Here is a 249,284-nt window from a genome sequence, read left to right as displayed (position 1 = left end):
TTTTTTGCATACCAACTTTGAAAGCAGCTTGAGCAAGACTAAAAAGAAGAACAAAGTCTTGATTGTTGAAAGCTGGCTCCCAGAAAATACCAGCAAAACAAGCTGTATAGAAGACAAAGATTGAATTTATTGTACACCACGGTAAGGAGAGGCCTGCCGTGGCAGAGTCTTGTAGCATCTTGGACTGGGGAGGACAAAGTGGGGGATATTTACAAGGTTTGGGAATCTGGTTTGAGACAAGTCTTTCAATGAGATGGTGCTTGTTTAATTTTGGCTAGGGATCATACTAGTTTCAGAGTGGTGGATAAAAGGCAAGTCTTCTAAAGAGTCTTGGAGTGGGGCACCTGGGTGGCTCAGTCAGTTAAGCGACCTACTCTTGATTTTGGCTCAGGTCAATATCTCACAGTTTGTGAAGTCCAGCCCTTCATCAAGCCCCCCACGTTGGGCTCCAAGCTGACAGTGCAGAGCCTGCTTGGGATTCTCTCTCTCCCTCTCTGTCTGCCCCTCCTTTTCTCTCTCTGTCTCTCTCAAATAATAAATACACTTAAAAAAAAAAAAGAGTCTTGGAGAGTTAATAGACTTTTCAATGCTATTGAAAAGCTTAAGGGTTTTACATTCAGTTCAGTAAGGTTTTGGGAAAAGTTCTTAAAAAGCACAATAAAGTTATTTGTAACTAGTATCTTTCTATGAGATATATTTTTGGAATAGTTATGTTGATAAAGACAGTGAAATGGTGAAGTCCCATTAATATAAACAGTAACCTGTATGGGTGTGAATGGTTTCCAGGGTCTCAATATTTTGCCGATGTTGTTTTCAAACCTATCTGCCTCTAAGAAAATTATCAATCTCTCTTTTAAGAGCGATTCCCATTGGGAAATTAAGAGTGAATGATAAATCAGTGCCCCTCCTTGTTGGGATGAGCTCTGGGTGTTGTATGAACCATGGGAATCCACTCCCCAAACCAAGGTAATACTGTACACTGCATGTTAGCCAATTTGCCAATAAATTATATTAAAAAATAATCATAAAAAATAAAAAAGTCCAGACTTTAAAAAATAACTAGCTAAATAAATAAACAAATAAATAAATCAGTGCCCTTTGAAGTGTATTCTGAAAACCAGTACTAATCCACAAACTGCTATTGAGTCCCAATGACATAAATACAGAAATTGAAAGCGTTTAGACATTTTTATAGAATTTTAGCAATGCAATTTTATATCAGTTTAATATAATAATAAAAACTGGAAGCTTGTATTTGAACTACCTTTTCATTGTACTTTTCTGGTATTTCTTTTTTATTGCATTTGCCAAACAAACTGGTCTAGGGTGGATTGGTCCTTCACCACAGATCCTTTGGAAAGCACTGTTCTAAATGCTCCATTTTTAGAGTTCATATGCTCTCTTTTAATATTTTGCCTCTGTGGTCCTTATGGATATGAATTGATCTAGTTTTCGCTCGGAAGATTAAATGAGTTAATGCACGGAAAAGCATCGCACCCAAGGTCTGGCACTGAAGTAGACTGAATTTAAATCCTGCTTAATCAAGGACACGCATCTCATGCTGTTCTTTGATAGGACACATAGAAGAACCTGTACCAGCTCCCTCCGAAGCAAATCGGTATCTATAATCATGGCCCCACTGAGGAGCTGCCCCTCTCATGCTTCGTCACTGGTCTCATCTTACCCGAGGGTTGATGATAAGGACAGCTCATAAATGAAATGTGTGTTGCTGTGAGACTCTGCTGATTCTCTAGGTCAGTCTCTCCTTGAAATCTGGACCTAGACATACTGCCCTAGGAGAGAACAGACCCGTATTCCCGCCCTGGCTCAGTAGCTGGGTGACCCTGGACCAATTGCCACCCTTTCTGTCCTTCCATTTCCAGCGTCAGGAAAGTGAAGGCAGTACCTACTAAAGCTGAACATCCCACATACCTGATGATGATCAGCAATTCTAATCTATTCTATATTCTATATTCTAATTCTAATCTAGATTATACCCAAGAGGAATGAGTACATTTGTGCACTCTGGTACATCTTCTAGAAAGTTCATGGAAGTACCTTCAAATGCCCATTAAGAGTTGAATCCGTAACTGAATTGTGAGAGTCACACAGTGGAATATTACACAACAAGGAGAATGAACAATTTACAAGGAGCAACAGAAATGTAGCTCACAATATTGAGGGGAAAAAATTAGACGCAAGTAGAGAATATACTCTCCCAGTCTATTCATAGAAAGTTCAAAAATAGGCAAAACTAATCTCTGATGTTAGAAGTCAGGATAATGATGAGCCTTGAGAGGGGTTGTGACTAGAACCGGGCAGGGTGGGTGGGAAAGCGTGACGGAGGCTACTGGACTGGTAATGTTCTTTTTCATGATCTGGGTACTGGTTACGTGAGTGTGCTCACTTTGAAAACTCATGGTGTATACACTTAATAATTTCAACAATTTTCTGTATGTATATGGTACTTCAACATAAAATGAAGCCATAGGACTGCATCCCCTTTAGGGTCCTTTTTATCTCCATGGTCTCCTTCTCCAATTCCCTGGGTAACCCACATCGCTCACAAATCCATAGGACTCAAACTAGGTCACTTCTGTCTCCAGACCTTTCCTTAGGAGATCATTTTTGTAGCTAAGCATGTTCTACCCTCAGCCCCCCAGGATTGTTCTTGTCCTGGCCCTTACATCTTCCCTCAGCAATTCCAACAGGCAGGGCCTTGTAATTTACAAGGCAGGAGCAGGTAGTGGGGAAGGCTTGGGGTTCCGATCGCCATTCCGCAGGCAAGTATCCGTGCCATCTTGTGCAAGTGATTTAACTTCTCTGTGTCTCAGGTTTATTATCTCATTGTAAATTCATAAATGGTATCATTATCTCTATTTTACAGGTGAATAACTTGAAACTCGGAGAGTTTAAATAACTTCCTTCAGATCATATAGCCAATAACTGAGAGACAGATACCATAACCCTTAGAATCTGTTCTCCCAAATATCTACACACAATTTTCAGCTAAAATATGTTCCCTCAGAATAAAGATTGTATATTTAGCTAGGTGCATTCACATGACTCAACTTTACCCAATGGGATGTAACCAAACATGTTGTGTAACACCTTCCAGGAATCCTCCTAACAAAGAGATGGGACAAGAGTATTCAGTTTCTCATTATCCTCAGACTACATAACAGGCCACGCCTCCTGCTGAGAACAACTGGAAAAGTTAAACAAAGGTGTAAAATAAATCTTGAGAGTGTCGGAAAGCTAACAAAACTCACAGGGCCACAATCTCAGAAAAAAAGGAACCCCAAGAGGTGAGCCCATCACTTGGGACTGCTTTCCCCCAGGGCACCTGCCAATTTCAGAAGAAGCAGCTGAGAAGCTAGGAGGTTGAACAGGGCAGGTACCAAACCTCACGAGGATAAGCAGACAGATGTTCAGGGGCCCCCAAGCCAGGGACCCCCAGGAACCTCCCCATCCCACCTTGCTAAAAGACTGCCTTCTAGTAAACAAAGAGAAAACAAAGACATTTTTACTAAAAAGCACAACTGGGAAAAATGGTTAACAGCAGATCTAAACAGAACTAACGTGCATGACAGAAAGACAATTATTCTAGTTGGAAACTTGGTGACACAGGGAGGCAGAAAGAACAAATAAAAGGGTAAACACATGGGTAAATTCAAAAGGATATTAACTAAATAAAATAACAATCATGTTGTCTTATAGGGTTTAAGAATATAGAAATCAAATTAAAATACACAAAAGCCAAAGGATTTCAATTGGGTAGTGAGTAAATGGAGTTATTGTTCTAAGGTCCAGGCACCCTCTGGGAAGAAGTAAAGGTAACCATTTACATTGGACTTTGATAAATCAAGGAATCATGTTGTAGCCTCTAGGGTAACCATTAAAGAATAGTAAAACAGTAACTATAACTAGTAAGATAATGGAGAGAAAATTGCAGTTTGTGTGTGCCATTCAGAAAGATCTCATAAATTGTGTTTATAATTTATACGTCATATTTAAGCAACTTGTCTTTTTTTTTTTTTTTTTTTTGAGAGAGAGAGAGAGAGAGAGAGAGTGAGCAGGGGAGGGACAGAGACAGGGAGACACAGAATCCAAAGCAGGCTCCAGGCTCTGAGCTGTCAGCACAGAGCCCTACACAGGGTTCAAACCCACAAACCGTGAGATCATGACCTGAGCTGAAGTCGGATGCTCAACTGACTGAGCCACCCAGGCACCCCAAAGCAACTTGTCTTTCGCATTCTGTTTTCTTTTTATTTTGTTGTGTTACTTTTTTTGTTGTATAGGTTAAAAGCCCAGGACGTAGGGGAAAACCAAGCGTCTCAAATTAAGGTAAAAGTCAAACTGGAGGAAGTTTTCACTGGGGAAACTTTTACATTTCCCAAATGTGAATACCATCTGTTATGGGTTGAACAGTGTCCCCTAAATATATATTGAAATCCTATCCCCAGAACCTCAAAATGTGACCTTACTTGGCAATAGAGTCATTGCAGATGGACTTAGTTACGTTAAAATAGGATGTCAGGCAAATTGGACTAGGATAGGCTCCCAATCGAGTAAAACCAGTGTCCTTAAAAGAGGAAGGTTTGAGCACCGACGTGCACAGAGGAAAGATGGCTTGAAGACACACAGGAGAGGGACAGCCACTGGAATTATGCTGCCGTAAGCCACGGGGTGCTTGGGGAGGCTTAGGAGGAAGCATTGCAGGGGCACGCCTTCATTTGGGACTTGTACTCCCCACAACTGTTGAGAGAACACATTTCTGTTGTTTTCAGCCATCCAGCTCCTGGTCCGTTGTGGATGGCCTACAAAATTAATATACCATCCGAGGGACAAAATGGGAGGCCCCTGCAGATCATGAAGAGGGTTCTACAAAGGGTCTGGATCTTAATCAATCATCAGAGGTTGTTTGACCACATCAAAGCATTGTGGGCTGGGTGGGGCGAGGGTGGGGGTTGCTCTGGGTAAAGAGAAGCCAGCCAGAGCTTCCTGGGGACTTCTTTGATCACTGAAAGCAAAGTGTGCTCTTGGGATGAAAAGAATGTGTGAGATAAAATGGCTCTGGAGTGGGACTGTTAAGTGAGACCTCTTAAGTGAGAGTCCCTCTTGGGAACCCTCGGGTATTAGCAGTGGCCTTTGAAGGCCAGGCTGCCGCGAGCAAGCGAGTCCTTCAAGAGTCCTGCCTGCCTGGAGTAAGGCAGCAGATGATAGGGTGGGGGTGGGGCATGAGGAAAAGCTGGAAGACCTCAGCCTTGGTTTGCGACGAGGGGGACTGAGGGTGGGGTGTTGTCGAGGATCACACAGGACGATGCCGTTCAGATGGCCTCTGACCCAGCCGTGGTGGAATGTGTCCCAAGATCTTTGAGGCGGGCAGCCCGCTTACCTACCCTTTAAGAGTCTAATAACGAACTGTAGACATTTAAGGGGGATCCCTCGCCTCAGCATGACAGCTCAGTGCCAACTACATGTACAGAGGGAACTCTGAAATTCGTGGCTCTTATCTGAGTGGTCTAACAAAGGAACGGAGAACACTCCAGAAGAAGAAGAGCAGGGGCAAAGCTTTTAAGGATAGCGAGAAGCAGTCATCAGACACTTCAGACCCAGTCAGGCAAGAATACCTGGCATCCCAGTGATTCTATTTGTGTAATAGAATCTGTGCCTGTGTCACAGGCCACGATATTACTCCCATGGTCTCCCCTACCCTTTCCCAGGCCAGTGTCATTGGAGGAGCAAGGTCTTCTTTGTCACGGTTATAATCCACCTGCCTCCCACACCTGCCTCCTGATTCTGTGGCCTGGAGGAACGAGAGTCTGCACGTCCATCTTTACTAGGGAAGCTATTAAGGCTACTTACATGTTAATGTTTCCTTTTAGGGAGGAAGGTAAGCAATATTACATCTAACCATGAGCTGGAACCCAGTCACCATGGCCAGATGGTGTCTTCAGGGCGTACTTTGAGAACCTTGGCCAAATTCGTCAGCAGAGGCCAGCTCAGAGACAGAGAGTCCCAAAAGGGAGGTGGCAATGCTCTGAGAAGTGCCGTCCCTGGCCTGGTCCAGAGCTTCTATCTCCTCTCCTGGGAACTGCCCATTCTTACCTGTTCTGCTGAGATTTGAGGTATCATTTTCTGTTTCTGCTGTTGGGATTAGAACGGTTCAAGATTCACCATGGCCATTCCAATTACAAAGTCATAGTCTGGCCATTCCCGTTTTAAAATTGGTACCTAGGGAGAGCAGACTGACTCTTGCAAGGAACCTGGGAGGGAGGAAGGGAGGAAGGAAAGGAGGGTCAGCTCCATTTCACAGATGAAGACACCGAGGCACAATCAAATTGTCCAGTGAGCAGTGGTGGAACTAGAAATTGGGCCCTGAATTAGTGACTTTGAACTCAGATTACCGTGTTTAGAATGATCATACTTGTTGGGGTTTTTCCTGAGCTATTGATCTGTTTTCAAATCCCACACTTACGGTGTTGAGGCTGCTACACACAAACACACAGGCATTTCCCCCACACTCTTTTGTTTTTGGTGGCTTTTTTTTTTTTTTTGGCATACCCTGTTTTGTTCCAAGTTGATATTTAAGTTCCAGTTAGTTAACATATATGGCAACATTGGTTTCAGGTGTAGAATTTAGTGGCTCATCACATATGCAACACCCAATGCTCATGACAAGTGCCCTCCTTAATTAATACCCATCAACTATTTAGCCCATCCCTCACCCACCTCCCTCCATCACCCCTCAGTTTGTTCTCTATCACTAAGGGTCTCTTATGGTTTGCTTCCCTCTCTCTCTCTTTTTTCCCCCTTCTCCTATGTTCATCTGTTTTGTTTCTCAAATTCCACAGAGAAGCGAATTCATATGCTATTTGTCTTTCTCTGACTTATTTCACTTAGCATAATATATACTCTAGCTCCATTCACATTGTTGCAAATGGGAAGATTTCATAGTTTTTGATGGCTGAGTAATATTTCATGGTATGTATGTATATAACATCTTTATCCATTCATCAGTTGATGGACGTTTAGGCTCTTTCCATAATTTGGCTACTGTTGATAGCGCTGCTATAAACATTGGGGTGCATGTACCCCTTTGAGTCAGCATTTTTGTATCCTTTGGATAAGTACCTAGTAGTGCAACTGCTGGGTCACAGGGTAGTTCTATTTGTAACTTTTTGAGAAACCTCCATACCGTTTTCCAGAGCAGCTACACCAGTTTGCATTCCCACCAACAGTGCAAGAGGGTTCCCGTTTCTCCACATCCTCCCAGTCTCCTGATTTGTTCATTTTGGCCACTCCGCCTGGCGTGAGGTGGTATCTCAGTGTGGTTCTGGTTTGCGTTTCCTTGATGATAAGTGACGTTCAGCATCTTTTCATGTGTCTATTAGCCCTCTGGATGTCTTCTTTGGAAAAATGTCTATTTGTGTCTTCTGGTCATTTTTTTTTTTTTACTGGATTAGTTGTCAGGTGTTGAGTTTGAGAAGTTCTTTACAGATTTTGGATATTAACCCTTTAGCGAACGTATCATTTGCAAATATCTTCTCCCATTCCACATGACGCCTTTTAGTTTTGTTGATTGTTTCTTTTGCTGTGTAGCAGTTGTTTTGTTTTGTTTTAATCTCAATGAGGTCTCAATAGTTCATTCTTGCTTTTGTTGCCCTTTCCTCCAGAGATGTGTCTAGTGAGAAGTTGCTGTGGCCAAGGTCAAAGAGATTGCTGCCGGTATTTGCCTCTAGGATTTTGATGGCTTCCTGTCTCACATTTAGATCTTTTAAATGTATAAATGTATTTTTGTGTGTGGTGTAAGAAAGTGATCTAGTTTCATTCTTCTGCATGTTGCTGTCCAGTGTTCCCAGCACTATCTGTTGAAGAGACTGTCTTTTTTCCATTGGATATTCTTTCCTGCTTTGTCGAAGATTATTTGGCCATACATTTGTGGGTCCATTTCTGGGTTCTCTATTCTGTTCCATTGATCTATGTGTCTGTTTTTGTGCCAGTACCATACCGTCTTGATGACCACAGGTTTGTTATACCTTGAAGTCCAGAATTGTGATGCCTCCAGCTTTGCTTTGCTTTTTCAAGATTGCTTTGGCTATTTGGGGCTTTTGCGGTTCCCTAACACTTTTAGAATTGTTCTAGCTCTGTGAAAAACTGCTGGTAGTATTTTGATAGGGATTGCACTGAATGTGTACATTGCTTTGGGTAGTATAGACATTTAACAATATTTGCTCTTCTAATCCATGAGCACGAAATGTTTTTGCATTTGTGTGTGTGTGTGTCTTCTTCAATTTCTTTCCTAAGTGTTCTATAGTTTTCAAAGTACAGATATTTTACCTCTTTGGTTAGTTTTATTCCTGGGTATCTTATGGTTTTTGGTGCAATTGTAAATGGGATCGATTCCTCAATTTCTCTTCCTGCTGCTTCATTATTGGTACATAGACATGAGACAGATTTTTCTGTACATTGATTTTGTACCCTGAAACTTTTCTCAATTCATGTATCAGTCCTCGTAATTTTCTGGTGGAGTCTTTTTGGGTTTTCTACATAGAGTATCATGCCATCTGCAAACAGCGAAAGTTTGACCTCTTTCCTGCTGATTTGGATGCTTTTGTTTCTCTTTATTTGATCACTGAAGCTAGGACTTCCACTGCTAGGTGAAATAACAATGGTGAAAGTGGACATCCTTGTCTTACTCTGATCATAGAGGAAAAGCTCTCAGTTTTTCCCCATTAAGGATGATATTGGCTGTGGGTTTTTCATAGATGGCCTTTATGATGTTGAGGTATGCTCCATCTATCCTCTCTTGAGGGTTTTTATTAAGAATGGATGCTGTATTTTGTCAATTGCTTTTTCTGCATCTATCAAGAGGATCATATGGTTCTTATCCTGTCTTCTATTAATGTGGTGTATCACATTGATTTGTGAATATCGAACCCCTCAAGCCCAAGAGTAAATCTCACTTGATGGCGGTGAATAATTCTAATGTACTATTGGATTCAATTTGCTAGTATCTTGTTGAGGATTTTTGCATCCATGTTCACCAGGGATATTGGACTGTAATTCTCCTTTTCAGTGGAGTCTTTTTCTGGTTTTGGAATCAAGGTAATATTGGCCTTGTAGAACAAGTTTGGAAACTTTCCTTCCATTTCTATTTTTTGGAATAGTTTGGGAAGAATGGGTATCAACTCTTCTTTAAATGTCTGGTAGAATTCCCCTGGGAAGCCGTGTGGCCCTGGACTTTTCTTTGCTGGGAGATTTTTGATTACTGATTCAATTTCTTTGCTGGTTATGGGCCTGTTCAAATTTTCTATTTCTTGAGGCCCCTGGGTGGTTCAGTTAAGCGTCTGACTTCGGCTTAGGTCATGATCTCACAGTTCCTGAGCTTGAGCTCTATGTCAGGCTGTCTCCTATCAGCACAGAGCCTGCTTTGGATCCTCTGCCCCCCTCTGACTCTGCCCATCCCCCACTTGCACTCTTTTTCTGTCTCTCTCAAAATAAATAAACTTAAAAATCCCTGCGTTAAAAAATTTTTTTTTTCTATTTCTTCCTGTTTCAGTTTTGGTAGTTGTACGTTTCTAGGAATGCATCCATTTCCTCCAGATTGCCCAGTTTCTTGGCATATAATTTTTCATAATATTCTAATTGTACTTCTGCGGTATTGGTTGTGATCTCTCCTCCTACATGTGTGATTCTATTTATTTGGGTCCTTTCTCTTTCCTTTTTGATAAGTCTGGCTAGGGGGTTATCAATTCTGTTCATTCTTTCAGAGAACCAGCTTCTGGTTTCATTGATCTGTCCTACTGTTTTATTTCCTTCTATGTCATTTATTCCTGGTCTCATCTTTATTACTTCCCTTCTTCTGGCTCCAGACTTTGCCGTTCCTTTTCTATCTCTTTTAGGTAGAAAGTGAGGCTGTGTATTTGAGACTTTTCTTGCTCCCCACCGCCTCTGCATGGTCTCTCCAAGGGTCTGCAAAAACCAGCTTACTCCCAGTTGGTCTCCAAGACACTCCCTCCATGCACGCCTTCTCCCATCCCTCCACCCCTGTGCTCTTGCTTCCCTACCCTTGGGAGCTGAGATTTGATTAGGTAGTGCCATGCTTCTCAATTTGGGGCACAAAAGTGCCCTGCAGGTCCATGGCAGTGTGTCCCAGGTACTTGACCTCCCAGTGTAAACAAGATGCATCTTCCTAGAGTGTCATGTTTACTCAAAGATTTTTGTGAGGGGTGGTGGAGGTTAGATAACCATTCTAGATCATTGTTTTCATGTTAGAGTATATATAGATGCAGTACAGAAGGAAACACAAGGCACTTTAAAGGGACAGCTTTGGCTTCCGTTCCCTTATTTCCCCTGATCAGGGCAGGGCAGTGAGGTGCTGGGGGACTATGGCAATGGGAACTGATTTAGGAAAGCAAGGGAAGGAACAGGTAAACAGAAGACACAGGTCTGGGTGGGGACACAGGGTAAGGCTGTATAGCCTGGCGGTCGAGGGCCCAGGTTCCGGAGGCTGACATCTGGATCTAGCCCCAGTTCCACTACTTTGTACCTGGAATAGCAGGTAAGCTGAGCCTCTGTGTCTCAGTCTTATCTTAAAAATGGGGTATAAGGATTTTGCTTTCAAGATCAAATGAAACAATACATTTATAGAGCTTATTACGGCACCCGGCAGGTGACACGAGCTGAATTCACAGTATCCAGTACCCTGATCAGAGTCGGAGGGGCTCCTCAGGGGATCCCTGACAACATTGGTTGTGCTTGTCGTTTTTGCAGAAACAAGCTGCGAGAGGGAGTGAGTGTGAAACTACCACACATGCCCCAAAGGCTGAGTGATGGTGAGTTGCAGCTAATAGGCCAGCTAATGGCTGAGAGTCCGTGACTCTGAGAGCCAGAGGAGGGCAGATGAGCCCCAGCATGGGCACAAAGAAAACTTGCAAAGTGCCATCAAAAGTGGCTGGCCTTCCTTGGGGCTTTCCCTGCTGCCACAATGTTAGCGCTTGCAAAACAGGGGCTCTTACCTGCAGTTATGTTTACTTTTTGTTGATTTTAGATGGGAACAAATGGATCGTTGCAAATATTCCAACAGCAGACAAAAGCTTTCAAACAAAGGGGGAACTCCGTGTGAAATGCTGGGGACTGACCACTTGGTTAACCTGATGTGGCAATTCTGAGGCATTATGCTCTCACCTATCAGGAACGCTTGCATGCACTGGGATTAAGAACAGAAACAAACAAGCCCGGTCCTCAAAGTGTGCATTGACGAAAGAGGCCAGTTCAGGGCAGATGGGAGCATTTCTGCAGAGGAACTGAAATATAAAACCAGGCCATGCCAGGTAAGAAGGTGAGAGGAATGAGGAGGTAAACCACGACTGGCTCCACCTTTCTGCCTCCCCATCCCTGAGGGTAACTTTCTTTGTTGAAAGAATACACCCTAGGCAAAACTTCTTCACTCCTCTTCCCAATCAAGTCCAATGTGCTAGTCAGATAAGTCCTTCCAGGTGCCCCGGTGGGAATAAAGCATCCAACTGTTAATTCACAGACTCCCACACGAAATCAAAGCTTTCACTGGAAAGGAAGAAATGAAATGGACACTGCCCTTGGAGGTGCCAGACCAAGCCCACATGAAAATGTTTTGATTCCTTCAACAGGAAACCATTTATTTTTGGTTCATTTCAGTATTTATAGCAGTGCCCATGTAACGCATTTCAGCCCACATGAATAGTTCCCAATTGTCAGAGCAAATTAATCTTTTACAAGCTACTCAGCAGTGAGGTTAGAAGATAAACAGTAGGCGAAACAGTACACGCTTCCCTGTACGTGAACCTTCCTATTACAATAAATTACATTTGAGCTCACCACATCCAATGACTGCGACTCTCTCTGTTCGTGTGGCAGTCCCGGCTGCCCCCTGCCACCTCTGCCCTGCTGAGGTAGTTCTCTGATCAGCCACCTGGCTGGGACATGCTGCCATTTTCAGTTTGGAAGGAAAAGCCTGTAAGTCTGCTTCCTGGGAAGACAGACACTGCTGAATTGCCATTTGCCTCCAGAATGCAGAAAACATCAATTTCATTGCAGCTCATCAGAGTTGGAAACACCTGCCACTTCCTTTCTCAGTCGCAATTAACATGCTGCATCTCAGCATTGATTGAGTCCAAGCAGCCTCACACTGCCAAAGTCAAGGTCTAAATGAAACAGTACAACCTGATAGTATTTTTCACAGTTTTAGAAACGAACTTATTTTCATTGCCAAAGAAGCACTACAAGAGTTGGGGATAAATGTCTTTAGACTTGAGATAAACGTGAGTAGAATAGACTGATGCTTATAATGAAAAATAGTTCTTTACCTTTGTATTTATTTGCGAGTGGTACTTGTTTATTTTTGCAGTTATTTGGGGGCAGAGTGGAGGACTGATATTCTCCCCTAATGGAAGCTGCACAACCCCACAGGCATTCAGAGAATGTTTGTTACACAAATAGATCAACAAATGAATGCTTTGCGAGAGCAAGCTTCAGACATGTCCTCTTGATTCAACTTATGTAAAATCCTAAACTAGCAACTAACATGAGCCCTTTAGTTTAACTTAGAAGCTGTGTGAGACTGGCTATAAAATACGACCCGGAGCTGGGGCTTTATGTCTCGTTCAGAGTCCTAACTTGTCCAGCTTTGATCACAAGTATACTTTTATGGGACAGAAGAAGCTGTTTTTGCCATAATCCTACCCGTACTGCATAAAGAAACTGTCTTTCAAATGTACAATAAATTACACTTTGACGGTCTTAGAACATTCTTTATTGTGAATAGGAATGGAATTGTTCAAAATAATTCAACAGCTACAATATTTGTGTCATTTTGGAAATGTCCATGGAAATGGTTTTACGTGCTGGTAAAAAGTCGGCGTAAGTAAAAGGCTCTTAGGTATGAGTGTGTGTTTCAACCTGGCCACATAAGACTCAGCCTTCAACTCCAGAACATGGTCTTTGAAAGAGAAAATGAACAAATTGCCTTTCTCGTCTATTAACAGAAAGAAGGTGTTTCTTGGCCCCCTCAGGAGGATCTTTCTTTTAGATGAAAATAGAACAAATCAAAAATAAGTGGCAATAAATTCTTTTGTATCAAAACAATCCAGACACCACACAGGTAAGCATCACGTTAAACATGTGCAAGTCGCAAGCAGCATGCTTTCATAGAGCTGACAGAAAACACTGGGTTTGAACACTTCTAAATATTCTAGAATAAAAACAGAAGTTCTAGATCTTTTTCTTTAAATGAATTAAAATTCCTGAGTATCCAGAGTCTTATTTTAAATGCCTGAAGGCCGAAAATATTATTTTAACTATCCCCATAAATCTTTAATACTATACAACTAGCTCACTGCCCCAAACATCTGGGTTACTTGTATGTTAAATAGCTTATATACCGATACCCCCTAGTGCCAATAGATCTTCTCCAAGTTATAATACAGGAAAATCAGAATTGTGAGGAAACCGTATTAGCAATTTCCACCAAATATATAAATAAATAAGAAGAGGTAAATAGCCATAAATGGCATAGTTTTGACAGCTAGATAGATGCCTGCACATATTCCCCAACAGAATTCAGGCACTAGAAGATTTGACTCTTTTTTTAAAAAGGGGAAAGGAAGAAGAAGGAAGGACAAAAGAATTACAACCTTCGGAATTTGGTCTGCCATGGAAAGGTTGCATTTTAATACCGCCCAAAACATTGGCGCACTTGAGAAATCCAGTTACATTTCTGATTTCTGGCTTATCAGCTGGCCAGACTGGTGCACATAGACAGCACCTCACACAGCAGTGGTTCATGGTCAACATGAACTGAGGAGAGTTAGGTCTCAAGAGCCAACTGTTGCAAAGCACCTTTTGTTCAATGACACATTTACACACTTGCAGAAATGAGAGAGGCCAAACCTATAACAAAGAGTTCCTCAGTCTGTCTCTTGTCAGCAACAGGCTGACTCTTCAAAGAATCCCATTGACTGTAAACAATCAAATACTTTATGACAACAGATCACTATTTAAAATCTTTTCTTTGGTTCCCATATGAACCATCAAAACGACCCAGGAATCTCCTGTCAGTGCACAAATTCCATCTCCTGGCTTTCTTTTCACATTGAAAATGTCACTTAAAAAAAAAAAAATCCATGACCCAGTTTGGGATTTGATCACTGCCTTTGGTAAATGGGGTCGCTGCACTCAGCTCTAGGGTGAAGTCAGAAGTGGTTTTGTCCTTGTCCTGTGGAGTTCCCAGGGAGTCCCTGGAGAGAGCGCTGGAGACACTTCTCTTTGGACCTGAGAAGGCTGTCACCGGGAAGCCTTCTTCGCCTTGGATCACGAGTGTGTGTGTTTTCAGTGCCATTACCAACGGTTATAAAAATGCACTGGAAAATGATTCATTTTCGAGAAACACTTTTCACTGTGTTCCGGGGCCAGTAAGGAGAGGACTCTGAGAACAAAAGCTTTTCTAAGCCTGCAGTATTTGGTGAACACTGATAGTCTTGCCAGTATGAAGTTAAAGTTTGATTTCCTTCTCTTTTTTTTAAAATGAAATTAAGGCTCAAATGTTGTATTAAACTCTCATTTCTTATGTATATTATATTAAGGCTTATAAATACAACTGGTAAATTAAATTCACCCTGGATTGAATTAACACCTGCTATATGAGTTATTTGCTTTATGTAATCAGTAATCTCAAGGTTTCTCCTCTTTCTCTGGAAACACAATTTTTAAATATTAACCTAATCTTTAAACTGTGGCTGCTTCTTTCTGACATTTGGAAACCGGTCATCCATGCAAAAAAAAAAAAAAGGGCAAATATGGATATATTAATGAAAAGGCAGCTTTGTAAAAATCTTAAGATGTGTAACTCAATGAATTGGGGAGATAAATGATAAAAACAGCAGGAAAGTCGATCCCTGTGTCACTTTCCAGGGAAAACAATGCTGGTCATCTGCCAAGGTCACTTCCAATGTGAGACGTGCCAAAGTGACTGCCAATTCCCTAACCATCTTTGTCTATTCGTCATTATAATCTCTGGAAGGGTCTTGGGCAGCTGTACTCCATATGGGAGAATTTTAAGAAGAAATTGCAATAGGGCGTCACTTAAGTTCCACGTATGGCAAATCCTGCCAAAGGAACCGTGAGTGAGTGAGGTGTGCCCGGCCTGATCCTCAGCCAGCATCCAGGGCCAGCGCCTTGGGCTGCTCACGTCCTACTCAGCTGACAGCCCCTGGAGAATATGAAGCTTTCAAAGTGCTGGTCTTCAGCCTTTTCTTTTATGCGCTGTTCCTCTAAGGAGTCCACGAGTCTGTCCCTTTGTTCAATTACTTGCATCATCTCGCTGAGTATTTCTTGCTCCTCGTTCAGATCGCTCTCATCTTTCTGGCTCTCTAAAAAACAAAAAAACGGCAAGCATTGGGCCTCAGGTAACATTCAGGCCGAGGGAGAGATCTTGGCACGGGCATTCTTGATTGTTTCGGACTTGTTCTGTCTTCTAATTTCCATGGAGAAAACAAGGAAATGAATTTAACACCAGGGAACTCTCTCGCAGCCACAGATTAGCAAGGAGGGTGCTTTGTGCTGCAGTCAGCTCAGTTTTCATCTTGAGAGTATATACAAAGCAAACAGGGGGAAATCCCTTTGTAAGGAAAAGAATATCAGCCAGGCCCCACAGAGTTCTCCAGCCTCCCCTCCCCTGCAAGAAAAAAAAGAAACCAACGGAACAACAAGAAGGCTGTTTTCCCTAAACATGTCTGAACTACAACAAAGGAATCTATGAGAAAAGTTTCTAAACAAACCATCTGCATCAGGGGCTAGGACTTCAAAGTTGACGATCCTTTTTTTCTTTTCTTTTTTCTTTCTTTTTTTTTTTTTTTTTTTTTTTTTTTTTTGGAGTTAATGACAAATTGCAGCCCTTTGAGGAGAGACCAGGCAGAAGCAAAATAAGGCTCTGGTTGGCCAATGGGATGGTGTCTCCAGACTGTGAACATGTTTTCTCTTTTGTCTTAAGAGTACAAGAACTTCTTCCTAATTGGCCTGACACATCCCATTGCCCCGGGGGACATAAGATTGCTCCAAAAGGAAGGGAAGGGATAAGAAACAGGTAGCAATGATTTTCTGACAATCAAAACAGATTTTAAGGCAGATTTAAGTCTTGTCAACCAGATTGTTGCCTTGGGAGATGACTTTATAAATACCTGAGCCCGTTCCCTTTAACATGCCAGGGACTAGGTGGTGAGCCTGATCCTGAAGCAAAGAAGGGCCACTGTTTCTCACATGAGTCTTAGTTCAGAGGATGGGGTCAGGAAGAAGGCATATATGACAAAAGGGAAATAGAGAAACACCATTCCCTCGGTACTTCGTGTTTTATGGGCAAGAGACGATTAGAAGCAGAGGGTTAGCTCTAGCCTCTCTGTTCTGGGCCAGGAAACGTCATACCATTTGATGGGAACACCGGGGGCTCAAGGATTCTTACCCAGCCCCTTGTTTGGAATTCTGGGAAGAAGCCAGCTGGAAGGGTGCCTGCTGCATAAACATAGGGCAGTATGTGGTGGTTGGGCAGAGAAGGGTCTGAGTGTGGCTCCCCGGATCCCAATCTGCTGTGTGTGGCAGCCGTGGGGCTTAAGAGTGCCCACCAGCCCTAGAGCTACCAAAGGTAGCTGGCCAGTGAGCCTCCCAGAGGGCTCCCCCGCGATGAGGAGTGACGTGGTCCCACGGTGGAGACTGTCTGGACAAGCTGAATGGAGGATGTGCTGAGGTGAGCCTGAGTAAGCCAGGGACTGCCACCAGGCTCCAGGCATGCTGAGGAGTGGCCAGGCTATGGATGATGCCAGCCATACACCTCAGCTTGCAAATGCCAGCAGAGAGAGTGGCAGCCGGATGATGGGACACAGCTGGGTGGGGACTCAGTGAATCAGAGCAACCAACCCAGATACCTACTGCTGCGAAGTCACAAAACCTGCCTCTCCCTACTACCCGTCCTTAGGGAGGAAAGCAGAAGGAAAAGCTGGCCATCTCCAAGGCTGAACATTTTCATCCCAAAGAGACTAAGCATTGCTACAGGGATTGTTAAACTTATTGCATCAGACCGAGTCTACTAGAGAGGGATAAATAAAGTTCTTTTTTCTTTTTTTTTTCCTCTCTTGCTAACTAGTGGGCTAGAGCTTTTATGGAAGATTGGCTAAGGGGAATGAAGAAATGTATGATCCTCACTCCTTAGTAAAAGTTAAAAAAAAAAAAGGTTCAAAGATGGCTAATGGGGACTGTTGGTGGTTTTTATTTTACCATCCAGAAACAGAGCAAACTGAAATTTTTATTTGATGTATAAATCAGATATTATGCTCTATGGTTTTTTTCTTTTTAATTAATTTATTTTTTAATGAACTTATTATAATCCAGGTTAGTGTAGTATTGGTTTCAGAAGTAGAATGTAGTGATTCGTCACTTACATATAATACCCAGTGCTCATCCCAACAGGTGCCCTCCTTAATGCCCATCACCCATTTAGCCCATCCCCCTGACCTCCCCTCCAGCAACTCTCAGTTTGTTCTCTGCATTTAAGAGTCTCTTATGGTTTTTATCTGTTTTTATCTTATTTTGCCTTCCCTTCCCCTATGTTCATCTGTTGTGTTTCTTAAATTCCACATATTAGTGAAATCATATGATTTCTGTCTTTCTCTGACTGACCTATTTTGCTTAGCATAAATAATACACTCCAGTTCCATCTACGTTGTTGGGCTAGATGGGTGATGGGCATTAAGGAGGGCACTTGCTGGGATGAGCACTGGGTATTATATGTAAGTGACGAATCACTACATTCTACTCCTGAACTATTTTTACACTATATGTTAACTAACTTGGATTTAAATAAAATTAAAAAAAAAAAAAAACCCTGCTATACTTAGTACTTCTTGCTCCCCAGTCCCTGGTCCTGAGCGGTTTTCCTCCTGTGCAAACCTGATGCCGCACTCTCTCAACCCCTCTCTCTTTCTTTCCCTTTGTCTCTCCATGGAAAGGGTTCCCTCTCTTCTGTGGCACTGCTGTTTCTCTCTCCCCAAGTTCATGTCCATGCACCTTGTACCTGGCACGCTGTCTCCCTCCAATCATGGAGATCCTTCTGACACTCCATAGATCAATTTCCTGGTTGTTCCAAATCAGCTGACCTCAACATAGCTGTGTTTGAGGGAGGAAGAAAACCCAGAGTACCCTGACTGCTCACCCATCTTACTCCTACTCCTTCTATGATCTGTTAATCTGGGTATAGTCCAGTGTCGTTGCTCCTTATTTGATAATCAACACAGAAAAATAAAACATTCCTCCCGTAATGTTGGCTTGTCATCAACGGACTCATGCGAGCCCTCTGACAAATAAAAATGACGTATAACACTTTTATCTGTTCTATACAGTGCAGCCCTATAAAGATTTTGCTAGAAATAGAATTTTTTGTTGCTATAAAGAAAGTCCACAAATCATTACTATGTGGGAAGGAATAGGAGACCCTCTTTGGTAGTCTGTGCCTGAATCTTAGTCCTCTCGCTACTTACCTTGAACATACTTTTTAAGTTCCGAGACTCAGTTTTCTAAACTGTAAAATGGAGATAACATGCCTAAGTAAAAAACAATCAAAGGTGACGTCTAATATTTGTCAGGTGCTTGCCCTATACCAGGCAACCCCATAGGTAAGTATGTTTGGTCCATGAGGTGTAAAGAAATTGTTGAACTTGTCCTTTTAGACCTAGGCCTAAGTGTAGGAAAGCCATGCGTGTATCTGGTCCCATGAACACACAGCCACAAAACGGTGTCTTACTGGGCTGCAACCAATGAATGCATAAATCAGTAGAGCATGTGAATTGAATTTATGTCAGCTTTCCCTCCTTTGTGGTGGAAATTATTTTCTCATTTGTGTTGACCTGGTCCGGCCTGTGCTGGGAAGGGTGTTTCCTGTGCCATCTATGGTGCCTGGCAGAACTAGGCCCGCCTTCCTTGGTGTTCCCAAAGCATCTGTGTCCTGGCCTTCATCTCATTGTACTACAAACACCAGTTTGCATGTTGGCCTCCCCGGTGAGACCACGAGGCAGGGGTGCTCTTCTCCTACTGCCAGGGCCCCCCTAGACTCTCAGCAAATACTCCTTAACTGAATAAATGGGAAAGCGAATGAATGATTTTGCTCTGTTAGCTCATGGGATGGAGTAAACTGCTGCCCTCATAGCCCAGGTGAACAAAGCCAGAAGCAACTTGCTGGGCAGGTGGTGAGTTTGCACCTGTCCAGCCTCCCGTTCTGCCTCCAGGCTGCTTGCACAAGACAGGAAGAGCGTCCCACTCTGGGATTTGCAGGGTGCTCTGTGCAAGTGCCTCTCGGGGGAAAAATGTCTTTAACAAGGGGCCCCAAACACGTCATCGTACTCACCCTCCTTGAGCATTTTTTCTCTTAATGTCTGTTCCAGTCTGCTTTGATGATCTTCCAGTTCTAATTCTTGGGCCCTGGAGATGAGAAAATGTTCAGACCTTGTAAAAACTGACGATCTGCCTAGAAATAGAAGCTCACTGACTACAGCTACTGCCTTCTTTTTTTTTTCTCATTAAAACTGAGGTCTTGGAATATCTCTAAACGGAAAGTTCTGCTACTGCTGGGGTCGCTGAAGGAGCCCAGAAGGACTGTTAGGATATGCCAAACTGGAAAGACCATGGAGCAGCTGAAGGTTGTGATGGGATCTCAGTGGGTGTTTGGAAGGCCACTCAGGCCGCCCTTTGGGGATGCATCATCAAGAAACGACTAGTATAATCCAGGAGAGAAGCAATGACAATCTGAAAATCTTTTCTCTTTTAGGGGCAAAGGGACTTCAAGTATCACCTCTAACAACTCCCAAATCCCTGATTGTGATAAAGAGCAAAACAAGGAAGAGGAGGCAGGAGAGAGCCATTGTGTCCATGTGGAGGCAATAAAATTCAGACGCTGTCCATCTGGTTGTAGGAGATGTGGAAAGAGGGATCAGGGACGCTTGGGGTCTCTGTGTTTCCACCAATAGGAGCAGCAAAGTCAAGAAGAGAAGGTAGTTCTTGGTAAAGGTCAGTTTGGAACTTCTCAACCCTTCAACGCCTGGGGCTATTCCATGTGTATCCCTCGTGTGTGCAAGGCGCCCACATGCCAGGCCATGTGTAATGTGGAGGTTCCCCAGAGCTTTGGGAACCCAACTCTGGAGTTCTCAGGAGAATGAGGACCACAAACAGAGGTCACAGGGATCAGAGGGGGTGGGTGAAGTCATGTGATCCCTCAGAGGAAGACTACAGAGAAAGAAGAATTTGAAGACAACGAGGTTGGAAATGCCCACATTTGGAAGTCAAACAAAACAGATATCACCAGGGAGGAAGCAATCAAAACTTTGAGAAGCAATTAAAACAAGAAATTCAGCATCACAGAAACCAGGAGGAGAAAGTTTTGAGAGAGAAGAGAAAGGTCGAGGGGATTCATTGCTACAGGGACATTGAAGAGGGTGAGGGCTGAGAATAGGTCCCTGGGTTTGACATCATGGGGCCTTCACTTGCACCCTACCCACGGCGTGCATGGGTATCTGCTACACTTTGCTATGCCCTGTCGTTGCTGCCCTTATTTTTACTACTACTTGGGTCAAGGTCCCTGCCATGTTCAATATTCTGCCTTTTGTTATTGACCCTGAACTTCTCTTGGCCCGCTCTGATAGCCAATGGAAATGTACCACTCAAGACTTCCTTTAAGAGAGAACTTTCTGGGCAGAGTGCAGCAAGCTGACTGCTGAGGCAGAATCCACTCAGTGTCATGTTGTGGCCACACTGTCCCCAGGCAGCTCCCAGCCAATGTCAGAGCACAACGGTAGTACTGGAGTTGGACTCCTCTGATGGCATCTCTGCTCTGGTTCTCCCTCTGGCCTGGCTAAGATGTTCTCAGGGCTACAGGGCCATCTCAGGCTCCTCTGTTCAATTCCCTTTCCTCCCCTTCTCCTTTCACAGGTATCAGGACCAAAGAGGGTCTGTAGACTTGCCTCTTACTCCCCCTCCTATTTCCCTTTATCCCAGTACATTTCTTGGACTTCCAATCTTGTCTTGGTATCTGCTTTCCCAAAGCACACAAGTCGGTTATCCAAGATGGTTCTCTCTGTTCAACCAGGTCTTTTCTCTAAACTAAAACCTATCCTTTAACAACTTAAACCATTCCTGCTTTTGTCTAGCTCACCTGCCTGAGCTTCCCTCTGGCCTCTTTTGGAGCCGAAGGTTCCCCCTGGCAGCAGACTAACTAGGGAAGCTGGTCACTAAGCAGTAACAGCAGCAGTCATTGACTTTCAGACTCTCACAGGTAGAGCCCATGCACCGAATGCTCCTTCTACAAACTTCCATGGAGCTTTTGCCATGTTTTCTTATTGCTAGCGTGCTATGTGTTAGCATGTCTTTCTCCCCTAAAATCATGAGATTCTTGAAAATAGGCACTGTGGCGTCACTCATTTTTATTTCCATACTACCCAGCAGTTCCTGGCACACAGAATGTGTTGGATACATTTTTGTTGAATGAACTTTGTACTTCAGATCTGGTCTACAGGCAGACGGTATGGTTGGGGAAAAAAGGCTTTGCAGTCAGGTGGGCATGGATAAATGTTGCTCTGAGTCTCAGCATGTGTATCAACTTAAAAAATAGTGACAGAAAAAATAGTTACTAAGGAGGATGCTTTCTTCCCGGACTTTCCTTCCATGTCCCTGAAGCTCAATGAGTAGAACTCTTAGTCTCCTTCCCCAGTCTCCACTCCTACTCACTCTCAACCTGGGAGAGGTAAATCTGGAAAGAGACTAGGTGAACTTAGCTCACACCCTTTTTCTCCTGGGACTAGCCTGCCTACAGCAGACCTGTGTTCTTGATTACTCTGAGCCTTGCCATAGGTCTATGGCAAGATTTCTCAATCTTGATGCTATGGGCATTTTACTTCAATAGTTGGTGGGGGGAGACAGGGCATCCTATGCATTGTGGGATGTTAAGTACCACTCTTGGCCTCTACTCACTAGACACAGGTAGCACCTCCTAGGTATGACAACCAAAAATGCTTCCAGACATTGTTGAATATCCTCCGGTGGGGGGGGGGGGGTGCAAAATTGCCCTCAGTTGAGATACATTGGTCTAAGGTAAAAGTCTTGCCCCCAAGAAGCAAGTGGGTCCATTACTTTCTGTAACTACATAGATGAGTATGTCTAATTCTGGGGTCTGGTTAGTGCAGTGGGTTGAATGGTTACCCCCAAAAGATATGTCCACATGCTGAGTGACCTTCAACTCTTTCAGAGTACGATGACATCCACCTCTACTTTCTGGTTCTCCCACCAGGCTGCTCTCTTATTCAGAGAGGACAGCCAGAGAGGTCTCAGTCCTTGTATGTTAAAGCCACAAGGAAGTGGCCAGGCAGATCTCCCCAGCCTCTTCCCAGACATAAGCTTCCCTATTGCAGGTGTGTGACTGCAGGTGGCCCCCCCTCCCCCACTGGTCTCAGGGACAAGGATGGATTGAAAATACCTTATCCAAATGCCCTCTAGCTCCAGACCCATCACTTGAGGTCTGTTTTAGCCATAGGACTCCACAGAGGGAACAGACAACTGAAGATTCTCTGCACTAATGCCAGCATGATATGCAAGGCGCCAAATATCAATTTCCCTCAATCACAATTCTGTATGCACAAGGAGAAAAATTCCTGGGACTTCAACCCGGGAGGGTGAGCCACCCCACTCCCACCCCCTTTGCTTTTAGGACTCGCTGTTATCTGTGTTGCCTTACTTACATGATCAGTAGCTCCGACTCATATCGCATTAATTTATTCTTCTCCAGAACCAGCTTAAACCATTCCTGCAAAAGCTGTGCTTCATCTTGTGTGCCTGAATCTGCTTAAGAAATCAGTGGCAAATGGGTTAGATTGGCATTTTTCTCCCCATGATCAACCTGCTTAGGAGCTACTTTGGTGGGCCATGTTTGTAGCAGAAAAAGTCTCAACAGGCGGCAGCCCCCCTGATGGCCTGTTGATGCCTCAGGTTGCAGGTGTGAAAAATAAAACCCACCTGTGCATGCTCTGGGGGCCGTCCTCCTGGACATTTAGGGCATGAATACTTCAGCTCCAAGGTTCATATAATCTCGATAATGTCCTGCCATAAATGAAACTTCTCCTGTCTACTGGTAAAACTTCTGTATGTTTTAACAAAAATTGTTTTAATATTTATTTCTTTTTGAGCAGGGGAGGGGCAAAGAGAGAGAGGACCCAGAATCTGAAGCAGGCCCCAGGCTCTGAGCTGTCAGCACAGGGCCTGACGCAGGGCTCAAACTCATAGACTGCAAGATCATGACCTGAGCTGAAGTTGGACGCTTAACTGACTAAGCCACCCAGGTGCCCCAAACTTCTGTATGTTGATGCATCAAAATCTCCACGAAAGAAAACCCTAGTAGCTCTGCTGGTTACTATCTCCTCCTCCTTCTCTTTCCCCAAATCCAATGATTACTGGGTGCTCAGGTGAGGTGTGGCTCCCTTCATGGGGCAGAGAAGCTCACACCACATTTAATTATAGAGGAGTGGTGACTGGCATCTTAATTTTTTACACAAAGAAAAGCCAAATGATGGGGAAAAAAGTTACTAGTTTTGAGTCTCACTGGGAAAGTTCTATTCATATCTTCTTATAACTTAGGTTATGACCTTTATTTTATTTTTTTTTAATGTCGATTTTAGAGAGAGAGGGAGAGAGAGGGAGGGAGGGAGAGAGAATGAGTAGGGGAGGAGCAGAGAGGAAGGAGAAACAGAATCTGAAGCAGGATCCAGGCTCTGAGCTGTCAGCACAGAGCCTGATGTGGGGCTCGAACCCACAAACCGTGAGATCATGACCTGAGCCAAAGTCGGTCGCTTAACCAGGCGCCCCTAGATTATGACCTTTATTAAACATAAGAATAACCATGAGAAAAACTGATGCTGCTTTTGGATGCACAATGTTAGATGCCAAATGTTTACATAATAAAATGTTAAAAATCTAAGCATATTTGAGAAGCAGTAACATGGAGATGGCTTTTTAGTATTTCACCCTGAAATGAGAACACAGGCTGTATTGTGGCTCATGGCCATTCTAGAAGGATTTATACTGGAGTATCCCATAAGCAGAGGGGAAAATAGTGCAGACAAAACATACGTGTGACTTTGAGCCTTTGCTTCTTAATTGGTTAAAATGAACAATAAGATACACAAGGAGGGGCACCTGGGTGGCTCAATCGGTTCAGCATCCAACTTTGGCTCAAGTCATGATCTCCCGATTTGTGGGCTTGAGCCCTGTGTCAGGCTCTGTGCTGACTGCTCAGAGCCTGGAGCCTGCTTCGGATTCTGTGTCTCTCTCTCTCTCTGCCCCTCTTCCACTGTCTCTCTCTCTCTCTCTCCCTCTCTCTCTCAAGAATAAACATTTAAAAAAATATTTTAAAAAGACACACAAATAATAGAGTAGTGAGAAGCTACTATTTATTATGCCATATTATGACTGGTGATTACATGCCAGTCAGTGGGCTCTGTGCATTATATGGGACATCTCATTTATTTTTGTATTTTTTTAATGTTTTTTAATTTATTTTTGAGACAGAGACAGAAAGGAAGCAGAGGAGGGGCAGAGAGAGAGAGAGAGAGAGAGAGAGAGAGAGGAGACATAGAATCCAAAGCAGGCTCCAGGCTCTGAGCTGTCAACATGGCGCCCAACGTGGGGTTCAAACCCACAAACCACGAGATCACGACCTGAGCTGAAGCCAGGTACCCAACTGACTGAGCCACCCAGGAACCTCAATATATGGGACATCTCATTTAAACCTCATATGAAACTCACCAGTAGATTCTTTTATAATCACCACTTGATAGCTGGAGAAAACAGAGGTCTAAAAGCTCAATTTTCCCAAGCTCACAGTTATTAAGTGGCAGAACCAGGGCTTGAACCCTAGTGAGCTTTATCCTGAGCTTTTCACTTTTTTGTATCACTCCCCACTCCCCCTCACTCCTTCCCTCCTTCTCATAGGCTTGTAGGGCAAGTAACACACCTGACACGTTGCCCTGCTCGTAACAAGTCATTCATAAAAATGAGTTCCCTTTCCTCCCTGTCTTCTTAACCACCTTTTTGTTGATATGGACATTTGGGTCCGGAGAGATTCATGTGTAATGCACCAAATTATACAATTTAGGGGAAATTGGTACCACAAGGCAGATCTGGACTTCTGAAGAATGCATCCATTTGTCCCTTCATGCATAAATTCATTCGCTCATCCAATAACACCTACTTATTGAATAGGTATTGGGTACCGCTTTGGGTAATGGGGATACAGTGACAGATAATGCTACATGTGATGAGAAATTTGGAGATAGTAAAGCATAAGGCCTGCCATCTCTCTTTATTATTTTTTCTAGAGAATCTTCTGGAGCAGATGGATTTAAAGAGCTAGAATAAAATAGAACATTAGAAAACTCTTAACCACAACTAAGCAGCATAAAAGCACTCTGGGAATATAGAGAGGGGAGGGTTTTCCCGGTCAGGATGTGAGGTTGGCTTTCCAAGAAGTGTGGTGCTTGAACCGGGGTGTTGAAGAATGGATAACACTTGGAGAGGAACTAATGAGGATGGGAGAGGACATTTCCAAGAAGATGCAATGTCAGCAAAGACAAGGGGATGGAACAGAAAGTGGTAGAGACAGAGATCAGGCAGGACTAAGGGGGCATGGCAGGGCAGAGGGCGAGGTCTGGGAGTGTATGAGCATCTCATCCTAGAGGTCCCTGAACGTCATGCTGAGACTCTTGTACTTTATGCTGTAGAACACAAAAGGACACTAAAGGTGGTTGAGTAGCATGATCTAAGTGAAGTTTTAATCAGGAAGGATTAAAAGAGGGGTGGGGAGAGAAATAGCCAAATGTTATTCTTCCTTAGGTGTCTTGGATGACAGGCAACTGGGAACTTGCAGTTCAGTGGGGAACACCAACGCCGCACAGCCAAATAGAAGATAATGTGCCCCTTGCTATGGCCACACAGACAGAATGAAAGAATAAGGTATATAGACCAGAGATCATCTATAGCATAAAAGTTACTTTACACTTGGGATCAAACTTCCACTCTTGCACCTCCTACCATGTGGGCTAAGAACACATACTGTAGCCTCCCTGAGCCTCAGTCTCCTCATCTGTTATGAAGATACAGTGGGATTGACTGTGTACACAAAGACCTTAACCCAGCCCTGGCACGCAGTTTAAGCTCAATAAGTGGTAATGGTCATTATTCAAATCATATGACATAAGCGATGAAAGAACCTTCATGGGTAATCTGTTCCGGGGATTCCCTCTACCTCCTTCCCTCTCCAGCCTCTGTGATAACTCTCCATGTGATGGTGGAAATCCCTGCGGGGCTCTGTACTCCAAGTATAGAAAACTTCTTTCCATTGGCCTTTGATGGGCTGGCCGCCAGCTGCCAAGTCCAGTTTTGCCTCCATGGGAAAACAGAGAACACTTAACACTCAGAAGGCATTCAGAGTGCTCTTTTGTCAGAGTCAACACCCCTAGGTCATTTGTCATTGTGTCACAAGAAGGCTGCCCACCTCCACTTGCCCTCTGGTGTTCCAGGATGCAACCTGAAGACAGTCCAGAATCAAACAAAATACCAACAGTTCAGAGGGGAGAGATCTTCTTGCACCTTTGTCTGAGCCCTGAGGGTTGCTGAGGTCTTTGGGCAGCTGTGTCTTCACCGGGCTCTTCCTACCTTGCAAACGAGCGTGGCCTTTCCACACGAGTGCTGGTGAAGTCTGACGACTTCATGCTCCGTTTGTGCAACTCAGCTTTTCCTTAACCTAATGCAAGACTGTATATGTATCTTGTTAACTATCATCTTGTTTATTTTGTTCCATCATGGGGAAATCTTTCGAATATTTCCTCCAGCTGACACAGTTCTAGCTTTGGGGTTTCTGCAGTATTGATAAATGGGCATCCTGGACCTTTATGCGATATTGAAAACCAAAATGTCAGATGGGACTGGACCAAGAACAGAGCCATCTGGCCCATCATTAGGGACCCTGCTCAGGCTTTGGGTGAGGCTGTTCTACAGACTCTAAATGCGCTCTATCACCCAGCACACATTTCTATATTTTGTCCATGAGGCTGTTACAGGAAGCCTCGGTAAAATAATTTCCTGAAATCAAGCTTCACAACGTCTGCCGTGTCCACTGGCACTACAAACCTCACAGCTCCACCCAGAAAAGGAAATGACATTTGTTGTTCACAGCTTCTCAGTAAACACCAGTGGCTTCTCCTAATCGCTAAGTTTCTTTCTAAATATTCACAGTTTCTTTAATAATCCTTCCTAGAATCTTGACAAGGATCAGAATTCCTCTTTCTTTCCTATGTGAAGTGAAACACAGAAAATAGACTGGCCTTTAGTCTTTGGTTCTGGAATTCGCCATGAGTTTTCAAAGACCGAGGTTATATCTCGCCATGTTGAAATAACTGGTTAATTTGGTTCATTCAACAAATTCTGGTTGAGGAACGTCACACCCAACAAGACTAGTATACGTGCCATCGGTCTCCATGAAAGAAACCTAAATTCATTGCTCTCTCATTTTTCTCACCTAGATTTCTCTTTCAGATTCAACTCCCTCTTCTAGATGTGTTTAACATTTCTAGATGGAGGACTATTTTCCTTGATAAAGAAAACATAAATGCTGAGAGTTGGAAAAGAGTTGTCTTTTTTCATCCTGTAACATTACACCATCTGCCTGGGTCTCTCCTTTCCTTGTTCTCGATCCAAAAGAAACAGCTTTAAAGGCACTATTTTGCTGTCTTTAGAGTATTCTTTTTTTTTTTTTCAGAGTGAGCCTCTTTGCTGCATGATACCCACTTTAATCCTACATTACATGCCCCCTTTTTAATCTCTCTTATGTGTCCTTCTAAAATGTGGTCCATGAGAGAGTAACCTGTGCAGCCACACTGACTTCTATTGGCACAACACTCAATAAACATGAGTTGAATGGAATCATTCCATTCAGTTTCCTTTCTTTCAGTGGAATAATTTACAACAATTTTTTTTTAGAATCTGCCTTTCCTCAAGAGTCAAAATCACTTTGGGGGATCTTTGAACATACCATAATTGACCCATTTTCCTGTTGATTGCTGTCTAAGTCCCTCTCCATGTTTTGCTCTGGAATACACACTGACGAATAAAATTCCTTAGTATGGTATGCCAATGGTCAGTTTCACAGAAAACAGAAAGCCAAAGCATTTTCCAAAGAGCTATGACTGTTTACACTCCCACTAACATTGAATAAAAAGTACCCCTTGTTTCTTAACCTTGCCACATACTTAGTATTATCAAGTTTTATAAATTTTGGTAATTTAATAGTTTGAAAGAGTTTCTCATTGTATTTGCATTTTCCTGATTACTAATGAGCATGATATGTTTTTATTATTTGCCTATTTTTATAAAGGCAAACATTTGCTCGCCTATTTCTTATTGATTTTTAAGGGTTCTTCACATATTCTGGAATACTGATTCTTTTTTGATTATATTTGTTGCAAATGTATTTTCTGAATTAGTGGCTTATCTTTTCCCTTATAGTGTCTACAGACTACCAGCTTGAGGTCAAAAAGATTCTTCTTAACTTTTCAAGTTTCATTTTTCATATTAAAATCTTTCGGGGCACCTGGGTGGCTCAGTCGGCTCAGGTCACTATCTCACAGTTTGTGGGTTCGAGCCCTGTGTCAGGCTCTGTGCTGACAGCTCAGAGCCTGGAGCCTGCTTCAGATTCTGTGTCTCCCTCTCTCTCTGCCCCTCCCCCACTTGCGCGCGCGCGCGCTCTCTCTCTCTCTCTCTCAAATAAACATTAAAAATTTAACTAAAATTAATTTTAAAAACTTTAATCTTTATGAAATTGGTTTGTTTGGATGATGTAAGGCTCAATTTAATTTTTTTCCTCTGTTGAAAATCACTTGTCTGAGAATCACTTATTTCCTATATATCTGCATGCTACTGTAGGCTTAAATCAGGTTTTTGTATATGTGAAATTATGTTTGAGTCTCTTGGTGGTTTTCAGTGAAGGATTAAAATTGGCTTCATAAAGGTTGTATACATTTTTTGTTTGATTTACTCCTAGGTGCCATATGTTTTTATGCTAATGTAAGGGCATCTTTTTTCTTTCATTTTTTAATTGCTTTATGCTGAGATCTAGGAATGCAATTGCTTTTTCTATTTTAAGCTTATACCCAATCACTGTCATATAGGCTCTTCTTATTTTTAATAATTTATTTGTGCAATTTGGGGTGCTTTTCACATGGATGATTCTATCATCAAGAAACAACACAAATTTGTTTCTTCCTTTCCAAACCTTATGCCATTTTTTCCTTGTCTTACTGCACTGGCTAGGGTTCCCTGTACAATGTTGAATAGAAGAGGTAATGGCAGGCCTTCTTCTGTTATTTCTGATTTTTAAAGAAATGCTATTAATATTTTACCATCCAACAGTGGTATTTGCTGCAGCATCTTGGAAGACGTTCTTCAAACTAAGAACATTCTATCCTGTTCTAATCCTTTTTTGTTGAAAGTTTTTGTCCCGAGTGTTGAATTTTGTCAAATGATATTTTCTTCTTATACTGAAAAGACCATATGGTTTCCCTCTTTCATTTCTTTTTTTTTTTTTTTTTTAATTTTTTTTTTCAACGTTTATTTATTTTTGGGACAGAGAGAGACAGAGCATGAATGGGGGAGGGGCAGAGAGAGAGGGAGACACAGAACCGGAAACAGGCTCCAGGCTCTGAGCCATCAGCCCAGAGCCTGACGCGGGGCTCGAACTCACGGACCGCGAGATCGTGACCTGGCTGAAGTCGGACGCTTAACCGACTGCGCCACCCAGGCGCCCCCCCTCTTTCATTTCTTAATGTGGTGATTGTTAAATCACCCTTAGATTGCCAAATTTTAAAATTAATTGCATTGCATTAAATATTCATTATATTCTTTTATTTTGAGGGGAATCTGCTATATCTGTGGTTCTGTTTGCCCTTCTCATTCCTAATTTATTTATTTCTATCTTCTGTTTTATTTTATGTTTTCAAGAGCAAGCAAGTGGAGGGAGGGGCAGAGGGAGAGGGAGAAGCCCAAGCAGGCTCTGTGTTGTCAGCACGGAGCCCAGTGTGGGGCTTGATGTCACCACCCTGGGATCATGACCTGAGCTGAAATCAAGAGTTGGATGCTCAACGGACTGAGCCTGCCAGGCACCCCTATTTTAATTTTAAAAATCAATTTAATATCATTGCTTCTAGTTTTTCATTAGTCTTTTCAAAGAACCAACATTTGGCTTGCTTGATCCTCTCCATGTTGTTATGACTCTCTATTTCATTTACTTCTGCTTATTATCTTCTTTATTAGGCTTCCTTTTCTTTTTTTAAATTAAGTTGGACACTTAACTCATTAATTTTCAGCCTTTCTTCTTTTCTAAAAGGAGTATTTAGGGCACTACCTCTCAACACCACTTTCACTGCACCTCTGAATTTTGATCTACTGGTTTTCCTTTTCATATTTAGTACATTTTAAATTTCCACGTATTTTCAGAAGTGTCCATTTGATTTTTTTCTTTGATCCATGAGAAATTTATCTTTTACCTTCCTAGATGCATGGTTTAAAAAAAAATATTTGTTGGCTATTGACTTATAAATTAAGTACATTGTACTTTAGAATGTGGTCTGTATAGGGGCATCTGGGTGGCTTAGTTGGTTGGGAGTTTGACTTCAGCTCAGGTCATGATCTTGGGGTTCATGAGTTAGAGCCCTGCGTCGGGCTCTGTACTGACAGCTCAGAGCCTGAAGCCTGCCTGGGATTCTGTGTCTCCTTTCCATTTATCTCTTCCCCACTTGCAATCTCTCTCTCAAAAATAAACATTAAAAAAATTTTTTTTAAAGAAAGAGGTCTGTATAATTTAGGTTCTCTGAGATTTATCAACTAATAGAGTTAATTTTTATAAATCACATGTGAGCTTGAGAAGAATATACTATTCTCTAATATGGAGGTACAGGGTTTTACAAATGTCTTTTAAATTAAGGTTATTAGTTACATTGTTCACATTTGTACTAATATTTTGTCTGCTTGACAATCATTAAAAGATACACTAAAATCTCCTGCCACGGTAGCAGAAATTACTCCCTGTAGTTTATAATTTTTTGTTTTATACATTTTGAGCCTGCTAGAGTCAACACATACACATTTAAAGCTGTGACATCTTCTTAGTAAGTTGATCATTTAAAAATTATGCTGCAACCCTGTTTATTCCTAATCATCACTGTGGTATTAAAGGCTATTGTATCTGCTTTTAATATAATTACCTCCAGTTTTTTTCTCATTTCTTAAGTATTTTTTTATGGAGGATTTTAAACACAATGCATTGCCTCCAGCTTCATTTAATTAGCATATATTTTGCCATCCTTTTACTTTAAAACTTTTTGTGTATTAATGTTTTATGCAGATTTGCTAAACAGCATGTCACTGTCTTGTTCATTAACTTTCATGATGATTACTGACATATTTGACTTGTGTCTACGTCTTACTTTGTGCTTTTTATCTTTTTAGAATACTCTTTTATTTTTATTTAGAATTGAGTTGGGATTTTTGTTTGGCTGATTATTATTTATTATAAATAATATTAATATACATATATATAATTATACTATATGTAATTAATATAAATAATATTAATATTATTTATTATTATTATTAATATTATTAATATTAATATTAATATTATTTGTTTCCTCCACAGATTTGGATGTTATACATTTTACTTCTATTGTTTTGGGTGACTACATTTAAAACATAAATAGGTGTTTTTAATACCTTAACAGCCTAAACTTAATATCTTAGCCTTCTTTTAAACAACATAAGGGCCCTGGAACTCTTGACTTCCAATCATTCAACTCCAAACTTAACCTCTATTTTAGTCCAGTGCTTCAGTTCTATGTTTTAAAAATCCATATGGGGGTGCCTGCGTGGCTCAGTCGGTTACGCATCCCACTCAGCTTCCACTCAGGTCATGATCTTGCGGTTCGTGAATTCGAGCCTTTGCTTCAGGCTCCATGCTGACAATACAGGGCCTGCTTGGGATTCTCTCTATTTGTCTCTCTTTCCCTCCCCTACTTGTGCTCTCTCTCTCAAAATAAATAAACTTTAAAAATAAATACATGAAAATAAAAATCCATATTATTTTATATTGACAATGATTTACTTGCATGTTTATTATTTTTTTATTCACCATTTCTTCTTTCATATTATAGATTGTCCTTCTGTGTATCTTTTTCCCCCCTATAGGAATTTGTTTATACATAGTTAACTCTATTCGAGAAAAAATTAATACGTCTTTATTGTGCACTTATTCTTGAAATACCTTTTTTTCTCTGTACAATATTCTAGCTTGAGAGTTATTTTTTTCAGCTGTTTGATACTATTACTTCCCTGTTTTGTAACATCCATTACTGCTTTTGAGAACAGGGCTGTTAGTAAAAATTTTGTTCCCTTTTAAGGTGACTTATCTTTACTCTTTGTCCACTTTAAGATCATCTCTGTCCTCAATGTTCTACATTTTCACTCATTGTGCGAAGTAAGGGTGGGCATATTTCAAATTTATCCTGATTTCTGTATCCTGGAATCTCTGTAGGTTCACGTCTTTCACACATTTGGGAAAAAAGAAAGCTAACACTTATAAACCACTCGTTGGGCCCCAGACCCTTTCTAAATGCTTTGCTATCATGTCTCATCCATTACCTCTCCAAATGATACACAACTTCAATTTTCTCTGTTCTCTCCTTCCAGGACTCCAATTGAACGTATACCAGATCTTCTCATTTTATTTTCTATGGCTACAAACTATGCCTTTATATTTTCCATCTCTTTCTCTCTCTGTGCTGCATTCTGGTTCATTTCCTCAGATATATTGTCCAATTCACTAATTCTCTCTACTGCTGTGTCCAAACTGCTATTTAGTACATTCATCGAGTTTTTAATTTCAATGAATGCATTTTTCATTTCCAGGCTCTTCATTTCATTATTTAAAAAAAAAAGCCTAGCCATTTTCCCCTCAACTTTTTATTTGACAAAAATTAAACCTAAAGGATTAAGCATTATATTTAGTTGTTATGTTCCTTTAGTCTCCTTTTATCTAGAACAGTTCCTAGATTCCACCCCTCCCCTTTTTCATGGCATTGACATTTGCCAGTTATTTTGCAGATTGTCTCTTACTCTGCAATTGTCGGATTTTATTCTTATTATTAAATTCAGGTTGAGCATTTCTGCTGCATAAGTGATGATGCGTCTTTCTCGGTACATCACAGCGGGAAGCTTATGATGTTAAGTTTGACTGCGCTTACGGTTGGTCAAGCTGAAGGTGGTGTTGTCTGTTCACTTTGGTAGTGTTTTTTGTTTTTGCTTGCTCATTTTTATGTGTAATCTATTTTTGTAAATGTTTGACATATAGACATAGTATATTCTGTATATAATAATTAATGTAGTGGAAGTTCTTGGCCATTGAAACTTGTTTTTGCCATTCTTAGTGGCTTACTTCCTTGTGTTTGGGACGATTACTTATTATTATCATTTAATGATTTGTTGAACTTAATTTGTCTGAAGCCTGAGAGCATAAACTGAAGCATGGTTTCTTTCACAGAGCATCTATCCTTGTTTTCCAGGGAGTTAAAAGAACTGGCACAATGCAGGATACTTTGAGGTTAGCTTCCCTACTTTTCTTTAGTCCCAAGGCTTAGCCATTAAAACCACTGATATTTATCCTGAAGGCAACCCTGGATTTCTTTTTGATGCTTCCTCCCTTCCTGGCACATGGAAGTTTCAGCATACTTTTCTTCTTCTCATCCTTGTCCTTCTTGGCCCGGAGAGGTTTACCTCACTTACTTGAGAGAGCCTGGCAATGTTTTTGAAAGTATACTTGTTGTAGTGAACGGGCTTTTGTAGTATCTAGTCCACAGTTCTGCTGCTCCGTGCTTCTTGGGAACTGCATTCTGCATCTGGCCGAGTCGGCCATTTGGTAATCTAGTTTCAAATGTTTTTCCAGGTAAAATCATTATGACCGTGATGTTTTTTAAATCTGAGGGTTGCAAAATTAACTTTATGGGTCAGAATAAGCATTAAAAGTAAGATAGAATGGAAAGTACTAGTCTTTTATATATAGCACAATTCAGTATTATTTCCTGATGAATTTTTCAGTTATATATTTACATGTACCAATTTGTGATATAAAATGCATTTCTTGCTGCTCTCATGGTAATTTTTGTGTGTAAGGCAATGCTCTAGGGCACATAACTCTGAGACCTCCATGCCCCTGGAATCCATGCAGTGGACCCAAGGCTTCTTCAGGAAGAGAATCTCAGTCTCACCCTCAGTGGGCCCATCTTTGTTGTAAGGCCACTCACTTTCTACAGAGTGGCCACGGAGGCCAGAAGCAGAGATGAACACCATAATAAGCGGATGATTTTTATTTGCTGAGTAAGGCAATATGCAGTCGACCCCGAGCATCCCGGCATGTCTTTGCTGGGAGTGCCATACTACAAGGCCTAACCATCCTCCAGCCCTGAGACATTCCTGGAACCAGCCAAGTAGGCGATTCTGAGAAGTAGGTCAGGATACCACAGCATGACTGCTACACAACTTCTTGCTTCCAGGGAAAGGGGCTGGCGTGCTCAGTGCTTTCTGTAAAGGCTGCCAGGTACCTTCCCCTGAGCTCCTGAGTCGTGGCACAGTCCACTGGGTACACAGCTACCATCTAGGCCTAGCAGGTCCCTCTGTGACACTTGGGTCCGGGGCAACTTGTACCATGCTGCCTTCCTGCCATTTGCTGGGCTGTGAGCAAAACACTCCCGTGCTCTGATGGACTGGATTTCACTGTTCACTTGCGGCACATAGACTTGTGGCAAACCCATCCAAATTCCTTGCTTGCTTAGCCGTCGGCTTTGGACTCTTGTTAACTCTTGGCCATTTTCTATGAATGGCATCGGGCTTCAAACTCACAAGTGTCTGATTCCAGTGTCTGTGTTCTTTTAAGGACACCTCATTGTTATATTTTCAAGGAAAGTATTATTCCTTCTGTTCCTCAGCAGCAGCCAAGATAAAAACCACAGAGTGCAAGCCAAACTACTTCCCTCTTCCTGGCTAGGTTTTCATTGCAATTTCTCTTGTCATAACATGTGCTCCTGCTGCCACCTACTGGCAGCCTCACACATCCGGCTATTTCTTTGTAAACTCCATCTTTGTGAAGGGAAGCCATAAAAAAAAAAAAAAAAAAAAAAAAAAAAAAAAAAAAAAAGCAAGAAGCTCCATGAAGACAACCAGCTGGTAAACCTTCCCCAAAAGTTGGTAACACTGTGAGGGCAAAGTTAATTCCCATATACCTCCCCTAGGGACAAATCTTTTCTCCCTCCAAGCTGCTCTCAAGTTTTCATCAGATTTCACCTGCCTCCAGGCGTTGAAAGAAAGCACAGATTCTGTTATCCACACCATCTAAATCTGAATGGTGGTCTCCTGCATAATTGGGAAACTCCATAGCCTTAGCACTTAACATGGACCACCTCAATGATAACAAATCAGTAGGTAATGGTGCCTTGACCAAGAAGAATCTAAGGGGCTGGCAATGCTTGGCTTGTTTTCCTCATAGGGGTGGAGCCCAGGGCAATCAGGCCCCTGCATATCCTGGTCCTTTACTCTGGGCACCTAGGACCACCAGAGGAATCCATGCCTCAAGGACATCCATCCATAACACTTCTCCCCACCTCCCAACACACACCCTACAGGACATCATGACTTGTCATCTAGGGTGGATTGTTGGATTTTCGTTTTTCTTTGTTTCCCCTTCCTTGAAAACAAAATGGGGAACAGCCCTTCCCGCGGGTGGGGGAGCTTATTTCTGACTGTTGGGAAGAAAGAAAGAAGGAATTGTTGTCACGACAATTAGGAGCTCATCAAAGCTTCATTTTGCTCATCAGCCATCATTGCCCTCCGTCCTGCACCCCCGCATGTTCCTCTAATTCAATGCCCGCCTAATGAATAACTCCTAGGAACAAAAGAGCCTTTCAGGCTGGCGCACGTAATTATTAGAGGAGCCTTGCATTACTGTCACAGACTACTCATGTTTTCAGGCCTGTCTCTAAATTTGGTTATTCACAACCTTCATAGCTCAATATTATTGCCTAACTGTGATCATTTTCTAATTATCCTAATAATACCTATTAAATAATTCCCATTAAATCACTTGAACCAGAGCAGCACAGGCCAGCTCAAATACAACTTAACCTAATAAGCATTGGTCATTCATTAAGCACCAGGGCAATCTCTTAAAGGGGCTGAATAGAATATTAAACTGCAAAGGAATATTATTACTGCACAAATGTTATTACAAGTTAGAGTGTATTAATTTTGATGCCTGGTTTGCACATCTTCCATGCGGTTTCCTTCGGGGCCACTCTCCTCGACTTAACTCTTCCAGCCTCCAGCCCTGTGCTGATCTGTATCTGTCACCCACACAAGGACAATCAAGGGGGAAAAGGCCCATAAACTGAACAGGGGAATTCAATTACTAAGGATGTAAAGGGAATGAAGGGAATCTATCTTCTGGCTGGGCTGACACACCTTTGAAAACACCACAAGTTGACTTTCTTCAGCTGATAGTTCAAAATAGCCTCTCTTCAAGCTTGAGGGAGAGGGAGATTTTCAGAAACCATGAAAATTTGGTTTCTAGAATTTAAATCTCAAGCAGTAAAGATGAGTCAATTCTTTTTTGTTGTTGTTTTAATTAAAAATTTTTTTTTAATGTTTATTCATTTTTCAGAGACAGAGAGAGACAGAGTGTGAGTGGGGGAAGGGCAGAGACAGAGGGAGACACAGAATCTGAAGCAGGCTCCAGGCTCTGAGCTATCAGCACAGAGCTTGACGTGGGGCTTGAACTCACAGACCACCGTGAGATTATGACCTGAGCTGAAGTCGGATGCTTAACCAGATTGAGCCACTCAGGTGACCCGAGTGAGTCAATTCTTTAACAGTGTATGTGTGTATATGGATACTTAAGAATACTTTGTAAAAATGACATCGGGTCGCATCCCTTGAATGCCTGCAGTGTGGTAGAAACTCTCAGAGGCAATTTGCCCACCAATGCCCTGAATGACCTGGGAATGTGAGGATTATTAGCTCCATTTTTGGCATAAGGAGTCTGCAGCATGAAAGGTTAAGTGATTCTCCCAAGGCCACACAGCATAAATGCAACAGAGCAGAATTTGAACACGGGCTTTTTGATGCCTATAATTCTCTTTTCCCCACCATGCCACCCTGCCTCCCTAGCAAACTGAAACATGCTCTAGCTTTCTTGGTTTATCCTTTTCATTTCTAAGGCTCTTGCTGAAATCTGTGGATTCCCAAAGAGCGGCGCAGAGCCTTCTTGACGGGGAATGTGGCGGTATGTCAAACAAGGGCAATTCATTTTACTCCAAGTCCCCAAAACAGCCGTAGAGACAGGCAGTGCCTCTCACTGCAAGCAAGAAACAGTTATTATTTGTGTCATGAAGTCTATTCCTGATGGGTGGATGTGTGCATTGCAAGGAAGTGAACAGTGTGTTTTAGAAAGAAAAGGAACAAATACTTACTGATCATCTGTCCTGTGCTAGGATTTCCTCAAAAACTGTTTTAGGCCATCCTGGCCACAAATCCAAGAAACAGGTCTGATGATCACTCCCACTTCGTAAACCGGGCTCAGAGGGATAAAGTCAGACTCCAGCGTTTCCCTGTGACTCAGAAACAAGCTAACTGCGCACGCAAGTGCTAACGCTTGCACTGCAGGGACCCTCACTTGGCTGAGCCCTTGCAAAGCTGTGGGAGCAGCCCTCATAATTTTGCCTGCGTGACTGTGCACAAAACTTCAGGCCTCACAAAATCTGTGTCTGCCCCTGCTGATATCATCGCTCTCAAACAGCTGAAATTTTAAGAGAACTGAAAGCCTAAACTTCCGCCATGTTGTTTAACAAGTAAGATGTTGTTTACACGACTGCACGCAGAGATATGTTTTCAGTGTCTGGCTATACCCGAAATGCAGAAGGCTAAAGACATCATACCCCCAAACAAAGGAGACGATATCACCCCCCACCCACTAACTCTAAGGGCCTCTCCAATTCACTAGCTGAAAACTGGTGCTGGGGTGGCTTCCAAAAAATGTAGGGGTCTTTAAGTCATCCCTCACCTTGGACTCCTTCGCTGTCTCCTTATTCATTGAGGCACTTCACGTCTCCTGGAGCAATGTCCCTCTTCTAGAACAATCTCCTCACCTCACTGGTTAACTCTTATTCCTCCTCTGGGTCTCATCGTAATGGAATGCCCCTTCCAGGTGATTAGCCTGAATGCCCTTCTCCCCAAGATCAGTTAGGAAGCCTGTGATCGTGTCCCCATGCCCCCCTCCCCGAACACTTGTTCCTATCACAGGACTTGTCCTCCTGTATTGCTGTTTATTTATTTACATGTCTGCATCCTTCAGTGGACCATGAACTTCTCAAAGGCAGAAACTGTGCTATACTCATCGTTATAGACCCACTGTCTTCATGTCTCCCCCAGGGTAGGTCTTCACCAGATGAATTCTGTTTGAATCTAAGGGTCTGAAGCTATTGGTGGGAGAGTTGCCATTTCTTATACCAGGCAACATGTTAGTTTATCATCTTCATATATATAATTTTTTAAACTTTTTTTTTTGAGAGAGAGAGAGAGAGAGAAAATGCAAGCAGGGGATGGACAGAGAGAGAAGGGGGAGAGAGAGAATCCCAAGCAGGCTCTGTACTGTCAGCCTGGAGCCTGATGTGGGGCTCGATCTCACAAACCGTGAGATCATGACCTGAACCGAAATTAAAGTACAACGCTTAACTGACTGAGCCACCCAGGTGCCCCTCTTCACATGTATTTTTTTGTATATAATTTCTTCTTTAATCCTTATATCAGTTCTAAAGGAAACCACAAATATCCCTATTCTAGAGGAGAAAACGAAAGTTCATAAAAGTTTAGAACGTGACCAGCCCAAGGTACACAGCTAGAAAAGGGAGGGATGAGGACTTTGAGTCCAAGCCCGGGCTTTGAATCGCTCCCCACTTTGCTTGAACACCCAAATAGCTCTCATGACTATCTCAGAATAGTTTCTCATAAGCCCCGGGTTGCAAAGAACATTCACACTTGCATAAGGGAGCCCGGACGGGCCAGAAACCCAGGGACAAGGCCCATGGGCTGACCAGTGCCCTAGGAATTTCAAATCCGACCATGAGTTTGTTTTTGGAAGTGTGGAGCAGCTGTGACCTCAGCGCCGCCTGCCCACATTAACAGTGCCGTTAACAGCGACGAGGTCTCAGTGTTTGGCCGGCTCGGTTAGACCGGCACCATTCTCGGCCCAGGCCCGCCTCTCGGATCTGCGGGGCCACCTACCTGCTTCCCCCCTCAGGGCCTTCTCCAGCCTCACGCCTTGGATCTCAGAAGCCCTCTGCCGCTCCTCCACCTCCTCCAGCTGCCTCTGGATGGCCTGCAATGTCAGGATTGCACGTCACATGGGGACTCTTGAGGTGCAGCGTCGCATGAGGGGGCTGACTCTACCGCTTAGTTTTCAAGCAGAAGAGGCCCTATCCCTTGCAATGTCCCTCCTTGGGTAATGACCTCTGAATTCCCAAATCGCTAGATCTTGATGTTTCCCTCGTTTAGAGTGAACACATAAAGCAAGGAGGCCGGACGTAAGCTCAATCTGCCCCCGAGTAGACATTAGAACAGTCCTCTTCAGGCCAACCACACAGATGTGCTCTCAGGCAGAGGATGCTGGGGTAGGTGGGCGGTTCTCACGCATCCCAGACTCTCCGAGCCTTGAACTCTGACTACAGTGGTGGCATACACAGAGCGGCAGCTACTACTCAGAGTAGGACGAGGCTCTGGGAGCAAATGGAGCGCACGGCCGCTTTCCATGTTCTCAAGAACCAGCAGAAACCTCCCAAGAAGCCTGTCTGGAGCAGGAGACGCCGAGCTCGGTTTGTCCAACTCCTGTCCTCGGCTATCGATTGTGCTCCTTCCTTCACCGCACCGCAGGGCTGACACCCGGGGGCCTCTTACCGTGGGAGCGTATGGAGGCTGTTACTAGCAGCTGATTAAGACAAGACCCAAGATGTTTATCCCACTAGGGCACAACCTCACATCCTCCCTAGTTAATGTCTGGAGTCACGGCTGGGTTTGCTTTTACCCGTTTATTTTCCCCACCAGCTATTTCTCTCCTGTCTGTATTAGGAAGGAAAATCAAGGGACAGCCTCTGCCCATATACATTCCCCCCCCCCCCCATCAATTGTCTCTGCTTTCCAGCAGCATGCTGCCGAGACGGCACAGCCCTCGGCAGAACTGACTTCGCACCTGGCAGAACAGGTAAATGAAAGGAACTGGCAGCTGTCTGGGCGGGCAGAAGGTGTGTGTCCCTCTTCCTCCACCCCACTGCAGCTCTGTCTCACCCCCACTCCTCCTGAGCTCCACATTTTCTCAGTCTCCCCTGCATTCAGACTACAATCGCTGAAGGGCCTCCGAGCCTGTGAAGAGGTGTGAGCAGGGGTCAGGCCTGAGTATCCACCTGGTTCCTCTTGCCGGGGACTAAGAGTGTTTAAGTCCCGGGGTGTAACCTAAAATCTAAAATAGACGGGAACTCTCTGTAATACTCCTGTGGTTTTCTGCCCTCTGCCGCTCTTTTAAAGACAATTATATTTTTATAAATCCGTCTCTCAATGGCGTGGCGTAGAATCGCTAATGGAAGGGAAGCATTTCAATGACTTTATGACTGACTCTAGTGCATTTCTGGCTTTGTGGTTGTTACAGTCTGAATTGTGTCCTCCCACATTCATGTCCTGAAGCCCTAACCCCAATGTGACTGTGTTCCTTTAAAGAAGGAATTAAGGTTAAATGAGATCATAAGACCCCTAATGCCGTTGGCACTGGTGACCTTCTGCGAACAGGCAGTGACACCAGAGACATCTCCCTCTCTGCCTGGGCACAGAAGGAAGGCAGCTGTCTCCGGGCCAGGAAGAGAGGCTACGATAAAACAAAACAAAACAAAACAAACAAACAAACAAAAAACCAATCCTGAAGGCCCACCATCTTGGGCTTCTGGCCTTCAGAACTGGGAGTAATAAATTTCTGTTTTTAGGCCACGTATTTTGTGTGATGTTATGGCCGCCTGAACGGACTACAGCAGCGGTTGTTGTTTGGAAACCAAGGGTGACGATCTTGGAGACTAACAAGGGCTGCTGTGAGCGCTAGCAGATGGGGACTCCAGAGGCGTCATGGTTCTTATCACCACCTACCGTCTGGAGGGAGACCACAAGGAGGGGGTTGCTGGGTCGGCCAATCCATATCATGGAGACTTACCTTGTTTTCACAAGGGAAAGTTACAATGTTTCAAGGAAACCTGTTTCAGAAGTTGGGCGTGGACAGAGACTTTGTAGGGACTTTCCCTGTCCGCTAGGTGACAGGAGTAGCTCCCTTGTCAGTCACTCTGAAGGGTGAAGGAACGTGACTTCCTTCCTCGACAGAACTATATGGCCAGAGGGAATAACTGCAGAAAGGAATATAAGGGTACACTGCATGAATACGAGTGGTCATTCTAAGTCCTTCTGTCCTAAAACCCCACTGTTCTTCAAGGCTAAGTCTGGGGTCCTCAGGGAGATGGAGAATGCTTGACTTCCTGCTTCCTTTGGCTGTCTGTGACAGAAGTGGGCAGACCAATTTGGGCAGGAATGTTTAGAACTAACAATCAAATGAGGAAATCTATATTGGAATGTTGGATGCTCATGTTTTTGACGAACCTTGGAGTAAAGACAGCTCCTAATAGTGGTCAGGTCAGCCGGGACACAGTCAGGAAGTCAGGGGAAGGTTGTATCCTCCCAGGGGACAAAACTAAGTCCCTGCAATGTGGTAGTCAGGGCTTGGGATGGTTCCCAAGGCCATGGGTCGCCTGTCATTCCAGGCTCACTTTGCAGGACACATGTTTGCAGATAGAAAGGCAGCTGGGAGGGGCCAGCTCAACTCCTGGGCTCTCCAGGCCTCAGAGTCCAGCAAAGCATTGAGTTAGGATTTTTAGAATGGCCACAAATCTGGTCACTCAGAGAAGAGAGACTGACCTTTTCCCCAGCCCATCTCCCCCAATACAATGCAGACTCCCAAAGGGCTTCCCAATCCAATTACCTGGTCCCAGTCCCCAGGATCACTCACTCATGTTAAGTTTGTATTCTGACCTGAGCTTTATGAAGTCTTTTCAATTCTTCTTGCTTAACCATTTGTTTTATTGCGTTCTCCAGCTTCCTTCTTCTAAGTGTCTCCCTCTCCTGAAAAAACAAAATAGAGAAGAAAAAATATATTCAAGAAAAATGGGATTGAAATTTTCAAAATAATGACACAGGCTTCTACTTTTTCCAACAGAACCCCTGCTTAGCTTCTAGACCAACGATGTTCTGATAGAATTTCCAGCAATCATGGACTATCTATGTCTGTGCTGTCTAAAATATGGAAGCCACTAGCCACATGTGGCTATTGGATATCTGAAATGAGGCTAGCATGAATAAGAAGCTGAATTTTAAATTTCACTTCATTTTAATAATTTTAAAATTATTAAAGGCTAGGAGGTGCCAGATTGGGAAACTGGTGTGTGTGTGTGTGTGTGTGTGTGTGTGTGTGTGTGTGTTGGAGGGGGTGTATATGTGCATATGTAGGCGGGAGTGGCTTTATAGAGAATTCACTTGGCTCCCTTGAGGAAAAGAATAACAGAAAAATTATACTCTATACAGGTGCTACCACAGGCCCAAGAAGGATGAGCCTGAGAGGGAAACACACACACACACACACACACACCATGAAAAGCATTTAATAATTTTAAACAGTCCTTAGGTTGGGTCTACCTTGCCCAAGTGAGCCTGGGAATAGAGGAAGGTATCTAAATAATCCAAATGCGAGTGTTTCTTGGATTGAGGCAGGCAGAAGATCGCTTCCCTTCCCACTTCACTTTGCTTGTGCAAATATGTCATTAACATCACTGGGTTTTGTGTGTGCCTAGGCTTGTAAAATCAAGAGCACTCAAAATCCATGTACGGAAAATAGATGTCTGGATTTTGATGGTGTCACTCTTAGGTTTTAAACACCAGCGGAAGGAGAAGTAATGGTGTGGCCAGCTCCACATACTGGAAAGCAGAGGAGACACTTTCGGCTGGGAAACAGCAGAATGCTGGCTGAGCGCTGGGCCCAGGCACCCTACAAAGCTGGCATCAAATCCCAGCTGAGCTGTGTAAGTTTCAGCATGGCACACAACTTTCTGAACTTCAGTGCCCTCTTCAGAGCGAAGGAAATGATTTAGTGCCCACCTGGTGGGGACGTTATAAGGATTAATGGAGGGAGGTGCCTGGCTGGCTCAGTCAGTTGAGTATCTGACTCTTGACTTCGGTTCAGGTCATGATCTCACAGTTCATGGGCTCGAGCCCTGTGTTAGGCTCTGTGATGATGGAATGGAGCCTGCTCTCTCCCTCTCTCTCTCTCTGCCCCTCCCCGACTCACGCCCTCTTCAAAAATAAACGAACAAACAAAAAAGAATTAATTGAGATAATGTCTTTAAAAAGATATGGGATAAGTACTCAGTAAATACCATGATTTTTATTTTGTTTTATTTTATTTTATTAATTTATTTTATATGTAATCTATTGTCAAATTGGTTTCCATACAACACCCAGTGCTCATCCCAACCATGATTTTTATTATTCAGTGGCATGGCTATTAGATTATCATCTTATAAATTGGCATGATTATAATTTACTAAAATCAATGCATTTTTCATACATGTGTGCCTGTATATATAACACACACATATATATGTATATGGATATACATACATATCCTATACACACAAAGTAAATGTTTAAACTGGACTAGTTTCACTATGAGTTCGTCTTCTCTGAGCATACTCATCTACTTTCTACATATTAGGATAAAGGTTAGAGCATGCTAACAATTTCTTTTTAATGCTGGCAGAAACAAATATGGAATTAAAAATTTATTACAGCTATCCTGGTGCCTGGGCATTCAGGTTGAACTGAATGTTTGCCCCTGAAAGGGATTAAATCCACAAGGGAAGAATAGACCTAACAGGCCCCAGAAACTGCCAGAGGAATCCAGTTCCATGACAGAGGTCAGGGATTATGCCTAAAAAGCGTGTGTGCTTCCAGGGCCACGTGGATCCTGGTTATTCAGTCACCCATTCTATGGACATGGAACATCACACTCCTCAGGACAGCCAGCTTTGAGGCTTCAGAGTGTCTACAGATCATCAGTGAAAACATCTATGATGAAATTTCCTTTTTCTAGAATTCTCCTTAGGATCTAGAATCCTTTTCTAGAATCTCCTTAGGATCTTCCTCTTCATCCTTGGAAGGAAATTTTAGCTCTCAGAACTCAAACTTATTCCATATCAGATCATCTCTATTTCTACGAGATAGCTTCCAGATTTACTGTCCATCAGTCTGAACAGAGGGTCTGGGCCACTGGGATGGGGGAACCTCACCATTAAGCAGCCAGGACCTTTCTGGAAAGGGTAGGGTGGAGGGGCAAGGTAGAGATCACTGGTAGGTGTTATCCAGAGATTATCTAACTCGACCTATACAAAGACTCACAAGTATCTCTGGAGCTTCCATTATATTAATTTACATAATCCCAGCACGTCCTAAGTGCTATGTGGCAGGTATTATACTAATTACTTCACGTATCTCTTATTCCTCAAATTATACTTACATTATGGATAAGGCAATCAAATCTTGGAGTTAAGTAACTTGCCCAAGATGGCACAATTAGTAATTGGTAGAGCCAGGAGTTAAGCCCAGGGAGCCTGAATCCAATATCCACATTTTCATCTGGTCTATACTGCTTTTCCTGTGCCCAATAATGTGCAGGGACATCGAAGACCCCTGCCTTAGAGAAATGTCAAAGCTCCCCCCCCCTAAATTAAAATCATTTAATTTCAGGGTGGGGGGGGATGCCTTGACAGCTTCTTAACCCTTTCCAAGCAGCGGAGCCAAACCCTTACTGCTTTATCAAGAGTTAGCAAAACAGAACCTGGAGAAGGAAAGAAAGCCATTACCGTCTTTTATTAAAACATGTTGACATAGAAAAGAAGGATGATTTATTAACAAATGCTCATATAGCCATCTGATGTGCCAGGCACAGTCCTTATATCCTCAATAGTGGCAATGACAGCACAGAGAGAAAAGGAAAAAGAAGCTTGGGGCAGGGTGCTTGGGTGACTCAGTCGGTTGAGTGTCTGACTCTTGATTTCAGCTCAGGTCATGGTCTTGCGGGTTTGTGGGATCGAGCCCCGCATTGGGCTCTGTGCTGACGGTGTGGGGTCTGGTTGGGATTCTCTCTCTCGCTCCCCCTCTGCTCCTCCCCTGTTCTCTCTCTCAAAATAAATAAACTTTAAAAATATTTTCTAAAAAGGCGAGGAAGGAAAAGACAGAGGACAGAGAAAGGGAGAGGTCTGGCAGGACCAAGGACCGGCTGCCTGCCCCACTCTCCCAGGTCCAGGCATGGGTCTGGGAGGACAGGGGGAGGGGAGGGCCGAAGGAAAGAGAAGGGGTGGAGTGTGCACATCCCGTGTCCAGTTTCCTGTGCAAAGTTTCACTTGAGCTGACGCGGGCTCCGTGCCAAGTGGCCAGGGACACACCTGTGTGGGAGAGAAGAGATAAAGAAACCAGAGCGGAGGGGGAAACCCTTGTTCCTTCAGAGTGAGCCCTTGGGAAGTAGTAAAGAACCTTTTGGCCGCCTTCCCTCCCTGTAAGAGTGGTCAGAAGCCAGGTGAAGCAGGCAAGCTTTTCCACAGTGTAGGCTTAAGTGCTGACAGGCTCTGTTCTGGGCCAGCAGGAGGACAAGGAGCTACTTGCAAGGCTTGCCCGGGATCTCATGGTCTTCCTATTCGATGTGTTTGGACCATTCCATTCTTCTGTTCTCCGTGAGTGCTGGAATGGCTGTTAGAACGGCTGATGAATGTCTGTATTCACTTGAATACAGACTTAACTCAGGGCCACTTAAAGGGATGAGACAGGGACAGTAAAGAAACTGCAGGAATCAACATAACACCAAATTCATTTGTGTTGAGTACTGAACTAATCAGAGATGCCCTGAGTTAGAAAGGAGAAAGCCCTACATAGTCTCTCTCCTTTGCATTCCCTCCCCCACTCCCTCTCACCTCCTTCCCCTCTGTCTCTCCCTCTCTTCCCCTCACCCCACTCATGCCCTGTCCTGGCTCCCCTCCTGACTTGCTCTAAGCTGGGCCATGGAGGGGCTGGAACCCCTGAGTGACTTCAGATGATGCCAAAGCTCCTAATGCCAGATATGGAAAAGTTGAGTCTAAGTAAATAAATGTGGTTCTCTCCCTTTCTCCTCAGATCCCCACTGCTCCAAAAAATAAACACTGTTAGTACAGTGAACTGCTTCTCTGTTCTCCTGGAAAGCATCTTAGGTCCAACCATTCATGCGTCAGCCCCAGGGAGAAGGCGCCAGCCCCAGTGGATAAAGCAAAGAACAGTGAGATTTGGTCGTGGGATGTGTCTTCACGTATGTGACATACAGACACATTTAAGGACCTATAGCCATGCTTGTACTTCTAAATCTATGAGTATGGGAATTGTTTAAAGTGTTTCCCAGATATCTGTTCATTAAGCAAAGAGAAGGACGGCCATGTCCCCAGCCGGCACGCAGCTAGCCCCTTCCACAGCAGGGACCCTTGGAGATCCATGTCTACATGCAACTGCATGGTCCATTTCATATTTCTGATTAGAATCAACATAACATTTTCCATGCAATCTGCCTCTAGTGCTTCTTAAATGAAGCTGTGTTTCCCCCAGGGAAATATGCATCTGCTTGTTGTAATTTTTTCGATGGTTTGCTTGTTGGACCACATATTAAACCCACTTTAAGAGCTGCAGTCACCAAATGATTTTAAGTAAATATGTCTGTTTTTTTTTTTCTGCCAGCTGGAGTCTCTAAGAAAGGCAAGCTCCTAAAAGTTAAAATTAAAAAAAGAAAAGATAATTCTTGGAGTGTTCCAGGTAAAAAGCGGTTGCTGTCAGATGCAAGGAAACGCGATCCTCTAACGAAACCACTGCAGCTGGAGACCACATTGGGTCTGGAATCGAGATGGTGAGTGGCCCCCATAAGCCAAAGGCCCTTCTTAGTTTGCCAAGTTTTGTTACCTTTGACTGCAGCGAAGGCTGGGGATGAAACTCTTCGTCTCCAGAGGAGGAGCCAGTGGAAGAGGTAGAAGAGGCGGCCCCTGTCACCTGCACTCGGATAGGGGTGTGTTTGGGACCTGAAATGGGAACAGAAGAACTCACTGAACTCTCAGCTTCTTTGCTGCTTCCCAACCCAAAGCTGCTTCTCCCTCCTCCCTTCTTCCCCTCACCCCCTTCCTCCCTGCCCTTCCCTCACTGCACCTGCCGTGAGCAGGAGGAGGCAGTACCTAAGGGCAACTGGAAATTTGGCCCTCCACGTTAATTACATTTCTGGGTCCCTGCCAAGAGCTTTGCAGCTCTCTCATATTAAAAAAAAAAAAAAAGGTATTATGCAGAAATCAATTAATTCCTTAAACACCATTTATATGGTGTGTTGCTTAGAATGCATTCAGAGATGAAATCTATTATTAAAATCCTTGTCTGAAGTTAGCTGAGTTACCTAAATGCTCGTGTAAGGTTCGTTCTGCAGAGTAATTGAATGCAAAAAAGTCGGAGCCAGCTCTTAAACAAATCGCCCTTCTGTGGCTCACAGCATCTGGCACCCATTTTTACTACATGACATCTGCTCAGTGTAAAAGAGCTGGCGTCAGAATGTCTGGTCATAGAAAAAAAAATCCCAAATGTAATCAGAAGCAAAAGGACTCTAAGCCTAAGGTTTTATCACATAGTCTCATGCAACATAAATATTTCATTAATTATGGCTAAACAAATGCCACTTTTATTTTCCCAACTTGCAGATATTATCACATCATCGAAGTGATGATTCAAATGCCAGGAAAGGCACTGTAAGATAGGGAGGGCGCAACAATGCAGGGCCCACGGGAGAGCTGAAGGCGAGGAGATATGCGAATCTCTGAACAAGAGGTGGATGGTGAGAGGCGGCAAAGGGCCCCGTGTTCACTAATCTCTTTGTGATCTGGCTGGGGACCGTATGTGGTGAAGTCTTCCAGGTGCCACAGGAGGCTTTTATTCTTCTCAGCGAGAACATCTGCCCTTGCACATCCTGATGCAGAGTTGATAGTAATGTCTGTCTGCATGCACCCACTCTGGACACTGACTCTCAGAACCAGCGAGGACTCCGTGCTGGGAAATGTAGGAATCTTTACTCTGCCGTGGCAGCTTCTATCTGAATAGAAGTATGTGTTGGGTGGGGAGGGGGAAGGAGAAGCAATTCCATGTGACTAGCATTCTCTCCAACCTGTCCTTTCCTCCCCATAATTTTCAACTATTTACCCCAGTGGAAGAGGCCACATTTAAAAAAAACAAAAAACAAACAAACAAACAAACAAAAAAACAAGGGTAATTTTAACCACCAGGAGCACATTTACATATGCTGTTATTCAAAGCAAAATAATGCAAGCCATCTATACAACAGCACAGACTCTCTGGGGAAGGAGTTCACTGTTTTCCATTTCAGTTTGCCAGATGCGAGAGCTCAGGTAAAGAGAGCTTCAGAGGACGTCATAGTAATGGAAGGAGGCACCCTTAGTGGTGAGCTCAGATTGTCCTCCAGTTCCAGCCACTCAATTACCACTGAGTAAAGTAGTCACGGGGTATTCACTTCTGAGTGTGGGAGCCTGAGGACCTAACTTCACCTCCCTGAGCTTCTGGAACTCACAACTTCTAACCTGCAGCACTGTAGTGGATGAGTAAAGGTAATCAATGAAAAGAGCCTGACCCAGTGCCTGGTTCACTAGCGGTGCCTAAATAAATCTTGTCGTCATCGTCAGCAATGGCAGCAACTCTGCCTCATCATGATCGTCGATCCAAATCAACAATACTGCAATATTAACAAAACTGCCTGATTAGCCTTCATTTTATAGAACTATTGTAGCCTAAAGTAGAAACTTTCAAAACTAAATGTTATAGGGCCATTGGATTTTCTTTTGAAATTGAGAGGAAAATATTTCTCAATGTAACGCATTTCTTAAACTTCTGGCAAATGTTATGTAAAGTTCTATGGTCACCTCTGCTACCTCCAAACTTTGCACAACCCTCCACACAGGGCTAGGTTCCTCCTTGGGTGCCGTCAGAGACCTCTGGACATATGCCTATCAAAGCATTCATCATCCTGTACTACAAATGCCTGTCTGCTTCACTGACTCCACTTGGCTGAGCTCCCAAAGCCAGGAACTGGGACTCAATCCTCTGGACGACTCTATTCCTACCATAGGATCTGGGTCATAATAGGTGCCCAATATATGTTTATTACGTGAGGAGGAGTAAGCCACATGTTATCCATGACATGTCCAACTCAATAGCTGAGCTTGACAAAACCAATAAACATGGTACTATGCAGGAACAGCGCTAAGCTACACTGCTGGAAATACCAAGACTAAAGACATGGGCTCCTTCCTCTCCAGGGATTTACATACTCATAATGACTGTCAAGAATGTGGGTCTCTCTCTCTCTCTCTCTCTCTCTCTCTCTCAAAATAAACATTTAAAAAAAAGTTATATAGTTGCCTCTAAATCTCTTCCCCTTTCCCCACTTCTACCACAAAACCATTGACTCCAGGAGTTAACTTTTCCAGGGCAAAGTTAACAAAACCTGGCAGCATTGCTCACTCTATAATGGAGGGGCTGATTCTGGGACTGATCTCCAACTGCAAAGCACTGAAAGTCGGGTCAAGATATATGAAGCAGCTATTTCCAGACATTGGACAACAGACAGCGCAGGACTGTGATAAAGGTAAGAACAGAAGCAAATGAAGCCGTACAATCACAGTACCTCCCTGCCTAGAGGCACTTTCCAGACCACAGTGCAGGTAGGAAGAGCCTAAACAGCGCATAGCAGGTTCACTGAGTTGAAAAGACAGAGACCAGAGTTTGAGTGAGTCGAGGCAGCTGGAATGTGTGGGGGAGACAACCGTAGAGAGCTATGCAGAAAAGGCACTTCAGGAACAAGCACAGAAGTCTCCTTGAGTCTATTGCTTAATAATAAACTTTAGATCCATAGAGAGAAACTGCATGAGTCTGGGCCAATAACTGCTGGGAATTATAGGCTAAATAATCTCTAAAGCTTTTTACAGGATTGGGAAATACTCAAGTTCCACCCAGCAAGGGTAGAAAAAACTTTAGTGGCATTAGAGTAGAGGCCACAGAAGAGTCATACTTTAGTAACAGGGATAAATTAGCCCTAGAGTAAAGGTTATTATAAACTCACCCAAACAAGCTTACAAAAAACAACCTTGAAAGAAACAACTTGATCTTCAAGTTACACTACCGCCTACCAAATATTTTTACTGCCTATTTAACATTCTTTAAGTGAAGAAACAAAGTCTAGACACTCTACAATGTAATAGTCACAATATCTAGCAGCCAGGAAGTATATGTACAAGAGCAGAACAATAAGCTGATCATCAAGAGAAAAATCAGTTAACAAAAGCAGACTCAGAAATAAATGGAATTAGCAGACAAGGATTTAAAAACAGCTATTATAAATGCGCTCAAGAATTTAAAAAGACAGCATGAGTAGAACGAGGAAGTAAAAAATATAGAAAAATGAACCAAATGGAACCTACAACGATGAAAAATACAGGGGCGCCCGGCTGGCTCAGTTGGTTAAGTGTCTGACCTTGGCTGAGGTCACGATCTCATGGTTTGTGAGTTTGAGCCCCACATTGGGCTCTCTGCTGTCAGCACAGAGCCTGGTTCAGATCCTCTGTCCCCCCTCTTTCTGCCCCTCCCCCACTTGTGTTCTCTCTCAAAATAAATAAACTGTTTTTAAAAAGATGAAAAATATAAAATCTAAAATGAAACTTTCACTGGATTAGCTTAATAGTAGGTTAAATATTGCAGAGGAAAATGGTGAAATTAAATTACAGCAGTAGAAACCATCCAAAATGAAACACAGAGAAAAAAACAGACTGAAAAACTGAACCTCAGTGATCTGTGAGATAATATTAAGGGGTCTAAAATACATATGGATGGAGTGCCAGAAGGAGATAGCAGGAGATAGAAATGGAAAAAGTCATTGATGTAATATTGTTGAAAACCACACAAATTTAATGCAAGTTGTAAATCCACAGTTCCAAGAAGCTCAATAAACCATAAGCAAGGTCAACATAAAGAAAATCATAGCAAGGCTCATGCTAATAAAATTGCTGAAAACCAGAGATACAGATAAAATCTTAAAAGCAGACAAAGAAAACTGATATATTACCCACAGAGAAACTAAGTTAAGAATGTCCATGGGCATCTCATTGGAATCTAAATAGACTAAGAGACAATGAAAGATCATTAAAATGTTGAAAGAAAAGTCTGTCAATTTGTAATTTTATATCCAGTGAAATGATCCATTCAAAATGAAGAAAAAAATAAAGGCTTTTTTTTCCAGAAAAAGAAAAGCTAGGATAATTTGTTGTTAGAAGATATACAATTAAAAAATGTTAAAAGAAATTCTGTAGCAGAAGGAATATAGCACATGGAATGAAGACCCATGAATGGCTTAGAATGGCTCTATGAAGAGCCATTTCTGGATGGTAAATTTAATTTCTTTAAAAGATAATTGGCTATTTAATATAGGATAGTGTGAGCTAAGAAGAAATACATAATTTGGTCTCTGTCCCCCATTCCCACCCATATCTGGTCTTTGACTCCAGTTCCTGACACAGAGATCCCGAAACTGTTGTCATTCCTGAGTAGTTTCTAAGTCCCTTGAAACTTCTGGTGATAGGAGCACCTTTTGTTCCAATGAGGTGACTCTTGGTGAGCTTCTGGAGGATGGCTGGTCATTAGAGAGACCAAGCTGTGACCAGAGCTTGGAACTTACAGTTCTACCCCTGATCCTCCAGAGACAGGGAAGGGACTGGAAAATAAATTAATAATCAATCATGCCTATGTGAAAAAGCCTCCATAAAAATCTCTAAAGTACAGGATCCAGGGGCTCCTGGGTTGGTGAACATAGAAAGTATCAACAAATTTCAAAGGACTAAGGTCATCAAAGTATGTCTTCTGACATAGTGAGATTAAGCTAAAAATCAATAATATAAAATATAACTATAAAATCTCAACATGATTAGAACTTTTCTGAGAACCTCCAGACCAAAGAAGAAATAAACATAAATTTAAGCTGATGGGATAAGAATATGGCATAACAACATAAACTAGGATGTAGCTAAAGTAGTGATTTGAGGGAAATTTAGAGCTTTAAATGCACACACTGTGCAAAAGAAAAGTTGAGAGTTAATGCCCTATGATCTATTTCAAGAAGTTAGAAAAAGAACCACTGACTGAACCTAAAGAAACTAAAAGGAAGAAAATAATCAAGATAAGAATAGACTACGAGAGACAATAAAAATAAAGCAGAAATAAAATAGAAAATTAATGAAGCAAAAATTTGGTTGTTTTAAAAGACATAACATTGATGATTTCTAAGAAGAATGATTAACAAAAAAGAGACAGAAAACACAAATAGCCAATATTGAGGATGAAAAGCCCTACAGAGTATTCAAGGAAGCTATTATACAAATGATCTTATGACAATAAGTTTGAAAATTTAGATAAAATGGAAAAATCATTGAAAAACATGACTTACCCAGCAATAGCACTGCTAGGAATTTACCCAAGGGATACAGGAGTGCTGATGCATAGGGGCACTTGTACCCCAATGTTTATAGCAGCACTCTCAACAATAGCCAAATGATGGAAAGAGCCTAAATGTCCATCAACTGATGAATGGATAAAGAAATTGTGGTTTATATACACAATGGAGTACTACATGGCAATGAGAAAGAATGAAATATGGCCCTTTGTAGCAATGTGGATGGAACTGGAGAGTGTGATGCCAAGTGAAATAAGCCATACACAGAAAGACAGATACCATATGTTTTCACTCTTATGTGGATCCTGAGAAACTTAACAGAAACCCATGGGGAAGAGGAAGGAAAAAAAAAAAAAGAGGTTAGAGTGGGAGAGAGCAAAAGCATAAGAGACTCTTAAAAACTGAGAACAAACTGAGGGTTGATGGGGGGGTGGAAGGGAGGGGAGGTGGGTGATGGGTATTGAGGAGGGCACCTTTTGGGATGAGCACTGGGTGTTGTATGGAAACCAATTTGACAATAAATTTCATATATTGAAAAAAAATAAATAAATAAAAATTAAAATTAAAAAAAAGAAAAACATGACTTACCAGAACTGACATAAGAAGAAATAGAAAATCTGAATACTTACATATCTATTAAAGAAACTAACTCCACAGTTAAAAACCACCCTACAGAGAAAGTGCTAGGCTAGATGACTTCATTTGTGCTCAAATATTTAAAGAGAAAATAACACCAGTGTTGAAAAAAAAATACAAACCCTCTTCCAGAGAACAGAAAAAGATGGAACACTTCCCAACTTGTGTTACAAGGCTAGGATAAAATCCAAAACCTGACAAGGATATTGCAAGAAAGGGAAACTTCAGACCAATAACTCTCATGAGCATGGCTGCAAAACTACTAAAAATAGTTAGCAAATCCAATACAGTGATACATAAAAATACACAATACATTATGACCAAGTTGAGTTTACTCCAAGAACACAATAATGGTGTGACATTTTCAAATCTCTATAACAAAGTCAATCAATGGGACACCTGGGTGGTTTAGTCAGTTAAGTGTTTGACTTTTGATTTTGGTTCAGGTCATGATCTCACAGGTTCATGAGATTTAGCACTGAGCCAGGCTCTGTGCTGACAGTGCAGAACCTTCTTGGGATTCTCTCTCTCTCTCCATGCCCCCCCCCCTCAAAATAAAGAAACATTAAAAAAAATCAGTCAATGTAATTCAGCACATTATTCATTAAAGTAAAAAAAAAATTATCTCCATAGATGTAAAAAAGCATTTGATTACACTTATCCATTATTCATGATAAAAAGTCATAGTAAGCTAAGGAAAGATGGAATTTTCTTTAATATAAAGTACCTGCCTTAAAAATCTACAGCAAACAATATATTCAGCAGTGAAATATAATCCTTCCATTATGGGGGGGTGGGGAGAGACAATGATGTACATTCTTAACAATTGCATAGGCAGTCCCAGGCAGAAAAACAAGGCAAGAAATTTAAATAAAAGGTATAAAAACTGGAAAGGAAGATGTCAAACTGTATTTATAGACAACATGATTATCTATATAGAAAATCCCATTAAAAAGCTCCTCGAATAATAAGTGAGTTGAGCAAGGACAATATAAAAAGTCCATTGTGTTTCTATATATCAACAATGACCAACAGAAAATAAAAATTAAGAAAGCCATTCCATTTATAATAGCAACAACAAAAAAATGAAACACTGAAGGGACACATTCAATAAAAAAATATGCAGAACTACACACTGCACACTAATAGCCTTTTCTAGGAGAAATTAAGGAAAACCTAGATAAACTGAGAGAGATCTCATTGTCACAGACAGAAACTCAGTTGTCAATTCTTCCCAAACTGATTTATAAATGAAAAACAATATCAATCCAAATTCTAACGGGCTTATTTGGTAGAAACTGACAAGCTCATTCTAAAGTTTATATGGAAACACAAAAGACCTAGAGGGGCCAAAATAATAGTTAAGAACAAAACTGCAGGACTCCCACTACCTGTTTTCAGGTGAAGCCACAGTTACCAAGAGCACATGTTAGTAGTGTAAGGCTAAACATGTAGATCAACGGACAGATTAAAGAGGACAGAGTGATACCTACACATATATAGTCAACAGATTATCTGTAGAGGTGCCAGAATAACTCGATGAGGGAAAGAATAGTCTTTTTAACAAGGGGTGCTGACAATTGGATATCTACAGGCCAAAAAACTTGACTTCAATTCACTATAAAAAATCAATTAGAATTGGATTGTAGATCCAAGCCTGAAAGCTAAAAACTGTAAAGCATCTGGGAGAAAACCCAGGAGAAATTCTCAGTGACTTTAGGTGTAGCAGAGATTTCTTAAATATTACTCAAATTATAAAAGAATTAATAAAGGTGACTTCATCAAACTAAAAACTTCCATCCTTTGGAAGATGCTGTGATGATACTAAAAAGATAATCCATCAACTAGGAGAAAATATTTGCAAACACATATCTGATGAAGGACTTATATCCAGAATTTTAGGAACTCTGGCTAAATAGAGGACTATTGTATATTCTTAGATCAGAAGACTCAATATTCTTAAGTTACCAAATGTCTGTAAATTAATCGATTAAAGACTGTATCATTTATAACTGCACCAAAAAATCGAATACTAGGGAATATATCTAATGAAAATTGTGCGAGATCTCTACAATCACAAAACACGGGAAGAAATCGAAGAACACCTCAGGGATATGTCATGTCCGTGGCTTTGAAGACTCAACATGCAAAGATGTTAATTGTCTCCAAATTGATCTATAGATTCAATGGGATCCCAATCGAATGTTCAGAAAATATTTTTGTGGAAAATGATTGATTGATTCAGTAAGTCACATGGAAATACAAAACGCCAAGAATAGCCAAGACAGTCTTGAAGAAGAACAAAGTGGAGGGTCTATTCCAGGCTATGAAGACTTATTATAAAACCACTTCCTGACTGAGGTGCAAGGACAAATCAACCAGTGGAACAGGATAGAAGGCCCAAAACAGACCTGCCTAATTTATGACAGAAGTCACAGCAATGAAATGGAGGAGAAGGATGGCCTTTTAAAATAAACGCTGCTGAATCAAGAAAAACAAGAAGAAAAAAAAAACAACCAACAAACCTTCACTCTACCTCACAGAATACACAAATATCTATCCTGCTTTGGTACTAGACTAAATTGCAAAAGGTAGAAGAATAAAACTTTCATAACTGTTGTCCAAAAGAAATATATGAGCCGTACACGTAGCTTAAAATTTTCCATTAGCCACATTAAAAAATGTGAAAAGAAACAGATGCAATTAGTCTTAATCATGTATTTTATGTAGCCCCAAATGTCAAAAATATTATCATTTCAACATGTGGTCAATATAGAAATTACTGAGATATTTTACATTATTGCATTCATACTAAGTCTTCAGAATCTGGCACATGTTTTATACTTACAGAACATTCCTGGCTAGGGGTGCCTGTGTGGCTCAGTCGGTTAAGGGCCCGACTTTGGCTCAGGTCATGATCTCATGGTTCGTGGGTTCAAGCCCCACATTGGGCTCTGTGCTGACAGCTCAGAGCCTGGAGCCTGCTTTAGATTCTCTGTCTCCCTCTCTCTCAAAAATAAATAAACATTAAAAAAAATTTTCTGTAAAAAAAGAACTTTCCTGTTTAGGTGATAAAATTTTAATGGTTAAAGTAAAATGTAATTCAAAAAGCAAAACGTTGTGTTTACTAGAAGAATATTTTGCATTGCTTCAGTTTTTAAATTTAAATTTATTAACATGAAATAAAATAAAAAATGCAGTCCTCACTCATAATAACCATATCTGAAGTGTGCAGTAGTGGCTGCCATATTGGACGGCACACTTCTAGAAAGTAAAATAGAACATCTTTATGACTTCAGAATAGGGAAAGATTTCATCAACAGGATGCAGAAACCAACAACAATAAAGGAAACTATTGATAAATTTGGCTTCATTAGAATAAATACTTCTGTTTATTAATACATATCTTTAAGAGTGAAAAAGTGAGGGGTGCCTGAGCGGCTCAGTCGGTTGAGCGTCCGATTTCGGCTCAGGTCATGATCTCACGGTCCGTGAGTTCGAGCCCCGCGTCCGGCTCTGTGCTGACAGCTCAGAGCCTGGAGCCTGTTTCAGATTCTGTGTCTCCCTCTCTCTCTCTGACCCTCCCCCGTTTTTTTTTTTTTTAAGAGTGAAAAAGTGAGCCTAAGAGGGAGAGAAGATACTCATAACACATGTATCTGACAGGGGACCTGTATCCAGAATCTACACAGATTACAACTTAATAAGGAAAGGACCATCTATGCAAGACATCTGGGCAAAAAGGTCTGAATAGAGATTTCATACAAGAGAATATCTGAATAAGGGATGCCTGGGTGGCTCAGTTGGTTAAGCACCTGACTCTTGATTTCTGCTCAGGTCATGATCCCACAGTTTGTGGGATCGAGCCCCATGTTGGGTTCAGCACGGAGCCTGCCTGGGATTCTCTCTCTCCCTCTCTCTTTGCTCCTCCCCTGCTCATGTGCTCTTTCTTGCTCTCTCTCAAAATAAATAAACGAACTTTAAAAAAGAGAGAGAGAAAATGTCAAAAGTAGTGCAACATCATTATCAGGTAAACGCAAATTAAAACAATGAGATACCTTTCATAAACATGGTGAGAGCAAAACATAAAACAAAACTGAGACTGTCAAGTGTTGGCAAGGATGTAGGTCAGGGATAACTCTCATTTCCTACTGCAATGTATAAACACTCGTACAACCACTTTGGAAAACTGTCTGACGGTATCTTCTAATGCAAACCACGTACATGCCTACCCTACCACGCATCAAATCCACTCCCAGGCGTTCCCTGATAAAGCTTCTCTCTTTGAACAAACTCTGGGCAAGCTTCTTCTTGGCTAGGCCTCAACTTTTTATAGTCTATAAAAACTATAGACTCTCACCATAAATTATTTAGCCCACCCACTTCTTCCTCTGCGAAAAGACTTGAACACTAACAGTTTCTAACAACTCAAGGTCACATCCCTAAGATAACCCTAGCCCTCCTTAAAGTACCTACCTGAGAAAACTCAAGGCTGACTGACAAAGCAATTTAGTGTTTGTTCTAGTCAGCACCTGCTGATAGGGCTCTGACTGCCCTTTCTTGCAGTCCTTGGTCCCCTTGAGATGTATATGAATCTCCTACCACTCAAGAATGTCTTTCTCAAGAACCTGAAAGCCAGGCCTTTGAAAGGTAATCATCAGGAAGGATAGGACCTCTGTCTCCCAGTCTCTACGGGAAGATAGAATCCTAACTTCAATAATTGCCAGCTAACACACACAACTAGCCTATTCAGCATTTATGCCGACCAAACCTTTATAATTCTTCACTTCCTTGACTCTACTGAGCCTTTGCTCAGCCCCTCCCTATTCCCTCAATCACCCTGTAGAACACCCAGCCACCTCTGTAAAGTTCAAAGGTGAGTTCACTTCATGTTGGACTCTCTCTTCTGCTGCAATAGTGTATTATCAGTTAAAATCTGTCCTTAACACCTTTCATGGCATCTGGCTTTGTTTATCTTTGACAATAGCCAACACAAGTGATAGGTGTAAGAATGCTCAAAGCAGCATTATTCACAATAAAAGCAACTGAGAACACCTAAATGCCCAGCTTCAGAATGCACGATCGTGGCATATTCACACAAGGGAATAAAAGGTAACAATGTAAAGAATGAACCACTGCTGCCTACAACAATATTGAACCCTGCCCACATCCCCTCCCGCCCCGCCCCCGCCAATAATGTTTAACGGAAGAAGCCAGGCACAATACATACTTGTATTTTCTGTTGTTGTGGAAGCAATGAACTCAGATTCGGCACCTATGATGATACCATTTATTATGTCACAGTCGTATAGGTCAAAAGTGGAGGCAGGCACGGCTCAACTGGATGCTCTTGTTGGGTGTCTCACAAAGTCGCGATTGATGTGTCTGCCATGCTGGGGTCTCATCTGCAGCTCAGAGTTCTCTCCCAGCTCATTCAGGTTGTTGGCAGCAACCAGTTCCTGGTGGTCATAGGAGATGGGGCCCGTTTTCTCGCTGGCTGTCTGCTGGAGGCCCATCTTCACTCTCAGAGACCCGCTGTCCGTAGGGCCTCCCATAGTATGACAGTTGACTTTTTCCAGGCCAGCAGGATCCTATCTTTCTCACCCAGTGAGTTTCAGGAAGGGCCCCCTCCTTATTAAGGGCTCCTCCAATTAGGTTAGGGCTACCCAGGATAATCTCCCTTTTGATTAACCCAAAGTCAATTGGTTTAGAACTTAATTACATTCACAAACTCTGGTAACCTAATCACAGGAGTGAGATCCATCATGTTCACGTTCCCACCATACTCAGGAAGATGAGATCTGCAGGGCAGAAAGCATGGGCCCTCTGAGAATCCTGCCTACCACAATACTGAATGATTCAACGTTTATAAAGTCAAAAAACTGCAGAAGCAATCCGAGATGATGGAAGTCAGATGGTAAGCACTTTTGTTGGGTGTCACATGTATGTGGGAAGAAGCATGACTGAGGCTTCTGAGTGCTGGTGATTTTCTAGATCTTAATCTCAGGCGTATTTAAGCAAATGTGCACTTTGCAAAAATTCATTAGTTGTGTACTTTAATGTGTATATTTTATCCTACAATAAAGATTTAATGCAAAAAGAAAAAGGAGGTTCTCGGGGTGCTTTAATTATATATGAGAATGATACCTCGCATTCAAAATTGTTTGTATAAAATCGGCACCGGGAAGTGCTTGAAATCAGTTTATGCCTCTAAGTAATTCAAGGACCCTGAGAAGTTTATGTATACTATCAATGAACCCAGAAAGTTTTGTGGAAAAGAGAAAAATTAAATTTCAGCCGATTTATTCAAGTGATTGTAAGTTTGAGGTATGTCCATTTGAATACGTTTTGAAAGTTTCTCATTTTCAGTAATGATATGGTTCTTTTTCTCCATTGCATGGGAGCGTACCCACAGGTTAACTGTGGAGAGAGCAATGTCAGTGTGTATGTGTGTGATTGGTGGGCTGGACAGGGAAATGAAAGGAATAATAAATTCCTTTATTAAGAAATAAATAAATTCAAAAAGTAGTAAAAGGAAACTAATCTGAGCCTAATCTCATAGGGTAGGGAAAATCTTTGCATTCTTAGGATATTGACCTGAGAGCACCTGAGAGAAAGACAAACTCTCCCATGAGATGGGCCCAGGCACTATTTCTAAGGCTGGTCAGCCTTAACCTAATTCCATTCTCTACCTTCTCATTCTGTTCCAAGCCAAGGAAGCCATACCATTTCTCAGTGAATGTAAATGAAAGAGCTCTCCGTGATAAATAAATCAGGAAAACACACTGGCCCCCACTTATTGTAATCAGCATATACAAAAGTCATCTAAATGTGAAATAAATGAAGTAAAGACCAATCTTCTGAATGAATTTAATGCAAAAATCTTAAATAAAATACTAACAAACAGAACAGTTATATTAAAATAATAAGATGTCATGACCAAGTGGTATTCATTTTAGCAATATAAGGATGGTTCAATATCAGTGAATCTATTACATAATTCATAGTATTAATCAAACTATGGAGAAAATAAAATCATACCATTATCTTGAAGGGTGCCGAGCATCATTTGATAAAATTCAACAACCATGCACGATTTAAGATACTTTCAGTAAAGTAGGGTTAGATGGCAATTTCCTTGAAGTGTTTAAATATATCCCAGTCAACCCAGAAGCAAGCATCATGCTTAGATGGGAAAACATTCTCCTTAATGAGGTGCATTCTCATTAAGGTTAGGAATGTCATAAGGAAACCATTATCACCACTTTTAGTTAATACTATTCTGGAGATTCTAGAAACCAAAGAAACTAAGGAAACAAAATAAATTAGAGGTATATGTCTTGTAAACAAGAGGTAAAATTATCATTATTTACAGATGTTGGGATTGCATATTCAGGGAGGACCCAGGAGAAGCCACTGGAAAGCTTTCACAAGCAAGTAGAAGGCAGCACAATGGATGGGCAAAAAGTATTTATAAGGAAGTCAATACATTTCAGATATACAAACAATAGTAGAAAGATATATCAAAAGATCTTATTTACACTAGCAATAATAAAAACGAATACATTATAATAAACTTAATAAATATGCAAGACCTGTATGATGTAAGGTTTAAAATATTCTGGGGGCGGTGTCATAAAACAGAGAGCAAATGGAAAGGCAATTTATATCATAAGGTTGTGAATTCTTGCCAACTTAGTTTGTAAACTTAATGCCATGAAAATACTCATAGGATCTTTTTTTGTACATAAACAAGCTGAGGCTAAGTTCAGATAGAATATCAAACAAGGAAGAAGAGCCAGGAAATTTTGAAAGAGAGGATCAATCATGGAATACTGTTCCTATCTGACAGTACATACATAAATTTAAAAGGGTATAAATATATAAAGCAAAATAATTAAAACAGTGTGGTACTGACACATAGGGAAATCCATCCAAGTACAGGAATTTGATACATGACAAATACATCATTTCACATAAGAGAAAAGATGGATTAGTCACTAAATTATTTTAGAATAAACAGGGAGACAGCTTAAGACAAAACAAAACCAAAACAGGGCTGGATCCATACCTCACATTTTATATTAGGATTTTTTCTTGATATAAATATTTAAATGTAAAAAATTAAAAACAAACAAGAAAACCTAAAAGATACTGTAAGAAAATTCTTTTCTAAAACTTGGAAGAAGTGCTTTCTGAACTATTATATAAAGGCTAGGAGCCATAAAATGAAAAACTGCTTATAACAACGATATAAAAATAAAACTTTTATGTGACAAAATCCACCATAAACAAACAAGAGGCTGGAAAAAAAATATTTGTAATTCCTGTCACAACAAAAGGGCTAAATTTCCCTTTTAATAGAGTCCCTTCACATCATTAAGAAAAATACCAACAGTACAACAGAAAACTGGATAGAAGAGATAATAGGTCATAGAAAAGGAAATACAAATGACTTTTTAAATTGAAAAGGTACTCAGTCACCTATCACATTGGTAAAGATTAAAAAAAAATTGGATAGCCCATTGGTTAGTGCAAGTGTCGAAACACCACGTTCATATTTTGCTGAACCGGCACCATTTTGATGGCGGATTTGGCAATCTCGATTAAAATCCCTGATTCACATATCCGTCGTTCCAGTACTCCACATATACTCCACAGTACTCTACTACTCCACATATGCCAAATGGCCTAAGTTCTCAGTTAATTACAACAGCACTGTTTGCAGTAGCAAAAGATCTGTAATTGACTTTCCATCCTGGGGGCCTGGCTACCTAAATCCACATCTACACCTGTGCAGAGATCCTGTGCAGCCATAAAACAAAGGAGAAAGGTCTTTATGTGCCCACATGCAATGATCTCTAAAATAAAATTAAAAGCATAACACAAAGTGTGTACGATACACTAGCATACTACCTTAATGTAAAAAAAGAAACAAATATTGTCATTTATAAAATTACTCTTATATGCATGAATTCTGTCTGCAAGAATGCCTAAGAGGTTGATGATAACATCTGTCATCAAGGATAGGACCTGGATGGCTCAGGGACAGGGAAGGGAGATAGGACTATTTATTTTGTGCATTGTATACCCTTTTATTTTAAACTACATGAATGTACTATCTATCAAAAAGTGCACAACACATTAAAGTTTACGATGTGATGTAAAGGGTGTAATTAAACTCCAGCCTGTTTGTGCCTATCCTGAGCTTGGCTGAAAATAAAGTCTCTTGTTAATCTGTACAGCTTTCTGATTAAGGCACCAAAGAAGGAAATTAATTTTTTGCTTGAAAACTAAAGTTCCAAAATAAAAGTTAAAAAAAGAAAAAAGTTAAAAATAAATAAATAAAAACAAAGTTGCTCAAGAATAGGGACAGGAGAATCACAGTTTATTTAAAGCCATCAACCAAATATCAACAATTAAAAAAAAAAAATCATGTGTTTAAACTGTCTCTAAAGATACATACCAAAACTTTGGCAAGGAGGAGGGGGACAGAGAATATATGTTACTTTCTAGAAAATATATTTTCACATTGTCGGATTCTTCCAATTTATTAATTCAATCATTTAAAAATTATAATCAGATTTAAATATAAAAAGCCTAGGTTTCCATTGTTAACCACATATATAACTGTTTTTAAATAGTAATAAAAAAACCTAAGATTAAAAGAGGCACCATTTTTTGACTAGTAAAACAGCAATATTTTTAAAATATGAGACTCAATACAGATGACGGTATGGCGGAAAAGGTACTTCATACATTAGTGGTGGAATATAAACTGTTACCTTTCTCTCGGTTTAATTGAAACTGACAACATGCAGTTGTAAGAAATAACACAGAGAGGCCCCATGCATCTTTTATCCATACCATTAAGAAACAATGTTAGTGTAAGTTAAGAAAAAAAAATTTGCATCTTTAATCCAGTAATCTCATTTCTTGGAACCTATCCTAAAAAAATAATTCGAAGGAAAGAAAAACCTATATGCATAAAAAATGTTCGTTCAATACCACATATATAAAATATAAATATATTCATAGGCATAATTTAAACAATAAACAGTTTGGGGACACCTATAGGGCTCAGTTGGTTAAGGGTCTGACTTCGGCTCAGGTCACGATCGCATGGTTCCTGAGTTTGAGCCCCGCGTCGGGCTCTGTGCTGACAGCTCAGAGCCCGGAACCTGCTTCAGATTCTGTGTTTCCCTCTCTCTGCCCTTCCCCTGCTCACACTCTGTCTCTCCCTCCCTCTCAAAAATAAATAAACATCTAAAAATTGAAAAAATTTAAAAAATAGTTTTATTATTTTCTAGATAAAAATAATTTATTTAATGAAGTAACATATCCACTAATGTTAATAACATTCTACTGCCATTAAATCGCATTTATGTAGACTATGTGTGACTGTCATAATAGTTATGCTATATTGTTGATTAAAAAAATACAATTTGGGGGCACCTGGGTGGCACCTGGGCATCTGACTCTTGATTTAGGCTCGGGTCATGATCTCACAGTTCATGGGATTGGGCCCCGCATTGGGCTGTGCTGAGCATGGAGCCTGTTTACGATTCTCTCCCTCTGCCCCTCTCCCCTGCTCATGCGTACATTCTCTCTCTCTCTCTCTCAAAATGAATAAATAAACTTAAAAAAAAAAGAAAAATACAATTTTGGGGGTCAAACTTAGTAAAAGTTGCCATACATGGATAATGAGTGAGAAAATGGCGAGATTATGGTCGATTCTTTGTCTCTTTCAAAACTTTCTGTAATGTAATTTCAAATTCAATTTTTTCCCCCAATTTTTCACGTTTTTCAAATTCAAATTTTCCTACTTTTGTCAGAATTTAATTTGGGAAGCAAAAGAAAGGGAAAGATGCCCGTTGTTAGTCCAGTAAGAATGGTTAACTGCCCAGCACGAACTGCAGACTTTTGTTAGGAAAGAGCCACTTACTTGCATCTTTGTCTGGAGAAGGATGGACCCTCTGCTCCAGGCAGGTGCTAGTGAAAGGCTGTGCCAGCTTCTCCAGGGGCTGGGCACTGTCCACGGGCTCCCCTTTGCCCCTGCGGATGCTAAACAGGTCCTGGAGGTCCTTTCTTTGTTTGGATTCTTGGAAGAAACTCTCAAAAGATTTGTCTTTGAGTCTGAGTGAGGAGAAGAGTGAGATCTTCCTCTTTGGAACCCTGGAAGCATCTGGGAAGGTCTCCTGCAAACTCACTTTCTCAAGGAGTGTGGGGACATCTTCCATCTTGTGGCAGGATGGGGACACTAATGCAGGAAACACCTTGGATGGCCGGTTGGGCAAACTGTGGGTACGGAGGGCAGGGTCAGGAAGGCGAGGGTGCGGAGGCTGGGCAGCCCTGGCGGGTGGGGAGCCCCAGGAGAAGAAGGCTGAGGTCCTGCGTGCCATGTCTCTCCCTGGGGACTGCTGGCTGTAGTCTTTACCGGAGCTGGTTTTTCGAAGGCTGAACGAGCGAGTGCAGGAGTGTGGCTGGGTGGGGGGCAAGGGCTTTGATTCTGGCTTGGTGGAGTTGGGGAGGAGGGGCTCCAGGGACCTTCGGATGGCATTTGCTATGAGCCGAAGTGGGGACTTGGGTGGAGGGACGCTTGGCTCCCCTGGAGCCCGTTCAGCTGGGGTCCCCGTCTTCTCCTGAGCCTTTCCCTGGGCTGGTGGGGTCTCTCGCGCTGTCCAGGGGAGCAGCAAGGGGCTGACTGGTTTCAGCACATGGCCTCGTCGACCACTGTCAGCACTTTTCTGGGCAGGTTGTGCCCCAGCTTCCAGGCTCACACTCTCAGGGAGGGAGTCATTCCAGTCCAGCAGCTTTGTCTTCTGCTCTGGGGTGAGGACTAACTTCTTCAAGCCCAGCCTCTTCCCCTCTGTCAGCTGTGACCCACCCTCCTCTCTCCTTCCGGATTCTGTTTTCCTTTCTCCTGGGTCCTCTCCAGCCCCGGGGGATAGCTCTTGGTCTGGCAAGCACCTGTCCTTCCCTCCAGCGGGGTGTGGGCCTCCGTGGATGCTTCTGGCATCCCCAAGAAGGGACTCTGTTTCCTGACACCCATCAGAAGCCGTCTCTGCAGGGCTGGGTGTCTGGGGCCTCACCATGCAGTACTCCGCCCGCTCCAGCACTTGGTCATGAGGCAGATACAGGTGCATGTCCTTGGGTGCTGCCTGGGCTCTGGCGCGCCTCAGAAAGATTGGAGTAGAAGGGCTGAAGTGACCTCTTGAGACCTGCGAGGGCGGGTTGTAATCTATCACCTAGAGGAGATGGGCAAAATCAATGGGTATTTAGGGATTCCCAGCATTTATTTATATGGGGAGGCATTTCTCAGCCCATGTTCCCCTCCCTGCCTCGCTTCAGATCTCCAAACCCCAAAGTAAAAAAGAATTCTGTCTAGGATGATTTCAAAGGGCCACTCTTCATTCTAAGTGGCTGCCTTGGGACCTGCTGGGATCTGCCCAGAGCCCTGTATCAGCAGTGATCAAAGGCTTTGCTGGGTGCTGGATTAGGTGGGCCGGAAGCCAGAATGGAAGGTGACTGCACTGACCAGCTCCTGGGCCAGCCAGGCAGCCAGGTAGAGCTGGCCTGGTCTCTATGTGTGGCCAGACCAGATGCCCCAAGGTGAACTTAGCCACGGTTCCTACTAAGGGAACATTCCACCCGTAGATAGGTGTGTTCCTCCAACAACCGAGAGGCCAAGGCTTCTTCCTTGGAGACTATTAAGCGAAGGAGAGACAGTTACCCTTCTGGGCTGGAGCTGTGGTGGCAGAAAGATGGCCGTTGGGACTTTCCACTGACCCTTCTAGAACTGACTCATGCCTTGCACCACTGAGAAAGTAGCCATTTGTAGCGAGCAGGGACTTGGCCCCTTGGCAAAGGAAGAACACAGGGACATTCTAGAAGTGGCTGTGCCCTGCTAAAAGCTCTGGTGCTTAAGGGCAGGTCATGGGACAGGGGCTTGACAAGAGCACGTACCTTGATTTGTCTTGTGCACTCTACTTCCCAGAGCCCAGACTAGGGTCTGGCAGGTAACAGAGGCTTGATAAACTCATACTGAAGGATACAGTTCAAACTTGAGTATCTCAGTGATGTCCTTTTCTGTTCAAGAGGGATGGACCTCCAAGAGGCTCAGCTGCTGTCAAAGGCAGCCTCAGTTCTGTGTCTGCCATCCGTCAGCTGTGAGCTCCTCAACGTTCTCTGCCAGGCCCTCAAGGGCAGAGCAGATGTCCTAGCATCTCTGCATGCCACAGTCCTGCCCAGAGTCCATGCCCCACAGAGTCTGCTGAGTGAGTGGCTGTGCCCTGGGGCTGGCTGAGAAGGAGCAGGATGGATGAGCTTTCATGAAGGGCACAAGTGAAAAAGGCCTGGGTGGGCATTTCTTGGCCCTGGCTTTGCACTTGGGGGACCTCAGACTGCTCAGAATCCAGAGTTAAGGGCGGGGGTAGGAGGGGCACAGGCAGCTCACCTTCCTAACACCGGGGCAGGGCCCCAAGGGGCATTTACCTGAGGTGGGGAGAAGCCATCCAGGACATTCCCTGGGACACCGCCTGAAGACAAAGATGGAGGAGAAGATGAAGGAGAAAACAATGAGGAAGAAGAAAGAGGGGCAGCTTCCTCTGAAGGTGACATGGTTCTTCTGTTGTTCACTGGTGTCGAACCTGCCAAGGAAAGAACATACTCTCCATTACAGAGCTGTTTTTTACGTTATTTTATCATGAAAAGGTGGAGGTTTGAAGAGAAGCTCCAACTCGATAAACACAGCCAGAGGGTGGAAGGTGCTGGAGACTGATTCCGAGACTCCAGTGCCCAGAGTTTGACCTTGGAGGAATGGGTGCAGGAATGACAGCCTGTGGGGGAGAGGAGGTCCTAGGACGAAAAGTCTAAGAACCATTGCACTTCTCACTCCCATGAGAACGTTCCTGAGATATCTCCAGGGCGTTTCTTGGAAATGGACGGCTACCTCTGAAGTTTCCCCCAAAGCCATTGTGGTTGGCATCTGGACTGCGTTAACTCACTTGGCCAATAAACCATCTGAGGCCTCTTCCCACAAGATGCCTGGCCATTAGCTGTGGGCACAGACAGGGTAGATGGTCACTGCTAATGAATCAGGCTCTTCCTTCTCACACGGGCACCAAGGGGCTCTCAGGATGGTTACCTTGAGATTTTGAGAGAACACTAGGGAGGGAGGTTATAATGAGTATCAAATCATTTGAAGCATATGGAGTGGGGTTCATGCCAAGTTCCTGTTGGTCAGGGAACAAACGAGATGCAGTGTATGTGCTCAGACCAACATGAGAAAGGAGTGTGGCCAGGACCCTGGGGATCAATGAGTCAATGAGTCTGGTAACGGCAGAATTGTGACAGTCGTAGCCTATAAGATCCATCTCTCCCTCTCCCGAGTGCACACACGTGTGTACGTGTGCACAAATATGCCCTCTGGTAACCTTAAATCTAAAATCTCGAGGGCTTTGCTTCCACATGGGACCATTCCAATAATATGTCCTGAGAGGGATTCAGAAAATGCCATGCTCCTTTTCACATTTGTCCACTCTGTGTCTGACCCTTCAGCCCAGCCAGCTCTCCTGTGAACCCTTCCAGCACATAGAGTCTATCCCCCAGAGACCTCCCAGGACCAACGTCTCTCAGCCACTCCTGTCAGATTCCCTGCTTCTGGCTGCTCAGCTGACCCCTTCCTATTTCCCTCCGAGGTGTCCAGCCTTCAGATGTTAGCTCACTTCCTAACTCAATACAACCCCCTGGCCTCAGTTTCCCCATAGCATTGGGTGAGACACTCCTGCTGTGGAGCCCACACAGGCCAGGCCAGGCCAAACCCAAGCCCCACCCCCAGAAGAGTTCTTTCCAGACTCATCCGCATGGGGGAACCACACGGGGCGGGGGGTGGGGGGTTCTTCAGGATTCTGTCCTGCTTTCCTTGTACACAAATGTGTGTCAGAGTGCGTATCCCAGTCCTGGGCTCTGACACGACAGTCACTACACACACAAGTTCAGCAGGCTTCCAAAGCGAAGCCCTCCAGAATGCTTCTGAGGGAGAGGAGAACTCAGGGGAACAGATCCGAGGGCGGCAGGAAGGAGCTGCTGGGAGAAGGCCCCGGGCTGCCAGGAGCCGATGCGGGGGAGGCGGCTGGCCAGCTTGTCACCCAAACCCTCAGCCCCCGTTGCGGCCCACAATGAGATGTTTCGAGCCTAAAAAGGCAAACGCTGTGAGTCAGTTGTTGCCTTGCTTCCTGTCCTCGGCTTGCCAAATTCCTGCCAAATTCCTTCTCCTCCTCTCCCTTGCCCCCTCATTCTCTTCCCTCAGCTACCTCCCAAATCAAACTCCTGAGCTTGTCTCAAAGTCCCCTCAGCTCAACAGACTGACTCTTTGTTCCCCTGAGGAGCTCTCTGGAACCTTCTGACACAGTGCCAGGGACACCTAGGGAACCAAACTTGACAGGAAAGCCTTGGGGTTCGCAAGGTCGTGACCCGGAGGCTGCTCCCTCTCTCCTTTCTTTAACCCCTGCCCCCACCCCTGCCAGTGAGGCCTCTTGGCACTCATGTTCCTCACGCACCCACTTCAGGACAACTTGGGCAGGGCTTGAAGGGATGCCTGCCTGTGAAGCTGCCACCTGGGAGGGGAAGACCAGAGGTAAGCTGAGAGGTGACAGGAAATCTCACCTGCCTGAGGTGGCTGAGGTTTTGGGGTTCCCTCAGAGGATGGCAAAGGGGGAGCCTGGAAGCCCGCCTCCTTCACACCCACACCAGCTGCCTGACACTGAGCAAGTTACTTAGACTCTCACTTTCCTCACATGAAAGACGGGAAGTCTAGCGTTGCTTCATGGGGAGGCTGAGGGGATAAAATGGGGTAAAAAGTGGTGCCCGGTGTAGGATGCCAAGTAAATGCTGCACACGAGCTAAATATTAACTCTAATCCTTCTCTTCTGCCCACGTACATGAGTTGTGCCCAATAAAGACACTGCTGAACTGCTGACCTGTTCCAGAGGGGGCTATGGACCCCAACTATGGCCAAGAGTTCTCTAACTTGTAAGCCCAGGGATTCCTAACTCACCACCTCAGATCCTTCTCTGCGGGTTCTTTCTTGTTTTCCTTGAAGGCTTGGCATGGTCCAGCCAGGCTGCTGTGCCCTCTGCCAGGGCCTCAGTCCTGGGTGCTGCTGGCCCTTCTGGTCCCATCATGCAAAGGGGTTGATAAGCAGATCAGGGCCCAGATTACAGCCCCTCAAGCCTCCTCTGGCTCAGCTGTCTCTTCGCTGGGCCCTCCGGCGGTGACCTTTCCCTTCGATTCTAGAGGCCATTCTGGTGACTATGGTCAGCTGGGGGAGGGTGACAGCTCCCTCTGTCCTCCCACCTGGGGCTGGGGCCAGAACCAGCCTTGACAGGGCAGTGAGTGGACCGAGGAGATGGTGCCCCAGGTTCTGCTCACTACTACAGGACCAGTGTTGCCCACTGGGGTTTCCTCTTGGGCAAAATGAAGAGGACGAAAAAGATGGCCGTGAGGATTTTTACAAAGACTGGGATTCCAGGGTGCAGCTTCCCAGAATTTGGTGTTTAGGCAATGCTCAAATCTCCTGAGGTCTCAGAGCGCCCTCTAGGGGCAGGAGGCTTGTTCCTTGGTTCATATGTTTGTTCACTCATTTTCTCTTTCATTCAGCAAGCTAGATAGAACTGAATGCCTCCTCTAGGCCAGGCCCACAGATACGATCCCAACTCAAGGCCCGCCCTCAGAGGCCCGAGAACTAACACCTAGGAAAACTAAAGACACATTGAGATTGTCAGGTCCATCCCAGAAACCATGCTTCTGGTTAGCAGTCCTCTCTCTCCCACGCCTTCTCCAGCACCCTCTAACCTGCTGGGGAAGGGGCCCCCAGACTCGCTGCTCACAGCCCAGACCGAGAACTTCTTAAAAGCAGGGCAGAGCCCCTTGTGCTCGGGGCACTCCTTAAAGTCAGCTGGAAGCACTGGATGGCACCTACCCAAATGGACCCACCGGTGGAAGCAGAATTCTTGTGATTTGGGGAGGGGCTAGGAGGCTGAGGAAATGAAGTGACCCAGGCCTTCAGTAAACATTCCCTATTCTCGTGGTCCTCACTGCCTGGGACTGCAAGATGATTCAAGAGCCATTTCAGGGTGCCCCCAGGTGAAATGGCCTGCAGGTGTGCAGCTGTGGTCCAGCTCCAGAGGCACCCATTATCCCAGCCTGACCCAAGGAAGGGGGGGGGGGGCTCGAGTCTGAGGGCTGCTGGGAGAATGACTCATGGGCCAGGAGTCAGGACTGACTCACAAGGAAGGAGCCAACTAACTAGTGCTCTGTTCCAACTTCAACAATGGTTCTTTTTAGAAACCCCTGTCTAACCCAAGGCTTTCCTGGGTCTACCTCTTCCAGAGCAAGGCCCAGGAGGGAGTGTGGGAGCAGGGGGAGGCCAAAGGTGGACTTGGAAATGGACTGAGAGTCCCTGTCCCTCTCTCAGGACCGGGGAGGGAATGCATGCCTGCTCCTTAAGGGCTGCAGAGCAGCACAGAGAGTGTGGCCAGCCCCAGGATGCTGTGCAACCGTGCGTGTGGTTAGTGCGCCCCCTAGTGGGAGTCTAATGCATCCGCGGCAGCCCTTGGCCCTCACCCAGCGTTCTCTGGGACCCTGGGGTCAAAGCGTGCTCAGATGAAGCAGCAGGTGTGTGTGCCTGGGTGGGTGGGTATGCGAGTGGGTGTGGGTGTGGCTTCCTTCACTGCTTTGCCCATGACTGCATGAGATCATTCGGCTGATGCCCCCAGTCGAACTCCAGTGCCTGGAATGAAAACACGTAGAGGCTCTGGGCCTCAGTTTCCCCACCTGTGTTTCAAAAATCTTGGAGCCAGTGGTTGCTAAGACCCCTTCCAGGTGCAACCGTAGAGCTGTAAGGCTCCATGATTCCAGACTGAGGAGCTGAAGAGGCAGGGAAGGTCCCAAATCCTTGGAAAATGCTTCCCCGAGTCAGCAGTGGAAACAAAGCCAAACTACTATTTCTTTCCTTGCTGCTCGCATCCAGGAGCCCAGGTCAGAGAGGACACGCATGGAATGAGAACAGCTGCCCCTGAGAATGAACCAGAGGACACTGCCCCTGTCCCTCCCCACCCACTCCCAGAGAGCTCATGACTCACTGGACTGGAATTTTCTTCTGCAGCTCTGGTATTTGTTGGGAGTTACAGACTGGAAGCTATTGGCCCGGAGCAGAGCTGTGGTGGAAAAAAGAAAGGGGCAGGGGAGATGGGAAGGGAGGGAGAGTCTGTTAAACTTGCAGAATAACCACAGGGTTTTTCTCTTGTGGCACATTTTGTAGACCAATAATTATAACCTACCTTTCTCAGACCACATCTCCCTGTCCCTACGACGCACACCTCCAGCTTTTCCTTCAGTCATTCATCGAATATGTATTGAGACCCTGCTATGCGACAGGTACTGCCATCATTCAGAAAATGCCTCAGATTATGAGCCATCATTCTAAGTCACCCATAATTAACATACGTGTGTACCTGTTTGTGTGCACACATGCATGCCCGTGTACATACATGCATGTGTGCACACGCTTGCTTGTTAACAGAGCAGTTCTTCAAAGCTGGAGTCTCACATCAATGTCCCATTTATGTAGTAGAGAAACCGGAGTTGTGCTCATTGAAGCCTGCCTGGAAGCTGCGGAGTGTTCTACCTCCTCTCCCCCTTCCCTTCCAGAGCCTTCCAGACCCTTTGGGAACCAGGATTCTGTGGACTGTGTACTCAAGACCCTCCACCCAGCTGGGTCTTGAGAATTAGCTGAGCAATACGAACATCCCAAGACATCCCATGGTCTTGGCCATTTAGGGTGTGAGAAATGCAGATGTACCCCCTTCCTACACTGGGCCCTCAGATTTGGCCTCAGGCTCCGGGTCCCTGTGGTGGGACCTTCATACTGGAGATGTAGAATGGGGTGCCACACGTACACCCGAATGCACACCCTGGTGGGACTGGGTGGCACGGAAGGAAAGGACGCTCCGAGAGTGATGTACGTGTGGGAGAATGGCGTAGGGAAGGTTTGGAGCCAACGCCCAGCTCTCTGTCTCCCTCCGCCCTGCCCCCATCTTGGGAGGAAGGCCTAAGTCCCACGTCCTGCCAGGGCTCAGAGCTGGGCGTCAGTGCTCGTCAGCCGGGCTGCGAGGTGCAGGCGGCAGCCACTTCTGGGGCTTCTTTTCCTGGGGACGAGATCCTCCAGCTCCTTAGACCCCTGGCTCCCCTCCTTCCCTGACTCCACCTGGAGACAATTTGAGCCCGTTCTCTCCGGTGGCTTCCCTGTCCCACAGGCCTGCTGTCATATCAAGCCCTGCCGTGTGGACAGGTGCAGCGTGCGGCCTCCGCATCTCACATCCTACGGATCTGGCCCGCTCCTCCCGCAGGCGCAGGTCGGGGTTGGCCAGGCCGGACAGTGCATGTCAGGGGCGAGCAGGACTCCAGGGATTCAGATTCCAGGGCTCCAGGGCAGCCGCGTCCCGCTGACCTGCGCTGTCCTTTCAATCACCGAGTGGCGAAATTTCTCAAGAAACGCAGAAGACTGCTTAAAGCTCTTGTTGCTTCTCTTCGGCTTTTCTCTTTGTGGAATGAAACTTACTAGAAGTAACTACAATTCACAAGCGATTTTTCCACCCCTGGTGTTTACAGGACATGCGTGCACACACTCCCAAAGGGTTTGGGAGGCTCTGGGAGGGAAGGGGGAGAAGAGGTAGAACTTTCTGCAGCTTCCAGGCTTCGGTGAGAGCAGCTCTGGTTTCTCTACCACATGCACACCTATTTTGCCACAGCAGGAACAGCAGGGCGGGTGGCAACGATTTGATCCAGTCGTTTTGAGCAGCACAAAGCAAGCCTGGTTCCCTTCTTTTCAGCTTATATTTTATTTTTTATTATTTTTTTAATGTTTTATTTTATTTTTGAGAGGGAGGGAGGGAGAGAGAGAGGCAGAGAGAGGGGGAGATAGCGAAGCAGGCTCTTCGCTGATAGCAGAGGCTGATTCGGGGCTCGAACTCACAAACATTGAGATCATGACCAGAGGCAGAGTCAGACGCTTAACCGACTGAGCCACCCAGGCGCCCCCAGTTTATATTTTATTTATATTTATTTTAAGAGAGCACTTTTGGAGATCTTAGTGCCTGAGTTGCTACAAAAGGAATAAAGGTAAGTATTTTGTCATATGGTGTAAATGATATCATTTTATTGTTACAAACGAGCAGTATCTTCCATAGGTCACTGGGCCATCCTGTCGTCAAGTTATTGTCAGAAAAAAATGGATAAATACCAACTTTTCTAAGCCAGAATAATTTGGGGCAGTCTGCCGCCCCCCCCCCCCCGCCCCAGTTCCAATTAGCTCATGCCCAAAACCTAATACACTTGATTGATTCATTTAATTGTCTAGGTGTGCATTTTACAACACACTTATGCAGACAGGCTCTCTCGAGCTGCTCCTCTGTGATTCCCCAACGTGTAGGTCGTGGCCCTCCTGCATGGAAGCAGCTGGGGCACTTACACAAAATGCAGACACTTGGCTCTCCTCCACTGAATCTGAATCTCTTGATTCACTGAGATCCACTGAATCTGAATCTCTTGAAGGTGGTGACCTAGGTATCTGCCTTTCAAACAAGATTTTTAAGAACCATTGAACTAGGTGTCTTAGGGGAGCATTACTGCACATTTTCCACTGAACCTCGATAACACAGGGCTTAAATTTTTTTTAATGTTTTATTATTTATTTTTGAGAGAGAGAGGCAGAGCATGAACAGGGAGGGGCAGACACACACACACACACACACACACACACACACACAGAATCTGAAGCAGGCTTCAGGCTCTGAGCTATCAGCACAGAGCCCAACGCGGCGCTCGAACTCACGAACCGCAACATCATGACCTGAGCTGAAGTCAGATGCTTAACCGACTGAGCCACCCAGGCTTAAATTCTATATCAGGCCATCATCTTGGTCAGGCTCTATGCTGAAGAACTTTGAAGATACAATAGGTTCCTTGATGAGCCAAGGTAGTCCCAGAAGTCTTTCTCTAAATCGTGGTAAAATATGTGTAACATAAAGTTACCACTTTAACCATTTTAAAGTCTACAGCTCAGGGGCCTTAGGGACATTCACAGTGTGTAACCATCATCACCATCCATTTCCAGAACTTTTTCTACATCCCAAACTGACACTCATTAAGCTGTCACTCCCCACACTCCTATCCACCCCACCCCCTTCAGTCATCACCATTCTGCTTTCTCTCTCTATGAATCTGGCTATTCTAGGGACCTTGTAGAAGTGGAATCATACAATGTTTGTCCTTTTGAGTCTGGCTGAGGTTCATCCATGTGGCAGCGTGTCAGAATTTCATTCCTTTTTAACACTGAAAAACATTCCATTATATGAATATCGCACACTTTGTTTATTCACCTGTTGTTGAATTTGGGGGCATTTCCCCCTTTGGCAATTGTAAATAACGCCGGATGGGCATAGGTGTGCAAACCAGGAGTCTTCTCAAAGCAGTATCTCGGCTTTGTTTGGCATTCCCTCAGCTCAGCTCTGAGCCATTTATCCAAGGGAACATTGTGATTCATGAAGCTCCATTAACATGCACAACATAACAACCCTACATTATCTCGCAAAATAACAGACTCACCATAACTAGCAACACAAAACACCACACTTCGATGGTACCAGAGATCTTAACCTTACAATGTGGTCTGCCTAGCAACGATCAAAAACATGATGCATGGAGGCGAAATCAATAAAAGATTGCCTGGACGTCATGCCGTCTATCCACTTCTCTGTCTACTCTGTATTTCATTCTGGAATCAAACTAGACAGTCAGGAACAAAATGCGTTGGCCACACTGCCTTGTTGACTTGATGCAGCCCTGTCCCCTTGGAAGAAGTGTTCCTGCTGAGCCATGTTTTGTCACCATGCCCTCACCTATCAGTCAGGCTGTTGCAGGAGACAGCCTCGCTCAAGACAGGGACTCCTGAATCCCTCGATGCCATCTGTTTAACATGAGCTGGGGGCGCCTGGGTGGCGCAGTCGGTTAAGCGTCCGACTTCAGCCAGGTCACGATCTCGCGGTCTGTGGGTTTGAGCCCCGCGTCGGGCTCTGGGGTGACGGCTCAGAGCCTGGAGCCTGTTTCCGATTCTGTGTCTCCCTCTCTCTCTGCCCCTCCCCCGTTCATGCTCTGTCTCTCTCTGTCCCAAAAATAAATAAACGTTGAAAAAAAAAAATAACATGAGCTGGACAATTTCTACAGAGTGAAGCACTAGGAAAAGTGGTACCAGATCTGAAACGTGCTACAAGCCAATACATTGTTTTGAATTATGAATATTATTATGAATAATAATTGTGTTTCCTTTCAAACTCTGGCTGCCAGAAAACTCAGAATCAAATTCATGATCCCACTAGAGCAACCGTTTAGGACTACAGCCTGCCTCGCTGGAGTCTCTAACTCCTAAACTGGTTTTGTTAACCTTGACCTTGGGGATTTATCTTTTATAGAGAGTGACATGTAATTTTGTATTATGTCTTTTTTATAACTTGCCTAAAATCCCCTGGCAACTGAGGAGAGAGGAGAAAATGGAGGGAGGGGATGAAAGGCAGGCAGGCTTCATGTCTATAAAGGAGGAGGCCCAGGGAAGCCCAGGGAGAGGAGACAGAGGCCACACATAACCAGACAGAGGCAGTCTGCACTCAGCTGGGCACAGCACAGCTAGCACTCTGTCCCCTGCATATGCTTAGCCTTTTGGATGGCACCACAGTGGTTTTTAACAAATATGTCCTGATGACAATTTGTCTTATTTTATTTAAAAAAAAATTTTAAGTTTTTTTTAAATGTTTATTTGGGGGGGGGGGGAGAGAGAGAGACCAAGCATAAGTGGGGGAGGGGCAGAGAGAGAGAAGGAGACACAGAATCTGAAGCAGGCTCCAGGTTCTGAGCTGTCAGCCCAGAGTCGGATGCAGGGCTTGAACTCACAAACTGCGAGATCACGACCTGAGCTGAAGTTGGACACTTAACCCACTGAGCCACCCAGGCGCCCCAATGTGCCCTTTTTTAAAAAGGCTCACAGGGGAGGGTAAATTCAGAACTTCCAGGAGGCCAGCCGCCGCTCGGGTTTTCCTGTGAAACCAAGCCTTGGGAGATTGTTTCTCGGTTCAGGCGGAAGTTCTGCTTTCGGCCACCAGAGGGGTGTGCAGGACAAGCTGAGTACCCGCTCCCCCAGGGCAGTGAAGCTGTTGGTGCCTCAGGTGGGAAGTTTCTGTGAACCTGCTTCTTCCCAGCCCCGAGGTCACAAGTTACTGTTGACTGAATCAAAACATTCAATTCAAGGCCACCTTTATTAACACAAGCTGGGCTGCTAAAGGCAATGACTTTTTAGGGTGCGGAGGGCCACACCGATTACCAGCCGTGAGACCTAGGGAAAACACAGTGTGTTTGCTTACAGGTAAAATGGTGGGCTTACCGACCCCAGCGGGGTCGTCCTGAGGATGCCATGGGGCCATGTTTGGGAAAACTAAACAGGTACTTAGTGAGAGTGTATTTATTCCTGCACAGGTCAAGTTTTAGTGCATGCCACGTGTCCCAAGTACGGCTGATGGCCCTGTGCTGTCCCCAGGGGACCCCAGGGAAGCTGTGCCACCCAGATGGCTGTGGTCCATGCACTGAGCCACATCTTTCTCTAGTGGGGCTATGGAATGCCCTAAAGAGATATCAAAGAGGAGACTGCTCCAGGCGAGAGGGTACCGGGGCCCCCCTTATCTCTGCCAGCCCGGGACACACCGCAGCCAGTCAGGCCCCTCTGCCATACACCCCACTTGAGATTCCAAAGCTTCTTATGGAGCAAGAGGCTGGGCCTGGGTCCAGTCCCCTCACCCCCACATATACCCTGGCCTCACTGCCTCTGAGCCTGAGGGCTGGGCCTACTGGCCCCTCATTCTCCGTGAGGAAACAGTGGCCGGAGGGGTCTCCACTCCCTCCCTGTGCCCCAGGATCAAGCAAGTCTGGCTCCCACCCAGGCGGGCTGTCTGCTCACCTTGCACAGCTTGGGGCTCCTCAGGGCAGTGTGGAGAGACTTCTCTGGTCGGGGCCTCCCTCAGGGAGCTGTGCCTGGTGAGGGGCTGCGGTAGGGGTGGGGGCTCTGGCCGCCGGGGCCTTTCCTCACGGGGCTCTGCACTGGAGGCCTCACTGCCACTGCAGTCTGGCTCTGCCTCAGAGCTGGAGGAACAAGGGGACACAGACACAGTGGGTAAGCGGAGGGCCTAATAGTTCACCCCCCAGGCCCAAAGCGTGTCCTGCCCATCAGTGCAGCCAACAGACCACGGGGCTCTGGGGGAAGACAGTGGTGTAGTTACCTCAGGCATGGTTATCGCCCCCCCTCCCACCTTCATATGAAGTCCTAACCCCTCATGCCTCAGAATGTGACTGCATGTAGATATAGGGTCTATAAAGAGGCAATTGAGTTCAAATGAGGTCATTAGGGTGGACCCTCATCCACTATGACTGATGTCCTTCAAGAAGAGATTTGGACACAGACAGGCATAGATGGGAAACACCATGTGCACATGAAGCCAGCCGTCCTCAAACTGAGGAGAGGGCCCTGGAACAGACCATTCCCCCTCACGGCTCTCGGAAGGAACCAACAAGCCTGCCAACGCGTTGATCTTGGACCTCCGGCGTCCAGAACTACGAGAGAGTACATCTCTGTTGTTTAAGCCGCCCTGGCTGTGGTACTTTCTGGGGCCCTAGCCAACAAATATAAGCACGGACCCAAGCAGGACGAAGCCCAGCAAATATATGCCGATGTGCTTGCACGAAGGTGGGTCTTTCTACATTCAGGATCCTTGAGCAGGATTCCTTGGCTCTCCGGGGTAAGATGAGCTTATCATTTAGGACCTGGGCCTAAACCTTCAGGCATTTCAATGCTGCTTGTGTCCTGTGGGAATTGATGGGGGAAAGAGAGGACTAGTGGGTTGGAGGGAGAGTATTTTTCTGGGTCTTGAATGACTGGCAGGAATTCAAGAGGCAGAAAAGTAGAAGCAGTGTATCCTTAGGCAGCAGGGATAGCAAAAACACAGTCCTTCCCCCCCACCCCTGCCCCCTCCCGGGGCTTGGGGGAGGCGCAAACCTGTAGGGCTGTGAATTTAATGACCACTTGTATTTATTCTCTATGTATATAAGTCCAGCCTGTGTGTCCATTGGGGCACTGCTCCTTCTCCATCTGTGTACCCTGGTGGACTCTCCATCCATCCTGGTGCCCAAGCATGCTGGTCGTGGCAGCTCAGTGGTCTTCACTGATTAGTCCCAGAGGTGCAATGCAAAGTGAACTATACCCATTGGAGGTCTACCTTGAGATCTTGGTACATGGGCATGGACTGATGGATGTGGGCTGAGGCCCTCAGCAGCTGAGAGTTCCACATGTGGATACAGCCTCTCTGGGGAATGGTTGTAAATCTGCTGTAAGAGGGGCAGCAGTGGAGAGTGGTTGTTTGAGTTTCTGGTTCCAACCTTGCCTGGAGAGAGAACTACCTTTGGACTTCCCAGTTAAAGGAACCGAAGTATTTGCTTTGTTAATTAGGCTGGGTTGAGTTGGGTTTCTGCCTCTTACGATGGACATGGTCCAGTCTAATTGAGGCCCAGAAGGCTGTGAGAACTGGGGCAGGACCTTCCTTCTCACCTCAGTGATCACCAAGGGCACTCCAAGGCAGTGGCTCTCATGCAGACATGTGTCACAATCACCTGTGGGTCTTATTAAAATGTATCTTCCTAGGCCCCCTTTCAAGAGTCAGAAGACACCAGACCTCATGAATAGTTATCTACACTGCAGTATCCATTTTCTCTCCTCACATCCCTCCCACATCTACTCCAATCAGGTTTCTGATCCTCTTGTTGGAAAATCCAGAGGTCAATTCTCCATTCTCATCCGAAACAGTGAGCCACCCCCTCCTTCTCGAAACTTCTTTCTCCTCTCAGCTTCCACAACGCAGCCTCTGTTAGTTTCTCTCCTTCCTGTGGGTTTTGCCAGCTCTTTCTCTGCTTGCCCAGTGATTGTTCAAATGTCCTGGGGCTCTCCTCCAGGCTCAGCTCTTCTTTATCTGTGAGAAGATATTCTTACTCCACAGGTAACTCATCGGCATCCTTGGTTTCATAGGCTCCATATGCCACTGGCCCCGAAATCATGGTCTTCAGCCCTGCCTCCTTGACATCTGCATGAAGACTTCTGATAGACATCTCAACACCCCACCCCCCCACTCCCCAACCAGGTCCAAAACAGAACTCTTTTCTCCACAAACCTCATCTTCCCTGATATCTTCTCCTCCTCAAGGCTACTCTAGAAACAATGGCACCTTTCATCCAGTCCCTCAGATCAAAGTCTGGGAGCCACCCTTCAACTCTCTCTTACCTTCACATTCAGTCCATCAGCATATCTTCTCCTCTGCTCCTGACTGTGGTCCAAGTTTCTCATCTCTTACTGGAGCCACAGGCTCCCACCTGGCCTCCCTACATTCTGCTCCTACCTATCTCTGCTCCATGCATTTTCCATACCAAGGCCTGCTGGTCTTTGGATATTGGAAATAAGATGTCTCTTTCTGACTTAAGAGTTACCTAATGGCTTTCAATTAGACCTAGAATAAAATTTGAACTCCGTGCCCTGTCTTACTAAACCTTACTCCTGCCTTACTTTCGGGTATCGTACTCTCCTTCCCCTCATTGTATGCCAGCCACATCAGAAGACACTGGGCCACACTCACCCAGAGGCCTATGTACTAGCGTCCCACTGCTTGGATGCCACTTCTCTCAATCTTCACATGGTGGTCCCTTCTTGTCAACAATTCTCAGCTTGAATGTCACCTCCTCATGGAGGCTGTGGTAGATTGTTGGCAAAAAACAGTTGCAATCATCCCCCTCCTGGATCCACACCTTTTTTCAATGGACCTTTGTAGCTCCTCCCATAATGGTGGAGCCAATTTCCCTACCCCTTGAATCCTGGCTGGCCTTGTGAATTGCTGTGGCCATTCTAATGTGATAGGGGTAGCCAAGACCTCAAGAGACTTTGCACATTCTGCTTTCTCATGGGACAATGTGAATAAGCTTGGTCTGCCTGTTGGAGGAGGAAAGACCCATGGCCAACAGCCCCCTGGAACCCCAGCTGACAGTTAGCCATGCTCCAGAAGCAAGTGGGACCCTGCTGGCCCAAATTCACAAGGGAGCTCAATGAGACCAGAAGAACTGCAGGGCTGAGCCTGCTAGCCCACAAAATCCTAAGTGTAATAAACAGTGGTTGTTTGACGCCCCAACCTTTGGAGTGTTTCGTTACTCAGCATGATTGTGAGAATAGATAACTGATAGAAGAGACCTTTTCTGGCCACCTATTCTAAAGTAGCTGACAAGTCACTTTCTATCATACACTCGTATTTTATCCTTCTAGCAGGAACATATGAGATATTTTTCCTGTTAACTATTTGCTTGTTTGCTGGCTGTCTACCCAATTTGAAAGAAAGCCCTGTGAGAGCAAGGCCTTTGTCTTATGTTGGTGACTGCTATGCCCTCAGAGTCTAGAACATAATGAACAATCAGTACATATTGCTGGTTGACCTCCTGAATGAATTCAGCATCCCGGGGAGGCCTGGAGTCTGCACTCCTAACGACCACTCTGCGTGGTTCTGGTATTGGTGGGAAGGATGGCATTCTGAGAAATACGCCTCTAGGGCAGCAGAGATTCACTTCTCATGCCTCTTCCAGTCCCCAGCCTAGCCTCCCCATCACCATGCATTGCCATCTTACATTTTACTGTGACAGTGACACCCACTCGGCACCCCGTGATGCAGCCATCATGACAATTGCCTTTTGGAGAGAAGACAGTGGGGCCAGAGCCTGTCCCTTCTCTGAGAAAATAGCAACTGCTAACACTTAACAGTGTTTATGATGTGCCAGGCATTGTTCCATACACTTTCCATATATTAATTGTTAGATTCTTACAACTGTCCATGAGACAGGTGTTATAATTGTCCCCATTTTAGGGATGAGTACACAGAGGTATAGAAAGGCCACACTGCCAGTGAATGGAGAGAAGGCCAGCCTCTAAATGCTGTCCTCCTTGTCCAGTCCCTCTTCCATCCCCAGCCTGCAGTAGCCTGAGCATACCTGCTGTCATCACTGTTGACCAGCACACACACAGCCATCATGTCTTGTCCAACTACGTCCTCCCCAGGGCTGATCCTCACTGAGGTCCACTCAGAAGGCAGGAGAGAGATGGCTCCACCTTCCACATCACTGGGCTCTGGCTCCAGAACACTCTTGGGCTTCTTGGGGGAGGTTGGCTCATCTGCTGGGAGGAGAAGAGGGTCTAGAGAGATGGCGTGAATAAACAGGACCTGCAGGGTACCTGCTCCCCCGTCCAGAAGCTTGGGAACCCTGCTGGGGGCAGGGGGTAGGCAGGGCAGCAGGACTTACGTCTACTTGGACACTCCAAGACTGACCTTCTTGTCCTCTGTACCATCGTGGGATTCCCACCACTTAGCCCAGCAGGTGCCCCGGCATTTAGAGCACACCTTTGTGTATAGGGCATGAATGCACATATCTATCTCGCTTAATCCCACAGGAGGGTCCTGAAATGTTTGAAGGGCCCACCTCAGGCCCACCAGCTTCTGGACTGCTATTGTCAAAATCACAGTGTCCAACATGCTGCTGATCCCAGTGGCAACTTCTTAATTCTTGTCTTGACATATCAGCAGCATTTGACGCAGCAAATCATTCCCTCCTTCTAGAAGCAGCTCTCCTCTCAGCTTTCAGGATAGCACAGCCTCGTTCCCTTCCCCTCACTGGCTGTCTCCTTCTCTCCTTGTTTCTGTGCTGGTTCCACCTTTTCCCCCTGACCTGGGGGATACTGGAAGGCTCCAGGGCTGTTTTTGAATCTCTTCTTTTACCTACACTCATGCCAGTGATAATCTCATCTGGTCTCCTGGGTTCAAATAACCCCAGATAACAATGACTCATACCTCCATTTATATTTCCAGCCTAGTCATTTCCCCTGAATCTAGACTTATATATCCCACTGCTTACTTGGCACCTCCACGTGGATGTCTAGCAGACACATCAAGCACATGTCCAAGTGGAGCTCTTCATCCCCACTGCTCCCCAGTCCTGCTTTCCCCCACAGCCCTCCCCATCTCGGTAGATGGCAACCTTGGCCTTCCAGCTGCTCAAGTCAAATGTTTTCGTGGCATCCTTGACATCTCTTGTTCTTTCATTCTTCACTCAAGCTATCAGTGAATCCGGTTGGCTCTACCTTCAAAATATGTCAGGAATCCAGTCATCCATCACCACCTCCTCTGCTACCACCCTGGCCCTAGCCACCATTATCTCTTGCCTGGATTATAGAAACAGCCTCTGCAGGTCTCCCCACTTTCTCTCTCACCATGCACCCCCTTCAGTTTTCTTAAAACAGCCACCCAACTCACTGTTAAATATAAGATCATGCTCCCCTGTTCAATACCCTCCAGTGGACCCTGTGACCTCACCTCCCACTACTGCCCCACTGTCTCTGCTCTGACCATGTCCCCCCATCTTGGCCCCTTGCACTGATCTTGCCTCTTCCCAGGAGATGCTGTCCCTGGACAGCTTCCTGCAAGGCTCGCTCACTCACTGCTTCAAGTCTTTGGTCAGATGGCACCTTCTCCATGAGGCCTACCCTGTCATCCTATTTTGACTGCAAACATGCCCTGAGCGTTCTCCATTCCTCTTTATTTTTATTCATAACACGTCTCACCTTCTAATGATCTCTACAACTTTCTCACTCATTTTGCTTTATTATCTCTCTCTCATGACTAGAATATAGGCAGTGATCTTTGTCTGTTTGGTTTCTTGCTAGAATTGTAGCTGGTAAGGAGTAGATGCTCGATGAATACCTGTTGAATGATCAGTGAACCAATGACCAAAACAGGCAGCCTGAGGCCCAGCTCCATCTTGGCCATGAACTAGCTGGGCAACCCCTTCTCTGGTCTCAGTGGGGCAGATGTGCTTTCTCCTTTCTAAGGCCGACACCGCACTTGCACTTGGCTTCCTCCCCGCCCACCCCCTCCAGCGGTCATTACCTTCTCTTCCCTGTGTCCCAGACTTCTGTCTCGATTCGACCTTTTCCATCAGTATTTGCATGTGCTGGAGCCTCTCCCATTTTAAGAAAACTATTTTTAACCCAATTCCCATGCCCGCCCCCCCTTGCCAACTCTTCTTCCTCTTCTCCCTTTCCAGCCAATATTGGGAGAATTGGCTACACTCGCTTCTCCACTTGTTCACCTACTATCACCCAGCTTCTCAATCCCTGTAATCCTGCCCATGCCTCTGCCACTTCCCAAACTGCTTCAAAGTCCCCCCATGCCCTCCTTAGTGTTAAGTCCAATTCACAAGGCTTTGGGATCCTCCTGCAGCCGCTGCCGCCCTCACCCCTCTCTGCTCTGGGGACACGTTCTCTCACTGCCTCCCTGGCTGCATCCAACCCCTAAGTGCTAGGTTCTTCATGCCTCCACCTGGGAGAGGTTAGCTACTCCATAACTGTGTTTACCATCTGTGAAGATAACTCAACACATTTTTTATTTTTATGTTTTGAAATATTATATAGGCCAATCAAAAACACGTGTGCAGGCAGATGCGGTCAGTGGGTTGTCAGTTGGCCACTCCTTACATATGGACACGCTTGCCTGTGCACACACATGGGCACACCTCTGCACAGGTGTGGCAGTGGATGGGAGGCACGGGGGAGTAGGGGTGAAATTGGATGCTTGGCTGTATCATAGTAGCAGCAGTAATAATAGAGGCAGCTTACTTTTACTGAGCACTTTTATGGAGAACTATTTAAGTGTTTAACATGTATCAAGTCTATTAAACTTCACAGAGCCCTCTAAGACAAGTATTATTATCCCCATTTTGCTGCTGAAAAAAAAAGCAGGTGCACAGAGAGGTTAAGACACCGGCACATGGTCATGTATTTCATCAGAGGACAGGGACTAGTCTGCATGGCTGTGAGCAGAACAGAACCATGGACGCCAATGTGCGTGACCTTTATTCTGGGAGTTTGGGCTGGAGTATGTTCCCAGTTTTTTTTCCCCTTCCCCACAACAGAGCCATGCTTTGTCCTGTGATTTTGCGGCCCTTCCTACTAGGGCAGGTAGGTGTGCTTCCCTGCCCAACTGACATGAGGCTTGGCTGGGACACTTGCTTTGGCCAGTGCAAATGAGCAGATGTGACGTGAGCAGTGGCTTCAAATGGCCTTGCTGTTTGGCTAGCCCACTCACATTCTTGCTAGTTTGCCATGAGAAGAGTTTGTCCCAGATGGCCGCTGCCCCTTCGGCTTAGGTCCCTGGCTGTGGGCACATAGAACGAGTCTGGAGCCTGGCCCGACCAATCCCATGGGAGCTCAGGCCACCCTTAAACCTGCAGCCTGAAGCAGAGCCACTCAGCCAACCCACAGACCTGTGAGCAGGAAAAATAGATGCTACAAGCCCTTGGGATTTGGAAGTCTTGTTACGCAGAATTACCGTAGCAGAGACCTGACTGTCTACCTGGTTTCTACCTGAGTATAGGTGCGTGTGCCAGAGCCAGAACCACAAATATTGTGGTTGACTATACATAGTCAACAGGTGCTACTTGGCCACCTCTGATCCAGACCTGTGCTCGGGGTTTGGAAACCAATCAGCCATGCTCTCTCTGCCTTCAAGGTTCTTTTCCTGTCCCACAGGGGAGATAAGGCATATTCATACATAGTTGCATTACCAGGTAGACGGTCTGAGAGCAAGGCGGGACGAGGTGGAAGGGGAGGGAGATCGGACTTCCATACAATAAACACTGGGTTTAAGGCACCATTTTGCTGGGTTAAGGACAAGTCGGTTCTGATCAGAGAAGAGAGAGGTGGTGCTCCATGGGATGGACGTCTGTGAACAAAAGCAATGTGGGAAAGCATTGCTACTTGCGTGGGAACAGAAAATCACTCTGGCGGGAGGGCAGGAGAGTATATAAAAGAAGCCAGTGGGAATGACTGCATGGACACTGAACCAGAAAGGGCCCTGAATGGCAAAGTGAAGAGTAGATTTCACTCCAAGAGCAACCATTGAAGGTATCACCAGACTGGCCTCAGAGAAAGATCGCTCTAATTACTGAGTGGAAGGTGGACTGGAGGACCCAACAGGAGGGGAGAGGGAGACTAGGAAAGGGGCTATGATAACCTGGGGGAGAACGAAAGGCTGAGCATGCGCAGCCAGAAAAGAGGGGAGTGAGGTTGCTGAGAGCAGCCTGGGGGGATCAGGTAGCTGCAGGCAGTGGAGGCAAGCTGTGCCAGGCTGTGGTAACATCACCTGGGGGACCAGCCCAGACCTACAAGGAACGCTCCGGGGGTCTGCTTTTCTCCTTCCTCCTTCTAGAGAGTTTTGGCCTGGCCAGCAGGGCTGAGGGGTGGAACGGAGTAAGGCCTTAGGCTAGCTCCCTGAGCTTCTAGAGGGCTGGGGACATGGCTGACTGATGAGCCCTCAGGACAGCAGGGCTAGCATCTTTCACCACAGAGTCCAGATAACAGTGGAGGGGCTGGGAGCACTGGGAGGTGAGGATTTTGAAAAAAGGAAGCTGGAGATTCCTCTGATTACCACCTTATCCAGGTAAAAAGCCCCAAAGGTGGACATACTCTTCCCCTCCTTCTGCCCTCCAAGGCCTGGGCCAAAGGCTCCAGCTGGGTCTCTGGGGTTCAGTGCTATGCCCAGGAGGAGACTGCTTCACTCAAGCTTCTACTTCTAGACCCCTCTCTCATTCCCTGACAACACCCATCTGCATGCACATACCAGTAGTCCTAGCTCGAGCCACCCTGGTACCAGCAATGGAAGTCATCAGCAATGGAAGGCAACAACGAAAGTAACACCAACTTATATTGAGTGCCATTATCAACATCCATCATCTCTAACATCCTGACGACTTGCAAGGATGGTGCTGTCACCTTCACTGCATGAGTGCAAGAATGTGGCACCCAGAAAAGAACTCAGCCAGGGCCCCCCAGTGAGTCAGCTGGATCAGTCGCCACGGGGACATGCAACGGCTGTGTCAGTGGCCAGCCCCAGGTGAGGGTCCAGCTGTGCCCACCTGCTGCCTCCCCCAGGCCTGTCTGCAACTTGTCGTACGTTTTGCCTGAAGTTATGTATTTCCATAGGAGAATCCAGGACTCCAGTGGGGCTGGGGGCTGCCAAGGAAGGAGGTGCACAGGGTGGGGGGTGAGAATGATCCAGCAGCTCCCAGAGCAACTGCGCCTGGCCTCTTGGAGGAAAGCAGCTCTGCTCAGAGCCGAGCATTTCAGTCTCCTCCCAGCGCTCCAGCCAGACACCTGCTGCCTGATGATAGAGGACACTCCAGCAGCGGAGCCAAGCTGTGTCTGTCCTCACACACCACCCCCAGCAGCCAAGTCCCAAGGCCTTTATCTGGCCAGACCCCAGCTACAGTGTCAGGGTGAGGACCCTTGGTTCTGCTGCTGAAATTGTTCCTGTTTTCTCCCCAAGACTGGAGACCCTTCCACGCTCCCCCAGAACCCAGGGAGACAGCAAAGCAACATGTTCTCCTGTGTATTGTTATTAAGTCCATTTTACAGATTAGGAAACTGAGGCTCACAGGCGTTATCTTCTTTGTCCAAAGTCACACAGCTCCTAACTGCCAGAGCTACTTCTGGCTCGGGGCTTGGCAAGACTCCCTCTGCTGTCTTGTGCACTGTCCTCTCTGAAGAACCAAGTTTAAAAAGAGCAACGAAACTAAGTTTATCAGGATCCAGTCAGAAAAATAGAACTCAAGCCAGAAAGTTCAACAGAGGAAAGTTACTACAGGATACTAATGACGATGGTGTCGGATGAGCCGGAAAGCCAAGTGCAGATCGGGAGACAACCCAGAGACAAGCAATAGCAGGAAGCCACCTGCTGACGGGGCGGTGGGAGGAGACGGTGAGTCCAAAGGCCAGGGCTGCCAGGCAGGAGTAAGTACCACGGGGAAGACACAGTCACTGCCCGGGATGCAGAGAATTGGAGAAATACCCTGGCCTCTCCCTTCATCCCGCCCTCCACCTTCCCACTAGTGCACCCAATGGCCAGGCCTAACAGGAAGCCAGTTGCCAGGGAGCCTGGGAAATGTAGTTTGCAGGGATTACACCTGTTCACTACAGAGCAGAGCAGGGGAAGGGCAGGGAGGATGTCTCAGAGCAAACAGGCAGATGTCCAGGACACTAAGCATAGAGCGGTCTCCCCACCATCTCGTAAGGTGGACAGCGACGACTGAGGGGATACTGACAAGCCCCCAGCAGGATTGGGGAGGGGCTTGGGAAGGGGCTTGTGTCAGCCTTTCCCTTCACTCACTGCCAGGGGATGGCACAGTTGTCTATGCCAGTACCAGGGTCCCTCACAGTGCATGTACCCTTAAAGGATAAAGGCACAGGTGCCTAAAGACGGTACAGCTGCCATCCAGGCTTCTGAGAGTGACACCTCAGGGTAGACTCCCAGGAATGCCAGTTCCCAAGGGTCTTCAGGGAATGGCAAAACTGATGGTGAGCCCTGGGCCTCGGGCGTGGCTGTCCCACCCTCCCGTACTCTGGCCAGGCATCCCCAGGCCAAGTGTCTAAGCCTGTTTGTGCGCAGACGTGTGTACTCACAGGCCCACGCTCTGCTGCCCTCAACCAGGGTGGGGAGCACTACTCAAAGGGCCCCGCCTGGCCTTGGGAGCAGCCTCTGTGCAGAGACCAGCCCGAGTAAACTAAAAGCCAGCTAGGGGGAGGGCTCAGGACTCCCCAGCTGTGGGTTCCATCCTCACGGCTCAGCAGAGCCGACCTGCTCCTGCGGTGGGGCCCTCTTGCCTGCACACGAGGTCAGACATCAGGGGAGTACCGCCTACGGACAGACCCGGAACCTGGTGTGAGCAGCGGGGTCTTCTCCATCAGGACCAGGAGGGGAGGGGGCCTGTGGTAACTTCCCAGCAGATCAGCGGGCCCCCACACAGCCAGCTTTTTCTCCTTTTCTTTTGCTAATAGCAGCAGATTTAGGGCCTTAGTCCTCAGACCTCCATTCTCTTCTTCCTCCTCCTCACGCCACGATGGGTGCCGTGTCAGGCCAGCTCTGTGCCTCCAACTTTGGGCACAGCCAGTACCCTATATGCAAGTTTCTCTGAATGACGTTGGGGGTGGAGAACTCTAAGTTTCTGGGTAGGAACCCTAACAGCAACCCAGGGAAGCAGGAAGGGAAACAGCCTTGGGGCCCACAGGCCTTCTGTCCCGCACACGCCCCATGCCGGGTGGCAGGCCATCCCGGTGCGCCACAGCTCACCTCAGGGCAGATGGGAATGGCAGGCATGGCTGCCAGGCCCGGATGAAGTCCTCACAGCCCCAGGGACGTGCCAGGCCTGGCTGGGCCTCATGCGGGTGGGAATGGCAAGAGAGAACTGATCTTCTAGCACTGCTAGGTCCCCCAAGTTTGAGAAGTTGGCTTCTTTGTCTGGGTGAGGTGTGTGTGAGGGGGGGCTACCCCTCTTCCTAGGTCCCCCTGCTGCCTGCCCTCTTGTGGTCTCAATGAGAGACACTTGCAGGATGACTCGACTCAGGAGGTCAAAGGCACGTTGAGCAAACCACATGCCAGGCGCGGGGGCCGAGCCTTCCCCACCCCACCTCTTGTCTCAGACCTGCCACCTGGATTCCTGTATCAGAATGCCAGGAGAGGGAGACAATGTGTGTGGCTCCGTGGCCTGGGCCTTGACACCCAAGGGGATCTCGCTGGAGCCGCTTTCTGCTGCCAAACTCACACTGGCTCCCACCGGTCACCCAGTTCTGCGAGAGATGCTGTATGAAGATCACCCCCAACCCCCCGCCGAAAGGCAAGAATGCAAGTCGAACCTCCCCTCTCCCAATCAAAGGGCTCTGTGGACACAGCAGGACACACAATGTCACATGTCATTCTGAGCCATGAATCGATGCCAGCAAGACCTTCTCAAGCCCAAGACAGCAGCAGACTCTGCGGTCTGAGGTCCAGACCAGAAGGTAGGGCTTTTATCTGTTCTGCAAAAACTTATCAAGGGTCCAGTATGCGTCAAGCACTGTTCTACCAGTGGGAATTATAGGAGTATCCGAAAGAGACAGAGATCTCTGCCCTCCAGGAGCTTATGTTCTGGCAAGGAAGGATATATAAGCAATAACCATAATCAGTAAGTGAATTACATGATATGGTCATGGGTGATCATTTCTATGAACACCTGACTAGTAAGTGGGGTAGGGGGGGATCAGGACAGCTGGGGGTATGGATTGCAGTATTAACGAGAGACCTCCCTGGGAGGGAGACAAGGGAACAAAGAGCTAAATGAAGGGTGGGGTCAGCTGTACAGATACTAAAGAAGGGTGTTCTGGGCAGAGGGAACAGCCAGTGCAAATGCTCTAAGACAGAACGTGCCTGGTGTTCAAGGAGGCCAGTGTGGCTGGGACACAGTATACGAGAGAGAGCAGGAGGAGAGTAGGTCAGAAAACAAGGGCCAGACCATCCAGAGCCACCTGAGTCCATTACATGTACTGGTTTTTGTTCTGAGTGAGCTGGGAAGCTGCTGGAAAGTTCTGAGCAGAGGACAGATCTAAGCTCTGGAAGGATTACTCTAGGATTGTGTTGAAAATAGGTTGAGCAGAACCCAGGAGGCCGTGTTGGAGGCCACTGCAGTAACTCCAGAAGAGAGAACAGTGGCTGAGGCTGGGGAGGTAGCATGGGGATGTCGACAAGGGGACAGATTCTGGCTGGATGTGAGGCCAAGTGAAAGAGCCATCAAGAATGATTCCAAGCCTTTGAGCTAAGCAAGGGGAAAGATGGAATTGCTGTGCCCAGAGACTGAAGGCCAAGGGTAAAGTCTGTTCAGGGGAAGATTATGAGTGGGAGGTGGATATTTAGGTTGGAGACTCTTGGTAGAATCTAAGTAGAGATGTCAAGTAGGCAGCCAGAGCCAGGCTAGAGCCCAGCTCCCTTTTTGCGGAGACTCAGGAATTCACTAAGCCAAACCACAGTCTTGCTGGCAGGTGGCAGGGGAAAGAAGGGGGCTCCAGAGCAGAGGCTGGGTTGTCTGAAGGGAGGTGACCAGTTGCCTTCAAGAAGGCTGGGAGATCAGAACACTGGAGAAAAATAGAGGGTGCTGCCCAGTGTGAATGGAGACCTCTGTTTAATCTCCAACCTAAAGATGCCCCGTCCGGCACACTCTGAGCTCCAGCTGATACAGAATGCTCAAGAAAGTCTCCCTCGGGCCTTCCCTGCTGCACAAAATCAGGAAGGTGCTTATCTAGAGCTCAGCCAGAGAGTTCTTGCTGCCCTGAGAGCCCTGTTGGGCATGTTCACCGATTCTACCGCCACAAAACCCTAAGCCAGGGGCATCAGTTCACAGGAGGGGCTTGCCCGATACCACTAGTCCATATAAAGCGCTGGAGTCAAGGCTGGGTCTTTGGCCAGCTCCAGGACCTCCCCAAGGGCCAAGGCTCCCCTGAGAGCAGCATCTAATTCCTGGCCGGGGCCTGGTGACTCTCTGTTCCTTCACAGTTGAAGATGTTGCTCTAGCTCACCTGCCTAGCATCAGAGAGCTCCTTTAATGTCAAGGTTACCTTCAAGGTGGCCACAAGGAGGTGAAGAGCTAATGAGGGACTGCCCATGAGCTGCTTGGCCCCAAGCCCAGGAGGGAGGAAACGCGCAATCAATAACAGCTGGCCCTGGAGCAGTAAAAGCAGCAGTCACTTCTTTTACTTATTTAAGGGATTAAAGAAAAAGCTGTAAAAGTGAATGAGTTCACAGAAATAAAGGAGAACAGCCCACCCACTCTGCCTGACCCATTTGCTCTACTTAATATTCAGGTTACGGGGAGATTGGTTTCTTTGGCTGGATCATTTCTTTAGGATAAATTCCCTGGGGTAGGATTACTGCGCCAAAAGGTCAGAGTTCTTTTATGGATCTTAATAATTGTTGCCATATTGCTTTCTAGAAAAGATGGTCTTCGTTTACTTTTTACCCAAGACTATTTTTTTTGCTTACAATCTACACCACTTTCTTCTTTAGTAATTCAGTGGGAACGAGATAATTTACATTCCTTTGAATGTAATTTTTATAAATGCTTGCTCTTTCTTTTTTAGCATTTACCTTTTAAGTTTCCTGGAGTGAGAATTGTCTATTCATGGACTTTGCACATTTATCATTGGTCTTTTATCAACAAATATTAACTGATCACCTACACTGTGCAAGGTACTTGGAAACACCTCCTTTGCATCAACTTTTTAAATGCCACAGCAATGAACTCCTTCATTATACACCTAATTCACATTTTCCCTCAGTCTGAATGCCTATTGAATATTTCCATTTTTACTGTTAAGTTTTTAAAATGTTTACGGTCAAATTTGTGTCGTGTTTCTCAAGGTTCTAAAGCTTAGAAAGTCACCATTAAAAAATTAAAAAGAAAAAAACCAAACTAAAATTTAAGGGGTACCTGGGTGGCTCAGTCAGTTGGGTGTCTGACTTTGGCTCAGGTCATGATCTCACAGGGTTGAGTTCGAGCCCCATGTCAGGCTCTGTGCTGACAGCTCAGAGCCTGGAGCCTGCTTCGGGTTCTGTGTCTCCCTCTCTCTGTTCCTCCCCCGCTCACAATCTGTCTCTCTCTCTCTCTCTCTCTCTCATAAATAAATATTAAAAATTAAAAAAAAAACAAAACAAGGCTTAGAAAGTTATCACTCCATGATCTAATCAATTCTTGATTCTAACATTTAATTCTATTATTTTACCTTTTTAAAATTTTAAGTCTTTAATCCAGTGTTTCTGAATTAAGAATATTCTACCCGACATGTATGTAGAATGTATCATGCAAAACAAAAAACCTATCCCAGACAAACAAAAACTCATTTCAAATAGGTATGGGAAAGCCCACTTCAACAAAGTTAATTAAGCTTCTTTACTGAAGGACTCCTCAGACACTTTACTATGTTAGTAAGTCTCATGGATCTCCAAGGTTTGGGAGGACCAGCATGACTGCTATAAACCATTTCTCAAACTGTGTGACTATGGAGCTCCTGATTCACAAAGCCCCCCTCGGAACTAGTGTTCCCTTGACACACTCTGGAAAATGTTGCTTTAACCCCACTTTAAATTAAAAAAAAAAAAAAAAAAGTCGAAACTGTAAAGTTCCATGAGAATGAGGACTTTTGTCTACCTCACCCCTTGTGATATTTCCAGCACACCGTAGATACTCAGTAAATGTTAGTTAAGTAAACAAGTGAGTGTATGTACAAATAAAACAAATCAAATCTAGTGCACGAGACCGAGATACATATAATCCACGATACAGGGAGGGGCAGGGACTTTGTGTGGCTCACTGTCGCCTCCCTAGGACCTAGAATATGTCTAGGGTATGATGCGCGTTCAACAAATACTTGAATGGATGAAGACATAAAGGAATGAGTCACTTGCCCACCCTAGCTCCTGACCTGAGTCCCTGACACCCTTTCTTCCATGGAAGAGAAAGAATATCTCACCTGGGTAAGAGTACATGACCCTGGGCAGCTCAGAAGGCAGTTCCGGGAGCCAGCAGCTGAGCTCAGAGGCCCAGAGACCCCAGAAATGCCCCTTCGGCGGAGGCTCATACCAGCGTCAGAAGCCCAGCTACATCCAGCCTTGTGACGGCTGGCATCCCAACCTCAGGAGGTTGAGGACCAGACTTCCCTGGCGTGGTCCAGACTAGCCAAGTGAGACTCTGAATCCTTCCCGTACGGGGAGGCCAGCCTGGAATTGGGTCAGAGCCTGCCACGGGTTCTGTCCTCGGAATGGATCTGCAGGCAGAGCTTTGCAGCCTAAGACACTGAGGGACCTGAGCCTCTGGGGACAGGGGAGGTCTCTTGGGATCACAAAATGGCTCTCCATCTGGATAAGCATACTTGCCATGTTCGCTGCTGTTCTGAAACCAGTGTCTGCTCCTTCCTCCTTACCTCTCACCTCTCACTCAGCTGGGCCAGCATAAGACTTGCAAGAGTGACCTTTGTCACATAGGAGCCTCACTTAGAGAAAGTTTCCTAAGGAAAGCTCTCCTACTGGTCCATGGTTTGGATGGGGGGACAGGGGCGCGAAGAGCTGTTAAGACAGTCTGTTTCCAACCGCTGACGTGACACCGACCTTCACCCAGCTGTGCCCAGCATCTGCACAGAAAAGTACCATGAGCTTTCAAGAAAGAGACCCCAAAGCCTGGCCCAGGAGCATTGGTGACATTTTCCAAATATTACCCCTGGGTAATATTTCCTTTGAGAGTGCCCAGCGCAGCCCCAGAGAGTCCCGTGTCACCACAGATGCAGGTCCCGCCAGCGGTTTAGGGAAGACGGATCCCCCTAAACCAGCCCCGTGTTTGAGGTTGGAGCAGTTTCCACGGCAAAGAAGAGAGGAAACAATGAGCTTTATAAAGAACCATATTTATTTTTCATTTACAGCATCAAATACCATAAATAAAGCTAAACAATGTTTGCCGTGTGCAAAATACAGGGTTCCGTGTGGCACTGTAAATGACTACCAAAGGTCACAAACATGCGCTGCGATGAGATGGGGGGGTGGGGGTGGGGGCGGGGGTGGCTAGCTAAAGAGAAGGCCGAGAGGGAAGAAGGGCCCCCTCTGGTTGACATTTTATAAAGGGAGGGAGACTCTGCAAGAGAAGACAAGACAAGAGCAATGACTTCGTACTGGCTGGATTCTGCACCGATGCGGTGAGCAGCGCAGCATGCGGGGCTGTGCAGACAGGCCGAGAGGTCAGCGTGGCTCGGGGCCGCATGCAGGACAGACACCACCTGCAGCCTGAGCCCCTGAGGCCTGGCCCACAACAGCTCCACCGTACTTGGCACGGTGTTTCTCTATAAAAGCACTTCGAATGTCCTGCTGCTGCAGGCAATGAGGCGGCAGGGGTGGGGGAGGGGTGGGAAATGTGTTTTGAGCAGAGCCCCGGGGGCGTGGACATGGGCTGCTTCAGGCTTGGGCTGAACGGAGTCATTTCTCAAAGCCACCCCTGGCCTGTGACAATGATTGCTCTAAGTGAAGCTTCTGCATCATCTGGGGCTTTCTGAGCCAAGGACAATAAGAGGAGCCACAGCAAAGCCCTTATGTCTGAAGCAAAGTCCCAGGCTGCAGCAGGGAAGGGATTTGCTAGGAAAATTGTGATTGTGTGTTCGAAACACAGAGCATGGGTCAGGCTTGTGATGAAGCCTGGGAGCGTTTTTTTTTTTCTCTCCTTCTTTTTCTTTTTCTTTTTTTTTTTTTTTTTTACATCCTTCCAGAAAGGGTCACCCATGGTTTTGATCAATAATCTTTATACTAGAATCAATTTAGGACACTTGTACGCATGTACTTTTTCAGAGGCTGCTAGATAAAAGAGTTCTTTTCAAAGGTGAAGAGCCCTCTCTGCTGTGTGGTGTCACAGTTGGGGTCACTGTCCCAGGGAGGTAAGTGGCTTCGCAATGGGAAAGGCACGCATGCAGGCCGTACAGGGAGCCGGAGGGAGGCGGGGTATGTCCCAGGTGTAGACCGGGCAGCCGGCTCAGAGGTGAAAAGAATGAAGAATGGCTTCCGAGCGGAGCACCACCCCACGCTGTTAACCCACCATGCCATGGAAGGAGTCCATTAGTATGCGAGACGTTCACAGCACAACCAGTAAGTACCACGGCGGGGAGGACGGGGCGCGGAAAGCGGGTTAGGCATTAGTACCACTCTCTGAAAATCGGCAAGAAAACCAGTCACCTCAGAGCAGAAGTGTGTCAGCCAAGAAGTGGGTGTAGCACTGGAAGGCTGAAACGAACTGATGGCCACAGTGTAAGGTTGGAAAGAGAGAGACAGAAAGGAGAATTTAGTCTGGGGGACAAAGGAAAAAGGCTGATAACACGAAAGGCACAGGAATTGAAGATGAGGCAACCATTAATAAAAGGGGGACGTCCCCGAACAAATCGTTGCTTGCTTTGGTCAGGTGAACCTTTCTGGTAGTGACCGCCTCTTTCTCTGCAAGAGAGGATCCGTGCCCCTCTGCTCTCCACTCAGGGCTACGCGCATCCTCAGGAACCCCCTCCCCCCCCATATCTCTTGGCCCCAATTTTACCCCAGTGTCTCATACTCATTCTCGAATATGCTGGGGAGGCCAAGAGGCATGTGCCTCCTGGGATCCACCATGGGTCTCGGTGCTGCCCACCAGGAAGGTTCAAAGCCTCAGAACGTACAGACATCTCAGGTTTCTGACAGGCACACCCTGTATCACCAGAGTAATTCAAACCAGTCTCTTCACGGCCGTAAAGGACACTCTGAGAGATGCTCACTCGGGCTTCGTGGAGCATTCCACAAAGCGTCTCGGCCCACCCTGAGCCGAAGACAATAGCAATGACACGGCTGCGCATGTGTTCACATCACGACCTCAAGAATCTCCTTTCGGAATCAAACAAAGAATGAAGGAAAAGTTCCTCCCACCACGCGGAATAGTAAAACCCCAGCAAAAATTTGGAAAAACACAACACGAGTCATCAGACTGAGAACAGTTCCAACAAGGACAGATGTGCCAGTGCCTGTGGACTTGGTCACAGCCGTGCCCCTGTGTTATCCAAGAACTTCAGGGAAGTGTTTGTAGAAATGCCTCTCCCCTTCCTCCTGCTGTATAGAAACCTATCATCGCAAAGCACTCACGAGCCCTGGCTCCTAACCCACGACAGGTTCCGTCCTTACTTCATCAAGAGGAGACCTCTAGTATAACAAGGCACAGAGCCAGCTCCGGCCTGGCAAATGTACACATCCTGAGCACGCTGGTGGGCCTCTCCCAGCAGCCTCTCCATTGTTCCACTAGACCCAGCAGTGGTCATGTCCAGGCAGAGTGGGGGGGGGGGGGGAGCAGAGGCCTCCTCTGGAAGCCCAGAGTGAAGACCACAGGTAGGCCCCATGCCTGTGTTTGCCCTTAATAGGGCATATTTCCTTTGTATCAGTCAACAAACAGCTTCCACCCCCAGCCTCCCTTGCTAGTCAAGACACAGGAGGTCAGACACATTCCTTTGCTAGGACAGTGTGGAAACAAATGGTTTCGGGCTGTTTTGACCAAATATGCACGGCAGCCGAGCGGCTAAGCAGCCGGGATGTCTGTAAGTAGTGCTCATGGGGCAGATCTCGCGTCCCAGAAATAATACCCTGAGGTGCTAACAAATGCCCTCAGTCCCAAAGGACGTGATAGGAGAGGGCAGATTCCTTCCTCAGCCTGACCGTTATAGACCCTGAGTGGCCTTGGCTCAGTCTGCAGCCTGGGCTGAGGACCTGATAGGGAGTCCCAGGGGTCATGACCCCAGGCATCAATGCCACCAACTGACATAGCTCCTCTTCGACATTGCATCAGCTTGATGGAGCTCTGCATGGTCAGGGGCCAAGGGGCTTCCCGCACAGTGCTCGTTAGTGGGAAGGGATGATGGAGGTTTGTCGCAATCTGCTTGAAACCCCATGGCTCTAAGGCATTTGGCTGTGATTTGGTAGGAGGGGAAAAACCCTTCAGCTCCTATCGTACATCAAAATAAGGCAGCAAAAACACTTTCCGTCCCTCCGGGAGGACAGATAACAGCCAACGACACACTGCCACGTGCTTTTGCAGGCCGTAGGCTCAATTCCACTCTGATCTACTCCTTGCTTCTAAACTGATCATGCTTTCGTGTTGCAAAACACTGTCCCCTGTTGACAAGTGGCATTAGGGGACGTACATCTAAAAGCACTGGTCAGGAGGCAGCATACTCACTTCTGCTTCTATAAAAGCCCAAATCGTTAATGTTGCAGGCAGTGACTACGGCAGCTGACTGCAAGGTAGAAAGGGTTTGTAATATCAGTTAAAAACTTCAAACCGTGTTTAGAAAAATTGACACTCATAGCAAAAAAAAAAAGCTTTCTCTTGGCTTATTAAAAGTTAAAAATTGAAATGTAAACCTAGAAATGTGGCTCGCTTTGGTATAAAAGGAGGACAAAGCTATAAAAAACATCCTTCATGTCGTGCTGGCCCCAGCACCAGGAGCAGATGCTCGCCCTGACAAAGTCAGGTGCAGGTGGCCAGCGGGAAACTCTTTGGCTTTGAGCGAACTGGTTATTAAAGAATGCTAGGCTTCCTGGCCAGGGCCTTGCTAACTGCAAACACACTGCCGTCTAAGGTGGAAATGTTAGGGCACTTCGGGGGTGGCTGGCATTTCAGTGGAGCTTGACCGGGAAGCATCTGAGCACCCAGTTGCGGATGGTCTCGAGGGACTCCTCAGACTCCCGGTACATGGAAGCCAGGACCTCGGAGAACACCCAGAGGAGCGGGAGCCCGACGCTCAGGAGCTCGTAAGTGTAGCAGTAGTTGTAAGCATTGTCCCTGAAATGAAGGCCGGCTGCACGCAGGAGTCCCCGAATCCAGTTAAGCAGGCTCTGGGGAATGTGAAGCAGGCCCCATGGCAGCCTGAGAGGCCAGCTTAGCGCCTTCCTAAAGAAGGAATTGGTGATACCTGGAGGGCTGCCTTCAGGCGTGCCAATGGCGGCGGCCGCGCAAGAACTTTCCACAGGAGTGTCCCGCCGGGGGGCCTCTTGCTCTCTCCACGTTCCCTCCTCCTGAGAGGGAGCAAAGGGAGGGCATTTAGACCATGATTCTCACCGAGGACCCCTCCCATGAAGCAGACGAAGAGAGCCAACACAAACTGACGATGGCAGACCCTGCGTTTTGCAACCAGCCCCCTCTCCCCCGCCAATAACCTCAGCCCCCAGGCATGGCTGAAGGGCGGCTAAATATGGGCATCACTTTCTTGGGGCCGAGGTGACCAAGGGGTTCACAAGTCCTTCAAAACACACATGTTCTTTACTTTTTAAAAAAGTTTATTTATTTGAGAGAGAGCGAGGGAGCGAGCAGGGGAGGGGCAGAAAGAGAGGGAGAGAGAGAATCCCAAGCAGGCTCTGCACTGTCAGCGCAGACCCCGACTTGGGGCTTGATCTCACGAACCATGAAATCATGACCTGACCTGAGCTGAAATCAAGAGTCAGTCGCTTAACTGACTGAGCCACCTGGGTGCCTTAAAACACACGTGTCCTTTGAAAAAAAAACCAAAAAACAACTGTTGGGCGCCTGGGTGGCTCCAGTCAGTTAAGCGTCCGACGTCAGCTCAGGTCATGATTTCACAGTTCGTGAGTTCAAGTCCCGCATCGGGCTCCGTGCTGACAGCTCGGAGCCTGGAGCCTGCTTTGGATTCTGTGTCTGCCTCTCTCTCTGTCCCTCTCCACTCGTACTCTGTCTCTCTCTCAAAAATAAACATTAAAAAAAAAAACAATGTACACATGTCCTTTGACTCAGAAATCCTATTTGTCATGATCTATTCTAAGTAAATAATTTGAAATAGGGACAAAGACATGCATACAAAGATGCCTGTTGTAAAAATAATTATAAGGTAAAAATATAACACAGGATAAACCTCATTAAATAAATTATCAACCATCTTTCACAGGCATCCAGAATGAGGTTTCAGAAGAATTTTTAATGTTTGGGGAATAGCTCTTGATATACTGCGAATATATAAAAAGAAGGATATAAAAGCGTAGTGGTACGATTCCAGCTAGGTTAAAATACATTCACAGAGGGAAAAGTCTGGAAGGAAATGTCACAAAATGTTAGTTATGGGTTTCTCAGGACAGGGTGGTGATGAATGATTTAATTTTCCTTGTCTGCATATGTTCATTTATTTCCCCATTTTCTACAGTACTTGTGTAATCAGAACAGGGCTGTAAGTTGTGGGTCCTTGCTGGAGGTGGGTGGCCAATCAGGCGGTAGAGAAGGTATTTGCTAAGAGCTGCCAAAGGGGGCGCTATCACAAACTGTCTAAATATGTAGCAGGCTGTCACTTCGTGGACATCCGAGAGCCTGGGGGGAAAACTTAGGGAAAGGTAGTCTCCACAGAAGACATCCCTGCATAGAACACTCTGAGGTACCGAGGGACCCAGGCCAGGGGTGGGGGGAGGGGGACCCTGTAGTCTTCACATGGCTGGGTATATAGTCTCAGCCCAGTACCTGGGAAGGCTCTTCCAAGCTCCTCGGGAGAAGCTGGCACCGCCGCTCACCTGGGAGCTGGCCTCTAGAATGGGGTAAGCCCAGAGGCCTGCTGAACAGGCTAAGGAAGAGGGACCCTCCACACTGCACAGCACAGACTCTCGTGTTTACCTGTGGGTCTCAGTTCCTCCAAAGCCAGAAACGTTGGCCTAAGTTGGAAGAACCCTCGCAAATGAGCTCCTGTCCAGGGGCCTGCCCTGTTTCACCAGCGCTTTCAAGACAAAACATACCTCTCTTTGTTGCTTCAACTCTGCCCGTCTCTTCCTCTGCTGACTGTTGGCTTTACAGTGAATGAAATGAGACTTGCAGAAAAACTTGCCTGTAAAAGAAACACACACAGGCACACACAGGTTTTCTCCTGTAAATGAGAGCTGCAGCAGACACAAGCCAAGGTCAGAAAATACCAATAATGGGAGCAAGCCTAGGAGACCTTAAACTTGGGAAGCAGTTTCTATCACTTGTCTTAAAGCAGCAGCACTGAGATGAGAACCCTTTGCTGCCTCAGAGGCAGGCTGTAGCAAGGTGGGGGGAGGGGTGCAGGGATGCTGGGGACGGGGCTGAAACCCTCAGACACTCCCCAAACCAAACTGAGGCCAAGTCCCTTCCCAAGGCTGGTTGCAAGACTGCAAAACGGACAGCTCTGAGTATCAGTACTGTTTCCAGTTCCTGGTCCTTCCTGGGGCCCCCTGGGAGTGGGAAAGGCTTGGAGCAGATGGCAGCAGTGATGGGGAGGAAAAGACCCAGGTGAGACACACACTGGGTCCCTGGCCACAGCCCAGGACCATTGGGCACTTGCCAGAAAAGCCTGCTTCGTTCACCATTCATTACAAGAGTAATAATAGGGACAGTTAATGATGGTAACAACAAGGAAAACTTCCCCAGGACTCACAATATACCAGACACTATTCTGAATGCTTCCCATGAATGAACTCATGTGAACCACCTTGCAACAAACTTTTGACCTAAGAACTATTATTACCCTCATTTTACAGATGAAGTGACTGAGGGACCCAGAGGTAACCAGATTCCTAAATCCAGGGTTATACGGCTAGTAAATGGTACATTCTGGCAGGCCGCTTCTCAGAGGGGAGGTTGCTATTATGATTACTTCCATAATACACACTTTATAAATCACAGCATTGATATGCCATCATTTGTTGGACCCTTGCCACAAGCCAGGTGCAGTGCCGAGCACGTGACTAGGTTTCCAGGTTTGATTCCCCAACCACACGGGGTGGGGGGTGGGGATGGAAGGTGGTGAGACTCGCTGAGAACACATATGTAAAGCACTCGGCACCCAGCAGGTGCCGCATGGTGCAGGACGGCTCCCGGGTGTCCCCAGGCCGCCCACAGGGGACCTGTCTCTCTAGCAGGATCCCCCGGCTCTCTGACCAGCTCTCCTGAGGACGCCGCATTCCTTGGCAAGTGTTGGGCGTCCCGGAGCCTCCAGAGGACAGAAGCCCAGGCCGCAGAGCAGTGCCGTCCCGGGCCCCCGGGGGTTACCTTCGTCGCTGTCGAAGGCGTAGGCGGCCAGGCGCAAGGTGGAGGCACAGACACTGCAGCGGAAACACTCGCGGTGGAAGAAGTGGCCCTCTGCGCTCAGCCTCTCCATCACATACACGCGCTTCTTACAGAAGTGGCAGGTGTCGCTGCCGCCCAGGTTCAGGGGAAACACCTTCCGCATAGACTCCTAGGAGCACAGGGCAGCGGGAGAGAAGCACTGTGCGTTAGGACGGACACCGTGTCTTGCAATGTGAGGCTGACGCTCTTGGAAATGCCGACCTCAATCGCGGGGACCTCGCGGGCTCCCGTCTGCTGCTCATGTCTCTGCAGCAAAGGGTGAGGTGGGGGAGGAAATGCTCCCAACATAGACCCCAATCCTCCAGGGACTGCGGTCCATTTTGCTCCCATGCTGGCCAGCCGGCAGCAAGGGAGGCCCGGGAGGGTCTCTTCCCAAGGCCGGCTGCTCTGGTTTGGGGGCAGGAGCGGGCAGCCCTCACAAACATTCCTGCCAGGCGATACGGTCTCCAGGAATCTGTCCTGGGGGTTAAGGGCTGCCCGGGTCTAGAGAGAGGTCCCTGAAAGAATGTTTTCTACATTTGTCCTCCTGCAGTGACTCAGGTCAGGTGAGGAAAGCCTGTGGCATCAGAACTGTTCCAGAGAACTGCAGGGAAGGGAGAGGCTGTGTTCTCTAGCCCCCAGACTGCCAGTCAAATCCCTAAATGCAAGGGGGCAGGAGGAGGAGGAGGGCCAGGCAGCGGTGCACCTGGGGGGTTCTGGATTCCAGGGGGGATGCGCTCAAAGGAAACCAGAACTGTACGGTCCGATGGCTGCCATTGGCAGCAGGCAGCCTTGTTTGGAGAAGGGAGAATTCGAAGGGAGGAGGGTTTCTCCATTACTGGATTCTCAGTCCAGTGCAAAAGGGCTACTCGGACTGGATGCCCAACACTGATGGTAAAGGGTGCCTGGCTACACGGCTGGCCTGCCCGGCCTTTTCACAGAGCTCTCCGGAGCCCTGGACAGCAGGAGAGAGACCCTGCCTTGTGAAATGACCCCTTGGGGAGCCGGGTGAGGTTCGTCTGTCAGAAAATGCAGCCCCCTCAAACCCCGGCTCTGGTCCAGCCCCTTCTCAGGCCTCCCGTCCACGAAAAGAGGGCCTTGGGTGGGCCAGGCCATCCTCTCTGGGAGGTCAGAGCTGGTGTCTGCGGGTGAAGGCTGAGGGGTGCGCATCCTTACCAGGTCTGGAGAGGTGGCCTGGGTCTTAGGTCTGTGATCATTCATGTACAGATTGATCAGGACTTCAGCCGCGGCCCCTATTCCGCTGGACACTTTCCCTACCGTCAGCTACCCAAGAGCAGAGGCAGAGGAGACAGAGACAAAGGTAGAGGCCAGTTAGCACCGAGCAGGAAAGCACGAACAGGCTGGATGTGGGAGAGGGCTCCACACCCACATGCAAATAGCACCCAACATCCCGGGAGAGGCAAAACCAGCCTGGAGCGGGCAGCGGGCACTCTGGAGGTGGAGAGAAGCACAGAAATGGAACCCCGTGGCCCGGGTGAGCCAGGTGACCTGGAAAACTACCACCACGGGGAGGTGCAAGGCCTCCAGGATTCATTAAGTTCCTTGGTTCACAGATGGGGTAAATGAATCCCGGAGACAGGGAGGGATCTATCCGAGGCCACGGAGCACATACAAGCAAGATTCGGAATACTTCCCAGGTCTTCTGACTGCCAGCCCGGTGCCCTCACGCACTAAGGAACCACGACCTCATGGACAGACAGCTGGAAGGCAGCCGCCCTTCCCCAGAGACCGCCCCTCTTTGGAGGGCTGTGAGCTGCTGCTTCATGAGCAGTGGGCTTTCCCTGCCCCAGACCACACTGGGGGGGAAGGGTTAAGTCCCCAACTCCACCATGAACCAGTTCTGAGACTGAGCACAAAACTCTCAACTTCTGAGCTCAGTTTCTTTTGTTCAGTAAAACGGGGAAAATCGTGTCTGTCTCATGGATGTGGGGTAAGAACTGAGGGAGAGAATGTATATCCAAGCGCCTGGTGCTTTGAGGGCGGAGCCAGGATGAGCTAGATGAGCTAGACTCCTCCCTCCCTGCTTCCTGAGTTCAGCAGGTCCCAGCCTGCCTTGCAGCCTCCATACCCCTAGCGAGCAAGGGTGGTGTCTGACCTGAGTCGCCCTGGGCCTACAGAGCGGTGACTGAAACAGGAGTGAGGAGGCAACAAGAGTGTACTCGACTGTGGGCTCCAGATGGCGGTGCCCAGAGGCCCCAGGCTGGTATTGGCAAGATAGCTCCATGTGGGCCCTGGGCATCACGGCCTGGTCTCGGGTACCTGTGCTTTGGAAGGCATGATGGCCATGCCCACCTGTCTGGGTCCCCATCAATGTGCCTTGGAGCTGGGGCAGCTGCTGGAGCCCAAGCAGATAGGGCATAATCACACAGACACCCTCCGGTAAATCCCAACCTGCTCCCCCTTTCCCACCAGCTACGAACGGCCACCCTGGGAACACTGTAGTCTCCTCTTCAGAGAGGCACACACCACAGTAAGGGATTCTGGAAACACTGTTTCGCATCCCAGGATTCCAGAAGGAAGCAGGCTCCAGACCCTCTGCGGCCTCTGTATCCAGCTTCTGGGAGTGGCACAGGCAGACGGCCGTTGCAACAACGAGCAACTGTGATGTGTGAGGTTGAAGGAATGCCCTCAATCTAAACCCAGGACTGCTCCTGGGAGGCCACATCTAATCTGCTACAAGAGGCTCGGATATAAGGCAGGAAGTTCCGGGAACGGCAAAGCCAATGGGCAAATGGCAGCAATTCTTCACCTCCTGATAGCAGGGCCCATACTCAGAGCCTTGGCCAACTCATGGGATTCCTGCAAGAGCACAGCCACTATACGAGGAAGAAGAGGGAAGGATGCCAAGCAGGTGGGGGAGAGTGAGGCTCTCTCCCCGAGGCTCCTGCTCCCTTTCTCATCAAGGAAGCCCTAACACTGACAGCCGCTCTGGAACAGTTGCGCCGACCACGTGTGGGTCTTGGGGTTGTAGAGAATACGGCCGTGGGCCTGTGAGGTAGGGTGTCTGACCTCACGCCTCAGACAGACGGGGCCCCTCCAGGCTTTACAAAGCCTGCTCCTTCCCAGTAGCAGCAGCTGCCAGGCCACTTACCCCATACCCATTTTACCCTCCAAGCTGGCCCAGCCTGGGAGAGGTTAGGATTCTGCTTCCAGGCACACTTTCTGCCATTTGCAGGATTTTGCCAATGCCAAGGAACTTGGCTCCAGTTTCCGAGAAGGGTTCAGGTGCGCAGGCGCAGGACAACAAGCCTTTGTTCGTCTGTTGTTGCACCCCCCACCGGGAACCCCCAACACGGGTCCCTCAGACAAAGGCTGTAGAATACCAACTACTTCTTGGGGTTATATCAAGACAAAGAGGGGAGGGAAGACAGCGGAGGTGAGATTTACCCGCCTGCCCACACTGCCCTTGTGGGGCTGCCTCCAATGGCCCAGCGTGTGAACTGGCTCTGAGGCACTCTCCCAGAAAGACTCCACGGCGATGCCATGATACCCACGCGCAATTATTGCCTCCCTGAGTTAGCAGAGACTGAGACTGTACTTTCCGAGGCTTTAAATACAAGCCCCTAATGGGACCTTATTAACCACTTAGCTAATAGGCACTTTGTACTGCTGAGCTTTTGTGCAATCCTGACTTAAGGAGCAATTACAGAAGCCTGCCGAGGGCTGTAAGGTTGCTGGTGGGTGTCGCCAAACACATCTGTGTCGTCATGGGCCTGCGTGGTTCTTCTACCAGGATAGGGCACCATCCAGGGTCACCTGGCCAGGTAATCCAGGATAAAGACAAAACTGGTCTTTCAGTATGGGCCATAAAGGCTCCTTTCTCCCAGTTGCAATCACAGACCCCACCCCATTTCAGAGGCTTTGCCAAGAATAAGGAAAGCACCCTTAAGAAAGCGGCATTGGGTCTGCATGTGCTCCTCCCAACCTGATAGAAACCATCCCAGGGTCACCACTGGCCAATACCAAGAAGTGGACTGGACTTTCTGGAGAGGTCACAAGGAGACTAGGAGATGGGGAACTAATCTCAAGAGGTGAGGGGGGGGCCCAGAAGCCTACCCTCAATGACCAGTGTGGAGGCAAACATTGCCTTGGGGATTATGGGTTCTCTTCTCTATGTTTCTTGTTAACAGGATACCTCATTGGCTCTAGGAGATTGAGGACATGACCAGACAGACATGTGCTAGCTCACTGCTCCTCAAACAATCAGTGGTAAATGACCAGGTTTTACTTTAAAAAAAAAAAAATCTCTAATCTATTGTGACCTGGTATTTCTGGACACAACACAAGGGAATTGCTAGAGATATGATTGTGCACTTGGTTGTATGGCAATGCCACACTGCTCTACAGGTGTCTAATGCTCACTTTCACTTGCCGTGCTCACTGGGCCCCAGACCAGTGCCTGCCCAGGGACCACACTTGGAGTAGCACTGCCCCAGCCAACCAAGGAATTACTAGGCTCTTGGGATGCTGAGAAATAGAGAGATCAATTTGTAGAGAAACTTCCAGAAAACTCATCCTGGTATTGACCTCAGAGCGAGATCCAGGGGTTCTCAACAAGGAGATTCACCCACTGAAAGACCTCCGGAGGACTAGTCATGAAGACGGCTGACAACTCAGGAGAGTTTGGCCAAATAAAAAGATTTAGCCAAAAATGATCCCATCCCAGTCACTAGTTTTTAAAGAACTGGTCATTTCGGAGGGCTGTGGGGCTGCTTTTGCAAACCTTTATGTATCTTTCAATATTCTTGTAATTTTGAAGAATCGGAGTATTTCTTACTACCCTCTTTCCTCTGTTGAATTCTAATTATTTTTTGGTTAATTGACTAGAACAAGCTGGAATGGCTGGACACTTCCAGCAGGCCAACATCTCATATTCCATTAGAATAATCTCACATACACCATTTCCCTTCTGTGAGCCTCAGCTGCCCCATCTATAAAATGGAGAGACCACCTCCATCCTTGTAGGACTGCAAAAAATGGTCCCCATAGAACCTGGGCCACACCTCACATGGCACTGGGCTCCCAAGAAGCACTTGGCAGATAGTTCAAAGCACTGCCGTTGGGGTGGCTTTTCACTTCCATGTTCTGGAACTTCTTCTCTCCTTTCTTAGATAGCCTTCACTCTGAAAATCTCTAGGTTGCTTGGGTTCCCTCCTCTGTATGAGTAAGACCAATACAGCCCAGCCAGGGTGAGTGCACTGGCTTCTCTTCGATGAGTCAAACATGGTGACAGGACTGTTGTCACCAGCACCAATCCCAGAGGCTGCAGCAGATGGCTGCCCCCCAACCCCCAAAGGAGGCAACCCTGGCAGCCTGAGCTCAGAACAGGACAAGCCTTCTCACCCTGCTCTCTACTCCCTTCTGGTTTGCACTCGCTAATGTCATCACTGTGTTTTACTCATGTCTACACTCCGGGCACAGGGCATGAGCTCTGAAGGAAGGAGGAAACAGGTTCCTGTGCCCATCTGTGGCCAAACAATGCTAACGTCCCCCTCTGCCCCCCCCACCACCTCGGGCCTGGAACTCAGCCAAGAATACCAGGTGTCTGGGCTAGGCTTCTCCACAGAGCTGGGACCCCATGACCACCTGGCCTGCTGTGAACATCATGAGGCCCACACGGCTCAGGCATGGTGAGGAGGTGTTTCCAGGGCCTCCAAGCTGAGGGCTCACTGAAAGAGGAAGTTATGACAGGCAGGGCCAGAGAAGGTCTCCTGGGCATATTTGGGCTGACACTCCTCTCTGAGGAGTCCCTGCGTGAGGAACGTCATAGGACAGGCGGTGGGCCTGCATGCCCAGGGATACGCTCAGGGCATGGGGGAGAGAGGGCAAGGATCGAAACCACCTTGTTTTGAGGAGGTCCAGAAATTACACCCTCGGAGTTGAGACTCAGGCAGGCCTTTGTGACTGTGACCTCCCAGTGGGCACCCACATCTGCACCTGTGTCCACTGGTGCCAGGCACCGTGCTGTGCCCATCCGTGTGCAATTCTCACGGCCTTGCGAGGTGGGTCTCATAATCCCCCTTCGCAGATGGGAGAGCTGAGATTCAGGGAGGCTCTAACTCACCTGAGGCCGCACTGTTCTTAAGTGGCTGGGATGGAAATGGAAATCTGAAGGTGACTTCTTTGCCTTTAGAAAGAGAGGAATCAACATGCATTTCAGGTAAATGAGCTTTCTTCCGGAATTCTCCTCCACTGGGGAAAGAGTATGTTTACTGGATCCTTCAGGCATGTTACACTGGTCAGTTTATGGCATTATTCCTGTCACCCTCAGGGCTAGCTGTCGTCACCTCCATTCTATAGGTTGGGAAACTGAGGCGCTGAGAGGCCCACCAACTCATCCAAGGTCACACAGTGAGTATGAACCCAAGTGCGACCCTAAGCTCATATTCTTCTCCCTGCAGTGCCCTGCCTCCCTGAGACACACCAGCACTCTGCTAACTAAAATTCCCCATGTTGGGATACACATAGTACACTTCCAAAGGCACTCTTATCCCAGGAAAAAAGAGAAAGACAATGAGGTTGAGGGAGGCCTTGAGATCTAGGCTTGTCTCAAATGAAACAAAGACATAGCAACCAGCCAAGACTCACCTAGCTTTGCTCCAATGTACAAATCTCTGCAGCAAACCCTGCAAATCGAGTTTTGGAACAAATAGCCCCATGTAGAGAAAGCTCCTTTTGTGATGTGCATTGCTCTTCTGACCCAGGAAGACTGACCCACAGTCCCCTCTTGCCCCGCTGCACAAACACTCAGCCGCCATCTTGTTCTCACAAGAGCTCACCAGCCTTGGCAAAGGACTGGCAGTCATGCCCCCCTGCTTGAAAAGAGAGGTTAACTAATGGTTGATTGGGGGCCAGTACCACCACAGGAGGGCCGGTCTGATGGGATGGATGAGTCGAATGGTGCTGGGAACATACGAGTGGACATGATCCCTAGTCCAGTCCTTGGAAGACAAGACTCTGGTAAGGATCTAGATCCTAAATGAGAGGACCTAAGGAAGCCATGTGACACCATTCAGGCCAAACTCCCAGTGGCATCACTGAATCTTAGAGCAAAATATCCACCTGAGAAGGCAGGCAAGTAGAATCTGAAGGCAGAGCCCTGGCCACATCACTTGGGACTGGTGATCCAAGTTTGTATCCCTGTGAGGAACACGTGGTCCTCGTACGAGTTTGGCTAGGTCTGCTCCCAGGTGGAGGTGGCTATCCCTGGATCCTCAGAATTGGAGTGTAGGGCTCTAGGGCAGGAATAGAGACACGGTGCTGCCTGAAGTTTGCCAGGGACCAAACATCAGTCTCTAAGTGCATTTTCCTTCCTCTGGCTTCCCTGAATGGAGGCCAGCTTGCGGCTCTGGGCAGTGAGAACAGCCCATAATCTGCTGGAAAGAAGCACTGAGGCCTCAGGCTCTCTCCAGGGGAGAGGCTCCCGGAGCTCCTTCAGACTGAATGAAGTGGTTTGTCACCAGGCTGCCACTTACTTTAAGGGGCAGCCAACCCTCTCTTCAGAGGAGGCCATCACCCTGCCAGATTCTGTACATGCACAAAGTCCAGTGTTGAATCAGTGGTAGGGTGGGGCTCAGGAGAGGGAGGGATATTGGTGGTGTGTGGGGGCGGGGAGTGCAGGGCCACTGGCCGTATCCTCTCCAAGAATGCTTGAAACTTGGAATTTACCACTCATTCCTAACTGCCTACAAGGGCTTCACAGTGAAATCTGAAGGGTATTGTGAATGTTGAGTCCAAATTTGGTCCTTTGTACAAATGGAGAAACCAAGGCACAAAGAAGGTGAGTGGCTTGCCCAATGTCCCAGGGTGGCCCTTTCTAAGAGCTCTCCACTCACTGCCAGCCACCCTATGACAGGCACATCAGCCTGTAATTAATAAGCTCAATTATACTACTGCCTGATGGTCAAGGCTGGCTAGAGAAATGGAATAAGAATAAGAAATAGGGGTGACTCTTCTACCACAACCTGGTAGAAACAAGGAACAGAGCTGTAGGGGGAGCAGAGGGCCTGAGATTGGCCATCCCAAAGCCCACTCTACTTGCAGTTCTCCATGCTCCATGTTGAGCTCTATGCGGTCACAGCCTCCGGGCTGGTGCCTCTGACAAGGACTCCATTCACACTGGGCTGGGGTCAGGAGGGCTGGGTACCAGTCGCCTCTCTGCACCTTTGTTTTCCTATCTGTGGCTCTACTCTCGCTCAGTTCTCTTTCCCAGGAAGAGCCCTCCTACCACTCCATTTTAAATTCCTACCCAACCCCAGCCTACCAGGTCCCTGCTACCTGCTATAATTTTTCCATAGGATGTACTGTCTTGTCTTCTGATGTACTGCACAGTTTATTCACATATTATCATTGACCATTTATTTCCACCTACAAGGATATAAGCCTCACCGGGGAAGGAATGTAACTCCATTGATACCTATCCCAAGAGCCTGAAGTGCCTAACACTGAGCTGTCTGTTGTTTAATAGATGTTTGTTGAATGGCTGAATGTTCACTAACTGCCTTGCTTCATGGGTGACATTGGTTTAAAGCTCCTTGAAGAGCCCAATGGAGAAGCAGCCGAGGGCTCCAGTGGAGCATGATGAAGATGTGACGGGGAACGTGCCTATTGACGTTGACAGACGTGACAGAAGTGCCTCTGTCAGACCTTGGTGGCCTCGCCAGCACTTAGAGATCAAACACCTACTAGAAATCAAGTCAGGGAACTTGGGAAGGGTGGTAGCTTTTCTTGTCCCAGCTCTGCCCTCAGGCCAGGCCACCATGAGCATGAAAGAAAAGCAGAGACAAGAAGGGATCTTGACCAGGGGTAACTGAAGAGGGGCTGAGCAGGAGAGAAGCACGGTGTGGGCCTGGCTGCCCAGCCAGGAGCACCAGCCACTGCCTGCTTGTGCCCAGGCAACCTCACCCCTTCTCGTCCTGTCATGGCTGCCACAGCAGCAAGTACCGTCCCCACCAGGGAAGGCTCCTCTCCCGAGCTGGGCAAAATGGCTGCTCCGCAGCCTTGGTGATGGTGATGACAAAACTGCCAGTCTCCACCCAGAGAGCTCACTATCACATGAGCCAGGAACCACTCTCTTGTTGATGAGAAAATACGGAAGCCCAGATAGGTCAGGAGACTTAAGGTCAAACAGCCGACCAATGGCTGACCTGGAGCAAGACGCTAGGCGTCTTGGCTATGGCTATCTTCCGTGGAGCTGGAGGTGTTTGTGTTTCTCCATGTCACCTCTTGCTGCCCTTCCAGGGGGTCATTCACACCCACGACTGGGACTGTGGAGGAGTGGGGGGCTGATAATATTCCTTGCTCCTTTCTTAGTGACGTTCCCTGTACTCTTCTCCCCACAGCAGTGGGAAGTCACTGGGGGTGGGACTCCCAACTACAAACCAAGAGACAGCTCCTCTTGTACACTCAGGTAACATCAGGTGTTTGAGCTTTAGCCTAAAGCATGGGAGCAAAAGAGCAGTAACTGTGATGGGGGACATTCAGCCTTGCACGCCCAGACGAGTCTGGGGAGCTAGATGGACCAGATGTGTTCAGAGGAGCACAGTTTGCAAGGAAGGGACCAAGCCTCCTTCATGAGCAATAGCTAGACAAAGTGGGCTTCACATCCATTTTCAGGCTCATCTACTCTAGGGGCCAAGGTTCCCAGAGACCAGCCCTCTCCCACCCCCACCTGGCAGTGTTCTCAGCATACTCAGTGACAGGAGGACAAGAGGGAAGCCAGAAATTCCTCCACAACCACAATCTAAAAATTGTTCACGGGCGCATTTCATTATCTACCTAAAGTTCGCTCCCTACCCCCGCTCCAAGCCGACCTCTGCACTGCTACCTGAGTCAGCCTTCTAGAACACAGAGCAGTGGCTTCTGTGGCTATGAGAGGACGGAATGAAACCCCTTAATACCAAGAGTAGACTGACTCTCACCCTCATCCTCCACACTCCCATAAATACTTTTATTCCCAAAGCAAGTTACACCAGAATTCTCTTTCCATTCACGCAAGCCCTGCCTGCCTTCCTCTGCACATGCTAGACCTTTCTGAAATGCCCTTCCCTTTCTGTGTAACCTTCGACACTTGTTTCCCATATTGCCTACTCTGTGAATCCTTTCCAGACTTCTCCCCCTCCCTGGGTTCCTATAAACTTGCCCTTTCTGTGCCTCGGAATTAATGGATAGTGTTGACAAGTAGTAGGTTCGCCATGTGAAGCTGCCATTTTGCTAGGTCAAAAACAACCAAATACTGGCCATCTCCTATGTAAAATGTTACTCATTTCTATGCTGCTGTGCTGTTCATCATCAAAACTGGAGTAAAAGGACCGTGCCGCCCTCCCCCTGTTTCGGCATCCGGCACACGGTGGCATATGGTGGGTGCCAAGATGCACAGCACTGTTCGGCCAGTTTTTGTGTGCTGCCTGTTCTGCTTTGGGGCTTGCTTCAACACAAAAACAAATGAATCTGGGACTGCTGTAAAGCATCTTACAAATCCTCATCGCCTCCAAAGCAAGCTCCTGGCATTTGTCTGCACAGGGTGGGCAGAGGAGAAGATCTCAGAACATGCAGAGGGTGGGGGAAGCTAATGGTACGGGACGACTACCTTTCTGGCAGGAGAAACAGAGTCAACAGTCGATGGAGAAGAAGTAGCAGCAGGATCAGGAGATGGAAGGCAGGAGGGAGAAGCTGGAGTGTGCTCGGGAGACAGATCTTTAGAAAGTAGTTTATTCTGCACAGAACAGAAACAGAGGAAGCTGTGATTATCCCTGGGGCGTGCACCGTGATGCTCGCCTCCACAGTGAAGCCCCATGCCTACGCACTCAAGGATGGGAAAAGAAATCCAGGCCTGGGTCTCAGGACAAAAAAGAAGCCTCGGTCTTTGGAGCCCAGCAGGACCGCCTGGCTCCCGGGTACACGGCATTCTGCTACAACTATTCCGGCTCCTTCATCACATCAAAAGAGCTGCAGCTGCTCCATCCTAGTCCTGCGTCCATCTGCCGCAGATACCAGCGCTAACACCTGACGCTCTCACTCTGGAGTTTGGGGTCACGTAGCAGCTGCAAACTTAGGAAAGGAGAACCCTGGGCTACTGTGGAGGATGGCCCCTGGGCCCCAGAAGTGAACTAGATGCAAAGCATCCCTCCGCTGTCAGTGACTCTGCCAAGAAGCAGAGGACACAGGTCTGGAGGAGATGGAGCGAAAGCAGCAGAGGGGTTATGTCCTAGGAACCAGGCTGCCTGCGAGCGGGGGGCGGGGCGCCTTTCGCACACATCCACTGTGGGGACCTCACTATCAGCTCTTCCCGCTCCTCGCCAGCCCTCGCTCTTCTCTTTAGTGAGTTTCGAAAGGAGTACCTGGCCTGCAAGGGGGCTGCGCTTCCCATTCTCAGGCAAAGCCATTCTTCTTGGCTGATGCCGCCTTTTGGGAAAGCAGAGCACAGGTTACAGCCTGTGCTTGGCCCCATCACTCAGGATCTCCCCGGTCGGGGCCACGGGGAGATTCCCCCATCATGCCTCCCAACATCATGAGCAACTTGTCCTTCACGGTCAAGTCACTGTGATGTGATTCCTGACAGTCCAGCTCTCCTTCTCTGTGTTGACTCTCAGGACGCTCAGAGCCTACTCGGACCCCTCTAGGATCTAAAAGCATTCGGTTCTGCTTCCTTTGACCTGAGCCCACTTTACTACCTCGCTTTTCCCTTTGTCATGATTTATCTACATATTTTTGCATCTTCTCATGTGGGTCTTTTTTAGACGCCGGTCCAAGTTCTTGCAAAGTCAATAGCTCCTCATGCTGTGGAAGGAGGAGGGGGAGGGTCTGAAGCTGCACAGACAGAGTCGTGGTCACTTTGCTGGATGTCCAACATGTGGTCACTTTGCTAGATGCCCAACATGTGGATCCCTGGGCGGGGGAGGGGGCTCTGAAAGCCCCTTGTTTACCTGTGGGAAATCCCCATGTCCAAACATGGAGGCGAGGTGAGCTGCCTTCTCCTTAATGTTCTTTTTGTGAAATTCCCTGTTGGCCAAGTTCTGAGCCCTCTTCTGCAGGCCAGGTGAGAAAGAGGAAAGAAAAAGAGACAGTGACAGAGACCATGAGGGTCAGGAGAGAGGTTGGGGGTTTGGGGGGAAGGGGCAGGCTTGTCTCGGCGGGACGGAGGGGACAGGGAGTGAAGAGGAAGAGGAGGAACCCACTGTGGGCAGAGGGAGGAGGGGAGGGAAGGAAGGCACCCCCAAACACAGGCAGAGGAGGGGCACGGAGCAAGGCTTTCACCTGGAGAATCCTGTCCTCCACTTGCTGCAGCCGCCGCAGCACCCCGGAAAGGGCCAGCGCTCCCTGGCAGGCAGGGGGCAGAGCAGGAGAGCTTCCTGGCCCACCCAGCTGCAGGTCAGACTTGGCTCTGGCTCTCCAGGGTCTGCTCGGGCACTCGCAATCAGCAGACACTTGCTTTAGCTCTCGGAGCACGTGCCCCGTCACAACCACCGAGGGGAACTGGGAGAGAAGGAAAATCAAGCTTCCTTCCCGACTGTGGCCCATTCACACCCAACCCACCATAAGCCATCCCCAAGCTGACCAGGGGCAGAGGGCACGGCAGGTGCTGCTGTCAGTCAGATTCCCCGCTAACCCGGGGTCCCGACTCTCCACCGTCGACATCCTCAGTAACGATACACAGTCTCCGGCCTCCCCCCAAACTCACTGGATCAAGACCTGTATGAGGCTGGTCTCAGTCCCAGCTGCACCCTGAGGTCACCTCGGGCACTTAGAAAAAGTAACCCAAGTTTGGCCCCACCCCCCAGGGGTCTGGTTTAATTGGTCTGGGGTGGGTTCCAGATATTTCTGAAAAACTCTCTAGGGGCGCCTGGGTGGCTCAGTCGGTTGAGCGTCCAACTTCGGCTCAGGTCATGATCTCACGGTCCTTAAGTTCGAGCCCCGCGTCGGGCTCTGTGCTGACAGCTCGGAGCCTGGAGCCTGCTTCGGATTCTGTGTCTCCCTCTCTGTCTGATCCTCCCCTGCTCGCTCTCTCTCAAAAATTGGTAAACACTAAATTACGAAAAAGAAAGCTCTCTAGGTGATTGTGACGCTCACAGACAGAAAGCCGCTGGAATACACCCACACGGGCCTCGCTCGGCCTCCACCACCTGGAGCGACACAAAACTCCTGGTGCTGACGAGCCGCTTCTGAGTACTGTGGTCACAACAGTGTTTCTGTTCCAATTCCAAACCCAGAGATGCTAGCTGGAAAAAGCCTCAGCCCGCGGCTGCCAGTTGCCTCCCCGGCCCTGGCTGGTCCTGGTCTGCTCGGGCACCGGGAGAGGCCTTCGCCACATCCCAGCCTCACCCCTCCAATGGTGTGCAGCCAACCGGTCACCTGAGCTCAGCCCAACACCACTGCCGCTTATCCATCCGTTTCGAAATCTGCCTATTCAAGTGGTCTGCAAATAAAGCTACGTATCCCGGAGCTTCGCACAAAATCCCCCACGCGGTACAGCCGGTTCTCGCCCGAGCAGATGCAGCATCGAGGGCGTAGTCGTTGGGCAGATGTTACTCCTGACTGGCAGGTATTTCCAGATGCTGCATGCCTGGTTAGTCTTACCTATAAGGGCGGTCACCCCAAGTTGTGTCTGCCTTCCCAGAGATTCTACAGTCAGCCCTACATGGGCTGCACAGCCAGCCACTGACCCCGCCCCTCGGGGTGAAAGTCCCCTCTGACTTCAGCACGACAGCGTCCACTGGAAGGAGCCCTACCTGCCTTTTCAGAGGAGGTGATGGGCCGGGTGTGGACTCCTCCGGCCGGGGGCAGCGAGAGTTAACAGGTGGGTCAGAGGAAGAGCGCAGGACAGGCTTACCTATCCCTGAGATGCGGCATTCCTGGGAGGAGGAAGGGAAGTCCAAAAAAGCAGCCACGGGAAACATGAAGGAAAAGGTGAGTCAGACTGAGAACTTGGAGGGAGGAGAAGAGAGGTGGGCAGAGACAGCACCCCTGCAAGCTGGGCCTTACTGGGAAACCTGAACTCTGGCTCTCTGTCCATGCGAACAACAAGTCCTGGAGTCCCCTTCTCTTGGACAACGTGTAAATCCCAGGGAGGCCTTGCTCTTGGCTTAGACCCGGGGCACTGGGCCTGTGCCGCCAGGCCATGCCAAGCCAGGGTGGCCAGCCCTCGAGTCCTCCTGGAACTGGCAAAGCTCCCGGAACACTAGATGCTACATTCCTTCTGATGGAAGAGAACCCTCAATGACACTTGGGGACTTCTAGGGGCAAAGCCTCCAGAAGGGGCAATTGAGAGAAAAAAAAAAATTCAGAGAATTGTACGTCTCGGGAAAACGGCCCCCTTATAGCAACAAAACTTGGCTCCCTCCCTGGGGAAGGTCGGTTTGTCCCGGAGGGGGCGTGGTCCACCATCAAGGCCAGACAGACATTTATGATTGCCTGTAAACCCAATCAACCAGGTGTTTTCTAAAAGAGAACCAACCCCCTCATCCCAAGCTCTTGTAATTTGACGGCTGCATCCCAAAGGAGTTCAGGGGAGCAAAATGAACCTCATGAAGCTCAGACCCTAGAGTCAGAGTCTGGAGAGCAGTCAGCGCAGTGTGCAGCCTGGCCCACGGCATTCTGCCTCTTTCAGCCTCACAGCCACCCCTGCTCAGACACAATGGCCCTGCTAGCCTGACCTCAGTGAACACGGGAGAGGGGATGCCAGAGAACCCTTGGGGAGGGCTGGTCCCCCGGAGCTTAGACCCGTGACTCAGTTTCCCCTGGTTTGCACATGTCTTCTCACTCTGGCCTTAGGCTCCTCTGCAGCCGGCATCTCAAAGATGGCTGCAGACCAAGTCATGGTTACAAGGTGGAACCAAATTCTGGATTTCTCCTCCAGTGCAGAAGAGGCATCAGCAAACTATGGGCCCCAGGCCAAATCTGGCCTGCCGCCCGCTTTTGTAAATTCAGGTTTGTTTGCACACAGCCACGCACATTTGTTTAGGTATTGCCCCTGGCTGCTGTCATGCTACAAGGACAGAAATGAACCGTTGTGAGAGAGATAGCATGGTTCCCGAAGCCTAAAATATTTGCTAGAGCCTAAACTTGCTATCTGGTTCTTCTTGGAAAAGTGTGCCGACTTCTGATCTAGAAGGAGCGCCAGTCTCACCCGAGCCAGGCCTGGCTGGCCTACCTGAAAATCCACCACTAGCCTCAACTGGCTTCTGCTTCTGGTTTCTGCTGGCTTCTCAGCAGGTTCTGGTCACCAGGAAGGCAGGTCCAGCGAGCATCTGACAGGACTCACCTGCTTCACGAGCGAGGGGTTCCGAGAGTTCTCCTCAAACTTGGCCAGCAGCTGACTTGCCATGGACTTGACTTTGTTCTGATTTCCACCTTCTTTATTGCTGCCGCACTCTTGACTGGAGCGCAGGCTCCGGCTGGAAAAGGCTGAAGGCTGCAAAGGCCAAATTGAGTACATTGGTTGTTGGATCCTGGCACCCAGATATCAGGAAGGGGCCTGGGGACTCAAGACGGGGGACTAGTTTCCTGAAGAAGGACACCATGGTCCGAGGAAGTGAAGCAGAAGCAGGAGGTGATGCCCATTGAGACAATGCTCATATCTTCCCAAAGGACAGGCACACCCACCTGGGAGCCAGACAGGGTTTGAAAATGGACTCACTTCCTAGCCCCGTGACCTTGGCAATTTACTTAACTTCTCTGAAGTGTCCTCATCTGTAAAATGGGAGCATAACCCACTTCCTCTGGTTGTTGGAAAACTCCAATACAATAAGGAAGTGACAAGCAGAACAGTTTTCCAAATACACCATGTGGCATCAGAGGTGAAGGGTCGGGGGAGTGGGGGTGAGGAAGCAAGAGGCAGTATCAGTCAGGCAAGGCACGGGCCTTGGGCTTCTTTCTCCTCTCTCCTCTGCACCCCAATCCCAACTTCAACCAGCCCTTCTCTGTTGTTGCTATCTTTAAAAAAACACCTTTTAATCTGGAAGTCATTTTATTTTTTTAAGTTTATTTACTTATTTTGAGAGAGAGAGCAGGGGAGTGGTGGAGAGGAGAAAGAAAATCCCACGCAGGCTCTGCACTGACCTCACGGAACCCAATGCGGGCCTCGATCCCATGAATGCTGAGATCATGGCCTGAGAGCCGAAACCAAGGGTCAGACACATAACTGACTGAGCCACCTAGGCACCCCTAGAATAATTTTAGATTTACAGAAAAGCTACAAAGATAGCACAGGTAGTTCCTATATACCCTCACCCAGATGCTTCTAATGTTAGCATCTGGAATAAGGCATACTACCAATCCCAAAACTTAGAAATTAACCTGGCACAATTCTATTAGGTAAGCTAGAGACTTGATTCAGACTACTCTAGTTTGCCACCAATGTCCGTGAGGTTCTAGGGTACCAGTCAAGGTCCCACATGGCATGTGGTTTATCACGTCTCCTCAATCACCCTCATCTGTAAGAGTTTCTCCATCTTTCTTTGTCTTTCATGACCTTGACAGTCTTGAAGGAGACCGATCAGCTATTTTGTACAGGGTACCCCAAGCTGGGTTGGTCTGCATGTCTCCTCATGATCAGAGTAAGGTCGTGGGTTTTGGAGAAGATGCCACAAAGTTCAGAAGTGTCCTTCTTGCTTTATATCAGGGTAGGTGCTATCAGTGTGACCATTACTTGGTTATGCTGTTTTATCAAAAGGTATTCCATGTAAGACTTCTTCGGCTCATCCGCTAAACACTAGAACCTGGAAAATAACTGGTGTTCATGGAAAGTCCTGTCTCCTTACCACAAGATCTGCTCCCATAGGCCTCAGAAGTAAATACCATCATATCTGGTGGGCAGTCTGCTTTCCCAAGGGGGCAATGAACCTCCTTCAAAGGAACAGATGTTCTCAAGATGACTAAGAAATGTTCATTTAGCAGAAAGTCATGGGAAGAAGCAAGCTAAGGTCTAATGATTTTTTTTTCTTCTGAAGAGTCCCTAAGAGCCCCAGGGGAAACCTTGTATGCATATAGCCACTCTGAAGTGTTAGACAAACACAGAGTCACTCCGACTTCAAAGTACGGAATGTAACTGTGCATATCAATACAGGCTTGAGAAGAAGAGGGTAGGTTTACTGGAGTGGTCACTGTTTGCACAAAGTCAAAGTGGGCCAAGACACTGGGTCACAGACTGGCGCTTCTCAGAGGTTAATGCGCATAGGAATCACCGGCGGCGGCTCTCTTTCAGATGCAGATTCAGATTCGGGGGCGTCTGGGGGAAGGGACACTGAATTCCTAACCAGCTGCTAGGTGATCCTGCTGCTGTTGGCTCCTGGCCTACATTTTGAGCAGCGAGTATTTGGAAAGAATTATTCCTTAGTTAAATCTGACTTTAGCAAAATGGCTGGCTCCGATCACAGTCCAGCAACATCTCAGATGGGGCAGGAGTAACCAGATTTCTTCCCACACTCTGACTCCTGTGTTGCCATCGACAGAAAGAGCACAAACACTCCCTCAAATGAGCCGCGGATGAAAGGCAGGAGCAGACCTCCACGTGAGACACGCATCCCAGGCAAGCCTCTAGGGAGGAGGGAGGGGCAGATCACAGGCACTGTAAGTGAGAGTCAACACCCCATACTGGGGAAAGTGGGAGGTCTCTCCTACCCTGTCCCTCAGCCTCTGCTTCCTCTGCTCAACCACCTCCCTATTCACTGGCTTCTTGCGCACACAGGAGCCAAGAGACAGAGAAACAAACTCTCTTGAAGGGATCAAAGAAGTTCTAGAAACGGTTTGGAAAAGGGTGATGTGAACTCTTTGGATAAAATGTATTTGTACACATTTTAAGACATGAGCTGAACTCCAGGCTTCCTTGAACTGAGCTCATCTTTGCCCCTTCCAGAAAATGCAATGAACAATAGGCAATTCCCCCAACCCCCCAGGTTGGGCCTTGTAGCTCTATTTGTTATAAAGGTCACTGTGTTGAGAACCAGTGTCTGGATCCCGGTCGAGGCTTCCACATGAAGCAAGTCACAGACATGAACGACAGTGTCCTAAAAATATACAGCAATAATGCACCTTCATCCACATAAGGTAAAGTCTTTTCTAAGTCCTGTAACTCAGGTATAAATGTATTATACAAACTGTCCCGCATGCCTTTGGGGCTTAATTATGACATCCGCCGGTAGGCTAGCTAAAGCCGGCATCCTACAGTTCACTGACAACATCTATGCTTGTTTTTGTGGGGTTAGGACAGCTTTTTCAGATGGTATGAGTACCTCCGGTCTCTTTAAAGAGCCTCCTGGGGAAGCAGGAACGGATACTCTCTTTTTGGCCAGATCGATTTTTCAGCAGGAGGCAGACTGGTGCTTGGTTTGGACAAAGTAGCTTGTAATTTTCCACTTTGACCAGAAGGTGGCACTTGTGGGCCCTGGGACATCTGCCTTAAGGACTAGAAATGCGTAAAACAAAAGGTAGAAACAATGACTGGGAGACAAGAGGGGCTGCTGGTGCCCTGTTCCTACTTGCTGTTAATAGCGATGATATATTGATTAACACAGGTGCCAGATATCATGCTCGGCATATTATATACACCCTCTTACTTAATCTTTAAAAATCCTGCAAATTTCCATACATTTCAAATCTATTGCCTGCATTTCACAGACGTGAACCACAGCCGGAGAGGCTCTGTTTCTCCAGGTTACACACCTCGTAAGTAGTGGAGGGAGGACCAGAACCCGATGGTTTTTCCATCAAGCCAAGCTTAGAACCAAGTGGTTCACGAGAGAGGAAAGAAGGAAGGGCCAGCGCTGTGGCCACTGGCCATCAGGCAACCAGCCTTTGCTTAAACTGACACACGAACCTCATCCAGGTTGTTGAAGCCTCTCCGCCTCCGTTTGTTCATGTCACTCTCTTCAGTTTGGACGTCCACCTGCAGCGGCCAAGAAAGCATGGTGAGTTCAGGGCCATCGAAGTCTGCACTGTTCCACTAACAGCCCCAACGCCACGGAGCTGGCCCTGAGCTGTTGCCCGCGAACAGTCGCCAGCCCAGGAGACAAACAGACATAAATTACCCTGCACTGTAACACACACTATCACAGAGTTCCCTTCAGACACACAGGAGGGAGCCTTCCTGAACCTAGAGGGGGCTCTGTCGGCAGGGGTGGGAATCACATGGCAAAAGATCATTCTGAAACCTCCCAAAGCACAAAGAATCTCTGTTCTGGAGGCAAGGCGGGGACTGTCTCTGTTGTCAGAGTGACCCTGGGCTCAGAGCAGTCCCCAGCCAGGTCTGCTAATGCCCGTCCACATGTTCCAACATGGAGACCACCTCCCACAAGCAGTGGTACTGCCCACCTCACAGGTGGGGATTCCCAGGGCTCCGATCAGCCATCCAGGGATTTGATGGCAAATTAATCCACCGTTCAGTCGCCATTGCAAATACCAATAAATGGTATTCTATCAACTTCAAAATAGCATCAGGTATGGTCTGAAAACTGTGGTGACCATACAGCCCTATTTGCCCAGGACAGTTTCGATGTATCGTTTTCCCCAGCCGAATTATGCAGTGTTCCCTTTCCCTCTCAAAAGTACCCTGGTTAGACAGTAAATCACATGGCTGCCCTACCAATAAGCCCTGACAGCCTCCTTTCTGCTGCCTGAACCTGAACATTTAAATCTGGGAACCCCCCTCTATACACGCCCATTGCAGTAACCCTGCAAGGGCCACCAAAGGCCACACTCACGGTCAGCCTCCTGACCTCGAGGGAATGGGCGGGACTGCACCGATGGAGCTGAGTCTGGGGGTTGGGCTGGATTGGGTGCCTTCACTGCACCCTGCCAGCTAAGTCTATCCTGACCCTGGGGTTACACCGCTCTCCCTCCCCATGCCCAGCATGTTAGCCATAAGCATCTTTGCAGCAGACGTCCTTGCTTCAAGCACTTTTGCCACGAGCATTTTTACCATGCAACTAATTGGATATAAAGCAATGTTGCTGTAACAGATTTACAAAAATAACCGGGGGACAGTTTGGTTTCACCAACTGATTGACAGCTTGGTTTCATTTATCCATGGGCACAGTGCTCCCATTTTCACATTCTACAAATCTTAGCCCTGGCAATGGTCTCTGCAGTCGTGCAGAGTTTTGAACCCACATTTCCCACAGAGCTTTGGGATGTCTATCAATGGACGTGTGACAATATGCCAAGAGTAAATAGCAGGGTGCTTGCAAAGCAACATAAAGCGAGTAGGTTTCCTAGGATTTGGAAATGGATACCTCTCTCACTAAAGGAAGAACGTTTAGCGAAAAAAGAAAACATGCCATGTCCAACAAGGAGACCAATCAGTAAGCAAAAAATATGTAACAGGATGAACCAAAGACTGAAGACCAGTGTTTAAGTCCAGTCCACAAAATGAAACCAGTTATTTGCACAAGGTCGCGATGAATCTACGCCATGCTAGCTACATACTCTGAACGTATCCAAACGTTTTGTATTTCACAATAAAGGCTTTTGAATTTGGTTGTTTTTCATGTTTCATTATGTCCTTTTCAATGAATGCCCATCTTTTATTTTTTGTGCTTTTCTCTTTTAGAGTAAAATTGCCTCTTGACGCTTATGGTGAGACTGCCCGGAATCCTGCCATCAGTCTCTAGCTGGGGCCTTCTCCAAATGGCCGGGCCCCCGAGGGCCATGGATGTTCCCTTCCCTGGGAAGCCTCCACCCTCAGACAGGCTTTCAATAGCATGCCAGCTGAAATCCCAGGCTTTCTTCCACTTGGGATGCAGTGGGAGGGCTGCTGGCCACTCTCTCCCTCAAACCCAGGAGTACAGCCCCTTCACCCCATGCTTGTGCTGCACCAGGAACTCCTGGACCCCCCAGTACACACACTGCTGTGTACCCACTTGCTCCCAGCAGAAGCACCTGCTTCCCCTGCTTTTATACTCCTGTCTCCTCTGTTCCCTTTCCACATTCACCAGCACCTTTAATATTTTGAAAGATAAGATCAACCACTGTTTAGTCATTGATATTTGTTCAGAAATCTGACGCTTCCCTTGTTCAGACAGTACAAAAGAGCAGATCTGAGGGCCCTGCCTTCCCTTCAACATTTCCTTCAGCTTTTAATAAATCATTATTCTGTGAATGGAAATGATTTCAACCCAAACGCTTGGGCAAACACCAAGAGAAACAGATGACCTTATTCGCAACAATGTTGGGTCTTAGAGGCGCAGGCTGTCTGGGCCCCCGGCTCTAGTGCCTATGAATGGTTTGCTGGGGGAGACCAGAGTGCAAGAAAGTACAGGATGTCCTATCCAACAAGAACTCTCCATGCATAATCTCAGGGTTTTCTGTTGCGTTTTTTTGTTTTGTTTTGTTTTGTGTTGCTTCCACCTTAAATAAAGACTTGGCTTTTCTCTCAAAGAGCAACACATCTTACTCTCGTTTGACAGCTTAGGGCTTGACTGTTCCAACATCAGAGCCTGTAGAGATCCAAACCCAGTATGTTAGCCACAGGCTCACAAAAAGCACTTCTAGGACGGAATGTGCCCAGTAGCACCACCTAAGACGACCGCAAATCCTTTGGGGGAAATAAAGGAAGTGGATGGGGTAACCTCCACTCCTCTGATTCAGCCTGAGCTATGGGACAATAACATTCGGTCTATATGGAAAGGTTACCTACATACATACCCGAACGGTCTCTACTCTTACTTATGAATTGATCTTGGAAGCACTGATTCTCAACTAAAGAGCTAGGTTAAGACAGAAAGGCAGAAAAAAACTCAAACTTAGGGATTTACCTAAATTTTTCTTATCTCTTTATCTCTATCTGGAAGCCAATGTTGCATTACTACCCCATCTCCTTGGACTCTATTTTGCTCTACGAAGAATGCAGTACAAGAAGGGAAAAAAAGTATTTATTGTGCCCAGTGAGAGACAGCGTGAGAATACACGAATAGTTCACTTTCTTTTGCTTTTTTTTGCCTTTCCCCCAAGAACACATTTCTTTTTAAAAAAATTTTTTTAACGTTTATTTATTTTTGGGACAGAGAGAGACAGAGCATGAACGGGGGAGGGGCAGAGAGAGAGGGAGACACAGAATCGGAAGCAGGCTCCAGGCTCTGAGCCATCAGCCCAGAGCCTGACGCGGGGCTCGAACTCACGGACCGCGAGATCGTGACCTGAGCTGAAGTCGGACGCCTAACCGACTGAGCCACCCAGGCGCCCCAAGAACACATTTCTTATGATGATTTCCTAAAGATTTGAAAAAGTCCATATACTACGGGGCATTTAAAATAATTGGTGTCTCCATTTAAACAAATAATCAGACATATACCTGCTAAACTGATTATTTGATCAGTGCAAGATAATCATGTTCCCATAAAGCCCAACTTCACGTGATGTTAGTTCAAAGGAAACCGCCTTTATATTTAGCTAGCTAGTGTAGGCTGACCCTGGAGAGATTTAGATCTGGGGCACAAGAAGAGAGACTAGCCATTGCAGGCAATGCCCGGATGTGTAGAGGCAGCCATGATATTTAGAAAGATGGCCAGTGACACTGGCAAGGGAGCTCTTCTCTTCTTCAGTAACAGTCATGACTTACTTCCCAGCTGTGTGACCTTAGGAAAATCACCTAACATCTCTGACATCAGCTTCTTCATCTCTTATTTCCTCACCTAGATGTACTATCTAGCTTATAAATTGTTGTAAGGATTAATGAAGTCACGTACACACAGCACTTATCAGGTTGGCTATGGAAGTGTGGCACACTGTTAATTAGGATCGTGCTAGTTAAGAGACTTAGAAAATCTGAATTCTAGTTCTGACCTTGACTTTCACCACCACTATGGGACATCGCAGTTTAATCCCCCCACATGCAAGACTGTCCTTCTCTAAAGCTGGGAGGAGAAGACATGCCCCACCTTCCTCAAAAGGTAACACAGGGAGCAAACGAGATACGCATGAAACTGCTTCATACACTGTAAGGTGCGGCATCGATCACAGCTGCGATGCAGAACCAAGCGTTCAGCCCAACTAGTTTGCCTCATCTCAGAAAACAGGCGCCTCCGTTTACTCACAACTCCTCAGGGACAGGAGCTACCATTTGTGGAGCCCTTCTCACACAGCAGGCAGAGTGGAGGCTCGCACCTGCACTGGTTCGTACTGTCTTTGCACTGGAGCAGTGCCGTGTTGAGGTTGGTGCCATCATTTTGCAGACAAGCAAAGGGAGGTTCAAACGTGTGCCAAATCCCCAGCAGGCCTAAATATGGTTTTGTCTGCCTGGCTTCAAACGTATTCCCATTCTGTAGGTTAGCTCAGAATCCCCGGCTGTGTTGCACAGAGAACAGGAGAGAGATCAGCCTTCAAACCGCAGGTGCCACAGCGGCAGCTCGAAGGCCTGGTGCTTGCTCGGCCGGGCAGCATCTGCACCCGGTGCTCTCGACCCTCCCCAGCTTTCTTCACATCTCTGAATTGAGAAGTACTAGAAAGCTGGTGGGGAGCCCTGGCTGCTGGGTGGAGGTTCTGTGAGAGCAGCTGGGGAAGGGGAGAGGAATTCAGACGGTGCCCCTGGAAGGTCAGCATCCTTGGGCAGCCTCCTTGCCTGTCTTGTTCTCTGCTCTACCCTCAGCGCCGACAGGAGAACGCCACATAATATAGATGCTCAGTAAATATGGATGGAAGAAAGACTTCCTTACCTAATGCCCCTGGCTCTTTGGAAAGTGTTTGTGTGGGAGGAGTGAGGAGAGGAGAGCTGGGCGGGCACCCTCACTGCTGAGACCAGACACCCACGCGAGCCATGCTCTGTGAACTCCACTCTCCCGGGATCAGTGCTGATGGAGACACCCGCCGCCTGGGTCACAGTCAGCCAGCTGAGCAGGATGAATACCCTGGGGCTGCCAACGTGGCTCCTGGGATGGGCTTGTCATGAATAAGGGACACGTCTGTGTTGTGTTGTCCTCCAAGAAGTGGGCTCAGAATAGGGAAAGAAAGATCAGGTGCCCCGAGTGTGTTGTAACATACTATATGCAGTGACTGGAGTGGCCATAAATGCAGGCATTACCCACAAGCAGTAGGTCTAGGAGCACATACCCAGGAGGACAGGGACCACGTATGTGTGTTCAGACGTCACTTGTGGTGCATAGTGACAGGAGCTCTGGAGTCCCCGGGAATTTTCCTATGCCACAGGACCAGAGGCAGATCTTCAGAAGCAGACTGAGAGCTTTTAAAGAGGAAAATATAATCCCCAAGCTCTTCTTCTTTCCCCAGGCATGGCCATTCAGTCTCCGGAGGTGATCGGTCAACCTCAGTCATTTACCACTCACCAGAGGGACGATCCTCCTGGCGGACTGAGGGGAAAGTTACATTCTCTAAAAGCAAACAAGGTCCTTGGAGGTGAAAAGTCTTTTATTTTGCCTGGAGTTGATCAGCTTGGTTGGGATTTGGATGCTATCAGGGTTAGGGATGAGACAATAATTTAACGCCAGCAGTGAAAACCAGGAGAGAGGGAGAGAAATTTTTAAGACTGGCTCCACAGAGAAAACCGGACCCTCTCCAGGTTAAGATGCTGCATCGTGAACAAATATGGGCTCCTCGATCCCCATATCAAGATGCTCCTCTGGGAAGTTAGTGAGGGCATTGGCAGGGCCAGGGAGGGATGGGGAAAGGGGGTGAGGATGAATACAGATGCCCCTATGTGTACAGATCCTGGCTGTGTGCTGTGGCGTAGTCATGCGGGCAAGGTCTAGCCTACACGGCTGGTCCATAGGGGCACCTGAGCTGGGGCGCTGAGGACTGTGTATCTAACTGCACCGACACCATCTGGGTGTGACCATGGTGGAGCCTCTGGGTGTGTGCCGTTTTCAGAGTCTCCTGTGCAGACGTCCTCCGTGACCATCCTGTGGGAAGCTGGAGCGTACAGAGTACCCTGCTTGTGGGAAATGCCAAGGCCAAAGAGGATTGCAGGTAGGTTCCCCAAACCAAATAGTGTGCGGGTACAAGAAGACACATGGTCAGATGGGGAGGGGGTACCTTGTGTGTGGTCTGATCACTGCACTGGCACGGAGTGGTGGACCGTCTCTTAGTCAGTGATGACTAAGGCAGAATGTGATCCAGGGGCCTAACTCACCAGCCCACCCAGAGGAAGCATTCGATCTGAGGTACAAGAGGACAGATAATGCCCATGCCAAGCACTTACTTCAATGACCTACTCTTTCTACCTGTCCAAACAGCGTGGCAAATCCTAGACATAAATGGGGCAGGGGGAGGGACCGGACCCCTCGCAGGATGGGCAGTCCATTTAGCACACTTTGGGGTGACTGGACATGGTTCAAACTTAGCCGGGGCGGGGCCAGGCAGAGCCCACCTACTCCCCCTGCATTTTCTAGCAAAGCCAGCGAGAAGTAGGGTGAGGACCTAGCAGCCCTTGGAGGGCCTGGCTGGCCTTGCTGACAATTCCTACCACGTGACCCAGAGCTGGCCAGGCTGGTTCAATTCTGTCACTCTGTAAACAGAGGCGGGGTGAGTGATAGGTGTAAACACTCCTTTCCAGTTCCCCCTGCTGTTCCCAGTTGTGGGCTGAGTGGTGGGAGAAAGCTGGTGAATGGATAAAGGGGTTAAATATTTGCCTCTGTTTCCAGAAAGGCTGCATTGGCTTGCTTGGAATGGGGAAGCCCAAAGTGGGGATCCTTGGAGGAAAGCTAGCTGGGCTGGGGTGAAATAAGCCTATGACTGGGCTCCAGAAGGTGGCTTGAACTCAGTGGGACGTGCGGTAGGCCACGGTGCCTTCGCACAGAGCCTGTGCATGGGCGAGGCGTGGCCCCTTAGCTGTGATGTGCCGACCCACACACCTTCCTGCTCCAGCCCTCGCCTTGCTGGCCCGTTCTGTCCCGTAGACAGGGTGTGGCAGAACATTACGTGCCCACTCCTGGAGTTAGCTCAAAGGCTACGACGTTGCTGGGAGCCTAGACCTCAGTGGAAAAACTGACCACTGCTCACACAACTGAGGGAAAGAAAGGAGGCTACGTGGCCCCAGCCCCACCCTGGGTGGAGGGCTGGCAGGACTGGGCACGACTGACCACGAGTAGGAGACTGTCGGCAACCTACAGAGACTCAGACACACGCAAAGGCCCACAGCACTCTCGGCTGTGCCGCCGCTCTGTGGAGGGAGGTGAGCTTTGTGTGAGTACTTGCCACCTGATATCTCTGGGCCTCTAATTTTTTTGATCTGTAAAATAAGCACGTTGAGCAAGATAACTTGTATCCTGTCTAGCATGGTGATGCCATCATTCAAATAAAATGACAATTTCTCATTAGGCTCCTAATTCCCAAACGGTGTACCAGGGCAGCCCGTGACCCCATAGTATACTTGTAGAGGAGTCATAGGATACTTTAAATTTTCTAGGGAAACACGGTGAGGTCTGTTGTACACCTGGCAAAATACCCCTACCAAGTTACTTGGACGTATACCTACTTAGCAAACAGAACTTATAGGGGTTTCTTTTGAGCCAGGGGCACTGTGATAAAAATTACTGAGGGACCGATGGTGCTGTAAGTCAGGAAAGTTTGGGAAGCTCTTTAGGCTCTGAGCTCCTCAAAGGCATACCTTCTTCACCTCTGTATACTTGCTACTTGTCAAAAAGAATTCAGCCCTAACGTTGGCCAACAGTAGGGCACAATAAACATTTGCGGAAGGGAGGGAGGGAGGGAGGGAGGAAAGAAGGAAGTGAAATTAACCGAACAGACTGTGTCAGTGTAGTATTCCCACACACCTCTGCCACTAACAGCCATTGTGATCCTGATCTAAACTGTTTCACAAGGGAGAAATCGTCTCCTCCCTCCCCCCTTAGCAGCCAGGGCTAATCTGATTTACTTTATTATTTTTTTTCAAATTTTTATTTACATTCTAGTTAGTTAACATATAGCATAATATTGATTTACTTTAAAAAAATGTTCCAGCCACGTGAACTCTCAGCTCTCTGCCACACCCTTCCTAGAACCACTTTCAGGTCACTGAAGCCAGCTACACGGTGCCGGGGCGACTTCCAAAAGTGGTCAGTCACTAAACTGAGCTTTGCTAGTGTCTTCTGTGAGCACCTTATCTGTGTAATTCATCAGCATTAACAGACGGAGAGCAGGACATTGCCCTCCCCCTTGCCCCATCCATGAGCAAAGAGACACTAAACAGAAGCAGGTCGACACTTACTCGCGGGGTCCTCTTCCTCGGAAACGTGAGGTTGAGATAGTTGTGAGAAATGAAGGATTTGGCCAAGCTGAGGTCAGCATTTTCTCCATAGTTTTTGCCCCAAGAATCTATTCATAAATAAAAATATGATGGAGGTTAGACCCCGCCACCGCGACTCCAGGACTCAGGGCGGTGGGAGAGGGGGTCATTGCTACAAGGTCCCTCCAAATAACTCCCTTACCCACAATGAAAGATACAAGTGAGCTGGGTAGGGGCTGTGTAGCTCCATCCGTGACCTCCCAGCCACAGGGGCAGACCTTCAACCTTTCGTGGCACCTGCCACACACACCCACTTACACACACAGGTCTGGGTGGGTTGGGTCCGCTCCCATTTGGCCTCAAAGTGAGAGGAAAGGCAGGGGCCAGCCCCAGAACAGATGACACCAGAGAGCAGAGCAGCCAGACATGGGCATGGGGCAGAGATGGCCCAAGGGTGCAGCAAAGTCACGCCCCAAAGCAGGGCCTTACCCACAGGCCTCAGCGGGGTGCCCCGGAAGAGCTCGTAGAACTTGGAGAGGTACATGACCATGCTGAGCTTGTCGGGCTCCTGGGCTGATGCCATCTCCTTGCCTGTGGTCACCGGGGGGATACCAAACTCACGCTCAGCCACGTCAAATGCCAGCTGGTTGTTCTCCACGGCATCGTCTTCATTCAGAGAGTCAAAGTTGCTGGAGAATCAAAACAAACTGAAGTTCAAGGACAGGAGACATGGGTGTGAACAATGGGCTGAACAAACTTACCCACAAGGAGCATTATGAGTGACACTCTGCTGGGTCTCAGGGGCAGGGGTGTGGGGAGGGAGGTGTGGCCCCAGCCCCTGCCCTCATCATCCCCTTCCTGCTGCCTTCACCAGCACCACCACCTACCCCCCACCCCCCCTCACACACACACCCACTGCTTCTCCAGGGAAGCTCCTTCTCACTCAGGGTGGGACCAAATCGGATTTAGGCATTGCTGCCTGGGCTGGAACAATGGGAAGATAATTTACACCTGTTTGCTACTTTATTTTTAAGTAGTTCCTTTATCTTCTTGTGCTTTTAATTCTAAAAGTAATATGAATGTCTCATAAGAAAAAGAATCAAGGTGTATACAACATATAAAGTGACAAGTGAGCGTCCCATCCCCTTTTTGAGGCAACCTCACTTCCTAAAGGTATTGACTGCTAACCCTTTGGTGGGTTTCCTTTCCTCCTTTTGGATGAATGTACTCGTGGGCCTGCAGTTACTCTGCAGTTGATTTGAATCCAACATCAATAGATTATTGGGCCTTCAACATCACAGTGTGTCCAGCGTTCCTAATGATGCTGCCATTATTGCCAATAGGTGGACGAAGACACAAACTCAGAGAAGGCAAGTGACCTGCCTAGTGCCACACAGCTGATTGGTCTACATCTCAGTTCGAATTCTTTCGGCTGTAAAACTCAAACTGGTTCCCAGAATGAGGTCTTGCCCGGAATTCTTCTCTTGTGGGTAGAGTGCCCAGGGGCAGAGGCTCCATTTCCCCAGTGACAGAGGGGACGTGGGGACAAGAACGCCCAAGGGCAGAGGCTCGATTTCCCCAGTGACAGAGAGGACATGCGGGGACAGGCACACGCATGCGGCCTGAGCTGCTCTTCCTCATCACAGATTAGGAACTCAGGTCACGCAAGCTGCTTACAGAGTAATCAGTGCGAATGGAAAAGAACTTAAGAAAACCTCCAATAGAAGATACGTTTCAAGCCAAGATTCTGCATCTCGCAGAACAGCTCTCATCCCCCTTGTCCCCGGGTCCCCTTGGGCCATGAAGGGCTTGGCAGGTTCATCCGGAGCCCCCGACTCACATCAGCTCAGGCCGGAAGCGGTGGATGATGGCACACAGGGCCAGGCCGCTGCGCCAGGATGTGGTCAGGTCGGTGACATTGACGTGCTGGTAGCCCTCGGTTTGCTGCTGACACCAGGTTAAGAGCTTGCTGGGCCGGATGTCGGACTCTGCAACCAGGGGAGACACACAGTGGTGACAGGCTCTGGGGAAGTCTCAGCAGCCTCCCTGGGGACCAGTAAGAACAGCACCAAGGCAAAGGCCAAGGGCATGGGTGCAGCCCCAAGGCACCCTGTCAACAGCGTGGTGGGAAGGAGGGCAGGATACTGGGACAGGACACATGTTCTCCGGCAGCAGAATCGCTGAGACCCCCTGTGGCCAGGCGCCAGTCAGAGGCTACATACGAACACAGCGGGGAGCACTGTGTGGACCCTGCCAACATCTCATCTGGTGGGGCAGGCAGACATGGCAGCAGGTGACGATGACACCGTGCTGTGATGGCAGAGATGTGGGTACAGGGGGCACACGAGCAGGTCTGCTCCTCGTCTGCCAGGGCAGCGGAACTCGCCAAAGCGAGAGTCATGGAGCAGGTGTACCTGCTGCTTGAGGAGTGTCTAGGGATTCATCAGACAAAAGAAGGCATTCTGGGAAGACAGAAGAGGGCTGTGCCATGGCAAGAATCTAGAAAGGCTGGCCAGGCTACGTGCAACAGCTTGTTACAGGGGTGGCAGCAGTGGGGCGTGGGGCATGAAGGGAAGGAGGGGTGGCCAGTAAGGCTGTGTGCGCCCAGAGATTGGGAGGATGCGGGGTCCAGGCAGGCAACAGAAGCCAGAGAGCTCTTTCAGCAGGACGGGGACCTGAGCGAGTCCAATCGATCATGTAACTATCCCTTCCCTCCACCAGGAAAAGAGGGTAGCATGTGGAGCTTGTTATCTAGCTGGGAAGACAAGATCCCCACACTAGACACAACAGTGAAAGAAAAGCAAGGCCCCAATAAAGTAGTTCCCCAGTTCACTTTCATGTCCTAAGTTCTTCATGCATATTAATTCCTCTCCAACCCATCTACAGTTGGCGTTGTTGCTGTCCTGGTTTTAGAGAAGAGGACGCTGCAAGACAGAGGAGAAGTCCCTGGCCAAGGTCACACAGCTCATAGCAGAATAGCCTACTGGACTGCAGGGTCTGTGCCCCCATGGTCACTCCACCCCCACGCCAGCAGCCTGGCCGAGGACCCGGGTCGGCTGCTTACCCCTCCTGGAGAGGCCCACGGATCTCCTCACTGAGCCCAGCCTCTCGAGAGGCCACTGGTCCAGCTCCTTAGTGATGTATAAATGCTTCACCTGCAAGCAAGCACTTTGGTTAGTGCTGACTTTAAAGAGACCACATAGCTGCCCACCAGTATTTCCCCCAAAGCCAGTCTCAGGGTTGACCCAGCCTCTACCCAGTGTCCACCATCTATCTTTTCCTCTCTCCCTGGAGGCCATGGCCTTCAGCAAGAGAACCGGGGAACCTGAGACACAGAGCAACGGGTCCCACCCAGTGGTCCACCCAAATGTGGGGGGACTCAGGTGTGAGAAAATGTAATTGGCTAACTTTAAGAACATCACACCGTTCTTCGTACCATTGCCTGAAGAAGTTGGCAGTTGTGTGTTTCTGAGTCAACGGGAGCAAAAGGGACTGTTGGACTGCGAACTGAAAGGACTTGATGGCTGGCTGAGGAGACTATTTGAGGGAGGCATGCTCAGCCACGCATATGTGCGGTGACAATAAACACGTAAGCATATGTGCAGATGTGGACACCACACATGTTCTAGTTCTTTCTGTGGGCTAGACACACGCTGACTCTAGTTTTCTCCTGCAGCTCTCCTGGAGACAGGAAGTGGTCCCACACCCAAGCCAAGAGGCATTGGTGGCCTCAGTCCCAGGGATGTGGCAAAGTTTCTTGTTTTTTTTCTTTTTCTTTTTAAATTAATTAATGTATTTATTTTTAAATTTATATCCAAGTTAGTTAGCATACAGTGTCACAACGATCTCAGGAGTAGATTCCAGTGATTCATCTGGAATGTGGCAAGGTTTTACATGACCCCTACCCACTGCTCAGTGACGGGTGGTCCCCATAGGGCCCAGGGAAGGACTTACCTGATGGGGCCTGACACAGTTAGAGTTGAGATTTGGGTACCGTGTCCCTGGGTCCAACGTGTACTGCTCAAAGTTCTTGTTGATGTTCTCTGGGGTAGTCTGAGGTAACAGCCGATAGAGACTTTCTCTAGGATGAGGCAAAGCCCAGGGGTCAGGGGTTGCTAGGGCAGCCTCAGGCCCTTGTCTGCACACCACCCCCCCCCCCCCACCGCCTTTGCTCTGCTCTTAAAGGCTCCTTGGATATGTCTGTATACTCCTCCCCTCAAAGCCTGGCCCTCATGGTTCCTCATGGATCCACAAAGTGGGGGAGATTCGAAGGGCTGGAGAGAAGGTGGGAGGGGGTCCACAGGCAGTGACGCTGGCCTTCTTCCCCCAAGAAGAGGGCAGGGACACACAGCTGGCAGCAGAGGGACCTGTGGTTTTGCTATAACCACCACTCAGCCAAGCTGCGTCCTATGGCCTGCCCCCCATGACCACTGGCCTCCACACCCAAGACCAGCAGAGGCCTGTCCCATTCACCAGCCCTGATTTCCCCCGGTCCACCAGCTGTTACAGCCACGTGGCCAGCAGCAGGAGTCTGGGCGGAAGCCCCAGAGGATCTTAGCAGCAGAAGAGGCCTGGGAGGTCAGAAATCCAGCCCCCATGGGAGGACACTCAGCGCTGCAGTGAAGGCTTCCCCCTAAACCTCTTCTGGCTCTGCAGTGACCGGGCAGTGCTGGGAACCCCAACTTCAGGGCCGCTCCAGGTCAAGATTTCCCTGTTGCATTCAGGTCGTAAGGTCCTGGCCCCAAGAAAGAAGTCACTGAAGGGGGCAGAGCATGACAGAGAAAGTTTTCCTGGGGATGCTGATGATCAAATCAGGGCCCGTGTGGGAAGGCAAATGAAAGATTCATCCCAGGTTCATCCGGGAGTCGCCTAAAGGCCAGCCTTGCTCTCTTTCCTGTCTGATTTTGGAACCAGCCCTGCCCCCAGCTGGAAACCCTGCCGCTGATACTCACCTTTCGGCCAGCAGCTCCAGGGGAGGGGTGCCCTGGTCCCAGCTTTTCACCATCCATGCCGTGTCAAAGGCTGCCAGGAAGCCTCGGGCACAGCCTGTGCCCATGGGCCAAAACGGCTGGAGAAGAAAGTGTGGAACATTCCCGTTAATTCTAAAGGCCCCCGCTTTGCCTTCCCATTCTATCCAGCACTTGGGGCTTGCCAGGCCCTTGCGAGGCACTGGAGGGGGTGAGGGGTGACAGGACAGACCCTAGGATTCACCGCAAACACAATTAGCTATAGCACAAAGTCCTGTGTAAAGGGTGCTGTATCACAGGAACAGCAAAACTGCTTTGGGGCTTACAAAAGACACAGGCAAATCCCCACCCTGGGGAAGGCGATGGAAATCAGGGAATACTTCGCCAAAGAGTTGCATTTGTGAGGATTTTAAAGAATGGGTAGGATTCTCATCTTGACCCGTTCAGGAATAGCATGGGCAAAGGCATGGTGGCTGGAAAATGACGGTGCCCGGTAGAGGAGCAGAGGAGGGTAGCAAGAGAGAATGCTGAGAAGGGAGACGGGGCGGAGGGGGCAGGTCACAGCCCACACACCACGGGGAGCAAGGGCTGGTTCACCAAATGAAATTCTTTTTTTTTTTTTAATTTTTTAAACATTTTTAAGAGAGAGAGAGAAACAGGGTGCAAGTGGGGGAAGGACAGAGAGAGAGGGAGACACAGAATCCAAAGCAGGCTCCAGGCTCTGAGCTGTCAGCACAGAGCCTAACGCTGGGCTCGAACCCATGAACCCTAAGATCATGACCTGAGCCGAGGTCGGACACTTAACTGACTGAGCCACCCAGGCGCCCCTGACCGAAGTAAGTTCTCACTGAACTGCCCCATGGGCACCCAAAGCATAGTCTGGAATTTGACTCTTACTTGGAATAAACACACATTTTTTTTTTTTTTTTTGGTTAGTGCTGACTTTAAAGATAAAAATGTAATCCTTCTGAAAACATTCTATCTAAGGATCCTTGCATTTGCTGATTCTCTGGGAAGCACTTTGAGCAGGGAGGCCATGGACGGAAACTGGACTTGGGGCCCCATATGCCTTCTTGTACCCTCTACGATCTCCATGTTGCAAGGCTCCAGAGAGAGCTCCCCACTCGAGGAAGAAGTTATGGTCCAGCTGAGGGCGTGCATGTTCTCAGGAGGCCAGCCTGTAAAGTTCAGAGCGGGGCTGACCGATTTTGTACTTTGACAAAGAGGTCGGCCCGAAGAGCCCAGAGGTAGGAGAGGAAGATAGAATGAGCTTCTCTGTATTTGGTCAAAGGGCAGGTGCAAACTGGAGACCAGCACGGGCTTGGCAGAGTCCGGCACACTGGCAGGGCACCCATCTGTCCCCTGGCTGAACGACAGCACAGGCTGCTGGCCACACCATAAATGCAGGGATCGGTCTTTTACCAGGAATGGGGGGGCGCTACCTCAAGCAGGCTGTCGCCCACCAGGGCCACGAGTAGCTGGTGTGACTGGCGCTCGCGCACCAAGGCCGCGTTCTCGGAGGCGTACATGGAGGTGAAGTCGAACATGGCCACATCGGGCTGCCCATAATGGTTCATAGCATAGTCTAACGATGGCAGCTGGTAATTGGTGGCGAAATCTGCAGCCTCACGGGCATAGGAAAGCAGGTTGTCCTGGTTCACATTCTCCGCACACAGCAGCATCTCCGTGTCGATGTAGTCCTGGGGGGGAGAATAGGAGCAAAATGTTGCAATCTGCCCCTGGAAAGGGCAAGTGTTCATACCCATATCTTTGCAAAAGGACTTGGAATGGGTTTGGACAGTGAGGCTGATCAAAACAGAAAATCAGGGCCAAAGGAATCAAGAGGAACCAAATCAGCCCTCTGTACAGGGCCAACAGAGCTGTGCTTAAGCATCGCACTTGACTTTGAGCTTCCTGGCATCCGAGGCAAAAGGGAAATGTGATGTATGGCAAGGCTTTCCTTATCAGAAAGAAGGAAGCATAGAAATTCCTAGGGGAGGCAATTTTTTCCTGGCACTAAATTCTAAAAGAACTGTCTCACGTAGGAATTTTGACAGAGAACACAGTGTTGCAATAAACAGTTTACTCAGTAATGGTCTTGTGGTAAACACGGAAGTAAATTTCATATGGCCGGTTCTTGTGATAACTTTCAGCAAAAATGAAAAGACAAAAGAGCGAGTAAGTAATAGTGATTTTATAGCCGACTAAGCTGAGCTAATAATATGGTCCGGACATACTGTGTTTAGTGGGCAAACAGGACCAGAAAAGAAATGGGTAACTGGCATAACTCTTGAACTTTCTCTGCAGAATCAGTTATCTCTTCTCTGGCCAGGCTGAGGGTTGCTCAGGGCCCTGTTCTGCTCTCACAGTGTTAACTGCTACAGCCCTGGAGGGCGCTGGCTTCCAGCACCAGGATACCCATCCTGGAGGGACTCCAGCAGTGCCCCATAGCATGTCCCCCAGAGTCTAATCTGCTCCTCGTGTGGTTAAGGAACCAGAAGACTATCTTTCCTGAAAGGTAGCAGAGAAGTGCAGATCCTGAGGAGGGTGGGGTGTGGGCGGGGACTGGTGGGGCCATCCAGAGCATCAGGTCACAGTCCACCCCTGCTACGCAGTGAGTAAAGTTGGGCAAGTTATCAAAGTCTTCGGAGTTTCCGTTTTCTTGTTTGTAAAACAGGAATGACAAAATCCACCTCATACAGTGAGGACCGAGGGAAATGGCAGACATAAAAATCCCCAGCCTGACGCCTGGCACGTGAGAAGAGCAAAGTGAGTGGGAATTTCCATTCCCTATAATTCACGATGGCACAAACACAGCATGTGGGGAAGCGCGCCCCTGGACCTCCCCTCCCCACCCTGAGGCACCAACAAGAGTATTTATAAAGGTCTTGGAAGGCACAGCCACATCTACAAACAGAGCGACCTACTGTGTCCATTTTCCTCATAGCCGTGATTTCAAATACCTCATCGCAGAAATTCTCATATGTTCACACCATAGTGCATCACCCAGTTTGCACCCAGCAGTGGCCCAAGGGTGCTTTGCCGGGTCACGGCGTTCAGGCTGGAGCTCCTGCCATTCGCCTTTCCTTTCTCCTACCTGCTCCACCAGTCACATGACCAATTTCCTTCCTTACAAACGTGGGGATGAGATGGGGAAGGGTGAATGGAGAGGTCTTGAAAATACTCCCTCTTCAAAGCATGCCCACAAGCGCCCATGAGGTGGGCGGGGTGATGGGGGAGTGTGGTCACGCCTGGTGCTGGTGTCCCAAACAGGGGTGTGGGGACCTGCAGGGCTGGGCTGGGGTAACAGCTCACCCGGCCCAGGGCTGCTGGAAGGAGCCACGGGACCTCGTATGGCAGGAGGTCCCAGGAGAGGGGACGGTACAGAAGCAGGACAGGGAGCAGCAGGGAGGGGGTGAAAACAAGGACAATGGAGAGAAAGGTGGGAAGGGACCCTAAACGAAGTGGGCAGGCCTGGAGAAGTAGTTTTAAATTAAGACAGATGCAGGAGGATGAAGGTGGGCCCCGTTTACAACACGCATAGGTACTGAAGACAGGCTGCGTCCTCAGCAGCGAGGAGGGACAGTGAGAGATGCGGCAAGAATAGTACAGGGCAGGGAACCTGATGGGAAGAGCAGTCACCCCTACCTCCCCACCCCCGTGCTGAGCTGAAAGGAAGGCTGGAGATCAGAAGAGAAGGTCAGGCAATGGTTTCGAATGAGGTTGGGCTCAGCACTGGGAGACCAGCTATGATGTACGCTGGCCTCACCTACCTGGAAACAAGGCTCCCTCCCCCCATGGCGAGACCAAGCCTGCTATATCCAGGAGCCTTCGCCTATATGAATGTGGGCCAGCCCGGAGAGGGCGCCAGGATGACAGGCCACCCTCCTTGTGAGGGAGAGCAAGATGGGCAGAGTTGGGAGCCCAAAGCCATCGTTTCCTGAGGAGGAACTTCACTCTCCCTTCAGTAGCCATGGAAGACCAGAGGTCAGTAGGAATAGGTGGGGAAGCAGGTCAGTCAGTCATTCAACACACATTCACTCAGCACCTCTGTGTGCCTCCAGAAAGATGCTGACCCATGCAGGGAGAGGAAACGAGAGAGGACTTGCCATTCCTCTGGGAGCATGACAAGAATGTTAATTTGAGTGGCTCGGGGTAGGTGGACCAGCTCCCAGCTATGCAAATGCTACAGAGCTTGGCCGGGCACATGGAGACTCCTGGCCAGAGCTCCTGAACCAAAGAACTTTCCAGCCCTCTCACGTCCAGCCTGTGGGCTAGAACTTCTAGAGGAGAGTTCCTGTCTTATCTTAAAAGCCCCTCAGCACCAGCTCAGAAGATGCCCCTGGACTCTCTGAGGGGAAAGAAAGCCCCAGTGAGGACACCCACGAGCCTGGGATCTGCTCCCAGATCTTCCACCGTCATTATGGGGTTAGAGTGAGTCACGCTTGCCCACCTGTGTGATGACAGGGACGTGGGGGTATGGAGGGGCTTTGACAACTGCCAAAGAGTTGAATCACCATGAGCAACATGTCATGGCCTGGACAAATGCCCTGGGATGCCCTGAGGGAACCTTAGTGTCCCACAGGCTGGAGTACTCAGCCAGTGAAATAAGAAACCCATGTCAAATTCTGCCTGACTTCCCATGGTGAGAGGTGGGTGCTGACAAAAGCCTCCTCAGCCCCTCCTTTGCAAAGGTTTCCACTGTTCCTGAAGCCCCAGACCCCAAATAGTCCTTCACTACCTGCCATTGGCCTCTCGATGGAGGAGGTAACTTTGGGAGGGATGCCCGTGGAATAAAGGAAAGAAGGGGACACCACCCTACCTCCCCCAGACCGGGTCAGCCGTGGGGCACCAGATGCCAAAACCCACTGCTCACAGATCTGTTGGCTGTGTTCAGTCGGTTCCTTTCAACTCCCATCCACCCCATTCACAGCCTCCTGTCTGCACCTCAGGCTCTCAGCAAGCCCTGAGCCACGCAGAGGAGGCCCAGGGGAGGGCTGGGTTACTAATGCCACCCGGCCGGCTGCCAGCACAAAGTGGTCAGAGGACAGGCACATTCTTCTTCGACAACCGACACTGAATAGTCACCATGCCGCCTGAGCTGCAGGCCGCCACCCGGAGAGCAGGCTGACCTCGGACTGCATGATCGTTATCTTGAGGCTACAGCAGGGGCAGCAGGAACAGAGGCTCTGGATAGGTTGGAAACCTGCCCAAAGCAGCTTCCAGCCCAGGGCCCACCACTCTGTGTGCTCCTTTCTTCTAGCCTCGTACTCGGTTTAAATATGAAGATGCACAGGCAAGAAGCAGAGGCCAGGAAGCCAGCAGGACCAAAAAGCAGGTGTCCAAACCAGACAGAAATGATAGAGGGAATCTACAACCCCCCTATATGCTCCAGGCACGGGGCCCGTTGCTCTGTATACCTGTTAAAATTTACTCCTGCAAACAACCCTTTCGGACAGAAACCATTATTCCTGTTCTACAGATAAGACCGAAGTTCAGGAAAGTTAAGCAGCGTTTAGTCACAGTCCTGAGTTAATCGGTGGCAGAGCCAAGATTCAAGTTGAGCCTTTGTGCCTGTGAGAAGAGAGGGTTCCACAGGACATTACGACTAGAGGGCCACATGTGAAATTCACCAGTGAATGTTGTTTCCGTGTTCCACTCGGACAAGGAGCCCACAGCTGCCTCCGAATGACATGAGACCTCCCAGGAAAGGGAGCAGGGTAGAATGAGACATGGAGAAGGAGAAGACTCAGCCCATCTCTTGGTGGCAAAGGCTCACACCAACAACCGGGGGAGGGTCTCAGCCCCCACCGCCACCCCCCAGCGTTCTGCAGAAACACCTCTGCCTGTATCGGCTCCTTCACTCAACACTCACACGACACCACACGGAAGGAAAATGCTGGTCCTTTTCTTGCCTCCCGCTTTGCTCGGTTTCTGGCAGGACGGCATCTTGCTCCCACACTTGCTGGGTCACAAAGGGAAAGACAGGACACCCCAGCCAAGAGATACGTACGTTAATGATGACACCTTTGTCGAGCAGGCTCTGCTTCTTGGCAGTCATGACGAAATAGTGGGTGCAGTCCTTGTAGTAAACAATGTTCTCCAGATCAATCCCTGCAGAGAGAAGTATGCGTGGACTCAGTTTGATTCCCTCAGCGCTCGCTGCATGCCAAGAGCTCTACTTTGCTGCATCACAGGTGCCGTTGTTTCCCTGCATATACTCATGTTGGGCAAGTTTTTAAAACACACAAGGCTGGGAAAGAGAAAACGGAGTGCTAGAATTTACCTAACTCCACACAGCTAGCTTTTACAGCCCCACTAAGACCCTATGTGCTTTTTCAATTGAGATGTAATGGACATGTAACATGTTGTAAGTTTAAGGTGTACAATATATTGATTTGGTATATTTATATATTGCGATATGATTAAAGCGCTTTAAAAAAAAAAAAACACCTCAAAGTCCTTAGGGGCTGTGGACCAGCACTTCCAAGTTAGAGCCTAGTGTTGCAGAAAGGCCAAGAGTTGTCCACAGCATAGCAGCAAAGCAACAGTAGTCCCGGGATTTGAACCCCAGCCGGTCTGATTCCCAATCGCCACCATGCCCTCCATGTGACCACAGAGTCAGAGAGTGGTGTCAATTCTCCCAAGGCTGTGCTAAGCCATGTTTCTCCCGTTCTCCTGTGTGTGGGAAAACCCAGGTGTCCTGGCAGGAACAAGTCAGGTTGGAAGGCTGGGTTGTATCTTTTTGTACTTTCCAGCAAATGCAAAAACACTCGAGAGACTAGGTTTCTGCTTTTAAAACAAAGCCGTAGCGCCTGGCCAAAGCATCACCTGAGAACTTGGAAGTGTGCATGATCAGAACCCCACGTAGAACCTACTAAATCAGAAACTCTGATGGTAGGGCCAACAATCTGCACTTTGACAAGCCCGAGAGGGGATTCTGATGCACGTGCAAATTCGAGAACTGGCTTAGCTTCTTTGGAGAGAAAGGAACAGACACGTAACAACTTTAACAGCAGCCGACATAGAGGTGTGCTGGGTAACCAGAGGAACCCCTTTATTACCGTTAAATAGGAAACAGCCATCAATGCAGAGGGCTCCCCTGAGAATCAGAGGAAATTCATCCGTGTCACTGTGAAAGGGGCACTGTGAAACAATGGCCAAAGGTGACCGTCCCAGCGAAATGTAAAGGAAACTCACTGAGACATTTGGAAAAACACACTCAATGTCCTGTCATAATTCATATTTGGTGGTTTATTGAAGTATTTATCTTCTTGGTTTTGGAGAGGAAGGGAGGGTTGGACAATTCTTAAATCATTCAGAAGAACATAATACGCTGAATGAAAACATTCTACAGAGAACTGTGGGCTGATGGAGGCCGGGGCAGGGAGGGGAAGATGGGTGATGGGCATTGAGGAAGGCACTTGTTGGGATGAGCATTGGGTGTTGTATGTAAGTGAAGAATCATGGAAATCTATTCCCGAAGCCAGGAGTATACTATATACACTATATGTTAGCTAACTTGACAATAAATTATATTTAGGAAAAAAAAAACAAGAAATAAAACATAAAATCCTAAAAAAAAAAAAGAAAGAAAAAGAAAAGAAAAGAAAAGAAAATGAAAAGAAAAAAAAAGAAAAACAAAAGAAATGAAAAGAAAAAAAGAAAAAGAAAAGAAAAGAAAAAGAAAAGAAAGAAAAGAAACCAAAAAACCCCGCTCTAATAAAATCATGCCACTGTGGTGAAACTCAGAGGATCGCCCAACGGGCACACATCATAATGGCCAGTGAGTGGCACAGTCTGGCTCAATAAGGAATCCCATTCCTAGAAACTAACTTGAAATATTCCCGGGGAGCAGTTTGACCTGTAACAGTGCACAACTGGAAGGTCTATACCAGAGGCCAGCAGACATTTTTCTGTAACAGGCAGATAGTAAGGATTTGGGGCTTTGTGGGCCATCAGGGTCCACAACCACTCACGGCCACAGGTAGCAATGTCAACAAGTGGGTGTGACTGTGCCCCAAGAAACTTTCATTTATGGGCACTGAAACTGGAATTTCATATAACTTTCGATTTGTTGAAAAATAGTCTTCTTTTGCTTTTTCTTCAGCCCATTCAAAAACATTAAAGCCATTCTTAGCTCGAAGGCAACACAAACATGTGGCCGCCCATAGTTTGCCGGCCTCCAATTTAAATGCTTAGGCGGTGACAGTGCATCTACTTAATGAGCTATTCTGTGGCTGCAAAACTGACCATCAGGAGGACCTGGCTGCAGTGTGGACAATATTTCAAATGTGATGCTGGAGGAGAAAATCAGATTCACAAAGAGTATTGACACTCCGAGAAGAGCCAGAGCCCTGTGAAAAGTGGGGCTCCAGGCAGACGATTATTGAAAAGAAGTATGTGAACATGAGAACTCTTTCTGTGCTAGGTGATACTCGGTGTGGATGATTGACTTCTGGTATGAAATTTTTGTCCAACATTGTTGTTACACTGCCTTCCGAGGAGAAATACCTATTTTTAAATCAAGTGAAAAGAAAAATCTGGGATTTACATAATTGGCAGGAGCGTTTCCCCCCTCTTTCCCCTCCCTGGGCTGGATTTCTCTGCACCATCTTTCTGACTGCCTGACGTACTAGTTGTCTGTTTATTAACGGTCTCCCCCAGCAGAATATAAGCTCCAAGAGAGGGGTCTCGTTTTGCCCACCGCTCTTTCTCAGACCCTTGAACAACAGCTGGCACACAGTAGGCAGTCAATAGATATTTGTTGAGTAAAGGAATGAGGATCTTCTTTCCTCAAGGCCCACGGCTGGGGGACACTGATGCGCTGGGGTGAGTACATGCTCCCTGCGCATCCCTGGATGTCCCTGGTGGGGAAGGACGGCTGGCACACTGCACAGAAGTACCTACGCTTCTTCAGGGGCTAACCTCAGGTTACTGGCTCCCTCCTCAGAGGGCTCTCTGAAGCTCACGGTGACGTGGGCATAGACCAACCTCCCTGCATTAGGATGGTTGTCCCTCACTGGACAAGGATCCACTTGGGGAAGGGACCATGTCAACCTCAACTCTGTATCCCATGATACTGATACTGGCACGTAATGTGCACTGAGTAAACGTTGACTGAGTAAATCCATCTTTAGCCATTTTCATGTACAACAGCCAGAACTTTTTCTCAAGAATTGCCCTTGTCCTTGAAGGAATCCTACCCATTTCTCTCCTAAGGAGAAGTCTGGGCTTCTGCTTTATCAGAGTGAGGCTCCCAATCCCCAAAACTGGGACAGCCCAGCATGGACATGGCCTGGTTTGGAGAAAGGTGAGGGTCCCACCTGTTTCTTCTTTAAGGTCCTGAAAAAACTTCTGGTTGAAGATGAAAGCCACCCCGCTAATCTCTTCCACCTTGGCCTCGGCTGTGCTGTTTCTGTTTATGAAGTTGGCGGTGATCGCAATAGCCAGCTTCCCACGGAATTCTTTTCTTCGGAACCCTGCATGAGGCAAAGAGAAAAAGGGAGTCTTTCTTCTGGATTTGGTGGGAAAAGTGAAAAAGATTACTGAGGAAGCTATTCTCAGATGCCTCACGGGCCCCTGAAACCAGAATTCTGCATCTGTAGAGAATAAGGGCAGGTGGAAATGTCAAGGTTTGTACCTGAGGAAGAAACACATCACCAGAGGCCTAAGTCAGTGGGACTTTTTCCTTTCCTGAAATCTATAGGACCAATTATTCTGGTTAGGCTTCTACAAACAAAAGGCCAAAGTGATCTTCCTAAAGGCAATCTGAGAGCTCATCCTTTTAAAGATTTGTTAGGGGGTCGCCTGGGTGGCTCAGTTGGTTAAGTGCCTGACTTCGGATCAGGTCATGATCTCACGGTTCATGGGTTCGAGCCCTGTATCAGGCTCTGTGCTGACTCTCAGAGCCTGGAGCCTGCTTTGGATTCTGTGTCTCCCTCTCCCTCTGCCCCTCCCCTGCTCATTCTCTGTCTCTCTCTGTCTCTCAAAAATAAATGTTAAAAAAAAATTTTTTTTAACAAAAAAGATAAAGATTTGTTAGGCGCTGTTGCTAGGTACATTCATCACACATGCACTTTGAACTTGACGATTAAGACTATATTGTTAGCATTCTTCATGTTTTCCCCCCTTTGAAAAGGATTATGAGACTCAATTCCTGTGGGATGGGGATTTTAAACTTAAAACAAATTTTTTTTAATGTTTATTTATTTTTGAGAGAGCGCGAGTGAGCGGGGGAGGGGAAGAGAGAGAGGAAGACGCAGAATCTGAAGCAGGCTCCAGGCTCCGAGCTGTCAGCACAGAGCCCGATGTGGGGCCCGAACCCACACACTGTGAGATCATGACCTGAGCCGAAGTCGGACGCTTAACTGAGACACCCAGGCGCTCCTGTGGGATGGGGATTTTAACAAATTTTCTATTTCCAGTCTCTAGTGACGGGCACACGGTCCACACTCAATAAATATAGAATGAGTAGACAAAATTTTAACTTGCAATTGATTCGTACAATGATTCCTTGGGGTGCTTGTAAGTGTCAATGGTTTACTTTTTAATGGCGGTGACAGAGAGGACCCCAAGCAGCTGGTCAGACTTCATTCTTCTGCCAACCCCCTTTCTTTCTAGCAGCTGGCTAGCCCACAGTCCCCAGTTTTCCCTCTGTCCCAGACGCCGTGCACTTTGCTTAACTCAAGGCGCTCATCACATGAGCAGGCTTGGCGGACATGCCTCTGTCTTCAGCCTCCCCTGAGAACTGCCCCCACATTTGCTCACAGTATATGCAAACCTCATGTGCATTCCCAAACTTTGGTCAAAAATCCCTTGGACTGGAAACCTTGGGTTTTTATCTCAGTACCTCCTCTTTTAAGTCATCCTTCATCAGACTTTTATCGAAATGATCAGAAATGGCCATGATGGTCTAGTCTGGTATTTCTTAACCGGGAGTGACCTTGGCCCCCAGTTAGGCAAAGTGTGGAGACATTTCCGGTGGCTACAGCTTGGGGGTGCTACTGGTGTCTAGCAGGGAGAGGCCAGGGATGCTAAGCATCCTACTGTGCACGGGACAAAAAATGATGTGGCTCCAAATGCCAATGGCGTCAATATGGAAAAACCCGGCTGCAGGTCTACTTATTTGGTGCTAGGCTGCCTAAATGGCTCTTCTCCTTCTTACCTTTCTTTTCCTGTCCACGAAATGCCAAACTATACTCAGACAGGGTGTGGATTTTGGATTTGCAAATATTCAGACTTAACAGTTTTACCAAACCACCAAAATATCCCCATAAATGCTAATGGCACAATATCCAGGTTAGCAGCTTAAAAGGTCTTTGTCAGGTATTGGTTATTGATTGCAGGGATGGGGCGCGTGTAGGGATGGAGGAGAAGAGAGAGGCACGGGAGCGGGGAAAGGGTCCTCATGGTCCAGCAAGTGGTAGGGCCCAGCTAGGCAGACCACACCTCTGGAAGCCTCCAACATCGACCATCTTTCAGGGAGTGAGTTCTGTCCTCAGAGGAGATGCCCTCCCGGTCAGACCTCTGCAGCCTGCAGCCTTTAAGCAGGGCAAGCTTGAAGAGCAAATGTAGTCCCCAGTCTAAGAGATGCCATGTGAGGCCATTTTGTCCACCATCTGTGGTCTCACTCGGATACAGTTAGTGCAAATCCATACAACCTACGCACCAATTAATCTCGGCAGGGGGCGGGTGGAGGGGGAGGTGATTGAAGGCATTTCCTGGCAGTGGGGCTCCTCTCCCAACCTGATTAGCCCTTACTCCAAGAAAACGTGTTATGCTTCCAACTTCAGAACTCAGGGAAGCATGGTTTTGCGCTTTGACAGTCTGGGGAAAACAGATCTTACTGCCCAGCAGTGAATGTGCTGAAAAGTTACAAAAAGAGATGGGCTCCTCCTTCTGGAGCATTACACGTGACAGTGAAAGAACACACTCATAGTAGAAGAACGGCTGTCTTAGAGGAGGTATGAAAGTTCTTAGTGCCATGGATTGCACATTGACACGTGCTCAGTAATTGTATGCTGACTTTGAACTTCCCTGGCACTTTATCTTTATAAAACACTTTTACATGTGAGTCCTTTCCTAGCCCTCAAAATGATGCTCTGAGAAGATTCTGTTATCTACATCTTCCAGGTGGGAAAAGTGAGGTTCAGAGACAATGAAATGCTCAGCCTCAGGCACAGCAGGACAATCTGTCCTTCTGTGAAGTCCCCACCCAGCTTTAGCACATGCCATCTCGCTTTTGTGCACTGCCCCCTGCCTCACGCCCATACCCCCTGCCTCAGCTCCAGGAACAGTCTTCACCTTCCAGCGTGTTCCTGCGGCCATCAGCGCCAATGATGACGTCAAACTCAAAGTCCGACAGAGCGTGGTCCGCAGGGAGAAATTCTGCCCGCCAGCCGATTTCTGCCAGAACAGAAAAATGATTTGAGTTGGCAGAGAAAGGTGGGAGGCATCTTGGTGTCGGCCAGGAAAAATGGATAATACCCCTATGTGTAGGCACCCCAGACAGAGCTGCCAGAAGAAAGACCCAGAGTCATCCCAACTCACACTCTCATCTGGACTCCTTCTGGCTTTAATATCAATTCAATCCGGGACAAGGTAAACCAGCAGCGTCAACCCTATGCTTGATGTAACTGGTTTCTGTGCAGGTTGGGAGACTATCCTCAGTGATTCTTAAACTAGTCTTACTTGAACCTTATTTTTCCCAGCGTTTTCTACCTTGCTCTCTTCATCTTCCCCTATATTCCTCCTTGCCCTCCCATTACTGACCAGACCCAGAGGATGTGCAGGGTGTAGAAACCAGTTTGAATTGCCACTTCATTATGGTCAGAATGTTCTGTCAGGCAGTACACAGCCTTCTATGATAACATTTTCAGGTAAAATCTTGCTGGTCACCCGTAACTGGGATTTAACATCCACCAGAGGTTTGAGAGAGGCTACCAAAGCCACCTAAAGCCTCTTCTAAATTTTCAAATATCCTGGGCTGAGGACAGGAGAAGTCAGAACTGAATGAGCACATGGAGCTCTGAGGTCTCTGACATGAAGTTGCCCAAACTGAAGGTCCTGCCTCAGCAGAAGATTTTGATAATAAGATGCAGAGGCATCAGGAACAAAGTCTCCGTCCATGGTGTGTGAGAGATCCGCATTTACATAAACATATTAAAGGAGAAAGGGAAGCATTACTAAATAATAAGACACCCACAATGGGTGAAGTTTGTGGTTTGTAAATTATACTTTAGTAAGGCTTAAAAATATTACATGCCAAATTATATCATGAGCACTTATTTCATATTTTCTCTAGAAGCTTCACATTTCTAACTGGATTTTAAAATATCATATGGGTACAAAATATCCAAGTAATTGTGTGTTTTCCCACATAGCTGGAAGAGCATAGGAATGAACTTTATCAAACAACCAAATGTAGGTCTTCTATCCTAATTACTTATTACTTCATTTGTCAAATTACTGCCCCCTAGTGACAGGGTAACAAAATTACAGGTTTAATGGCATAACCAACCCCCGGTGGGGAAGAAGAGAAAAACTAAAGTGGTAGGTAGCCCTGGTCCAAAAAGGTAAAATATCCTTGACAGAATTATACCAAACAGTCCCCAACAAGAATAACTCTTACAGAAACATCCTCTGAGAACTACAAATGCGATTTCCATTTTGCGATATCTGATTTCTAGATATGAAAGGAAAAATATACTGTACTTTGATTTTCTTGATCTTCAGGAGGCTCTAGAACCTTCACAAACTCCACATTCACGTGGATTTCAACGCCCAGCATCAGGGCCACCTTGAATAGGATGAGCTGCAACTGACGAATACCTATTAGAAAGGAAAGGGGAAAGAGAAGACGTGTCAGCAGTAGTGCTTGAGTGTCTCCTGCATACAGGGTACTATATAATCACTCCTCGATGATCTCTGCGCATAGTCATGTACCAACCATGATCACTACCGAGAACTAATTATGTGCCAGCCACTTGGTGTTTTCTCACTTAACCCTTATTGTGACCCTTTGGGATAATTATTCCCATTTAATGGATAAGAAATTGAGGCTCAGTGAGGTGAAGTGATTTGCTTAAGGTGACACAGCAGCAAAACTACAATGTGGACCCAGATCTGTCTGATTCTTACACTGTGCTCTAGCTTTTAGATAATGCCATAATAATGGAAGCTCTCTCTTTCCTGCCTCCCTCCTGAGATAGGCTATAAGTTTGACAAGGTAGAGATGGAAAGGGGAGTAGACAGAGAGAGTAAATGGTCACAAGTAAAGTCAGTGATAAAATGGTTCATCTCATGGCAGACTGAGCCTAAGCTCTTAGCCACCCACGGTCAGGGGCGGCTGGGGAATACTCCCTATGGAACTGGGCTCGTGATAATTCACCTCCCATCCACTCTTCTAAACTTTCCCAGTAAGTGTCACCTCCTATCTCTCCCTTGGCCCTGCCATTCAGCACATGTAGGGATGTCTCCAAATATTTTTCTATAGAGCAAGAAACTTTCTGTGGGTCCCTCTGTATTTATTGGGCTTTGTTCATTTAACATTTACTGAGCATCTGCAATGGGCCAGGTACCATGGGAGGCACAAGAGATATGGAACTCACTCTAGTGGAGGAAACACATGTAAACAGACTGGGTCAGAGCATGGTGATTGGGGGCAGGGGAGCAGCAGAACAGCACCTGAGCTGCAGTCCCGGAAGCCAGGAGAATACCAGATCCCCACAGACAGATTAAGGATTACAAAGAGGCGCTTGGGAGTTAGGAGGCTTCCTGGGGGTGGAAATCTCTGTGGAAATCTCTTTGGCAGGGTGGTGGGGGAGAAGTCAGATTACAAAGGAAGGAGGCATGAACAGGAGAGGCACAAAGTCTATATCCTCCCTTTCTAGAATAAATGTTTTGAAATAGAAAACGGTAAAGGAAATAACAGAGGGCTTGGGGGAGCAGGAAGTCAGGAGGGAGAGAGGGGAGCTGAGCAGCCAGCTCTGCCTCCTACATGGGGCAAGAGGAAGGAATGGGTACTGGGGTGGAAGCGAGTGCAGGAGGAAGGAGGGGGCTGGGACTGAGGAGCACCCGCCAGTGGCTTCTCTCCCCCAGAGCACAGGAGGAAGGCCATCTGCTCAGAAGGAGGCGGCTGTGGTGGAGGTTCAGAGCAGCCGCCTGGGGACTGGAGGAGGATGCTGACACAGGACCATGGAGAATTGCTGAGCAGTGCTGAGGGCTGGGGCGCCACTGGGACTGGAGGCCACGGTTGGTCTGGAAAGAAGCCAATCAGCTGGGGCTCAAAGAACCCAATCCCCCTTCCTGCCTGGAAACAGGCCAGGCCTCTCCTCATCATTTCAAGGTTGCTAATCTATCCTGTTCCAGCACACATTAGGTGTTCAAAAAATTCTCCCTGCCTCCCTTCTCACAGGCACTGGAATTGCTCTTGGCAATGAGCGCCTGAATGCCAGAAGCTGGGATCCAGAGTCCTGCCAGTGTTTCTGCATACTGGGACTTTTCTAAGAACTAGGGGTTAAATTGGAGCCCCACCAATGGGGCACAGAGGGGCTCCTGGCCCACAGGGAAGGCAGCCCAACAGACTGGGGCCCTCACAAGGACCCAGCTCTGCCTCTCAGGAAGCCTTGATGAGAGAGTGGCACTCAATGTTGTCATCCTGGGTTGGTAACCAACAAAAATTCTTCTATGGGTGGTAGCGAATACCCTGAAAGCTCACACTGCGGCCTTACGGGCGAATCCAAATTTCTTTCCAATGGACTCCTGGAATTTTCTCATCCCAGAGTGGGAATAAAGTGTGGGGCCACTGCTGATAGGTTCTCTTTACTTGTGACTAAATTACACCCTATGTGGTTGACCATTGTCTCCAGTCATTCCTCTGAGCCCCACGCCCTTTCCCGTCGGCTCCTGTCCTCATGAGAACATGGCTCTCAGGGTTCTCCTCCCACCCACTGGTTGAGAGACTGAACCCTGAAGTTGGGGACCCCGGCCACTTCTTGGTCACTGCACACCAGCGGATGCAAAGCACTTCCCAAGTACCTACTACTTGCCAGGCACAGTGAGAAGCACATCACAAACTTGACCTCACTTAATCCTGGTCCTGGTAGGCAGGCATTAATCACATGTGCAGGAGACAAAGCTTGGGGCTTGAGGAAGGTTAAGGAATTTGACCCAAGTTACACAGCAAATGGGCAAGACCAATTTGGGGCCCAGATCTGTTCAAACCCTTGAACTCTCCCCATAGTATTAATCTCCCTGACTTTTATGAGTCACAGTCTTATATACAAGGTGACTAAAGACCTCCTCCCTGTTAAGCATTAGGGGAAGTCTGTCCTACAGCTGGTCTGCACAGATCTTGCCTGGAGAGACCCAGGCCTGAGGAATGCAGAGCCAAAGGGCCTCAGTGCTCACCTTGCCCTACCCGAGCATGCTAAGCTTACAGGGCTGGCCCAGGGCCTGGAATCCATGTTCTCTCCTTCCCCTCCTTGTCTGGATGAACACCTATCATGATGCCCTCTCTCTTTTTAAAACTCAAGGAAACTTGGTACGGGATCTGCCGATTGTGTCATTCCTCTCTTCTGAAACCTGCCGTGGCTTCCCCCAGCACCACAACACAACATCTAAGAGGCCCACTCAATGGTTTTGTGTGCCTCCCTCTTCTGAACTCCTCCAGCAAGTCTGACTACTCTATTAAAGTGCAGTTTATTGTTGACAAGATCGGTGAGCTCTCTGAGAGTGCAGACCATGTCACTTGCCTCTGTTTCGGTTTCCCACACTTCATTCATTCAACAGAAGTTTACCAGACATCTACTATGTGCCAAGAACTCTTTTACACCCTGGAGATACTCTGGTGAACAAGACGTGCTTACTGCTCCGTGGGGCATACCCAGCATAGATGCCAGCACGAGGCACAAAGCAGGCCCTTCGTGAAATGTCTGCCAGTTGAATGCATGGATCCCCCAGGGACTTGTAAGCTGGAACATCCTGGAGATTCCTTAGTGTGGAGAGATGTGCCCCACCCAGGGTCAGACCCCTCCCTGAATGGGGTGCCACCATTGGCTCTACTCACTGATGTGGTCAATGGAGCCAGCGCAGAACTTCCCGTAGAATTTCTTGGCTCCCAGTCCCCGTAGGTCATGGATGGTGAAAGGCCAGAGGTGCAGCACATTGTTCCTGGAGAAGGTATCCCTCTTCTCCACCACAACCACTTTGGCCCCTAGGTAGGCAAGTTCAATGGCAGTGCGCAAACCACATGGTCCTCCCCCAACAATGAGACACTGCAGAGGTAAGAGAGAAACACTCAGTGATCTCTAGCATTGTGGACACAAACTCCTAGTCAACACCTAACTGGTCCACGCAAATCAACCAGCAAGTACAAACCAAGCACCTTTCTGGGACCTGCCATTCATCCACCCGAGGTACATTATCTGTGGGCCTAACCAGGCACTGTGCCACACCCTACAAAGGACACAGAAGTAAAAGGACTTGGGGGGAGCACAGATACACTTGAGGTTCCGAGTCAGACTGAACTGGGCTTAAACCCCAGCTCTGGCATTTGATACCTTAGCTTCCTCATCTGTGAATGGGTCTACTGCGCTTTCCTTGGGGAATTATTGAAAATAAGATTCCATCAAAAAAGCTTATGGTGCATCTCTGTGACCTTGGATTAGGCAATGATTTCTTCGATGTGACACCAAAAGCACAAGCAACAAATGAAGAGATAAATTGGACTTTATTCCTAAAAGATTTTGTGTTTCAAAGGCCATAATAAAAAAAAGTGAAAAGACAACCCCCAGATGGGAGAAAATATCTGCAGATCGTCTATCTGGTTAGGGACTGGTATCCAAATATATAAAGAATTTTACAACTCGCCAATAAAAAAAAAAAAAAAAAGACAAACAACCCAATTAAGGAACAGGAGATCATCTGAATAGACGCTTTCTCAAAGAAGATATACAAATGGCCAACAAGCACGTGAAAAGATGCTCAATATCGTTATCCACCAAGGAAATGCAAATCAAAGCCACATGAGATACCACCTCATACCCGCTAGGATGACTATAATCAAAAAGTTCAGACAAAAACAAGTGTTGGTGAAGAAGTGGAGAAACTGAAACCCACATACGTTACTGGCAGGCAGATGCTTTGCAAGATGGTACAGATGCTTTGGAACAGTCTGGCAGCTCCTCAAAAAGTTAAACATAGAGCTGGCATATGAGCCAGCAATTCTATTCCCATGTTTATACCCAAGAGAAGTAAAAACATATGTTCACACAAAAACGTGTCCATGAATGTTCACGGCAGCATGACTCATTAGAGCCAAAAAATAGAAACCGAAATGTCTATCAGTTGATGAATAAACAAAATGTGGTCTATTGATACAATGGCTTATTCAACTATAAAAAGGAACGAAGTACTGATATATGGATGAACCTTGAAAACGTCATGCCAAACAAATGACATCAGACCCACAGGGATACATATCGTATGATTCCATTTATGTAAAATGTCCCGAGTAGGCAAATCCAGGGAGGCAGACAGTAGATTAGGGGTTGCCTGGGAACGGAGGTGGGGTGGGGAATGACCCATAATGGGCATGCGGTTTCTTTTTATGGTGGTAAGACATTCGAGAATTCGATAGTTGTGGTGCTTGCACAGCTTTGTGACTACATTAAAACCATTGAATTACATACTTTAAAAGGGTGACTGATATGGTGTGCGAGTCATATCTTAAGAAAATGCTTGCATGAGAAGAAAAAGCGTATGGTATGGAATTTGGTACACACTAGTGTAGACTCTGTTATTCACTGAGCCCCAGTCCCTGTCTTCAAGGGAGCCTGAGCCTAGTGGCAAACTCAGACTTCTGGAATAAGCAACCAGAGCCCTCTGTGGTTAGTGATTCCTCCTCACCACAGAGACGAGAGGAAGAAACTATTGTCATCCTCATTTCACAGATGGGAAAACTGAGGCACAACGCAGCGAGGGAACTGGCTCCTGGCTTCCCAGATCCGAAGGGACAGAATCAGGATGCAAACCCAGGTGGTCTCACTCCAGAGCCCATCAGGCTGAGCTCCTACTGCTGTACGACTTCTACCAGGAATAAAAAGAAGAAAGAGCGTTGCAGCAGAGGGGACCATCCGTTCAGAGAGAAAGAAGTTCTTTAAGGTGGGTAGAGAAGGGTACTTCGAGGGAAGGGAAAGGAAGGAGGGAGAAGAGATGAGAGTCAGTCTGGAGCCAGATGCTAAGGGTCTGAAACATGAAGTGAAGGAGTATGGCCTTGGTCCTGCAGGCTGTGGTGAGCGGAGGTGACAGGATGGGATTCTATACGAGTCCCACACTAGGTTTCAATGGACGCTGCAGTGTTGAACAGGACAAGGGCCCTTCCCCAAGGAAGCTACAGCCTGTTACGAGAGAAGGGACAACATGTAATGACCTCATTGGTTACACTGGGCAAAAGCCCTTCCATTTAAACAAAATCACGAGGTGTTTTGGCTGAAAGAGTCAGAGACCCCTGGGCAGCACCCCGCCCTGCCCCTGGGCGGTCCCTGAAGCAACTTCAAGAGGCAAGAGTGCACCTGGGGCGGATACCCCAGCAAGGCAACAGGGAAAGAGATCTGTACCCACCCAGACCTCACTGCTCAACATGTCAGAGGCATCTGGAAGCTTCCCTTCTGCTCAGGATCAAACCTTATCTTTGAAAAATGCACGTCCCTTCCCCTAGCAAATATTCCATCATCCAGTTATCACTCATCTGGGGCCTCTGGGGTCTCAAAGGGCAAGTGCAAACAAGCATATCACAAACTCCCACACCACAATCAGCGTGGCTTTCCAGCTGGAACCTTCCAGAGAGTTTGCAGAAACCCCATTAGGGGAAATGAAGTCACCACTGAGATACGACTCACTCCAGAGATGTCGGGGAACGGGCGTGCAAATCCATTTGCTTCCTTTCTGGTTAGAGCACACTGGGGAGAGCCACCGCCCCCACTCCTTATCTCACACCCCAAACAGCTCCTCTGGCTTGCCTTGGCCAGACCATGACGGGCATTTCAAAGTAAGATTTCGAACCCTGACACTCTGAGGTTGGCTTTGGGGTTAAGCCTGGATTCACTGCATTTCTTTGCCATTAGTGCATCTTCTTCTGTTTGCTGAGTGCTGTCACTCCAAAGCCAGGGATGGTGTGGGGGTGGGAGGATGTGGGGGAAGATGGGCAGGAGGAGGAGGAGGAGGGGAGCCCGCCTGCACCCTTCTATCCACCAGGCCTGACCCAGCACCACTCCCAGAGCAAGGCAGGAGATCCCTTTCCCACCGGTATGGTGAGGTGGGGGGTGGGGCAGGGGCTGCTGTGCATTTTTCATGCAAACAGTAGCCAGGGTACTGGCTAAACCTGAAATCCCACCGGCAAAAGGTCAGTTTTCCCACCACTCTGGGCCCCAGCACATACTTTGGGCCTGAAATTTCAGAGACACCGGGCATACTGTAATCTAAAGTCAAAGCAAATACCAACGGGCCCAATTATATAAAGGGAGCAAATTTGGTGCAGATGTTATCAAGACAGGAGAGAAGGCTTGCCGGCAGGGGCCGGGCCGGTTCCTCTCAGAACACACTTGTTATGATTAAGACGGGAACTTGGGAGTTCTGACTAGAGGCCACAAAGCGCAACTGCCCCGGGCCTGGGCAGAGGACAGGAGAGAAGGAGGCTTCCCCAGCGTGCCCACAGGTGATGCTCCGGATGTTGGGTGTAGTGCAAACAGACCCCAGACGCAAAGGCTCATGATAACTCAATGTGAAAAACTCTCCACATTTCCCAGACCCGTCTGGGCTCTCGCTGCTGAGGACCGGGTGCCAAGGAAAGAAAACTTTTCATTAGGACTCAGCCCCGAGGCCTTCCTCGAGCCCCAAGTGACACGGTACATTCTGTCCACAGGGTCCATGCTAAATGTTACCCCGGAGCTAGGCTCTGCCGTTATAATGATCTGCATGTTTCCCAGGCCAGCGTGGGTGCTCCTCAAACTCTCTCCCTGTGTCCCCTGCATTTCTGTTATGCTCAGAGCCCAGTACATGGCCTGGCACACAGGCGGCCTAGATAAACAGTTGGTAGATGCACACGAACTTCTCACACCCACCCCGCCCACCCAGTTCTGGCTCTCTATCAGTAACTGGGATCTGCGGTTCATGTCAGCCAGGGTTTATGTCTGCCTTTCCCACCCAGGCGGGGGTTAGCTGGGGTCTGCCAAGGCCACCAGCATTACGGACGTCAGCAGATCTGCGTGCTTAGGCGACATCGATTTATTACCCAGTGGGGAGTGGGGCAGACCCAACACCAGCAGGAAATCCATTGTATAGATAAGCTTGGCAGTGCATTCGTGGAGAGACAAACACCACATGGAAAAATCAGCTCTTACTTATCAAGGGGTGAGAACGGGGGACGAGCAGACTAGCCCACAGTCGAGGCACCGATCATGCTTCAGGCACAGGGCTGGGGCAGCCTCAGCCACACAAGACTCTCTCACGATCCAAGAGGAGCCGAGCAGGCAGTACCCACTTCTTGATGGCATGATGCATGTTCCAATCCACAAGCGGGTGGGTGTATTGGGACCATGCCAAGAATGCTAAAGGTATTCAGTCCCCCAAGGGAAGTGCCGAGGGGACCAGGGGCTAAGCCAGGGGTTAGCAGTCTAGAGATTTGATTTCCGCTTCTGAACTCTGCCTCCAGTTTCCCTAGGGGCTCTGTGTGCAGACGTTCCGGTGAGGAGGGGCACGGAAAGCCAGCGCCCGGAGGCGGCAGGAAGGCCGGGGCCTGCGTTTCCCCAGCGCTCTGTGCCTTGTTGAAAAGGAGGAGTAGGGCATCTAAACTCTATGGGCCCAGGACTTTCTACTTGCCAGGCACTGTCCTGATCACTTTATGTATTTCATCGTTCCCACGGCCCTGTGAGGTCAGTGTCCTCATCACCTCCACTTGGTCAATGAGCAAACTGGGGAATGGAAAAAGTGAAGTCACTTGGTCCAGATGCCCTTAGTATCACCATTTTTGAGCTAAGAAACGGGAGCAAAAGACAGAAAGAAAGTCCCTCGGGTCGGTCACGGGATGAGTAAGTGGTCAAGTTTGGATACAAACGGAGGCAACGGGGGTCCAAGACCTGTGCTCGGAACCACGTATCTGACATGACAGTAAAGCAGACCTCAGGGGTGCAGTCAGGACAAAGGAAGGTGGCTTTTCACCATTTCTCTGCGTGGGGCACACCTCAGCCTGCTGAATGGAGCTGGGGTTCAGGCTGAGTGCCCAGAAGGCCTACAGGCCTGGGTCTGGGCTGAGCCTCCTATGCTTCCCTAGGGTGGGAGTTTACGGGCCGGATGGACCTTGAGCTCGTGCAAGTCCAGGAAGCCACCTTGACAGGTGCCTTGGCAGTGAGGGGTTTGGCCACGGGCAATGCAAGCCCTCTCCAGTGCATCTGGGGGGCTGGCAGCCCTGGCGGAGAGCCGAGCGATGGGAGGTGAGGCATGGTGCCATCTTCCTGGCCCCACGGGCCGGTTCTCTGGGGCCGGTTCTCTGGGGCAGCGCTCTGGTTCCAGGGACATGCCGCCCCACTTCCTCATGTGGCTTCCCAGCTTCACTGGCCCTTAGGACCAGCTGCTTATCTGAACCCAGGCAGGAAGGCCCTGTTACTGGGTTACCATGGGTGAAAACAGCTCATCTCAGAATCACAGGACGGAGACTTTGCCATCCCAAGTGCCACCCACACGCTAATATGGGGGGCTTGCGGCAGGGGCCTGGCCTCACACCCCCATTCCGCAGGGCAGCACTAAGTGGAGAGATGCAGCCACTTCAGTTTCTAGCCATGGAGGAGTCTCCGTGGGTTGGGTGGTCAGACAGGGGCTCTTGCCGGGGATTTCAAGGGGCACTCTGGGCAGGGAGCTAAATCTCATCTGACTTGACAGGCCCCGCCCCGGTCTGGCTCTCCTGTATCTGGGTCACACCCAGTTATTCCTGAGTAACAATGAACACCACTCACTAACCTCAGAAATTCACAGAAAGGAAAAGGAAAAAGATATCCTGCTCTCCCTGCCTGCTCTGAAAAAAGTAAAAATAAAAATAATAATAATAATACAAATGCCTCTGAGAAACATTCCATTCCTCCCGGTCCTTCCTTTCCAGTTCGAGCCAGCGCTCTGAGGTGCACCTGTGACCAACCACCACAGGGTCTGGATTTTCAGGGACAGTTTCATTTGCAAACATTCTGCCCCTTGGCCTTGTGAGTCCGCTTGTACTGGGGCTTTGGTCTCAAGGCGGTGCCGCCTGCCTCTGGGTGCTGGTCATACGTCACAGTCTTTCCCCGCTTGGGCACAAGCGCCCTGAAGTCAGGGCATGCGTGCCGGGCCCCATCCAGCCCCCGCTGGCAGGACAGCACAGGACCCTTCCTCTGCAGATGTCCAAGTGCCTAATCAACAGTGCCAACTCTGTCCTACCTTTGTTGGTGCCTGTACCTCCCGTGTTGGGAAAAGCAACAGTAATCACAGTGTTCCCAACAGCAACAATCAAAACCAGAGCCCACACTTGCTGCCTGCTTACAATGTGCAGGAACAGTGCTAATAAGCCCTTTGTAAGAAATGTGTCTCATTTCATTCCTACCGAAACCCTGAGTTAGGCATATTCATTACTATCTGGCACTGGGAAACTGGAGTTTGGGAAGCTTATAGGAAGTGACCAGGGTCCCAGAACTAGAGCAGGAGCTGACCTGGGACTCCAGAGTCCATGCTTGAAGTCATAAGCTTGTATATTACCTCTTCCAGGTTTCCGGGAGGTGCTCAGTGGTCTATTGTTAACATGTCCCCTCCTCCACTAAAACATGTAAGGATCGCTGAGCACCCTGTGGGATTGCAGAGGATACGAGAGAAACCTCAGAGACCGGCTGGCTGGGACCAGAGAAAAAATAAAACGGAGATCATGAATGCTGCATTGTTTGGGGATTACCTGTGAAGACTGCAGAAACTTGCTGGAGGGACAGACGGGTGACTTTCATAAAAGAAGTCCCTCTAGGAGAGGGTCCATGAGTGGCCACCCGAGGCCGAGGATGTGGACACTGGAGAAATGGCACACCAAGGTTTGGGCCAGAAAATGGGAGGGTTTGGAGGGAGTGGGCAGCCCAGCTTCCACCCTTGTTCCCTTACAGTCCCTCCCCCGAAGGAGTGGAAAGGGCCTTCTGAAGTCAGATCATTCACTCCCAGCTCACAACCTCGAGGTCTTCCCGTGGCACAAAGAGCTCAAAATCAGACCTTATCATGGCCTTGAGGCCCTGTAAGACCTTGCCCTCTAATTTCTCCTGTCTTCTGCTCCTACCACACTTCCTTCCTTCTCTGCACTCCAGCCATAATGGCCTCACTATGTACACAGAGGGCCTTTTTCATTTGCTTTGCCCCCTGTCTGGAACATTCTTCCCTTAAACAAAAATTATATATAAAACATATAAGATACATAAACATATAAAGTAAAAAATATATTTTTTTCTAATATAAAAAAGGGCATCTATTGCAAAAAATATGTAGGCCTAGTTTTATTTTTCTTCATATTAACATCCAATTTTCCAAACAGCATTTAAAATTTTTTTTAACATTTATTTTTGAGAGAGAGACAGTGCGAACGGGGAAGGGCACAGAGAGGAGACAGAGAATTCAAAATAGGCTCCGGGCTCTGAATTGTCAGCACAGAGCCTGATGCAGAGCTCAAATGCACAAACTGTGAGATCATGACCTGAGCTGAAGTCGGACGCTTAACCAACTGAGCCACCCAGGCACTTAGTCAAACAGCATTTTAAATGTTGGTAAATATTTCCAGATGTACATGTATATTGTTCTATTGTAGGCTCTTTTTTTTTCCTGTTTGTAATCTTATAGCTTTATAGTATTTTCTTTACAACATTTTCCCAAAGGTTTTCAAATACACAGAAAAGCTGAAGGAATTTTAGTGAACAAACAAGTACCAACCACCTAGATTCTATAATTACATTTTGCTCTCCTTGCTTTATGACACATTTATTCATCCGTCCGTCCCTCTACCCATTCATCAACTTATTTTTTTGGTGCATTCCAACTAAATTGCAGAATCAGTACATTTCCTTCCAAATACTTGAGGATATCACTGATTGGAGTTTGAGATGTGTTCAATGCTCCCCCCCCACTTTTTTTTTTTTAATGTTTATTTTTGAGAGAGAGGGGCAGAGAGAGAGAGAGAGAGAGAGAGATACACAGAATCAGACAGGCTCCAGGCTCTGAGCTCTGAGCACAGAGCCCGATGTGGGGCTCAAACCCACGAACTGTGAGATCATGACCTGAGCCGAAGTCAGACGCTCATCCAACTGAGCCACCCAGGTGCCCCCAAACCCTTTTTGTTTTTTAAGATACAATTCACAAAGAAATGCACATATCTTAAATATATTCATTTGATGTGACAAATTACACTATTTTTGTTCCTTGTAGCCTATCAGTCTGCTCTCCCTCACTGGTCTTTCTTCTAGTTGACCCCGTGCATTTTCATCCCCTGGGCTCTGCTGCCGGCATCTTGGTGTGTGCAGTGAGCAGCCAGGAGTTTCTAGTCAAGGTGTGGGTCTGGGGCCGAGCAGCCGGCTGTCTTGGCTCCCTCTTCTCCCTAAGAACAGAAGTCCCAGGCCCTTCCACGACCACCCCCCCCCCCCCGAAAAAGGGTGTGGAGGAATCTCACATTCCTTGAGGAAGAACAGGGGAAGGAGCCTTCTCCAATGGGCTGAGGCCAGATATACTCAAAGCTAAGAAATCTCAGGCGGGTTATAATCCACATGTGGGGGAAAAGTAGGGCTAAGATACACAAACCATCTGGGATCCAGAAATAGACAAGCTAGGTCACTGTTACCACTTTCTCTTTTTGCTAAGGCTCTTAGAACCTGTAAGTCCAGTCAGGTAGGGGTCCCCACATTACACAACAATAGTCAGCACTCACCGTTCTTCATTCAGGGACACCTGTACCTGTCTTGCCAATGTCACAGCTGTAGCTAGTAAGAGGCAGAGCCGGGACTTGAAGCCAGGCACTCAGCTCCGGAGACCATGCCTTTGGTCACTGGGCCACAGAGACCACCGCAGGTGACAGGGGCATGGAGAGAGTGGACTGGGAATCCACAACAGCCCTCCCTTGCTCCGGTTCTCAGTGAATTTTAATTTGTGATCTCCTCAAAGGCAGGGTCATACCTGGCTTGCCTCTGCGTCCCACGCCACTAGCCTGGCACAGGGTGAGGATTAGAAAAAAGAGAGGTGAGCATACATAGCAGGCCCTGGGTGGACCAGTACCCTTTGGGGGCCTAACTGGTGAGGTGGCTGGGAGAGCAGCAGGCACTGGCAGGATCCAACGGGAAAACTACAGCAATGGCAGGACACCCCTTCCAGCCAGGACTTGGGGACTGTTGGAAGGGGCCAACATCATGGTAACTCAATCCAACGAGAAAGGCAGAACACAGTCTGAGCATCCACCAACCTATACTTTCCCAGCCCAGAGAACCCAGCCCGGACCGTGCCCAGCAGTCATCAGTCTTCCTGGTGACACACATTTCCGCTCAACAGGTGCCATGACTGGGGCCACCTGAGGTCAGGAGAAGAACATACTTCGTATCTCCCACATGCCGACCTACAGCCGGTGTTAGGTGCAGGCACTCATTTCCATTGTGAAAGCCGCATTGCTTTGCCCAGCGTACAGCTGAGGAACTGAGCCTCAGGTGACATGAATGAATGGAGCTGGCATTTACTGAACTCTAATTCTGTGTCAAGCACTGATCCAAGGGCATCTCACACGTTAGCTCATGCAAACCTCACAACCACGCCAAATTAGGAAATGACGGCACAGAATGGCTAAGTGGAGTGCCCAAGGTTGTACACCGTTAGGAAGGAAGAACTGACATTCGGACCCAGGCTTCCAGTTTCAAAGCACAAACTCACGTCCATCGTGTCACGCCTGCCTGAGATGACGGAGCTAACAAAGCACAGAGCCAGGAGTCTCTACTTTTTTTTTCTTTAATTTTTTAAAATGCTAATTTTTTAAAATGCTTCTTTTTTTTTCTTTAATTTTTTAAAATGCTTATTTTTGAGAGGGGAGGGCACACTAGTGGGACAGGGGCAGAGAGAGAAGGAGACACAGAATCCGAAGCAGGCTCCAGGCTCTGAGCTGTCAGCACAGAGCCCCACGCGGGGCTCGAACCCATGAACTGCAAGATCATGACCTGAGCCAAAGGTGGACACTTAACCGACAGAGCCACCTGGGTGCCTTGGCTCTTTCTTCTCATATCGCCCTCCCTGACACCTCTCTCCCACATGTTTGGGTTCATTATCCCTTTCTGGCCCATTTTTTTCTCCATCATGGGTACTCTGACTCCTTCACTAGGGCCGCCTCATCCCGTGACCACGCACGGTGCTAAGCAAGGCTGACCCTATCAGTGGGCAGCAGCCTTGTCCTGGGCTGCCCTCTACAGAAAGGCCTCTATGGACATGGTAATGCATCTGCATGAGAAAAGGCCAGGTGTTCCTTCCGCCTTCACAGACTCTTACTGCTCTGAGGTCAGCAAAGGAGAGACTACTTACCTGAGTCCAGCGGCTGTTTCTGCAGCCAGCCCAGAGCCAGGCCGAGAGCCCAAGGAGAACAAGGCCACCCCTGCCTCTCCACAGGCATATGTGGACCAGCAAACACTCGGCCAAGAGCCCTGGAGTGTTTCCCGAGGACGACACAGCAGGTCAGAATATGCTACAAGAACACGCTGTTAAGAACATGCTGGTTTCCTTCATCTTCCTCTTTTATAGGGTCTACGGCCACACAGGCAGGTGGCTGGGTGCATGTGGCTTAGGGTCTAAGCAGGACGTAATTCACACATGCAAACAGGTGAACCCCGCCCCCTCCCCCCCACAGCCCTCCAAGGAACTCCACAGGGAAACAATGCACATGGCCGTGGAGGGAGGGGCCCGGGCTGGGAGGCAGGAAGGCCATTTCCCAGCTGTGTGACTTCCAGCACAGCAGCACATTAGGCTCCAGTGGGTTGACCTCCGTTTCCTCCACCATAAACAAGGAATTAGGGTTGTTGCGGGGATGGAGTCAATAGACCGCAGAACTCAGCCGAGCACGCGGCAAGCGTTCGCTACGTGGCAGCAATGACTGACAGCTCGTCTCCCTGCTCCCCTCCTCCTGAGCAGAAGTTCTCTCAGTGAAAGCAGGAGGGCTCCACCTCCAAGACCTCTCGGGCCAGCTCACCCAGGGACACGGATGCGGTGATCCCGCCAGTTTGAAGGCTGGGGGTGTTTCACATTCCTTGGGGGCAGATGTATTGGCCTTTATCAGGGTGCTTTAGCAGGGTAGATGTGCCCTGCCTGGAGTCTGGGCGCCCAGAAGGCTGCCAGGCCGTGGGCCCCCACACCAGCGAGCTGCCCTGTGTCCCCCAAGGCCATAGGTGTGCGTACTGTCCAGTCTTCAGGGGTCAGCACACTCTTTCTGTAGAGGACCATGCAGTAAATATTTTAGACTTTTTGCCAACTGCTGGGTTAGATCATCCTGTCTCGTGCTTCCTTCCTCAGCGTCCCCTTTATCTTAGGGGGTCCAAGGAGGTACTCACGAAAGCCCGGATGCCATTGTCAGTATCTCCTGAATTCTGATGAACTTCCCTTGCTGCTCCTGCTGCCCAGAAGCCCTGCTGCACATCGTATAGAGGCTTCTCTCGCCATTCAGGTCTCACCCCAAACATCGCATTCCTCAGACGTATCTTCCCCACCCCACCCCACCCCGTTTACTCTCACGTTTCCTTGTTTTCCCAGGGTGCTGACCACAACCCAGAATGTCTTTTTTATTTGTTAACTAGTTCACTGTGCCTCCCTCCACCTGCAGTGCAGTGTAACCTCCAACAAAGCAGGTAACTAACGTGTCTCCCTTAGTCATGCTGTATCCCCAGAGGCCAGAAGAGCCACTGACCCAGAAGACCTGCATCGCCCAATAAATCAATGAATCAAGTCCAATCGTACGTTTCCCCCAAACCAGGATGTTTGCAGACACTAACCAAAATATCATAGTCAATATATTCTTTTAATTTTTTTAACGTTTTTATTCATTTTTGAGTGAAAGATAGAGTAGGTGGAGGGGCAGAGAGTGAGAGCAAGAGAGAGAGAGAGACAGAATCCGAAGCAGGCTCCAGGCTCTCAGCTGCCAGCACGGAGCCCGATGCGGGGCTCAAACCCGTGAACTGTGAGATCATGACCTGAGCCAAGGTCGGACGCTCAACTGACTGAGCCACCGAGGTGAGGCGCCCCATGTCATAGTCAATATTCACTGAGACACTATCTTGGGGGCTGTGCACATACTATCTTATCAAATGAGACGGAAAGTAACTCATGGGATACACTGACATTAAGGTCCCACTGCCGAAAAATTTATCTGGGAAGAGGCAGAGCTAAGTTTCAAACCAAGGTCCGTCCACCTTGGCCCCAAGTGACTAACCACCCTCTTGCTTAATTTTGCAGGATTTTTTTTGTGTTGTTGTTGTTGTTGTTTTATCAATTTCATGGGAACACAGATTATCTGTGGCTGATTAGAAATGCTGGTAAGCAGTGATGTGCCTTGGGACTTTTAAAACAATGGAGGGAAGACATTATCTAAAATGTGTGGCCTATTAACTTGTTTCAAAGCACAGCTTTGGGGGAGAAGCAAAGAAATGAAGTCGCCAAGAAGTATGGGGTTTTTCATCTTTCACCAGAGAAACAGTTAGGGTCAGGTAGGGGAAAAAACTTCAGGTATCACAAAGCCAGTTAGGAATGACAGCAAATCCTGACACATCCCGAGGGAAAATCCATATGGTCCCCGTACCTTGACCCACCTCCCAGGATTGGGCTATATATCCCATATCCAACCCACTGAAGTTTAAATGGGGAAATCCCAAATCCAGATGTGCACAAGACACGGCCCAGTCTATTTCCAGAGAGACTCCTTCCCCAGTGAAGAGGCCTCACAGCTTGCAGATACCAGCAGATAACAGCATCTGACACATGCCTTCTGGGCCATTCTCACCCAATGCAGTTCTGACTCCACATGCAGCTGACACAAAAGAAATGAGCAAGCTCGCCCAGAAGCTCCCTGTAACTTCCAGGTGGGTTAACCTGACACTATAAAGTGGCTTGTAATTAACATGTTTTCAAAACTGGGAGTAGATCACAGTGTCTAGACATTGGGAGACTCCAACCCTACACCATCCTGCCCACCCAAGATTACAACCTGCCAAAGAACATGTTGTGTTTTCTTTATCAGAGGATCTTGAAAGGCACATCTCTGGAAAGCCTCTCCTCACCGCCTGCTGGGGGCTGCTGGGGAATTCTCTCTGCCACCAACAAGGAGGCATGCCTGGGCATCTCGGGCTCCCGCTCTCTAGAAGTGGCCATGCCTGGGCCACTGGAATGGCTGGGGGCATCCCCTCTTAGGCTGGCTGACGAAGTCCACATACACAAGGCAGGACTTCTGGGATCCAGGCGTATTGCACCATAGCTGCGACCCTGCACGGGAAGAATTACTGTAACCCTCCAGATAGAACAAACAAACTGCTGGCCCCAACGCAAACACAGGTGCAGGTGGAAGGGGGAGTGCTGAGGTAGGCAAGGACAAGGTTTAAGCTGTCCTACCCAGGAGCCAAGAGGAAAGGATATTTATCATTCATTTGCCCATGCATTCATTCAAATAACACTCAACACAGTTTTTTTCTAGGCATCATGTTGAGGGCTGGGGAAACAGATGGACAGGCCACATTTTCTGCCCACAGCTACTCCCACTTGAGCACAGAAAGAGAAAAAAAGACACTAAAGTTTCTGGAATTGGGTGGACTTCACCAAGCACATGCATAGAGGGATTGGGAAAGAGCAGAGGCAGAAACCTGGAAGGAAGCCACTCTCAGGCTGGGTGAAGAGGTCCTGAAGCTGGGAATAGAAAGGGTTATAGAGACACCCTTAGCCCATAAAGGTTAAGAGATTTAGTTTCCAAGTTGTTGTGTGAGTGTCAGGTACTCAGAAAAATCTGGAAGGCATGTAGAAATCCCTGTAGTTGATCCACAGAGCCAACAGAGTAAAAGATTCTGATTTTTAACAGTAACAGTAACTTCTATTCAGTGGAAGTCTGCTATGTATTACGCATGATGTATGCTGATTTCATTTACTATTAGAAACATGCCATTTTGCAGATGAGGAAATGGAGGCTGTGAAATGTTAAGTAACCTGCCTGCCCATAGTTGCAGGTTATCCGGTGATGGCCACTATGCGATTTTTACGATGCCCTAGGACCTCTGATCTTGAAGTCATTGCCCATAAGACCACATGACCCAAAGTGAGAGTGTCCAATAGAACACGGTTTCTCAGCTTTGGCACTGTGGACATTGGGGGCTGGATCATTTGTTGTTGTCGGGGGGCTAACCTATGAACTGCAGGATGTTTAATAGCATCCCTGGCCTCTACCAACTAGATGCTAATAGCAACCCCCTTCTGCCCTGAGCATGACAATAGAAAGTATCTCTATTGCCAAATGTCCCTGGGGGGCAAAATCGCCACCAGTTAACAGCCACTGCAACAGAAATATAATATGAGCCACACATGTAATTTTCAATTTTCTAGCAGCTACATTTTTTTTTTTGGAAAAACTGGAAAAAAAGAGAAAATTAATTTTAATACATTTATTTAACACATCAAAACTATCGTTTCAACATGCAGTCAATATAAGAAGTACTGAAGGGGTATCATACAATCTTTTTTTCATACTAACTCCTTGAAATCTGGTATGTATCTTACACTTACAGCATATCTCAATTTGGACTCGTCACACTTCAAGTGCCCTAACCATGTGGCTAGCGGCTCCCATAACGAACAACACAGATCTAGAAGAAAAAAGGAGGAGCTTACCCATTTTTAAGAATGGGTGGAGGCAGAAGAGCCCAAGACGCTGCTGAAATCAATGGTCAGAGAGTATAACAGGCAACTTCTGGGAATGTTCACAGTTCAAGTTTTTCCTTTCCCCTCTGAGAAGTATCTCTCCCTACCAGCAACCTACTTACCCCGTGGGCTGGGATGGGACAAGTGAGGAGTGAAAAAAAGGTATCTGGTAAGGAGGGGTGGAGGGAAACCCAAGAGAGAGCAAGAGAGAAAGAAAGAGAGAGAGAGCATCCATGGGAGGGGGCCCTGGGAAGCCCACCCACGCAGAAAACAGGGAGTTACTGGAGGCTTTCAGGGAGGCAGCAAGCAGACCAGGCGAGGCAGAGTCCAGGAGTAAGACAGATACAGACAGCTCATCCACACTCGGGAAACGCCCAGAGTCACCTCCACCAGCAGCGCTGACTCAGGGCTGATCCCAGTCCAAGTAACCGCTGAAACAAAGCCCCTAAAACCACAGTCTTAGTCAATCTAGAGCCAGATCCAGAGAAATCGAGGCCCTTGCCTGGGACCACTCAGCAACGATCAACACATCTTTGCAATGACTCAGATGGTAGGGCTGGGGGCTTGCCGCTGTCTGGACTTCATTTATTCACCCATTTGGCCACTGCTACCCTGGCAGGAGTCTCACTCGCCCCACTGTGCAGATGGGGACAGAGGACCACACTGCTGGAAAGGGCCATGACGCTTCACTAATTATTTAAGGGAAAAAAACCTTAACTGAAGCACACAATTCAAGTTAAAACATAGCAATGGTCCTCCCTTGCATATGAAATCCATTAACTAATTGATGTTTTATAGAAGGAACAATAAACAGAAAACCTTTTGCAATTAAAAAGAAAGCAGCTCTGGAGTACCTGGGACGCTCAGTTGATTAAGCGTCCGACTTCGGCTCAGTCATGATCTCACGGTTTGTGAGTGTGAGCCCCACGACGGGCTCTGTGCTGACAGCTCAGAGCCTGGAGCCTGCTTCGGATTCTGTGTCTCCCTCTCTGTCTGCCCCTCCCCTGTTTGCACTCTGTCTCTCTCTCTCTCTCAAAAATAAATAAGAAACATTAAAAAAATATTTTTTAAAGGAAAAAAAAAAAGAAAACAGCTCTGTGTACTGAAGAAGGAAGAAGGCACGGGAAAGGCCAGCGGGCAGAGGGAGGACAGAGAAGACCAACAGAAAGGGACAAGGGGAGAGGCAGATTCCTGCAGGGGAAGAGAGCAGAGAGGGGATGGCCAGAGCTCATAGAGAAGGGAGGACCAGCACCGGGCCTCCAGCGGGGAGCAGGATGATGCTGTCTACCCCAGCTCTGCCGAGACTGAGTCACTGCTCTCTCGTACTCTCTGGGGAGAAACACACCTTCCCACTCAGAGGCCCCACTTGACAAGAAGTATGGTGGTGGCCAGAGCCCCGGTCACATATCCCTGAGAACTAGGTTTGGAGGGTAGCCTGCAGTTTGGCTGTCCGTGGGTCCTAGGGGCCTGCAAATCTCCTGCCTGCCTCCAAGAAGAGGCCCATCCCACCCTCTGAGCAGGTAGTTCCAGAAGAGCACCTCCCCTTAGCTGATGTCTGGGTTCCACCAGCTGTGCCGGGCACCCCTGAACTGCTCACCATTCTCAGAGTTAACTCCACTCCTGCTCCCCACGCTCCCACCAGACCCCTGAACCAGGGAGAGGCACATTCTCTCGCACCATGTCCCCTAATAGAACCTGTCATCCCATGTGTAGATAGGGAAAGCTGAGGCCCAGAGACTGAAAACCAACCTGTGTTGTTTCCACTATAGAGTATGTGTATTATTAATATAATAGCCTTAAAGGGGAAGGTTACATAGGGTATTTACACACACACACACACACACACACACACACAGAATACATGTGAAAAGGGCTCTATAAGTTATAAAGTTTTATAAACAGTTATCAAGTTGACTCTTAATACAGAGAGTATAACATCCTGTCGACAAACATATGGCCCTCTTTCCAAGGGACTGGGGCCCGCTTACAGAGTTCCTTCTAGTATGTTATTCAACTAAGCCAAAAAAAAAAAAAAAAAGGCTGTATCTAACCTCCGCTTCATCCCTGCGTGGGCAAGGTCTTGTTTGTTTTTCAAAACCCACTTTTTAAGCACTTGGAGAGCTCTCTGTTGCTTCCCACAGTTTCCAGCAAAAGTGCCGGCTCCAATTAAGCCCATAAGGGATCGCCTCCCCCTGCAGCTGGCTCCAGAGCTTCCAACCCCCAAGTAAGGAAGAAAACCCCAGCCAGCGCCAGGAACCAAGCCGCCCCCCCCCCCCCCCCCCGGTCAAAGCAACTCAGCCCACCTTCCAGTTCCGGGACTCCTTTGCGAAGCACCTACTATGTGCTGGGAGGCATATGCTCCATGCTGAAGAAGATGTAGGATTTCAAGGTCTCTGGCCACAGTTTGGAAACATGATTGCAGGTGGGGGTTGGGGCTCGCTGTGAAGCACTTTAGGGGAAGCATGCCAGGGTACAGGGTGTCACCCTGGTATCCTCCAGGCCTCTAGAGGGCCCAGACTTCTCCTTTTCCACATCTGGACATCCTTGCAGCCTACCTCCCCGGAGACAGCCGAGCAGTGCAGTGTAGTCAAAGAACACTAAACTGACCTGAACCAAGAACTGAAGTCCTCCTCCATTTTGGGATCTCGGGCTCCCCTAGCCTCAGTCTGCTCGTCCATGAAATGGTACCAGAAATATCTACCCACATCACAGAACTGCCAAGAGGCTCAGATTCCAGCTCCAGCCAACACAGCAGGGGACAGCTCAGAGATGGCCAGAGTCTGTCATTTGGACTAGAAGCATGAGAGGCTTAGAACAAGAAAGGATGCAGACAAGGAAGGTCTTCTGTATGGAAAAGTGCTCTAGAACTGATAAAATGTGGAATATTTCTGGAATATTCCCTCCAGCACCAAATAATGGTTTTATTCTAGCAGCAACCATTTACTAAGAGCTCACTGCTTTCTCTCCAGCATCTAGAACACTGACATCATGACCCTAAGTATACGTGTGTGTGTGTGTGTGTGTGTGTGTGTGTTTTGAGTAAAAGCTAATTATTGCTCTAGGTCCTTTATAAACACCTCATGAAACAGGAGGAATCTTGGGAGAGACAGGTGAGGAATCCCTCCTTTGGCCAATGACCTTATTTATAACTTTCCAGGCCACATGAAACCTTGCTTCCTCCCCTCTTGCTTTGTAAACATGTAAGGCAGAGATATTCAAAAGGCCCAGCTGACTGGGCAGATTCTGGGCACCTAGAGGCTGAGCACTTAAGGTAGCTTTACCAGCCCCCCGGGCTTGACAGAAATTAAAAACCATAGGACCTACTGTGCACTGGTTACCACTGCTGCTATTAACCCCCTAAATTAAGCTCTGCCCAACCCGCTTCTCCTAACAGCCTGAAGGGAGGGATCCCTAAAGCCATTCCCTGAAGCTCACTCTTGCATCAGTAAAAATGCGGAAAGGCCTAGGGGTGGGCTTGGCTTCCTATAATGTCCGGAACCTCTCTCGGAGAGCCTAGACGATTTCATCACGAAACCCGAGTGTCATTTTCTGGGACAGACAGAACGGGACATTCAGGAGCTCAGCATCCCACGGAGAGACTGTAGACTGGCCCTTTCTCCAGTTTACCTCTCCTGGCCTGGGACTGCAGAGCGGCGGCTGAGCTCCAACGCACAGCCTCCACGGGCAGGTGCGTGGATACGGCCCTCCCCTGGGACACGGACATCACTAGGAGGAAGGTGGACAGGGAAGTGGCTCACAGGCCACAGGGCCAGCCGAGGTCTCAAGAGCCCCGCTGTTCAGATTTCTTTTGCTCTGGCAACTGGTCATCATGACCAAGGCAGTAACCTTACTCTGTGCAGACACTATTCTAAGTGCTTTACTGTATGAATTTCTTCAGGTCTCCTACTCACCTGATTCTCTGGGTAACCACTGCCTTCTCTATTTTACAGTTGAGAAAACTGAGGTACAGAGAGGCTAAGCACCATGTTGAAGGTCACACAGCCCTGACAGTCCCAGCCTGCATCCCACCGGCGATATCGAAGACAGAAGACACAACACCAACCCCTTTCGGCTCAGCTCAGTTTCAGAAAGTTGCTTCCTCACACTCCGCTCTCTTGTAGGCCTGGACGGAGCAGAGGTGGTGAGATTCTGGGCTCTGAGCTGGAGTAGGGAGGAGGATATGCAGGGTATGGACAGTGATTCTCCCCTGCTGATGCCCATCAGGCCGAGGCTCCAGCAATCATTTTAACAAAGAGTGCCACGTTCAAGCCGGCACACCGGACATTTTCACCTACTCTGAAGACTGGGCTGAAACAGAGTATGGTTCCAAGGCCCAGGATAGTGAAACAACAGAAAACAAAACCATAACACATGCCATCTGAACTCAGTGACCACAAAGCCTTTTTTGATTCAGTGCTTAACGAAGGCAAACAAAAAAGGAGCAGGATGTGGAGTCATGATGGCATCTGGCCACGTTTCCCCCCCATACTCCTACTTCCTGTATAATGAAGCATTCTGTCACTTTAGCACCTTCTCACCAAAATAACAATAGGCTACGTTTTTCCACCTCAGGACAGTTGGCTTGAGGCTGCAGATGGAGAAGCCAGGAGAGGGGAGCCACCGAGGACACTGATTAATGGGTTTCCCAGGTCTGCTATCAGCTGTTCCAGACACGAAGTGTCGGCACTGATCTCAGAACATGCTACGCCAAAGGCCCTATCGCAGGCACTCCGGGCAGATCGACCCACGCATTCCCAACCCATGAGGCAGCCTGGAGGAGAGCCAGAGAACGCCAAGGTGGACAGAGGAAGGGCCAGAAAAGGTCTGAGAGCCCGCGGTTCTCACTGCTGCTCTGGGAAAGGAGGCTGGCAATCCCGTGGGGCATGAGGACACCAGCTCTGACTTGAACAACAATGGACCGCCTGGTCTGGCCTTAATTAAAAGAAAGACGCACGATCATACCACATTTAGAAGAGGCCTTGAAGAGGCCATCTGCTAGAACCTTGCGTGTCACAGAAGAGGAGACAGAAGAGAACAGGGAGGAAGGGAAAGAAGAATTGTACTTTTGAGGACTTCCTTTGTGCTAGCAAGGGTGCTTGATGTGCGTGCCGAAGCGAGTAAGGTAGGTTTTAACATCGCTGTTTTACAGAAGAGGAAATTGCGACTCACGCCACTGATGTGATTGGCCCCGGGGTCACGAACTAGTAAGTGAAAGAGCTGAGATTTGACCTGAGTCGCTCCCAGGCTCTTCCTAGCATGCCCCGCTGCCATGCACAGGCAAGCCCCACACAGCTCCTGATCCCCAGTTCCTAAGGGTCATCAGACCAGGGGTCCTTAACCTTGTGTGCGCCAGGGGTCACTGTGGCAACCCGGTGAAACCTACAGACCCCTTCTTAGAATAGTATCTTTAAATGCACAAAGCAAAATGTTAACACATGTAACATATCTAATAATATATTAAATAAGATCTAGCCCCAAGTCTAACACCTTACATGATTTCCAAACAGCCTTAAGTGTAAACCAGAGACTAAGGAACCTGCGACAGTTATGAGGACAATTGGAAACATCTGTGATTTATTTTGGTGCTAAAGGCACAGGCACTCTTAATACAGGTGTGCTGCCTACATTCATGATTGGGGACGATGCTACAGTTCAGTTTAGAGGTGGGTGAAAATAAAAACTGGAGGAAGGACCAGTCTACAGTCTCTCCATAGACGCTAAGCTCCTGAATGTCCCGTTCTGTCTGTCCCAGAAAATGACACCCCAGTTCAGAGACTCCTGAAAATAAAACAAACAAAACAAAACCTCATAACAGAACAGGTGGCAAATAAGCATATGAAAAGATGCTCCCCACCACTTGTCATTAGGAAATGCAAATTAAAAACAATAATGAGATACCACAACATGGCTATCAGAGTGGCCAAAACCGATCACCGCCAACACCGAGCACTGGCGAGGATGTGGAGGAACAGGAAGTCTCATCCGTTGCTGGTGGGGATGCAAACTGGTACAGCCACTTTGGAGGACAGTTTGTCAGATTCTTACAAAACTAAACCTACTCTTACCATATGACCCAGCAATCGGCCCCTTGGTATTTGCCCAATGAAGTTGAAAACTTATGTCCAAAGACCTGCCCAGCAATGTTTATAGTGACCTCATTCATAATTGCCAAAACTTGGAAGCAACCAAAATGTCCATTCGCTAGGTGAATGGATAAAATTGTGCTACCTTCAGACAATGGATTATTGTTCAGCCCTAAAAAGAAACAAGCTGCCAAGCCATGAAAAGACATGAAGGAAATGTAAATGCATATTGCTGAGTGAAAGAAACCAGTCTGAAAATGCTACCTACTATGTGATCGCAACTACGTGATGTTTTGGAAAAGAAGGTCAAACAACTGTGGAGACTGTAAGAAGATCGTGGTCGCCAGTGGCCGGGAAGGTTCAGGAAGAGGGATAAACAGGCAGAGCACAGAGGATTTTTAGGACATGAAAACACTCTGTCTGATACCATAATGACAGACACAGGACACTATACATTTGTTCAAACCCCTAGAATGAACACCACCAAGAGTGAACCCTAAGGTAAATGTGCACTTTGGGTGACGATGTGTGTCAGTGTGGGTTCATCAATTGTAATAAATATACCACTCTGGGGCAGGATGTTGATAACAGGAGAGGCTGTGCATGCGTAGGGGTAGGGAGTATATGGGAAATCTCTGTACCTTCCCCTCAATTTTGCCGTGAACCTAAAACTGCTCTGAAAAAAAAAAAAAGAAAGAAAGAAAAAACAACCCCCCAACCCAAAAAACCACAGACCAGAGCAGCACTGCCATGAATCCCCAGCACAGGGGGCACTTGTAAACCTTTTCCCCAAACCTGTGGGGCAAAATAAGAAGTTACCATTTACTGAATGCTTACAACATTGTGGGCTCTCATCTAGGTGGATGCATTTTCTACTTACAACAGCTCCTTGAAAGGGGGTAATATTACCTTCATTTTGCAGATCAGAAACTTTGGGTTTCAAAGTTGAATCCTAAAACAAGTTAGATAGATCTACCTAACCGACTGTTTGAAATAATGAATTATTGCATCAGAGAGATTGCAACGCGAGCTGTTAAAAACTCTTACTTGAAACTCCTCCTTTTTACATTTGTGTAAATAAAATGAAATAAATTATTTGCTGAAGCTGATATAAGGCTGAAAATGCCATCTTTAACCCCAAATCTTAAACTGCCACATCCATCTAAAGGGCTTCATGTACCGGGACATTAGCTGAGAACATCTAATAAGCCAACAGTCAAATGTGAAATTCTAAAATCATGAATTCATAAATACAAAGTAATGCTGTTGTCCACCTTAAATATTTCAGACAGGATTTCTTTTGAAAATAAAGTAAGAATGACATCTGAGTCCCCCCTCCCCACCCTATCTTTGACACTCAGTACTAAGTGCTGAAGAAACAGTGTGGTTGGAGGTACGATGGACATCGTATTTCTGACAGTCACTGCCTACAGGGAGGTCCTCACCCAAAGGTCAGTTAACTGGGCACCACAGTCTGGGACCCCTGGTTTTGAACATTCTTGCATTCTTCCATTTATCCCCATGAAATTCCAGGCAAGTCCCTTAATCTGGCTGAGCCTCAGTTTCCCCATCTAGAAAGTAGGGATGGTAACCCCAGCCCTTTTTACCTCACCGAGTTGGTACGAGAATCAAGTGAGATGCTAGAGGCAAAATTGCTTCACGAGCAGAAAAGCTTTATGCCATTGTGATGCATCAGTAAGTTCTAATAAAGGAGAAGTCATTCAGTACGGTCTGGAGCCCTGGAGTAAATCTGAGAGGGGAGAATACAAAAGGCTCCGGCAGCACTCGCAGGGCTCGTAAATCCACACCACCCACACCTGTCGCTGAGTTCAGCAGCAGCAGCACAAAGGCCTGTGATGTGCTTTTCATGGCAACCCCTCCTGCCAAGAAAGCATGGAAACACTGGAAGAATTTAAACCTGGTGATAATCAGGTTTACAGTTCCTTGCAAGGGAGCGTCACCTACATTCTCCCCTCCCCCAAGGGCCAGGGCTCACGGACTTCACCCAGGCACCTCTCTCCGGGGAAAAGACTTTCAAGGAGATGCTGACCCCGCCACGTCCAACGTCCGCAAGGTGCCGAGTAGGCAAGGATACACAAGTCGTCATGGTCTGCAGGGCCCCCAGTGACCCTGAAAAAAATCGTCTCTACTGGTGTGATAGGAAGGAAGCTAGAACAAGAGGGAGGTGAAACCATGGAGGAAGGGGTACAGAGATCATCTTCCCTGAGAATTCGGTCGAGAAGAGAAGAAACAGATCTGATGCCATCAGTTTCATGAGAAGCGACGGCTGCTTAAAGGAAGGGGGCAGAGGGATGGACAGGGAGCCAGAGGAAGGGAGCGGGTTAGAAAACTGGCTGGGCTTTCTTACAAGGCTGCACCAGGACGCTCAGCACAGGGTGGTCCTGAGACCACCCGTCCACTCTGCTACCTTCTCCACCAGGGTGAGTTCAGGGCAGACCTCCCAAGGCAGGGTCAGCCTGCAGTCAGGGCACTGAGAAGCTGCCTGACACAACCGCGGGGAACGAGCACGGGCTCCAGGACAGGCAGGGAAATGAAGGCAGGGGAGGCAAGGGAGGAGCTGGCAGAGGACAGGGGCCTGGGCCGGCACCAGGTCCGGTGAGGGCAGCCTGGCCACAGCAGTGGCAGCTCTGAGACGTGACTGGAGAGGAGCATTTCAGAGGAGTTTAGGCCGAGCGGTGCTGGGTGCTGGGAAGGGGTGGCTGGGGCAGAGGTGGCAGGTGGCAGCTGCTGGAACCACTCAGGCGAAGGGCCTCCGAGGAGAGGGTTCAGGGGGGGAGGGGCCATGGGCCGCTGGCCAGAGCAGGAGGGGGAGAAGGCGGGGAGCAAGGGGCGCAGTGTGGCTAGGATGGGACAGGCGGGAAGGCTGTTCTGGAACACCAGGCTGGTGAGGCAGGAGCCGGATGATCAGCCAGGGCACCAGGCCAAGCTGGGGGCGGGAGGGTATGACAGACACTGGGGAGCCACAGATTTGAGCAAACCAAAGTCAGATCCTTATTTCTGAAGGAAGGCTCCACAGGGCTGGGTGGCAGGGCTGGAGAGGGAGAAAGGCAAAGGGGAGTTCAGAGACTGGTGACCGGATCACTTGGGTAGGAGGTCACTGCCGCCATTCCCAACTGGGAACGGAGAGAAGGGACAGGCGTGATTGGAATTGTAAAGGAAGGCACAGAACAACTCAGGAAATGATGAGAGCAAGTGAAGAAACAGGAAGAGAAGCAGGTGTCAGAAAGAAGTTGGTGAATGTGGCTTAAAAGTGCCCAAGGGGCATCCTAAAGACATCCAGAAGTGCCTACGTGGGGCCATGGGGTTCAAGAAGGTAGGGACTATAGACAGTCATCTTTGTGGGGAGTGACAGCTGAGTGTAGCAAAAGCTTCTCCTGAGAGAGCACCCCCAGCAGAAGCAAAGGAGTCAGGCCCAAGCCCTTGGGGTACGCACTATGGAAAAGAAGAAAGAACACGAAGACACCTGCAAAGATGGATCAGGAAAGTTGTGTCACAAATGCAACAGGAGCCTTTCATGGAGAAGGAGGTAATTAACCGCTACCAGGTACTTTAAGTGCTTTAGGTATATTTCCCACATAACCTTCACCTCAGCCCTGTAAGATAATAACTATTATTATTCCCACTTCACAGAAGAAACAGAGGCAGCATCATAATACTTAGTAAGCAGTCAAAGAGAGTTCTCATAATAGGCAAACACTGGCAAAACAGACTACATGGAAGGCCCTTCAATGATCTGCCTCCTAGTCACCACCCCAACCTTCCCTGTATCACTATCCCCTTGGCTCACCCCAGCCCTGTCTTGGCTGCCTGGCTGCTTCTTCCAAATGACCAAGAGCTTTCCCACCTCAGGGCCTTTGTACTTGCTGTCCTCTCTGAACAACCAACTCTTTGTCTGACTCCTTCTCACCTAGAGACTTCAGCTTAAATGCCACCTCCCTGTCACCCTATCTAGAATCAACTCCCTTCCCCAGGTCTATCACAACACCCACATCACAATGTCCTTCTTGGGATGACAGGATAAAGTTATCTTTGTGTGCTTCTGTTCCCTGCTAACTGGACAGAAAGCCCCGCAAGTGTAGGGGCCTTCTGTGTCTTCATCTTTCTCTCTGGGGCCCAACATAGAGAGTCAGCTCTTAGCAGCCACTCGATGAGGGAGTAAAGGAGTAAATTAATGGGAATACTTCTTCATGGGTAGGGTTCAGTTCTGGGGACAGTCTGGAGGATTCTTTCTTTCCAAGACTTTAAATCAGAATGACCAGGTCTGCCCAAACCTGGGCAGCAAGGCTGGTTTTAGCCTTTTCCTAATCTGTTGCGTCTTTCCCTCTAAGACAAACAAGCACAGGACACAATAAATTCCTTATGGCTGAGACAGCTGTTACGCACAGTTGGAAGACTGGTCTACCTTCACTTCCAGCATCACTCAGATCCCACAGTCCCTTTCATGGTGGAGTTTTGTGGGTCTCTACTCCAAAGCCTTCCATGGCTTTGTATCTCAGTCAGAATAAAAGGCAAAGCCCTCCCAGAGGCCCCATGGCCCACACAGTCTGGGCTCACTTCCTGGACCCCACCTGGGGCCATCTAATCTCATCAGTCTTCTCGCTGTTTCCAGAAATACCCAGCACCTTCACTTGTCGGTACCTCTGTACCTACTGCTGTTCCCGCTGTCTAGAATTGTCTTCCCTCTAGGAGCCATATGCTCACGTTCTCGCTTTCTTTAGTTCTTGGCTCAAATGTTACTGTCACACAGAAGCCTTCCCAGCACGTCCTTATATAAAACAGCAACCCACCTCTGCTTCGGACACCCACATCCCCCTCACCTTGCTTTCTCTTCTCTTTATTTTCATCCTAGCACTGACCACGCGCACACGCACACATGCTCTGCCTCTTACTGAGAAGAACACAAAGTACAAGAGGGCAGAGAATTTTTTTTCTGTTCTCTTTCCTGAGGTATCCCTGGTATCTGGCATGTATGTAGGAGACACTTGAAATGATTTCTTTAATGAAATAATAATTGTGGGAAATCTAACTCAAGGATGGCAATTTAAAATAAACACAAGCAGGTGGAAACAGTTGGGTTGTTACTCAGAAGTTGAACCCAGAATTACTACGTGGCTCAACAATTCTGCTCCTCAGTAGATGTCCCAGATGTTCCACAAACAGGAACCTGAACGGATACCCGTACACCAGGGTTCACAACAGCATCATTCACAAGAGCCAAAAGGTAGAAACAAAGTAAGTGTCCATGGATGGACAAATGGACAAACAAAACGTGGTATATATACGTACGATGTGGAATTATTCAGCCTTCAGGAGGAAGGAAGTTGACACGTTACAATGTAGATAAAACTTGAGGACATTATGCAAAGCGAAATAAGCCAGTCACAGAAGGACAAATACTGTATGATTCCACTTATTAAGGCACCTAGAGTAGTCAGATTCATAAAGGCAGAAAGCAGAATGGTGATTGCTAGGGGACGGGGGAGGAGAGAGTGGGGAATTATTGTTTACGGAGTACAGTCTGGGATGTTTCAGGTTGGATGAGTAAAAAAAAAAAAAAAAAAGGGGTTGAGAGACGGGTGGTGTGATGGTTGCATAACAATGTAAATGCACGAATGCCACTGAACTGCTCACTTAAAAATACTTAACAAGGGTAAGTGTTATGTATATTTCACCATAATAAAAATTTTAAAAACTCTCATACTGGATTCAATCACTGGAAATCTTTTAAGTATGGTTGGGATAACTTGGATATGCGAGTCTCCTTCCTCTACTTAAAATTTATGGAATCTAAATACAGACTAGGTATTTGTGATTAAAATTAAGCCTCCAAATAGAGATGTGGTATAAGAGTAAAATGTATTTTGAAAACTTAGTTTAAAAAGTGTAAAATAGGGGCGCCTGGGTGGCTTGGTCGGTTAAGCGTCCGACTTCGGCTCAGGTCCTGATCTCACGGTCTGTGAGTTCGAGCCCCGCGTCCGGCTCTGTGCTGACAGCTCAGAGCCTGGAGCCTGTTTCAGATTCTGTGTCTCCCTCTCTCTGCCCCTCCCCTGTTCATGCTCTGTCTCTCTCTGTCTCAAAAATAAATAAACGTTAAAAAAAATTTAAAAAAAAAAAAAAAAGTGTAAAATATTTTACTCATGGTTTTTACAGTAATTACATGTTGAAATGGTACTATTTTTGACACATTGGGTTAAATAAAATATATTATTAAGGTCAGAGAAAAAGAGGAATGGATTCTACCACGTGGGTGAACCTTGAAACATTATGCTAAGTGAGATAAGGGCCAGACACATAAAAACAAATATTATATGATTCCACTTATCTGATATGCCTAGAATAGGACATTTTATAGAGACAGAAAGTAGGTCAGAGGTTACCAGGGCCTGGGGGAGAGGGGACAAAAGAGTTATCACTTAATGGGTACAGAGTTTCTGTTTGGGGTGAAGAAAAATTTTGGAAATGGAAAATGGTGATGGTTCTATAATACTGTGAATGTAATTAATGTCACTGAATTATACACTTAAAATGGTTAAAATAGCAAATTTCATGTATATCCACAATTAAAAAAAAAAAGCCATGAGGAATGGGGTGGGGGAAAAGTAAATCAAGAGATCACTTTCTTAAAGCTAGAGAAATCAATAAACAGCTGTGAACACTGCCACGCTAGCTCCTTGGGTGAAGGGGTGAAGGAAACTTCCCCGGGCTTATTCTGTGGATTTGGACATAAAGGAATTTTCCCATGTATGCTCCTCAGATTTAGACAGCTCTCTCCTAGAGAAAGGATGTAAGAATAAAAAATCTTCCCACTGCTAAACTCCCATGGACAAATGTTTGGTGACAGCTTGCAAAGCTGTATTTATATCTCTTAAGACTATGATGCATAAGAGGAGGTGGGGAGCACGTCAGGTGGCAAGTAAGATATGTTACATATAGCTGAAGGCTCTGAGCAGGCTCTGAAGTTGGAACATATCTGGGTTTTCTTCCCAAAAAGCTGCATTGAAGTTTAAGGTGAAGAGTTCTTATGTAATATGTGATAGATAAAAGAATACACGTATATGTTATTATATTTACAACTTACCGTCCTTAACTCTGCACTCTTGTAACTATATGTTATATAGTATACTGTTTGTATTCATATAGGTTCAACATGCTATAGAGAGAACTGGAAGCTCATAACTGACCACTCTGTAACCCTGAGGTCTGTGTGGCCTCCTACCTTGTCTTTTGAAGAATTCACCTGCTGAAATGCCAAGTAGGAAATAACCCAACTGCTTGAACCCGCAGGCATTTGGTTCTCTTTGTACAGTCTTCTTCTGTCCAATGGTACTTCCTCTCCCATTGCTTTCACAACTCTTGATTGCTAATGAACACCTTATACTCCAAACATCTTCTAAGCATCTGGTCTTGAAGATCTAACCTGTGACAAATACCTACCATTTGCCAGGGATTATTCTAGGTGCTGGAGAGTCAGCAAAGTGTAGACAATAACTCCTGCCCCCATGGATCTCATAGTTTAATGAGGTTTCTGGAAACACGTGATAAGGCAATGTTTGTAGCTAGGGCAGCACCTTCTACATTCTTCCTGTCTTGGAAGCAGATGTGGTGGCTGGAACTGCAGCAGCCACGTTGCTTCTACAAGGTGACAAGTATGATGGAACATTGAGTGCTGTATACAATTGAACAGCCACTAGTCACATGTGGCTATTGAACATTTGAAATGTGGCTAGTCTGAACTGAGATGAGCTGTAAAATACATATGGGATTTCAGAGACTTAATAAAAAAAAAAACAAATGTAAAATATCTCAGTAGTATTTTTTTATATTGACTACAGGTTGAAATAATATTGTAGATACATTAAATAAAACATATTATTACAATCAATTTCACCACTTTGGGTGCTTTTTAAATGTCGCTACTAGAAAATTTTAAATTACATGTGGCTTGCATCATATTTCTACTAGACAACACCGGCCTAGAGAATCAGAGAATATAGCCACCATCACTCTACTGATACCTGGTTTAAAAACCAACTGGGTGCTTGAGACCTGGGGATGAGCCAGGCATGTCTCTGTCCCCAAGGAGCCCACAGTGAGAAAGAGACACAAAAAACAACCAAGGTGGGGGGACACCAATCAGCAAGATCTGGTAGGACCAGAGTCTGGGAGTCCCCAGTGGGCACAAAACCCAGACTGAAGATGGAATAAGAGAAGGGGAAGTAGAGAAGAACTCAGGGAGGGCTTCCTGAAGAAGGTGATGCTTGCTTAAACTGGATCACACAGAGAACAAGTTAGCTAGGCCAGGAAGGGGCCTGTGTTCAGCACAAGCCATGCACATCTTCTGTGGGCCACGGCTCTACAAGCTCCCATTATGTGATGAAATTCAAAGAGAAAAATACACACTTGTAGTGGTTCCCCTTTTATTTTTTATTTTATTTATTTTTATTTTTTTTTTTCAACATTTATTTATTTTTGGGACAGAGAGAGACAGAGCATGAACGGGGGAGGGGCAGAGAGAGAGGGAGACACAGAATCGGAAACAGGCTCCAGGCTCTGAGCCATCAGCCCAGAGCCTGACGCGGGGCTCGAACTCACAGACCGCGAGATCGTGACCTGGCTGAAGTCGGACGCTTAACCGACTGCGCCACCCAGGCGCCCCAGTGGTTCCCCTTTTAAAGAGCACTCACCTTCACTGATAAAGCAAACCTGTTAAAGAAACCATGAATACACAACTATATTTGCAACTGTAAAGCACTATGCAGACGTTGGGCGATAACAATAGCAATTCAGTTGTTTTGGCTGTGACTGAGATGGCTTCAGAGGTGGCAGCCATCCCTGCCTTACTGCTACTGGACTGCTCTGTTCGAGGCCACACCGCCCAGACTCCAGGACTCAAGGGGTGTCCATCCCAATGCCCACTCAGCAAGGCCTAAGAGATCCAAGTAGGCAATATCCTGCTGTGGCAGCCCCCTTTCAGAGATGGGCTCTTCTTGGCCCCATTGGTGGTGAGCGTCCCCCAAAAGAAGGTCCAGGGAGAACACAACAATGCCTATAATATTTCCAATGCGATGCACACACCCTTGGGCTCAGAAATCCTCACAACTTTCCCAGACATGCTCTTATGTATATACAAAGTCTGTGCGGAAATGTACTGCACCACCATTTAGGATGGCAATAGACTCTGAACGAGCGAAGCAGTAAAATAAATTGTGAGACGGGAAGCCATAAAAAACCCTGAAAATAATAAAAGGATGAGAGCCCCACATACTGATATAAAACAATCTCCAAGATAGATTTAAGTGAAAAAAGCAAGATGCACAATATGCAAAAAACAACAATAAAACCCCCCCCAAAAAAACCAAAAAACCAAAACGTTTTTCCATAAAAAGTCAGGAGTGGGGGGATGTACACATCCATAATGCATGCACGCAGCCATGCATACCCATGTAGACCGTCAGCAAGAGCACGTGGAAATGGTGGTGGCCTCTATGGTTGGGACCTGGGGGCATGGGGAAAAGATACATTTCATACACCTAGTACATGTTCTTGTCCTGCTTGAATTTTTTTTAAATCATAAGCACACACTTCTTTTTTTTTTAAAGAAAACGAATTCGTTCTTTTTCCCTTAAAAAGACAAAGAAGTCTTTATAACTGTACTTATAAAAATGAACCACAGTGAACCCAAATTAACCACTTCCCACGAAGACAGCCAAAAAAGAGAGCTTTTTATCTCGGTTTAATATTTGAGGGATTGGAGTCACTGAAGCTCGTATAGAATGTCCAGCGCATGCTCTCATGCTGAGCCTGCAACCTCCGTGTGGAGCAGAGGTGACAAGCGCAGGAACTAACCCAAGCCCATTGTAACCCAGGCTTAAAAACGTGTCTAACCAGTGCCAGGAGGCCATTCCAGGTAAGAGGACAAATCCAGAGGTCACCGACAGAGTCTCACCCCGCAGAGACCATCCCCTGCTCTGTAGGCTGGCTATGCCTGCAGCTGTCCATATTAGGCAAACGGGAACCTGACGTGCCCCAGCCAGTGCAACAGAGCCCAGCTTCGAGGGCCGTGGTGGGTGATTTCAGAGGTCCGGAATGTCAGATAGCCTTATCTCGGCCAGGAGATAGCAGCCTTCCCTCCTAGCTTCACCCTTCCTGCCCTACCTCCCTGCCTCCTGCCGTGCTCTGCTTATGAAGCTTGGGAACCAGTTGCATCACCCAGGCCCGGGCCACCCACCACTGGGGAGCCACCGCAGAGGCAGAGATGGGCAAGGGTCACAGTGAGGGACAAAAGGTATGGGGTGACCCTGCTGGATGTTCCCAAAATACAGACATTTCCTTCTCACCAGATAACCCAACAGTTTTCATTTTATAGGCTGGCCCCATTCCTGCTGGTGACAAGAGCCCATGAGTCATTTCCTGCAAGCATGTTTTTATGGCGGTGATGTACAAATGCCTTCTGGTCTGCCTTGGTTATCTGTGATTACTGAGCAACCCCAGGGATGGTGGTAGGAGGAACCCTAGATTGGGAATCTGGAGCCCATCCTCAATGGTCCCCCAAGTCCTCTGACTGCGAGACCCTCTCCTCACGTCCTGGCCCCAGGAGGCCGTTCTTTCTGGCCTGCCCCTGCATCCATCAATTCTGCTTTCTCTGGCCCTCCCCCCCTCCCCTCTCCCCATTCCTCATCCACCCCTTCGTTCCTGTTACACAGCAACATAGTCTTCCGGGAATACGGCTCTCTGCCTTGTGTTCCCTCAGCTCAGCAAGGCAAACTTCTACTCCGATGTCAAGCTCCAAATCACACCTTCTCTTCCAGGAAGCATTCCCAGACTGCTCCAGTCATACTTACTCATTGCTTTTCTGTACTCTTGCAGAACAGTGTTCACACCTGTCTCATACACTTAGGAAAGCACTGAAAATAATGGCTCAACCCTTGCCGATCACTTATGATGTACTACGCAGCATTCTGAATACTTCACAAAGACTGTCTTATTTAATCCTCACTGCAACTCCATGAGAGAGGGACCATTCTTATCCTCATATTACAGAGAATACCGCTGGGGATCGGGGATTTAGGTAACCCTCCCAAGGCCACAGAGCTATTTAGTGGCTGACTGGTACCTAGATGAGTGCCTGGCACACAGTAGCTACTCAATCATTATTCACCTTGTGAATGACTAAGTAAGCTAAGAAACATAGACATAATTATGTTTCTATCTCCTGAACCACTCAGAGACACTTCTTATTTGCCTTTCAAGCCATCTCTCCTGTCAGGTGCCTGGTAAGACACAGGGCACTCGAAATGCCTGCTGAATGAATGAACAAAAGAAGAATCACTTCTCGGCCTTTTGGCCAAGATCAAGTGAACGAACCAAAGAATATTTGAGCAAAACCAATCAACAGCACCCAAATCCTGTCAATGCCACCTGCTAGCTTCACACAAATAACTTCAGGGTCCTGGGTCCCCATGTATGTCACCTGTCAAATGTAGAGATTGTACACAACATTCTCTCAAGTCCCTTCTGGTATTGGGTACACATAAAATAAAAGACCAGACTCAACAATTTTGCAATGATGGCAATTCCCATACTAAACTTTGTATTTTTTTTCCCTCCTGGGCTATTTTCCCCAGGAACGTTCCATAGGTGGATGTTACATTTGATCTGGGTCCTGCCATAATGCAGAGCCAATAATAGTCCAAAAAGAGTTAATTTGGCTCAATCCTTGGTTCACTCTATCCTTATCCAAACAAGTCACACCCAGAGAAAGAATGATTAAGTGCCTGACAAAACCCTCATAACTAATCATCAATAATAAACAATGATCCCGAGTGAGATTGTGCAAGTTAGATTAAAGCCACTGCTCTAACAACTCTGTCTGATTTTCTCCCGGTCTCCTGGCAACTCCACCAGAGACTTTCTTCTCCAAACAGATCCTGGTCCATCTCTCCCAACCCCCACTGCCAACACACACACACACACACACACACACACACACACACACACACACCCCACTCACTGCTGGAATAGAGACAGCAGCACAATGCTGAGCACATGGTAGCTGCTGATAAATGCTTGTGAAATGCTGAAGCCCAGATCCACTCCAGATGGTGCTCAGATGTGTCCACATCCATGGAAAGGTGGGGCTTCTGGCTAAATTTCATGAATTTCTACTCTAATTGTGGCCTGACCAGGAGCTTGGCTGTATGCCTGGTACCTGACACAGCTGTGTTCTACGGCTCAGCATTAATGATCACCCATGTGCATGCTAATACCCAGCATTTCTTGTCTGGCTGATGCTCAGCATAAACCACTACACCCAAGGATACCTAAGTGGGGTGTGTGAGCAAGACAGTGTCTGTTCATGTCAGGAGAGGGAGGAGCCACGTTCTGTGTTTTGTTTGACTCACAACAAGGAGGATATAAACTCTATGCTCTTAGAGCAGGGCATTACCCATCCACATGAATCCAGTACAGAGAGAGACTATACCATAACCGGAATGCAAATAAATAGTCACCACAAAAGACACCTGTTATTTATCTGTCTCACACCTCTATGACCTTGGGAATCTGCGCCTCCCTCATATCAATCATGTGATGCTTGAAAGGGCCACCAAAGACAGTAGCCGTTTCCCTCAGTTTGGGCACAATAATTGGTCCAGAGATGGGCCAATCAGAATCCTTCCCTGAGATTGTAATCAGCATTAGGCAGGAGGACAGAGAATCTAGTCTTTGGGTCACACACCTATAAAGATATGAACTACAGGCCACCAACATGGACAAAATGTGTTTGCAGGAGGGAAGAATGGAGCCAACATAGAGCAAAACATCCAAGGGATACATGGAAGGACAGAGGATGGGAAAGACTTTGAGTGTCTGGACCTCCCTGTTTATACAAGTTAATGATTTCCCTTTTTGTTTAGGTTTGAGTTGGGTTTCTGAAGTGTGCAGCTCAAGTGACCTCACACAGTCACAGCCATACTTAGAGCACATTTTCTTTTTTTTTTAATAATTCAAAAAAAAATTTTTAATGTTTATTTTTGAGAGAGAGAGAGACAGACAGACAGACAGACAGACAGAGCACGAGTGGGGGAGGGCCAGAGAGACAGGGAGACACAGAATCTGAAGCGGGCTCCAGGCTCTGAGCTGTCAGCACAGAGCCCAATGCAGGGCTCGAACCCACAAACCGTGAGATCATGACCTGAGCCAACGTCGGACAGTCAACCCACTGAGCCGCCCAGGTGCCCCTAGAGCACATTTTCAAAGGTGTCTTCCACACTTCAGGATCTAGGTCATCTGGCTACCACACATCTGAAATGTCTGTGTTCCTCCTCCCACAAGGTATAAAATTCTGAGCAAGATACACTCTCACCCAGCATCACTGACTACAGATGTTAGTGCTTTCCCTTTGTACCTCAGGCCCCAGGGGTGACCTGCCAACCACAAGAGTCCACAAGGACTCTTCTCGTTCCACCCATCAAACCTTGTAAAATAGGGGCCGGCCAGACAGGCCAGGCAACCAACCAGTGATTTCTGAAAAATGCCCAACGTCCTGGCGGTCAAGTCTCCATCCCATGGAGTGAGCCCCTGCTGGCTCACTCCGTCTGAAGGTCTGTCTTCAGATCTCCAAGAGAGTCCCCTCAACAGCTAGAAACTGGTGAGTGCATGAGGCCACCACATTTCCTAATAAAATAAGGCCTCTAAAAATCTCCCTGAGCAAACATCTTGCAGCTCGGTCACCTGGCCTCTCTGGGACGTTTCTAAAAGAACGCCGCCAAATGTACCTACTGAAAAGGGTGATGCTTTGAAAACAAACAGTTCCCCCCTCTCTGTGTCCGAGAGCCTCCCAGAGCCATGAAGTTACAGCAGCCAGGCCCGGGTGCTGCCTCGGATACCAGTTACACCCCTTGCTCTCGTTTTTCTTTAAAGCTTTCATCTCCTCTGCACAGGGCTGAAGCTTGGCGGGTTACAGGCAGACACCGCCTGGATGGCGAGAGCTCTGGGCTGGAGTGCTGGCCTGGTGCAATGCTCTTCTTATGCCCCATAAAGTCAGTGCGCCCCAGACCTGGAGGAGCTCTGGCAGCCGTGTCCCCAGGGACAGGAGAAAGCAGCCGTCTCCCACGGTACACTCAACAGCTCCTCATCACCAAAACAAAAACACAACAGTCCTGATCGCCATGGAGAGTTCAATCCTCTTGTCTGGGATTGGCACCGACTAAAATTCCAAGGGCTCTGGCTGAACCACCTCCTGTGAGGTCTAAATTCAGCACGCTCACTTTTAACCTAAACATACGGCCTGGACCACTGCCCAGGGCTGACAGCCCCCAGGGGCCAGCTGGGAAGTCATGACTTCCGGCTGCCCATTCGGCAATGGGCACTACGGTGCTAGAAGAGAGGTGATGCGCTTCCTAGGCCATGTTCACCGAGGTTGCCTATGGCCAAACAATGGGGGAAGTAACCAGCTGTGGAGGGTTAACTGCACGTGAGATCCTGAGCACAGAAATGCATCCTGGGGAAGAGGGCAGGGAGGCAGTAGAGAAAGAGAGAGGGAGGAAAAGGCAGTAAGGACGAAAGACCTATTTCTTAGCCAATTAAAGTCAAGGGATCTTTCTACAATGTTGGCTCCCAGGGGAGTGGAATTTAGGACACAGTCTCTAGAATCAGACAGACCAAGGTCGCCTTCTTGTTGTGTGATCTTGGGGAAGATAATGGACTCTTGGTTTCCATAGCTCTAAAATGACCGAAAGGACCATGTAGTGCTCATTGGGACCATGTTTATAAAGTGCCCGGCACAAAAAAGTTGCTCAATAAATAGTAACTACTAGAAGTAGTAGTGGAAATGGTAATAGTAGAAGGAGGATAATGCCAGGCATGCCTTTATTCCGTCTGCTTTGGAGAGGGCACAAGAAGAGAAGCTGAGGCCACCATGATAAGACACGAGCTCCCACCCAGGATAAGCTGTGCAGGTACAAAAGAAACCTTGAACCGAGCAAACTGAGAATACACACCCATGCCTCTTAGGAACCTCAGGATGGCAAGACGGCAACAGCTTCCTGACCTCCCAACGAGCCAACCCACACACCCCACTCGGGTAAGAGATGTCCGCCCAGGGTGTTTCCTTACCTTGGTGTTCATACAAGACTTCCCTCGCTTATACTCTTTGTGGGATCCACGCTTGTCCAATTTGTACCACAGGGCTTTGGCCTTCCAGGTGGTCACCTTGGACTTGAGCTTGGAATAAAAGTTTCTGTGGTCCAGAGGGTCTAGGTCCAGGTGTCGCGTGAGGATGTTGAAGGCCTGGAGGGTGCCTTTGCACGTGGAAGCCTGGACAAAGTTCTCGAAAACCTGCCCGGCCTGGGTCTGCTTCTCGTCCTCGTTTTCCCCCATGTTTTAGGAGCCGTGTAGAGCAGTGGTGAGGAGAGGATGCAGGAGAACACCATCAAGTACCTAGAGAAACGTCACACCTGCAAAGGTAGGTGGAGGCAGAGGTGAGCTCCATGGCAATGAGGACAGGGTAGGGGGGATGGGTGCCGAGAGGGAAAAATAAAATTCCTTTAAGATGTTAAACACCCTAAGCGTAATAATGAGTGCTAAACATAAATCATCTATAGAAGACGTACAATCATATCTTCTGACCCGGCCATGCTGTCTTGCTGGCAATCTCTGCCTCCCCACCAACACCCCACTCCCCCTCACTGGCTAAAAAGAAATACATACAGACTGTTCAAAGATACACCCTGGCTGATGTCAGCATTACCTGGTCGATCTTGCTATGAGCCAGATACTGTAGTTCCAGAAATAATAACTAGTAAAAGGTGGCGGGGGCGGGGGGGGGGGGGGACAGAAAAGCACAACAGATTTAGCTAGCACCACCAAAAACATCTAATTCGTGGTGCTGCAAATTAGATGACTAATATTAGTGTAATCTAGCCACATGACATTAGAGCACAGAGCAAAAAATTCAAAGCACACGCCTCCCTAGATTTCATGACCTTCCCACCTGTCCTTAGACACCAAACTTTAAAGTCGTCCTTCGTTTAGTCACCAGAGGTCTTTTCCCTACATAGGTGACAGACAGCAACTTCTCAAAATTTCTGTCTACTGCCAGTACCTGCTGGAAGCACGGGATCTACCTGGGTCAGACATACAGAAAGTCACAGATGCACGTGGGTCTCCTCCCGATGGACAAAAGGAGTCTGTGCTTTGTGAGCCCAAGCTGTGAGCTGTTTGGAACAAGTGCATATAGGCTGATGAAGGAAAAACGCGATGGGTATTCATTCACATCACGAAAATAGCTCGCCGGGGTTTTGGCCATCAGCCTTTCCCTGTGCACCACTCTAACCTCAGGCATTTCTTTGGAAAGTCATTTAAGTTTCAAAGGAACAAAAATAAGTTAGGGCTGATTTTCCAAAGCAATAGCTGTTTTTCCAGAATCCAAAGCTAGTGCAAGACGACAAGCGTCGAGGAACTAGGGCCGGCCCAGCTGTCACGAGGGCTCGAGAGGGTCTGTAAACAAGAGAATGCAGCATACCAAGGTCCCCCAGACAGAGGCCTGGCAGGAGGAGGTCGGCAAACACACAGACAAGGCCCTTGGGCTGGGCGGCTTCCCACTCTAGACAGAAATGCCATTGTGGGTGCATGTGGATTGTGGGCTGGCCTTATAATATTAAAAGCAGAGAATGGTGTTTGTCTTCTTCCTTAATCCTTTACTCATTCATTCAGCAACAATTACTGGCGCCTAAGCAGAAGCCATGGGTTGCTCTAGCTGCTGGGGATGCAGAGATGGGGCCTAGTGAGGAAGACAGGTGCATAAAGAGCTGGTTATAAGACAATAGGCAAGTGGTCTTAGAATACAAACTCAGTGCATGGAAGCCAGATCAGGAGGTGTCCAACGGAGCCTAGAGGTAGCCAGAGGAGCCATGGGGGCAAAATATCCAAAATGCTACAAGTTTAGGAACAAGGTGAATTTCATTAGAAGACCAGGGAGTAGAGGCTCTCAGGCAAAGGAAATACCATACAGGCTTGAATTTGGAAAGAGCCAGTACAGCTGCAGAATGACAGCAAGGTCAAGGTGTCCGGAGTTCAGAACTCGTGACAAGGGGTAGGGGCATCCAGGGCAGATCATGGAGGGGGCCTGCTCCTCCCACAGGCTGTGAGGTGCAAAGACAGAGCAGCGGGCTGAGAGGAGTCTCTGGGAAGAGGAGATGGTGGGGAGGCACAGGAGAGGGAGGCAGTGAGGACCAAAGCAGCTGGGAGAGCACAGGGAGACAGAAGCACACGTGAGAAGGCTGTAGAGCAGCCTGGAGGGCACCACCTGTAGGGGGCAGCCTGCCGGGGGCACACACACAGACACTGCCAGCCAAGAGGGCACTGGCAACAGCATGGGACCTCACCCCCACCCCTACTCTGCCCCCAGAAGCCTCCAACGTGCTTGGCACCGTGCTCGGCTGAAGGCACATTCCCCACTCCAGGCCTAGCCAAGTTCCATTTCTCGCCAGGCCCCTCTCCTCTGCGAGCACTGACCTGGCCGCTCTGTTCTCCGCAGCCCAACCAAGTCCGCAGACGTGGAGAGCTGGCCCTGTGCTTTGCCAGATGCTGCTAAGTCACGGATTCCCTCCCAGATGTTCTCTCGGCTCCTGTGACATCTGCAGTGCTCAATTTTGGCACCGCTCACGTAAACACAGCCTCCTCCTGCTTCAGCTCTGCCCCAGGTACAAGACTCGCCACCAAGACGGCTAAACAGACAGCAAGACTCCTTTGCTTTTCAGAGTGAGTGAACACTTTGTTTCTCTCTATCCTTGGATCCACTTTTCTGCCCAGCGCCGAACGAAGGATGTGGCAGCGGATGGACAAATACAAAACCCCTTGAATTCAGCCAGTATCTTGCAGTCCTTTCTGGGGCTGGGCAGGCAGTGCAGAGAAAACTACAGGCTTTAAGGCCATCAGAGCCCAAGTCCAAAGCTCAGCTTGGCCCCTGGCTGCCCTCGTGGCCTCACACAAGCCATGTAAGCTCTGAGCCTCAGTTTCTTCTTTTGTAAGAGACGTGACAGTCTCCACCTTGCAGAGTTGCTGCGGAGGGTGAGATATGTGTGTGAAGGCAGAGCTGGCCCCGGGCGGCTCTCGGCCGATGTGGAGACATGTGCCACATCCCTCACAGCGGGCAGATTTGTGTCTGGGGAACGTACCGGTTTGAAAAATACTTTTGCAAGATGGATTCTCCAAGTTTCCAACTCCTCCTTGCCTAAAATGATGCTGAACCTGACTCCCAGAGAATAATTTACAAACTGGAAGAACCTGTCTCCTTCCAACACCAGCTGCCTCCCTTCCTTCCCCCCACCCCCCGAAAGAGAAATGAACATTTTAGGGCTCCAGTGGAGAGCTGAAGGTGGTAGAGAGGGCACTGGGTGGGTGTAGGGGCTCCAGGAATGCACTGCTATCTAGAGAGAGGTTCAGAGGGGTGGAGAGAGCTGGCAGGACGGCAGACAGAACTGCCTTGGACTGTACCTTAGCAGCTCGCACAAGGCTTAGACCTGCATCCCTGGGTCTGAAGGGTCTGGTCTCAGCCTATACAATCAGCTTTCCCACTGAAGTCAAAGACCTTAAAAATGACTCTAACACCCACGTGGGGTAGGTTTCCTCAGAAGAGCCTCAGAGGGGTTAGAGTCTGGCAGATGGGGGCATGCACCTGGTCTCGCGCACCTGCTAGGCACACCTGATCTAGCGTATCTCTCAGCCTGTTTTCTCATCTATAAGAGGAGATCATCACACCCACTCCATAGGCTTGCAAGGAAGAAATTCAGTCATGTGTGTGATGTATTTAGCACCCATCAGCTACATGATAACCAGCATTCATTAGTATTCTTCAAATGGTACAAAGGTCATCAAACCAGAAGGAAGGGACTAGCTTCCCGGGTCAAGGAATTATATACGTTATAAAACTTTCAATTCAGAATATATGGTTCAAATCTACTTTGTAGTTATGGAGGCTTGGACAACTCACTTTAACTTCTGAGATTTAAGTTTCCCCAAATATAAATTGGGGAACAAGGAAGTTTCAGTAATGAACTGAAAGCATCCTTGGTACGAAGTAGTTCTGTTAATGAACTAGAAAGGCTGACTTAGGAGAACTCTTTGAGTCCATGTTCCAAGCCCTTTCTTCCAGAGACTGGTGTGTAATTCTTTTGGTGGATACCCTTCCTCCTTCCCCAAAAGAAAATCAAGGATTAGTTAAATCAGAGGATCCTGGGTAAAAGCGCTTGTTAAAATTTTCCTTGCCAACCACTCCCCAGCTGTTGCTTTTTAGAGTTTGATACGGAATATAAATAAAACCAACTACCCAGAAATATGAAAGGTTTCTGCATTTTCTGGGAAGAAACAGGACGTGATGCTTTAGTTTCCAAGAATAGCCTTGAAGCAATTTGGTTTTTGCCAACTGGAGTCCCTTATTTGTGGTTCTGCCTGTGTGACTTCATAAGTCACAAAACAACCCCCTTTCCCTGTCTCTGGCTGCTACAAATTAAAACTCAGGGGCTCCAGGAGCACATGGGTGGCTCAGTCTGTTAAGAGTCTGACTGCTGATCTCAGCTCAGGTCATGATCTCATGGTTCATGAGTTTGAGCCCTGAGGTAGGCTCTGCACTGACACCAGGAAGCCTGCTTGGGAACCTTTCTCTCCCTCTCTCTGCCCCTCATGCACATGTGCATGCGCTCTCTAAACAAACAAACAAATAAATACAAAAACCAAAAAACTCAGGGCTTCCGATTGCCGGTGATAGCATGAGTAATGGGCTCAGTCCAGGGCATCTAAAGGACAAGTTCAAGGTTTACACAGAGTCCCTAAGTACCTCTCAAATGAAAAAAGAAACCTTCTGGCCAAAGAGTTTCTCTAGTACACTCATATTTAAGACCTCCAGCCTTCTGTCTTCCCTGGGCCTCATCATCTGCCAAATGGCATCACAAAGGATGACCAGGTGTTGGATAAATGACAGGGTTCTATAAAAACTTGAGGGCTGGAGGGACACCAGACAGAACCTTCTAACAAAGCAGCTGTTTGGCCCAGGAGAAAAGCTCAGCCCTGAACACACCCTCAAGGCTCACAGACAAGGTATGCTTCAAGGTAAAGACCAACACTTGGGGTGGGGTGGGGGTGGATAAACAGGTGAAGGGGATTAAGAGGTACACACTTCCAGTTATGAAGTAAGCCACAGGGATAAAAAAAAAAAAAAAAAAAAGACAGCACAGGGAATATAGTCAGTAATACCATAATAAGTTTGTACAGCAACAGATGGTAACTACACTTACCGTGATGCACCTTGCATAATGTATAGAGCTGTCAAATCCCTACGCTGTACACTTGAAACTAATGCATTATATATCAACTTATGTTTCAATTAAATAAATAGAAAAAATAAATCGAAACTAAAAACCAAACCCTCTTACCATTGACATTGCCAAGCTCCCCATTCAAACTTACCATCTCCTAGGTACCTGGCCAACGGACCCCCACGCAGGGCCAGTTTCCATTCCAGAGGCAATAAAAGGAAGCTCTTCACCCCCACGCACTCACAGGTGGTCAGAAGACAAGGAGCCCCAGCTCCGAGTGTCATACACAGAAGACCCTCAGTCACAGCCACCTGGATCCAACACCTGAGCTGAGGTGAGAGGAAGCCAGGGGAATGTCTCCCACATACACTGCATCTCTGCACAGCCCAGGTTCACAGGTGATCACATCTTCTCACCTGGCCCAAGAAGGCCTGGCTTTCCATCTTACAAGGACTTACAACAACCATCTAGAACCAAAAGGGGCATCCCCCAGAGTTGGGAAGAGACTGAAAGGGCCCCCTTGTCCTTGCCATGACCTTCCAACCAGGGGTCCCAGCCTTGCCCTGCTCACCTTCCCAGATGGACATCACACTGCCTCCTGGGGCGGCCTCTTGCACCCTTGCCTCCTCTGACCAGAAGAGAGCCTCAGTGGGATCAAGTCTTCTCAGTCATTCCCCAGGGAGATGGATCCTGTCTCTCCACAGGTTTCTTTCTGTTCCTTATTTTAACCCCAGAGATCACCCACAGGAAGTCAAAGCCCTTTCTTACATGCAGGCTAAACCTACACATGCAACTTTTCTTACACAGGCCATCTGAAGCCCTAATAGGAAAGGCTAATGGCAATGCATCCAAGAGACATACCGTGAAAGCCCAAACAAGTTCCCAGCCTGCCGCAAGGGTCTAGATAGTGCCCTCTGTCTACACTGCCCTGGGAGGGGAGCTCAGACTCTACCTTCTATGCTGCCCCCTCACTGAGAGCCCAAGGTCATGTGGCTCTTGCCCTTCCAGCCCCAGCCCTCTCCTCACTCTTTTCCAACAGTGAGTTTTCTCCATTGGTCTGGCTTCAAGTGACCTCACACACTCCCATGCCTTCACCTCCATCCACTTCCTCCTGCAATCTCGGAAGCAGATCCCAGGATGACCTCCCTCCCTGCTCCAGTGAGCCAGAGACCAGTATGCTGTGTGCTGACCAGTCAGAATGCCAGGAAGAGACCTATGTGACCAGAGGCCCACGGCAGGCCAGGCTTTTTCACCAGTATTATCCTAAGGAGTCCTCACAACAAGTCTGTGGGGTGGGGTGGTCCTTATCTTTCTTTCCTGTTTCTGCTCTGTAACAAGAGCCCTGGGGGCCAGGGGCCATTCCAGAACTCATCCATCTTAATTTTTTTTTTAATTTTTTAGTGTTTGTTTATTTTTGAGAGACAGAGAGAGACAAGAGTGCAAGTGGGGGAGGGGCAGAGGGAGGGAGAGGGAGGGAGAGAGAGAGAGAGAGAGAGAGAGAGAGAGAGAGAGAGAATCCGAAGCAGGCTCCAGGCTCTGAGCGGTCAGCACAGAGCCCAACGTGAGGCTCGAACCACGAAACCATCATGACCTGAGCTGAATAAAGTCAGATGCTCAACCGACTGAGCCACCCAGGTGCCCCCATCTTGATTTTCTATAACACAAGTGTAAGTCTGCCATATGTGCTTCCTATTGTGTGTGTACGTGTGTGTATATACATGCATGTACGCATGAGTGTGTATATACGCAGGTGTATATATATATGTATGTACATTGTGTATTCATGTATGCTTATATATGCATGTGTGTATATACCCACGTGTACATGTGCATGTATAAGACACATATGTATATATGTATATGCAGGTGTGTGTGTATATATATGTGCATTATGCATGCATATACATGCATGCACATATATGCCCATGTGTATATGTTCATGTATAATACGCATGTGTGTATATCTACATGTGTACACACATACCTATTTTAAACATTTTTCAATAAGGATTTCTAGCCAGTGCTCCACATCTCTGCTTGAACCACGAAGCCTCTCTTCAAGGACCTTTCCGGAGAAGCAAAGCCTTTGAGTGGACAGAACTCTGGCCTGGGCATGAGGAGTCTGGGCCTGCCCCTCACACCAGCCTCATGAGGACACCAACAGCAGCGTGACTCAGCTGCTGACAGTGCACCAGACCCTGTCCCAGATGCCTCCATCTGTGATCTCATTTGACCATCTTTGTTGGACAGAAGACAAGACAGACTACAGAGTAACCTCCCCAGTATCCCACAGGCAGTGACTAGGGATGCCGTGAAAGGAGCCCCACTCCATCTCACTTCAAAATCCACACTCTTAGTCACCAGTCGATAGGGGCCACATAGACAGAGTTAACACGACCAGCTTTTGCCGTAGCCACCGTATACAGGAAATGATCCAGTTCTAGAGCCTCTGAGGATCTCACAGGTGTCAACAACGGGATGTGGTTTCATCAGTTACGGTGCAACCAAATAATAAAGTATTCAGCAGTTCTTTAAAAATAGTATTCATGAAGACATTTAATCCATGGGGAAATACTTGTGCCTTACTGCAGAGTGAGGAGAGCCGGATACAGTTTCAGGTACGCTATAGGATTCCGACCCCATAAGGCAATATCTATAGAAGAAGAAAAGCTAAACATGAACATCGTTGTGTGTGTGGGGGGGGGGGTGCACGCATGGGGTGGGGGGAGACGGTCTTTCACATTATTTTTATTTTTAGCTTCATACTTTTCTGCATTTCCCAAATTTTCTACCAAGAGCATGTACCACTTGTATAAGCCCCTCCTATACACACATTCCAAGTCCAGGAGCCTCTTTCCCTGATCAGACCATTGGTCTCAGCCACAGGAGGTGGGCTTCTGGACCGTACCTTCCTTGGGCCAGCAAGTACCTGCAGGCCTCCACCATGCCAGCGGTGTACTTTTCTTCCCGAAAACAAAGGGCCATCCTGCAAGAAGCACCAGGTTAACTTGGTGAATGGGTTTACATTCCAGCCGGCAAGGGACAGGGGTGGGACAAGGCCCCAAGGCTGTATTCCCCCCCATGGCTCTGCCCTCTGGATCTCAGGTCCTTGGGTCCAGCGTGGTAGGCCCCTTCCCAAGAAGCCATGCCTTTGAGCCCATCTCAGCCTGGCCTGCAGGATGCCTTGCCCGTGAACCCACAAGAAGGAAACCTGCATACCTGCTTATGGGCCAAGAGGTGACAAAATTACGTGGATCTCAACACACACACTGGGCTCATCTTCCCAACAAAAACTGAACAGTCCATTCTACGTGTGCCCCAAATCATCTTGGTGACATACTGGTGCCCAGGAAAACTGTCAACTCTCAATTTTGAGTTCCAAGAGGCCGTCCTATTTCAGAACTGATAGTGGGGGTACTGAGAATAAGCAGATTCAGGGACAGAAAGGAGAACAGTGGATGAGGGGGCAGGGGGAAGAGAGGAATGGGGAGTTAGTGTTTAAGGGGTGCAGACTTTGAATTTGGCAAGATGAAAAAGTTCTGAAGGTGGATGGCACGGATGTCTGCACAACCGTGTTAATGTATTCAGTGCTACTGAGCTCTACATTTAAAAATGGTTAAAATGGTAAGTTTTATGTCACATATATTTTCCGAACAAAAGTAAAAATAAAATGCACAAAACAAAACCACCATCACCACCTAACAGTAGGAGCTGTCCAAGGCCAGAGTATGGAATTTGTGACCTATTTAAACGCTGAAGTCAATTTTCTAAAATACTTTTGAATTAAAATGTAATACGCAAAAGAAATCATTGGGCTAATGAAAGAATCTTGCTGTTTTTATTTGGCTCAGTGAAATCATTTTCACCTTCTTTTTTTTTTTTGTTTTGTAAGTCATCTAGACTCTCATTCTTCCTTCCAAATCTTATTGGACTCCAGAAAGCCTATGGAAGCTCAGTCCTGACAAGTTGTAATTTTATCTCTTGTTCTGCTTCCCCCAGGCAACCACCACCAATACCCCTGCCCCCGTACGCTCAGCACCAGTAACATCTCCTTCAACACCCGGCTCCCTGGTCCTTGCTCCCTGAGCCCACCATGCATTGCCCAGAGAGAATGCTCCTGCATTCTGACCATCCCCAAGCAGTGAGGCCAGCAGACTGCAGTTCTGTGAAAGCAGGGAACATTCTTCCCAGCAGTGTATAGATTCCCTAAAAGCTCCCTGGTGACAGGTCCAGATCAGCTCAGATCAGGTGGACATGCCATTGGGCTCGAATGAGTGGAAATAACGGCTGTGTTATGAGATGACACTCCTGTCCCTCAAAGTCAGGGCTGCGCATATTTTTCATTGGCTAACATCAACTTCAAGGACACTGGGTAAGAAGCCTTTTGAAGAATCCTGTTGTAAGACAAAAAAAGCTTCCCCATTTCAAAAAACATTAGGTCCAATATATCATATAGCATCCTTGGTGTTCTTAAGCATGTGGATGTAAGCAAATCCTCGCCCTACCAACTCCTACTCTTCAAGGCCCCTTCCCTCCAGACATTTTAGCTCCCTAGCCCCATTGGGTTGGCTCCCTCCCACTGCATCCTTACTTGCCTCAATTACAGCAAGTTCTGTGAATTTTTTACTTCCCTATGCCCAGTTCCTAGCACAAGACCCTCTGTACATAGTATGTGCTAAATGAATGAATGAATATACAATCCTTGGGACCGTAAGAACTGTTGACATTAAATGAGCATCTATGAAGTCTTGGGCAAGGTGTTAAAAGCTTCCTATGTATTAAAGTTAATCACTGTAACAAACCCAGGCATTGTTAGACTCTCCATTATCTCCATTTTGTAAAGAATTAGGAAAGTTAGCAAGTTGCCCAAGGTAAATGGCCACAAGTCATGAACATGTAACATGAAGCCGCATAGTCAGAGCTCAGAGCCCATATCCTTAACCACTATACCCATACTGCTCCCACACAAAGTGAACGCAGCCAAAGGTATACAAGTGCTGCCCTGCACACCACAGCAGACAGGGTCTCTGGTCTAGGCCGGGGACTCCTTTTCTTCCATCAAACTCCAAAATGCTAAGATCTGGGTAATGAGACCTTGGTGCACTGTCAGATGAGGACAGAGGCTAATCTGCCAATAAAAACTCAGCTGGAAGGTAATTTTCAGGCTTTGGTGGGTATGGCCGAGACAGGCTAGCTGATTGCCACACGCATTGCTCCTTCCTCCTGAGCCCTTCCTTGCAGCTGTGAACCCACGCAACCAGCTCTAGGTAATCGGACTATGAGCAGAAGTGATATATACAACTTCCGGGCATGCGCCATAAGAACCTCCCATGGTGACCGTCCACATTCTTTTCACTTCTGCCAGAGCACAGCAGCTTTGGAAACCACAGGTGGGAGATGGCAAAGCCAGGAGAAGGAAAGAGCCAGATTCCCTGGGTGCCCTGGGAGGAAAGCCCTCTGTGACGAGGAACATTTGGCCTTCACATACATGAGAAATAAACTGCAAGTATATGAAGTCACTGAGAACTGAGGGTTTACCTGTTAGGTGGGAAACGTCCCCTTAAGTAACACAGGAGGTAAACCAGAGTGTGGTAGATACGTCAGGTTTGGCCTGTGTCAGAAAGCTTTCTCTCCCAGTAAGAATGCTGGTCACGTGGGGCGCCTGGGTGGCTCGGTCAGGTAAGTGTCTGACTTTGGCTCAGGTAACGATCTCATGGTTCGTGGGTCCAAGCCCCGCGTCGGGCCCTGTGCTGACAGCTGAGAGCCTGGAGCCTGCTTCAGATTATGTGTCCCTCTCTCTGTCCGCCCCACCCCTGCTAATGCTCTGTCTCTGTCTTTCAAAACTGAATAAACATTTAAAAAAAAAAAAATGTTGGTCACATGAATGAGCATCTCTCTCACTACCACCATCGTTGTGGTCAACTTCCAAAACAACCAGATCAGCCATTTTATATCTTACCTTCCACTAGGTCCTCAATATCCTAAAAAGGTTGCTTGACCCTCAGAATACGCCTGCCCACCTCTCTATTTAAGCACTCCCGTCCCATATATATATTCTGGGTTGAAAATCCACATCCTTTCTCTATGTGAGAATAATAGAGGAGAACAGGACAGATAAGCTAGTCATTTCCTTGGTTTCAGTGCCTGCCCCCGTGTCCCCGGCCCTGAGTCCCCGGAAGCGATGTGCTATGGTGGAAACCGAATGGACTCTAGCTCACTGAGCACTCTACCAAACAAGTCATAAACAGAGCATCTCTGTGAAACATAAATGAGGTGCCTCACAGTGAGCTCTCATGGATGTGCTAAGTGTCATTTCCAGCACCTGCAGGGGAATGACTCCCACCACCTCAAAGCTCAAGGCAGCCCGAGCCAAACTAAGGTAGAAATTGGTGCATTTTCACACAAATGGAAAGGGTAGCTCATTCCCGTTCATCTAACTTAGGCTGGGATGGAAGAGCTAAACGTGTATTTTCCACTGAGCTGGTTTCTAGCACGCCCTTAAGGTCACTCCCCGTGGTGAACCTTTGTATCTGGATCACATTACATCTCCTGACTTGCTGAAATTAGGTCTCAGGGACTTGGACTCCAGTAATTGGTCCGGAGGACAGAGGGGGATGCCGAGGAGGAGACGGAAGCCATAGCAAAGCGAACATGGAAAGGATTTCTCAACAATGCCTGTTCGCTCCACACACAGCTCCCCAGCCAGGAGCCTGGGATGACCACAGAGCAGTCCCCGCCCTGAGAAGCTCACAGCCCCCCAGTCTCTCATGGAGCCTGTCTTCCAAAGGCCCAGATCTTAAAGAGTTGTGCCAAGTTAATGCATTTGTCAATGCATCACCCCCCCCCACCCAGCAAAAAATTTGTTCTTCATTGCCTGACAAAAGTTGTGGGTTTTTTTGTTCTTGTGTGAATTTATCAACATGAAGTCAGTCTCAAAAATGTGTGCAAACTCCATCATAGTTAGGTCTATACTGCCTTTGCCTGAGAAAACAAAATGGCACTCTCCGTCCTTCCCACCCAGCCTGGCTTCCCCAGCCATGTCCACTCCCTCACCTCCACCTCCCCTTCCATCCACTGCAGTCTGCTTCCCACCCATGCACACAGTCCGGGCCTGGCTTCACACCCAAGGTTGCCATACCAACTCCACCATCCCATCTGGGACCCTACCTTGTCCACTGCCTCTCCCATTTTCAGTCTTTGCAGGCTCCTCTCTCTCTCAATGCCCCTGAGATTTTGCTGTGTCCCAAGATTTTAATCTTCACTCTCCTCTCGCCCTCAAGGACCTTAGACACTCCTATAGTTCAACCAATATCTATGTCCTTACGACCCAACAAGCTATCCCTCCATGGGATCTCCAGGCCCGTAAGCCAACTGCCAAATACCCACTTCCTCAATGACTCCCATACAGAGACCTCACGTGTGGTCAGTTGACCTCCCCTGTCACTCCCCTGCACCCCCAACCTCAGCAAACAGCACCATCTGCATCCAGACCCCCGAGTCACACTGTCAGAGTCCCCTCCTTGCCCCAGTCCCTCACCTCCTGAGCAGCCCATCACCCAGTCCTGCCTCAGCAGCCCCATCCACTACCACCCTCCTTCCTCTCTGCTCTCACCTGAGCCCTTAAAACCTCCTCAAGCTGTTCCTGCTTCCTGATCACCCCCCTCCAACCCATCGGCCTATTTCTCAAGCTGCCACCAAAGACACCTTTACATCAAAAACGCACATTTGCTCAGGATCTGTTCCTCTTTCATCCTTCAGCAGCAGCCCCCCACCCCCCAACAATCTTCAGGGCCAAATCTGAACATCCTAGCAGAGCAAAACAGAAACCACCTTTGTGACTCACCTCTTGCCTGCCCTTGGCCTGCCCCCAATGCTTCCCCTTCCCTGTACTCTTGGCTTACTGAGCCACCCGCAGTCCCTAGTAAGCCAGGCTCTTCCACAACTCCCTGCCTGTGCCTTAGCTTGTGCTGTGTCTCTAACATGCCCATGCACATTCTTTTTTATCTGGTGAAAACCTGGGGGGCTCTAGAGCTGAAACACCAAAGCTAGCACAGTACCAGGGGTCCCAGTTTGGACCCTGGAGTCAGGCAGACTTATTAGAAACACGACACACCATTTACTAGCTGTGTGTGCCTGGATGAGTTACCAAACCTCTTTGAACCTCAGTTTTCCCATCCATAAAATGGGGATAATAATAGTCTTGACCCCCCTGGGCTACGTGAGGATGAAACACAATGATGCCTGGCTAGGCAGTGTTCTAGGCTGCACTGTTCTCCTTTGAAGTCTTGCTCGGGCCTCCACTCACTCCCTTCCCCACACCGTACCCTGTGGAGGTTCCGATGATCGTTTCACCCATCCTACTGAGTAGATCCACTTACAGGTCTGCCTGCCTCATTGGACTGTGAGCTCTCGAGCCTGGGATTTGTGCCTCTAGCAATGGTAGGTGCCCAGTGACCACTGCTTGTGGGTAAAACCCAAGCAAGAGTGGCTACAAAACCCAGGCTATGTGGCGGCTCGAAGTGTGACTGCTCTATCTTACTGCCACCAGGATTACCGCAGGGGCCTCCCACCCAGTCTCTACTTCTCAGCCAGAACCACCCCCACCCTGTTCCCAAAGCCCTCAGGGCTCCCTACACCTCTCTGTGTAAACCCCCTTGATGGGCTCACCAGGCCTCCGGTGCAGCCCCTATTTCCTTGTTAGGCTCGATTCCCAAAGGTATTAGCGTTCTGCTGTGGCTGCGTCAGACAAGTGGGCCCCTGAAGTGCTCCACATCCAGCCTCCGCCCTCCTCCTCCCAGCCCTGCTCCAATCTTACCCATCCTCTAGAGTGGGGGCATGCCCCACGATGCTAACTGAAGACTTACTGTGCCCTGTCTCCCAAAGGAACTGCACAGTCCACTCAGGGGATCACATTTCAATAATAATTATGGCTAATGGCTGCCATGATACCCAGCGGTGTGGACACACAGGATGGAGTGACGGGCGGCCTGAAGAAAAGCTCAGAGAAGTGGCACCAGAGGCACGGAAGCTTCCCGGCCCCTTACTGACCTTTCTTTCCTATGCATTCTTTTCCTCCTGGAGTCCACGCCAGAGGCCACCCAACCTGACTCTACCATCGATTCACCAGGAAGGGTCTCAAAATACAGCTTCCTGGCCCCACTCCCAAACAGAATCTATGTAGCCTGATGGCCAAGGTGGGGGGAGGAGGGGAATGCTTTTGACTCCCCAGGGAGTTCTGTGGCCCAGCCAGGTCTGGGAATCACTACCCACATAGAGTTCTGCTCGTTCCATTCACTGAGAACCTGCTTTAGCTGGGGCATCGCCAGGCGCTGTGCAGAGCAGGTGGGCAAGTTCTGCGCCCCCAGCTTCTGAGAAACTGCCATCCGGGCAGGGGTGGGGGCAGGGGGAGACAAGCAATCATAACACAGGGATCGTACACAGGGCAGAGACCAGACTATCTGGCACTTCATTTAGCCTTGAACCCCAACACATTTTTTGTATATTAATCTTGTCTGGGTGACTCATGTATAAACTTCTTAAGGAAAAGGCCACCGTCCTTTGTCTGGTTCCCTGCATTTCCCAGAGTACCCAGCTCAGTTCTGGGTACACAACTGGCATTCAATCGGTGTCAAAGATTCAAACAATTCGACTTTTTATATTATGCCCTATTTGACGTATTCAGCCATTAACGAGCCGTCTACTCATTTTTACCTTTGTCATTTTGGTGCCGGTGAGGTGCCCACTCCTAGTAGGTAGGCACTACACATTTGTTGAATAAATGAACCTCTAGCAGTCAACGATCTGTTTCAGGAGGGACAGAACAGCTTGTGCTATAACACCTTTAGAGTTAGCTTTTGAAAGGCTCCCAAATTTTTTTCATTTGAATTATAGACCTTGAATTTCAGAATCAATTTCCTGATATGTAATTATACTGCTTTGTTGTTAATACTGTCATGAATGTTATTAGCAATGTAAATAACACCTCCCTGGACCTTGGCAGTCGGCCAGCCTCCATGTGGCTATGCCCAGGGCAGGGGCACAGGACATGATTGCCCACTCCTCCCATTAAGCCTTCCACCCAGCTAGCAGACCAGCCGGCCACACCCCTGACCCCAGTCTCCACACAGGGGCCTGTAAACTGCATTCAGCCTTTATAAGCAGGTGTGTGTACCTGCAGGGCTGTGTAAGCCCTGCCTGAGTCAGAAAAGCCCAATGGGCTGTTCAAAGCCTACGGACATGTCAACGCACTTGAGAAGCCAGGATCTGTGATTTCAGCGTGAAATCCCCTGTGCTGAAGACAAGCCACACGACCAAACAGGGACACTCAGCAGGAGGTTCTTGGGAGGCCCCAGCACGGGACATTCCACCAAGCGGGAGTGGGCTGGGCAAGCTGGGGTGACCAGCAGAATGGACAGACTGCTTTCCTTGGGGCCAGCATTTCCAGTGGTAATGCTGTTGTCATTGTGGTTTGTTGATTTGTTCTACGCCCCAAAAACAAGACTTGGTCTTGAGTGGGGACACTTCTGGATGTGGCTTAAAGATCATCTGGCCCTCCCTCTAGGTTCAGTCTAGGGATGGAAGATCTGTGATGCCCTTTGCACCAAGGACCAAAGGGGTTTTCTCTGGAGGGCATGCTCCTTCGTGGAAAGCACTCTGGCAGCCCAGTCTGAGAGCTGTTCCCTTCCTTTTCGCTTCTGCTGGAAAGCAGGAGGATTTATTTGCTGCCTTCTTATTTATCCATACCTTCCCCACAGACACAGATGACCATGTGCCAGGAAAATGAACACAGCTGCAAAGTTCTCAGATGTGACCTCGGAGGAGTGAATGGGCCAGAGGCAGAACAAGAAAGCTCTGAGAAAGTTTCTCTCTACTCCAGCAGGACCCACCCAAGGGGGTTCTCTGTCCAAGTCAAATACACTGTTATCAGAGAGCAGTTTAGATGTCTGAGCAGAAAAGAGAGAGAGAGAGAGTTTGGTCCATTTCCTCATTTGTGCAGAGGAACTGAGGCCTCCTGGGAACTATTTTCCCAAAAGTTCTATAAAGCCAATGAAGTTTCCAGATAGTAAATACAGAAAGGTCTCTCTGATAAGACAGGGCAGAACGAGTCCCTAAAGACACTAAACTGCTGAACTGACCTCTGAGATTTTTTTTAATGTTTATTTATTTTGAGAGAGAGGGAGAGGGAGAGGGAGAGGGAGAAGGAGAGGGGGAGGGAGGGAGGGAGAGAGAGAGAGAGAGAGAGAGAGAGAGAGAATGCACACATGCCAGCTGGGGAGGGGCAGAGAGAGAAGGAGACTGAGAATCCCAAGCAGGCTCCACACTGTCAGCACAGAGCGTGATGCAGGATTTGAACTCCCCAACCATGAGATCATGACCTGAGCCAAAATCAAGAGTCAGATGCTTAAGTGACTGAGCCACTCAGGTGCACCTGAGATTATTGGCTTGACAGGTTATTCCACACCACTGGCACATGACCACGAGGCTGGCACAGAGAGCAATGTGGACCTGTGTGGAAGGGCACCATGGCTCTGAGGACACGGACACCCGGCTCTCCCAGTGAATACACAAAGGCCATGGTCTGTGAGCTCAGAGATGCTGGGATTAGCGCTCCAGGACCAGAGACTACCTGACCCCTGCCCCTCACTGCCCCACAGCCCAACAGACATCAGCGCAGGGAGAAGATCACGGGTGGGACCATGCTGCTGATTTTTCTGTGGAGGTTAGGGAGACAGTGTCCTACCATCCCAACATAAGAAAGCTGGGTTGGCTCAACAAAGATATTGGACTCCTCTCTTGGTGTCTGGGCTCATGTTCTGACAAACACATTCGCTAAAATAAGCAGCAGCTGTCTCAGAAAGGAATTTCTCTTTCTTCACACAAAAAAAACACAAAACCCAGGAGCTAAAGAAGAGACCGATGCAGGTGTGAAGCCTTCGACTCCACATTGCTCTCCGGTTTTTCACATGAAGGACAAGTGAGACTCAAAGCTCTGTTTCCAAAACGGATTTCCTGGGACAGACCTCCACAAGGATTCATCCATGAAGAGAGAGACCAGGGCTCCCGCAGGACTGACTCACTCACTCTCTCTCTCTCTCTCTCTCTCTCTCTCTCTCTTTCTCTCCGTGATTCCTCCCACTCTAAAGAGCTGATATTCAAAGAGCTGATTAAAGATTCTTGCTTTCTCTCTCATGGCAAATCATCTGCTTCCTGGATCCTTTTGCCTTGTAAATATCATCTTCAAAAACAGCGATATATTTTCATTGGTCTTTATTTTTAAGTAGCCTTCTCACCCCAGCCCCAGCTCCTGCAGAAAGATTGTGTGGCCCCGTCTGGAATGCAAAGCAGTCCCTGGAGAGACAGTCTGCGCATGAACTCACAAGGGTGTTTGTTATCAGCTTATTTGGCAAGAGGAATCTGAGACATTTTACACATGAACTGTCAGTGTGGCTGGTCCCACTCTGATGCCTTCACCCTATCAATAAACACCTCCACTGGTGCGTGACACACAAGAGGTAAAAAATGGACACAGACAGTCTGAAAACAAGCCTCGTGCACGTGTCTACAGGGAAAGGTACTTCAGGTGCCTGGAGAATTCATATCTGGAGAATCTTCGCTGGTCCCTACTGAGGTTTCTTTCAACAACTCTTACAGAGTTAGCAAGTGTTTCACAAAAGCCCTTAACCTTCTGGTGCCAACCACGCCCCCTCCTCCCCCAGCTTATCTCTCAGTTAAATGTCCCACCCCTTCCACCCTCAGCCAAGAAGAAAACTCTTCCTTACTTGTGAGTCCTGCATCAAGCCCTTCCATACCACCACACCTTTTTCTTGGAAGCCTGCTTTCTTATCTACCTAGTAATCTCCTATTCATCCTTCAATTCCCAAGTCCCCCAGCTTGTGCTCAGTGCAGGTACTCTGTGTGAGGCTCTCTTCTCAGTGCTTCAAGAACACTTGATGTGTCTATGACAACAGTTAGAATGGCGGCTGTAACTTCGTATGCACCTGTCCTGCTGTCAGGCCAAGGCACAAGCTCCTGGGAATAAAGGGACTAGGGCTTACTCACCCCTGCGTCCCCACAACCCAGCCCAGGACCTGGCATTCAGAAGCCGCATAATAAATGTTGGTCGCCCCAATCAACGCCCAGCCCATTTAGCCCCAGCCCTCCCCTCTCGGTGCTAACAGAGAGGCCACTTGAGATGTGAAACGAGAACAGGTGGCAGGGTCAGCCTCTGAGCCCTGGCCCCTGTGAGTTCATTAGCCTGTGTCTGCCTCAGTTTCCTTCTCAGTACAACCAGTAAGTACGGCCACCTCTCAGAGGGCTGCCAAGGGGAACAGACAAGGTAACACACACAACGTTATGCCCACTCGTGTCGTGGAGCTCAGTAGGAAACGTGAAACCAAGTGGGGTCCTACTTTAAAAAAGTGAATGGCTTCCACGCCGGTTCATGGGCCATTAACACGGTGATAAGGTGGCCAGCCTGCCACCCAAAGTGGCCTCTCTCAGAGTAAGAGACAGGGCAGGCTGCACACTCAGTCCACACCCTTAGCTTCAGATTCTCAGGACGAGGCCTGCTTAGCAACAAAGGTGATTTGCGTCTGAGTGGCAAACCCACAAGAGGCCACTCCTGCCAAGGCTGGCAGATCCGAGCCTTCGTTTCTGGTCTTGAATTAACCTTTCACCCCAAGACATGCCATAAAACAGAATAATGCTGGCTCAACAGTGGTAAGTCACTAAGTACAAGCCAAACAGCCCGCACATGAGAAGGAGCCTCCACCTCCCCGAGCGGTTGCACCCAGGTTTTATTAGGCCCCCAATAAACAATGAGGTGGCAGCAGTGGGGCCCCGCTCACACCTTAGACAATCAAGCACAGGGTCAAAGAGAGAAGTGGAAAGTGTGGTGGCTGGAACCATGTGAGGAGGCAGCAGGGCGCTGGGGGGAAAGCCACTTCATATGATGTTGTTTTTTTTAAATGCTTATTTATTTTGGAGAGAGAGAAACAGGGAGCAAGCAGGGGAGGGGCAGAGAGGGAGACACAGAATCCAAAACAGGCTCCAGGCTCTCAGCTGTTAGCACAGAATCCCGACGCGGGGCTCGAACCCACCAACCGTGAGATCGTGACCTGAGCCAGTCTGACGCTTAACCGACTGAGCCACCCAGGTGCCCCTCATATGATGTTTTTGATTCCCAAAGTTGGGAATCGGGAGACCTGGCCTTCATCTCCATTCTCCCACTAGGTTGCTTTCTGGGTCTTGGTAAGTTCTCTCTCTGGGCCTCAATTTCTTTACCCATACAACAGAAGAATTCGATTCCATGTTCTATAGGTTCTTCCCAGCTTTAACACACTAAGATCATAAATCTTAGAGGCAACCCCACCTTTCTCAGCCCTTCCCCTTTCTGTGCTAGTTATCCATCTGAGACATCTCTTAGCTCCCACTGAGCAGGCTTCTACCAACACTAGAACTTTACTGCTCCAGAGTGTCTGGTCAGTCCTGAGTACAGAGCCTGGCTGGCTGAGAAGAGGAGAGGCTTGAGGCCATATTCTTAAGGACTCATCTGCTCTCTCTGGTCAAACAACTCAACTCCAGGTAACTTGTGGCATTCAGAGCTTGGCTATCCCAACAACCCCTGGTCATCTGGGCTGGCTTCTTTCCACTCAAAGATTTTTCTCACTCCCTTCTAATACCACCTGCACCTCCTAGGTTCCCAACTCTCTGTCAAAACATTAGACTTTCCCCAAGGTGCTTGGCAAGAGACTAGGGCAGCAATAGGCTGTTCTTATCTGTACTCTGGTATGTCCCAGGGTGGGGTAGGGGAGAGGCTATGAAGGCCAGGAGCAAAGTGTCTACAGAAGCAATCTCCAGCCACATTAGGAGGAGGTGACCTGGAGAAGGTGACAGAGCTAATCACAAGGACAGAGAGAGCACTGAAAAATCACAGAATTCCAGGAAGCTCCTTAAGATGCTACCCAACCCTCGATGCCTCCCTTATCTCCTTAATAAGTCTGGGGACAGGTGAAGTTCTGAGTGGCCCAACGCCATGCAGCTAAGCTGTGGACAATCAATACTAGAACGTGGGTCTTGGCCTCAGCCCACTCTTTTTTCCACTCTACTCCGTTGACCTCAAGACCTAGTTAGGGTACTCTAATGAGGCCAGTTGGATCCCCTACAGACTCTAAGAAACATGACCCAAGTGCCACTTAGGGGAAGAGCAGGCCCAGAAGATATTTTGATAACTGTCTCCCTGACCCCCCGTGCATTCCTTCCCAGGCTGACACAGTTTAATTGTTCTTTCTCCAGCCCTTGCCACAAAATCTTGAGGAGCTTAGAGGTCAGTGAGAAGGGAGGGGTGAGCCCTCCTGTCTTACAGAAACCTGAATATCTAAGACGATCACAAGGTTCCCTCTTCCTCGGTCTAAAGGAGGTCAGTGGGGAAAAGTGGCAGATGGAATTAACCCACTGGAAACCTGGCCTGATTAGGTCAAGAACAGTCATTGTGAGCAATTAGATGGATCATCCGAATGTTTATTACAACGCTAGGATCTGCCTCTGCCAAGGACCTTTCAAAGACCCATGTTGGACAGCTCACCTCAATGTCAGGAGGAGGAAGCTCAGAGTAAAAGATTCAAGGAATTAATTATTCAGTGTGCATGACCCAGTTCCTGGAGGTGAGGCTGAGTGAGAAGAGAACTCACCAGCTCCTTATCATGGCAAGAAATGCAAATACTTCACCGGGTAGTGTTCCCTTTGCTGCCCAAGAGGATCCGTTTATGGTGGAGAGTGCCTCCCGCCTGCCTCCCCAAAAGAGCCAAAGTTCATTCATTCAACAAATAGTTACTGGGTTCCTCTGAAGTCCTATGCCCTCCAAGGATTTACATATGGCTGGAGCTTAGCAGCTTCGAAAGATCATGGAATTTATAAACAGGAGGCCCGGGCAGTATCCCAGCTCAGACCTTAGGTGGCTATACTATCCTGGGCAGGGTAGAAATTTAAGTTAACTTTCTCATCTGCAAAATGGGAATGAATCCTCCTGCCTTATTATGAAGGTGAAATTGATCTTTTTAAAATGGAAAGTGCAAGTAAACCTGAGGTGTAAACAATAATGAGAGAAGCCGCATGCTTTTCCTGCCCTAGAGAAGCTTCTGACCTGGCCATGTTTGGAAAATAACCCGAGGTACCTCTGTGGCAAACCTCACATTTCCTGTAATTTGGGCAAAGGTTATGTTTCAATCTGCCAAGCAGAGATGGAGCCTGTGGTCAGTCCCAGTCTCCGGTCGGTATGCCCCAGAAGGTGCAAGAAGGGGCAGAGTATAAACAGAGGACCCAGGACCTGCCTGGCCCTGTATCTGACCTGGGTAAACGAAAGACCCAGGAAAGCCCTATGACTGAGAGCGGGGGAAAGGCCACCTGGAAGTGTGGTCAGTCAGAAACAAAACTTCATCTGGGCACAACAGGAATGAGTCGGCATACACATCCCTCCCCGTATACATTTCAGACAACGATGGAACTCACTGCCCATTGCCCAACCCTTCTCTGGGGACACACTCTATATTCTGTTTCTCTAGGAAAGAGGCAGAATTCTCAGGCCACAGCAGACAGTCTTATCAGGACCTCTTTGCCAGGACACTAAGAATCAGAACTCCTGCAGTAGCTTTTCCCAGGTCCAGCCAACCCCTTCCTGGTCTGTTGTTCAGGATGTCACCTCCCATAGCTCCTCGGTGCCCCCCAGGCCAGCATCTAAATGCCCAGACCTGGCTGCCTGCTGCCCCTCCCCCACCCTGCTCCAGCCTTAGGTTGGGCAATGATGCTCTCTGATCCCCTCCTCCCCCTCCCCTCCACCAGGACCCACCCAGTCTCACACCTCCAGGGAAGCCCCTAGAGGCAGGGCCAGTTCTATTCTTCCCTATGTTCCCTCTAACTCAGGGCATTCTAGAAGTCCTTCACCATCCTGGAACTGCAGAATGATGGTCCCAAAATGTTCTCTGGTGTCTACGTAAGGAAGGGAGGCCGAGGAGGAAAGGGGAGGAGAGGAAAGATGCCAGACTGGAAGTCCAGGGCCCACGTTCCAATTCTCCATTTGGCACCAGTTAGGTAGGTAACTTTGAGAAAGTATCTTCAGGCCAGGCTTCAGTGTCCCTATCTGGTAATGAGGTGTTTGTGCTAAATAAGCTCTTGGGTTCTCTCTAATTATAAAATTCAGTATTACAGAAACCAGACTAGCCTGGCCATAGGAGACAAGCGTCCTGGTTCTTATGTGCTGCAGCCGGGGTGGGGGCAAGTTAGCTGACTGCCCAGACCTCTGTCTCCAGGTCTATAAAATAAGTGAGGCTGATTGGACCACTCCTCCCAGGGAGTGAGGTTCCCACCAGACACTGCGGTAGAGCTTCATGAGCCACAAAGCCCTGAAGAAATCTTGGGGTTTGAATTCCTTGAGTCAACAAACAGCTGCCGACGCCCTGCCACGTGCCCAATACTGGGCCTCCAGGATGGCACTGCCTGGCTCGGACAGGAAGGTTGGAGGATGGGTCGTTGCTCTCAAGGCTCCCACAGCTAGGGAGTGAGACAAACAAGTGAGCAAACCTTAACTCGGCCGGTCATGCACCTGCAGTCTGAACAAAGCACTATGGGAGTGGAGAGGAGGAGGCGCCAACTTTGCCTGGAGAAGGGAGGGAAGCTTCTAGAAGGAATGGCATGTCCCAGATGTGGACGTCTATTCCAGGAGTTGTGGGACTGAAGCCAGGGCAAAGGAGAGAGGCAGAAAATGAGGCTGAGGTCTAACAGGAGGGGGCCTTGAAGGCCACCAGGGCAGTGATGTTCAGATTGTCTTCTGGGAGGTTCTGGCAGCGTGTAGAGACAGAGCAGGGGAACAGAGCAGAGCTGGGGAGAGCAGTGGGGGCTCCCAAGACAGTTCCTGAGGGTGACTATGCCAATCAGTCATTTTGATTCCTGCCCACACCAAGCCTCCCAGGCCCCCAAGCCTGCCTCCGTGGACTTGCCAAATCTACAGAATGAGGTAAACAGGTCTGTTCTCCTAAGAAGGGAAGCCAAGCAGAGGAAGATGCCGCAATCACATTTTCAAATCTTGGACAAGTGGTGGAGTGCTGTGCAGTCACTCCCTGCAGGAGCTGCCCAGCCAGATTCTTGCCTTGGCACACATCTGGGCCAGCAGGAGACGGAAACGCCATCAGAACTGGGACTGGAGTCGGGACATCTGAGCTGCTGCTCTGACTAAGGGGAGAAGGGGCAGAGTGTCCCCCTGCCCAAAGACCACTGACTTAGGTCCCAGCCACATCTCAGTCTCAAGCGCCGCCTCCCTCCCTCCTCTGACAGCATGGAGGGCCATGCACCGGTGGGGTGGTTGTCAGGCAAAGACAGAGACAGGGCGTTGGGGGGGGTGGGGAACGGAGGCCTTCACCAGCCAGTGCTTCTCCAAACCGGATCACAATTCACTTGGGTTTAAAGAAAGAGTGCAGGCACCCTTACACCTTTCTGAAGCCTCATGCCAGCTCCTCAAGGTCAACCCGATGGTAGAAAAGAGACTTACTTGATCCTTAGGCATCGCAGTGACTAAAGTCATCTTGCAGGAAGAGCCACGCACAGGTTGCCATGTTCCTTTAAAAACAAGAGCCCGGCAATGAATGTCAGTTACATTATCTTACATTACAGCCTCATATCTTCTCCCTGCTAAGAGGTCCCCCAGGTTGTGTACTTTGCCCTGTAGTAACACTACCCAACTAGAGGAAATGCACAGAGGATTTCTCTCTGTGCTCCAAGTTTTGCATATGAATAAAGGAATTGCAAGGTGGTTAAACAAATTCCATTGTGTCCACTGTCTGCGCACCCTAAGGGTTTATCACATCTCTACCTGAAGCCTTGCTGAGAAAGTAAGATGGTAAAGATTACTTTAGTAGAAACAGAAAGTGCCAGAATTTCTAAGCTGAAGACACGCTGAAAGTAAGTGAAGCTGGTGTAAAAACTTGGTAATAAGTCACCAGCGTGAAATCTGTCACATTTCCCCAAGGTGGAAAGGATCCAAAACACTACATAAACTAGGAAGTTATAAAAGTGGACCATCTGATCATGGCTGAGTTTCCTAAACAATTATCTTGGCTTCCGATGACCACCCAAATGGTTTGGTCACATCCTACCGCTTCTGCAGAAAATACCTCTACACCTGTTTGGAAATGGAGCCCAGAGTTAGAAAACATTTCTAAGGATTTACTTTGACAACTCCAAATTCCTGAGAGGTAGCCTCAAAAGTTAAGATGAGAAGTTTGAGATGTGCCAGAGGCAACACACATACTCCAGAGACAGAGGCACACTTCGCTCAACAGGGCTGTGGACCTCCTTGCCCCCATAATCACACATGTGTTCTCTCTATGCACAATGAACTGTGTTAAGCACCTGGGACTTGAGCTCACTTTCGGGAATTCTCAGACTGTGAACGGGAAAGTAGCTACTATGTACTGAGCACTGGCCATGCATTGAACGCACACTGTTCGACTAGACGTGATCCGTCTCCGTAGCTCCTCACAGACAGGAAGACAGGTCTGGAGAGCAGAAGGCCCCTGCCACGGCTCTGTGGCACAGTTGCATTTAAGACCAGGGCAGGCTGACCCTCTGCTCGTGGTCTTTCCCACCACACCAAGGTGGGAGGGGTCCTAGGACGGCCGTGGTGAGCTCCCAGGGCAGCCACTTGGGCAGAGGCTACAACCATGCCCATCGTGATCATCGTTATCAAGCCACACCTCTCGGGCCGTCTGGAACGTGGCGGCTGGCAAACAGGCCAGCCTGCCTCACCCACATTCTATCAGCCTGAGCTGTAGGCTCAGAGAGGCCGGAGGGCTCCCCTTATCTGCCACCTGCTTCTCAAGGGAAGCACACTGGACTGTCCACACAGTGGGATGCAGGCGGGCATTTCTGGACCAGTCTGTGAGGGTCAGATTCCCACACAGGCCTGGGCACATTGCGATCTAGCCAACCCAAGGACCAACTCAAACCCTCTGTCTGACCAACAGTTAAACACACTTCGAACTCCCCTTAAATCCACTAAACCAGAAGGTCCTAGGGCCAAGCACCTCCCTTCCCCTCGAGGGGCCTCAGTTTCCTCATCTGTAGAATGAGAAACTGGACCTAATTGGTGATTCCTCACTAAAGACCCTTTAGCTGCCCCCCTCTATGGGCCCTGACTTTTAGAGCCACCTACAAAGCTAGTCGGTTGTTAAAAGATGAATCTAAAGGATTAACCCGCGCCCAGGCATTGTGATGGGTAGTTAGCACGTGCTATCTCAGACAATCCTCCCAGCCACCGTGTGGGGCAGGAAGTACAGTCACAGAGGGCAAAACTGAGGCATGGCACAGGCAAGAGCCTTACCTGGGGACGCGATCAGCACTGGCCACAGCAGCCTGGGACTCCCAGGGGAGCTGGCCTGATGCCATGCCCATGTGTGCTCCCTGACACAAGCATCCCTTTGTAACAGAACGAGGGAACGACGTCTCCTCTGACACCTGCCACCTCACCAGTCCCAAGCAGAGGCACGAAGTCTCCAGGCCCTTGCAGACCTGACTTGGGTGGTGCAGCAAAGATGTCCTGCCGTATTCGAGTAGCCTCATGATCTCAAGGGACATGAGCGTACCTCAGGGGACCTTTCCCTCTGCTCTAGCTCCATCGCGTCAGGGTCTTCACTGGGGGACCCCAAGCACTTAGGACCACCAGGCACTCCATCAATACTTGTCAAATGAAGGAATGAAGAAATCCAGAGGTCAGAGGCATGTAAGGCTTGTCCAAGAACCCCTTGGGGTAAGTTAGTGTGAGATGCACCAAGACTGGCTGGCCCAGAACCACAAAGGTGGCCCCTCAGCGGTGTGCCAAGGTCTCCATACCCCAGCCCCACCCCCACCCCCTGGACAAAGAATGAAGGCTCAGATGCCGACCCAGGTCCGCTCTCCATCACAGTCACCGGAGCAAGAGAAGCACCTGAATGCCAAGGCTGCCCAGGGAAGTGGTCCAGGAGCTCAGATCCTGGAACCACGCAAGCCTGGGCTCCTACCCCAGCTCTGCCAATTTCAAGGAGTCTGATGGTCACGGACAAGTCACATAATTTCTGTGAGCCTCAGTTTCCTATCTAAAAATGGGACTCCCGTTGGTACCCACTCCGCAGGGTGGTTGTGAAGAGCAAGTGAGGTATTGCTGTTAACAATGCGGCCCAGGTGTGTAGTTCAAAGTGCTTGGAGGTGACGTCTATGCATTGTATCATCTGGGTTAGAGCGGATGGTTAGGAGCACATCTGGAGTCCTCTGCTCGGGTGCAATGCCAGCTCTCCCTACTAGCTCATCATGGGACCTTGGGCAGATTGCTTAACCTCTTTGTGCCTTAGCTCCCTAGCATAGAAAGCGGGATTGATTGCAACGATTAAATGAGTTTACATAGATAAAGACCTTAGAAGAATGTCTGGCACAAAGTAAGCACTCAAGAAAAGTTAGCATTATTCTTAATTACTAATATTACAAGCATCCTTCTCCCTTTGTTCCAATACAGATTCCACCCCACCTCCCACTCCCCAGCCACAGAGATCGGCATGGGACTCAAGACAGGTTCATCAGAGAACCTTTACTCCTTGGCCACAATCTTGAGTACAAAGGGTGTGTACCTGCTCCAAGTTGGGCCAGGTTCTAATCTGAAAAACCTGGGAAAGGCCCGGTCCTCAGAATGCGTGGAAGTGTGTGCAGGGTCAGCTGGGAGCTGCCTGCAGCCATGGACTGCTGAGCAGGGATGCTGGAGGTCACCTGCTCTCTCCCTAGGGCTGGATTCTGCAGCATTTCCTTTGGGTCTTTAAATCTCCACTAGAACCTTCCAAGGTATCCCATTTTTGCTTAAGCTCATTCAAGTTGGGTTCCTGTCACTTGAAACCGAGAGTCTCAACTAACAATAGCACTCAGCAACTGGCCACTTTATCATCGCTAAATCCCACCCAGGAAGGAAAGCCAGCTGCACACTCTCAGGGAGCCTCAGGCAGCCAAGGAAAAGCAAACATGTGCAGCAAGGTGTCTCTGCAAACTGAGGTCAAAGGAGGCCTCTGCAAGCCCCTGGCAGAGGAAGATGCCAGAACCAAACATGTGAACAGCCCAGTCCTGGCATTCCTGGATGGGGACCCAGGCTCAGACGTGGGTCCTCCTCGCCATGAGCATTTTCATGGGCTTCACTGTGGTTCAAGGGAAAAATACAACTCCAGGCAGTTGCTTGAAACAACTCTTCGGAGGAGGAAGGAAGGGGAGTAAGAGAAGGGAAACCACACTGAGTCCTTCAACATGTGGCTCTTTCCCTGGTGCAACCGCCTTGAACTTTCAGCACAGTCCTAGGAGCTGGATGCTCATCTGACCCACTTTCCAGTTGGGGAAATGGAGACGCAGAAAGCTGGATGTCTAACTCAGCAAGGTCGCAGTGTTCGTGCCCGATGCCTGGTCCGCCCGCCATGCCGCCACCTCAGCACACTCTGGTCCTGAGCCTGAGACCTCCCCACACAGGCCCCTCTGCTGCCTCTCACCCCTGTGCTAAGACCACCCAAGCAAGATGGTCCTGGGCCGCTGCCCCCTCATCTACCACCCGCCCTCCACCCCTGCCCAGAGACAGCTTCCCAGAGGAAGGGGCTGCCATAGGCACTGACAGGACAGGTAGCATCGTGGATATCCGGAGCGAGTCCCTGGGCACGTTTCCTTCTCTGCACATTAGTTATTTTCATCTCCAAGAGCCGCAGTGCGATGCTATGGAGACAGCATGTCTCCGGGGGTTTTAGCCAGGCCACACCTGTTAGATCCTGGGGAGAGTTCTGTGGGCTCTGGGGTTTTGTTTTTGTTTTTTTCTCAGTCACCGTTCCCAAGAGATGCTGGCTTACCAGGTGCAGCTACAGGTGCAGTCCTGTGCTAAACCCCGTCCCGTTGTCTCACCGCCTTCTGGGCCATCACCAAAGACAGTCTCCTGTACCCCAGGCCTCCTAACAGCAGCCTCTCGATTCCCTCCAGGAAAGGAAGCTCTATCTCCACATGTGGTTTCAAGAGTTTTAGAGAAACAGAAAACAACAACAACAAAAACCAAAACCCCGGCCTTGGAGCAAAAACAAAGAACAAAAACACACTGATCGCCTCCCCGTCTCCTGCAGCCGTTAGCCGTGGAGTGAACACGCACACCAGCATGCGAGGTCCCCGGAGCCCGACACCGAAGTCGGCACAGGCAATAAAAGGAAACAACCAGCGGAGTGAGGACTATGGAGACACAAATGCCAGCTGGTACAGACGGAGACTCAGCCGGAGAAGGTAGCTTCCAACATGTCGCCCTGACTACAGTAAGGTGGAGCAGAGTGGCCTTGGCCAGGTGAGGGCTGCACCTGTGGGTGTGGGGGAGGTTGGCTAAGCCATTCCCAAGAGGCCTCTCCCACTGACCCTCACAGGCACACATTTCACAACGCCACACTCTGCCTGGAGCCCATCTGCCAGCTAATGGCCATTCTTTTTGTTTTCTAGCAGCCCCAAGTCACAGGGGATTATCCAGGCAGGTATTTCCCTTACTTCTCTTTTTCTTTTCAAAGCTTTGCAGTATAAATAGCTCTGCTATTTAAAAATAAATAAATCAGAAGGAACCGGCTGATTTTCCCTCAGGGCATGATTTGGTTTCACGCACTGGGCTAGGTGCAGGCTACACAGCTCTGCTTGGTGTTAGAGGGGCAGGCAGTACACTGGAGGGTTCTGCTGGGTCAGCTAGAAATCTGAAAGAGGCTGGAATGCTCGAGAGGGTCCCGTTTCCCCCCTCCCCCCACCCCCACCCCAACCTGGTTCTCTTTAAACCAGCCAGGAAAACAACCATTCAATCAACATTTGCTGAGTGCCCTAGCAGAGGCTGTGAAGAATACCCAAAAGTGAGGGAAACGGGGCTGGACGTGGGAAGCAGAGACAGTAGAAAGAACACTGTGGCCCCCCCCAACACCAGCCTCAGTGCCCATGTGTCCTGAGACGCTGGACGACTCATTTCAGCACGGAGGCTCATTTGTCCCCCTTTCTGGGATGAGATCTACCTTTTAAAGCCAGAGTATGGATTAAACAAAACAATACATGGCAAAGACTGTTAAAGGCTGCCACGTGAGAGCCATTTACTGCGAGCCAAGAGCTGCATGCTAAGTACTTTGCACGGATTATTTCAGCAGAACCTTACAACTTCCCTGTGAGGTGGGGACCACATCCTCAAGCTCAGAAGAGGAAACTGAGACTCCGAAATCAGAGCACCTGCCCCAAGTCACCCAGCTAGAACATACACCCAGGCCGGTCAGACTCCGAAGTCCTGGCCTCGCTGTGCTGCCTGCTGTCTAGTAGGTGCTCAGAACACATTACATGACACGTAAATGCGGAGCTCAGCTTGGGGCTGCTGGCTCTCCACCCGGGAGGCGCATGGAGAAAGGAAGGGGAGTTTTGGCTAAGAGAGTTTAGAAAGTCTTTCTGGAATAGGCAGGGCTGATCCAGGCCTTAGGAGATGGAGACGCAGACCAGGAAAACCGAAGCAAGGAGCCGGAGGCGGAGATGACCAGGCAGGTGGGCCGCGCGTAGCAGCAGAGACTGACCGGGCTGGAGGAAGAAAGGAAGGGGGACTGGCCTGAGGGAGGGATGGGCCACCAGAGCCATGGTCTTAGAGGTCATTCCACCTACAATCTTTCTCACCCACACCCCAGAGACACTCCTGTGTCTGCTCCTTTGGTCATATGACAATCCTGGAGGGAACCAGGGATCCCAACCGTAAAGGCCCAATAACCCCTCTGTCCCCACAGTAGGCCTGGCACCCAATTTGACGAGCAGGTGATCTGCCAGCTCCCTGCCCGCACTGCCCTGCCAACCGGCCAGGCCCAAACTCTAGCCTCAGCTCTGGGACGCCAGGAATCTGAATGCAGCCCCGTGCACGGAAGTATCCCCACTGCCACCCAACATTCAAGGCTCCCAGGAGGGAGAAGAGGTGAAAAGGGAGCTGTAGGACTTGAGCTCCTCACAGGGCTGAGTCCCTGGTTCACTGACTCTGTATTCCCCACATCGGCTGGGACATTATAGGTACTTCTCAATAACTGCTTATTAGGCTGAACTGAACAGAAGATTCTTCCACTTAAGCAATAGGTCTGGAGTTTCGTAGGTCTGGATTACAGTCTGTCCCGGAGCCCTGGGCTTCGTCCCACCTTGCTGGAAGGATCATCTGCCTGTCTGCCTCCCAGAAAGGAAGTGCCGCTGCCACTGCCCCCAGCATCTCTCCTGTGACACCCCCGGGAATCTCCCCTGCACCCTGAACACGGTTCTGGGCCCTGCAGCTAGCCCCACTCCTCCTCCTGGGAGAAGCACAGGTGCCAGCCTCCTCCGCTTCCAGCTGCAGGTTCCTCCAAGGACTGTCTGTGCTCCAGGCACGGCTCCAAACGCTTCAAGCTACAACGCCCTCCCCACTGTCTCTGCTCCCCACAAGCCCAGAGCCCCAGCCGAGCCTCAGACCCATGGGGAAGGGAAATGGGAGTGGGGGGGATTTAAGCAACTCCGATCGCTGGCTCAGCTCAGGCCCACTGTTACGTGCTTTTCTGGAAGTAACAGGACCTGGAGGAGGAGGAGGAGGAGGAGGAGGAAACTGTGTAAAGTTCTCCTCCCAGCTCTCCTCAGGAGAAGGGCACAGGGGAATTCATGGAGAGGCTTGGTCAATCTGAGCCTCCAGACCAAGGCTTCCTGGGATGGGCAGGGAGACACCTGTTCTGTTACCTTCTGCCTGAGAGTCTGTGGACAGATTACCCAACCCTGCAGAGGCTCGGTCTCCTTACCCATTAAATGGGGATAAGAGTCAATGGTCACAGGGAATAACGCTGAAGACTGGATAAAGTATGAATGTGAATGTGCTTGGCCAACCATAAAGCACCCTTCGAAATATCAGACATTGTCCATAATCCTGGGAAGTGGGGTCTGCAGGTCAGAGTAAGCAGCTGCGAGGGAAGTGGAAAACTAGGAACCCTTTCCATTTGGCAAACTTCCTTCAACATCATCTAGGACAAGGGACAAGTCTCCAGGGATTTAAAAACAAACAAACAAACAAACAACAACAAAAACCATGAAGACCTATTCCCTGGTCTCAAGCACTCACGGTCTGGCAAAGACCTACACTCACATTTACATAACAAGGCAAAACAAAATGTGACTGGAGGGATCATCCAGAGGGGATGGGACATTTTATTCTGGCCTCAGAGGTCACAGGAGACTTTTATAACATTATAAGATAATAATTCACATAATGCTAACTCTTAGGGCTTCCTGGGGCCAGGGAGTTCTGAGTCTTTGCACGGCCAACCTAATTTAACTCTCACAAAATCCCTACAAGGGTTTGCAGAGAACATAACTGAGACACAGAGAAATTCCCTCCTATCTCTGGCTCACATGGCTGAGGGGTGGTGGAGCTGGGATTTAAACCCATCAGACTCTGCTCCTCCAGCACACCAGGGGCTGAGTCAACCAAGACAGGTCTCAGACAGACTCTCCAGGTGGCTGAAAAGCTCTGATAAGGCCTGTGAGGATGAGTCACTGGGGGAAGGTGCTAACTTTTACTCACCCATGTGCAACTCTGACTTCCGGCCCAGGGTCTCACCTCTGACGTGGCCCCTGGCGGACCTGGGGAGTTGGCCACACCTCTATATTCCCCAAGGCTCCATGTCAGCACCACATACCAAGGGAGACTGATGTAGCCTATATGTCAGTATACATTTATATAACATATCACTCCTGGGATAACGGTTCTTATAAAAGGTACTTTAATGTCAGATGGTGGGGGGCGGGGGGAGGGAAACCTCTCAAATCCTGGCTCTGCTACTTATTGGCTGTGTGACCTTGGGCAGATCTTAGTGTCTCTGAGCCTCAGCTTGCTCATCTACAAGATGTGGTTGACAATGCTTATCTCGGGCAGTTGTTGCAAAGATGAAATAAGATAGCATGGCTAGTGCAGCACCTGGCACACCGTAGACACAGAAGCGGTGGTTGAATAAATGACTTTACAAAGGATTTCCACCGGAAAATCACCTTCTGCATGGTACTTCCTGTACCCCAGGTAATGTTCCAAGCATTCTACATTCAGTAGCCGATTTCATCCTGTCAAAAATGCACCTATAGGGTAAATACTTCTTTATCTTCATTTTACAGGTGTGGGGCTTGAAGCACAGAGAGGTTAAGTAACTTTTCCAAGGTCACTTAGGCAGGAGTCAAACCCAGAGCCCACACTCTTAAGCGCTGTATTATTCTAAAATAAAGAAAAGTCACAGCAAGAATGTTGAACTGACCCCATGCCCTAAATTCTGAGAACACTTCAGTGCATTTCTCATCATTCCCCCTCCAACCTAAACTCTGCCATCACCCCCCTTCTGCCAGTACCTGCTATCCCCCTCACCCCTGCCCCACGGCTCTTACTTCCTAGCCCTGCCCCACTGTACTAAAGTCAGAGGTATGAAACTAGTGGGCTTTTTTAGGCCCTAGTCATCTGGAATCTCAGCCTCCGGCCCAGCCTCTCTGCTGGAGCCCCCTATATCCCATCCTCTACGAAGTCATCAGGGATATCTTACTATACATGGCACTCCTCTGCTCAAGCACACTCAAAGGCTCCCTGCTGCCTAGAGCTGAAGCCACCAGTGGGTGGAAGAGGATCAACTGGGACTCAAGATCCTGCAGGATCTGGCTTGGTCTCCTTCCCTTTGGCCCCACACCTCTCTTTTGCTGCCTTTTAAGTTCCAGGGGCAGGGCAAGTCAGTGACCACCCCATTTAAAATTCCAGCCCTCCCCTCAACTGCTTCCCTCCACCTGCCCCCAGCACATCCTATCTTTTTACCTGCTTAGGGCTCTACCTCCACCTTATCACCTGACCCCATACATAACCTGATTGTTTATGGTCCCTCCCCCTCTCCCAGAACAGAAGGTCTATGTGGCAAGGGATTTTACCTTTCTCTTGCCCTTCTGTAACCATAGCACCTAGAACAGCTTCTGGCCCAGAATAAGAACTCATAAATACCTGCTGAATGGCCAGACATTTAACATGCCTAAGAAGAAAAATGTTCAAATAGAACAATGGTGGGGGAATGGCTAGCATTCCTCTGACTTCCTTTTCTGCTCCTGAGGACATTTCTAGAGCACAGGCTGTAGACCTCTGCTTAAGATTAAGATGTACAGCCGTCAACCAATTCTTCGTCATTCCCCCTAGGATTTACAAGAGTTCCCTAAGAGACCCTGGGCCCGTATCCTCCTACCCCTGAACTTGGACTGGAGCACATGCGTGTACACACACACACACACACACACACACTCCCTCTATCCCTGCATATTGAAGGCCTGAAGGCCACATGCCTCTGCCCAGCCTCATCTCCTTCTGCTCACCTTCAAACCAAGCCATTTCTCATCTTCCCAAGCTGGTACATTCACTAGAAATGCTCTCTTCTTCCTCCCATGTACCATCAGTGCTGGACCCCTCTAGATCCAGATCCAATGCAGCCTCCTCCTCTCCCCAACCTCCCTCCTTCCTTTCCAAGCTTTCTAGACCTTCTCCAGCCCCTAGAGAGCACTCCCCATACCCACTGCTATCTCTACCAGTCATATGGAATTAGTCACGAACTACCTTGTGATTTGCCTTCTATGATCTGAACCATTACCAAAATCTCCTACTTAATTTTTTTGAATATGTAGGACTTGTTTTCCCAAGTGTGTGGTGAATGCTTTGGGAGGTGAGGCTGGGCCCTACCCACACTGCCATCCCCATAGCACGGGGTCTGGGGTACACAGTAGATGCTCAAAGCATGCTTTGCCATTAACTGCCCAAGGTAGACAAATCACCTTCCCAATCAGGTCATTTCCTCAGTTACCGGTGCCTGGACTGGCTACTCCCAATGCCCTACATTTTGTCTTCAGGGTCTGCTCTGACTTTGGTTATCTGCAAATCCAGTCGTGGGCTTGTGTTTTCACAGGGTGTTAGACCCATTCTAATTATACCCCTCTGAGCTGGGCAGAGGAATATGATGGGAAAGGAAATGGTCTGTAAAGTCCTGCAGGTCTGGAAAAGGAACGTGCATAGTTCTTGGAGACAAACCCAGACATTCAGAGTGTTTCAATTTCCTCAAATACTGGAATTCAACAGGAGGGGAAAAAACACCATGGTGCGAGTCTTTAGGTGAGTCACAGCAGAAAACCAACACTTGTGGGGCGCCTGGGTGGCTCAGTCGGTTGGGCGGCCGACTTCGGCTCAGGTCATGGTCTCGCGGTCCGTGAGTTCGAGCCCCGCGTCGGGCTCTGTGCTGACAGCTCAGAGCCTGGAGCCTGTTTCGGATTCTGTGTCTCCCTCTCTCTGACCCTCCCCCATTCATGCTCTGTCTCTCTCTATCTCAAAAATAAATAAATGTTAAAAAAAAAAAAAAAAAAAAAAAAAAGAAAACCAACACTTGAGGGGCGCCTGGGTGGCTCAGTGGGTTGAGCGTCTGATTTCGGCTCAGGTCATGGTCTCACGGTTTGTGAGTTCAAGTCCTATGTCGGGCTCTCTGCTGTCATCACGGAGCCCACTTCAGATCCTCTGTCCCCCTCTCTCTCTGCCCTTCCGCCCTCTCTTAAAAATAAATTGAAATTTTAAACAAAAAAGAAAAAGAGCTGTTGAGCACCAGCTCTTAGTAAACTGTGATTATGAGAGGCGGCAAAGTCTCAAGTTACTTCCGAGCTTTGAAGAAGAGAGTCAGGGAGGAGGCTGTTTACTGCAGGCCCTCCATGTGCCAGGCTCTAAAAGAGGGTCCCCTTCCATCCCCCCTGTAAGGTGAACAGGCTGTCACTAGCCCGGTGCGCACCTGAGGAACGGAGGCCAGTGTGGTAGCGGGAGGCAGAGCACTGACTCAACCAGGTGAGTCACACGCTTTCCACAGTTTGCAGAGCAGGGGTCCCAGATTATCTGTGGGCTTTTTTATTTTGTTTTTTGGTTTTTAATTTTGGATAGTAAATACATTGAAAAAAATCAAAACATGGGGGTGCCTGGGTGGCTCAGTCGGTTGAGCATCCAACTTCGGCTCAGGACATGATGTCATAGTTTGTGGGTTTGAGCCCCACATCGGGCTTTGTGCTGACAGAATGGAACCTGCTTTGGATCCTCTGTCCCTGCCCCCTCTCTCTGCCCCTCCCCCCCTTTCAAAAATAAACATTAAAAAAAATTTTTTTTAATCTAAACACAGAAAAGTATACAGGAAATGTGTCCCTTCTACTGCATCTACCCCTGTCCCCACTCTGAACCAGGGAACCACCATTATTAGTTGCCTGTGTCTCATCCCTGACAACGTTTACGTGTATACACACAAATATAAATATTTATTCTTTTCTTTACGTAACTGATGGCAAAGGACACACACTTCTCAGTGCCCAGCTTTTATCTCTTAAAGGAACAGATTTGGGATGGGGAGATAGAGAATCTCTATGTAACAAAAAAAGATGCATGGGGGCGCCTGGGTGGCGCAGTCGGTTAAGCGTCCGACTTCAGCCAGGTCACGATCTCGCGGTCCGTGAGTTCGAGCCCCGTGTCGGGCTCTGGGCTGATGGCTCAGAGCCTGGAGCCTGTTTCCGATTCTGTGTCTCCCTCTCTCTCTGCCCCTCCCCCGTTCATGCTCTGTCTCTCTCTGTCCCGAAAATAAATAAACGTTGAAAAAAAAAAATTAAAAAAAAAAAAAGATGCATGAAACAAAGAGGAAAATATTCTGCAGGATACAGGTGTGCTCAGAGAAGAACTGGGGCATAACGGGAAGGTCCCCATGGGCACCTAAAGGTCAGTTGCTGATAGGATCTCAGGTCAGCCAGAGATGAGCTCTGGTGGTTTGTGGGGGGGAGAGGGGAACCACCACAGGGAAGTGTGGAAGCCCACTGGCTTAAGTCTCTGACTGGCCTCACCTTCCAGAAGAGAAAGGAAGTATCCATAGAAACAGGACTAATCTAATCCCCACAACAATAGAATGGGTTAGTGACCAGGAGGACACAGGAACTGTGGAGGAAAAGCAATCATTTCCTCTGAAATTGGAGAGAGACCAAGAAGGGGAAGTTGGTGCCCGAGACTGTAAGAAAACAGACTTCACGTGGCTGGGAGAATGCAAGGGCTCTAGGACCTGAGATCGAGGAAGTCAATGATTCAGACTCTGAATTACAGTTCTAGTTCTGCAGTGGAGTGGAGAGGGAGAGGGGTGCTGTCTGGAGCAGGGAAGGGGAGGAAGCAGGAGGAGGAGGAGAGGAGGAGGGCCTTTTAGGAAGGGGAAGCAGGAAGCTCACCATAGAGAATGGGAGCTAGACTCTGGGAACAAACTGGCTAGATTCTAACTCCCCCCTTTTCCCTTGTGAAATCTCGAGCAAGTCAATTAACCCTTCTGCGCCTTAATTTCCTCACTGGTAAGTGGGGGGCGGGGAGGATGACAATATTCACCTCGTGGGGTTGGCACAAGAATTAAATGAGTTTATATTTACAAAGCCCTTATACCAGAGCTTGGCGCATAGGTAACCACTATATGAAGTGTTGCAGAATAGAAGCCATGTGGTTGCAGAGGGAAGCCTAGACAAGGCCGCTTGTCAAAAGGCCCACATCCCATCACTGGATGAAGGATGCATAACCAAGAAGACCTTAAGAGACAGTGATGCGAGGCCTGGCCCCGTGTCAGCCAGAGGAGGCAAGACTGGGATGAGCTGTGGCAACACGGCAGAGGGCAGAGGGCAAGAAGGCAGGTCGGTCATCTTGAACCAAGAGGTCCAGGGACATAAAGGGGCCCCGGGAAGTCTGACCTTGGTTTCTACTCCAAATGCATAGAGGCCTCTCTCAAAAAGAGGGGTCTTTAGACTGACAAGTACAGATCAACACGGAGATGAGAAAGGGAGCTCAGATCAGGGATGAGCTTGGTTTTTAAAATACACACATTTAGATACTGTCAGTGACTGCTGGAAACTCTTGCAGATGAGACGAATGCACTTCCTACTGCATCACTGTGGGGCAGCCTGGGGACACAGGAAAGCAGTCTGGGGGCCCTCTGGGAACTGAGACTATGTGATGTCAACCAGAGTTCACTTCCTTCTGTGATAGGATACTTGGTGGGAGATGGAAAATTGCCAATGGACGTGGCATATCCAGATTCAAGAAGACATCTGGCCAGAGGTCATAAAAGCAGTAAAGAGACTTAGGAAAGGGGCAGCCTGCACTGCCGTTCCCCAAGCAAGCTGATCAAAGATTTGATGTCTGAGGGGAGAGGTCTCTAGTAGTGTGCCAGAGGGCTCTCTCCTGATAAGCAATTTATCAGGATGTGGGTGATGCTATAGAAGGCACACTTTTTACCATTATTTTTTTTTAATGTTTATTCATTTTTGAGAGAGAGAGAGAAAGTATGAGCAAAGGAGGGGCAGAGAGAGAGACACACACACAGAATCTGAAGCAGGCTCCAGGTTCCGAGCTGTCAGCACAGAGCCGGACACGGGGCTCGAACACAAGAACCATGAGATCATGACCTGAGCCGAAATCGGATGCTCAACCAACTGAGCCACCCAGGCTTTTAATTTTTTTTTTTTTTTTTTTTTTTTTTTGGTAATGTGCTATAGAAGGTATACTCAAATAGGATCCTGAAAAAGCCCAAAGAAACATGGTTGCCCTGAAATTAACAAGTTGAAATTTAACAGAAATGGCTGTTCTGAATCAGATGGGAACAAAATAGGAGGCTCTGTATTTAAATTCTAAAGCCACACACGTTTAGGACAGAGGTGATGCTGCTTACCAACACCACACGTTAAAAAGATCTAGTCTGCGGTAATGTCAGTGAGTCAATGGTGTGATGTAGCTTCTAGAAAAGCTCATGCAATCTTGGGCTGCATTAATAGAAATAGAATGGCCTGAACTAAGAAGGTGATGGCTCCCTTCCTCTGCTATGGTCATACCACACCATGAATACCATGTATGGCGTGGGCACTACCTTCAGTGTATTAGAAGAATATGAACAAATGGGAGTTTGCTCAGAGGAGAACCACAGGGAAGGTAAAAAGAACTGAACCCACACCACAGATTGTTAATATGGAAGAAGATTCCAGAGAAAGTAAGAGGGCTGCCTTTAAATATGTTTTACTAATTAGAAGATGTGCATTCAGATGCACATTCTTCAATTATAAAATGTCTGAAAGCAGAATGTATCTTACAGCCCCTTAACATCTAATTAAGATTAAGAAATGGATCATCACTTTACCAAAATATAATAATGTATCAAAAGAGCCACAAAGATGGGGGAGTCAAAAAGTGAAATGCAAGAGTCAGAGTCCAAAACTGAAAATATTTTAGAAATGCCTTAACTAATTTGTTTTCCTTTAAAAATATTTTAATGCTTATTTATTTTTGAGAGAGAGAGAGTCCAAGCAGGGGAGGGGCAGAGAGAGAGGGAGACACAGAATCCGAAGCAGGCTCCAGGCTCTGAGCTGTCATCACAGAGCTGGACGCAGGGCTCGAACTCATGAACTGCGAAATCATGACCTGAGCCGAAACTGGGCACTTAACCGACTGAGCCACCCACATGCCCCATGTTTCCTTTTTATGTACATGCAAGTGTTATGGAATATAAAATTATGTCTAAGGCCTAAAAGGATTCTTTCAGTAAATATAAAAGTTTCTGACGGTCACAAAGCAGTGTTCCACAATTTAATTGGAAGCACTTTTTCTTTCTTGAAGGTACACAGAATAGTGGTACATCTTCCAAATGGTGGTATCACAGATTGGATTTAAAAACCGTATCTGCAGAGCTGACATGTGGAGAGAAAGGGGAGACTCATTCTCTGTGGCTTCAAGAAGGAAGCCTGAGACCAAATGCTGGAAGCTGCAGGGAGCCATCAAGGACATGACCGGGGGAGCCATCCAAAGATGGCCAAGGTCAGCTCTGACGTGCAGGCCCAGGCTGGACCACCACGGTGGAGAAATCAGTCACCGAAGGAACAGCCCTGCAGTTCCAAGGTCTAAGATGTCACCAGAAAGAGAAAGAAAGGCACCCCCATCTTTCTTTGCTGAACACACAGGTGCTTTGAGCCGTTCTCTTAAAAAGTTACTACTTAAAGGTAGAAGCCACTTAGGGATCAGTACCAAATGGGAGGCCAGAAGCCAAGAGGAGCCCCGCCCACATCTGTGCTCTCAGACTCCTGTGGGCCAATTCAGAAATAGGCTCGAGGAAGGGAGAGCCACCAAATGCGCCCACCATGTGCCGGGCACCATGAAGTGTGCCATGCACATCGCCCCATATAATCCTCACAGCCTCTCTGACAGGTGGATATTATCACTCCCCTCTTACAGAAGAGAAACTTGAGGCTCAGAGAAAGTAAGGGGCTTGCCAAAGGTTTTACACCTCTGAAGACCACCACCAGTGTGGCAACATGCTTCATGTGAAGGAAACTCCAGAAGTCTTGGTCGCAGAATGAATAAATGGAACAATTAATTGATCAGTCACGTCAATGAACCAATGTGGTCTCATATCGGTAGCACTGATACTAGAGAAAAGAAAGATGAAAGCTGGTTCAGTGCTCCCTACCCCCACCCCCCCAGCCACCCCCATCAACAGCTCCCATGGGCACTAAACTCATGTCATTTGCTGCTCACAGGACCAATTCATCCCATCACATACAGCCAGGGTGTTTCTAAGACGTCTATGGCAGACAACGGTGCCGGCAGCCCTGCTCGAATGCCAAAGCCTTAAGTGCACCAGATTGCCATGTCTCCCACCTGCCAGGTTAACACCAGAGTTGGAAGAAGCTCAGCCTCTGTCCCCTTCCCCACGGCCAGCTGGCCAGAGGCTGGGGGGGGGGGGGGGGGGGGGATCAGCCAAGCTCCCACTGTTCCAGCTGCCTGGAAACATCAAGCCAGCCACACCTGCATGCCCGAGCTTCCTCCTTCACCGGGAAAGTGACCTCAAAGTGTGCGCCAGAAACCCAGGGCGGCACCCACCTGAAGGGGATACTCAGGTGCTTGTGAGGCTACAAGCAAGGGAGACTCGGTCACTTCAGAGGCTGGCCCACAATGCTCCACGAGCATTGGACACCTGCACAAACCCCCCTACCCCACCCCCAGCACTGAGGCCTGGCCTGACTCTAGCCTTCCACGGCCCCCCAAGGCAGCTCCCGTGTTGCCACCACACGGCACCTCTAACGTGGCCTCACTCTTCCACCTTTCTGTGTGCTATACCGCTGGCTATCTCTGCTGTGGAAATCCTCTTTCCTAAGGCCCATCTCAACCACCAAGTGCCATGTCCCCTGGTTCCCCCACACTGTGAGGCTCTCCAAAGCACATTCCACACTCTACCTTGGTGGTTGGGCATCAGTCGCTTGTCTAGGCCACCTGTGTGCATTAGATGAGGGCTCCGCATCTGTCATTCAGCACGGCATCCCAAGCACGGCAGCCGCACGTGGTGCTCCAGAGCCCTGGCTGGGGTGCTCCACACCTGCCCTAGCAGTGTCCTATTTACAATCCTGATTGCCCCCTCCCACCTCTTCCCAGCTGACTCATCTCCTTAGGTTCAGCCCTCAGCTGACAGCTAATCAGAGATCCACTAATCTGTCAACTATCCTTCCCAGTTAAATTATGTATTCTTTTTTTTTTTAAACAAAGGTCCTCTGGAGACAAGGGCTGAAAACAAAGGTGGGAATTTTAGGCTCCAAGGCTCTGGGGGAGGTATTTTTGATAGGGAAATATCTTGCACCCAGCAGCTGAGCAAGCCAGTGCTGCAAGAGTATGCATCCTAAATTCGAAGCATGCCAGACTGAGAAAGGGGGTGGGGCCCCGTCCTCAAAAGGGAAGGCCAACTGCAATTAAAGCTGCCCAAGACAAACTACAGGAGGGATCACAGCCTGGCAGAAATGGTGGAGGGAGAACAGACTTGGCTCCCACCTGGCTGAGTGACTTTGAGCAAAGAACTGCCCCTCTCTGGCCTCTGCTCAGTACCAACAAGCCTCTGAGCCTCAGTTTCCCCATAAGTAAAAACCATGGTGGCAGGAGTGAGTGAGAACTGGATGACCTCAGAGAGCCCTTCCAGTCTGACATCCCAAGGTCCTGTAACTCATGGCCTCCCTCCTTCTCTCCCTCCCTCCTGGAAGGTATCACTTGAAACTACCCTAGTTCCACTCCCTCCTCACTTTGAGCCCCACCTGAGTCCAAAGGGAAACGTAACGATAAGATCTCCTTGCCAATAGGCAGGCAGCATGTGGGGACAGGGGGTTTCGCCACCACAGGTGGAGGGAAGGGGCAGAGCTGGGGCAGGTGTTGGTTTCTATGGACGTAGAAATGCTACTTTCATTCACGTCCCAGCCTGGAAAAAGACAGCTGGTCGCCTTTGCTTCCCTGACCTACCTTTTTAAGAGATTACAACCGCTTGCCAAATTTAAGTGCTGCTCTAAAATCAGGACATATAAGGTCTCTGCGCCTGGATCGGAAGGTTTCAAAATGGGGAAAGAGCTTGGAGGCAATCTAGGCCGCTTTGTGCAGCCATGCCAATTAAACATCTTTAAAAATAGCCTCTCTCTTCTCTTGCGCTGAAGATAAAGATGAAGTTTCAGCAATAACCAGACATATGCTAGGAGCTTCTGAAGAGATCACAACATAAACACCCTGGAGAGCAACCATAAACAGCCCAGAGCCCTCTCCAGGCAGCCAGCAACATCCTGCTCGCTGGTGGGGGTGGGGAGGGGCCCAGAAGGAGGTGGTGCAGAGAGGCTGGGCTCCCCAGGGCTTGAGGAGGTGGTGGGGAGGAGCTCAACTGGATAGAAAATAGAGAGCCAGTCCTCTTCTGCAGGGAAAGAAAAGCTCAGGAAGCCCACGGAGAGGATTTCCAGGAAGCCATCCAGAGGATTCCATGCAGGTGTCATTCATTCTGAAAATGGGCCGCTCCTTCAAAGTGGAAGTAAAGACCCCTTTGAGTGCTTACCTATCTATGCAGGGTGCTTCACAAATATTCCAATTTCATCTCTACATCTACCCCTTGAGATGGGTATAATGACCTCCTTTACATAGACTCAAATACACTAGTGTTCGTGGACTTGCCCAAGGCCCCATGGCTATGATTCGAACCCAGATCTGTCTTAGCAGGATGGTTTGTTTGTGCCTGTATCACCTGTATCCAGAAAAGGCCCCCGAGGTGTATTCTCAATGTCCAGGCTCTCTACACCCACGAATCACACACAAGGAGATTCCACAAGGGGAGAGGGGACACAGGAAGGGGGAAGGACAACAGTTAAGCTTCAGCTAATACAAATAACTGCTGGGGCTCAGCGGCCCCGTGGGCCCTGCCTCTTCACACCCTGGTTGCTTCCCAGCAGGTCCAAAGAGGAGCAAAGGGGAGAAACAGGCACAAACAGATGCCTAGATTCTGTCTGTGGGGGTCCACAAGAGGCTAGTGACAGCCAATGCCGTCGAGGAAGACGACTGAGGGCTGGAGGGCAGGAGGGAGAGAGACTTTTCATTGAATTACCTTTGTCCTGAGTGAGTATGGGACCATCATGTACTCATGTGTGTGGGGGCGAGTGCTGAGCATCTGTGTGTGTCTGTGTGTGGGCGGGTGAGTCATTTTTTTTAAGAGAGTCTGTGATGTCAGGTACAAGATAACAGACACACCCAAGATGGAGATGGAAACCCAGAGTGAGCAGGAGTCCTGGGCCTCCAACTGCCACAAACCTGGAATCCAGAGGAAGCTGGAGATCTCATCCAGAGTCTCCTCTTCCTTCACAACAGTCATGTCCTGCGGCTCCAGCAGAAGGCCGAGGAGCTCTCCCCCACAGCCCCAACCAGTTGCACAAGCCCCACAGGACACTCCCTGAGGAAGTGATACACCGAGTCCTCTCTCTGAAGTCTGGAAAGAGGCCTCCCCAATACCCCTGTCTATTCCTCTCTTCTGTGTCATCTGCTATCAGACCCCTACCTCCTTCAAGCAGGGGCCTCCTGACCTTTGTATCAAGCTGTGCGAAAGCCCAGCTGTCCTGACACATGGAGCCATCAGCGCTCTGACTTTACAGCGGCCATGAACTCCACACACAACACGTCAATACCCCCTTCTGCTCGTCCAGGATGAACAGTTGTCCAACAGGGTAGGTCAGCAGCTCTGCCAGCCCCCCGCAGGCCCTGGGCCCACTCTGCTCCAGGCAACAGCTCTCCTGGTGACCAAAAGGTCCAAGTGGCTTTTTCCTAGAACCTTTTCATGCCCCCTCCCCCGACACCTCATTCTCCTGGCCCCCGGTACAAGTTAAACCCCGAGATCCTGCAAATCTTTACCAGTCACCGTCTGCACTCAGATAAGAAGCCAAGGCCAGCCTTTCAAAGTCATGAGAGCAAAGAAGTAGTTTCCGTATCTGTTATAACACATCGATAGTTCGGCAGCAAGGCCAGAACAGGATGTTCCTAAACTCCCACTCCTGCCTCTGGCGTGGCTAGGCTTCTGGACTGGGTGTGTCAGGAGCTCATGCCCGAAAACGTCCCGTAAACCTTCTCTTGTGGCAGGTTGGAGAGCAAGAGCCACTGTCCAACTCTTTGCCACCCTCCTCTTGTGCCAGCAGGAAGGACATCTGCACTGCACATCCCTCACGGCCCGGAAAGGAGAAAACAACCTGAGCCCCAAACCAGCAGGAAATAAGTCCCGATTCTGAGACCTGCCTTTACGTGTGTATTCCCCAAAGAGAAATCTGACCAAGCCTTGGAAGGAATGCAGATACAGCCAGGCCAGGTTTTCCCAGAATGAGCTACAGTAATATCTAGGTGTGCAAAGAGCACAGAGCAATTGCATTTAAGAAACGAAATCACACCTGGCCATCAAAAAGGCTCTTCGTAGGGGACACAGAGGTGGACATTTCCTCAACAGCTGACAAAGAAGGGAAGGGTCTCAAACGTCAGACTCCATGGTGATCCAGCCTTGCAGGGAAAGTTTGTTTGTGATCAGAGGGCCCATGTCCCCTATCATCCCTGCCAGCTCTGAGTTTGTGAGACCAGATGATCAGTGCTTTAGGAAGGAGGAGACTTATCAGGGCACACCAGCCATGTTTTCTACCTCCGGCGAAAATGCAGGGAGGAAAACAGAAATGGTGGAGGGAGTGGTCAGCTCCCCCCCCACCACCACTCCCACCCACCACCCCTCCCAAAGTGAGGGGAGCAGGGTGTTTGACTGTCAGGCGCTTTCCCCAGAGGACAAGACAGGCCACTGGGGCCAGAAGCTTTGCCCTGCCTACCTTAACAACCATGTTATTTTGTGTTCCTCTGATATCTCAACCTCCCTGAATAAAAATGTCGAAATCAGAGCCTAACATTAGAACGATTTCATTTTAGGGAAACCAGAATGAAATTCTCAGGAAGGAAAGGGGGGGGAGGTCGAATGGGAGAGGGTGAGGCTGCGTGGGTTCTATGGCTGCCTGTCTCCTAAGCCCCAGATTTATTCCCTAAATGAGGCGGCCCAGGTATGTTAAGATAATGTCATAAAACAAAATAAGCAAATACCAAAATGCCAATGGCTCTGTGACCTTTTCCACACACATAGCTGTACAAAATGCATGTATAACTTTGTCCACCCATCCACGTTGAAGAAAATTTTTTAACTTTTTTTAATGTTTATTTATTCTTGAGAGAGAGAGAGAGAGAGAGAGAGAGAGCGTGCAGGGGCGGGGGCGGAGAAGGGGAGACACAGAATCTGAAACGGGCTCCAGGCTCTGACCTGTCAGCCCAGAGCCTGACATGGGGCTTGAACCCACGAGCCAGGAGATCATGACCTGAGCTGAAGTCAGACTCTCAACCAGCTGAACCACCCAGGTGCCCCGAAAATTCTCTTTTTTAAGAAGAAAAAAACCCCAAATATTTGGATTTTCCATTAGAAAATAAAATATTTTTAGTGTTAAAAATTTGAAGAAAATGCTAAAAAGACTACTAAAGATAAAGGGAAACAAATCGACTCTCCCATGGTTATCAAAAAAAAAAAAAAAGGACTTAAAAATTTTTAATTTTGTTATATTTCCACCTAGCAGAAAAGACTGTCTACGTGGGGAAAAAGAAAACAAAAACGAACAAAACAACAAAAACACGAAGAAGAAAAACCTCCTCATTCTGAGGGCTGTTTGCAGAGGGGGCACCTGCTGGGTGCATCAGACCATCTGGAGATTCGACAAGGAATCCACGAGTGACGCACACCTTTCCTTCCCTCCGGAGCCTCCAGTGTCCTTCATTAGGATTCCCACAAAGGTGCCAGAGGTGGTGCAAATTCAGACAAGACACTGAAAGGTCCCAAGCGTCCGTCTTTGGCGGTCCCAACCGGCCAGCTGCAGACGAAGAGTGACTTGAGAAGGCTCCACAGCTGGCCAGGTGTGGGGCAGGTGAGGCGGCTGGCGAAGGCACAGAGAGGAAGCGCTGCGCAGACAGAGGTGGGCAGAGGTCTCTGTGCAGCCCGAACACCAAGTGCCCGGGTGAGAATGCAGTGGTGCCTGCGGCTGACTAAGTAGGGATTCCAAGCCCTGGCAGAAATGACCTCAGAGCCTGTCAGCCCCACACATGATCCGGGGAGCCCAAATGCTGACCAGGGCACAAAGGCGGCCGTCTGGGCTCCCCACCACAAACCAGAGCGGCGCGGTGAGCCCAGAAAATAGTTCTCCTATTATTTCACGAGGTTTACAGACTGACGCTTGCTGGGGAAACCTCCACACGCGAGCAAGTCCTTTTATTTTTTTTTAACCTCTTATCTAAACACAGTCACAGGCAGCCACACGAGCCCGGGACGGGGTTCATTCACTCAAAATGCATTTCCTGAGTGGCTACGCCACTGGACGGATGCTCAGCAAGGCTCCGCCCCATCCCGGATGCCACAAGGGCATCCAGCACGGCACAGATGTGGATCCCAGTCTCAGAGGGTTTGGTGGCCGGGGGGAGGAGGTGGGCACATAAAACAGAGGGTAACGGCTGGGTAAAAGGCGGAGGGGAGACTGCTCCAGACTAAAATAAGCATAGAAGGACTAGCAACCAAATGCAGCATACAGACTTTGGATGCTGATTCGAACAGACCAGCTGTGAAGGTCCTTTCTGAGACAAGGAAATCCGAATACAGACAGATAAGACCAAAGTACTGTTAATTTTATTACATGCAGTAGCAGCAGTGTGGTTATGAAAGAAAACATTCTTTTAAAAATAGATCCATACTGGATTATATAGGGGCAAAATGACAGGATACCAGAGATTGGCTTTCAAATACTTCAGGAAGAAGGGAACCTGGGTGGCTCAGTTGGTTAAGCGTCCGGCTCCTGATTTCAGCTCAGGTCACGATGTCCCTCGCTGACAGTGCGGAGCCTGCTTGGGATTCTCTCTCTCTCCCTCTCTCTCTCTCTACCCCTTCCCTGCTTGCACATGTGCAAGCTCTTTCTCTCTCCCTCTTTCTCTCTCAAAATAAATAAATAAACTTTAAAATATAAATTAAAAAATTTAATTCAGGATAGAAGGGGAGAAAAGAGAGCGATGAAGCCAGCCTGGCATAATCTTGCTGACGATTGAAGCTAGATAATGAGTAGATGGGGCTCATTATACTATTTTCTCTCCTTTTGTGTCTGGAAATGTTCATGGATATTTTAAAATAGAGGACTGCAGTACATTATGGTGGATAGGTTAATGAAAACTGGTACAAAAGGCTAAGGCAATACTGAACAAAGGAGAACCAGGAAATAAGTGGGTTAAGTTTTGTGAGTGTTTTCAATGCCATGTCCTAGTGGGGTGGGAAGACTTGCTCACAAATAATTACAACAGGAGTCGGGGAATAGGAAGTACAGCAAAGGGAGATGCACATACCAGCCCTCCGAGTACAGAGCGCAGCCACCAGGCTTTCCTGCTTTCTTCGGTATTTAATTCACCACATAAGCCTCATTCATATAGATGGAGACCAGAATCCTAGCTTGGTTACTCACTAGCCAAGCGATGGGGGTCGGGGGGTGGGGGGAGGAGGAGCTCTAACTTGCCCCAGTCTCAGTTTCCTCATCTGTAAAATGGGAACTATCCCAGTATTCCCTTCCCTGGCTCTTTAAACAACAGATACTTTTAGCCCCGGCAGGGCTTCTAGGATTAGCAAACCTCTTGCATTCCTACCCTACCCTTCCGGCCAGAATCAAGGCTCTCCACCAACAAGGCAAGACCTCTACCCTTCAGTAGCAGGCAGTGAAAGGGGCAGGTCAGTGGTTGGGAGACACCCAGATGAGGGTAGGGACCTGGGTGGAGAGAGGACATGCCCCAATTATAGGCAGAGGGAGGGTTACCCAGCTGTTCCTCTGCTCCTTCCAGCTCCTGGGAATGGGCCTCCGATGACCACAGCTAAAACCAACCTTAGTCCATAAGATGCTTTTTACTAAAGTACAACTGGTTGGTATCTGGCTAATCATGATTTGCTTTTAAGGAGAGGGATGAGCAGAAAGCCTGGGATGTCTGGGACTGAAGGAAGGAAGGAGTCAGGGACAAGAGTGATGTCATTTTTTTTTAAGAAAGGTATGCTCAAGCTGAGGATCTCAATCATCTTACAACCATAACCTCAACAACTGCCCCCCAGCCCCGCCCCGGCAAATAAAACAAACAAAACTAGAATCAGATCTGGGGTAGAGGTTATTCCAGGTAATAGCCCTCCTAGACAGTCCCGGGAGCCAACTCTCAGGGGTGAGACCAAGTCAGTGGCAGAGGCACTCTCCGCCTTCACCCCCCAGATAACACCCAAACACCAGCCGCTAATCCCTCCCCATCTCAGCCTGACCAACACCAGCCACTCATCCCTGACTGGAGGACAGACTGAGCAAGCTGTCTGCAGGCTGAACAACCTGGGTTAAGCAGGGTCAGTTCAAGTGCGTTGCCAAAGCAGGAGCCCCCGAATCTTTGGACAGAATCTTTTCAGAGGCCACGAGGCTCCAATCAGCACACAGTGGAGGCGTGATTCTGTAGCACCTCACTTTCCACAGCCACAGGGCAGCAGGAAGAGTACTGGGTTTAGTTCTGGCAGAGCCTGGTTCAAATCCTACCTCAGCCACTTTCTGTGGGACCTTGGGCACTTACCCTACCTGAGACTAAAATGAGGACAGAAAAACAGAGTTTTTGGAGAGCAACCACACAATCTGCTGCAAAAGTGCCACAGGACAGGACCTGTCAGTAGGCACTTCGTAAATCTGCCTTCTGCCTGAAGGCAACTTCCTACTGCAAAAATAGTCTTCAGAATATCGGGGGCTTCCCTGGAGACTTGAGGCCCCCTTGCTGGGTTTGCCTCCCCTGCCAAGAAGACAAAAACAGAGCTGGCCCAGGTGCCAGAGCCCCCGGGCACATAAACATCAGAGGGCCAGCCGGCTACTGGCTTTCTTCCTGAGGGACCTGCCCAGAAGGGGGCCGGTTAGTGACTTCACCCTTCACTGAAACCACAGAAGACTATCGTGAGAAAGCGGGATTGACAGCAAAAGAGTCCACACACTGCCACCCCAAGCCCCCTAAGGCCTGAGAGGCTTCCAAAGAAAAGCTCTCTTGGCCTTAAGAACCAGGTTACAGAATTAACAATGTGGAAGGAGACACACGTTTACTCTGGTTTCAACACGCCTCTTCCCCATCCAGCAAAGGCGATTCCTTGCTCTGCAGGGAGGGAGGCCGGCCTAGGATAAAGTTAACCCTACCCGCTCCAGTCTGGAAGCCAGGTAAATGGTGGCAGGGACTTCGGGCAAGGCCCCACTTCCCCTCAGAGCCAGTCTGGCAACAGCACGGCAGGCGCGGCAGATGCCCGGTGGGGTGCTCCCGGACCTGGGTGCGCTTGGGCTGCGCCTGGGCTGCAGGGGGCGGGGGGGGGGGGGGGCAGGGTATGCGGCAGAGAGAGGACAGCGCCACGGCCCCCTGGCCACCTCCACCACCCGCCCCAGACTCAGTCCCAAACCCAGCCCGCAGGAGGCCAGGCAGGCCACTGACATTTGGCCCAACTTAACTTCCTGTTGTTAAGGAGGGAGGAGAACCGGGGCTGGGTAGGGGAGTGCCCAGTGAAGAGCCGGGAAAGAGCGTGAACAGAGCGGAGCCCAAATTATGGGAAAGCAAAGTTTGGGAATGATCTGCCCCGGTGGCATGCGGTACTACTGGCGCGTGGCGCCCACTCTGTGTTGACGTTGGGGGGTTTTCTAGGCTTAGAATTACAAGGTTTGGTTGTTGGGGAGGAGTAAGAGGTAGTTCGGGCTAGAGTGGCAAGTTTTAATTGCGTTCTAATCGATTCCGAGACCTATCGGGCAGCCCCGGCCTCCCTGGGGCAGGGCCACCTGCTTGCCGGGCTCCCCGAGGGGTGGGTTTGAGGCAAGAGATGCTGCGGCCGCACCTGACTCTCCCCGGCGCGGGCCAGGGCGCAGAGTCCAGGCTCGGCTGCCCACGGTCCCCACCCGCCCACCCTCCCTGGAGCCCGGTTCCCCACCCCACCCCCTTACCGAGATCCGCTCCGGCCGCCGAGCCTCGGGTTAGCTTCTGCGTTCGCCTCGAGCCGCGGACGCGGCGCTCAGGACCCGCAGGCGGCCTGCGGAGCTGGGAGCCACCGAGGCAGCCCCGCGCAGGCTTAGCCGGGCTAGCGCCTGCAGTTCTGCTCGGCGCGGCCAACCCGGCTGGTAGCCGCCCCCATCGGCGGCGCGGCCAATGACAGAGCAGCCGGGGGTGCGGCCCGCCCCCGACCCGAGGCCCGCGGCCAATGGCAGTGCGGCGCGGAGCCCACCCCCGCTCCACGCCCGCTCCGCCCCCATGGGGCCAGCTGTCACCGCGTATGCCGCGGGCGCACGTGGGCTGTAGCCTGCCCCCAGCGCGGGGAGCCCGGGGCGCTCCCACCCAGACCAGCGGAGGGCCAATGAAGGCAGGGCGTGATGGTGCTGCTAGATGAAAACCTGGGCGCTAGAACCTTAGTGTGAAGGAAGAGGCTGGGGCTGGGCCTCGGCTCCTTGGCTTGGGCAGCTGGAAAGCAAGCCTCAGCTTCCCCTTTTGAAAGTGCGGGAGCAGCATGGCACTTCCTGTAACGGTCGTGGACCTCCCTCCTTGCTTTGCTCCTTGACTACCCTGGGCTTCCGCAAACGCCCTGCTAGCTAATAGGCTCTTCCTTTCACCTGGACTGGCCTTGCTTCGAATACAGCTGGTGGGAAGAGGGAGGGTAGTACAGACCACCTGTGTTACCTTCGTCAAAATCACCGAAGCACCCTGTTCTCTTGGCTGTCAGATGACTACCTTAATCTCTGCTCTGCCCACGCTCCTGGGTTGCCCAGACCCCCTCAGCTCCAGAGGGCACCATCCACAGAAAATACAGTGTGAACAGCGTGGGGCCTAGCGAGGGGTGCAAAGCGACTCCGTAAGCGGTAAATACTACACATAGCTTGTGCAGGACTTCTCCAGTATAGCAGGGATCACGAAACAGGGATCCAAGGGGCAGGAGCCATGTCTTGGTCACCTCTGAGACCCAGGGCCTATCACTGGCTTGGCCCCAGGTAGGCATCAATAAAGGTTCTTGGAACTGAGCTGACCCGGGAGAGAACAGGCAAGCTTGGGCAGTGAGAAAACAGTGTTGTGGCTCCAGGCTGCTGGAGTTTCCACAGCACCGGACCACCCTCTAGAGATACCACGTTCCCTTGCCAGGCAAGTACCAACAGAACAGTTGGCCCCCATCAAACCCGGGGTTTATTTTGTTCTCTCTGCTCCTTACCAGGTGATCCTACTCCAGGCCTTTTGAGTTTTCCCAGGGATTGTCCTACCTGGTAGTTCTCTTGGCATCTTTCGAGTTCAATCAACTTCCTCCAAATAAGCCTCAGCAAAAGCCGCCCCTGCTCTGTGTGTAAAACAGCAGTGGCTCCCAGAGGGGCAGCTCTCCACTCAGAAAGAACTCCCCCTGTGAGGCCAGTTGATGGAGTGTTTTCTGGGCACGTTTTCTCATTGAATCCTGAGTATGGCTCTGTAAGGTACGTATCTTTATTATCCTTCCCTTTAACAGATGTGGAAACTGAGACTCAGGGAGGCAAAGTAACTTGTCAAGGTCACATGGTTAATAGGTAACAGAGTTGGAATTTGAGCCCAGAGCTATCTGATTCCAGAATGTGCATGCCTAACCACAGTGTGCTGGGGCCGCTACAGTCCTGCCCGTGCCTCTGGAGCACTGGACAGGCCACGTCTATCTCTAAAGGAACTGCTCTGGGGCCTGACCTGCCCAAACATTCCATTGAGCTCAGGCCTGGGCACTGTCAGGGCAAGAGATGAGAGCAGCCTGGCCCTGCTTTATTCACACACTGATATAGGAAACCCTAGACAGAGGGGAGGCTCAGGAGACACCCTCACCACAAAGCCTCAGTGGACACAGGGCCTCTTCCTTCTGACCTGTGTCTGAGACACCCATGTTGGGGATCTAGCTGGAGATAGTCATTCATTCAATTCACAAATGCTATTGCCAGCTGAAGCTGAATGTGTTTCCTGCATTCATGTAACTCATGCTTCATAAGCATAAGTACAAGGTGTTATGGGAACTGTATTCTTTATTACTTTTATGTTTTTTTTTTATAATTCCAATCACCTTATCTCTAGCACAATGTTCTCCAAGTTAAATTTAACACTACTTCAGGAGCACTTTGGGCCAACCAAGTTTTGCAAGATAGCACTGTTCAGTATAGACGTTTGATTAGCTCAAAAACTGAAACTTACCAGTGCCTTTCTAGACTCTTCCTCTCTTCTCCCCCACCCTACTCCCACCCAATCTCTTTAACTCTGGGGCTTGGGTAAGAAAGACCCTTTCAAGGTGAGCTTTTAGGGCAAGCTGGGAGCTGATGGGGGCTAACTGCGTGGATGAGGGTAAGCCTTGGGACTTCGCAAGCCAGTGGCCAGGGCCCCTCACCACCACACACAAGCCACCTGGCCATCTCCCCAGAGGGTGGATAGAAAAAGAGACAGGAGACAATGCCACCCCCTCTGGACAGAGCAGTAACCATGGCATATCCTGCTGGACTGTGTGTCTGGGAGTTTATACAACTGAGCTCTTCAAAGAGAAGGTCATGCAATGTTAGAGCCGACCGTAGAGGAAATATCAGCTAAGCCCCTCACTTAACAGATTAAAGAAATAGAAAAATAAACGGAGCTGCAGGGAAGGGAAGGTGCTCGCGAGTGTCACGGAGCGTGGGAGTGGGTTCCAGGTCTCTAACGCCCCCGCCTCACTCCTAGCACGCAGGCAAGCTCACACTCCTTGTGCCGTGGCTCAGTATGCTATATTTAATAATAATCTCTTCCTCAGCCCACTCTGTCAGGACGGAGAATGTGTGCTGGTGAAGGTTGTCTGGGAGATACAGATGGCCACATTAGCATCAGAGGGAGGGAGAGAAGGAAGGCCCAGATTCATCCCTAAAAATATCTGCATCTCAGACTGGAAGCGATGGGTTTACCAGCACATACGTGCCTCCCTGGAAAAAACTTCAGCTGGTGATCTCCGTCATCATTGGTTATCTACCTGATGGGTTCTGAAAAGGCTCTGGGGGTGTTAGGGCTGGCTTCTTTTTATTTCCAGCCTAGCAATTTGCTTGAAGGTCAGAGTTGAACTAAGTGGATTCCTTTTTTTCCTTTTCAAAGTTTTATTTAAACTCTAGTTAGTTAACATACAGTGCGATATTGTTTTCGAGGGTAGAATTCAGTGATTCATCACTTACATACAATACCCAGTGCTCATCACAAGTGCCCTCCTTAGTACCCATCACCCATCTAGCCCATCCCCCAGCCACCTCCCTCCATCAACCCTCAGTTTGTTCTCTGTCATTAAGAGTCTCTTGTGGTTTGTTTTCCTCTCTTCTCTTCACCCCCTTCCCATATGATCATCTGTTTTGTTTCTTAAATTCCCCATTACGTGGATTCCTGAAGCAGAGATTTTCTGTGGGGGAGCCAGGGTGCCTCTCACGGCATTTGAATGGCAGGAAAAAGAGATACACCACCTGTGTCTCCCTGTCCAAATGAAAAAGGGTCCAGGACCTCAGACCTCTTCCTCCTGTACTGATGTTCCAGGAAAGCTGGTTCTCATCAGCTTCATCCCCACACTGCTACCAAAAGCCTTTGGGCTTTCAGGAGAAACAGGAAGACTGGTATCTATACAAAGTCCAATGACCTTCTTAAATGATGAGAAAAGGCAGACTGGTCCCAGGCCACCTTAGGAGCTATGTTTGGAGAAGGACTTCCTAAGCCAGGAAGTGGAAACATTTGTGCCTCCCTCAAACAGTGTATGAGAAGCAAGATCACTAGGTCCTTGTTCTAGCCCGTTATCTTCCTGATAGGGCTCTGAATGCTCCATTTTCCATAGAGAAAACGTATAAATGTTTTCAAGGTCCGTAGGAACTCATCAGGCCTACCACATTTTCAGTGGGTTTTCCAGAGACAGTTTGGGGGAGAAATGGCACCTGTCAAAATCAGTAATGCCTGTAGCTCTTTGGGGACTGTGTGCATGTTGGCAGCAATGATGGGAAAGTCAGTGCTGGAGAGCTGAGAGCAGGAAGGAGATGAAATCCCAACCAGAGCAAATAGAGACAGAGAGTGGGTGTGCAGAGGGTGAGACATGGGATTATGAAAGTTGTCTATCCCCAGGCCCAGATACCCTGGGGAGTGTATATGCCTGTATGTCTGTGTGCACACGTGCAAGCTCAAAGCCAACTGTGGAATACAAGGACATAAGTCTGGTCCTTAGAGACACAAGAGGTGAAACAATGCTATAAAACCCATTGCATCCTCCAGGCAGGCTGGGCCACACCTGCAGCTCAGACAGACTGGCGTTCATGCAAACCTGACACCCATTCTAGAGCACACTGCTGAAATTGCACAGAGCTAGGGAAGCCGCTTCCAAATCCTCCATAGTGCAGCTGGCAAGGAGCAAGGACAGGGATACTTTTCTCTGTTCCAGCTCATGGAGGGGACTCACTCAAGTTTATCTGTCCATCCACCCCTCCACCCACCCATCCATTCATCATATATCCACCCCATAAATATGTACAGTGCAGTTATTCTAAGAGACATTCTAGCTAAGTAATTAGTAACATAGTCTCTGAAGTCAAGATGCCTGAGTTTGAATCTCAGCTCTGCCATGTGTTAACTGTGTGACCCTGGGCAAGTGACTTAACCTCTCTGTACAGTAGGCTCCTCACCTATAATAGGGGAATAGTAATAGAGAGATGTGTGCATACTACAGTGACTGGTACATAGTAAATTATGTATAAATGTTTTTAAATAAAATAAATGGGGTGTGATATTAATAAGGATGTAGGGAACTAGAGTCTCTAAGAGGCATCATTATAAGCAACTCCAGATCAGGAACATGGCCACTCCCATCTCTAAACTTGTGTGTTTGAAGAGAGTACAATTATCATCCACACCTTAGAGATGAAAAAATAGAATCTTGCAGAAGTGAAGTCACTCGCTCAAGCTCTTGCAGGAACCAGCATATGGCAGGGTGAATCTGACTGGCTGACGTGTGAGCCTGTGCTCTGTACATATTCCCGGCTACCAGACTGGGCACAGCTCCCAGGCCTGGCCAACACCAGAGCCCCAGTGGTGACTGGTCCAACAGATGTGCCCATGGTCCAAGCGGATTTCGCCTTCAGGACCAGTGTGTAGATAGAGCTATCTCTTTCCAAAGAAGTCAAGGCTAGCTGTCAGCGTGTTCCCCATGCAGTAGAAGAGACCCAACCACAATAGGAGAGAAAGAGATTCCTATGATTGCAGAGACCAGAAGTGAGATCCCCAACAACCTTTCTTTGCAATTCTCTTGGTTCTGCCTTCCTCTGAGTTCCTTTGTCTTCAGTCTGGTTTTCCTCATTGTAGCTACTGCCAATAGCTCTTGTTGCCACCAGCAACCTTATCCAAAAGAGAACATTTCCGGCCCAGCATTCCAAGCAGGAGTCCTGATACCCACTCTGCCTGGATTGCATCACATGCCCACCTGAACTCTTAGGGGAAGCAGAGGACTGGAATGTGCTGATTGGCTGTGCAGGGCGGGGCCCCTGCCTAGCTCTGGGGGGACTCAGCCTCCCCTGAGACACCAGGCTGCACGGGAGGGAGGCCGTCGTCGCTTGATCGAAAGCAGAGTACAGTTAGGAAGGGAAGGAGGGACACACAGCCATGTGCTGGGTTGGTACAGATCAGGGCACATATGAACTTGCAGAAGGAATTCGTGCTTTTTGTCTCTCAGAGAGTCATGGCATTCTGACCTCCCCCCGTCCACACTGTACCCCCACCTGCCCCACATACCAACCCCCGTTAACCTTCTCTCTAAGTGCAGTGCATCCTGTAGTAAATACATTTTAATTAAAATCGAATTCCTGCCCAACTGCTTTTCTGTTCAAATCTTTCCCCTCAGTGCAGTTCAGATGGCATTAGACTGCGCAGTGCAACCTGACCCCTGATGGGTTCAGAACGGCTTGTCCTCCCCTCGTCAGAGGAGTGCAGTATGCAGGGGCACTCAGGGTATCACCGTGATGGAGCTGGAGCCCCGGGACAGAAAAGCCTGAGCAAGCCACACAGGTCAAATCCTGGTGGAAAGTGTTCAGGCTCCAACAACCTGTCTGCAACCTCTGCTGTCCATAATGGTGTGACTTCCAGCAAAGCCAGTTAATGAAGAGAATAGCCCTTACTCATAAGGGCAGAGTAGGGAGCAAATCAGATGACAAACGTGAAGGCTTATTGTTGACCTCATTAAATGTCAGTTGCTTTCTCCCCTATTTGTGAGTGTGGCGATTTTATTTCATAGCAACTTGCTAAGCTACAATTGGGGTTCCCAGAACACCCTTTCCTGGAGGGTTCCAAGCAGGCACCAGCCCCTAGGAGACTAGGAAGGTGAAAGGGACAGCAGGCTGTGGGCGCGCCGGGAAGGTCCATGCCAGGCTTCAGGCGCTACTCCGCGCATGCGTGTTGTTGATGGCATAGGGGGCAGTAGCTGAGCTCCTGGCAGTAGCTTCCTCCAGCATCCCTGAGTCCGGGGCCCCTGCGCATGCACCAATTTGGCAAAATGCACAAGCTGCTTCTAAGGGTCACTGCATCGTTAAGGTTGTGAGTGGTGAGAAATAAATACAAATCCCAGCTTCTCCTCAAGGGTTCCGGGTTGCCCGGGTTCGAGTTTCCTCTTAATTTCTCCCACTCCCATCCAAATTTTCTTCCCACTTACCAGCTCTGCCAAAGGATACAACTTTGGGCCCACAAGCCGACGCGAGATGCCTGCTTTCCTTAGACCATTGTGTTGTGAACTCCAATCCCTATGATCATCCCTTATTCCAGATCCCATGAATGATCCTGCTTCCCTGATCAATCCCTGGTATGATGGTAAATAAAACTGCCACTTCTTGTAAGCTGACCATGGGCGCATGCATTATTATTCTTCACAACATCCACATAGGACTGTGAGAATTTCTGAGAATTACTGACTGAGACTATTGACGCTATTTTACACTTTTTATATTAGGGTTCCAGATAAGTGAAACCAATAGGAGATATATAGAGACAGATAGACAAATGGATTCATTATGAGAAATTGGCTCATGTGATTATGGAGACTAAGTAGTCCCACAATCTACCCTTTGCAGGCTGGAGACCCAGGAAAGCCAGTGGTGTAATTCCAATCTGAATCTGAAGGCCTGAGAACCAGCCAGCCGAAGGCAAGAGTCATAGAGAGTCGTGCCTCCTCCAAGGGCAGGAGAAGACCAGTGCTCCAGTTCAGCAGTCAGGCTAAGAAGTGAATTCCCCCTTCTACTGCCCTTTTGTTCTACAGGCTCTCAAGGCATTGGATGAGGTCTGCTGACATTGGGGAGGGAAACAGGCATTCTACCCATTCTTATCCAGAAACACCCCCAAAGACACTCCCTGAAATGATGTTTAATCAAATATCTGGGCCAGCCAAGTTGACACATAAAATTAACCACCACACTTGGCTAAACCCAAACCAAAGAGGTTAAATACTGTGTCCTAGTAACTGGCAGAACTAGAATTCAAACCCTGGTGTATCTCACTCTTGCTCCTGAACTCCTGTCACTCACTGGCTCTGAAACCCGTCAGGAGCATTATCCCATTAATTATAAAAGGCTGCAAATGTGATGTATACTCATTAGGAATAGGAAAGACTCTTAGACTTATCAGTTTAAAATGTTCAAGATGCCAAAGAGGTGACAAAAAAAGATAATGGAACGTACCCCAAAAGGTGTACAAGCACTGCCAAGAGGAAATACATTGTAGGTCCGCTGGTCATCATACAAGTTGCACCTTACGCACACGGGTCTAGGCTGTGTCTCAGCTGAAGGGGTCTGATCGCTCTCTGTACAGCCATGTCTGAAAAGATATCTGACTTCTGGCAGAGAGAAATGCAGTAGTTGGTTCTCTGCACAGTTCACCACTCAACACCCTCCCACTGGCCAACAATCCCTGACAGTCCAACTGGGAGAAAATCAAAGAAGCAATTGAGTGAGGGCTGCTCTGGGTCTGTGCCTGAGAGTCACAGGATCCCAGCACAAAGCAGGGAGGCATGGCCAAAGCGGCCTTCTAAGAATGCCTGAGAGGCCAGCCCTCAAGGTTTTCCATTTCCCTGAGGACCGAGGGAAGCATCTTATGATGAGGCCGTGGCTGTCCCGTGGACGGAATGGAGCAAAGCAAATTTATGTGGCATGCATGGCTCATTAAGGGCAGAATAGGAGGAGAGTGACATGGGAGAGGGGCAGAGGGAGGACTAGGAAAGAGGTGACATAAAACATCACCCCACTGGCTCCAGCCTGTATCTCCCCACTCCTCCCCCAGCCCTTCTGGACTCAGAGTTTCATACCGCTATTCCCTCCAAAGGGCCCTTCCTCTTGCTTTCCCACCAAGGACCATCACTCCCTTTCAGACTTGTCTAGATCACCACCCTGTGACATCTCCTCATCGCCTTGGTTCATGTTCCTTCCACATCCTGTGAACACCGTGTCCCTGTGACACTCCAGTTCTTTCTTACACACGTGTCACATCTTCAGAGAAGGGCCGTATCTCCTACATCCTTTCCTTCTTTATATTAAAAGTAGGCTTTTTCCTTTTAAAAGAAATGTTCATTTATTTTTGAGAGACAGAGGGCAAGCAGGGGAGGTGCGAGAGAGAGGGGGACAGAGGATCCGAAGCGGGCTCTGGGCTTGAACTCACTAGCTGTGAGATCATGCCCTGAGCCGAACTTGGATGCTTCATTGACTAAGCCACCCAGGTGCCCCAGGCTTTTCCTTTTTTTAATCAAAGCTGTGCTCAATCAAAAAGAGGAATATAAAAAGTAATGTCATCACCCAGAGATTTGGAGAATCAATACCTTGCTGGATATGGACCTATTTCTAGTATCAATATATGCACCTATGAAATTGTGTGGCTACATAGGCAAGATCAGAAAGGGGTTACAAGTTTGAGTTTTGTAGTTGAATCACCTTAAATTGACATCTGTGTGACCTTAGATAATTAATCCCTCTCTGAATCTCCGTTGTCTGGTATATAAAATAGGGACAGTAAAGTTGTTACAAAGTTGTCATGCGGTTGTTGTAAGGATGAAATGAAATGATCCACAGAAAGTCCACCAAGCATGATATATAAAATCCCCATTTGTGGTGTGCATTTATGTACGTGTTAAAAGACCCATAATAAGAAATTCAGCATTTCGACCATTTCAAAGTGTGAAACTCGGTGGCATTTAGTAAATTCACAATGTGGAGTAACTATCAGCACTATCTCTTTCCAGAACATTTCTAGCACCCCAAAAGGAAATCCTACACCCCTTAGTCTGGCTCTCCCCACTCCTCTCTGCCCCAGCCCCTGGCAACCACTAATCTGCTTTCAATCTCTAAGGAAAATCACTTTCTCTTCAACCGTTGTCTCTCCCTCAGATTTTCCTGACAGCTTTCCATTCAAACCTCTCTCCAAACAAACTAAAGCAAACTTAAAGAAAGGGAAACAAACACGAAACTACAAAGCAAACGCAGAGGAACGATTTGGCTCCTCTCCTTGAGGCCCTAGAAGTCCCATCAGGAACTTTCTGTCCCTGCTGGTTTTGTCTGTCTCCAGGCTCCCTCACCCCAAATGCTGTCGCCTGGCTCTCTCCTGAGGGTGGCGGGGCCTCCTGGTTGTCAAATTCATGTTCTATTTCCAGCCATCATCCTCGTCATCCATCATGTTTTTGCACCGCATGACGCCTTGCCCCCTCCCCTTTCTCAAAACCCTCTTTCCGTTGATTCCCAGACACCTCTTGTCCTATGTCTCTGGCCACCCAGCCTCAGTCTCTGTGCCTTCTTCTCTTCACCGTCCACAGCTCCCCTCGGGTCATCATATCCGCTGCCCCAGTGCCCACTATCACACGGACACCGGCCACTTCCAACTTCTCCTCCATTTCAGATCCCTGCGTTCATCTGCCCCCAGCACCTCCCAGAAGTCCTCGAGACATCTCACACTCAACAGATGCGCACTGAATTGTCCAAAATGCACTAAATATTCCTAATCTCACTAACAGTGGACCCCACTTCCCAAACTAGAATTTTCAGAGTCCTCTGTGGTTCCTCTCTTTTTTTTCTAAATCTTTTTCTTTTCTAAGTGGATAACAAAGCATGTCGGTATAGTTCAGAACCCTCTCTTGGGTAGCCTCCCTCCTATCCCGCCTTGTTGCCATAGTCTTAGTTTGGGTCCCAACATCTCTCAACAACTACAACAACCTCTTGAAAATCCACATGTGTCCTTTCCATAACTGTCAGGATTCCATGTTCCAAAGACAAAAGCAATCAGGTTGTTCTCCTACTTAACTATCTCTGTCTTCTAGAGTATATGGTTAAACTCCTCACCCTCAGCCCCCAGAATATGCTAGAAGCTATCACAAATCCTCCACTCTCTAGCATGGGTGGGCTTTCAGGTGAAGCTGCTCCCAATTCCTGGCCTCAGGGGTGGGACACGTGACCCAGGCTGGGCCAACTGGCAGTCTCCACCTCTCCGGCCCCAGGAATTGGCTCAGGCCCAAGTCAGAGCCAATGAAACACAACTCTGGGCTTTTATTTGAGCTATGGGGAAATCAGACCTCTTCTTTACACTGGACATAAAGGAAGAAGGTACAGAGACTACAATGGCTGCATCTTGTGACCCAGGAGAGCCTCAGATTGGGGCCATCACTGGGCAGAGGAAAACCTCACCCCGGTGACATCTTTTGGGGCCTGGATCAAACCCTACCCATAACCATCTACCCTTGGTCTCTTTTGTAAATGTAAGCCAACACATTTCCGCACTCTTTTTTTTCTTAAAATAGTTTGAATTAGGTTTTTTTATTACTTGCAAATTGAAGTTCCAACTCATACCTTTCAAGTCAGTATTTTCCAGATTTTGCTGAACATTAGAATCACCTGGGGGAGCTTTTAAAACTCCCAGGACCAATTCAATCCTAACATCTCGGGTAGGTGCCAAGCATCAGTCATTTTTAAAGATCTCAGGAGATTTCACTGCATGGTGAAGTCTGGGAATCACTGCTTTAAGCCATGCAGGCTGCTTCCTCTGGGCTCCCCCAGCTCCCCGCCTACCAAGTAACTAGAGTTCTTTTCACCCCATATTATTGTCCTCTCTCTTTGGACTTTGAGAATCTTAATGGCAGATTCGTGTCTTTATCCCTCTGCCTTGCATATGGTAGACTTCAGTAAGAGTTAAATAATGAACAGATGACTGACTGAATGAATGAATGGGACAAGTCCATGCCATCTTCTGGTGTATTTTTAACTTCAAGGCACCTTGAACTAGGTACAAAGTAAGAATGTTCAAGCTCTGGAGCCAGAGAGCCTTTGCCCAAATTCTGGCTTGATATGACTCAGGGCAAATACCCAGCTGCCAATGCCTCCTTTCTTCATCTATAAAATGTAAATACAAATAGCTCTTACATCACAGTGATGTCAGGATTTCATACGTTATTACATGAAAAATTCTTAGAACATTGCTTGGTACATAGTTACAATAAATGTCAGCCCCTCCCTCCCTTTCTTTCCTTCCTTCTTCTCATCCTTCCTTCCCACTTTCCTTCCTTCCTTCCCTCCCTCCTTCTCTCCCTTCCTCCTTCCATCCCAGATAAATGTTTTTTAATTTTTTTATGTTTTATTTTATATTTGAGAGAGAGACAGAGACAGAGAGTGAGCAGGGGAGGTTCCGAGAGATGGAGACAGAATCTGAAGCAGGCTCCAGGCTCCAAGCTGTTAGCACAGAGCCCGACGCGGCGCTTGAACTCACAAGCAATGAGATCATGACCTGAGCCAAAGTTGGACGCTTAACTGACTGAGTCACCCAAGTGAGCCCCTCCCCCACCAGATAAATATTAAGTACAGACTCCCTGGGTTGGCTAAGAAGTGAATGGATGGTGAGGTGGGGTAGACAGTACATATGGAGGACCCCTTGCAAAATCCCCTGACTAGAAAGGGACACACAGACTAGGAAGAGGCAGATGGAGAGTGGTTTCTGGGGTTTTCATTTCTCTGCTGAAAGCCTTAGCATGTTTAGATGCAGAAAGAAAGATGTTGAAGGGTCAAGAGGGGCAGATTCGACACCTGCCGTGGCCAGATCCACAAGAGATGGGAGGAGGGACAGCCTTGGACCAGAGGAGGATGGGTCTCTCTCAGACGCAAGAGGAATCACAGCGAGGAGGTGAGGAGGCCAGGGAGGCCGCAAAGGCTTCACACCTGTGTGCGATTTGGAGGTTGTTTTCCTTTGCAGTCTGTTAATGTGGGTGAATTGTGTTCAGGTGACTGGAAGTTTACTATGTGGGGGTGGAGAGCCAATTACTGGTTGGTGGCAGAACAAAAGACTTGTAAAATTCCCAGTGCTGCCGGGCTTGCCCGGCCCACAATACCAACAGCACACAATCAGGTATTTTCAGAGGCACCTGAATAGAGCCTGTTATTTGCAGGAGGCCAGGTGAAGGGCTATTGTTTTGTATTATTCATCTCAGAGAATTTCATCTGTCTTAAAGGAACTCTTTTTCTGCCTGGGAGGAAGAGAAAGCACTTCCGCAGAAGAGCACAGCTTTATAACAGGATTCGTTGTATCAGAACTTTTCACCCGCAAGGTCTCTGTCGTTACGAACCTACGTGCTTCTACGTTGTTAGCAGGGTGGTTGCAGGGCTCTTTGCCGTGTTAGAGGCAGTGGTAAGCATCCAGATAAGGACATCCTTGAAAACATCACTACCCTCCGCAGCTCTCCGTTTTCTTATCTGTGAAAGGAGGGAGTAGGACTATGGGCCTGGCCGCTCCCTTCCTCCCTCCCTTCCATCAACATGCATTCACTGAGCTCCCATCAGACATTGGGTGCAACTGTAGACACTGTGGGGTGCAGAGATCAACCAAACCCGATTAAGCCATTGTGCCTGCCTTTGGTTAGTTTGCAATTTCGTGGGGGAAACAATAACCGAAATCACTGTGTTGTGGTTCAGGCTTTCATCATCTCTCATTGAAACCCCTTCAGTGGGTTCCTAACCAGCTTCCTTGCTTTGTTGGGTTTTTCCACCACTGCAGGGAAAATGTTT

At 48.2% G+C, this 249,284-nt stretch overlaps 1 protein-coding gene across 12 annotated transcripts; it reads right to left on the bottom strand.

Moving 5' to 3' along the window:
* Nucleotides 1–12,773: 12,773 nt before the first annotated feature.
* MICAL2 (microtubule associated monooxygenase, calponin and LIM domain containing 2) lies at nucleotides 12,774–236,360 on the bottom strand. 12 transcript variants are annotated; one of them, XM_043580676.1, is made up of 36 exons: nucleotides 210,277–210,348; nucleotides 186,541–186,881; nucleotides 150,441–150,648; nucleotides 147,086–147,202; nucleotides 145,676–145,777; nucleotides 142,696–142,851; nucleotides 139,383–139,483; nucleotides 134,812–135,069; nucleotides 133,355–133,470; nucleotides 132,357–132,483; nucleotides 131,467–131,557; nucleotides 130,243–130,390; nucleotides 128,892–129,091; nucleotides 128,385–128,491; nucleotides 120,048–120,116; nucleotides 116,496–116,645; nucleotides 114,964–115,086; nucleotides 113,492–113,710; nucleotides 113,161–113,262; nucleotides 111,825–111,950; nucleotides 107,301–107,363; nucleotides 102,392–102,499; nucleotides 101,159–101,345; nucleotides 99,886–99,974; nucleotides 98,070–98,172; nucleotides 81,698–81,881; nucleotides 77,589–77,770; nucleotides 71,671–71,745; nucleotides 67,022–67,176; nucleotides 64,473–65,775; nucleotides 47,311–47,426; nucleotides 42,319–42,408; nucleotides 39,490–39,583; nucleotides 22,806–22,905; nucleotides 19,427–19,500; nucleotides 12,774–15,410 (listed from the first exon to the last, which is right to left on the bottom strand). In XM_043580676.1, the coding sequence occupies exons 2-36, from the start codon at nucleotides 186,802–186,804 to the stop codon at nucleotides 15,226–15,228; spliced, it is 5,892 nt and encodes a 1,963-aa protein (XP_043436611.1). In that variant the 5' UTR covers nucleotides 186,805–186,881; nucleotides 210,277–210,348; the 3' UTR covers nucleotides 12,774–15,225. The 12 variants fall into 12 exon arrangements, with proteins under 12 accessions (XP_043436611.1, XP_043436624.1, XP_043436612.1 ...); XM_043580689.1 differs by having other exon boundaries at nucleotides 81,698–81,878; XM_043580677.1 differs by lacking the exons at nucleotides 111,825–111,950; nucleotides 113,161–113,262; nucleotides 113,492–113,710; nucleotides 114,964–115,086 and having other exon boundaries at nucleotides 22,806–22,908.
* Between the last annotated feature and the right edge of the window lie 12,924 nt (nucleotides 236,361–249,284).

Source organism: Prionailurus bengalensis, chromosome D1 (genome assembly GCF_016509475.1).
Source record: "Prionailurus bengalensis isolate Pbe53 chromosome D1, Fcat_Pben_1.1_paternal_pri, whole genome shotgun sequence".
In the NCBI taxonomy this organism is placed as follows: Eukaryota; Metazoa; Chordata; class Mammalia; order Carnivora; family Felidae; genus Prionailurus; species Prionailurus bengalensis.
The sequence above is the reverse complement of the archived record's forward strand: the minus strand, read 5'-3'. Positions and strand labels throughout refer to the sequence as shown.

What these genes read in the sequence shown, in the direction of transcription:
- MICAL2 (XM_043580676.1), bottom strand. Translation starts at nt 186,804, where the DNA reads ATGGGGGAAAACGAGGACGAGAAGCAGACCCAGGCCGGGCAGGTTTTC. An exon ending in ACTGTGTCAGGCCCCATCAG is followed by an intron (nt 131,558 to 132,356) that starts GTAAGTCCTTCC and finishes GCTTGCTTGCAG; the next exon opens with GTGAAGCATTTATACATCAC. An exon ending in GCCTGAAGGCAGCCCTCCAG is followed by an intron (nt 81,882 to 98,069) that starts GTATCACCAATT and finishes TTCTCCTCCCAG; the next exon opens with CAGATGAGCCAACCTCCCCC.